This window comes from Neolamprologus multifasciatus, chromosome 16 (genome assembly GCF_963576455.1).
Source record: "Neolamprologus multifasciatus chromosome 16, fNeoMul1.2, whole genome shotgun sequence".
NCBI lineage: Eukaryota > Metazoa > Chordata > Actinopteri > Cichliformes > Cichlidae > Neolamprologus > Neolamprologus multifasciatus.
In genome coordinates this window covers 7815923-8104280 of record NC_140454.1, presented here as the reverse complement: position 1 = coordinate 8104280, position 288358 = coordinate 7815923, and the positions used below count along the sequence as shown (strand labels likewise).

Here is a 288358-nt window from a genome sequence, read left to right as displayed (position 1 = left end):
AAATTTAATAATGCTCTATATTAACAGTTACACACTATATAGAACAAGTTTATAGAATTATATTTGTTTGCAGATGTTGGCTATCAGCTATCAGCGAATAGTTATCAGCTATTTTGAAACAAAAAAAAAAGACACTTTTTATCCATAACAGCAAATGGACTGTACAACAGAAAATACAAATGCTATTTGTGGTCTCCTCACAACAATGATAAGAAAAATAAACTGGGCCAATGTGGCATGTTTGTTAATACAGAGATACACATGTGAATGTGATCTCTGGCCTCCCACTCAGAGACACAGGTCTCCGAGTGTCCAGCGTTCAGACGGCTACCTGAGGACTCATGTGAGAGAAAATCTGCTCACACAGATATGTAGAGCCAAGTACTGTCAATAAGGCCTCTACAATGTTCTGAGGACAGTGAAAATGAAAGCTCCATGAACACGCACAGCTGTGGATTCCAGCTGCGTTCGTAGTTCTCCAAACGTTGAGCCCCACAGAGTCGAGGTTTTCAGTTCAATCAGCTGCATTTCGATGTCGCATTAACTGGGATTAAATCAGCCACTTAATGCGAGACAAATCCAGCTGCTCATTAAAGCTTTCTGGTTTGATCAGTCTTGAGTCTTCGGATGTATCCGTGTATTTCCGTGGTGTTGATGCTGCGCTGAGCGGACGGCTCCTGAAGCATTTGAAGTGTCAGAATGTGGAAATTTCAACATCGCTTGAAAAAACTGCCAGCTAGCAACGTCCCTCTCACCGGTAGGCAAAGTTATTTTTAGCCAATTACAAGTTGAATCTGGTAGTTGGGGTTGTTAGCCAAGATACCGTCATTAAGAAGCGGCACAACTGTGTCTATGTGAGCTAATTTACGATGAGCACCGCTGGCCCGGCCATTTATTTTTTTTAATGCACCTTCTCAGATTAATTCACTGCGTGTCGTGCAGGCATTTTGACTAGAGACCAGCCCACCAGGGTATTAAAGCCATAAAGCGTTTGAATGAAAACAAATGCTGTTGTGACAGTGATGTACAATCTTGTTGGTATATGTATGATTTCTATACATTTTACATCAGATAAAATTTGGTTGTAAGCTTCAGATAATTATTTAATAACAGCCAGACATTTGAATGAGAAGAACAAAAGAATGGTTTTTTCTTTTGCCCCCCCTTTCCCTGTTAATGCCCTACCTGGCCCCCTGGCAAAACTTTGCTAGACCCGCCCCTGCACTGTTACCAGTTGTCAGCTACAAAGGATCCTGGTGTTATTTCTCTCTCAGAAACAGTTCATAACTTCCCTTCAACTCATTCATGTCACCTAAAAGGTAAACCTGTTTCTCCATCACCTGTTCAGCTCTGATGATTCAGTAAGGACATCTCCTGGTTTCATCCTCATGTTTCCCTCTCACCACATATCCAAACCGATATCATGACCAGCAGCTTTTGCAGCTGTGGCTCCAGTAAACATCAGCTGATACTAGAAATTAATATTAAAAAAATTCTAACAACAGCTGATCAAGCATAAACGTGCTGCTGTTGTTTAGCGCGACATCCGCCGGTTTCCTCTTTCTGGTGCAAAGTGGGCGATAAACAAACAAGATAAAAGCCGATCAGCTGATCATTGATCAGTTTCATGATTGAAGTAGCAACAGAAGAGGGAGGGGGGAGAGAATGAGAGAAGAAGCAGCAGCTGTGCGGCATAAACACAGAATAACTCCAGCTTTGTGTCTTTTTCCACTCTAGCTAAAATACGGGACAAACTGTGCTCCTTTTCAGCTCAATACAAAACGCGTAATAATTTCTCTGAATGCGGGACAATTCCATTTTTTACGGGACAGTTGGCAACTCTACTAACTAACCTTATGAATAAAATGAAGTTCACTATCAGTAACATCATAGCACCCACCCAGCTGTATAGAAACTCCATCATGCTAGCTAGTACACAGTACGAGTTATTGTAACTGACGGTAAAAAGTCAGCAAAACGAAAATAAACTCCACCTAAACTTGGTTTATATCTGACCGAGATAGACGGCAGGTCATAACTTCTTACCTGAAGTTCAGTTCACCTGATACTCGGACAGGCGGCCGCCTCAGGTCTCTCCTCCTCCTGCCTTCCTTTTCCCTCATCCACCTGTTGCCACTGTTGAAGCTCCGCCAAGGCCACCACCAAACAACTGAGTTATTTTTACACATCAACCAGCATCTGGCCAATCCACCACCTCTCATTGTTTATACCGTTACAAAAAAACAAACAAACAAACCATCGGCCCATAAAAACTAAAAATCACAATCGGCCCACCGGGCCAGTCCAGCTATCGTCGTGCCATAAGTAAACCCTTCGCGTGCCAGCTGTGGCACGCGTGCCAAGGGTTGCCGACCCCTGCTCTAGATGCAGAGAAGGCCTTTGATCGGGTTGAATGGGATTACCTTTTTGCTGTACTGAATAGGTTTGGGTTTGGAGAAAGGTTTGTGTCTTCCATCAAACTTCTTTATACATCCCCTCAGGCGTGTCATCACCATCTCTGTTCGATCTGATTATTTTCCACTATGCCGTGGCACTCGACAGGGGTGTCCTCTTTCTCCCCTTCTCTTTGCTTTAGCCATAAAACCTCTTTCTGTTGCTCTGAAATCCCTCTCTTCCTTTCATGGAATTATCCGTGCAGGTGTTGAACTTAAGGTATCCCTGTACGCAGATGACCTTCTTTTGTATGTTGCTGACCCCATATGTAGTCTTCCTCCAATTTTATCTGTCTTGGAAAAATCAACTCTTTTTTCTGGCTATAAAATTAATTTGCTCAAGAGTGAATGTTACCCTGTAAACTCTTTAGCGTTAACACTTGAGCAGTCTGACATTCATTTTAAGCTCAGCCCCTCGGGGTTTAGGTACTTGAGAATTAATATATTACTGCCTTTACCGTTTTCTGAGAATTTTGCCCCCCTGGTCTCACAATTTGCATTAGATTTCCAGAGGTGGAATTCCCTCTCACTGTCACTAATTGGCAGGATTAATATATCAAAATGAATGTGCTTCCCAGATTTCTCTTTTTATGGCAGTGTATCCCCCTATTTCTGCCCAAACTGTTTTTTAAGTCCCTAGACCAGATGGTTTCTTCATTTTTGTGGAATGGAAGGGCCCCTAGACTGAGGCAGTTTACCTCTAATGGGGGTCTTTCCCTGTCAAATTTTTTTTAATGTACTACTGGTCTTTGCATATTCATAAGCTGACCTACTGGCTAAATTCACCTAACCTGATTTAGTGTAAACTTGAAATTCAATCAATTTCTCCATATTTTCCACCTGCCTCCCTTATCTATTCATCACTGCCTATTAAAACATCTTCTGTTGCTTCAAATCCCGTAGTGCTCGCTACACTTAAGATATGGTTTCAGTTCAGGTCGCATTTTAAATTCATATCTCCCTCTACCAGATTACCATTGTTAAGGAATCATCTATTTTCCCCTGCCACTACCAATGCCACCCATTTGATGTGGCACGAAAGAGGCATAAAAACCACGAGAGCCCTTTACAAAGATGATGTCTTTCTTAGTTTCTCAGAGCTATCCTCAAAATTTAACCTACCACCTTCTTACTTGTTTCTCTATTTGCAGATTAGACACAGTGTCTCATCACTGTTTCCAAATTTCCCAATTCTCCCTGCTGATCCACCATGGGTTGACCTTCTGGTTGTTAGGCCTAATCAAAAATCACCTCTATCAAATATATATTGTATGCTTATGGCGACCGAATCTGATTCATCAGGTAAAATCAGAATCGTCTGGGAGTGTGAATTAGGTGTTGAACTGTTTGAATCATGGTGGGATAAGGTGAATCTCATCATGCGTTCAAGTACACCATGTGCTAGGCTACAGCTTATACAGTTTAAAGTAATAAACAGAGTCCATTTCTCAAAATCCTGTTTATCTAAAAATTTTCCTTCAATTATAGACCAATGTGACAGATGTCACACCTCCCCTTGTAATCTAAGCCATACGTTTTTCTTCTGTCCAAGTTTGAACAAATTTTGAAGTGATTTATTTTCCATACTTTCAGGGGTTTTTGGAATTCAGATCTGAGAAGACTCTAATTGCTAGATAGTTCCAAGGACCCCTCTTAATATAACTCCCCAGCAAACTGAGATCTTGGCTATTTGTTCCCTTCTTGCTAGACGCTGTATTTTACTTCTTTGGAAATCTCCCATGCCTCCATCTGCATTGCAATGGCTTAATACTGTTCGTGTCAAGGTTGACACTGGCCAACCGTGGGGATGTGAGGAAAAAGAGGACCCAGGCGCAGAGCTCTGAATACAAGCAGTGTGTTTATTTACAATGTGGTTAATAACAGATGCACAATTAATCCCCGTTGCTCCCTTGACTCCCGTGTGTGTGTCCCACTCCAACGTCCGTGCTCGTGCTCGTGCTCGCGCTGTCGTGTTTCTGCACACCCCATGCGTGCTGTCCTTCTTCTCCACGTTCCTCCTGCAGGAAAACAATAGAAGCAGCCGTCAAACACTGACCCCCGCGGGCATACACGATCCGCACTACCATGTACTGAGACACACTGACTTGGTATTTAACTCAGTGATCCCGCCTCGGTGAGAGCTCCATCAGTCTCTTAAATAGCTCCCCTGACAAGCCCTGATCAGCAAAAGGTGTGTGGTAGGGCCTTCAGGTGTGGCCAGTCCTCCAGCAGGGCCACACCCACCAGGCCTGACGGTGCCTGTAACTTGGCTCACAGAGAACAGCTGCACACACATACACACACCTGCCTACCTACAAATGTGGATAGAATAGTAGCACAGAGAAGACGACACATCAAATAATAATAATAATAATAATTATACTCCACACTGCTCACGGACCCCGAGTGAGCAATCTCACTCAGTGAAAGGTAGTTCTGCAAAATTTATCCACAAGTGGACACCCTTTGTGGAATATCTCAAATATTTTCCTTAGTATTTAGAACAATGCAATTTACCCACCCTGTGACAAGATTGAAAAGAATTTGAAATTTACTCTTTTTTAAGGTAGGTGTAGGATTTAGGCACCCCCCTCCCTTTGTGTTTTTAAATTTTTTTCTTATTTTACTTTATTTTATTTATTTATTTAACATTTTTTACTCACTTTTTTTTCTTCTTCTTTTTTCCCCCCAATTTTCTGTTCTTGTGTGCGGTATGATGTTTTTTGTATTTTAATTTGTCTTTTGTTTAACAAGAAAAAGTTAAAATGATTGGGAAAGAAATGTTTGAGAAAATATGTCATGTAAGATGCATAGTTTGTATAATCTCTTGATAAACAAATAAAAAAAATGTTTCCCTTTATACTGGTTGGGATTAGAAGTTCGGGGAGGAAGGATAGAGCGGAAAAAGTGGTATGGACTGTTTCAGTGAAAGGCCAGCGTTATGATAATGATCGCACGTGGTTCAGTCTTTATCTTTTCTATGTGGTGCAAATAATAGTCTGCATAGAGAAGAGGATGGGGTGGATGGGCCAGTCTCCTCCTATACTGTGATGACTTCTTTTCTCTGTAATCTTTTTCTCAGTAAACTATATTTTCTGTTTTAACATTATTGCACATTCGCCAAAGCACAAAAACAAACCTATCCAAAACCCATCAGAAACACTTCCTTTAAAACAAATTAAAAAAAGGAGAATGCAAAAAAGCAAATTATCAGAAAAGTCTTTTCTCAAAGCACATCACTGTGACTCACTTCAACCCTTTAAAATTTGACGAGAGTCATAATTACTAAGTATGTCATTTGTGTATTTTGGTGAAATGATTCTGTTTTGTTTTTCATTTCTACCTTTTTTGGAGAAATATATAAATGAGGAAACAAAATTCACAACGAGGCCAGAATAACCTGAAACTATCATTTAGTCGAACATGTTGCCTACATATTTATACATGACACATGCTGAGGATTAAATGAAGAAAATGCAGCTAATCCTCACAAAACCCAACAGGATCCAATGTGTCTGTGCCAATCTGTGTAGACACACTAACAATTGATCAGCGTGGTGTCGTGTGGTGTGAGCAGCTGAGAATGATCCACTAAAACTCATTTGAGCTGATTACTACGGAGCACTACAGAGCCCCACAAGGGACATGGGAGAAAAAAAAAATTAAGACGGACTTTTGCGAGATCTTGCAAAACAAACTCGGGATCTCGCAAACGTTTTAGCCGCATTCTTCAGAAGCCGCCAGCTCAAAGCCGACCGGGAGGTCGAGGCACGATGTCCCGGGAAAGTGGTGTTCCTCCCGGCTGTAGTAAGTCTCGACTTCCCGTTAGCTTCGAGATTGTGGGTGTCAGATCCCCGAAGATGTTGGAGCACTTTTGCAAATATGTGATGTCTTGTAAACCGAGCAGATATTTGACGTTTACACAACTACATTCACGCCTCAAAATATCTTAAAAGTTTATTTTGTGACCCAGAAAGAGTAATATTACAACTAAGTAGCTGCCGCCATTGTTAGAATTCAACTTTTGCGAGATCCCGAGTTTGTTTTGCAAGATCTCGCAAAACTTTTGCGAGATCTCACAAGGCTCTACGGAGCCCCGCAAGGGACATGGGAGAAAAAAAAATTACGATGAACTTTTGCGAGATCTCGCAAAACAAACTCGGGATCTCGAAAAACGTTTGCGAGATCTCGCAAAAGTTGAATTCCAACAATGGCGGCAGCTACTTAGTTGTAATATTACTCTTTCTGGGTCACAAAATAAACTAAAATAAATAAAATTTTGAGGCGTGACTGTAGTTGTGTAAACGTCAAATATCTGCTCGGTTTACAAGACATCACATATTCAGGACATCACTACAGCCGGGAGGAACACCGCTCTCCCGGCACATCGTGCCTCGACCTCCCGGTCGGCTTCGAGCTGGCGGCCTCCGAAGAATGCGAGATCTCGAGTTTGTTTTGCGAGATGTCTCAAAAGTCCGTCTTAATTTTTTTTTCTCCCATGTCCCTTGTGGGGCTCCATAGATTACAGACTGCCTGACAAACATTAGCATGAATGACACTGGTGTCTGAGCTATCAGGATATGACCACTGCCTCTCTGAATGCTCAACAACCTTTCTTTAGACTTTAGTTTTTCTTCAGACTGGTGGTGGGAATGGGTTAAATTACTGCCCAAGTCACATTCACAAAGATTACTCAGCACAGATTAAAGTTTTTTTTATTCTGAATCTCCTAGAAATGTCCCACTTTACATTTAGAAACAGTTTAAGAGGCTTAGAAGGCTTCCATAATATTATAAATCTACCACTGCCTTTGGATGCATACTGACATTTTAAGTGACTCTAACTTGCTAACACAAACACTACACAAAAGCGTCACACTTGCAAAATGATGAAATGGCATGTACTTATAGAAGGTTACAGGAAAAATACCTGGATCTGTTTTGCTTTGACCTCAGTAAAAACATTTCTGATGGTCTTTATTTTGATCATTCTAAATCAGTATACACCTAAAATTGCACAAATCAAATGATGACTCTAAATGTTTTGTTGAATTGATTTTAACATTTTTCATAATTGCTTGGTTTGGAAATGCGGGGACCAAAAATAGCACAAAGTTATGAGGGTAGCCAGCAAAATAATAGATCTTCCATAGACCTGCCATTAGTGAGCAGCAGGTAGTGCACATGCCCGAGCTACTGTGGAGAGACAGGACCGACCAATTAAAATATGAAATACCAGCCCAACCTGCAAATCATAAATGAGTTAGTACAATTAATGTTTGGTAAAGCACTGGAAAAAATTATAAAGTGGATGACAGGAAAGAAGCTATACAGAGCTCAGTTAAGAAAAATGAACCGCTAGTTTCAAGAAACAAGAACAAAAAATGAAGAAACACAGTGCAAGTCTAAGACATGGAGACAAAAGATCAGCAGCTCCAAGTAAAGCTCGATGAAGTGCTGGGAAGAAATAAAGAACTGCTTCAAGAGAAGGAACAACAGGACACTAAACAGACAGAACTGCAGAGCAAGCTTCAAGACATCTAGAAAAATAATGAAGGCTTGAAAGCAATGTTTGGTGTACCAATAGAAATAAATGCAGAAATGCTTCAAGAGCAGGAATATCCGAAGACAATTCACAGAGACATGCAGTCCAAGCTCAAAGACGTGGAGAAAAGACACTTAAAGTTATGTTTGATGATGCTCTTGAAAGAAATACAGAGACGCTTAAAGAGAAAGAACAACAGGAAAAAATGCTGAAAGAGACAAAACTTACTCTCCAAGCATTTGAGAGGAAAAACACAGAACTGCAAGTATTTTATAATGAAGTCAAAGAAAAAAAAGAACTAGAAAAACATCCTCAGAGATGCAGAGTGGGATCCAAGAAGTGGTGAGGAAAAATGCTCAGCTGTAAAAGCTTACAGTGCAGAAACTCTGAACTGTCGGAGCAGAATCAACAACAGGAGAAAACACATAAAGATCTACTGAAAACCACTGAAAACTCTACGTCCAGATGAACAGAAACAGCTTTTTGGGATTTCCTTACCTGGATGATTGAGCATGCATCAAGACATACATCTTGGTCTGTTACACATTTGTTCCAAATCTCATTAATGTAGCTCAAAATATGTATTTGTAGTACTTCATTAAAGATGTTATAGGTGGCACTATAGAGCCATCTTTTAAATTTCCATGTCTGAGATTAATAACCAGTGTTGGGAAGGTTACTTTTAAAATGTATTCCATTACAGAATACAGAATACATGCCCCAAAATGTATTCTATAACGTATTCCGTTACGTTACTCAATGAGAGTAACGTATTCTGAATACTTTGGATTACTTAATATATTATCATGCTGTTTACAACTACATGAATGTACTATTGCTGTGATTTATTACTGTTACTGAAGGTCCGCAGCTCCGAACTGTAGTAAAGGGACCTCTGGCTAATACGGTGGGTTCATGTCGGGCTCGTAGCCGAAAACTAGCTTTACTTTGTTGTCTGGGTCAACTTTGCTTGCCAGAGACAGAGAGAGGCGTTGAAAGGCTGCTCCAGCAGAACTTATTGTTTTTGGAGGAAAACACGAACACAGTGTACAGTCGAGTCTTAATAGCTTACTTACAACTGGGCTCGTCAGGCTCTCTTCTTGGCTGCAGTGGTTATTATTATATTTACATGCTTCCACCTCCCGTTTCTGCTCGATGACAACTCATACTTTTCCTTTCTCTCCCTCCCTCGCTCACAGACACATAACGTGTATGGCAGTCCATTCTCCCTGCAGCACGGACTACACTGCCCATGAGGCTACATTCTTTAGAGCTATACCTGTAGCATTCAGCCTATTAGCTTAGCACAACAACAACAGGCGCTCTCTCACCCAGGAAACACGCAGAGAGAGCGTCACCCTGTAACCATGGCTACCGTAACGCTGCCGCCTAGAGCAACAGAACGTAGCTGTCAAACAAAACCCAAACAGTCCTGACCCGCCACAATATGAAACAGGGAAGTACCGCCGTGTAATCCATTTATTTCAACAAAGTAACTGTATTCTAAATACCACCTTTTGAAATGGTAACTGTAACGGAATACAGTTACTCATATTTTGTATTTTAAATACGTAACGGCGGTACATGTATTCCGTTACTCCCCAACACTGTTAATAACATACATAAATAAACCAGACCTGATGGTTATGGAAAATTTCCTGAGTTTTTGAAAATGTTTAGCCCCTCAAAAACCCGATTTGGAGCAGATACAGTAGGTAGTAGTAATCAAAAACGTGGACGACAACTCGACTAGAAGATTCAAAGGTGCCAAATATTTAAACTTAAAATACCAGTTACCATAAAGCACTCACATATAAAGTCTTAAAAAAAGGCAATGTTTCAATGTTTAAGTCCCTACTTCAAATTAGCAGGAAATTCCTGTACTAGCACAGTGGTTCCCAAACTTGTTTTTTCTAGGCCCCCCTTTGTTTTACAAGAAAATCTTGTTTTCAAACTCCATTGCAGTTTACTTCACACCTCAAACTGTTTGCAAACAATTAAACAAATTTAGTAAACTGCAATAAATTACAGGTTGCAATAAGATAAACCACTACACAAACCATCTTTATGGTGTAATTATTTTACGTATAGTTTTTTTTTGTTTTGCTTTGTTTTTTTTTACTGTGTAAGAATATTCAACACTGCTATCAATACATTTTTCAAAAAATGCCTTTCTGTTTAAAATGGGTTTAAAAGCAAACAACTGTGGGATACTGTTTGTTTGTCCCTGATTTGGACAGCCCAGCGCGTGCTCCTGAAAGGGGAAGCAAATTCTGTCGGGGATACCTACCCTGGAACCGCCAGTGTGCAGGTGAAGTCAAAGGCAAGATATGCCTCATCATATTTTCTAACTCTGGAAGGAAGTTGGTTTGGAAGCATATTTGGCAATGCTCCAACCTCTGCTTTGCGTTTGTGTGGGAGCCCCGTCAAAAACCTGTCCATTATGGTAGTGGTCTCCAAGTATTCTTTTTTTTTTTAAATTCAAACCCCTCCCCCGCAATGGCTCTGCCCCCCCACTTTGGGAACCACTGTACTAGCAGAACATTGCAGGACTGTACTTGTGCTTTTTCATCCAAGTCTGAAATGTGATCATTATTTACCTCCATCATTTACCTTCATCTAAGTTTTTTATGATTTTAACCTTGATTAGGCTACGTTGTGCATTTCACTCATGCTGCTGTTTTTCAATAGATGCCAGTTGAGTATTAGAAATTTAAAAGCAGCACACACAGAGACTGGAATTATCTGTTTGATCTCACATTAGCCAATATGCTTTGAGGTAGAACATGAATATATATGAGGGTATAAATAATTCCTGCAGGATCTGGCCCCTTTACACAACACGTACATATACTCTCTGTCAAAGCCAAATCAATGAGACTTCAAAACCACTCAAACTACTGACTTTATAGCTCTAACTTGCCTTACTTGAAAAAAAGATTTACTGAACATGATTTTTAGATCCATGCCAATGATTTAGTTCTTTATCAAAATGCTAAAAAAAAATGTATAGTAGTGGTTCCATCTAATTCAGAGTTAACGATAAACAAATCGTCGTGCTTTCAGTGATTAAAATCAATGGTTTAAACATCAGTCACAGCTGATAGAATTTGTTTGGTCTATAACTGTGACTGATTAAGGTCATATTACATTTTGTAAGTAATCAATTTAGTAAAACGAATAAATCAGAAGGTCTCACTACAACTAACCTTTTTCTTTTAACTACATATATGTAAACTTTTAAATGTCAGGTTGCATCTTCAAGACTTCATTTCCTTGGCTGTCAAAATTGCTGCAGACAACAGGTGAATTTAAATACTAATTGTTTCTTTTTTGTAGATTAAGTGACAATAAAAAGATGTCCACTGTGATTACACGAAGAAATAAAAAAAAGAATGTAATATGGCCCCTAAAACTGTCACCAGTGGATAAAAACAATGCAAAGTGTGGAAAATAAAAAATAAAAGACTGCATGGCAATCCATCTGTAATGAGTTCAATGCAAATGAACAAACTTCTACACGGACATTTCACCAACTTCATGTAAGAACTGTTAACTTTATGCAACCTTTTTAACAGCCCTTTTTCTATTAGTGTTATGTGATCTTGATGGGTTCTCATTACATTTATGTTATACAGGTTTTGTGGAAAAATATAAAAATGAAATATAACAACATTTGGAGAACATACCAGATGATGACCGGCTAAATTTCCCCTTGTGGGACAATTAAAGGATTATTCTATTCTATCCTATTTTAGACAGTTCAGACGAGGGATTACACATAGCTGAATTGAGTATGTTAGGTGCATTGATTTAGTCGTTCTCTCATTTCAGACTATTGTTTGTCATCAGGAACTGTTTCATTTAATGTGTTAATTCGATCATATGATCGATATATACAGTGGCGGTCCTAGCCTGTTTGGCGCCCTGGGCGAACACTCCCTCTGGCGCCCCCCACCTCCCCCCCCCCCCACACACACAAAACATATTAAGGATTGTACATTAACATAAAGCTGTTGTACACACACAGAGATATGAGGAGAGAGAGAGAGTATGCATAGTATGCAAATGGCTACCAAACAGCCATCATAATTCGTCGTACAATGAGAACAGGACAAATCAACAATTAACAATGACTAATTAATATTAAAATCTGTAACATAATGTATTGTTTGGAGTTTAGTCTGTTACTGTTGCTATTTTTACCATTTCTTCTTGGAGCAACTGTAACACACATTGTTTCCTTAGGGATTAATAAAGTATTTTGATTCTGATTGTTTCAGGATGACCTGCCATTATCCAATCACACATCTGCTTACCTGTATCTTTTGCTCGTTTCTCCTCTTCTTTTATCTTTCTTCTAAACTGAGGACCTGATGGCTTTGAACTTTTCTTGTCCATCTTGGTTTTAATTTTGCACTCCAGTATGAACACAAATCCCCCAACTCGAGGATCACCACAACATAACCTAACACACCTACACCTTAGTTCACAGATTCACTTTGTCTAGGGTGCATTTCTGAGATTTCACACAACCCAGGATTCAAATCATGAGCTTGGATTTACATCATTATAAATGAAATGTGCTCTATTTGGAAGCAGCCGCTCCTCCTCCCCTTTCCACGGGTTGTGTGTGAGACTTGAAATCATCAAACTGTAAATTTTAAATTGTTATTGATCCCTTTACCCCGAGTCCTAAAGTGTATATTTATTTTCTTACTCTTCTTATATTTATTGTTTGTTTACTTGCACTGCTGTAACTGGAGCCTCGTCGTCTCGTCTCTCTATATACTGGACTGTAAGTAGCGGAGATGACAATAAAGTTTACTTTGACTTCAGCAGCGAGCAGGCGCACCGAGGGCTCTCGCGCTCACTTTTCGTGTATAGAATTTTGAAAAAACATCGGTGCAAATTATAAGTCTGTATTATAATGTCTCGTGTTTTCGTGTTTGTTGTTTTGTTTTTATTTTGTTTTAGTTTGCGAGTTGGTTATTAGATGCTGCTCCAGCCAGTCAGAGAATCCCCCGCCCTCTCCTCTCTGCGCCGCAAGCAGCAGGCGCACCTCGCAAACGGAGGGCGCCCTTACTCCCAGCAAACGGGAGATAGAAAAACCGATCGGTGCCTGTACCATTCCCAATATGCGCTGGCATGACGTCGGGGCAGCATGAGTACGAGCATTTTAGCCGATGCCCGTGATGCCGCCCCCACCACGATGCCGCCCCGGGCAACCGCCCGTGTCGCCCGTATCTAAAACCGCTACTGGATATATAAATAAAATTGAATTGAATATTGCCTTCAGGCTGTGTCGCTGGTTTATACGCCAGTCGGGCCTCGCTGCATCAGGCGCCTGGGCCAGCAGTTGACAGTTCTCCAGCCTGTGGCGCTCACTCTGTCTGGCAGATTGCTGGTCCAGTGAGGCTCAGTGAGCTGACACCCCCGGCGAGTCATGTCCCTGGCTGTACTGCAGCTCCAGGCTGTCTTCCCATGGCGTGTTGCCCGCATTTCGCCGGCTTACGCACCAGTTGGACCTCGCTGCGGCGAGTGAGCGTTCTCCAGCCTATTTCAGCTAGTGATGGGTCGTTCGCGAACGAAATGGCTCTTAGAGCCGGCTCTTTGAAGTGAACGACGCGACCCGGCTCTTTGAAGTGAACGACGCGACCCGGCTCCTTATTGGGAGCTGTGAGGTTTTTTGTTTTTTTTTCTTTCTCTCACCCTCTCTCTCGCCCTTTTTTCCGCTAAACTCCGCATGCGCGGCCTGTACTTTGCGCTGGGCAGAGGGGGGAGGGGCGTTAGTTACACTTGCAGTAGCATAGGAACAGAGCCAGAGAGAAAGAGAGCGAGGGACAACAACATCACATTAGAAAGGTATAGTAATCATCTGCTATTTTCAGTTGCAGATGATAAAGGATTCAGAAATCATGCAGGCCCATATGACAGAGAATGTGCATCTTCTTTTTGTTTTAATATTTTAATTTATATTTAATTGTGTTGTGGTTTGCAGTGTTTTGTGTTGTTTCACGTTAATTTTGTTTAAAAGGAAAAAGCTGAAAATTTAAATAGTTATAAGTTTAAAATGTAAATAGTTGTTTTTTGTATTATATGATTTATTTATTACATTTTATGTGGAGTGAATAAATAAAGTATATTTATGGTGGACCTTAGAGACAAAGCACGTACAAACTCCAAAACACATACAAACTCCTAAGCATGTACAAACTCCAAAACGCGTAAAAACTCCAAAACATGTAAAAACTCAGAAGCACGTACAAACTCCAAAACACGTAAAAACTCAGAAGCATGTACAAACTCCAAAACACGTAAAAACTCAGAAGCACGTACAAACTCAGAATCACGTACAAAAGACAACAGAAGTGCTCCAGGATGCTAGGGCGCAGTGTTGAGCTTTTGTTACCTAGTGGCTACACAAGCCAGGAAGTATCAACAACCGGATTTGGTGTGTGGTAGTAACAGGTAAATGAACTATTTTTAAAAATTATTTGAATAAATATGAGTGCTTGTCTATAAATACACAAACAATACACACATGCTTTCAATTGTGTAATTTAAGTGATCTGGGTAGCTCTGTTTTGGAAGTTCAGTAAACGCTAGAAATGTGTTTTGGAGTTTGTATATGCTTTAGAGTTTGTACGTGCTTTGTCTCTAGGGGCCATATATAAACATATATAAATAAAACCACTTTTTTACATTAGTAATTCCTTTTCTGCATAATTTTATATTATTGTTAATGATTAAATAATTAAAGCAACAAAACAACCTGAAGAGCCGGTTCGGAGCCGAAAGAGCCGGTTCGGAGCCGAAAGAGCCGGCTCTTTTTAGTGAGCCGAGCCGAAAGAGCCGGATCTCTAAAAAGAGCCGGAAATCCCATCACTAATTTCAGCAGGGTTCTCTCTGGCATATCAGCTGCTGCAGCTCAAGGCTGTCTTCATCTGGCGTATTGCCCACATTTGCCGGTTTACGCACCAGGTAGACCTCGCTGTGTATGATTCTTCAGCCGGCGAGTGAGTGTTCTCCAGCCTGCAGCGCTGTGCACGAGTGTCTCATTCTCGAGTTCACTCTTGCTGCTCCCCTATCTGCGGACAGCGCTAGCGACCACTCGGCCCTGGGGCAGACCTTCAGGTTAAATCCCTGCTTGGCCTTCAGAGGCCTAGACCACCAGTCCCCCCCATCTGCGGATGGCTGGGCAGCTTCGCAGCTCTGGGGATTGACCTTTCGGGTTACGTCCCTGCCTCGGCCCTTCGTCTTCGCAGCTGTACTGCTGCTGCGGGCTGTGTTCCCCTGGTGTATTGCCCGCGGATTGCCGGCTAACGCGCCAGTCGGACCTCGCTGTGTCTGATGTGTCAGCCAGCGAGTGAGTGTTCTCCAGCCCGCAGCACTGGCTCCCTATCTGGTGTTGCTCGCTTCTTGCAGGGTTGTATAGCCAGTAAGGTTCCCACTCAGTGGCTCCGTGAGCTACGCTTCCTCACCTCACTGTGGCCCTGGGAATCCAGGTTCAGGCCCAGGGCACCCCAGGTTCCAGCTGGAGATCCTTTGGACAGTGTGCACACGGGCTCATCCTAGCCGACCGCCCGTGCTTTCTAGCGTGCTAACTGCGTGCTGCGGGTTTACACGCTTGTCAGACCTCGCAGTGTCTGAGTCTTCAGCCAGTGAGCGAGAGCAACGCTGGTTCCCTGTCTGGTTCGTTGCCTGTGTGTCACGGGCTTACACGGCCGGCACAGGCCAGCTCAGTGAGCTGGGACTTTATGACTGTGGGTGTACCTTCGGGTCGTCGCCTTGCTCAGCCCTACACTTCAGCAGGACAGGCTGCCAGCCCCAGGCTGCTGGCTTTGGCTCTGTGGATGGACAGGTCTCATCCCTAGCTTGACCTGCTACTGTAGGCTGTGCTCTAGTGATGGGATTTCCGGCTCTTTTTAGAGAACCGGCTCTTTCGGCTCGGCTCACTAAAAAGAGCCGGCTCTTTCGGCTCCGAACCGGCTCTTCAGGTTGTTTTGTTGCTTTAATTATTTAATCATTAACAATAATATAAAATTATGCAGAAAAGGAATTACTAATGTAAAAAAGTGGTTTTATTTATATATGTTTATATATGGCCCCTAGAGACAAAGCACGTACAAACTCTAAAGCATATACAAACTCCAAAACACATTTCTAGCGTTTACTGAACTTCCAAAACAGAGCTACCCAGATCACTTAAATTACACAATTGAAAGCATGTGTGTATTGTTTGTGTATTTATAGACAAGCACTCATATTTATTCAAATAATTTTTAAAAATAGTTCATTTACCTGTTACTACCACACACCAAATCCGGTTGTTGATACTTCCTGGCTTGTGTAGCCACTAGGTAACAAAAGCTCAACACTGCGCCCTAGCATCCTGGAGCACTTCTGTTGTCTTTTGTACGTGATTCTGAGTTTGTACGTGCTTCTGAGTTTTTACGTGTTTTGGAGTTTGTACATGCTTCTGAGTTTTTACGTGTTTTGGAGTTTGTACGTGCTTCTGAGTTTTTACATGTTTTGGAGTTTTTACGCGTTTTGGAGTTTGTACATGCTTAGGAGTTTGTATGTGTTTTGGAGTTTGTACGTGCTTTGTCTCTAAGGTCCACCATAAATATACTTTATTTATTCACTCCACATAAAATGTAATAAATAAATCATATAATACAAAAAACAACTATTTACATTTTAAACTTATAACTATTTAAATTTTCAGCTTTTTCCTTTTAAACAAAATTAACGTGAAACAACACAAAACACTGCAAACCACAACACAATTAAATATAAATTAAAATATTAAAACAAAAAGAAGATGCACATTCTCTGTCATATGGGCCTGCATGATTTCTGAATCCTTTATCATCTGCAACTGAAAATAGCAGATGATTACTATACCTTTCTAATGTGATGTTGTTGTCCCTCGCTCTCTTTCTCTCTGGCTCTGTTCCTGTGCTACTGCAAGTGTAACTAACGCCCCTCCCCCCTCTGCCCAGCGCAAAGTACAGGCCGCGCATGCGGAGTTTAGCGGAAAAAAGGGCGAGAGAGAGGGTGAGAGAAAGAAAAAAAAAGAAAAAAACCTCACGGCTCCCAATAAGGAGCCGGGTCGCGTCGTTCACTTCAAAGAGCCGGCTCTAAGAGCCATTTCGTTCGCGAACGACCCATCACTACTGTGCTCGCCTGGCGTGCTGCCCGCTTCGCCGGCTTACACGACAGTCGGACCTCGCTGTGGTGAGTGAGAGTTCTCCAGCCTGTAGCGCCGACTCTCTGTCTGGCATTGCCCGCATGTCGTAGGCTATGCGACCAGCGGGATACTACTTGGCAGCTCGGTGTGCTGCACTCTCTGGCGGTCTGCCTCGCGGTTCCTGGGCTAAACTTGAGCGGCCGATCACTTGCGGTCCTGCGTTCTGCACGACCGGTTCGGGCCAGTCTGGCGTCTGCAGGCTGCTGCCTCCAGCCTCTGGCTTGGATTTAGCTTCTGGCGAAGCCCTGACCGGGGTGGTCTGCTTATGTGTACTTTGTCAATGGTTCATTGGCACCTTCACTCTCGGCGGTTCGGTTGCACTGTCTCCTCGCGGGGTGTCTTACAGAGTTACCCCGTACATATGGAATATGTAACGGTGTAGAGAGATAGTCTCAATATGCTAGAGAATGTACGGTTACTGTGTAACCTTGGTTATCTTAGTGAGAGACTATCTCTCCACCGTCAGGCCCCTCGGAAATGCGTTCCGATCAAACTATCGCCAGTGTCTGCCAGAAGACTCACAATCCATGAAAAGCTGGCTACTGAATTTCATGAACACAGGTTGAAGTATTTCAAGGAGGAGCATGAAATGAATATGAAGATACTTCCAGTAGAACTAGAAGGGAAGATGAAGGAGAACAAGATGCAATGGTCTCATTATACCAGCAGTGAATTTTAAAAAAAAGTTCATTATATCATATTGTATGGCTGTTTAATATACCAGACACAAATACACTTTAGATTGGAGTAATTTGACCATGATATGTAAATTTCAGCGGAACAATGAAATGTCAAAATTTGTTAATTAAAGGCCTTGTCTGTGGTTTGTTGGAATTGAAGGTACAGCTAGATTGTCTTCTTCTAGTATTGGAGGTTCTGGGCATCCATGCTGTTTCAGGTAGTTATGAAGAACAGCTTTTGCAATAATGACAATGCAGCATCTTCTTGGCATAAATCCAAGTGTATTCCGAAGGCACCTATAACGACTCTTCCAAACACCAAACATGCGCTCCACTAGACCCCAAGTGTGCATATGAGCTTGGTTGTAGCACCTTTACTCAGGTGTAATGGGGTTCAAGTATGGCGTAAACAAAACATTTCTTTGAGCATACGCCCTGTCACCAAGAAATAATCCATTAGGATCTCCTCTTTCAAACTACAGCATACAGTGATGAGTTAAGTGAAATCCGGGAATCATGAGTGCATGAGAGTCTCCATTAAAAGGCTGTTTAAATCTAGGACTAGCTTTAATCTCTATTTGGGAAACCGCCCCAAAAAGAGTTTAGGACTGCAACTATAGATTATTTTAGTAATTGAGTAATCTATCAACTATTTCATTGATTAATCGAGTAACCAGATAAGAAATACTTCTCTTGTTAATGAGCAGTAATAAATATTCAGAGGAGGAAAAACACAGGTTTATCAAAATGAACTGCTCATTGATTTCCATTTTAGAAATTGCAATATTTTAGTGCAACCATCTGTCAAAAAACAAATAAAACAAAAAAGAAAACAAGTTAACCCTTTGATTGTATTTATGTGTTATATTAAATTACATTTTTTAAAGACAATATTTTGTTAAATGCAAAAATGATGTATGAGAGAGCTATGCTGTAGCACCGTGAGACACAGATGAGAATATCAACAGTAGTGAACATTGTGTACCTGGTTAGCGTGTGGCCCCGCCCCCTTGCTTGGTAGCAGAAGTATGGCAGCCTACACAGGTGCTGCTGCTGCCTGATTGGTCTGGTGGCAGGCAGTTGAGTGCCCTGCCTCCCAGCATTTGTGGTCCCCTGCCCACAGATGGTTACTGCCATGCATGGCGGTAGTAGTTGCCTTTGGCCCCTCCTCGATAGCCCGTGTTGAAGAAGCATCCATCACCTCTGGCTGCCACTGGAGTGGGGCCTCTCAGAGACCCCCAGTCGGACCTCGCTGTGTCTGATACATCAGCCAGCGAGTGAGTGTTTATTCCTTGACACCTTTTAAGGTTACAACAATGAGAATTATACGACCATACAGCTTGCAACAGTATTGACGGGTGTTTCAAGCGTGTTGTTAAGGGAAAATCCAGTAACAATGCACCGACTCCCTCCAGCATCAAAGGCCCCCTGTCCTCGAAACGAAGCCACCCTGAAGACTCACTGGTGACTGCTTCTCCTGAAACAGCGACAGGGTGGACATTTTGGCATCCCTAGAAATAAAACTGTCTCATTTTAATGCAAACCTGGCCCTCGTGTAAACCTGCATAAAGATTTTCAGGTGCTGTGCGAGCACGTAGAGTTCAGCCAGCAGCAAGTGCTGACAAATCCCTTACCAAGGGAATGACCTGACTCTAGGAAGAAAACAAAAAAATCAAAGAAACTGTCATTGAGCTCCAGGCTCGCATCAATACTACAGAAGCCAGAAGAAAATCCAGAAACAACGGAGAGAGAATTCATCCAAACCCTCCTAAAGCTCCAGGAGGACGTAGTTAAAGCTGTATCTTTTCATCGTACTCACTCCCTGGGAGGCAAATGTCCAGATGCACGCAGACCCAGGTAGATAGACTGATAGTGGCCAAATTTGTTCACTTCATGAACGACCAGTTTCCCAAGGAGATCCTGGAGAGATGCAAGGTCTTGTTCCTGATCTGAAAAAGTTCATTCAAGGAAAACTTTTTTCTGATTCTTTTTTCACTCTTCTTTCCCACTTAGAGAAATCTCTACATAGAAGAATTAATGCCATTCTGATCAGTATAGGCCATTTTGGTTTTTTTCTTGTTATTTTTAACCACCATAAGCATTTCTGGAATGTTTTTTTGGTGACTGCACCATTTTATATCTCTTGTCTTTTCTCTTCTCTTTCTGTACTCACAATGTCTGCTTTGCCTTCAATGATGCAATTTACCACATATACACATACGACATACGGCACAGACACACACACACTCGCTCAGACACACCAATATACAACACCAATACATACACAGCCGTACAAGGACTGGACACATGGAATGTACATGGAGTTGGTTCAAGGGAAAAGCGGTTTAAAATTACTAATCGGTTAAATGATTTGCAGGCAGAAAGTGTCTTTCTACAGCAGACTCAAAACATCTGCACACAGACTTACTTCTCCATAATTTTCTCACACGTACTCAGCCTATTAAACAAAACAGAGGCGTAGCCATATTAAAACAATAATATGAATAATAAAATAAAGTACATTAAAAACATAAACAAAAGGAGTCTACAGAGAGTCTACAGAGCTCCTTTTGCGAAAGCAAATATGCTTGGCAAAATTAAAACATTCACACCATAATTCTGCTTGTTACAACTGTTGGACAGGACAGGTTAATAAAATGTATTAAAACAATGCAGCATGTACATGCATGCCTTCAAAATTGTGTTTAAGTGCAGTATTTACTTTTTGCTAATTCTAACATCTGAGAGGCAGGCTTGTCTAGTCAGCATGTTATCATTCCCAGCGAGTCAATAAATGACCTTTTACCAAAGCCACTGTTGTGATTCATTTATTAAAAGCAGTCCTGGGGTTATGGCATTAGGGGTACATCCAAAAAGGGGGGATGGGGGGCTGAGGATGTTTAGACTACCATGATCTTTTTCCCAGGGCAGGATTTATTTGTTTATGAAACAGTCATCTCAAGGTGCTCCTAAACTAATACAGATAAAACCCCAACAATCAGATGATATCCCATGAGCAAGCATTTGGCAACAGTGTGAAAGAAAAACTCCATTTTAACAGAAAGAAGCCCCTGACAGAACCAAGCTCAGAGAGGGACAGCTGTCTGCCCAACTGGTTGGGGGTGATGGCAAGGAGACAGGACAAAAGAAGAGAGCCACAGATTAATAATAACTCTTGATAAAATGCAAAGTGGTGTATAAACACACACTGAGTGAACAGGGGTGAATGAAGCAGAAAATACAGACCTAAAACACTTCTGTACTAATGATCAGATACTAAAAATGCCTCAATTGAAAATGACAACAAGAACACTGAGTGTCAAAAATTATTTTTATGCATCAACAAACAAACAAGTCCACTCTGCAGGTGGGGGAGAGTCATAGGAGAGGTGGAGAATAAACTTAACCTGGGTGTCTACTGTCTTGTGCAGTCTTGGAGATGATTGAATGTTAGGGTGGGTACAGTTTCCTCTGCGGTGGGGTCGGGTGGGCTGCCCCGGGTCCTGTGGGGCTGGGCGGTCCTGCTGTCATAGGCCCCGATCTGGATGGGCCTAGGCTCCTTTGCCTTGGTTGGTGCCGAAAGACGGGGGTGCCTACTGGGGTCAGTGGGGGAGCTGGCCCCAGGGAGGGGCATCTTGCTCCTCTCTTCTTTTCCTCTCCATCCCCGGCTGCCTCCCTCTTCCCGCTCCAACACACCCACCCACACAAGTAGGGCCTTGGAGTGCGGGTGTGTCACCAGGGTGCAGGGGAGGCCCCCCCCGTCCCCTTCTGGCCACCTGTGCCTCAATTTTATTCCACAACTTAGACATCCACATTACTCACACTCTCATAACACACACATATATACATATAGGGCCTTGAGGGTGGGCATGTTAACGGCGTCCAGTGGATGGTCTGTGTATTCAAACCTACCTCTGGCGCCGGTGCCCACCTCTCAATTTTAAATCCATGTAGACATTGAGGGTTCTCGGGAGGGGCCGTGCAAACACCTGCTGCTCTCTGGCAGCAGCACCATGCTCTCCCTTGTTTTAAATGCACCTTAGAACAACACGCAGCAACACTACACATGAGCGAGAGGAGGGAGGTATGGGGTCTTCACACACCCCTGTTCTCTGCTGGCCATCGGGGCGGGGGGGCTGGGAGGAGGTGTTGGCCGTCCGATTGGGATCTGGGATGCGGGGCCTCCCTGCTGCTGCGGAGCCTGGGGCGGTCTGCTTGCCTCCACCCTGGGGGAAAGGGTAACATCTCCTGGGTCTAGGTGCCGTTTCCTCCTTCAGGGGCGAGGGTACCTGGACCTGGGGTATAGAGTTTGTTTGGGGACTGTGATTGTGTGTACAGTGTCCATGCATGTCTATCCCTACGTTGGGTGAGTGCTGAGTATTTGTATATGTGTGCATGAGGGTGGGAATGCATGTTTGTGTCTGTGTGTGCCTGTTTGTCTGTGTTTATATGTCAGATCGATACTTACACTCCACTTCTCTGGGAACTCCCAGGCCCTCCAAAGGCCTATCTCCCCTCACCACACTCCCTGCCGGTAACTGATGCCTTCAGGGGTCGGTGCGTCGGTGGTTCTTGGTTGGCGGTGGCGAGCCGGCGGGCACGCCACTGCAACCCCTTCTGGCTTCCTGCTCTTCCCAGGAGGGTGGCACGATGCCCCTCCGGTGGTCCTCCTTGGGCTCTTGCACTCTGGGGCCTCTGGATGTCTGGAGCCTGGATCTCCTCCATGGCTGCTTCATGCCCTGGGGGACAGGACTATGGCTCTCTACATCCTCTAGCAGACCATTGCATGGGGAAACCTTTTGAATACAAGCGCGCTGATCCACACAGGTGTGCACACGGGTGTTCACTGTTCATAGACATAAACTACACCTTTCTTGGCTGCTATTTCAAAGCACATTGTGCGCTGTCGGTCCTGCTTGCTACACAACAACATTCAATATTTAGTATTTACTGCTGTTTACACTTAGCTAGATTAACGTCATGGTGTTGTGTTTAGTATGTTGCTCTGTTGTTTTTTGCTTGTTTTCTCTTCTTTTTCTCTCAACAGGTGATCCAGGAGATTTTTTTTCTCTTCTTTCTCTTTTTAAGTGCCCTTTCTCACTGTCCCTCTTCCCTTCTGTTTTTCTTTTCCTTCCTCTTTCTTTCTCCCTTTCCTATCCCTGTCATGTCTGTCCCGTCTGTAACAACTGAAAATAAAATAAAATAAATAATAACAACAAAGGCAGATCAAATGGACCAATACGGCAAGGCCGTGATGATCCATTTGGCAAAGTAAATCCATTGGGTATCCTTGTTGGTCTGCAGACAACAGTTCTGACGGCTAAAGAACCAAATGGGACAGGCAAAAAAAAAAAAAAGTCCATAATTATGGTGTGTAATGAAAAAGCTTTGAGACTGCCTATATAAAGCAAAACCATACATGATCTGAATTTGGACAACGTCCCATTCACATCAATTCAAATTATTTTTTTCCCAACATTACGCAGTTGGTGTGTTTGTTTCCACTCTTAAGCCCTGTCCATAAATAGCAAGATCTGACAGACAAATCTGCTTCTTTTAAGTGTGTCTCAGTGCAATCCTTCATGTTTTGCTTTCTGTCACTTCCACGGCTGTTCCATCATATTATTGTCTCCCCCAAAACACACTGAGCTCAAATCACGTTTCATGTGCTTTTTGACCATTTTTCTATTTGCTGCTGAATTCTTATGTTGTTGTGCATTTGAACTCTCAGGGCCAAAATAAAATTCTATTAATATTCGCTAGTTCACCAAACCCTTTCGAGTACGTTCAATATAAATGAGTGTTATATATGCAAGCAGAACTGGCTGCTTTCTTGACCTTCAGTGTCAAGAAAGCAGCCAGTTCTGTAAAAATTCCTTTCTGTCACTCTTTGTGATGGATTGTTTCTTGGGTTTATGAGCCATAGGTGTGAAAACACATGTAACGCCAGCCACCTTATGTGTGACGCGTTTCTGGGAAATATGAAAGACTGCGAGGAGAAACACTTACTGTTAATAAACAGTCAATTTATTCCTCTGCTTTCTTTGTCCTCATTTGTCTCTTATTTCCGTTGAATATTTCCTGCCTTTTGATTCACTTTAGGCCATCTAAAAGATACCAACAGAGCCCTAATGAACTGGATAGTTGAGGCAACATGGACCTCAGCCCAATGGGACTTGTTATACTCCACCATGCTCTCCTTATCTCATTACACTATACATCCAGCTGCTGTAAGAGTCATTTCTGTCTATTCTTGTGCTTTAATGATTAATGGCTGCTGTTGCAGCACCATTAAAAAAAGAATTTCACAGAGAAATGATAGGAGTAATGTGTCAGCAGAGGCAGAAAACACTGTTGTTCATCTGAGACACCACGTGTTTCTTTGGGGCTCCAGCAAGAGCTTAGGTTGGAGTACAAACCATTATTTTTAAAGGATCTATTTGAAGTAATATTGTCCAACATTTATGACACTAATGAAAGAAGAAGAAAGAAAGAAAGTGTACTTTATTGATCCCCGTGGGGAAATTCCTCTCTGCATTTAACCCATTCACTCAGTGAAGCAGTGGGCAGCCATTGGGCGCCCGGGGAGCAGTGTGTAGGGATGGTACCTCGCTCAGGGGTACCTCAGGGTAGCTGTTTGGGGGAATCGAACCCCCGACCTTCCGATCATGGGGCCACCACTCTACCTACTAAGCTATCCCTGCACTGTGAGATGATGTAATGAGAGGGAGTAAGATGCAAAAGTGGAAATTACAGGAGTAGAGGAAGTGAAATTTAAATACCTGGGGTTACCTATCCAAAATAATGAACAGTGCACAAGACAGATGAAGAAGAGAATGCAGGCAGGGTGGAGAGGCTGGAGACAAGTGTCAGGGGTGATTTGTAACAGAAGCACAGCAGTGAGACAGGAAGTGAAGGTTTACAAAATGGAAGTTAAACCTGCTATGATGGTTTGGAGATGATGGCACTGACAAAAAGACAAGAGACCAAGTGGCAGAACTGAAGATTGGGAGTGACCAGATTGGGCAAGATTAGAAATGAGTATGACAGATGGTGGTGTACAGATAAACACTATGCCAAAACTAATCACTCACCCATCGAAATCATTGATTTCAGGTGTTCCATGGTCAGAGGTGTATAAAATCAAGCATTAAGCATGCCCACTAAGCATTGGACGTCGGATAGACATACAGATCATGTATGTAGTGGGTTCGTTGGACCAATTCTGGGCTTCTGTGCTGACATCCGAACTTGATCCACAATTTGGACGTCCAAACATGACCCAACCTGGATGCCAGTATAACTTTCAACGTTTAATTTTAGGGAGGTTAAAAATGTAATGTTACCAACTTTTAGGGAACAGTTAAGTTAGGGATGGCCTCTTCCTGTTCAAACATGGCTGCACACCAGTGTACAAAGCAAGGTCCAAGGAAGAAATTGACTGACCTGCACAGAGTCCTGACCTCAACTCAAAGATTCCCTTAAACACACTCCGAAACTGTGGAAATCCAGCAGATGTTAAAAAATGAATCAGTGGCCTTTTTATCTTGTGCTTTCCAGTGCATATATGGAGGCAGAAACAATGTGTCATAGTGTAGTAACTGAATACCAGGAAATCGTTGCAAGAAGATTAACTTTCAGACAGAAGCTCGCTTCAGTTTTCAAGGTGTGATTGGAAAGGAAAAACCTGTTAAATTCTGGCAACATATGAGTCATATTCCATCTCTCAGCCTCTGACATCCACTCGCACACTTTTCCTTGCAGCGGTGGTCTGAAGGAACGCACTATTTGAGAACCCAGATTTTAAAACGGTGACTTCACCCCTTGCTCTCAGTCAGACTTAAGTCCACAGCGTCTGACTCAATGGATTTATAACAGAGAAAGAAAGTGTCATTTGTTGGAGTTTATTGCATTTTCCTTTTTTATTCCTTTATAAAATGATTTTCTCAATTTTCCCATCCATCCTGCTGTCTGCTTTTCATAAATACTTTTTAGTCATCTGTGTTTTCCTCTTTATCTTGGTCTTTAGATTGGTCCTTATTCTTCCTTTCATTAATTTGTGTCCTCTCTCCTCTCTTCTTTTAATTTATCTCCCCTATGTCTTTCCTTTCTGCTTTATCCTTCTTCCTCTGTGTGTCCCTATTTCACGTGTTTTATGAAGTAATTGCGGCTACTTCCAACCTATTTTACGCGTATTACGAAGTAATTCCGGCTACTTCTAACCTCTTTTGCGCATTCTTCTAAACCTTTCCGGCGGTTTAAGACCAAACAGTGTTTTCAGGTTGTCTGGCTGAATCCCAGAGTCGTGGAACTAAAGCACCGGCCTGGACCCGAATTTCACGTCCCAGGTCTTTCACCTCTACCTGGAGAGGGCCGTCGACAGACTTCGGTGCTGGCTTCCCACGACTTCAGGATACAGCGGTCAGACCTCATTGGAGTCACAGAAACGTGTCTGTTGTTTCCATCGCTAAGCTCGAAGGACCAATTTAAATGACAGGGGATTTCTTTAAATCATCCCGCAATTCTTCAGCTGAGACACTTGAGTTAGAAAACACAAACACTGCAGTTGTCTTTACTCGCGAGGACAAGTGACAGAGCGCTCCTACATGTAAGAGACACTCATGGACTTGTGCTCTGTCACCGTCTGCGTTCTTTATTTATACAAGAGAAATGAATACATTCGTTCAGTGACATGAGCATGTGCGTATGTGATTGTGTGTGTTAGTATGTGTGTGTGTGTGTGCAAGGTCAGAACTGCTTGTTCAACTTCTTACTATCGCTGTAGAAAGATTCAGATACAAATATCAGAACACGTTTCATAAAGAACAATCAGTTCTAAACAAGGGAAAGGTCCTCATGCAGTATTCTATCATCAATAAACTTATATCACTAAAAGCTTATACTGACTACTCAGTACAATTTTCTATTGACACTTCTTCTAAAACATGTTAACATGTCTCTGTTTTTAATGTAATCCCCCATGTGTCCCTCTTATTTCCCGTCTGTCCTTTTTTATTCCTTCTTACCCCCATCTTTCTTCACCAGCAGTCTGAATAAGACGCTTTTAATGTAATGAAAAATGGAGTTTCGTGCTTGACTCGCACTAAAGATTGATGATGAAGTAAAATAACAGCTGAATAGATAAATGGATGCATGGATGTAAATGCTGAAATACTTAAATTCACTGGCAACACTACAACACTTTTATTGATCTGCTTTGTCACAGGAAAGTGTCAGCTGTGCGATTCTTTTTTTGCAGTGGGCTCATTTACTTTCATAAAAAATAAAAATCCCAAATGTCAGTTTACCAAACTGAACATTTCCACAAAATTAGATCAACCAGTGCAACAGCTACTTTCTCCTTTCATTCCCATTCCCTTGCTGAGCTTTTACTGTTAATGCCAGCTGATTTAGATTTATTTTCGCATGTTAAGCTCTTGGTAAGTCTGCTTTGAAAGGTTTTGTGTAAATAAACTCTGTTGTTATTAATGTGATCTCAGGTCAAAACCTTCCTGCGGATGATTCATTAAAGCCTTCCAGGCCAAATATCCTTGGTTGCTTTGTCCCTGTTTCTTTTCTAACTGTATATCACATTAAGAAAAGGTGGATTGTAGTCTTATTTCTGTGCACATGCAATGATAATCAAGTTACATTTTAGTTTAAAAGAAAAAGGGGAGAAAGTGCTTTGTTGATTCTAATGCTTATAGCAAAACCACTAACAAGTAGGTTATCATTGCAATAAGTTTTCCAAGTTAATTACTTTTGTGCCTTCGCTGAGACTGATGTTTTGTCCTAGATGGGAACCATCTAAAATGCCCCAGAAAAATCACAAATTCCCAATTTCTTCGCAGTGTCTAAGACGCAAATCTCCTGTGGATAGAGCTGTGGGAACACGGGAATGTCACGCTGCAAAAATGTGACATCAAATGGCATCATCTGTACACCACAATACTTTCAATAAGAGTTCTGACCTTTTGCTGTCCCCTATTTGTATTCAGTGGGATTCTGTCTGGAAGGAGAACAACATGGCTCCAGATGGTAGATTTCAGCTGCAGAGCAGGTGAAGGCTGTGGATAAGGAAACCAGCCAAACAGAGTGCATGTTTAACATCTAACGCATGATGTGGACATCTTTATTCCAAGGCTTTTTTACATGACTTAGCTTAATGTTCTCATAAAAATATACTGATAGAAACTTAGCAGGGACTGTAATAAAAGAATGACCCCTAAATTAAATGGGCTGTTAGTCACCCATAACTACACAGCAAATCCAGCATGTCCAAATTAACACTGTCAGATTTGATTTCAACACTATTAAAGTGTCTATATGGGTCCACACCAGAGAGTGTTAATTTAACTCTTTTTGGAGAGTTGGTACGTTAACTCTGATTTAGTGTTAAACAACAAATCTGTCTGGAGTTGATAATTTAACACTTGGTGTTAAGAGTTTATATATTAACTCTCCAAGAGTATTTTAGTTTAACTACGTAAGAGTTATCTTCTAATTAATTCTAAAAAGCAGGAATTTTACTGTTCTGAACTTCTAGAAATTTCTTTTGGAAATAAACATTTACTAAAAAGACGCAATGGTTTTTGAAAAACATTTATTCTGAACTGTGCACCACAATTTCAAAACATTTTCTGAAAGATGTAACAGTGTACATGTTCTCACTTTCATTAGAATTTTGTTTATCAAAAGGTCTGACATAGGTGAGCTGGTAAATGCAAATAACAGCATTCTCATCACTTATTTCTTCAATACAATATGCATGTCCTTCATTCATCACTTTGTGGAACTTCAACGCACTTCTGCTCTCCCCCTTAATCCATCTTCACAAGCATATCCTATGTGGAGATTGAATAACAATTAGTTGACACTAATTAATGGCACAAATCAATTGCAGCACAGTAAAAAAAAGGAATCCTTTTTGAGCCATTACTTGTGTAAAATATTTTCCCAAAAGACAAGGACACAGGCAACAGGTAATACTGAACTAAATGTAAAACCTCAACCTTTTTCAAAAGTGACCCGAAATAGGCACTCTGGTGGAGTTACTTTGTGTGTGTGTGTTTATAAGTAGTTTTAAACCTGATCCACAAAACAGCATAAGAGTAAAAGAAGAACTGACTGCGTTACAGCACCCGCTGCTTGTTGAGAGTAAAAGCGATATGCGCTTTCACGTCTTTTTTTAGCGACTTTTCTTGGAAAAAAAGTCGCTAGGGGGTCTGAAAACTCGCTAAATATAGCGACAAAGTCGCTAAGTTGGCAACACTGGTCATAGCCCCTGTAGGAGTTCAGAGTTAAGAGGTCAAGAGTTAATGTTTCCATTGTAACACCTCCAGATTTGAAATAGAAACACTCATTTTTAACACTCGATTTTAACTACTATCATTTTACACCTCAGAGTTACATCAAAAGAATGTGACTCTACTTAGAGAAAAATTAACTCTAAGACTACTAACACCAAAGCATTTAACACTTTTGAATTTGCTGTGTATATAAAAGGTATTTTATGCAATAGAGAGAACTTAAGAATATTGTTTGAATAAATGACACTCATACCTGTCTACAATAATGTTGCTCTAGTTTGCTTGCAGCATATGTCTCAGAACAATAACGAGATAAACACTACAATATCCCACTACTGAATGCACTGATAATCCGTTATCTTGTAATAACTGGGAGATCATTACATGTTTTGTACCAGTATCAGTCTAATGACATGAAAGTTTATTTGGAGCAGTGGCGTGTCTAGAAAATTTTTGTTGGGGGGGCCAGGTAGGGGCACAGATTTGGAGAAGGGTGGCAGATGTAATTGGCAGATAACGTTAAAAACAATTCTACCAACCGTTAACCATAATTCAATAACCCTATAAACTGAATGCGCTTTTAACTCTTATTAGAATGGGATTTTAACCACTACGGTGCAAAGTTTTTAGATACTGTGTTGATGAAGTACAAGAGATACAATCAGTGCTCTGTCAGTGTTTACTCAGCATTCAAGGACATCAATATTTGCATAGTATTTTTACTGACATGTAGTGCACATATGTTTTGGGCAAAAACATTTTTGAATATTAAAATACGAACATTTTTAACATACAACTGGCAAATTAGCCAATGCAAAACTTTATCTGTCTATTAAAAAAAAAGAAGATAATCTTCTCACAAACTGGTGTTTGATTTTGAAACAGGAAAAAAGTGGGGAAACATTTGAATAAAACCTGAAAGCAAGTAAATACTTTCTATGCTGCCTTACGGTAAACTTTGGTAATATTGATGTATAAAGAACAACACTGGCTGATGATGAAATACAGTCAGCTGGCATGGTGACACTGCCAGTATTAACCTGCAGGGCTGGACTGGGACAAAAAATCTGGCATTTTGACTACAGACCGGCCCACCAGGTATTAAAGCCATAAAGCTTTTGAATGAAAACAAATGCTGTGGTGACAGTGATGTACACTTGTTGTCTTTTTGGTATATGTATGATTTCTATACATTTTGCATCAGATAAAAACTTTGTTCGCAAGATTCAGATAATTATTTAATAAAAGCTAAATATTTTAAATGAGAATAAGAAAGAAAAGTATTTCTTTTGCCCCCCTCTCCCTGTTAATGCCCTACCTGGCCCCCTGGCAAAACTTTGCTAGACCCGCCCCTGCACTGTTACCAGTTGTCAGCTACAAAGGATCCTGGTGTTATTTCTCTCTCAGAAACAGTTCATAACTTCCCTTCAACTCATTCATGTGACCTAAAAGGTAAACCTGTTTCTCCATCACTTGTTCAGCTCTGATGATTCAGTAAGGACATCTCCTGGTTTCATCTTCATGTTTCCCTCTCACCACATATCCAAACAGACACCATGACCAGCAGCTTTTACAGCTGTGGCTCCAGCAAACATCAGCTGATACTAGAAAGTAATATCAAATAAATTCTAACAACAGCTGATCAAGCTTAAACGTGCTGCTGTTGTTTATCGTGACATCCGCCGGTTTCCTCTTTCTGGCGCAAAGTGGGCGATAAATAAACAAGAGAGAAAAGCCGATCAGCTGATCATTGATCAGTTTCATGATTGAAGTAGCAACAGAAGAGGGAGGGGAGAGAATGAGAGAAGAAGAGGCAGCTGTGCAGCAAAGACACAGGATAACTCCAGCTTTGTGTCTTTTTCCATTCTCGCTAAAGTCCGGGACAAACTGCGTCTCTTCTCAGCTCAATACGACACGCATAATATTTTCTCTGAATGAGGGACCATTCCATTTTTAAGGAGCCGTTGGCAACTCTACTGACTAACTTTATGAATAAAATAAAGTTCACTATCAGTAACATCATAGCACCCACCCAGCTGTATAGAAACTCCGTCATGCTAGCTAATACACAGTACAAGTTATTGTAACTGACTGTAAAAAGTCAGCACAAGGAAAATAAACTCCACCTAAACTTGGTTTATATCTGACCCAGATAGACTGCAGGTCATAACTTCTTACCTGAAGTTCAGCTCACCTGATACTCGGACCAGCGGCTGCCTCAGGTCTCTCCTCCTCCTGCCTCCCCTTCCCTCATCCACCTGTTGCCTCTGAGGAAGCTCCGCCATAGCCACCACCAAACAACTGTGTTATTTTTACAAATCGGCCAGCATCTGGCCAATCCACCACCTCTCATTGTTCATGCCGTTACAAAAATAAATAAATAAATAAGTCATCAGCCCACCGTGCAAATGTCCGATGGCTAGTCCAGCTATGTTAACTTGTTAATCTTTCGCTGAAAAAATGTTTTTCAGCGGGCACCTGAAACGGGCACCTTGCCCTTGTTTTTCAGCGAAACAAGGTGCCCTCTTTCATGCTTGGCTCTCCTACCTTTGCTAACATGATGCTTATAGTGCAGAAGCCGGTGCTGCATTCACTTACCCTCGGATATCTGAACTTCACTGTGAAACCATAATCGTACATTTGATATTCCATTAAATTTTATTGTTTTAGCTTCGGGGTGGCACCTGGGGTGGCCAGTCTGGTTGGGGGGGTGGCCTGTGCCCCCCCAGGCCACCCCGCTGGACACGCCACTGATTTGGAGGTGACCAATGCCAGATACATGCTGCATAGCTAAGTAAAAGCTAGCTTGTCATGTATCGCCATGTAGAAGGGAAATGTTCATTATAGTGGAGCTTTGCTTTGAGCAATTACATAAGTTAATATTATGTATTAGAGCCATAGCGAATGGCTAATATTTTGCTTGCACATATTGAGGTAAATTTAAATATATTAGACCTTTAGTTTGTAGTATTTGTCGTGCTCTTGAATACTGATGTCTAGTTTCTAATTTAAGATCAAATTTTAATTCCAGCAGAAGTGGAATCAGGTTAGCTGGTAATTTAAGTAATCAAATAATTTTTCAAGCTACCAAACTGGTAGCTAGCAACAACATTAGCAGACAAAACAAGCTAGACAAAACAAGACAAAACTAGCCAAAAGCCAGGATAGCTTACACATATGTTAATTGGTTACTGGAAGGGCCTGAATTCAAGTGCACCGTCTGGCCATTTCTAACATACTGCTTTCCTATCTGTTTATTATCTTGCTAAAAATAAAGACTAAGCTTTCACTTAACTAGCTTTTACTTAGCTATGCTGCATGATTCTGGTGACAAGTGTAACAATAATTTATAATCTTAGCAGATAAAGTATTTGAAAGTTGAACCAATAAGTTACTGGTGAATTCCAGAGATTATGATAAATTAATGTGATGTATTTAATATTTTAATAGGAGATTCTACTGTGAGAGCTTGTAGTTTATCTGTGTTAGCAGCTAGAAGCTAACATAGATAGCGCTTGGCTAACCTTGGCTCCTTCCTGGCTAACATTGTCACATAAACACTTTCTATATCAAAATGTTGTCAGTTTTTTGTTTTGTTTTGGGGTTTTTTGCCTTCATATGGGGTTTGCATTGGAGTCTAACTGTACGGAGCGTTCCCTTTGAATACCAAAAATTGACACATCCTTGGTATTCTTAAAGAAAATTAGACTTGGTTCCCTCAAATACAAGTGCAGTAATGGAGTCGGTTAAGGAAGTACTCATACTTTAGTTATGTTAAAATTCATTCAGGCATTAGGGAAAAAAAGCTTTTAAAACATGAAAAAAATATTACCCAATACACAATTTCATAAATCATTAAAAAAACAAAACAGCCATACCTTTCTTTAAAAAGCTAAGGGCCTTTCTACTCACTTTCAAAATACATCCACACCTCTACAGCTTATGTTGGTCCTCACATTCACCATAAAAAACCTGTACATGAGGAGGCTGTGAGCAGGCTGACCTTTGTGCTGGTCATTGGGTCCAGTCTGCTTCCCTCAGCTCTCGCTGCCAATTACAGATGCTTCCAACACGACTGACAGGACCGGAGCGGCCAATCACAGCCAATCATTGTCATTCAGGAACAGCGCGACAGCAACTGTTTCCATGGTACCCTGACGCTACATCAAGGCAAACTAGATCCCATCGAAAGTATCTGCAGACACTGTAGCATAGACACTCACTCACCATATTTGGTTTTACATGAACAGCTTATTGCGCTGTCAGATGGTTTTATTTGCTCTAGCTAATGCGTGCACACACAAATACGCAAACACACACGAGCTGCTTCTCTGTTTGTTTGATTGACAGCTTCCTCTCCAGCCCTGAGCGCGCTCCATCTGTGAGAGCAGCAGGAGAGACTAAAAAGGTATTTCATTATGTTGGATCTCAATGCTTTGCACTGTTATTGCCTTCGCGTCCACCCCACCCTTGGTGGAGTAACATCCAAAGCCCCTGATGCCTGAAACATATGGGATTTCAGCCTTTGCATCCTCTCCAGAGTAAACCAACCACATCGGACAGTGACATCAGGAAGAAAAGAAAAACAGGCACCTGCAAAGTCACAATGTGAATAGTGGCATCAAACAAATTAATACAAGAAAATAGGACTTAACCATAAACTATATATGATGACCACTTTGACGCTCTGCATAAACGTGAAGCCAAAATATATGACTACAATCTTGTGGAAAGTTCTTTAGACTGAGTACTGAATTTGGAAGTCAGGAGTGGCATAAAAGGACCTCCTTAATATAGATTTCAGACACACAACTGTGACAGTGTAAAAAGGTACCATGACATCAACCACTGGTTTGATGAGACTTAGGCGTGTGGTAGATTTTTCGAAAAAGGAGTTTTTTTTATATTGTTTCCTATTCTGGAGGCTTGAAGTGAGTGTTTTGACTGTTCTCATTTTGGTTTCAAATAACCAGATGTGACAACAAGGGATGCGTCTGACTGTGAAACTATGAATGTGACTTGTCACTCACAATTTGTTAGCCAATATGCATATCATAAATAATCCTCCATTTTGAAACATAGTACAAAGACTTGCAAAACAGACTTAATGCATCCTACAAGGCATCCCAGTGCATGACCAGTGCTTGAGAGCATCTCTGTATTAATAACAACAAGCAGGCCTCATGGTCCTACCAGGAAGCAGGTTATGTTCATTAAGGCAGAGGTGCAGCCAAAACCACAGACCAGAGCACCTGCTTGAGGGTAATCTGGCTTTATGGTCCTGAGACACAAGTCAGGACTTGATTAACCCAGGTGAGGCGAGGTGTGTGATTGTGTTTGCCTTTTGTAATTCATAATGAAAAAATAAACTAGTCAATTAACTCCGATCAAAAGTTTACCTGCAGGAGAACATAGTTGAACTTTATTCAACAGTAAAAGGACTTAAAAAGATCTCCAGGAACCTGGGAATGCCAATCAGCAGTGTTCAAACTCTAATTAAGAAATACAAAATGAAGGACTCTGTTGAAACCAAGCCACGGTTAGGTAGACCAATGCAAACTTGAACCAGAACTGCCAGAAAAATTGTTTGGGAAGCATAGATAAAACCCCCTACAGAAATAACAAAAGCTGTTACTATGCCAATAGCACAAAGCAGCCCATTTTTAACATATCAAACAGCACAGAAAAAAGCCTCAAAACCTCTGGAACAAAGTTATTTGGAGGGATGAGGCCAAAATTATGAAGTTTTTGGCCACAACCATAAACACTACATTTGGAGGGGCGTTAACAAGGCGTATGATGAAAGTACACCATGCCTACTGTGAAACACTGACGTGGATCACTGATGTTTTGGGGATGTGTGAGCTACACAGGCAATTGGTCAAAATTGATGGCAAGGTGAATGCAGTGTGTTTTCAGAAAATACTGGAGGAAAATTTGCACTCATCAGGCAGGAAGCTGCACATTGGATGCACTCGGACATTCCAAAATGACAGTGAACCAAAACACAAGGTCAGGTCGACCTTTCTTTGGTTACAGCAGAAAGAAGTGAAGGTTCTGGGAGTGGCCATCTTGGTCTCCTGACCTCAACATCATTGAGCCAGTTTGGAAATATCTCAAACATGTAGTTCATGCAAGACAGTTTACAGGATATGGAGGTATTTGGCCAGGAAGAATGGGCAGCTTTACCATCTGAGAAAATTAAGGTGCCTCATCCACAACTACCACAAAAAAACCTCAAGCTGTCATTGATGTTAAAAGAGGCAATATATAGCATTAAGAACTATGGATAAACAGGATAAACACTGTGAGTGTATCATTTCCAGTCTCTGCAATAAAAAAATACAAAAGTTCTGCTGGAGTATGTAACTTATGAGCACAACTGTAGGTAGGTAGAATGCAGGTTTAAGGCATTTTTGCATGGGCAGCTACGTCCATGTGTTACACTGTCTACGCCAGGGGTCGGTAACCCTAGGCATGCGTGCGGGTTAACTGATGGCACGACCATAGCTGGACTGGCCATCGGGCATACCGGGCATTTGCTTGGTGGGCCGATAATTTTTTTTTTTTGGAACGGTATAAACAATGAGAGGTGGTGGATTGGCCAGATGCTGGCCGGTGTGTAAAAATAACTCAGTTGTTTGATGGTGGCTATGGCGTAGCTTCCACAGATTCAGTAACATTATCAAGTGGTGGAGGCCAGCAGGTGGATGAGTGAAAGGGGAGGCAGGAGGAGAGACCAGAGGCAGCACCGGTCCAAGTGTCAGGTGAACTGAACTTCAGGTAAGAAGTTATGACCTGCAGTCTATCTGCGTCAGAATAAACCAAGTTTAGGTGGAGTTTATTTTCGTTGTGCTGACTTTTGATAGTCAGTTACAATAACTTGTACTGTGTATTAGCTAGCATGATGGAGTTTCTATACAGCTGGGTGGGTGCTATGATGTTACTGATAGTGAACTTTATTTTATTCATAAGGTTAGTAGAGTTGCCAACCGTCCGTAAAAAGACAGAATCGTCCCGTATTGAGAGAAGCGTTTTGTATTGAGCTGAAAAGGAACACAGTTTGTCCCGTACTTCAGCTAGAATGAAAAAAGACACAAAGCTGGAGTTATTCTGTCTTTATGCTGCACAGCTGCCTCTTCTTCTCTCGAATGAGAGAAGAAGAGAAGAAGAGGCAGCTGTGCAGCATAAAGACAGAATAACTCCAGCTTTGTGTCTTTTTTCACAGGAGAGAGAATTCTCTCCCCTCTCTCTCCTGTTTCTACTTCAATCATGAAACTGATCAGTGATCAAGTTATGAACTGTTTCTGAGAGACAAATAACACCAGGATCCTTTTCTAAGTAACTGTGCAGGGGTGGATCTAGCAAAGTTTTACCAGGGGGGACAGGTGGGGCATTAACAGGGAAAGGTGGGCACAAAGAAATACTTTCTTATTCTCATTTAAAATGTCTGGCTGTTATTAAATAATTATCTGAAGCTTACAACCAAAGTTTTCATCTGACGTAAAATGAATAGAAATCATACATATACCAACAAGACTGTACATCACTGTTACCACAGCATTTGTTTTCATTCAAAGGCTTTATGGCTTTTCCTATAATACCTGGTGGGCCGTTCTCTAGTCAAAATGCCCGGGCCGATTTTTTTCCCCAGTACAGCCCTGGGCACGACACGCAGTGAATTAATCTGAGAAGGTGCATTAAAAAATAAATGGCCGCGCCAGCGGTACTCATCGCAAATTAGCTCACATAGACACAGTTGTGCCGCTTCTTAGTGACGGTATTTTAGCTAACAACCCCAACTACCAGATTCAACTTGTAATTGGCTAAAAATAACTTAGCCTACTGGTCAGAGGGACGTTGCTAGCGTTCCACATTCCGACACTTCAAAAGCTTCAGGAGCTCTCCGCTCAGCATCAGCACTGCGGAAATACACGGATCCATCCGTAGACTCGAGACAGAATTCACAATGCATTTTTGGGCCTTTCAGGTCTATGGAACAATGTTTTATTTTCTGATCAAACCAGAAATCTTTAATGAGCAGCTGGGTTTGTCTCGCATTAACTGGCTGAGTTAATGCCAGTTAATGCAACATCGAAGCAGCTGGAATCCACAGCTGTGCATTTTCACCTGCTGGACATCACTACCTGACAAGTTTAACTGTCTTCAGAACATTGCAGAGGCCTTATTGGCAGTATTTGGCTCTACATATCTGTGTGAGCAGATTTTCTCTCACATGAGTGTCCTCAGGTAGCCGTCTGAACGCTGGACACTCGGAGACCTGTGTCTCTGAGTGGGAGACCATCACATTAACATGTGTATTAACAAACATGCCATATTGGCCCAGTTTATTTTTCTTATCATTGTTGTGAGGAGACCATAAATAGCATTTGTATTTGCTGTTATGGAGTTCTTGTTATTGACAAAAAAAAAAAGTGTCTTTTTTTTGTTTCAAAATAGCTGATAACTATTCGCTGATAGCTGCCAACATCTGCGAACAAATATAATTCTATAAAGTGGTTCTATATAGTGTGTAACTGTTCATATAGAGCATTATTAAATTTATTGCTAATGCAATCATATGGCACACTGACTTCTGAGGAAATTTTAGACGGCACTCGTCATCAGAAAGGTTGCCTACCACTGGTCTACGCTCTGCTGTAAGCATGCAAGCTCCGTCCAAATTCTTTTCCATTCTTTTGTTTTATAAGCAGTTAGAAGAAAGCTAACTTACACAGTGCAGAAAGAAAACACATAATGAAGTCCGAGTCAGAGAAAGGGCTTATGGAGTTGTTTGAACTTTGAGTCAGCTGGTGTTTGGTTTTAGGTTTTATGCAGACATATGTTTTTTTCTGAAAGCCGAAGAAGCGCTCAGGACTGAGAACCTGTTTGTTGTTTGCAGTATGTGTGTGCCAGTATATCTTGGAAAAGTCCACACTGTGAGAGTCTGTCTGTGTTTGCTGTGATTACTATGCAGAAACACTGATGCAGTCGGAAACTTAAGGTCCTATAAGGGACATAAATAAATCTCACGCTGACAGACATGTATTTCACATCCACACAGAGCTCCTTTCAGCTGCCAGACTTGCAGTCCCACATATCAGAAACAGAATATTAACGACATTGATTTACTGCAGCTGGGAAAAGTGAAAGGTCTCTATGGAAGTTTTTTTTAGTCAGAAAAAGCACAGGCATATTTTCATATTTAAAACATGTTCTTGTACTATTAGAGGTTTGTCTTACAACTCGAGCACTAGTTTGACACAAAACATGTCTTAAGACTAGTTGCCATGTTGACAAATGATTTGGGATCAGTGGCTTTCAGTTTCGGGCAGCACGGTGGCACGGTGGTTAGCACTGTTGCCGCACAGCAAGAAGGTCCTGAGTTCAATTCCACCATCAGGCCAGGGTCTTTCTGTGTGGAGTTTGCATGTTCTCCCCGTGTTTGCGTGGGTTCCCTCCGGGTACTCCGGCTTCCTCCCACCGTCCAAAGACATGCAGCTTGTGGGGATAGTTTAATTGGAAAATCCAAATTGTCACTAGGTGTGAATGTGCGAATGGTTGTCTGTATCTGTGTGTTAGCCCTGCGACAGACTGGCAACCTGTCCAGGGTGTACCCCGCCTCTCGCCCTATGACAGCTGGGACAGGCTCCAGCGCCTCCCAGCTGGAGCTGGGACATCCATCCATTCGCGGAAGCGAATGGATGGATGGATGGATGGATGGCTTTCAGTTCCCTGAATTATTTGAATGAATAATGGCACAAACTATGCATTTCTCTTTTATCACAGCAAAATCATAAAATAAATGCTCAAAACCTCACTTATGAAAAAGGAAAGGTGGGTAAACCTTACCTAGTGAGTGTCTCTTTGTTTCAGTGTCCTTGTGCTTACAGGGTTCATACGCCTTTTTCAGGGTCAAATTCAAGCACTTTTTAAGCACTTTCAAGGTCCCTTTTCAAACTTTTCCCTTCCAAAAAAAAAAGAATGCATGTTTCAATTCACATCACCTCAGTAAGACCATGTGAAAATTAAGACAAATCATCCTAGATGAACTTAAACACCTTTGTTCACCTTTTGTTAAGACGTAGAAAAACGCACCATACAAAAATACTGCAAAAGGAAACTGTCGCCTTATATACATAGTGTATAAACTCAAAATGCACATTTCACTTAAAAATTAAGATGTGAAAATGTGAACAAATCAACTTGTTAGAGATATTCTTCTCCCGTTGAACCCCCCCCCCCCCCAAAAAAAGTCTTCTCATCAGATATTTATGCTTCTTTCCTGTGTGACAAGAAATAGGAGACAGATGTTTGTTTGTTTGTTTTTTAAGTTAATTCCCAATAAAACGGTTTTATTGCTAACTACATTGCTGTCTGTATTATTGCTGAAGTCCTAACGTCACCTTTAAAGTGTTTGTGCTAATAACATCATGTACAGTCAGACAGGCATGGAGAACAGCACTGACTGGGAGGCTTTGAACAGATCACATAGTTCAATTTAACATATAAGACTTTAAGAATGCACAAGCATCTACTTAAAATCTATTTAATTTATCATCTGTGATATTATTATGTACAAATCCAATGTATTTTGTTCATCTCCCTTAAATAAACAGGCAGCCTTAAAGTATGAAATATTCATATACAAAAACACATATAAATGTGTGTACTGTCTCAGTGGCTGATAGTGCCCCACAGGCCTCAGTGTGAGCTTGAAGACATTTATAATGTTTAAGTCATTTAATGTGTAGGTGCTGACAATAAACACATTTTGAATGAAAGCCGGGGAACTTTGGTAGCACAGAAACAAGTGGCTATTCTTTGTGACCATATGGATCACTCATATTACCATTATTTCACCCAAAGGCACCAAGTTAATACTTAAAAAAGCTGCAGCAATACACACAAATATAAACAGTACTTGGTGACAACTTTGCTTTTAGCCTCTATATTTCACCTTTAAAAACTGTTTATCTTGCCAATCTGTTATTTTCCCATTTTGACATAATGTGTCAGCACAATTTATCTAAATTCAGACAAAATTTAAAATACGAGTAGAAAGTGATATTTTTGACTGTAAAAACCACAGGCATGTTTAACGAATCATTTTCATAACTTGTAATGCAAATAGAAATTGTACATTTTAAAAAATATGCACAAGTTTTGCAAACAACAAAGTTATATGGTACTATTTACCTAAAAATGCAGCCAAGGCTCAGACATTTTTTATATAACCATTTAAAACTATTTAGAGAACAATCAGGTGTTCTGCCTCAAATAAGAAGACACACAAATTATTTATGCAACTCAAAAATAGTTTGTGTCCACTATAAGACAGATGAGAACAGCACAGGGATGAACCTGCAGGTCTGACAGCAGGTGTGTCACTCAGCGTTTACACTGCAATCTGTCTTTGGTGGCTTTTTTGCAGCAACTGTGACATTCACTAGTAGAACTGACACACAAAACAAAACAACGACTACACTACACACTAACTACACAAGACAACACACTAACTTGAGACTCCAAACACGGTAAACGTCACAAATCGGAACCGGAAATCCCATCACTACTGCACTCTTTAATCCAGCTCAGCTTCACTACTTTTTTTTTTTTTCATCAAACCAAGAACTCTTACAGTTTTAGTGAATGAGTACAAATTCTGGGAGGCTACAGGAGGGCAGCATCTGAATACATCCTTTAAACAGTGTTTGTAATGTCTCCGTTCAAAGGTTATTGTTTTTTTTGTTCTGCGTTTTATATTTTTAAAACCATTAGTGAGGAGGTTGTTATAGTCGTTTAAACCAGCTGCATTTGTCAGTGTTAGGAAAATTAAGTCTGCTGTGATTAATAGAAGAAGAGCAGAAACTTAAAAAAGTAAAGAGAAGTGGTCTCGTAGTCTCCTTCTCTACTGGCATATCAGAACACAAACTCTGGGTTAATGGAATAGAATAGAATGCAATAGAATAACCACTTTGCTGGTTATTTGCTGTCTCCTTTGTATATATTTATTTTGTTTTCTTTTGGGGTTTTTTTTTAAAAGTACTTTAAGAAGTTTGTAGTGCTGTTAAAATGGTCTATATACAAATATTAGTAAAAGCTATTTTATTAGAAATACCTAAATGTACAGTTTAAAATAAGCAGGAGGTCAGAGAATCCTGTATAGAAATCTACAGGAGTCAAAATAGCCAATCAACACCACAGCGTGAAACCTGTTAATCAGTCAAGTTGTCACACAAAGTATAGCAGAGGTTCAAAACTGAATGTTGTGAAATTCTGTGCCTGAAAAATAGGAATACAAGTCACAGAAGAAAAAAAGGATTAGCAAAGCTGCCACACAGTTTTTAGTCGATGTGACTTGATATATGCTGTTTAATAATCCAGTGACCATTAAAACTATAGTTATGGCTCTATCCCCATCTTTTATATTCAGACTTCAAATAAATCCCCTGATTTGATCTAAGATGGTTGTTGAGATGTAAAATTGTGCAGGTGAACAAAAGCAGAAAACCTTCATATAACCAGTTTTTGAAAAACTTGTTTTACTCTTCAAACATTTTGTCGACATCTAAAAATACTTCTAACTTTCTGCATATTTTCACCCCTGTGTTACTGTTGGCACTGGAGTGTGATCAGCATGTCTGCAAGAAAAAAATAAAAAATATCCACATTACAGTCTCCTTCAATTACATTTGGACTTCACTTTTCCTCACATTTAATATGAAGTAATGTACTCAGTGAGATGATGTGAGGAAAAATCAAAAGGTCTCCAAAACGTGTGCCATCTCTTCCTTGGAGCCTCCGCTCCCCCCCCCCTTTGCACACATGGACCTACTTTCCCTGCAGATGTGCTGATGGGATTCCCAATTGTGCTTCAGTAACAAATGGTTATTTTTGTGCAGTGATATGCATGTAGTAGTGGGCTGGTATGTTGTAAACTGCCTGGATTGGCTTGGGAAGAGAAAAATTGTTTTATTGCATAAAATAGTGCTGATTGCATCAGCTGATTGTGCCACTCGGTACACTTAGCCAGACGAGGAAAAATCAGTTTCTGTTGGTCTGGAGAAAAACTTGTCTCCTGGCTCAAAAAGACTCTCATCCACACAGTTCTCACTTATAAAGTGCTTCACAAACCCAAACGTTATGGCTAACAGCTGGATTTTCACATTTGAGTACAGCTAACCAAACAGCAAAGAGTGAAAGTGAACAGTATATCCTCATTTCTTAACATAAAACTCCTTGTTGCACCCAGGAGCAGCACAAATATGATTCTCTTAAACTGAATTTTAGTTTTAGTATTGATATTTTCCTCTGGCTAATTCTGTCACTAGTTAGCAAACATAAGCTAATGTAAGTCTAGTAGCAGCAGCCAACTAACCACGTAATGTCACGTTCCTGAGAGAAGATGGCACTAAACATGTTTTTAAAACTTTAAGCACTTCTTTCTTAAATCCAGCTTCACAGATGGAGTTACATCTATGTCAGTTTTTGAGAGCAGGGCTCAGCTGTGTATATTAGCCTTTATGTGTGTAGCATTTCATGTCCACTTTAAGCGAGACAAAAATATGAACTGGCTTTCAAGTTCATATTTGGGATGTAATGTGTTCATTTGTAGGGTGTTTTAAAAAATGTGGTTGGCATATGTGCTGTGTTTACTGAAAGTATGCTGTATGTATCAAATTCATAAGCATTTAGTGCATTACAATGAAATATCTTGGATTTGTAAACACAAATATCTGGGGTGTTTTACATGAAGACCTGACTTGTCAATGTACATAAACATGTGCGGTGCTTCATAAATATCTTGGGCACTGTACATAAATGTTTTCAGAAGAGTCCACAAATATCCGATTTGACTTGCAAAGCATACATCCTTGGGTGTACTGCACATTTGTAGGTATATCAAAATATTTGTCTGTGGCATTATATTTTTTATATTCTGAATGTCTGTGCTACATAAATATTTGGGATGTACTGTGTACATCACATTGCTTCTTAATACTGATGCGCTTTTCCAAGATCTAGGCATAAATATGTCATATTTTTGTTCATCCTAAATTACCATATTGCATCAGTCAAAACATGAAAACCAACATAGCTCTATGAAATAAATACAATATTAATAAAGGTAAACATTTTTTTTAATAAATAAATAAACACATACAAAGAGAAGGAGCTTGATTAAACCAAAAATAAAGCAGAGGTTTGGATCCATTTATTATTTGCCATACCCAAAGTCATCTGGATGATCTCTTGTCAGTTGATGGGAGATCCGAACAATGGACTGATTCAAAATGAAAACAAACAGCAGCGTTGATGGAAAAAGAATTCCCTGTGGATGCATTCCCACAGCTAAAATTTCGATAGGCAGGCCAAACAAACACTGCTTCCCAATAACGTGATGGGATTACACAACTTTTTAATCAGTCACTGCACAATTTTTCAGTCTTCTGTCCCCCAAAAAGTCATGATGTCATACACTGTGTTCAAGTAAGTGTGAGTCCAGTAACATTTTCATAAAACTCACCATCACTCGCTGCGTTCCATTGGGGTTTTCCCCGAGATCATCTGTTATATATTTATTTAAAAACCCTCATATTCCCCAAGATAATAACTGGAAGAGTTCCATCTGTAGAACAGTTTCTGTCTCCTCTGCAGTACAACTGGCAACAGCTGGTGCAGATTCTCCATATACATACATATAAGAGAAGAACAAACTCAAGCAGACTTGCAAAACTTTATTAAAAACCTTTACCATTATAGGCTGATAAAGCCATTAAAATAAAAATTGAAAAACAACAACAGGATGTGCTGGAACAGACTGCCCCTCACTATGGTGCCAGTTTCTGCTGCCATTCTTATCTTGTGCCCCAAGAATCAAAGTCTGATTATACTCATAAATTATAAAGATGAGTCATTTCTGCCCATATAAGAGCTCATTATGCTTTGACACAGTCTGATAAAAATGCTGATAGTCCTGAAGCACTGATATTAATGCTTTTAGTTTTAGAATAGGGGGCACAGAGCATCCTGCTGATGGTGCTAATGAACATATTTTCATTCCAGCTACAGTGATCCAGCATAAGGTTCCTGCACTGGTCTGAGGGTAAGTGGGAGGATGAGAAGATGAGCCAGGATAAGGAAGCATGAGCAAAGAAGAGCTGAGAATATAGGAGGACACCATGAATACAACAGTTACTTGAACTTACTTCAAGCCAGTATGCTTTCTGCTTTCTGTGTGTGGTTAGCCCACAAAAGCAACATCTTACCCTGGACACCAAATATCGGCTCTAGGTTTAATCTACCTAAATATTTAACTTACATAGTGGCAGGCAGGCAACAACAACTGTGAGTAAAAGCCAGATTGTGATTTCATGAGGTGTTCTGTGCTGGAAAGGTTCTTTGCTGCATGTTTGTCCATCTCACAGTGATTACAGAAATTACAGAAATCACAGCTCTCAGCAAGGAAACGTGCAACAATGTGTTTATCTGACTCTCCATACCTTTTGATTTCCATACTCTCTGTAGCGCTCATCTCTAAGTAAGAAGACATAAATCTTCAAAATCAAAAAAAGTGAAAATATGTGTGATGCCATTTAGTTTTGTGCACTTCACTGTTTAAATCCCATATGGAAAAGAAATATGATTTACTCATGAAAGTGGCCACTTTCTCATTACTTTCATATATTATTTTAATAAGTATCCAAAACATACAAGTTTCATTATATAATTTTTCAAGGGATCTTATATCAGTTTTCACTCTTGTATGCTTTTCATACAAGTTTCACACAAGACAGATACAAACTTTATAAGATTTATATATATCTTTTCCATATGGGATTGTTCTCCTTAATATATCGAGTGAAACATTCTGTAAAATCAACCCTCATTGACATGCATAAGTTTTCAAAAGCATCTGCAATATAGACAGGACAGAAGTGGAAAACACAAATTGCGATTGTGTCCCATAGGTGTTAAAAAAACAAAACAAAACAAAAACCCATCAGTCACCAGCCATCTCTATGATTTACAAAGAACAGGCATAAAAAAATAAAAATATCCAGTGAGAGACAGTTGTCTGAGTAAAAATGTGTTGTTAATGTCAGAGGCCAGAGGAGATTGTTGCACGTTGAAAGCAATCTGCCCAAAGGCAAGAGTAACTCAAACAACAACTTGTTACAGCAAACGTATGCAAGAAAGCATTTCGGAACTCACAACACCTTGAAGCAGATGGGCTGCAGCAGTAGAAGACCACATCTTATGCTGATCCTCTAAGCCAGAGATTCCCAAAGTGTGAGGCCCAGGGGGGCGCGGTATGAAAAGGGAAAAAAAACAAAAACGCTTGGACACTGCTAGCACGGGGCGCCCACACAAACGCAAAGCAGGAGATGAAGCATCGCTGAATATGTTTCCAAACCAACTTCATTCTAAGCCAAAGACTAGAAAATATGGTGAAGCATATCTTCCCTTTGGTTTCACCTGCACAAGTGCTGAGGTAGGTCTCCCCTGTAGAATTGGTTTTCCCTTCGTCAGGAGCAGCGCTGGGCTGTTTAAATCACAGACAAACAGTATCTCACATTCTTGATTTTTAGTTCACAAACACTTGTTGTAATGACTAACTACTCCTGACATTTTGGAGATGTTAGCTCTTTATACAGTAAAGTTACAGCTGGATACAAATAATATCAGGCTGATCCTGCCACGATTTCTTTCCCCGGTTCAAATCACGGACAAACATTGTCCCACAGCTGTTGATGTTTTTAAACCCATTTTGCACAGAGAGGCATTTTTTAAAAAATGTATTGATAGCAATGTTGAATATTATTACACAGGAAAAAAAACAACTACACGTAAAATAATCACACCGTGACGCCTCTGCCTTTGTAAATGGAGTGACAGTAACTGCGTGTGTATATGTAAGCGTGTAAAACCTGAAGATAGTCAGATTAACAGTAACAGTATTTTGTCTCCATCTGCCATTCTGCAATTCATCTCATGTAAACAATAACGTGGCGCACAGCGTTCTTGTAAAACAAAGGGGGGCCTAGCAAAAAAAGCTTGCTCTAAGCTAAGAACAAAAAAAAATGAGACTTCAATTTGTACGGGCCTACCAAGATGGGAAAAACCTGGTCATGCTCTATTGAATCTCAACTCCTGCTATCATTTAGCATTGGCTACCTTCCAAATGTTGTCCCTGCCAACATTCAGATGGATTTTGGATTCACATTTTATTGGAACACATTAAACCTCTTAGTACCCATTATGCATCATCAAAATGCCACAGTATTGTTGCTGACCATTCCTTTATGACCACCCATCTTCTTAGGGCTGAGTCCACCAAAATAGTGGGACAAAAGCTCAGATCATCTCCAACTAGTTTCCTGAACATGACAAGGAATTCATTGTACCCAAATGGCCTCCACAGTCACCAGGTCTCAATCCAATAGCCCACTCTGCGATGTGGAGGAATAGCAAATTAGCTTAAAAAATCTGCAGCGCCTGCATAATGCTGCCATGTCAATATGAAACAAAACTTTAGAGGGATGCTTCAAGGACCTTGTTCAATCTTTGCCACAAAAAAGGGCAGTTCTGAAAGCAAAAGGGACTCAAACTCAGTACCACCAAGCTGCACAAAGTCTACTGAGCATAGAGCAGTAAGCAACAAAGTTAGCACTGATTGTCTTTTTAGATGTATGTGTACCATTTATGAACCTATGAGATCTAATAAAAGCATTTCTTAATTTTTATTTTATGACAATACTAACTCATTTGTATCCACAAAGGTTGAGTTAATCATGTCTAACAACCATCTGGTGGGCTAAAATGACCCATTTTTTTTCTTATTAATAACTAACTCACCTGTAACTAACTTCACTTTTCTTAGTGTGATTAAGTATATCAGTTTGCCAACAGCACAAATAGACGATATAAGTTTAGGTCTACAAAAACATACAGATTAGGCTCCAGGTAAAAGATTAAATATATATCACAATATAACGACGTGAGGCATTCTCTATTGACAATAAATATTCTCACCACCCTTCATTTAATCATTAGTTATTATTATTCTCTTCCACAATGTGCCTTTCTCCTGTCTTCCTCCCCTATCCCCAGCTGGTAGTAGCAGATGGCCGCCACTCCCTGAGCCTGGTTCTGCCAAAGGTTTCTTCCTGCTAAAGGGGAGTTCTTCCTTCCCACTGTCACTAAAATGCTTTTTAACAGGTGGTCATGTTGTTGCTGTTTTCACTGTATTTTTGTAGGTTCTTTACCTTACGCTATAAAGCGTCTTGAGGTAAGATTGGTAATGATGAGGTAATGATTTGGCACTATATAAATTAAGCTAACATTATTCCTCTAATTTCTCTGCTTCTTTCATGTTTTTATTAATATACAAATGCATGTGTTATTAAGAAATACCTATGAATTCAGATTAATGAAGAAGTGGTTGCAAAACCCAGTTAAAATACATTAAACAATACCCTCTCAGCAGATTGATGTTAGTGCGGTTTATTTTATAGCTATATTTGCCGCCGTTCAGAATACAGCCACAGGTTGGAGAGATACAATTATATCCAGAAAACAACTGATTTCTGGAAAATCTGAAACAGTGCTCTCTGTGTTATATAATCAATTTTAAACACTGTTCTAGGGTTTGTTTTTCTGATGTCCCAGAAATGTGACAGGCAATGAAGAAGACAGCCCGGAGGCTTGCAGGACCTCTTGAAAGAACTTGAAAGAACTGGGTGGCAGAGATGCATCGCTCGGTCTTATCTCACTCTGCAGACAAGCCCTCCAGCGTTTCATGCTTTGAATTTCCACCTCTGTGACAGTCCTACACCATCTACACCTGAGATATCTGCTGATGTGTTTTATGTTTTCCACTGTTTGTGGGGTTGTGTTGGCACACATGAATAAACCATGCAGAAAACCAGTTGGACTGCTGTAAATCTTTTTAATTACAAGTCTTTTCCTGGTAAGTTTTTTTGCATTATGATTTTTGTTTTGTTTTTTTCAATCTCAAACTTGGCAGCATTAGTTCTATGTTCATAAAAATAGCACTTGGAAAGCCCCAAATGGACAGGGTTTATTTCTCTATATGAGTTGAGGTAATAATTATCTGTCATCATGAACAATTTGAATTCTCATTTTCAGCTTTAAAACTAGCAGTAAATTTTAATCCAGTCTGGAGTCATGACCTTCAATTTGAAAGTGAGTCCCTGATTTAGCCAAACCCAGCAGTGTGAAATTTGACTTTTGAGTGAAAACAAGGGAAGCTACACACTGTAAGCGCAATAATTTAATGCTGTTTTTTGAGGAATTGGTACATGCCTTAAAGCAAGATTAATTAGATATTAGCCAGAAACTGTGATAGTGAAAACTAAAAACATGAATTATTGTCAGGTTATTTTTGCATGGTTTCTAATAGAAAAGGAGTAATAGAAGTAGAAAATTACCTTTGCAGGAATTCCAACATTCTTAATTTAGTTAAAACAACTGCAGAAAACAGTGAAGCATGAGCAATCACAATCGCAAAGGTTAGCAATTATACAATTGCTGTGTGATTCATGGTGTTTGCATGTTTAAGGTTCAGTTAAAGGCACTTTAGTACATGGGGACTATAATGTTCTTTTGAGTTGTTGAAGTATTGTCCAGCACAGTAAATAAGTGATGCCTCTTCTTGTTTAGGTTTCACCATGGGAACCTTTGGCCTAGAGTGTATCCTCTGCCTGATGACCTGAAAGGCCCACACAGTTTGGATGCTGAAGGCATGTCAGGGATGTCTTTTTGTTCCTCAAGCCATTGAGAACTTAAAAAACAGCAACAACTCACTTGTGATGATCTATCCATCCTCCAAACTGTTTAATTCATTCCAGGGTTATAGTCATAGTAGTAACAGCAGAGCAAAGACCCCGAAGCCTTCCTGTCTCCTGCCTGGTAGATTTCTCAAGGGAGTCCTGGGATGATGTTATCAGGTTCCCAAATCAATTCAGCTCGATCATCTTAATAAGGAGCAGCAGCAGATTAACTCTAGGCTTTTCAGAATTTCTGACCAGAGAAAGTTCTGGCCTTGTTATCAAGTTCATAACCACTGGTACTATGGTCTGTTCTGCAATTATTAGAAGAATCCCTCTGGGTATGATGGTGGCTCAGTTATGGGAGATTACTTTCACTCAGGTAAAACATCTATAATTTCTTTTTTCTTCCTAAAATAATGTCCATTCATCTGAGCTATGAAGCTGCAATACGCAAGTTTTCAACTGCAAAGATGGCAATAATAGGTGAGTATTACAGATTCCATCAATTTTGCTTTGAGTGCTGAGGGTAGACATACTCGTCGTACAGTTTCGGCTAATCTCAAGCCTGGATCAATGTGGAGGGTTGCACCAGGAATGGCATGAGGCACAAAATTTTTGCTGTCAAATATGGCAATTAGAAGCAAAGAAGGTAGATGATTCACTCTGACAATTTTTATATAAAAATGGAGTTGCCTGAAACATTAAAGACATAGGAAACAGAACGTGCTAATTAAAGGAAATTTGAGAAATACAAATTAGAAAAAAGATTAATTTGGAAGAAGAAATTCCTCTCAGACATACTGGATTCCACCCAAGAGACAAACCTCAAGGGTTGACAAATTGAGGTTGGCCGAAAAGTTAACTTCAGCCCAGTAACCAAATGTTTACAGCCTGGTATTGGGGAAAAAATGAGTTATTGTCTCTATAGCTGCTTTTATAAACTTTGTAAATAACTCCTTCGTGGGTATATTGTAAAGACTTAAAATTTATGTAATAGTAATGGTGACACAAGCCGCCGTAGACCTTTGCTAACTGCTAAGCCACACATTTGCTAATAGGAGTCACCGCGTAAATCACTAAATAGCTTTTGAGGTCTTGGTGCTTTAAAACCAAATTTGACGAATACTAAGGCCTGTTATGTGGTATAATCGGTCCACGAAGCGACACCTGAAGTGAAAATTGGGAAGTGAAATCTAGTATTTTATTAGCCTGTAGTTATCATCATGATGCCTTTGTTCCTCTTAAATACAGTGTTTGACTTTCCATGATGTGCACCTTTTATCTCATATTATTTGTGCCTCACAGACAAATGCAAAGGAAGAAAGCAGCAATTTCTACCTCAGCAATAATAAATCTGTCTGCATATTCCTAAACTTTGCAGTATGAGCGAAGGAGAAATTGATTTTGTTCCACTTGTGGCAATCACACAGCTCCAGGAAAGAGAGAGAGAGGAGAAAATAAATATGTTTCAGTTCAGTGCTCCAGCAGCAGATAAATTAATGTATTAATAAGAAAACCTCTGTGAGAATTTGAACCAAGCTCTGGTCTCACTTCATTTCCCATCTGAAGAGAGTGTTAGGGTTCAGCAGGGATGTATCTGGGATGTGCACATGTGACTCACACTAAGTGACAATTAACAAGAGAGAGCGCCACAAAAAAAACAAAACACGTCACAGCTTCTTGTCTGGGTGTTTGCAGCTTCAGTGTGAAGGCAGATGAAGGCAGTTATGCTACTGTTTAAATTTAAGTATAAATTATTCTTACAGTAACTTTAGTTTACAGGCCTTTTAAAAAAGTTGTAATCCAATCGTTAATCTTGAAACTTTTTTTTAGTTCAGTCATGAACAGCTTCACGAATGTTAAGACTAATATGAACATTAATGAATAAGAGACACTTGAGGGAATTTTGTAGAAGGTGTCCCTATGAGCGAGCAACATTTTTAAAATTGAGGCTGTGAGTGAATAACAGTGTTATAATGGGTGGTGAACCTGAGATATGTAGGCTGTTGATACACAGGAAGGAGACACAGTTGCTATGCCCATTATAGTGAGAGTACCAGGCAGATTCTCCATTTTAGCCACTTGGAGAGACTCGGGCAGTGGGCCATGATTTAATAACATATTTCTGGTAGAAAGGGTTAAAAAACTAATAAATGGAATCGTGCTTTGCCCCAAGCAGTGGATGCTCAAGCATGGAAATAATAACGGCATTAAAGAAAGGATTTCTTAAAGTTTAATTCTAAACACAAATATATTTCTGCTTATCAGAAGCCGCGGAGTAAGTAAATGGATGTAGGTTCTGTCAACTGTTAATTTAGTTTCTCTGTTTTATTAATTTAAGTTCACTTTATTAGCTCATTAACATTTATTTATTTAAAGACTTTTCCATTTGGTCTTTTAATATTTCAAAGTGACCAAAAATGACCTCATGACTCAATTAATTGTACATTAATCAAAACACTCTGTGAAATGAAGAGGAAAAACACAGGTCTGCTTAAAAACGAACTGAGTCTGATACAAAAAGATAGTTTGAAAAAGGATTACAATCAGTGGTATTTTAAAAATAATTTGGACAGTATAAATATCAGGTCTATTATGACATAAGGAACCTTAAAGTGCTGAAAAGCTTTCTTTTATTAACCTAGAGTTGTTTAATTTAAAGCGCTTATTTGTAGGGATGGGTATCGTTTAGGTTTTATTCGATACCGGTGTCAAACTGATACTTTTGAAACGGTGCCGGTGCTTAAACGGTACTCGAACCGGTGCTTAAAGAATGGAGAACACAAACTTTGTCCAAAAACCTCTCATGTTTAGCTGTTTTCTTGTAAAAAGATAACAATGCTAGCCTTTTCTGCAGCTATAGGGCATATATGGTATCACTCTTGGCTGGAAGCAGTGCTTAAAAAATGGAATAAACAAACTTTGTCCAAAAACCTCTCGTTTAGCTGTTTTCCTCTTTTTCTTTGGTCATTTTAGCCTTTTTGGCCAGGGTGAAGGGAGTATCTGCCTCATGTAACTACAACGGTGTTTGCTAGTTCACCTTACATGCATTAATGTAATAACGTGGTTAGCCTACTCAACATAAATTATACACGAACAACATTAAGCTACTCACGCAGAGAAGAACGGCTGCTGCTGCCATCATCATCCTCATCATTTCTGCTACACTGGCAGGGCTAGGGGCCAGGACTCGCCTTTTTGGGTTCTTGGGGGATGTTGCTAACTCCGGGTCCAATAACAGGCACCACACCCGCAGTAGACACGCACGATGTGAGGTCTCGCAGCAAGCTATCAAATACGGTGCATTTCTCGGCTTTAAAAAACCCCGCTATGCGTCGCCAGGTGTTTCCTCGGATTTGAGGAGTTACCTCCTTTGCACAGTATCAGCTTAAAGCACTTGTTGCAGGCTGCTGAGTTTGCATCTTTTGCTGTGAAGTACAGCCAGACTTTTGACCGATTCGCCTTGGGCATTTTTAATCTGTAGCTCTGCTCTAAAAAACGTACGTACCTGGGCCCGCCTACTATCCTTGGAAACGTAAAATGATTGGCTAGAATCCAAAGTGTATGACATCACAGGAAAAAAAGCACCGAAATAAAGCACCGAAATGTGCGCTGCTTTTCGGTCTGGTTACTACCGTTTATGTCAAAACCGGTACCCATCCCTACTTATTTGTTTAACTGAGAGACATTTAAAAAGCACACTAATGAAGCTCATTTAGTTTTGATTTCACAAAAAACCAGATTTACACAGATATATCACCCTGAGTGTCCCAGTCCTAGACGAGGTGTTTGGCCTGGAGGACCGCCAGACCACAACTGCTGTTAACAGGCAAGTACAAATGTATCTAAGAATCTTGTTTTGTTTTATTAAACAGCATTTTGTTAAACTGTTTTCTGCTAAAGAGGATTATACTGTAGTAATATTTTGTATCCATCATTTTCTGCTTTTCTGAATACATCTTTGTGATGTGGCAGTCATTCAAGACTGTAAATATAATAATTAGGTTTCTTTAAATCAATTTATTCATAAAGCATAACTTACAAACTCACAAATTTTAAATTAATTTCTTAGAACAACTGAACTAATCTCTTAAGTATTAAGAGATTGGTTGAATATTAAAAGCAATCTGTCCATCCTTTCCCTGCTTTCATGCGCTGTCCTCTCCTCAGCTTCTTTTTTCGGTCTCAAGTCCACTCTGATGAGGTTTATCAGGTCCTCCCTGCCTTTGCTTCCCCTCCTGACGCTGGATTTTGTCCTAAAGACAAAAGAAATCTAAAATGGCAGTTGACAAAAAGAGCAGCACACAAATAAGTTTCAAAGCAAAAGTTTTTAACTTTTGTACCACTAGATTTTCATATCCTTACATTTATATCCCTTAATATTTTTGAAATTTGAAAGTACTTTAGCATCCAGGTAGCTGTGCTTTTTTTTTGTTGGTTTTGTCATGTCCAATCACTCATATGTACTTTACATAGAAATAGTAGTAGCAGATCCACTTCAAAAAAGTTTCAGCAACAGCCATAAAAAGCAGGTAAACAGGACCTAACAGAAGCACTTACACTTACAGATATCATCAACAATTCATCTCTGTATCACTGTGATTAATTAGAAATGAGGTACTTTGACTCATTGCAGTGTGAGAAATAATACACAGAAATGTGTCAATATCAAAATGTAATAAAAACAATACACCAACCGACTTACACTAAATGTCTCATTTCAAAGGACAAATTTGTGGCATGTGGTCTTTTGGATCGAGGTTGATTTTTCAGTCTTTTCGTGTGCAAATAAACAAATCTGGCCAATCAAATTGTAGCTCCAGCTAACTGAATATGAAAATAATAAAATAATACAGTTTTATCTCAGACACACTGCTAGATGCTGCTCTGGGTCAATTGGCGCTTTGAACTAATTTGGATGTTGTTTCAACAAGTCTGCATCAAACAAATTCAGAATTTTGTGGGGCATCTTTGCAACATCCTCAGCATAGCTGGACTGGCCATCGATGGTGATTTTTCGCTTTTATGGGCCGAAGTTTTTTTGCTTGTTTGTTTGTTTGTTTTTAATGGTATAAACAATGAAAGGTGGTGGATTGGCCAATTGGTCATGATTGACTCTGGGCTGGACCAATTATAGCGGTCAAACTTTAAAATTCCTTATTTAGGTGTAAAGGAAGGCGAATTGTCCCGAACTTCAGCAAAAAAACAAAAAAAACAAAACAACCCCCCCCCCCCCCAAAAAAGACACAAAGCTGGAGTTATTCTGTGTCTTTACGCTGCACAGCTGCTTCTTCTTCTTATTCTCTTCACTCCATCTCCTGTTGCTACTTCAATCATGAAACTGATCAATGATCAGCTGATCACCTTTAGTGTCCTAAGTCCCGTCTCGTTTGTTTATCGTCGTGCTAAACAACAGCAGCATGTTTAAGCTTGATAAGCTGTTTTTATAATTTATTTAATATTACTTATAGTATCAACTGACGTTTGCTGGAGCCACAGCCGTAAAAGTGCTGGTCAACACACAGCAAACATGAAGATGAAACCAGGAGATGTCCTTACTGGATCATCAGAGCTGAACAGGTGATGGAGAAACAGGTTTAACTTTTAGGTGACATGAATGAGTGGAAGGAAAGTTATGAACTGTTTCTGAGAGACAAATAACACCAGGATCCTTTTCTAAGTAGCTGACAGCTGGTAACTGCAGGGGCGGGTCTAGCAAAGTTTTGCCAGGGGGGCCAGGTAGGGCATTAACGGGGAAAGGGGGGCACAAAGATATACTTTTCTTTCTTTCTCTCATTTAAAATGTCTAGGTTTTAATAAATCAACCGAATCTTACAATCAAAGTGGTCATCTGATGTAAAATATATAAAAATTCATTATTGTATATATTAAATATTAAGTCTAATATATGCCTTAATAAGCTATAGTACTTTTTCCTTTGGGAAGGTACCATCTGTGCAGTCTGCAATTCTGTTGCAGAAAGATTTATTTATAGATCTATTTAATTACTGTAGAAAAATAATTGGTTTCTGTGCATTTGTTTTACCCTGGCAATAAATTAAAGTCGATTACCTTGATTAATCATCATGAGGCGGAGGGTGGGGGGTGGTTCCCTAGATTGATACATATATACCAACAAGACAGTGTACATCACTGTCACAACAGCATTTGTTTTCATTCAAAGGCTTTATGGCTTTTCTTATAATACCTGGTGGGCCGTTCTCTAGTTAAAGCTGATTTTTTGTCCCAGTCCAGTCCTGGTCCTCAGTGTGTGAAGACCTTCAAACTAGATTAATATTTTGGCTTAAAATGCCTTGGCAAATTCTGTGTTTTACAGTGAATAAAGCACTATCGTCCTCACTTTCACATTAATGAAACAAAATATTTTTGGGTGAATGCAATAATAAGGTTTTGAAAATGACAGAAGGTGTTTATGGATTGAAGAAGTGAGGAGCAGGCAGGATGTCCTCCAAGGTGTCCTTGTTCTAAAACTCTAATTGGCCCTCACAAAATAAAGGAGTGAGCACACTCACACAAGCAGCTCTGTCTCTTCCACAGCACCACAGACACAGTACTGCTCTCTCCATCTCATTATCTTCTTCACCGTTTACCATCAATCATAAGTTTGTTTACTGGCTGCTCTTCTTCACAATTTCACTCATCTGTTTTTCTCTTCTTTACCTCATGCAATCTCTGCTCTCCTTTGTTTCCTCATTCCTTCCTGGCTCAACATCGGTGAATAAAACCTGGACTTTTGTGCTTGTCTTCCTGCAGTACAGTACACCCTGCAGGCTGCAGTAAATAGCAGTGTTTGTGTGAGCAGAATCTCCTGTAACTGGAACACAGATGGGTTCCTCTGGCAGCAGCTGAGCTACAGATGGACAGTAAGTCCAAAAGTAAACGTTAAATGGGAAGGGTTGAGTTTCTATCAAACTCAAAGGCTTAAACAAAGCAATGTGGGAATTGTGTTTATTGGGACAACTAGTAATGATGGAGCTCGGCTATACTGAACATACACAAAATAGGCAAAACATAAGTGCCACAATGGTGGCAGGTTACTGCACATTAATACATGAATGTGATGTTTCAATCATGTTCTCTCAGTCTGTAGAAGTCTGAGGTTGAGGTTTGCAGAGGTTCTATATAGAAAAGCTGGACATCAAAAACTGGGACAACTGGGACTAAAATTGGTATTCTATCCACTGCTATTTGAACATCACAAGGCAAGACTCATTAGTGTTTATTTTACTCTTTAGATCCAGATATGTTATAGTCAACACCATTTAGCCAACAGCACAACGTAGTGCATCCTCTACACTGTTATTTTTTTTTTTTTACAACAAATACATATTAAAAAGTTAAACAGAATAAATCACAGTCACACGTAATGTAAACTGTTAATGTAAATCATGGAATGTATTAAATTATAAGACAAGTGAAAAGTAAAAGGCTTTGTGCTTCACTTATTCCCTTATCGACCTCTTCACAGTTCTTTTTGCTACCGAGACATCCCCCCCCCCCCCCCCCCCCCCCCCGTTGGTCATTATGAAGAATGCAGTTTAATGGCACTTTTTCAGACCTGAAGGCTGTGTTCAGCTTTTATATACAGTTGTTTCCAGTAATTTTGCCTCTGTACCGCACTGGCAGATTTTAAATCAAACAGTCAAGATGTGATTGAAGTGCAGACTTTCACTTTTAATTCAATAAGTTTTACAGAGATTTTGCATTAAATGTTCAGGAGTTACAAACATTTTTACATATTGTCTCTTATTTTCAGAGGCTAATTGTACAAGCTAACATGATTTTCACTTTCACTAAATACCTGAAATCTAGAACCCATGGTGTTGTTGTATCTTGACTGTAGTCTTTATAATGAATAATAATAATGGATTGCATTTATAGCGCTTTTCCAGACACTCAAAGCGCTTTACAATTCCACTATTCATTCACTCTGGTGGAGGCAAGCTACAGTTGTAGCCACAGCTGCCCTGGGGCAGACTGACAGAAGCACACCATCAGCCCTTCTGTTCAACCAGGACAGACAGAGGTGGGGATCGAACCGGCAACCTTCCAGTTACAAGATGAGCTTCCCAACCCCCTGAACCACATTAGCACTTTTCTACTCTCCTGGAGCACTCAAAAGGCTTCATACAAGATGCCACTTTGACACAAGCACTTTCTTCTATGCGTTTTAAGTGCTCACTAACTAACATTCATACTCCGATGGATGCATCGGAGAGCAACTTGGGGTTAGTATCTTGCCCAAGGATACATGGCATGCAGACTGGGGGAGCCGGGGATCGAACCACGATCAGTAGACGACCTGCTCTTCCTCTTGAGCTATAGCCACCCTTCTGTAGCAGGCTTTATATTTAAAATTAGAATGAAAGGCAATGAAATACAAATTCAACACTTACATCAAATTCACCAGGCATTAAAACTGCGTGCCAGTCAATTGTCCAGTTAATTTGGAGCAAAGGGGAACTGTGTATATTAATGGTTACTTCTCCTAAAAGGTTAATTGGAAATTTGTATAAAACTCCTTTAAGCTTAAACTGAAAGATTTATGGTAAAAAACTCTAACTTGTTCCAGAGCAGGCCATATTCAAGATAATACTGCACTGGACCCTGCAAGAGCACAAGATAGAGTGCATCCAGAAAGTATTGACAGCATATTCACAGACCTTCAGATGCACTGAAAACAGAAAGCAATTCAGGAAGCTATGGACAGTGTAAGGTTAGCCACATGAAGCATCAAAATAAGTCAAAACCATTCCTAAGTTTTACACTATTTGCATACTACTGGTTACTAAAGTCAATAAAGTCATTTTAGTGGATCATCACTTCCCTTTTCACCAAATGTATTGTCACATCTTTTTCTACTCTATTTCCACATTTATTGAGCATGTTTTTTAAGTTTCTTTGTTTCTGAGTGCTGCTTCCAAATAACTCCTAAAGTCAAGCTCACCTCCAAGTGATGCTCCAAGCAAACGGAAATTGACGTGGCCCCGTTGACATTTCCGTGAAGCACAAGATGGTACGTGGACCGGCTGACCTCATCTGTGCCGGCGTCGTCTCTCTGTTTGTGTCGCTCCTGGGTCATTACCAAAACCGTCTGAGTCTGCGTTCATCCTCTGTAAAAAAACAGAGAAGAGGTTAACTACTTCCCTCTCACCATCGCATGTTTACAAAAAACATGCACACGCGTTCAAAGGCACCTGCTGAGCCACCTGAAGGGCACTGTCTAATACAGAGTTTGACTGACAGGTGGTATTTGAGAGGGTGAGCCGGGGGGAGCGAGGCGCAGCAGTCGGAACTCGGGATGTGAGGCGTCGAATCAGAAAACACAGCACTAATAACGGTGACACAAACATACACACTGAGGCACGCTGCAGTGTGTGGACGCTCATCACCATAGGGAGGAACACTGGATGAATATAGTTTTAGACTTTACCTTTAGGCTTAGAAAAAGCTGGCATTTTAGATGTGTGCTTTTGAGTGCATGCAGTATATTTACATTCATAAATGAAACGGCCATAATGACATCCTAGCAATGACAAACAGGTGTGCTTAAGCATTGTTTCACCACATTCTTTTTGTTTTCTCAGAGTATCAGCACACGAAAAATCAAACTGAGTCACTCACTTTATTATGCAGTCCAATAAGATTTATTTCCTTTCTTCTTGTTTGACCTAACTAATAACCAGTGCTGTGTGGTAATGCAAATCTTCGTATCGGTCTGATACCAAGTAAATCCGATACCTTTAACCTTAAAGGTATCCTATGTAGGGGAGAATAGTGTGTCGTGATTTATGAAATCAGTCATCATAAATTATAATGACACACTTTTCAGCCTTTTCCAGCGTTTTGGTTTAGCTTCTTTTGTTAAACTGTGCTATAGGTTATAAATGAAATAGATGGGACAGTCAACACAAGAAAGATATTTTTCATAGCGTATGTGTTTTCATTTCCCACCCAAAAAAGAGAAAATATTTACACAGTTCAGGCTACATGGTGAACTTGGAGGATAGAAACAAAGTATCAAGCCTATCACACTGGTATCGATCCAATACCAGCGTTGGTACTGATCTGCCGACCTCTAGAAACATCATCTGTTCCCAGTCAGCCAGTGTGTAACTGGTACAAAAATGTAGCTGTTCCTTAACTTAAATCTACTTTAAGATTAATTTTTGGGGCTCTTATATTTTATCATCATCATTATCATTAATGCTTTTTACTGATTGTAAAAAGTGAGCTGTCACTTATGACAGGCATGGTCTTTCAAATAATTATGGATTTTCCTTAAAATGCACCAATATGTACTCAAATAACCTACAGATAACAGCCACAAAACCCCACGAATTAGCAGACTTTACAGGTGGAGTTGAAGAAGGGTATAGGGCTAAATAAAAGTAAAGGCTCCAAATTGGAAAATCCAGAGCACCAATTTCAAGCTTTTTCCAACATCGTGATGAGCAGGGAGAAACGATGAAAGTGGGAAATGAAAATGACAGCAAAGGATGGAAAAGAAGCACTATATCCTACAGTAGAAAAAGGGCGGAATGAAGATGAAGGGGTAGAAATGGTGTGACAGCGCAGGTGATGCAAGTCTGCCTGGAACTAATTCTGCTTAATCTGTCTCACCTACAGCTGTGGAAAACAAACTGGCTAATGGGCTTAGGAAGCAAAGGCGGTATGTGTGGAGTGTGTGATTTAAGAGAGAGCAAAAAGCTGAAGACTTTAAAGGGATAGATGGTTCAGACAGAAAGCCTGTGGTTACTTCAAAAAGGGGGTTATTTACTTGGTAAAAATGATGGACAGGGAAATGACATAACAGAGATGTAGACTGTCAGGCAGAAACAGGGGATTTCCAGGACAAGTATTAAAGTCCTCCGGAAGCTTTCTTCCCTCCTCTGTCACTTTATTCACTGTCTCAGAAGAAATTAACTAGAAGTAAGACTGTGTTTTGGAGTTTCTTGTTATCAAAGATCATTTGGTAGTATGTCAGTAAAATAGGACTAGCTGTAGGTCTCTGGGGGCTTTACAGCATCCTTGAGCTCATGATTTAGACATATAAATAATAAGTCTCAGTCACAGCCCATGGGTTTGTACCTCTCAAGTACATGTATAAGCACGGCAAAACACAGAGCTTAGCACCTCAAAGACTCTTCTATCCATATGGATACAAAATGCATAGAGAAAGTGGTGTGCAGTATATGTAATGTGTACTTTTTTAGATATCACTGGATGTACAGACAGCAAACAGTGCACTTAATATGTGAAAACACACGTGTTAGCTCTGTTTTAATTTGACATTTTCTGTCACGTATTAAAATGACTGATGCTTTACTCAGCTTTGGACATATTGATTATAGTGAATATGACAGAACAAAACAGCACACATCTTTGGTGTTCAAAGTGCCAAAAACCCCAAAATATTTAGAAAAACATGTACTAAAAATCCTAAAAACACACATCCCAACCAAAGAAAGTCTGCAGCTTATCAGTCCAGGAATGTTTACATAATGTGTCACTGTCACAAGCATGAGCTTCCTGTCAAGGGTAGATTCATGCTTTTATCTTCCCACTGACATGACTTGTGGGTGCAGTAGCAACAAACAGCTCCTCCATAAAACTGGTCATATCTGTATTAATTATCTAATGACAATAGTGATTGTCTTAAAAAAGAGAAGAGTATTTTGAAGAGTGCATCACTGCTTCTGTAGTTGCTATGATGTCCCACAATGGCATTCTAACAAGGTCAACCGCAGCGGTGTGCTGAGTGAACTCAAATAGAAAACAGATGTAATGCTTAAGTTCTCACTTCAAAAAATAACTGAATGACTTGGGACAAAACTATTCTGGTCTAAAGTAGTTCATGGCTTTGGAAGTCACTTAAATGCAGAGACACCTCACCTTTTACTCACTAAACAATATACAATTCTACCTTATAAGTCACATGATTGATGACCCCATTGGTACTAGATTTGACTGCAGCATCTATTCCTTACAGTTTTATTTATATAGCACCAAATCACAAGAACAGTTGCCTCAAATCCCTTTAAATATAAGGCAAAGTCCTCAACAATCATACTAACCATTTTGAGCAAGTCCTTTGGCGACAGTGGGAAGGAAAAACTCCCTTTTAGAAGGAAGAAACCTCTGGCAGAACCAGCCTCGGGGAGGGGCGGCCATCTCCTATGACATGTTGGGGATGAGGGGAGGAAGACATGACAAAGACATTCTGTAGAAGAGAGTCGGAGAATAATAATAACCAATGATTAAATGCAGAGGCATATAAACACATAGTGAGTGAAAAAGAAACACTTGTGTATATGTCACTTCCTGGGCTGATATTTTACTGACATACTACCAACTGATCTTTGATTTTTAATATCCCTCTGCTTCTACTGATGATTCTGGCTTAAGATGCTGCATATTCAAATGAAAATCTACACTAAACCCGCCGATGCCTTCCAAGTGCTCCAACAAAAGATGTCAAACAGCAGATCAACGTCTTCTCGGCAAAAAACATAATGTTCATGTTGACCCACACAACCTAGGAACAGTCTGAAATATTAAAACAAGGTTGTCACCATGTTTGTAATGAAACAGTAACTGTAAAAAGTCTTTCTTCATCTCCGGCCATCTTTCTTAGCAAGAGCTAATGGTGAGCCCTGCTCCAGTAACAAAGACATCTCTTCCAATGAGGGTGTTCACAGAGAAATTCATCTTCTAAATGGCATTTGGTAACCAAAGTAGGCCGTTATAATTCATCATTGTTCATTCATGCAAGCCTCATACATCATCACAGATAATGTTACAGGCATCAGGAATGATATTAACCGCTTCACAGATGCAAGAAGGACTGCCATGGATTCACACACTGATGACGTCGTTAATAAAGCCCGTCGATACAGGAACAAACACGCTAACATTTAAAAGACATTTGAGTATAGCATGCCACAGCAACCACACAAATGACATGTACATGATCTTCATGGGCGCCAACACACAGGACAATAACTGCCAGTCGAGCTGCTCACAGTGTTTCCAAAGCATCTTGTCCACCAGACCTACTTTTCTTATTGAATATGTTTAAAGCTAAGCACATTTTAAATGTAATATTTTGTTCGGTAGTAACAGTCTGTGTTCCATAAAAATCTGTTTGCAGTGTTGATGTTGAAATCATGTTTTATTTAAAGATATAAAGACATTATTTTAGATGATGAACTCATCTTGAAGTTGCTTAGGTCTAGGGAGCTGATTGGTTTCCCATAGACCTCCAGTTTGTTTTGGAACCAGAACAGTGATCTCTGCTGTCCATCAGAAAGAAAGCAAGTTTAAGGCATTTTCATACCCAGAGACTATTTCCATCGTTTCCAGTCCCACAGTAATATTGAATTGGAAAAAAGGAAGAAAATAGATAAGAATTCATCATTTTAGTATAACTGCTTTGCCCGATATGAGTGTAAGCTTGACCAGACAGTGAGTAGCATTCAAAGATATCAAGGCTGAACTCCATAACAACTATTAAGCTACATTCTCTGATTTCACTGAGACATTTTGATGATATTTATTATATTTTTCTGCGACTACTCTTGGACATGTTTTTCTTAATTTGCGATGTTTTTGTTATGTGGCTGTCTTTCTCAACTTTGTAAATATTTTTGTACACAGGTCTGTGCATCATCCTCAACTGTAGTAATCATTACTTTGACAACAGCAACATTTTACAAACGCGTAAGGAAAAACTCAGTGAGTGAGGATGCGGGACGCTTAAATGAGGATAACTGATATGTGTCTAAAAGCTGGCTTGTGATAGATAAATATTTCTGTGTCTAATGTTACACTTTGTTATGTCTCTGGAGGACAGAATGACAGTAAATGGCACAGAATTATCTCAGACGATCTGAATGAATATTATGAGAGGCTTCTAATGTTACACGGGCCATACAGAGTATCAGGCCTCCCCTTACATAACTGGTTTCTAAGACTGGTTGATTTGGCTTTTGAAACTTCATGGTGAATTATAAGTAGGACTGCTTACTTCTAAATACTGAGCACGGGGCTGAGGAGCACTAGCAGACTGGTCTATTGTTTCTATATTTTATTTTTTAAGGCCAGTTATTACCAGTTATTCTAGTGCGTGTGCATGCCCCAAGCTTTGATGATGACAAAGTTTTCATTGCACTTTTATCCTCTTTCCAAATATGAATACACATCATTTAATCTTTTGAGGAAATCTAAATTGTGTTATGGAAACCCAGCTGGATTGCTCAAACTCCAGGGGATATCACTCTGCCAGTGATGCCATGATGCTAAACTCATTTATGAAGGACTATGGAAGTTGCGATCCCCAGAGACTTTTGCATCCAGATTCCAAAACTTTCTCATTTTTCTCATGTGCACATCACATCTAATCTAAGATAGATCATTTTGCAATGAAGAAGCTTTATTACCATTTGAACACTTCTTTTAGTATTCAGCAGTAGTCTTATAAGACCATTCCACTTTATTTCTTGACCTCAGATTTTATTCTTCTGCAGCTGAATAAAGATTTACTCCTACTGTATAATGATGCCTTCTGCAGTTCAATAACACAATAAAAAAAAAAAAGACAAACTGAAGAATTATTGTCTTTGGGCAACTCAGATGAGACAAATATAGAATCAATTTGGGAAACCTTAAAGGCTGTTCTCAGAGGAAGGGTTAGCTCATATTTAGAGACTGCTGAAATAATTCATAAAAAAATCTGATGTTGACAGGCAATTTGCGATTAATCCAACTTCAGAGCTGTACAAAGAGAAGGTTATCCCCCATTAGAGCACTTCGCTCTCGCACTGCAGTCTTAGAGTATTTAAAAGTAGAATGGGAGGCAGAGCCTTCAGTTTTCAGGCCCCTCTTCTGTGGAACCAGCTTCCAGTTTGGATTCGGGAGACAGACACTATCTCTACTTTTAAGATTAGGCTTCAAACTTTCCTTTTTGCTAAAGCATATAGTTAGGGCTGGACCAGGTGACCGTGAATCCTCTCTTAGTTATGCTGCAATAGACGTAGGCTGCCGGGGGATTCCCATGATGCATTGAGTTTTTCCTTTCCAGTCACCTTTCTCACTCACTATGTGTTAATAGACCTCTCTGCATCGAATCATATCTGTTATTAATCTCTGTCTCTCTTCCACAGCATGTCTTTATCCTGTTTTCCTTCTCTCACCCCAACCGGTCGCAGCAGATGGCCGCCCCTCCCTGAGCCTGGTTCTGCCGGAGGTTTCTTCCTGTTAAAAGGGAGTTTTTCCTTGCCACTGTCGCCAAAGTGCTCATAGGGTCATTTGATTGTTGGATGTTTCTCTCTATGTATTATTGTAGGGTCTACCTTACAATATAAAGCACCTTGAGGCGACTGTTGTTGTGATTTGGCGCTATATATATAAAATCGAATTGAATTGAATTATCCAAAGTCAATTCCAACTCTCTTGAGATTGAGATATATTGAGATTAAAGGGGACAATCCATGAATGCAGTGATAAAACAAGTACTCTGAGGCTCTTCAGGTTATTAGTTAAGCAGAGATTTGACACATCTGTTAGATCTCATTAAGGGTATCAATAATAGTAAATAAGACTGGCAACCTGTCCAGGGTGTACCCCACCTCTTGCCCTATGACAGCTGGGATAGGCCCCAGCGCCCCCCGCGACCCTGAAAATGATAAGCAGAAGTGAATGGATGGATGGATGGATAATAGTAAATAAATAAATAAATGAGTTCTATGAAAAAATATTCTCAATCACTAAAAATGTTTAATCACTCTCTGTCTACAGGAGTTCTGACCAAGACTTTAACAGAAGCCTCAGTTTCAGTTAATCTTAAAAAAAAGAGGCCAACAGAATGCAATTCTTATCGATCTATTTTGCTTTTAAATGTTGAGAAAGAAAAGTCCCAGCAATGTAAGTAGAAGAATATCTTTCCTCAATAAAATCTGAAGACCAGACTTCCTACATGATGGCATTTATTCTCAGACATAATCCATCTGCTCAACATCGTTTTGCCTCATTGGAAGCAACAGACCCTGAAGTGGCATTTTTTTTTGGATGTGGAAAAAGTGTTTCACAGAAATGAGGATAAACTGGGGTTTCGTAAGAACTGTACTTCCATCGCAAGGCTTCTTTAGTCATCACGCTAAGCTTGTGTTCATAGAAATAGTCAGTACTCAGCATACTTTCCACAATCCTGCAGAATCCATCAAAAGTTATCATTCTCACCATTATTGTTCACACTCACAATTGAACCCTTAGCTTTAGTGCTGAAAGCAACAACATAGCTGCAGGGCAAAAGATGGGAAAACGTGGAGCACCATGTCTACCACCGTAAAACTACTAGAATTAAGAAAGGCACTCTGCAGGTTTGAGAATCAGAATGCTTTTTAATTCCAGAAGACATTATGTAAGTGGTAGCAAGATGGGAGGAGGTTTTGTTTTGTCTTATGCTTTACTACTGGGCAACAAATACAGAAAAAAATACTTAGTTGGAAATATGAGCATGCATTAGATTTGTATCAAATGGAGTCCAGTTCTTGTCTAACATCTTCACTGCTGCCAACCTCAGCAATGAAACGACACATAAAATCTCCTGCAAATAATTTCTTTTCTGCTAACTTAAGGTTTGTTGTTTTGTCATATTACTGCAGCATATTCCCACATCTACATGCGGAAGAATCAAATATTCTAGATAAACCAGCAAACCCAACTAGATTATATACTGTACCTATATTTTTTCACTCTGACTGCTCTCCACTCACTTAAATCAAACAAAAATGTGAGGCTGAGTTGGAAGTGCAGCTTTAGGACTCCTGGTGAGACAAAGTCAAATTGAAAGTTAATTATTCCTCATCCTGGACACATCTTAATATAATGCAATTTAAAGAGCTGCACAGAAATCATCAGAGCAAAGCTAAATTAGCCAAATGTTTTCCTGGCACTGATGAGGCCCACAATACCCGTGCCTCTGTCCTCACCCATGTAGCCCATACCATCTGGTAGTGTTCAAAAGTAACAGGATTTTGGAAGAACTTTTCCACAATCATGTCTGAAATCCTGGAAATATTAAATTTTCTCTTAGAGGATCAACTAAGAAATATTACACCAAATGGCAGCCTTTCTTTCACATTGTGGTAAAAGGCTTACAGTTTGTTTTATCCACCATTATTCAGTATTCTGTAAAACACCAAAAGATTTTAAGTATATATGCTAACTGCATGCTTGGTATGCTATGATATATTCATTTACAAGAGCAAACTAATTTGGGATGGGATGCTGTTTATTTATTGGTTATATTTTTTTGGTTATTTCCCTCAAAAAGTAAATATACAGTTATAAGAAAATACAAAATACAGTTTATTATACAGTTTTATACAGCATTGGCTGAAATAATATTTGTACAAGATATACCAAGAATGGTGCAAATTTTTAAATACTTACAAACAGTGATCGGTGAGTGAGCTGTATGACTTCCTGCTCACTATACCACTTACTAGAATGGGATGTCTGCTTCAAAACTCAGTGTAGAAAGGGGTCATTGCAGACATAGTGTGGCTTTTTTAGTTATTAATTAACTCCCTATTTCTTTGTAGAGATCATTTGGAGCTTAATTGGCAAAAAAGGAATGTGAAAAGACCATTACATTTTGGTAATATACTCCAAGAAATTGAGACTAACATCCAGAAAAAACATCTGCCACCATTACTGAAAAGAGCTCTCCAAATTATGAACATGGGTGTTAAATACCTGCTGCAATTGTCAGTCAGCAGTGATAAAATCAGCATATATATACATTTCTGCTTCCCTTTGCCTTATTTATTGTACTCTGAATAGAAATGCCACATTTTCAAAACATGTCATTGCATTCAGTGTACCTCTGTCAAGTCGTATGAGAAAACACAGTTTGAATACATACCCACTAGTTTTTCTAACCAAAATTCTGGTTGAATTCCCAGAGTAATAACTCACAGGTTGGTTAAATAGGAGAAGTTAAAAAAAAATGCTGTAACACCACAGAATAGTCAGGGTATGTGGGAGTAAAAGCTTATTTTACTTCCACTTTGGCCATAAAATTTAACAGAAAATCAGAACAGTGCATGCTGCTCTGGCTCTCACAGCTCACAGGGTCAATGCCAAGCTCATGTCTTCATTTCTTTTCTTTCTCTTCCCCTGTCCTCTCCTGAGTCATGCAGTCATCAGGTATTAGTCAGTCGGGCACATGTGGAGCATCAACATCCCTGTACAGCCTGTGGACAGACAGGTCCTTTGGGTCCAGGACCAGAGAAAAATACAACCTATGAGTTTTTACTTTAGTGCTATTTACAGATTTTGTTGCTTTTTTAAAGTTCAAACTCTTTAATAGTGTTCAACCTGGAAAGTACGCTGCTTTCATACTTCCTTTAGCCATTTAACAGAGGATCAAATGGCATGGTGATTTAAAAACCATGAAGTTTTTTTTAGGCTAGAAGACCAGCTTGAAAATAAACCTAACATTCTTATTGATAGGTACTGTTAATATGCTTTATACATTCTTTTTCTTTCATGTGAATTCTAATGTATTAACACTTTCATTTTCATTTCGTTTTATTGTTAAATGTGGAAGGAAAGTGAACTTTATACATTTATTATCATGTCTATGCTCTTCCAATTTTTGGAAAGTAGAATTGCTAACGAGTGTCTAACATGTCATGAGCAAAATGTGCAGAAAAGTGCCATCTCTGACTGATATTTCTGTTTAACTACTGGTAGCAAGTTTACTTTAGTGGTTTTACAAACCGTGAACCTCCATAGTATCACAGTGAAATGACTAATGGGATTAATAAAGAAGACAACTTTAATTATGTGTAAATACACAAATCTAATCTGAAGAACTAATGAATTATCCACTTACATAGGTGACAGTGAGTGAAGAGTCCCCCAGTTTATTGGATGCTGGGGAAATGGGCCGGTGTAAAGACCTGAGAGGTTTTAAAAAATGCTAAGTGATATCTTGTATGGCGCTTTGACCAATGGTTGTGTGCCTTTTTAAAAGTCATCCAAGACAGGGATGGAGTTAGTGAACTGGCACCACAGTGGTTAAGGGTCACTGCTAAGGGATAAGAGGTAATCTGTCTGATATGAATTGAAAGAAGTGCTTCTAGGCCAAAACATGCTTGCATCACATCCTGACGTGTATTAGGCAGACTGAAAGCCCATGCCGACGCTCTCTGTAAAGCGTTGACATGTAACATTTCCCTAGACATAACAGAAGATTGTTGCTTATTTTATGTAATAAGCTTCACGTCACATAAACAGGGATTTTAAGCTGTCCCCTGTCTACTCGGGGAAGTGATGGTACAGACTCAATGTGGGAAGAAGACAAGTCAGAAGAAGAGGTGTGATGCTCTGGGATATATTCTGATGGGAACCCAGAAGTACAGGCATGAATGTGGGCATTCATTTGAAACACGCCACTAACTTAGACACTTAAACCTTTGTGCTGTAGAATGTCAGCCATACTGCAGATATCAGAATATGACGGCCTCATGAAAGTGTTATCCCAGACTCCAGATTCCTTAGATTTCTATCTGATAGGCTAAGACAAAGTTGTCAGTTTCTTTAAATGTTTGAAAAATTAGCTTTTCTGTAATTCTTTTCCCTTTTTTTCAATTAGAGGACAAAAGGGAGAAAAATGGTAAACTGAAAAAAAGAAGAAAGCTCTGTCATTTCTGCATTAACAAGCCTCCGTTTGATTGAGTTTCTAAGTCACATCTAACAGGACTTAAAGGATTTGCTTTGTCTTCTTCCTTGTAGGTAGTCATATGTTTTATTATTCTGTAATTTGATTACTCTTTCTACTTAAATTATTATGCTAAAATTAATTAACACTTGTCCCTTACACAGAACTGATTAATCATCTGAACATAAGTAGTAAGAGGTTAACAACTTATATAAACTTATGACACACTTTTCAAATCGTATTTTTTTTAGAACTTTATTCAATTCAATTCAATTTTATTTATATAGCACCAAATCACAACAAGAGTCGCCTCAAAGTGCTTCATAGATACAGAGAAAAACCCAACAATCATATGACCCCCTATGAGCAAGCACTTTGGCAACAGTGGGAAGGAAAAACTCCCTTTTAACAAGAAGAAACAGGGTCAGGGAAGGGCGGCCATCTGCTGCGACCGGTTGGGGTGGGAGAAGGAAAACAGCATATGGTAAATGGTAAATGGCCTGTATTTATATAGCGCCTTACTAGTCCCTAAGGACCCCAAAGCGCTTTACATATTCAGTCATCCACACATTCACACACTGGTGATGGCAAGCTACATTGTAGCCACAGCCACCCTGGGGCACACTGACAGAGGCGAGGCTGCCGGACACTGGCGCCACCGGGCCCTCTGACCATCACCAGTAGGCGGTAGGTGAAGTGTCTTGCCCAAGGACACAACAACCGAGACTGTCCAAGCCGGGGCTCGAACCGGCAACCTTCCGATTACAAGGCGAACTCCCAACTCTTGAGCCACGATCGCCCCGTAAGCATAAAGACATGCTGTTGAACAGAGACAGAGATTAATAACAGATATGATTCAACACAGAGAGGTCTGTTAATACATAGTGAGTGAGAAAGGTGACTGGAAAGGAAAAACTCAATGCATCATGGGAATCCCCCGGCAGACTACATCTATTGCAGCATAACTAAGGGAGGATTCAGGGTCACCTGGTCCAGCCCTAACTATATGCTTTAGCAAAAAGGAAAGTTTGAAGCCTAATCTTAAAAGTAGAGATAGTGTCTGTCTCCTGAATCCAAACTGGAAGCTGGTTCCACAGAAGAGGGGCCTGAAAACTGAAGGCTCTGCCTCCCATTCTACTTTTAAATACTCTAGGAACAACAAGTAAGCCTGTAGTGCGAGAGCGAAGTGCTCTGATAGGGTGATATGTTACTACAAGGTCATTAAGATAAGATGGGGCCTGATTATTTAAGACCTTGTATGTAAGGAGTAAGATTTTGAATTCAATTCTGGATTTAACAGGAAGCCAAAACAGGAGAAATATGCTCTCTCTTTCTAGTCCCTGTCAGCACTCTAGCTGCAGCATTTTGTATTAGCTGAAGGCTTTTCAGTGAGTTTTTTGGACATCCTGATAATAATGGTAAATGGTAAATGGCCTGTATTTGTACAGCGCTTTTACTAGTCCCGCCTAGGGACCCCAAAGCGCTTTACACGTCCAGTCATCCACCCATTCACTCTCACATTCACACACTGGTGGAGGCAAGCTACAGTTGTAGCCACAGCTGCCCTGGGGCAGACTGACAGAAGCGAGGCTGCCATATTGCGCCATCGGCCCTTCTGGCCAACACCAGTAGGCGGTAGGTGAAGTGTCTTGCGCCTGCTGCTCGGTCAGGCCTCTTCCGGGGCGCGGGGGGCCCTCGGGCCTCCGGCCTCTGTGCCTGCGGCTCGGTTCACTCTGGCACAGCTGGCTGCCGGTGGAGCCGGCGGGCACGCCGGTGCAGCCCCCTCTAGCTTCTGCCCGGTGGCTACTGGGTGACCCCTCATCTGGGGATCCTCAGCCCTTCCCATGAAGGTGGCACGGATGCCCTCCGGTGGTCCTCCTTGGGCTCTTGCACTCTGGGGCCTCTGGATGTCTGGGGCCTGGATCTCCTCCATGCCTGCTTCATGCCCTGGGGGACGGGGCTATGGCTCTCTACATCCTCTAGCAGACCATTACATGGGGAAACCATTTGAATACAAGCGCGCCGATCCACACAGGTGTGCACACGGGTGTTCACTGTTCGTAGACTTAAATCACACCTTTCTTGGCTGCTACTTCAAAGCACATTGTGCGCTGTCTGTCCTGCGTGCTGCACAACAACATTCAATATTTAGTATTTACTGCTGTTTACACTTAGCTAGATTAATGCGATGGTGTTGTGTATAGTATGTTGCATTGTTTTGTTTTTTTTGCTTGTTTTCTATTCTTTTTCTCTCAACAGGTGATCCCGGAGATATTTTTTCTTCCCCCCTTTCTCACTGTCCCTCTCCCCTTCTGTTTTTCTTTTCCTTCCTCTTTCTTTCTCCCTCTCCTATCCCTCACTCATGTCTGTCCCGTCTGTAACAACTGAAAATAAAATAAATAATAAAAACAAAGGTCGATCAAATGGACCAATACGGCAATGCCATGATGATCCATTTGGCAAAATAAATCCATTGGGTATCCTTGTCGGTCTTCAGACAACAATTCTGACGGCTAAAGAACCAAATGGGACAGGCGGAAAAAAAAAAAAAAAAAAAAAAAAAAAAAGGTGAAGTGTCTTGCCCAAGGACACAACGACCGAGACTGTCCGAGCCGGGGCTCGAACTGGCAACTTTCCGATTACAAGGCGAACTCCCAACTCTTGAGCCACGATCGCCCCTGAAATAATGAATTACAGTAGTCTAGCCTGGAAGTAATAAATGCATGAACTAGTTTTTTCAGCGTCACTCTGAGACAGGATATTTCTAATTTTAGAGATGTTGTACAAATGGAAGAAAGCAGTCATATACATACATATTTGTTTAATATGTGCCTTGAAGGACATATCCGGGTCAAAAATGACTCCAAGGTTCCTCACAGCATTACTGGAGGCCAAGGTAATGCCATCCAGAGTAAGAATCTGGTTAGATACCATATTTCTAAGATTTTCAGCGCCAATTACAATAACCTCAGTTTTATCTGAATTGAGAAGCAGAAGGTTAGCGGCCATCCAGGTCTTTATGTCTTTAAGACATTTCTGCAGTTTAACTAATTGGTGTGTGTTATCTGGCTTCATGGACAGATAGAGCTGGGTGTCATCTGCATAGCAGTGAAAATTTATGCTATGTCTTCTAATGATGCTGCCTAGGGGAAGCATGTATAATGTAAACAGAATTGGTCCTAGCACTGAACCCTGTGGAACTCCTTTAGAGGAGAAGAAGAATTTTACTGGAATTATATTCTAGTAATGACAGTGATTCAGTTATTTCCTGTAACCCTGAAGCCATTTAGTTACTTAAACAGAGTGTGGTGTTGGGAACTGCTGATGATGTAATGCATAATACATTGGGGATCAAATGAGTCAATCCCTTTTTTGCTCTGATGTTTGAGCTGTTCTTTAGTGAATGTGGATACTAAGATTATTTTCAAGTGAAGTGTTTCCCTCCTCTGTTTTGCTAAAAGTCTCCCTCTAAATGCTGATAATTGTTGGATCGTTCAGTGAATGACATTAAGGATATTTATTGTAGATAACAAAGAGAGACAGCACATTTCTCCTATACTGGCTTCTCTTCACTGGCTTCCTGTTAAATCCAGAATCTAATTCAAAATCCTGCTCCTCACATAAAAGGTATTGAATAATCAGGCCCCATCTGATCTTAAAGACCTTAAAGTACCATATCACCCTATTAGAGCACTTTGCTCTCAGACTGCAGGCTTACTTGTTGTTCCTAGACTAATTAAAAGTAGAATAGGAGGAAGAGCCTTCAGTTTTCATGCCCCTCTTTTGTGGAACCAGCTTCCAGTTTCAGTTCAGTTCTTTTACGATTAGACTTAAAACCTTCCTTTTTGCTAAAGCATATAGGGGTGGATAGGGGACCTTGGATCCTCCCTTAGATATGCTGTAATAGGCGTAGGCTGCTGAGGGATTCCTCATGTGGTAATACACCTCTCTGCATTTAATTATGTGTTATCATTATTCTCTGCCTCTCTTCAATAGCATCTCTTTGGCCTGTTTTCATCCACTCACCCTCAACTAGTCATTGCAGATGGCCGTCCCTCCCTGAGCCTGGTTCTGCTGAAGATTTCTTCCTGTTATACAGGAGTTTTTCTTTCCTACTGTTGCCAAAGTGCTGCTCATAGGGGGGTCATATGATTGTTGGAGTTTTCTCTTTTTTCTTTGTATTATTGTAGGGTATACCTGATATTATTTCCCTGAGGAAACTGTTGTTGTGATTTGCCGCTGTATATATAAAATTGAATTGAATTGATTGTCAGTGCATGGCAGCACAAACAACACAAATCACAGAGGAGTGCTTAACTACTGCAGAGTAAAAAAAACTAATGAAAAACTGTTGTGTTGGTGTTTTCCTGTGTCTAATTATCTGAAAGTCTGCACGCTTATATACACACAGATTTCCTGGATTGTCACTGTTGATGTATTACATAAAGAAAAAAAAAGACCAAAGAAAATGAACCAAAAAAGCTCCAGTCTCACCAGTCTAGAGACTTTGGCAGTGGCCATCTGGCAATCACTGGGCTCTAGAGCACAGTGGTTGGTTAAAATTGGTTCCAAAGACTTACACAGTGTTACACGGTAAATCCTGTGATTGCTTTGGCCACTAGCATGTTACCACAGTGATCAGTAGTTTAGATGGAGGATGCTGACTTTTCTGAAAACACTACTCACTGAAAAAGTGAGTGCAATGCAAACCAGAAGCACCTAAAACATGTTAAAACGTGTTGATTGCAGTAGCAATGCATGACTTTTCCTTTGGAAGAGAACAGCCTTCTTCTCTGGTTTGTGATGCACTGTTTAAATTTCACTACTTGGAGAGTAAAAGGTGAATGTTTGAAGATAAGTAAGCATCTTTGATGCAAACTTCAGGTGAATCTGCCAGAGCCAAAGTAATCACAAGGAGCTTTTTGGTGTTGCACCGTTTTTGGGAACAGCCAATAATTTTCATACTAGGTAGTACATTTGCAAGTAGCAGCGAGCAATAGTCAGTGTTAGCATACCTTATTAAAAATATAATGACTGCAAGAGGGTACAGTGGTGGATTCACTGCTAAGGTGCTGACATCTCTATTCAGTCCCAATGCATTACCACTTATAGGTTGGTCAAGGATCAGCTGATGTCTTGGGTGTTCAACCTGGTATTAGGTCTCTTTGGAAATATTAGAATTGATTTCATATGAATCTTATGAACAGTATGACCCCAACACCTTGTAAAGCAAACCAGAAAACCAAGGGAAAGACAGCCTGATAAGTCTGATAGATGAGCCACATCACCATGACACATTTGAGTCCATGATTTTTACCCAGTTACTTGTTTCAGATGCCTTTCAACTACACAATGAGACAACAGCACAGAACAAAGAATAGTTATACATTTAAATCAGGGTCAGGAGCTCAGTGGAAGACAAACAACAGACGGACAGATGTGTGTCAGCTGTGAGCTATTATTAATCCTGCAGGGAAGTAGGGCTGGCTGATTCCTACAAAACACAAAATGTGTACAGTGTGTTCACATACTTCTTACATAAGACAAGCACTTCCGAAGAAGGATTTCTGCATCATAGCTTTGCAATATGAGTGTGAGGATCTGGCTGGTGACTTTATATTTAAAAAAAAACCCCTTCTTGGAAATCAGTCAGGAGGGCAAAATATAGCTAGATTTGTGTTTCGCTCCAAGTCAGATTCCTGATATGTTTTAATCTCTCTTGAATCACAGGAAGAAACTTCATTAGGTTTTTTTTTTTTTTTTGCCTCAAAACGTTTGAGACTTGATTGCGAGATGTGATTTTCTGAAGTTCACATTTCACTCTCTCCTCAGCACTTCAGAAGTCTGTGGTGATTGTAGATTAACTTTTTAAACTTGAATTGAAAAGGTGGAAAAAAGCTTCATGCTTTGATTTTCACCCCAAATAAATTTATGAATAATAACGATTTGCCAAAAAGTACTATAACCTGACGGTGACCTTGCGGTTATATTTTTGTGTCTGTCAATAAATTTCACTGAAAGTGTGGAGATCAGGGAAATATTTTACTGATCTCCACAAAAGGAAAAAAAATATAATATAAAGATATAAAGATATATTTCTGCAATAGTTTAATTTTAATTGAATGAATACCTTAAAACCTGGAATTCCACATATCCATCTACCAGCCCCAGAACACAACCTCACCGTATTCTGCAGCAAGACATCTCTATGTCTTTGTGCATTTCCATGGTGTTGAGGCTTCCTGAAGATCTGTGATCAGCACATGTACCAGAAACATTCACTGGACAAGCTGCATTTCACAATTATGTTAACTGATGACATGCAAGCACACATGCATGTGAACGCATTTTCAGAACATATACTGTATTAAAGTGCCTTGTAATCAGTGTTGGGGAGTATTGGAATACATGTACCGCCGTTACGTATTTAAAATACAAAATATGAGTAACTGTATTTCGTTACAGTTACCGTTTAAAAAGGTGGTATTTAGAATACAGTTACTTTGTTGAAATAAATGGATTACACGGCGGTACTTTCCTGTTTCATATTGTGGCGGGTCAGGACTGTTTGGGTTTTGTTTCACAGCTACGTTTTGTTCGCGGCAGGTTGCCATGGTTACAGGGTGACGCTCTCTCTCTGCGTGTTTCCTGGGTGAGAGAGCGCCTGTTGTTGTTGTGCTAAGCTAATAGGCAGAATGCTACAGGCATAGCTCTAAAGAATGTAGCATCATAGGCAGTGTAGTCCGTGCTGCAGGGAGAATGGACTGCCATACACGTTATGTGTCTGTGAGCGAGGGAGGGAGAAAAAGGAAAAGTACGAGCTGTCATCGAGCAAAAACGGGAGCTGGAAGCATGTAAATATAATAATAACCACTGCAGCCAAGAAGAGAGCCTGACGAGCCCAGTTGTAAGTAAGCTATTAAGACTCGACTGTACACCGTGTTCGTGTTTTCCTCCAAAAACAATAAGTTCTGTTGGAGCAGCCTTTCAACGCCTCTCTCTGTCTCTCGCTAGCAAAGTTGACCCAGACAACAAAGTAAAGCTAGTTTTTGGCTACGAGCCCGACACAGAACCCACCGTATTAGTCAGAGGTCCCTTTACTACGGTTCGGAGCCGCGGACCTTCAGTAACAGTAATAAATCACAGCAATAGTACATTCATGTAGTTGTAAACAGCATGATAATATATTAAGTAATCCAAAGTATTCAGAATATGTTACTCTCATTGAGTAACGTAACGGAATACGTTACAGAATACATTTTGGGGCATGTATTCTGTATTCTGTAATGGAATACATTTTAAAAGTAACCTTCCCAAAACTGCTTGTAATGTAACTTTCTGTAGCCTAACAGCCTCAACTGATTTTGACGTGGACTGAAGCCTTCTTTTTCCCCGGTGAAAGGGTATGGAGTTTATGCTACCTCCCAAGGCTTTGCCTCAGGGCCTCTCTTCAGTGCTGCACTGTTGGTAATTTGTAGCTATAGCCAGCAAATGTTCAGTGTCTGTTTGGCAATGTTATATCTAACAAGATGCTAGTAGAGTGGTGGTTAGCGATGTCACCTCATAGAAAGAAGGTCCTGAATTCAAAGCCTACCTGGAGGCGGGCGGGCAGGGGGCTTTCTGTGCCGAATTTGGATTTTCTCTCCAGGTACTCCACCTTCTTCCAACAGCCCAAAGGCATGCATGACATTTTGGTAATTAGTGATTGTAAATCGGCTGTTGCTGCAAACATGAGCATGACTGTGTACTCTGCCTGTCAGCCTTATACGGCTGGAGTAGGCTCCAGCCCCCTTGTGACATGCAAGCAAAAGAAAATGGATGGATATAGAGACAAGTTAAAGAGAGAGAGCTGAGATCCCAAGAAGTGCCTATGCTTTGTCTGTAAATTATAAATAAACTGCTACTGCTGTGTTATCTGTATCACCCTGCAGCATATGCTCTGGGTTATTTGGTTAAACAGTGGTATTTGGGGCAGTTTTGGGGTAGGAGGTGTAAATGAGTGGGTTTTTTATGCATAGACATTACTATAGTGCCGTGGAAAAGTGTTTGCCCCCTTTCTGAATTCTTAGTTTTCACATATTCATCACATTGAAGAGTTTCTGGTCATCTAGGGGGAAAAGCTATCCACATCTACCTGGCTCTATGTGAAAAAAATAAATTCAGCTTAATTTTATTTACATAGTGCCAATTCACAACAACAGTCACACGAAGGTGCTTCATGTAATTGCCCTCTAAACCTAATGACTGGTTGTACCAATCTTGGCAGCAAAGCGTGCAATCAAGCATTTGTGATAACCAAAAATGACTCCTTCATATTGCTGTGGAGGAATTTTGCCCACTCTTCTTTGAAATGTAATATTAATTCAGCCATATTGGAGAGTTTTTGAGCATGAACAGCCTGTTTAAGGTCACGCCACAACAGTTCAGTAGGTTTTAATTCCAGACTTTGACTAGACTACTCCAAATCATTCATTTTGTTTATTTTATGCCATTCAGAGCTGGACCTCCTGGTGTGTTTGAGCCTCAGGATATGAACTGATATCCAAACACTCGCTTCAAGGTTTCTGGTAAAGAGCAGAATTTGTGTTACCGCCACCTACAACAAGTTGTCGAGGTTGTGAAGCAGCAAAGCAGCCCCAGACCATCACACTACTGCCACCATGTGTGACTGTTGGGATGAGGTTCTTGGATAGTTTTTTCCCCCCTTTATAGATGAAGTCACCATTTGAAGTCAGCATTTAATCTTTGTCTGACATTAAAATGTGATGATTTCAGTTTGACAAATATGCAAAAATACCGAGCTATCAGGAAGGGAGCAAATACGTTTCCTCTTGACTGTACAGTATGCATGTCCCTTCTGTGTTTTTTGGTTTTGTCACTGTTTTTGTGTAATGTGTTGCAACCTTTTTCGTGAGCAGCATCAAATTCATGGACCTTTTGGGGGACTCTTTCATAGTCGTCAGACAGTCTACAGAAGAGTGCACATATGAAACATATCAACACTTTATACTGATATCTTTTTCTTGAAACATTTTTTAAAATGGTTGGTGGTAGATTGCAGGATGCCATAAGGAGACTCCCCAGGGTTCGACTTGGTGAAAAATGTCTCGACATTACTTGAATGCTAGGCTGCTGCCATGAACAACCCCCCTTGAGTATGTTTTTTGTGATGGAGAGATCATTCAGAGTAGAGAACAAATTGGATATGGGCATCACATATAACAGAAGCCCACTAGAACTCGCAGCTTACCTCAGCCACCCATCAAGAAGTCCTAACCAGACTGGTCCTGAATATGGACTGGTCCATTTCTTTTAAAGCAAAACTAAACTTTACGGGATTTTATGAGTGACTTTGGAGAGTGCCAGTTTAGATTCCTAATGGTATCTAATTTATCCCCTGCAAAGGATTCAACAACTAAAATACCAAAAAGAAATGACTTGCATAACAAGCTGAAAGGCTGCAAAGTAGTTTGTTACTGCACTAAAAATCCTGCTTTATAGTGCAGACCCCTGAGGTTGTTGAAATTAAACCAAATGAGAAAATCTGAGCTAAACAATCAAAAAGAGATTTCATCTGATCTCCAAAACTGGGAGTGAAATGTCAGATTGAATGACATTTTCATGGCAATTTAATAAAAAATCTGAGCCTGCACTAAAACTCACTGACTTTAACAATATTGAATATATAAAGTACTTCAGTTAATGCACATTATATTGATGTCATTCCTTGATTAAACCCAGAGTCCCAAAGGCCTGTTGCTAAAAGATACAAATTGTTTGTACAGTACACGCTTTGACCTTTGCTTGAAGACTCCGCTTATTTCCATTCTTAGAGACTTTGATTTGCTGGTGATTGATTTTTTTTATTTTGTTTTACTTAGTATTCATTGTGCTTTAATAGCTCTCATGCAGACACCCTATTAATGTCCCGGGCTAATTACGACAGCCAATAAAACCAGTCAAGCACACTTGTAATTATGAAGTATGAAGTAGTTTCAAAGGCAGAACGAGAACAAGGACGAGAACAAGGGTGGATCGAATTTCAACCAAAAAAGAAACATGTCAGAGTTCCCCTCCATTGTGTTCCACGTTACTCAGGAAGTGTTATTTGTTATTGTTTATCTTTCATAATATTGCTGTAGTTATTACCTAGTATAAAAAAATGCAAGTTAAAATATTCATCTTATTCCTGTATTATTTTTTCTAGCACTAGCACCTTCAGAACAGTGATATAGAGATGTGAAGCCAGGTCCTTGTTTAATTTCTTTCACATTAATTGGAACAATACGGAGTCATTTCTGCGAGAGTCATCACAAACACAGAGGGCTAGTGGACAAAAAGCTCCTCGTGGCACATCTGGCAGAGATGAGAAGGAGCCGTTGAAGTAAAGAAACCAGACTAAAGATGCATGGAAGATGTTTAACACTTGAAATCTTAACATAGGCTTGATAAGAAAAGAAAGTTACAGAACCAGGGCATTGAAAAAAATTGTATGCATACAGGTTTTCCTTTATATAATTACTGGGCTTTGTGAGATAGCTGAACATATGAGGATTGCTGGTTACTTGGAATAACCTGAAATTCATTTGTGGTCTGAAATAGCCTCACAGCCAGGCAACTGTAGAAACAATTAAAACCAACAGTGACAGTAAGTGATGACTAAAATAAGATTGAAAATGACTAGAACAGAGACATGAAAGGCACACATGGGTAAACATTATGAGACACAGAACATAAGCCTGCAAATTAAAGCAGGATCTGGTGCATAACAATATAATTTCCGATTTAGCGCTCGGTTTTCATGGTTACTTCTTGATTTAGTCTTTAGCTTTTAGGAACTGCACTAAAGAGTATGAATGGCACGCAGATCGTCAGCAGAGCAATACGATCCTAAAAGAAAAGGCTCTAGAGTCTTGCAGTTTTTGAGTTTGTGTGAGCTGATTGATGACAGTTGTGTATTTTTTTCTTTATTTTTTTCAGACCATGTTTACATTATAGTGATATCTATCAATGCCTGAACAGTGGAGCAGTGATAATGAAGAGTCTTACATCTACGGCTTAAGACCTATTAAGCTACAACGTCATGATATACTTAAGTATCTTTGGGAGTATTAGTATAGTATTGTGTATATAGTATTATAGTATTGTGAAAAAACTTGTGGATGAAGTTGTGGAATTATTCTTCCTGTCTGCTTCGCCTAGAATTGAAACCGCACAAAAAATAAGAAATAAAATAAGAGCATGTAAAATTACCATCAGATTCATGAAATGTGTTTATTGGTCAGTTTTTTAATCTGTATAAATCCACAGGCTGCACTCCCTTCCTACAGTCTGCATAAAGCCACACCTCCATTTGTCTGTATTAGGAGAAACGCTTACATCCAGGTGAAGTGATGTCTGGCTGAATCAAACAGGAGGTGAAAGCAAGAAAAGACACACCTTTCTAAAATGTGCTGAAATGTTTAAAGACAGACAGTCCTTCCTTATTTGTTTTTATGGTCTAAAGCACTTCTGAATTTGCTTATAGAGCACCCACAAATTCAGGAGTTAATACTGATGAATTAAACCTTCATAAGTATTGCTTAAACACACATATGTGTGTTTCAGTGTTTGTGAGGGCCTACCGCTCTTTTTCACACACACACACACACACACACACACACACACACACACACACACACACACACACACACACACACACACACACCATTGTGGGGGAGTTTTCATCATTGAATCACTGTAAATGTGCTGTCAGCATTTCGACTCTGTGACAGCTTTAATTGGCTGAGTGCTCATATTTGTACATATATGTTTATGAGGGAAAAAGATTGAACTGGGGGATGAAACTACAGCAGAGAACTCGGAGATGAGATCTGGAATCGAACTGGAGCGCTCCTGTTGCGGTCAAACTAAGACGGAGTATTAATCTTTATAAATCCCCACCAGTGTTGGTCAAGTTACTTGAAAAAAGTAATCAGTAACTAATTACTAATTACTTCCCCCAAAAAGTAATCCAGTTACTTTACCTATTACTTATTTTCAAAAGTAATTAATTACTTAGTTACTTAGTTACTTTTTAAAAACACGTTTTACAACCTGAATAGGTGATAAAGCGATAGATCTTTCAGCCCAATTCTACTTTTTCTGCATAATCCATCATACAAAATGTAATCAAATGGAAAAGTCTCTTTTTAAAACTTGTTTTATTAGTTTTAATCTTTTAACTTTATGCATCAAGCAAAAATTTTATTATATGCAGCATTCTCTGACTGGAAGAAATTTGTTTAACATTTAAGACTTTTCTGCACATTCCAGCACATAAAAAAAATATTTTGTGTGTTTACACTCAGTCTTTCAAATAGATGCAAGTAAAACACAGCAGAAAATAAATAAAATCAAAGCCTAGCGGTCCTTTTGCTCTATTTTCACCTGTAAAGCAGGAGTAGGGTAGGCGGAGGTTTACCCTGGTGCAGGTGTGCCGCAGCGGTCAGTGGAAGAATCCGCGAGTTTCTCTCTGAATTTCCCGTTACGTCGTAGCGCACTCGGTGCTTGCTTGGAAGTTTAGGGGTTTTTTTCGCTGTAAAAAGAAGTTTTCTTCCCACGCACAACGGACACTAATGTTTTTGTCACTTTTTATGGAATCAAACTCAAAGTATGGTCAGTACTTCCATGCTTTAAACGCTGCACGCTCATACTCTCTCCGCACTCGATATATGATCCACTGTTGATCTGCACACAGCTGTTGTCACCAACGTCGCACTTGCTTACGTCACTGTCATGAGACATTCTCGCAAAAAATCACGGTTTTAGTGACGCAGTAACGCAGCGTTCCTACGGGAAAGTAACGGTAATCTAATTACCGTTTTTGCAATAGTAATCCCTTACTTTACTCGTTACTTGAAAAAAGTAATCGGATTACTCAGATAACGCATTACTGCCCATCTCTGGAATCAAACTCAAAGAAAAGAACTTAAATGTTTAAAACTGAATATTTTTGACTTGGACCTGATAAGATAATCAAATCATTTCATTAACTTTAATTAAATTTGTATCTGATATCCTGAAATAGTGGCTGGAACACCTGAAAATGGACCAAGACTGTCAGCTACAGATAAGATATCCCACTCTGATGCATCCTCAGTTTTCCATAATATACTCATACAGTGGGGCAAAAAAGTATTTAGTCAGCCACCGATTGTGCAAGTTCCCCCACTTAAAATGATGACAGAGGTCAGTAATTTGCACCAGAGGTACACTTCAACTGTGAGAGACAGAATGTGAAAAAAAAATCCATGAATTCACATGGTAGGATTTGTAAAGAATTTATTCGTAAATCAGGGTGGAAAATAAGTATTTGGTCACCTCAAACAAGGAAAATCCCTGGCTCTCACAGACCTGTAACGTCTTCTGTAAGAAGCTTTTCTGTCCCCCACTCGTTACCTGTATGAATGGCACCTGTTTGACCTCATCATCTGTATAAAAGACACCTGTCCACAGCCTCAACCAGTCAGACTCCAAACTCCGCCATGGCCAAGACCAAAGAGCTTTCGAAGGACACCAGGAAAAGAATTGTAGACCTGCACCAGACTGGGAAGAGTGAATCTACAATAGGCAAGCAGCTTGGTGTGAAAAAATCAACTGTGGGAGCAATCATCAGAAAATGGAAGACATACAAGACCATTGATAATCTCCCTCGATCTGGGGCTCCACGCAAGATCTCATCCCGTGGGGTCAAAATGATCATGAGAACGGTGAGCAAAGATCCCAGAACCACACGGGGGGACCTGGTGAATGACCTGCAGAGAGCTGGGACCAAAGTAACAAAGGTCACCATCAGTAACACACTACAACGGCAGGGAATCAAATCCCGCAGTGCCAGACGTGTTCCGCTGCTGAAGCCAGTGCATGTCCAGGCCCATCTGAAGTTTGCCAGAGAGCACATGGATGATACAGCAGAGGATTGGGAGAATGTCATGTGGTCAGATGAAACCAAAGTAGAACTTTTTGGTATAAACTCAACTCATCGTGTTTGGAGGAAGAAGAATACTGAGTTGCATCCCAAGAACACCATACCTACTGTGAAGCATGGGGGTGGAAACATCATGCTATGGGGCTGTTTTTCTGCCAAGGGGACAGGACGACTGATCTGTGTTAAGGACAGAATGAATGGGGCCAAGTATCGTGAGATTTTGAGCCAAAACCTCCTTCCATCAGTGAGAACTTTGAAGATGAAACGAGGCTGGGTCTTCCAACATGACAATGATCCAAAACACACCGCCCGGGCAACAAAGGAGTGGCTCCGTAAGAAGCATTTGAAAGTCCTGGAGTGGCCTAGCCAGTCTCCAGACCTCAACCCCATAGAAAATCTGTGGCGGGAGTTGAAAGTCCGTGTTGCTCGGCGACAGCCCCAAAACATCACTGCTCTTGAGAAGATCTGCATGGAGGAATGGGCCAAAATACCAGCTACTGTGTGTGCAAACCTGGTAAAGACCTATAGTAAACGTTTGACCTCTGTTATTGCCAACAAAGGTTATGTTACAAAGTATTGAGTTGTATTTTTGTTATTGACCAAATACTTATTTTCCACCCTGATTTACGAATAAATTCTTTACAAATCCTACCATGTGAATTCATGGATTTTTTTTTCACATTCTGTCTCTCACAGTTGAAGTGTACCTCTGGTGCAAATTACTGACCTCTGTCATCATTTTAAGTGGGGGAACTTGCACAATCGGTGGCTGACTAAATACTTTTTTGCCCCACTGTATACGCTATCAAACACATTGTTTTTATTTCTATCGTTGTATCTGTGCGAGGAAGTCACGGTTTGACAGTCTTCTTGAACATCTTTAGGCGGTGATGTCTTTTCTATTGTTCAGATAATTGTGTTTTAGATTGTGTCATAAAACCCTGCAGGCTTTATGTGGCAAAAAGTAATTCTTCACTCCAAGTTGTCAGTGTGATGCTGATGAAATAAACAGCCCGTAATGTAAAACGTATTCCACTCAATGAATTAATGACTTCCTTTTCTAAATGTAAACTTGACATGAAATTCTGAATTTTATGAATCCGAACTTGCCGTGGAACGTATATACACATTGAACTTGTTGTGTTTTTGTGGAAAATTTGTCCTCAAAAAACACAATGCATAAAAAATGAAGTTGACATGAAGTGATTATGAACTGGTCTTCCTGCTCCTAAAGGAGAAAAGGAAAAAAGAGGAGACTCTGGGTTCATCCATCTCTCATGAGAAAGCTGCAGCAGGGAGAATACCATGGTTTGATCTAGGAGTTAAAGCTTTCATACATATGAAAGGATGTGAGTGGGACAGTTTGAACTCTTGTTATTTCCCTATCATTGTACATTTAGTACTGGTGCAATATTTGAGCACTTGTTACCAAAAGCAGTGATCTGATTGGTCAAATCTTGGTTCAAATAAATAAATGCCACAAATTCATCTAGTGTATTTGTGGCAGCTGCGTTAAGAGTAGGCAAGTCTTAAAAATATTTCAAACACACTAAATATTGTTATTGATTTTACAGATCAGGTGTGCAAAGGCCTTGAGAGTCTTGGCTGGTCACTGTAAACTGGCCTGTCTGAGTTCATTTTAACCAAATCAAAAAGCTAATGGGTAAAATATATAGTGCACATTTATACGCTAAACCGGTTAACTTTTTGTGCCACCCCTGACAGCAAGAACTGCAATCAAACATTTCCTATAACTGGCAATATGTTTTTCACATTGCTGTGGAAGAATTTTGGCCCAGTCCTCTTTGCAGAATTATTTTAAATCGGAGGGTCTTCAGGCATGAACGGCCTGTTTTAGGTGATGTCAGAACAGTTGATTCCAATTCCTGACTTTGACTAGGCCACTTCAAAACCTTTCTTTTGGTTTTTTTTTTGGAGCTATCCAGAGGTAAACAATCAAATTGAAGAAATATAAACATTTTGTAATTTTACTTGTCATTGTTTTGTCATTGATCTACTATTCTACTGTGGTACGAAAGACCACAATATTCCCGCTTGTTTATGTTGACTGTACTAAACTATATAATCACTTAATCGATTCAATTAAATAGCCCTTGTATCTATGGAAAAATGTACTGAGTAGTCAGTATAATCTTTTAATGATATAAGTTTGTATATGGTAGAATACTGCATGTAACCATTTGTGTTTAGAAGTATATAGTTGGTGGCATATTGAAGGAATGTCTCATCCTAGGAAGTCTGTAACATTCCAGGGTGTTCTGGCATTCACCCCCACATCCTAGGAGCATGAGAAAAGGTCGTACCTTGTTTTATTGTTTTACGGTAGGATTAACGTAGTTATATCTGTTTTAGGCTAAGTGCCTTTTGTTTAGATGAACTGCTGGACTTCCAGTCTAGCAGGTTTAGGGAAGTCATTTATGGGGTCACACACACACACACACACACACACACACACACACACACACACACACACACACACACAAGCACCCACTGAATGTATAAATAAAGGACCAGGGCAAGTCCTCGGGGCCAGTCTCTGAGACTCACTCTTGGGGTGTGAGTTCTGAGAGCTGCCCTTGCTAGCAAGTAAATCTGTGTGTTTCTCTTCTCTGACTCTCTGCTGAAGAAGTGTTTTAGAATATATCTCTTAACACCTTGTTTTGAACAGCTTTAATTTGACAGTTTCCAGCTGTCACTCTTTGTCAGTGGGTTGTTTAAAAAGCTCATCGGCAGCTTCCAAACACAGGAAACAACTGGTGAAATGCTAACAATTACCGATGGTGAAAACTGCTTTGCCTGCTCAGATCAGATCTGCTTTTATTACTTTACCTCAGTGTGCACATCAGATGAATAAAAGTCATATCAGTAAAATGTCATAAAATGTCTCAAGATCCTGGAAAAACAAACTTTCCTTTTGAATTTGCCATTTAATCCATTGAGGCTTTAAAATAACTTGGTGTGCCCCGACAGCTATAGAATTTCTTCACCAAAGAGGGCATGTAGTCCTTCACATCAAGTCTAAATATATCAGCTAAATCAGAGCTGAAAGGATAGAACTCCAAAACTGTCATGCCTGGTGTGTCCCTCCCACGTTTCTTGTCATAGCTGTTTTCACCTTTGCTGTTATTGAAAGAATGCTACAGAAATATCAAACTTGCTCACAGGATCACCAGACACTGAATGGAAGGTACAAAACGTGTATTTTTGTGTTTTATTGTGGGATTTGTTTTCTCTGCATGAGTGCTCATCTGGAGGATTTTGATATTTATATGTGAAGGATAACAGGTGATCCTCTGCTTCTCTTCATCCCTCTTTATCTCCTTCCTACCCCACTGACTCCATCCATGACTTCATGACTTATCCCTGCTGTCCATCTCTCTCTGCTTCTCTTATTGCTATAAAGGCATTTCACTGTGTGTGTCGCATTTATTTATTTTACAGCTCTATTCACAGTTTTTCAATTTTAATACTGTTTTTGGTCATGATTTTTTTCACCAATGCACATCCATTCAAAATGTGTGTTTTGATGTGTCAGCGGGATTGTCTGGTCTCTCCTAACTTGTCTTTTGCCTGCAGTCAAGAGTGTGTTGTAACCCAAACCTCTATCTTCTCCTAAACCAAACCAAGAACATTTTAGTGCTAAAACCTAAAAAAGTTGTTTTTAAAGCATAAACCCAACCACCCACCAAAGGTGACTAAACAAATGGAAAACACTAGGGTTCGACAGGGATGCAGTCCCCTTTTACATCTGTAAAACAGGGCCATTCAGTCCTGTGCATCAGAGCACTAATGCTAAAGGACTCCTTGCACTTAATGGGAGGATGCAGCAGGGATCTATGTTCACACATATTTGATATTTGTTGTATAAAAAGTTGCATATTAAATAGTGAAATGCCACATGCATTTTCTTTTCTTGCTTTTCTAGCAAACATGTACAGTATTATATGAATCAAAATGCACATTGCTTTGTATCTTGGTCTCCCTGACAACACTAATGATGTTTTAACCAGGGTGCACATAAGTGGTCCGCAGGTGCGCATGGGCTGTCAAAATAAAAGACGCGCACCAGATAAGAAGTTGCAACGCGTGTTTGTGTACATAAGATTTTCTGGAGGAGGACAGACATTTGTTTAGAACTCTTAAAGATGTCGAAAGAAGCTCCTTTAAGCAATTACTTTGGTGTTCCTCCGCCTCCAAAGAAATGTCAGAAGGACCGCAAAAGAAGCGCATATTCTCGGAAAAGTGGTTGCAGGAGGTGAGCTGGCTTCAAACAAATGATGAATGCACAGAGATGTGGTGCAGAATGTGCCGTGAAAATACCACTCTAGCGGACAAAAACAGTGCCTTTTATATGTACGCAAACACACGTTGCAACTTCTTATCTAGCACCCCTGTCCATAACATTATTGTGTCCTTAAAAATGTTCTATTGGGTTTTGTGGTAGCTTGGTTTTGTCTACTTCCACTGTGTTTTATCTTCTGTTGTGTTTTGTGTGTTTTTCTATTTGATGGGTTTTTCTTAAGTTTCTTAAGTCTGTTTGATCTTTCAGGGCAAACATAATTGTTATCAGTTTGACCTTCAGATTAATGTACCTCAAAGGAGAGGTCAGAGGTCAAATGCCACAATAATTTAAATATTTATATTGTAATTTCTATATGTTGGGAATACATATCACACTTGAACCGAGCCTGAAGACCTTGGTGAATATAAGGGAAATATCAATGTGTTGTTAACATGACCCCACTCAAGACCCTTACAAAGGTTTTATCAGAATTCATTCAAAACTATGGTGTTTACAGACAGAATGATGATACGCACGCACACAAACACTAAAAAAAGGAAGTACCACCTTGGCAGAGGTAATGAGAAATTGGGCAAAAAGTGTTTTGTGCTTTGTTGAACTATAAACCTTAGTGCACTGATAAACTGGTGCAAGGTGCAATTAAATGTGATGTGAAATAGTGAGAGTTAAAATAAAATCAAGAGAAAGTCACATTCTAAACACCAGTTTGGTGGACATGTGCACACACACACACACACACACACACACACACACACACACACACACACACACACAGTGTCAAACACTGTAAGTCTTTTGGCCAAGGCTTTAGCTGATTGATCTGTCAATACAGGGTTTCTGTTTTTTTGAAAGGCTCTGTGAGGCTGTAATTCCTGCTGTCGCTGCAAAACAGGGACAGGAAACAAATTAGAAAATGAAAGTGCAGAGCGATGGTTCTGCAGAGAGGGTGACACACAAGTCAGCTAGAAAGAGAATGAAACTGAGTAAATGAAAAAAAAGTGCAAGAGACACTTGGAAACTCAGTGAGTGAACGACGGAGACAGTAATTACCCTTCTGACTGAGAAGGACCATAAGGTTGAAAGTGAAGATGAGTTAATGTGAGAGACTAGCTGAAAAGGAGGGTACTTTATCTAAGACTCACTGCACCCTTAAAGCCTCTGATGCGGTTTCAAATGAGAAAATTATCCTCAGTGGAAAAAAGGCAACATTTGTTCAAATTACTGTTGTTGAAAAAAAAACTGTTGAGATTTTACATAACTGACTAAAAAATCACACCAAACACACCTTTGGTCCACTTATCAAAACCAGTGCTTGAATCAGACTAGAACACATGTATGGCTTGTTTTTCTGTTGAACTGAGGATGGAAAGCTCCCTGGAGAAAACCTTAAGAACATAAAATCTGTGGTATAGGCTCAAAGTTCTGAACAATTAAAGGGAAAAATCATTATCAATTCAATTCAATTCTATTTTATTTATATAGTGTCAAATCACAACAAAAGTCGCCTCAAGGCGTTTCATAGATATAGAGAGAAGCCCAACAATCATATGACCCCCTATGAGCAAGCACTTTGGCAACAGTGGGAAGGAAAAACTCCCTTTTAACAGGAAGAAACCTCCGGCAGAACCAGGCTCAGGGAGGGGCGGGGCCATCTGCTGCGACCGGTTGGGGTGAGAGAAGGAAGACAGGACAAAGACATGCTGTGGAAGAGAGACAGAGATTAATAACAGATATGATTCAATGCAGAGAGGTCTATTAACACATAGGGAGTGAGAAAGGTGACTGGAAAGGAAAAACGCAATGCATCATGGGAATCCCCGGCAGCCTACGTCTATTGCAGCATAACTAAGAGAGGATTCAGGGTCACCTGGTCCAGCCCTAACTATATGCTTTAGCAAAAAGGAAAGTTTGAAGCCTAATCTTGAAAGTAGAAATAGTGTCTGTCTCCCGAACCCAAACTGGAAGCTGGTTTAACAGAAGAGGGGCCTGAAAACTGAAGGCTCTGCCTCCCATTCTACTTTTAAATACTCTAGGAACAACAAGTAGGCCTGCAGAGCGAGAGCAAAGTGCTCTAATTGGTGTGTGTTATCTGGCTTCATAGACAGATAGAGCTGGGTGTCATCTGCATAGCAGTGAAAATGTATGTTATGTCTTCTAATGATGCTGCCTAGGGGAAGCATGTATAATGTAAACAGAATTGGTCCTAGCACTGAACCCTGTGGAACTCCATAATTAACCTCAGTGTGTGAAGAGGACTCTCCATTTACATGTACAAATTGGAGTCTATTGCAGTACCTGTAATACCTACAGCATGTTCTAATCGCTCTAATAGGATATTATGGTCAACAGTATCGAATGCTGCACTAAGGTCTAGCAGGACAAGCACAGAGATGAGTCCACTGTCAGAGGCCATAAGAAGATCATTTGTAACCTTCACTAAAGCTGTTTCTGTGCTGTGATGAGCTCTGAAACCTGACTGAAACCCTTCAAATAAACCATTCTTCTGCAGATGATCTGTCAGCTGTGTGACAACTATTCTTTCAAGGATTGTTGATATGAAGGAAGGTTGGAGATTGGCCTATAATTAGCTAAGACTGCTGGGTCTAGAGATGCTTTTTGAGTAAAGGTTTAACTACAGCCAGCTTGAAGGCCTGTGGTACATAGCCGATTATTAGAGATAAGTTGATCATATTTAAGATCGAAGAATTAATTAATGGCAGGACTTCTTTGAGCAGGTCCTGCCATTATTGATCAAATTATTATTGATCAATAATTTGTTTTTCAATTATTAAGTCATGTACTAACAGAGACTTGGAGGAGAGAGACCTAATATTTAATAATCCACATTTCACTGTTTTACTCTTTGGTTCAGATGTGGAAACTGTATTGTTCTTTCTTTGTGATTTTTTATGTTTAAGTTGTTTGTTGCTGGTTTTTAGTTTGTTTTTTGTCTTTTTGGGAGCTGACACAGTCTCAATGGAGATGGGTTTTTTGGGGGGGTAGCAGGAGGAGAGAAGCTGCAGAGAGGCGTGTAAGACTGCAACTTTTCAGACCCCCTTAGCAACTTTTTTTCTAAAAAGTGACTAGCGACAAATCTGGCAACTTTTTCTAGTGTTATTGGAGACTTATTTCTGATGACTTTTTGACGTGAAAGCGCGTATCGCTCTTACTCTGAACAAGCAGCGGGTACTGGCATGGGCACCTCACCCGTGCCAAAGTGCTCACGGGTGGAGGATAGTCCTCCCCCTGCTGCTATCAGGGCAGAAGATGTTCACACCTATGTGTCCAAACTGCAAATGAATCGCGCATGAGCGAAGCCGCTGCTCCCGCACTGACTGTAACGCAGTCAGTTCTTCTTTTACTGTTATGCTGTTTTGTGGATCACAAGGTTTAAAACTACTTATAAACACACACAAAGTAACTCCACCAGAGTGCCTATTTCGGGTCACTTTTGCTGGTGTTGTGCCAAAAAGTGATTGTCTGCCAAAAACTGATTTCCGGTATTTGCCAAAAACTGATTGCTCGTATTTAAACTGCTATAAGTAACTTGTTGGGCTATAATATGTGAAACATATGTCAAATGCATCCCTTATGGATGATATAAAGTCATCTTGAGCCACAAACAACATTCGTGTAACAAGGTAGAAGCTGCAATCAGTTTTTGGCATTGACTTTTATATAACCTTTATTTATGCAGTTAAAAAAATCTCATTAACATTAAAAATGTCTTTTGTAAGAGTAAGCTAGCCAAGACAGCAGAAATGGCAGCAAATATTACAATAGTTTTGTAAAAATATTTTAAGTGGGGATAAAGGACCGAATTGGTTATAATGTAAGTACAATGACACAGAGTTGTAAAGATACTTGAAAAACAGATATTTTTTAATTCTATGTATAACCCCTTTGTAAACCCTGCATTTAGGGCGTTTTTTACTCACTTTATGTCTCTTCCACGATGTTATTTCTCTCTCCAACAACGCAGGTTACAATTACATTAGCGTGACCAATTATACAAATTAGGTGATGACATCATTTAGCGGCTTCTAGCGACTTTTAGGACAACCAATAGCGATTTTCCTTACTGAGGAGTTGGCAACACTGCTCTGGATAGTCATATTTTGGGGGGTTTAATACATTTGTCCATATTTCTAGAAATGAGAGCTGCTCCATCCAAAGTGGGATGGATGCCGTCTCTCCTAATAAGACCAGGTTTCCTCCAGAAGGTTTGCCAATTGCACGATCTGATATCGTCGTGTTGGTGTTGTTCCCAGGTCATCATACTAAATGTTGTTCCAGGATCAACATTGCAAGTGACCAATCAGAATGTTGTGATGTCATACTTTTGCAACTTCGGGAAAAACCGCTGTAAAACAAAAAACTGTACTTAAGCTGCGAGAAACCGCCTCTGTCCGCCGATCAACAATCAACGGACAGAGGATCAATTGACCAACGATCAATAAAAGGTAAGCAGAATTGATATTGTCCTTGCAACATTGGAATTTGATAAATGCACGAATGGCTTGGCACGCAAAAGAATAACGTCACAACAATGTGATTGGTCACTTGCAATGTTGAACCTGGAACAACATTTTCAAGATGATCTGGGAACAACACCAACACGACGATATCAGATCATCCTTGCCAATTATCTATGAAGCCCACTCCTGGTCTGATTGGGGAGGGGACCAGAGAAAACTACAGAGTCTGACATTGTTTTGGCAAAGTTACACACCGATTCAATATTGATTTTAGTGACCTCCGATTGGCGTAACCGGGTGTCATTACTGCCAACGTAAATTATGATTTTACTGAATTTACGTTTACCCTTAGCCAGCAGTTTTGAATTTCCTTCAATGTCGCCTGCTCTGGCCCCTGGAAGACAATTGACTATGGTTGCCGGTGTCTCTAGCTTCACATGTCTGAGAACAGAATCACCAATTACCAGAGTTTGACCTCCGGCGGGTGTGTCGCCGAGTGGGGAAAAACGGTTAGACACATGAACAGGTTGGTGGTGTACCTGGGGCTTCTGTTTAAGACTATGCTTCCTCCTCACCGTCACCCAGCCGCCCTCTTTCCCCAGCTGCTTGGGGTCTGCCGGGGAACAGCTAGCGGGGCCTACGCTATCTTCAGCTGCACCACGCACCAGCTACAGGGGCCTAGCTAGCTACGGGTGAATGAAGGGTGCGAAGCCGAGTCTCCAATTCAGTAATCCTGGCCTCCAGAGCTACAAGTATTTTACATTTGTTACAAGTATCATTACTGCTAAAGGAGGCCGAGGAGTAACTAAACATCTGACACAATGAGCAGGAAAGTGCAGGAGGGACAGGTGAAGTAGCCATGCTGCTAGCGAGTTGGCTACGAGCTAAGCTAATCTAGCAAAACAGTACAGACACAGTGAGTGAATACTTTGGATATAAATTAGGTAGTGAGTACACAGAAAGTGTGCTTCGGATGAAACACGTGAAGATTATACTATGAGAAAAGAATGTATTTTAAAGTTGTTAAGCAGATAAGCTACTCAGAAACGCCACTGTGTTTGAGCAGGAACAGGAAGTGATACTCTACCACAGAGCGAGCGAACACCAAGTGACAGCGCCACCAAGTGACAGCGCTGGATATATGAATATATAAAGTCTTAAACAGACTTTATTTATTTATCCACAAATAAAGTCTGTCCATTTTACTATATACATTTTACATGTGCCTTGTTATTGCAATTCAAGTTTAAGTGGCTATAACTGAAATGTGACAAGAATGTTTCAGCTGAAATAAATCAACACAAAGTAATTTTAATTACTGATAATTTTGTGATTTCCCAGTCTGTAGCATTTTATACATCTTAATGATTAAGTTTATAGATTAGGTTAACATAAAGTTATGACTCATAAATGGGTTGGATCAGGTGAGCCTGAATCCTCCCTTAGTTACTCTGCAATAGGTCTACGCTGCTGGAGCTTCCCATGATGAGTGTTTCTTCTTTAGTCACCTTTTTCTTTCACTATGTTAATATACACCACTCTGCATTTAATTATTAATTATTATTAACTATTTCACGCATATTGGTCACAACAATGGACAGCTATTCAGAGGCTGTTTTCTTGTATTTGCATCAGTTTTGATGGTATACTTGCACATAAACCACTACATTGGACACTGATGTGTCACTCCATACCCTGCCACCCACTGGTCAGCCAGTGTTGCCCACATAAGTGGACATGTAAAAAACTCTTTGAAAAGTACATGTTTACAAAAATGAAGTTCAAAAATCTTGTTTTCATGCCTAAAGATGAATAAAAATACTTAAGACAAAAAAATCCTGATTGTCATAATTCATGCATGAAAGGGTTAATCTCTGGCTCTCTTCCACAGTGTGTCTTTTGTCCTGTCTCCCTCCCCTCACCCCCAGCCGCTGGTCCCTGAGCCTGGTTCTCCTGTTAGAGGTTTTTCTTCCTTCCCACTGTCACCAAAGCACTTGCTCATCAGAGGTTATATGATGTTGGGGTTTTCTCAGTTTTTTGTGGGTTCTTTGCCTTACACCATAAATCACCTTGAGGCAACTTTTGTTACATTGTACACCTTTCCTCTTTATCATTAACCCCATGTTACCATTTTAACATAAAATGATGTTATGCCTTTTCCCTCTAATGTTCCCTGATTTTCTTTTCTGTCATTTCCTGTCAGCAGAAACTTGGACTTACTGCAAGCAAATGTCACCTAAAAAGTGTAACATATTTATTTCTAATAAACTTGTTTCACATACATGTGAGCTATTTCTTAAGCTAAGATTTTTGTGGCACTGATAAAGTAAATAAACTGATAAACAGCTCGCCTATTTTCCAAAGAATAACAAAGGTGCAGTCCCTCTGCTGTGAAACGTAAACAGTTAATGTGGACAGTAAATCATTCTTCATAATGGATCTGTTTTCTCACACAAAGAGCAGTAATAATGAGTCTGAGCCTGGCTTTGTGGCGTGCTCGGTGTGGTGAGGAGGAAGAGAAAAGATATCAAGTCCTCGCCCTTAATTCATTTTACGGATGTGCCGCTGTATAGAGTGCAAAATGGACCAATACAAAATGAAGAATACACACTATTTGTTACAATTAGTGAGAAGCATGTAGCACAAAAAGACAATTAACACAAATCGAAAGCTGCGTTCACTGCTGTTGTCAATGGGTTTTTCTTTGCCTACAAAGGCGAAACAAAGCATATTGATGAAAAAGAGATGGTTGCTAGATCTGACACTCATTACGCGCATGAGTCGGAGACAGAAAGAGGCAGTGCAGGAGAAAATGAGGCAAATCGTCGGAGAGAGAAAGCAAATGGTTTATGCTCTTCATTATGATTTTCTGTTAACAGCTTCTGCTTCATTGAAGAGCGTCCGTGTGGTGACGGCCTTTTGTTTCACCAGCTGTTTTGGAGCGTAAAAACACCTTTTTACCTCACCTAAAGGGAAGTGAAAGGAGAGTGTCAGCAGCACAGAGAAATTACACAGAGTCGGATTCAAACATCACATAAGTGGTATCGCTGAAAAACACACCTGCTGTCACCCGACACCTATATTACAAGCAGTTGCATGTACCATAAAATCTCAAGTGAAAGCTGGAATTCAAAGTTAAACTGACATGAACAATTTTAAAATGAAAGGTTAAAGTGTAAACATTCATATTCCCACCTGGTTAATGCACTTTCCAGACTTTAATCGAGACACAGGCTGTTCTGTTATCTTGGTCACTTTAAGTTTAAGCAAATGACAATAAACCTTTTACTTCCTCATATAGTTGCCTGCTGCTCTGTGCAGAAGTCCTATGTAAAATATAACCTGCAGCACAGCTTTCCAGCGGAAACAAAAGAAGAAAAACTGCATGGAAATATCCACAAAGATACACTCTGAGATGTAAATACACGTATGTGTTAACCAGCTGTCATTTCCAAGGCACTGACGCTCCAAATGAAATCATTATCTCATGATCAAAACATCATCTGACAAAGGAAGAAAAACACAGGTTAATAAGAGCAGCTGTGCTGTGGGATCCGCCATGCTGACATTTAAAATGAGTGATGACAGAAAGTTAGTGGGTTGTCATGTTCAAGTACAGATGTGAAGCATCTCAATGGGCCCCTTGCAAAATGTTTTTATAGCATCATTGAAAACATGGGTTTTAGAAAGTGTATTTAAGCAGTGACTCTGTCCCCAGTGTTCACAAAAACGGCGCTAATTGCACTGCTATCTCTAGTAGCTTATTTACTTGTGAATTTGTAGCACTTAAGTCTTGATGGAAATTTTATTTGATTGATTTTATCATCTTACAAGAGAAGAATACTGCATTTGTGCATGATTATTTTCCTTACTGACAGTATGCACTGTATGTATGCCTGATCTGTTACAGTGAGAGTTATGAGTGACTTGCTTTTGTTTTTTTCGATTTCCTTATCCTTCATCAGAAGTTCTTCAATTGAGATATGAAAAATAGTGAGAGTGTTTTTGTTGTTTCTTTTGTTTTTAGTGAATGAAAATTTCTAAGAATGATTTGGTGATTATGAAGGGGAGCCTCACTGAGTCTCCAGCTGAGGGATAATCTTAATTGTTCCCCTGCCCAGGAGTGAGACTATTTCCTTCTCCTGCAGTGTTGAATTGTGGGATTGTGGAAGCTCAAGCATAACCCCTCCACAGTCCATATGCATTTTTTTCCCTACAATTCAGTCACCTTTTTCTGTTATTTTCATTTCGTTGGGCATACTTGTCACTCACTTGCAGCAAACTCAATGTTTTGTTACTGAAAAAAATCTGTATCCAAGGGTCATTAGTCAACCATAATCATTATGTTACTATCAGGCAGACTTTTTCTGTAGAATAGTCATCAAAAATGGGAATTGTGCAAGTTTTCCTTTTATATCGCACACAGAAAACTTGAAGAATGGTGTGTGAGTTTGTGTCTTGACATTTCCCTCTTGTATCCAGCCTAGTATACGGCCCAACTGTGTCTTTGTTAATTTGAAAGTTTACACTATGATGGATAACACCAGGAACTCCATTTTTTCATAGTTGTTATTTTTTACTTGTCTTTGTATTCACGTGTAATTCACAGTTCAAATCTGCTGTGTCCGAGCCAACACTTGCCATCCCAGGTGTTGACGACTTTGCCTCAGCTTGAATTTGTCTAATAAAAGTTTTGCTGTGTTTGAACTGTCTGTTATCTATGTAGTGCACAGTATAGTTAATCGCCCATTTTGTAATGCTGTTCAAAATCTCAAATGTGAATTTGATCCAATGTACAGTGCACTATAAAAGCATCATATGAGACACCGAAACTGACAGAGACCTTCATGCATTTTGACTCTTAAATCCGTTTACAGAAGTTAAAAAGAAAAAAAAAGAGGAATCAGATAGGCAGATAATGTGATTTTCTTGAGTGGAAGCTCCTACTTCTCAGAAAAATGGGACAAAGGCTAATCTTTCCTTTCCAAGGAGCAATTTTTTTAAAAGTCTTCTTCTGGATAAATCTGCGTACAATTCAGCCACATAAATAACAGTGTTCAGGTGTCCACGGCTTCAAATGTTGTTGTGATGACCAAGATACGACAAATTCAGTTTTATCTACATAGCACCAAATCACAACAGTCACTCCAAGGTGCTTTATATTGTAAGTTAAACAAAGACCCATTTGAGCAAACACTTGGAAACAGTGGGAAAGAAATCAGGAAGATACCACTGGCTGAACAAGGCTCAAAGATGGCAGCCATGATCTGAATGATGGGATAAATGATTATGTGGCAGTGGTAGAACCATATAGAGCCCCAAATTATCATGAGCTGTGTGCTGTTGTACAGTATTTATGTCCAGACTTTTATTTCAGTCATTTATGTATTTGTGTGATGACTAGTCAAAGTGGTGGACCCAAACACAGACACAAAACACTCACTGATAGTGGTTGCAGGCTGAGCTCCTGAGTGGAGGGGTTAATAGAAGGGATGTACCAATCTGATATGCAGTCCGATCCTGGCCCAAATTACTGGATCGGATATTGGGATGAAATAAAAAATGTAACCCGACCCATTAAATGTCAAAAAAGCGCCTCACAAAACTTGCGACATCGCATAACCCAATGCATGGTCTCACACATGTTGTTGTGTGTGAGACCTGTTGGCATGTCAGCGGTGTGGAGTTACTTCAGAAAAAAAAAAAGAGCAAGACTGCAGAGTCTGACTTATGCAATACAAGTGTTTCCTGATGGCAGCAGTGTTGGAAACTTTAACAGCACTAACATAATTAAACACTTGCAGAAACACTAAGGAAAGGAATACATGGAATTTATCCAGGCCTCCAATGCTGAGAACAAAAAAGGTACTGTATCAGCAAGCACTTTTGGAAACCATTCAGAAGCATGAGAAACTCCCTCCAGAAAGCAACAAAGCAATGCTGATAACAGAGAAAACTGTTGACTTTATAGTGAAGATGACCATACCCTTTCTGCTGTGGAAAATGCTGGTTTAGGCTTAATGGAGCATTTGGTGTTGCCAAACTGCCATCTCATCTCCAAGCAAGCTATCCCAGAGATGTACAAGCAGGTGTCTAATTTCCTCTCTGAATGTTTGGAAAGCATTCCCACGTTAAACTTAACAATTGATATTGGGATCTCGGACGTCTGTCCATCGTCATTTCTAAGTCTAACCACACAATTGACAGACTCAAGTTTTACTTTTACACTATAAAAAAAGCAGTGTTGCAGACTAAACAGTTTCATGGTTAGCACTCAGGAGAGTCCATCTCTACAGCTATGGAGGAAATGTTGGAAAGAAAAATTTCAAAGAATTAAATCCACGTTATTTTGCAAGACAATGCCAGCAATATAACAAAGGTAATGGATCACCAAGGAGTTACAAGTTTGGGATGCTTTGAGCACACGTTGCAAGTTGTGGTGAATGAGGGACTGTTAGCACCAATGTAGTGGATGTGACGCTGTGGTAGTTGGAAGAAAAATAGTGGGTCACCCTCAACACAGGCATATTCACATTTAGAGGACATTTGAATGGAGCTGACTATGCCACCAAGAGGAGAGCGTGTGTGTCAGAAACAGTGACGTCATTCAAGGTTAGATTAGATTAGATAGACTTGTCGTTCAGTCCATACACCACCAGTGCATATTAGAAAATATGCTCCCTGGCTCAAAATAGTACAGCAAAGTATGTTGAGATCCATAAAATGGACATGGAATAAAGAGCAAGAATGAGGGCCCAAGTTTAATCACCCTACCTTATGATACATTTAATATTATCATTTGGCTATGCTTATCATTTCAGGGACTTCACAAGTGTAGAAACCTCAAAACAATCAAAAGCTACTTTAATGGCAGAGGTATGGAACATGGACGAGGTTTTGAGGAGAACTACAGGGTGGGCCATTTATATGGATATACCGTAATAAAATGGGAATGGTTGGTGATATTAAAGTCCTGTTTGTGGCACATTAGTATATGTGAGGGGGCAAACTCCTCAAGATGGGTGATGACCATGGTGGCCATTTAGAAGTCGGCCATCTTGGATACAACTTTTGTTTTTTCAATAGGATGAGGACCATGTGACACATCAAACTTATTGGTAATGTCACAAGAAAAACAATGGTGTGCTTGGTTTCAACGTAACTTTATTCTTTCATGAGTTATTTACAAGTTTCTCTTTGTTCACAGCCATTGACATGTCGAAGAGGTTAACACGTGAGGAGCGGATCGAAATTGTGTTGATATCTGGTGAACGCAGTAACCGAGTCATTGCAGCAGATTTCAATGCAAGACCCCATACAAGACCACCCATCTCCCATGCTACAGTTAGCAAACTGCTTGCTAAGTTTCGTGAAACTGGTTCAGTGTTGGATTTGCCAAAATGTGGACGCAAGAAAACTGTCACTAATGAAGAAACACCAGTGGCTGTCCTAGCTTCATTCAGCAAGAGCCCACAGCGTAGCACTCGCCGCATATCACTGGAGAGTGGCATTAGTCGAACATCCCTTCGCCGGATATTAGCTACTCACAAATGGCACCCTTACAAACTCCAGCTACTGCAGCATCTCGACAAGGATGACCCAGATCGGCGCACAGAATTTGCAGAATTGGCAAAACAACAATTGAAACAGGACCCTCTGTTCACGCAGAAGATTTTGTTCAGTGATGAGGCAAACTTTTATGTGAATGGTGAAGTTAACAAACAAAACCACCGCTATTGGTCTGACACTAACCCACATTGGATGGATCCCCCCAAGAATGTTTTTTTTTTTTTTTGGTCCGAGCATTCCTAGATGAACAGTTTCCTGGAAAGTGGATTGGTTCTCATGGGCCAGTTGAATGGCCCCCAAGGTCTCCCGATCTGACCCCCTTAGACTTTTATCTTTGGGGTCATCTGAAGGCAATTGTCTATGGTGTGAAGATACGAGATGTGCAGCACCTGAAACTATGGATACTGGATGCCTGTGCTGGCATTTCTCCTGCAGTGTTGCTATCAGTGTGTGAAGAGTGGGAGATGAGGGTTGCATTGACAATCCAACACTATGGGCAGCACATTGAACACATTTTTTAAGTGGTCAGAAACTTGTAAATAACTCATGAAAGAATAAAGTTACGTTGAAACCAAGCACACCATTGTTTTTCTCGTGACATTACCAATAAGTTTGATGTGTCACATGGTCCTCTTCCTATTGAAAAAACAAAAGTTGTATCCAAGATGGCCGACTTCTAAATGGCCACCATGGTCACAACCCATCTTGAGGAGTTTGCCCCCTCACATATACTAATGTGCCACAAACAGGACTTTAATATCACCAACCATTCCCATGTTATTACGGTGTATCCATATAAATGGACCACCCTGTACATTAGATTCATCAAAGTGACATAATGTTTGGCAGTCTTGGAGTCAGCAAAGAAGACCCCTCGGGTGAAATCTACAAGCCCAAGAGACTTGAAAGTGTTTTGGATAAAATCCAGGAAAACACTGTAAATCCTGTGCCTCAGTGAGCCACGACAATTGCAAATGTGCCTCAGTGAGCCAACCATTCAGCGCTCAGACAATCCACTGCTGTACTGGAAAGTCAACCAACCTCGATTGCCCACTCTGGTTTCTACAGCAGCTAAATTTCTCTGTGCACCTACAACAAGTGTGGAGAGTGAGATACTCTTCAGAACAGTCTCTATTGTTATTGATGAAAGGAGAAGCAGCCTGACAGCTGAGAAGGCTGAAATGCAGATCTTTCTAAAGAGAAACCTCCCTCGCATGTTAAAGTGGACACATTACAAAAGGTTTATTAAAAGAATGAGCTTTTTTTTTTCATTAGAGTTTTGGCAGCTAACGTTTTATCATAAAAAAGTGGTATCGTGCCATCCCTAGTTAATAGCATAGGGACTGGGCAGGTAGAGAGCTGAAGAGTGGACAGACGGAAATTGGCTGAAAGGGGAAGAGGAATCAAGAGGGTGCTCTCAAATAAACAGAAGCCTGAGACACTGAGACACATACCAGAGGAACCAGTACAAAGTTGAAATCACCAGAATGCTAGAGGCAACTTAAACTAAACTGGTTACCACATCACTGCAATGTAATAATCTGGTGATCAATGAATGAGTCCTTTTATTCAGGCAGTGATCAATGGATGTTGCAGGTGTGCCAGCGAGAAGCCAGACTGGATAGAGAGCACTCCCTCCTGGAGGACATCACACAGCTGGAAAGACCTGTCTGTATTCACATGCTCACAAAAAAAAATGGGTAAAAGGGGGAGAGAAAGAGAAGATGAGAAAGAGGAAGAAAATAAAGAAGAAGAAAGGAGAAGGATAGTCCTGTTAGAGGAGGATAAAAGGGGGAAAACTAGGAGCTGACAGGCACTGATTGGCAGCCTGGCTCTAATGGATATCTACTCCCTTTTCAGAGCACAATCAGGTGAGGAGAGTGTGAATCATGCAGAACCCAGATGTTCAGAGGCTACCTTCAGGTCCTGAACACAGGTACTTTCATGCAACAGAGCACAAAAGCAATGTTGGAGGGGAATGAAACTTGTCCATTACAAGTCATGGTTGTACATAAGGCATTGTAAAAGGTACCTTTTAAAGTGAGCTGAATGGTTCCCAGTATTCCTGGGTTTTAGTCAGACGTCTACACAGAGATCAGTCCAGAAAAGCAATACTGCAACATCACAAATCATGCTCATGACTTCTTTTTTGGTTAAACTTCCTACTAGTATTAGATATTTAACACAAGGTCGATGTGTAATCATTGATGTCACTCATTTGTTTAACTCATTTCAAACTCAAACTGACATGAGTTTAAAAATTATCTGAATTGTCTGAGTCATGTCCACTTTTGAATAACTAATGTGTTCTTGTACAATCTAACAGGTCCAATTGTACACATAAGTGGGTCTGTATGGCAGACTTTTGTTGTAATGAAGAATTCCTTCTCTGCGCTCCACCTAGGCCAGGGGTCAGCAACATGCGGCTCTTTTGTCCTTATACTGCGGCTCCGGGTGGTTTGGGAAAATAAATTAGAAGTATTTAGCTGAAGTGTATTTTATTTGTGTTTAGTTCTTTTTTTAACTTGTAGTTCTAAATTGGAAGATTATTGTGATTTTGAAATATAAAAATAAAATTATATCTTATTATTTTTTCATCGCTCAAAATAAGCATCACACTCGCGGAAGCCGGTGTACCCGCCAAAACGCCGTGCATTTATCGAGACTTTCGACCCCAGGTAGGCCAGTTATGGATCTTCGGATCCACATTATGTCGGCAGCTGTTCTCCACCGTGAATTATGTTAAAAACAAACACCGCTCACGCCTCACAGATGACAGCTTACAGTCCTGCGTAAAGATGAAAGCCCCGTTTTGCAGACGCTGTGCGCAGAGGTTCGGGACCATAAGTCTTATTGTAAACATATCACGGCAGACCCGACGATGTTTCCATGAACACGCTTTTCAGCATCTCTTTATTGACCGCTTTTCACACACGGTTGCTGTACGCATACAGCCGGCTGTAGCTTTTCAGCTCACAGCCCGATAACACAACAGCAGAGAGAGCACAGACTTTAAGGCGGCGAGGCGTGATTGCGGGTGCCGCTCAGGTGCGTCCGACTCCCCTGCAGCGGCGCTGCAGACCACGCCCCGCCACACACATTAACCAGGTAAAATACATATTTAGGCAGAATTTTGAAAATATCTATTTTTTTTCAGCAGCATAGTGCTTTTTTCCCAATTACTTTTTAAAAGTCAGGTCAAGGCTCCAAAAGCCCAAAGGGTGGCGGCTCACAACATTTTTTGTTGCTACATGGATCATTTTAGTTCAGCTGGGTGTCTTTCCTTTTGTTATATTTCTGTAAGAGTTCAAAATGTGTTAATTACATAAATAAAATGTAATTTTCTCTGTAGCACTTCATATTATATCAGATTTCATAAGCAACACACCTTAGTTTCTCTTCTCTTATTTATATTCTTTACATTATGTACATTTGATCTTTTACATTGTGTATAATGTCTATTGATTGTATTGTTTATTTTAATATTTGTGTACAGCGCTTTGTGACTGCCTGTCTGTGAAAAGCGCTTAATAAATAAACTTTACTTACTTACTTTAGTTGTTCACACAAAGCATAAAGGTAAAAAAAACAATATATACAGTGTTATCTTCATTTTAGATTTCAAAAAGTATTTGCGGCTCCCAGTGTTTTCTTTTGCGTGGAAACCGGGTCCAAGTGGCTCTCTGGGTGTAAAAGGTTGCAGACCCCTGACCTAGGCTGTCAGATGTATCCAGAGAACAGTTGCCTTTCCTCCAAGACCTCACAGAGTGCCCATCAATTTCTAACAGAAGAGTTTGCCCTGATGTCACAACATCGATTTTCCTTAAGCTCTCTCTCTTTGATCTGAACTGCCATGTTGCTCTCAGAAACAAACACTTGAATAATACCTGCATTTTTATATTGGATTATGTTGGTTAGTATGTTACCCACTCCCTCAAGAGGTGTGCTCATTTTTGATCACCTAATTTGCACTGCTTATGGTGGATGGCTTGCATTCATACATTTATGGATTAAAAAAAAAAAAAGCAAGCATCCCAATAGCAGTGTGCTTGTGGCCTCTGTAATATGTACACGACTGAAATAAATATGGACAGTTTGAACACAGCCTTTCTGTATAGTACATAGCACTATGAGCTGCTTCCAGATATGAATTTACTTTTTAGATGAATGCCTAATGTGGAAATGTGAGATTGCTTGTAATGTATTTATATGAGTTAGACTACAGTCTCCCCAGTTCTCCTGCTTACTATAAAGCTTTGTGTTTTCATTTAGAGTAGACTAGAGGATGAAAACCTGCAGTAAATCTGTAATTGACTACAGATTAAATAAAGTTTAACCTTTGCACATGCATTTCAGGCTTTAGCACTCTTGGCTCAGCATTAATTTTTTTATGAGTTGATGTCATCCATTGACCAGTTGAAATTGTGAATGCTTTGCTTTACTTGTGATTTTGAGCTTAGTGTTCAAACACAGATGGCAGCAAACTAAAATGCATCTGTTCAAATGTATCTGCACTTTCCGCCAGCCAACCAAATCATGTCGTGATTGGCAGCCATCAAAAATCTTCTGGTATAATTCTGGCTGGATGTTTGACCATTTCTCTTGTCAGAGTTCCTTCAAATTGCTTTGTTTCCTGTCATTTACCCAGCTTTTCAGTGTAGTCCACATATTTTCAACATGGTTAAAATCAGGGCTTTGGGAAAGCCTTTCAAGAAGCCTAAGGTTCTCAGTCATCCAGGTCAAGTCTAACATTTCACCTCTCATCTGAGAAGCTTCTTTAGTGCTAAGAGCATTTTGTGGAGAGTCCCAGATTTTAAGCCCTATGGAAGTGTCCCCAAGAGGGTCATGGACCCCCTGTTGATCTTCTACCTAATCACACGAGCCAAGGTGTGAAAAAGGGTGTGGGTCACAATCAGCCAAGGTTTCGGGTGAACCCATTGTGAAGCCTAGCCCCACCCTATCACGTGATTTCCTGAGTTCAAATGGCCCAGGATGTGAGTGAGAGTTAAGGTGTCTGTGGATGGATCTCAAAACTGGATTATAGATGGAAGACAGTTGGTGTCATAAACCACTGCCTCTGTTCAAAGATGGTCACTCACAGTGGACATAAATGGCTTCTTTCACTCCTTTCAAACCATCTGTCTTCTCTGTCCAAAATGTGAACATTGGCATCCTCGAAAGAGTGTCCTTTGTTCTTTACATACAGATGGATAGCCGACTCTTGTCCCATTGAGGTGGTTCTTCTATGTTGTGCCATGTGTTTATGAAGTCCACTTCAAAAATGTCTTCAAGGAAACTTAAAGAAGTCCAGATGCTTTTCTTTCCAAGGTCCTTAGACCTTTCCAGAAGCCAAATGTTAGCCTGCTTTATCCATTTAAAACATAGTTTTGATGTGTGTTTGGGATAACCGTCCTGTTTGAAAACTGAGCTGTGTCAAGTTTCAACCGTCTAGCTGTAGATTTGAGGGTAAGTTGAATCATTTGTAGGTAGTCCTCATTATTCAATCCACTTTATGCAGTACTACTAACAGCAAAACAGCCCCAGAAGCTTGATGCCATGATGATTGACAGCTGGCAAAATGGCCATAAAGCTCAATCTTTGTCTCATGTGACCAAAATTTTTCTCCAGAAGGCATTTAGCTTGTCCATGTAAACAGTTGGAGCAGGTCCTTCTTTGTTGGTTGGCACCTCCTCATTTCATAAAAATGTAAAACACCTCACTGTGGACAATGATGCTGGTGTTCCAGCGGTTTTCAGGCTTGAGTCTTGGTGATCTTGAATAATTCTCTCATCTGAGGGTGACAACTGAGGTCTTCTCCCCAACCTTGGCAGTGTGGTGGCGACATATCTAAATAATTTGAACTGTTTAATCTGATGATCCTGGAATCTGCAGTTGTGTAGAAATGACCCAAAAAGCTCTAACCTCAACCCCATTGAGAATGTGTGTTCTACACTTAAAAGTCCGCTCTGTGCCAGGAAGTAAACTCATTTAAATGAAGTCTACTAATTTTGCCAAGAGGAATGGTCAAATAGCCAGGCAAGCTTGTTGATGGCTACAGCAAGTTTGACCAGTTGCACCTGGTCATGGCACAACTTGCTAAAGGACATTTTACAAAATATTAGCACAAATGTATGTACCCAATTCTTGTTTTTTTTTAAGTCATTAAACATGTATGCAATACAATCATTCCACCAAAGAAATCACCCATGGATATATATATATATATATATATATATATATATATATATATATATATATATATTAGAGAGGGGGCTTTGGCATATTGCTGAATATGGTAATGCTAGTAAAGTGAATTGAGAGAGATGCAGGTTTAACTTGAGTGAGAGAAACACAGAGAGAGTGTGAGAGAGCGACTGAAGGAGGGAGAACAGGACTTCCAGATTCAGGACTAAGAGGAGGAAAGAGAAAGCAGCACAATAAATAGAAGAGAGAACGCTTGAGAAAGAGAGAGAGAGCGAGAGAGGGAGCATACCAATATGGTATGCGGGGGAGAGACCCTGGGTAAAAAAGGAGAGAAAGAGAGAGAGCGAGAGCAGGAGATCCCAGTGAGAGAGCTGCAGAGAGAGAGAGGGAGGGAGAGAGAGGCTGCATGTGAGAAGCAGCATGAGCGAGTAGAAGCAGAATAGCATTCAGCTCCTGTTCACCACAGAAGACGACTCAACTCTCCTGGAAAGCTGAAAACACACGGAGCCTCTTCAGTCTGCTGATGGGAGAGAGAAAAGAAGTTTGCTTTCCTCCTCCTCCTTCTCTTCCTTCTGCTTCTTTTTTAGTTTTTTTTCCTTTTTGGAAAGTGACAAGATGTGGAGATGTGCAGAATGAATGATCAAGGTCTGCGAAGGAAGGAGATCTGTGTTTATTCATGAAGGATTTGAAGAGTGACTGACATTTCCCACTGAGGGCTTATGCAAGTACAAGGAGGAAAAATGTAAGGAATATTTAATTCTCTGGAGGTCTGACATTGTTCTTAGTTACAGTGAACAAGGAATACTTTCTTACTATGAGTCAAGAAATGCGAGTGAAGGAAGGAGACTGGAAAGTTAGTGACACATACTCACACATGTCAGATATCATCATGTTCATCATCCATGTCTGTCGGCTGCCGACGCACTCTCACAGGTGCAGGGATGAGTTGAGACGAGAGAGCGAGGACGCTTGAAGATTTCCACACACGTTAGGAAACACGCACGTACAGCATAATGACATCTGTGCAGGAGTGCCAGTTAGGATAAACAAATTCTGAACATTCACACGTAAGTCAGGGTTTGTGTCAAACTGATAACACCAGTGTGTCATTATACTATTTAAGAATGACCATTCCAAGGCAAGAGGGATTTTTTATTTGTTTGTGTTCTCATACTCCTTAAAGATCATACATTAAAGACTGACTGAAAAGAAACAAAGTTACTGAATAACTGCTTCAACCAGGCGATGAAATTCTGATTTGTAACATTCCCGACTTCACATGGACCTGATATTTTTAACATGAACACAGCCTTGACTTCAAACTCCAAGGAGGAGAAACCTGCAACTGCCATCGCGCCAGCTTTGAGTGGATTCTATAATCAGAAGAGATTTTTTTTTCTAAATCACTGAAGACATGGGACCTGAAACAACTCTGTTCCGTTTGGGATATTTTGGGCAACGGAATACTTTTGTTTCTTTGTTTTCACAGAGCCAGATGACGGACTGTTGGCACAGTGAGGTTATTAACCAAGCGAGATATCATTTTTAAGCGTTTGGCATTGTCCTGTGAGATCAAACAGCTGCTCTTCTGGTTGCGCTGAATTCAGCAGAATGCTATTTTTGTTTCCCCGTTGTGGAGATGATTTTTTGATCCTCTGACAGTCAATCCGGGGACTTTTCTTCTTTTTTTTTATTCGACACGATGGAGCAAAGAAGTGGTAAACCGTATTGAATTACAGGTTAATTGCTCGAGTGATGAACGGTGTTGTATTTATAATATTCAGAGCAACGGGAATGGAAAACAAGTGAGCGATGAACAGACTTTCCTCTTTTCTCCGCCACTCTGACCCACTTTCCAGGCAGCGGTCCTGAGCATTTATTGAGCTGACACCATGAACCTGCATGGTGGCAATGTGTCAGAGTTGATCTCTAACACTGTCACAGCCGTTACCACTCTGGGGTCTAACCTCTGGCCTCCACGCGAGGAAGGTGGCCTCCAAAGCGGCAATGCCACGAACCTGGGCTGCCAGAGGAACAACGTGGTTCATAATGGCAATGACGCACAGCTGGGGAACTGGTCTCACCATAACGTGGTGGGAGTCTACGGGTCTCAGTGTCCTCCCTCGGAGCAACTGATGCAGAAAAACTGGGCAGCCCTGCTGATTTTAGTGGTCATCGCTGTCACGGTCATGGGCAACATCCTGGTGATCCTGGCCGTCTCCCTGGAGAAGAAGCTGCAGAACGCCACAAACTATTTCTTGATGTCACTGGCAGTAGCTGACATGCTTCTCGGCATCTTGGTCATGCCGGTTTCCATGGTGACCATTCTCTATGGTAAGCATTGAGTGACACTCATATTGGGCTTCATTAAGTTGACATTTGGTGTGTTGCTGACTCGAGTCCAGCAAGCTTTGTTGTTGTTGATGTGGGCTTTTTTTCTCCTCAAAGAATGAATGGTTACATGACTAATGACTAAACAAACTCCACCTGCCTGCATGTGTAAAGCTTTGTTCAACTGCAAATCATTTCTGAGACATTGGTAAGAGCAGGAAGTGAAGAAATCACATTATATCTGACGTTTTTCTTTGCATTTTGAAAAACTTATGTTTGGTTTTTAGAGAAGTGCTCTTGAAAATATGTCTTATGAGGCAATCCCAGTCTGTGCATGTTAGAATTCATGCATGGCTGTGGCTTGAGGACAGATGGAGAGCAGCAGTGATGGAGGTGTTTGGTGCTGTTGTTGTGAGTGAAGTGTTTACTCCAAGTGCTACTTCAGCACGACAAGAAAGGGGCACACAGAGGTGGTGCAGAGACCAAGTTACTGCAGTCCTTCAAATCACTGTTTCACAAAAATACGGCAGCATGCAAAAGTTTGGACGTCTTCAGATTTCTGTTACTGAGATGAACACAGCATGAAGTGATCTTTAAAAGGCATAAAGTTATAGATTAAAAACTTTCTTCTTTTTATTTTAGAAAAAAGGGGAGAGTGACAGTAAATACGAAGAATGTGATTCAGAAGTTTGGGGGACTCTTTCATAGAAATGACCAACTATTACCAAGTTGTGTCAGATTTACTTGTTGTGCTTGGTCACACAGTAGTCATCAGGAAAGTATTGCAGTTTTCAAATCTAACGGATCCCGATTTTCCAAGAGAATGCTATAAGAACAAAGCAAAAGGTAGCTGGTCTGAGCTTGGAAAGAAAAGTGTCTGGACTTCTTTAAGTTGCTTGAAGATGCATTTTGGAAACAAGTATTGTGGACTAATATACTTAAAACAGAACTTACTGAAAGCCATGAGAAAAAAATGTGGGGAAAAAACAATGCAGAATTGTTAAATATAGGGCTGATCAGTCACACTTATATATCTGTTCCAACCAGTAACACTATGAGTGAGCAAGAATGAATTTCATTAAATATCAGTGAACAGTAAAATAAATAATAAATAAAACTAAAGATTGAATTAAAATATTTTCTATGATCCATAGGTGGAAGCTGAAGGTTTTACTATGGCCCTCATAGTCACGCTGATCAAAATATCAGAAATCTGGGGCTTTATTTCAAGACAGCTGCACATGCAAAGCAAACAAGAAATTTCACAGAACTACAAACCTTTTGCAGGAAGGAAGAAAAGGCAAAGATTCTCCCAAACAAAAACTGAACAAATCTTAGCTGCTACAAAGCTGCAATAATTACTGACGAGTGAGCTTCTAAGTTCCCAAAGCTTTTCTTCAGACTCCTTTACTTATTTGTTACTTTAAAACTGTTCTGGAAACAGAAAGTTCTTTTCTTTAAATCAGGTATAACATGTTAATCACTGACAGGTGCAGTAGATAACACTTATTATCTCTTCACCATGGCACCTGTTAGTGGCTGAGATATATTACAGAGCAAGTGAACATTGATGGTGAGGGGTGATGTGTTAGAAGCAGGAGAAATAGGCCACATTGTGATAGTTAGACTGGGTCAGAGCATCTTCAAAACTGCAGCTCTTGTGAGGGGTTCCTGGTCTGCAGTGGTTAGTATCTATCAACAGTGGTCCAAGGAAGGAACAGTGATAACCAGTGGGTCATGGCCTGCTAAGGCTCAGTGATGCACACTAACTGGTCTGCATTGCTGCAGAACAGTCAGGGTCCCCATGCTAACCCTTGTCCATGACAATGGGCACGTGAGCATCAGAATTGGACCACGAAGGAATGGAAAAAGGTGAGCCGATAAATCACGTTTTCCTTTATATCATATGGAAGGCTGGGTGCATGCGCATCACTTATTTGGAGGACACCTGGCACCATTATGTACTATGGGAGGAAAGAAAGCAGGTGGAGGCAGTGTGAGGCTTTGCTCTACTGGGAAACCTTGGGTTCTTCCATCCGTGTGGATGTTATTTGACATCCACCACCATCCATTTGAGATCTCAAATCTAATTTAAGCATATGTGGGGTGTGCTTGACAAATAATTCCGATCCTTGGAGGCCCCAACTCACAACCTTTTCAATGGAACAAGCAACGTGGGGGCCAACACAATATTAGGCAGGTGGTTATAATTTTGTGCCTGAACAATGTATATACTACCAGTAATCACATAAAGCCAAAGTACTGTTAGGTCAGATTCAGTTCAATTTAATTCAGTTCAGCTTTATTAATATAGCACCAAATCACTGTGGCACAGCCAAATAAAGATGTCGAGATGTGAAATGATCGCAGTGAAACTCACAGTGGCTGCATGCCTGTTGTCTACTCCCAGCTCCTATTGTCTACTCCCAGCTCCTATTGTCTCATAACCCAAAATGAGGTTATTCAGAATTCAGAGACTGCCATTTAGCACAGCCTCTGGGTGTCTCTAGAAGTGCCTTTAAAGAAAAATGGAGACCACATAAAGGATGAGGGAGGGATGATTATCACAAAAAAAAGAAGTCCAATGACCCAATCATGCTTTCATATTTGGGGTAAGTAGAGATGGCCTCTCTCTCAATCGTATGTAAGCACTGCTGTCATTTCTGGTGGTTCGTGTGCTGCTGATTAATGCAGCAGGAAGCTGAGAGTTTCCTCTACCCTCCTTCATTTTCTTTGTTGATTTGCCACTCACTGTCCCACCATACCCAGATAACCTCTCCAAGACATACACACATACACCCACCTTCCACCGTCCTTCACTGTTGCCCATTTCCTGCTGATCCATTCTCATCTTCCTTGAGCTTCCCTGTGTCTCTGTAAATGTCACGAGCTGCTGCTCACATAAGAAGCTTTAAGCCCTAAGTAGCAAATTCATTTGCGTGAGAAAAAGTGCAGCAAATTAGTCAAAAGGAAGAGTGCTTCCAAAAGAACGACCTCTGGTGCCTATTACTCGCCTTCCCTGGTCTTTAATGAGAAGACAAAGGAACTCATTAGCCACACTGATGCAAAACAAACACACACAAAGCAATTATTTTCTCATGTTGTTACACCGTTGCAGTGATTGTGATTTGTCTACTTATTCACTGAGCAAACGCAGCTTTGTTTCAGGGGGAGAAGGCATAATGATGATATTACAAGTGGTCTTATGAAATGTGATAGTGACCATGAGTGAGATTTTAAGAGGTTATTATTGATGCCAAACAGAAGATTATAGGCGAAATCAAGTGGCGAGGTTATGGATGGTTATTAACGAGGTCACGGATGAGTTTGTGCTGCTGAACTTGTCAAGATTATATTTGTAATGGGGTCAATAATGAAGCTAGGAGAGCCCACATTTTATGCATAATAATAAGTGAGATCACTGATAAAGCTGAACCAGTTGAGAGGCCCTTGGGCAAAAATTTATTGCGCAAGTGCCAAATTACCATTCCAGCCAAACCTCCTGTGCTGAGTCATAAACCTCTAACAGCTAAAACGGTGCAATTAATTAGAGAAAGTGTAGAAGTGAAAGAAGCCAGCTCAAGTAAAAAATGTGGGCTACTTAATTACTTTTGGCAAGTTAGACCGTTCATCAATTAAATATGTTGCAGAAAACTCATGTAGCTAGCACCTGCTCCACCTGAATTTCAGTCTACAATCTGAGAAGGCGCGGAGGTTTTCTATACATACACTGGGATACATTGCTAGCTATAATTTAATAATGCAAGTTGCAGCTGTGTTTACACGAAAGACGTGAATTTCTCCTTGAATACTCTACATTTATTCTCCGAGATGTGCTAAAACTTGAATAAGTGGAATACAAATGGAGTTGCAGCAAGTGAACGGATCTGTTTCACTTTTCACAGCTTATTACCATTTGGCAGGTATTCAGGATCTTCCATGCAAACTATAGGTTACTGTGACAACCTGCCAGACACGAAAGGAATCGCAAGGAAGTTTTTGATACAGCACCGTATAGCTCGTTACAACCAATTTCTTGCTTGCAACTGCCAGCAACCATTCACCACCCCTGGCGTAGTGGTTGAGGACACTGTACTTTGCTCTAGTGACTGGTAGTTACCAAGACATCACTGACCAGTGTCTAGGGCTGTGCAAATGTGGCTTTAGCAATCACTTCATAATGACTTCCACCAACGATTTGTAACCAACTGGGGAATAAAGTTACCAGGGTTCACCAATTGGTCCCTGGGCCCGTGTGACAGTGGCCTAAGATGGTGAGCATGGTAAATAGTATACTGGCCAAGTCAGCTACTATGAGACAAAAAATGACAACAATTAGACACTTAAAAACTTCAGAACGATGCATAATAGCAATAAAAAGTCAACATGACTACAGAGAGATACGTCAAAAGACACATAAACAAAAGTGATTACAGAGGTAAAAAAACCACTACAAAGAGACGTAACATGACAAGTACAAAGATACAAAACAGCAACATTCAAATTGACTACAGCAGGGATAATGCAACCACAGAAGCATATGAGACAGAGCAAGCTGGACCGTAACTACAAAGAGACTAAAGCTCTCTTTAAATCACTCTCCATTGTTTTATTTTCGTTTTTTTAATCCTGCTGTCCCGCTGCATAGAGGAGTTGGGCCTTTTTCTTGCCTGTGCTCAGGGACTCAGTCCATGGCAGCCTAGGCATGCTCACACTGTCACTGTATATGTGTTGACACTCATAGCATGGTGTCTCACAGAGATGCCAGCATAGCTGTTATTTGCCTTGATTTTGGGAGAATCGGATGTACCCAACATGAAAATGCTTTGTCTTTAAAAAGTCCTCTGGAAGCTTTGTGGAGCAAAAATATGTTTCTTCACTTTTTACACTGTTTTGAAATTGCATTCCTTGCTGAAGCAGTCAGGTTTCTCTTCAAATATACTGTTATGTTACTCAGACAGGAAGCATAGCCATATATCTTATTAGGGAGTATGTTAAACATGCCACGTGCATATCAGCTTACCAGCCAAATGCTAATACTTTGTGGCGTTGGCTGGTGTGCCTGTCTTGTCTGGTCATGTTGGCAAGTGGCCAGGTGATGATTTAGAGATCCAGTTCTGCTCTACAAATCTATTTGGCTAAAACAAACACCCCAAGTGTCTTGGGAATTTGAGGATTAACATAACATTGTGGCTGTGTGAACACTGTGGACACAGAGCTTGTTTCTCATCCATTTTACATAAAACCACAGGGGGCAAATACAGTTCTTACTGTGCAGTGCTGGTTTGCTTCTCCCCTCTTCCACGCCTTGTTTTTGTCACACGGTCCCTGGAGATGAGCTGTCAAAATATACTTGACAGACTGAAGTGCTCTCACACCATATAAAACCCTCCTGACACTCCTCTTTAATGCTTTAAAGAGCTTGAATAACTTGGGTTTCACTTGACTAGAATTTGCACCCATGATAGTTGAAGATGTACAGTCATACATCACCTAAAACAGAAAAACAACTGTTGTTTCCTTTTAACAGATGTTTCCACCAAGTTTTAGAGATTTCTTTGGAGACATTCAGGGACTATGTTTACTCTCCCTTCAGAGTTTGACTGTGTTTTGTAATATAACTTTATTTCAAAGTGAAGGTGAAAGTGTGGTTAGACTGCATTGGAAATCTTTTGGTGTTCTTCACTACGAAAAGAAGCATTGGAAAACTTGCCATTGGAAAATGTCAATATTTCAAAGTGACCAAGTGTTAAAAGTTTAGGAAGCACAGAACTGGCAGCATCCTCGAGAGAGAAACTTGACTAATTGGCAAGCCTGAACACTAGACAAGGAACTTATATAAATAGAAGTAGTTGTCATGTTATTCTTTGGCCATTGTGTTCGAAGGCCAGTGTGCTCAGTTAGCAGCAGTAAAGTGCAATTCCTCCGAGACCTAATGTGGGTTCATTAGAAGTAATAATAATAATAATGGATTGCATTTCAATTCAATTCAATTTTATTTATATAGCGCCAAATCACAACAAAAGTCGCCTCAAGGCGCTTCATAGATACAGAGAAAAGCCCAACAATCATATGACCCCCTATGAGCAAGCACTTTGGCGACAGTGGGAAGGAAAAACTCCCTTTTAACAGGAAGAAACCTCCGGCAGAACCAGGCTCAGGGAGGGGCGGCCATCTGCTGCGACCGGTTGGGGTGAGAGAAGGAAGACAGGATAAAGACATGCTGTGGAAGAGAGACAGAGATTAATAACAGATACGATTCAATACAGAGAGGTCTGTTAATACATAGTGAGTGAGAAAGGTGACTGGAAAGGAAAAACTCAATGCATCATGGGAATCCCCCGGCAGCCTACATCTATTGCAGCATAACTAAGGGAGGATTCAGGGTCACCTGGTCCAGCCCTAACTATATGCTTTAGCAAAAAGGAAGGTTTTAAGCCTAATCTTAAAAGTAGAGATAGTGGCTGTCTCCTGAATCCAAACTGGAAGCTGGTTCCACAGAAGAGGGGCCTGAAAACTGAAGGCTCTCCCTCCCATTCTACTTTTAAATACTCTAGGAACAACAAGTAGGCCTGCAGAGCGAGAGCGAAGTGCTCTAATAGGGTGATATGGTACTACAAGGTCATTAAGATAAGATGGGGCCTGATTATTTAAGACCTTGTATGTGAGGAGCAGGATTTTGAATTCAATTCTGGATTTAACAGGAAGCCAATGAAGGGAAGCCAAAACAGGAGAAATATGCTCTCTCTTTCCAGTCCCTGTCAGTACTCTTGCTGCAGCATTTTGGATTAACTGAAGGCTTTTCAGTGAGTTTTTTGGACATCCTGATAATAATGAATTGCAGTAGTCTAGCCTGGAAGTAATAAATGCATGAACTAGTTTTTCAGCGTCACTCTGAGACAGGATATTTCTAATTTTAGAGATGTTGCGCAAATGGAAGAACGCAGTCTTACATATTTGTTTAATATGTGCGTTGAAGGACATATCCTGGTCAAAAATGACTCCAAGGTTCCTCACAGTGTTACTGGAGGCCAAGGTAATGCCATCCAGAGTAAGAATCTGGTTAGATACCATATTTCTAAGCTTTTCAGCGCCGAGTACAATGACCTCAGTTTTATCTGAGTTAAGAAGCAGAAAGTTAGCGGCCATCCAAGTCTTTATGTCTTTAAGACATTCCTGCAGTTTAACTAATTGGTGTGTGTTATCTGGCTTCATGGACAGATAGAGCTGGGTGTCATCTGCATAGCAGTGAAAATGTATGCTATGTCTTCTAATGATGCTGCCTAGGGGAAGCATGTATAATGTAAACAGAATTGGTCCTAGCACCGAACCCTGTGGAACTCCATAATTAACCTCAGTGTGTGAAGAGGACTCTCCATTTACATGCACAAATTGGAGTCTATTAGATAGATATGATACAAACCACTGCAGTGCAATACCTGTAATACCTACAGCATGTTCTAATCGCTCTAATAGAATATTATGGTCAACAGTATCGAATGCTGCACTAAGGTCAAGAAGGACAAGCACAGAGATGAGTCCACTGTCAGAGGCCATAAGAAGATCATTTGTAACCTTCAATAAAGCTGTTTCTGTGCTGTGATGAACTCTGAAACCTGACTGAAACTCTTCAAATAAACCATTCCTCTGCAGATGATCTGTTAGCTGTTTGACAACTACTCTTTCAAGGATTTTTGATATGAAAGGAAGGTTGGAGATTGGCCTATAATTAGCTAAGACTGCTGGGTCTAGAGATGGCTTTTTGAGTAAAGGTTTAACTGCAGCCACCTTGAAGGCCTGTGGTACATAGCCGATTATTAGAGATAGGTTGATCATATATAAGATCGAAGAATTAATCAATGGCAGGACTTCTTTGAGCAGTTTTGTAGGAATGGGGTCTAAAAGACACGTTGATGGTTTGGAGGAAGTAATTATTGAAGTTAACTCAGAAAGATCGATTGGAAAAAAAGAGTCTAACTTAACATCAATGGTACTAAGAGTAGCTGTAGATAATATTACATCTGTGGGATGATTATTGGTAATTTTTTCTCTAATGATAAAAATTTTATTTGTGAAGAAGTTCATGAAGTCATCACTAGTTAACGTTAAAGGGATGGTTGGCTCAACAGAGCTCTGACTTTTTGTCAGCCTGGCTACAGTGCTGAAGAGAAACCTGGGGTTGTTCTTATTTTCTTCAATCAGTGATGAGTAGTAAGCTGTTCTGGCTTTGCGGAGGGCTTTCTTATAAAGCAACAAACTATTTCTCCAGGCTAAATGATGATCCTCTAAATTTGTGACACGCCATTTCCTCTCCAGATTACGAGTCATCTGCTTTAGGGTACGTGTTTGAGAATTATACCACGGGGTCAGGTACTTCTGATTAGAGACCTTAGTTTTCACAGGAGCTACAGTATCCAGAGTCGTACGTAGTGAGGAGGTGAAATTATTAACAAGATAATCGACCTCTGTTGGGGTAGCGTTCAGATAGATGCTCTGCTCTGTGTTGGTACAGGGCATTGACGATGATAACAGTGGCTGGATTATATTCTTAAACTTAGTTACAGCGCTTTCAGAAAGACATCTACTTTGATAAAGTCCACTCTCCACTGCTGCGTAATCAATTATTGTAAATGTAAATGTTATCAAGAAATGATCAGACAGGAGAGGGTTTTCAGGAAACACTGTTAAATGTTCAGTTTCTATGCCATATGTTAAAACAAGATCTAGAGTGTGATTAAAGTGGTGGGTGGGTTCTTTTACATTTTGAGAGAAACCAATTGAGTCTAACAACAGATTAAATGCCATGTTGAGGCTGTCATTTTTAGCATCTACATGGATGTTAAAATCACCCACAATAATTATTTTATCTGAGCTCAGAACTAAATTAGATATAAAGTCTGAGAAATCAGACAGAAACTCTGTGTAAGGCCCAGGTGGACGATAGATGATAACAAGTAAGACTGGTTTCTGAGTTTCACAGCTGGGGTGGACGAGGCTAAGCATCAGGCTTTCAAATGAATTAAAAGTCTGTCTTGGTCTTTCATTAATTAATAGACTGGTGTGAAAAATTGCTGCCACACCGCCCCCTCGACCTGTGCTTCGAGATTTCTGGTAGTTAGAATGACTCGGGGGTGTTGATTCATTTAAACTAACATAATCATCCTGCTGCAACCAGGTTTCTGTAAGGCAGAGTAAATCAATTTGTTGATCAATTATTAAGTCATGTACTAACAGAGACTTGGAGGAGAGAGACCTAATATTTAATAATCCACATTTCACTGTTTTACTCTTTGGCTCAGATGTGGATACTGTATTGTTCTTTCTTTGTAAATGTTTAAGTTGTTTGTTGCTGGTTTTTAGTTTGTTTTTTGTCTTTTTGGAAGCAGACACAGTCTCTATGGAGATGGGTTTTTGGGGGGGTAGCAGGAGGAGAGAAGCTGCAGAGAGGCGTGTAAGACTGCAACTCTGCTTCCTGGTCCCAACTCTGGATAGTCATGTTTTGAGGGGTTTAATAAATTTGTCCATATTTCTAGAAATGAGAGCTGCTCCATCCAAAGTGGGATGGATGCCGTCTCTCCTAACAAGACCAGGTTTCCTCCAGAAGGTTTGCCAATTATCTATGAAGCCCACATCATTTCTGGGACACCACTCAGACAGCCAGCAATTTAAGGAGAACATGCGGCTAAACATGTCACTCCTGGTCTGATTGGGGAGGGGACCAGAGAAAACTACAGAGTCCGACATTGTTTTGGCAAAGTTGCACACCGATTCAATATTGATTTTAGTGACCTCCGATTGGCGTAACCGGGTGTCATTACTGCCGACGTGAATTATGATTTTATTGAATTTACGTTTACCCTTAGCCAGCAGTTTTAAATTTCCTTCAATGTCGCCTGCTCTGGCCCCTGGAAGACAATTGACTATGGTTGCCGGTGTCTCTAGCTTCACATGTCTGAGAACAGAATCACCAATTACCAGAGTTTGACCCCCAGCGGGTGTGTCACCGAGTGGGGAAAAACAGTTAGACACATGAACGGGTTGGTGGTGTACCTGGGGCTTCTGTTTAGGACTACGCTTCCTCCTCACCGTTACCCAGCCATCTTTCCCCAGCTGCTTGGGGTCTGCCGGGGAACAGCTAGCGGGGCCTACGCTATCTTCGGCTGCACCAGCTACAGGGGCCTGGCTAGCTAAGGGTGAGAGCAGGGTGCAAAGCCGAGTCTCCAGATCAGTAATCCTGGCCTCCAGAGCTGCAAATATGCTACATTTGTTACAGATATCATTACTGCTAAAGGAGGCCGAGGAGTAACTAAACATCTGACACAATGAGCAAGAAAGTGCAGAAGGGACAGGTGAAGTAGCCATGGTGCTAACGGGTCGGCTACGAGCTAAGCTAGCGAATAGGGTTGCCAACTCCCTGAGAAATAAATAAGGGACACCTCGTGGCCAAGGCCGGGCGACCCAGTTGTCTTCACCCTTCCCAGTGTGGTGAATTTTTTAGCTCTTTTTTTGTGTGTGAAATTATTTTTTTAACCATTTGACTTGAATTTGATTTAAGTAGATGCATATTCTTTGTGATATCAACACATGGGAAACTAAAATCATTTAGCCATTTATTTTTAGCTCAAAATGACAACATTAACACAATAAAACAGGTCTCTTTCTTAAACAGAAGCCTGTCATGCTTAACTTTTGAGAATAAAAGTAAATCTTTCTTTAAAAGAACTCTGTCCTGCTTAACTTAAAATTATATAAATTAATAGAAAACAATAGAAAGAAAAAATATTCTTGTAACAGTGCACATTTAGTGCATTTAGTGCAATTGGCTTCAGCAGAGGCATTATTTCAGCTTTTGCTCCCGTTTGTAAACCCACTTGTTCCCATGATTACGCGTCATAACTCATCATCATTATTCATCTATGTATTACTTTTATGTATTACTCATCTATTTGTTGTAATCATCTATCCTTGCAGTTGTTTATTACACAAAATAAATTATATTATCACACTTCTGGCCACATAGCGCTGATATTCACTGCACATGCCCATTTTAACCTTAACCAGAGGGTTTAAAAACAAACAAACCAGTGTTTACATACCACATCTGCTTCTGCCGTGGCCTGGTGGACAAAAATTGGTTAAGGGTTCCCGAGCTTTCACGCCCCTCATGTTCTTCATGTGCCCACCATTAGAAGCATGCCTATGGAAAAAGTGCGCCGGCACACAGTGCAGTGCGCTTTATAGGTGTTATCGTGCACTTTTCCAGCCAGGTGTTTTCCTTTTCCCATTCTTCCCTGTACTTTTGTAGCCTTTTTTTCTTTCTCTGAGAGGAACAAACATTGCTGGTCTAATGCTGGGCTCACACTGTATGATTTTTGGCCCATTTTGAGCCGATTTTTGAGTCGTGCGACCAATTTGGTGATCGGCCCGATTTTGGCCTTCATCGTGCATCGTGTAGTATACGTGGGGTAACGAGAAGCGATTAACACCTCACGACCAGCTCCCGATCATCAATCGCTCGTGAGGGTGTCACCGCAGCCGCTCACACTGCTCACGCGCAAACACGTAAACGTCGGTGAAAAAGACGGAGCAGCACGGCTGTGCAGCGTGTGATCTGGACACAAGCGATGGAGGCACAACTTGTAGAACTTTGGAAAGCTCATCCGAGCCTTTTCGAAGTGGCATCACCAAATTATCACGACCACAACAACCGTGAAAATAGTCGGATTTACATTGCTGCTCAATCACAGCTGCCTGATCAGTGTTTTTCATTAGCAATTTAGCAAAGTTGATGGTGGTGTGTGTCTGTGTGAGTGAAAGACAGAGAGGGAGAGCGAGCGACAGATTTTCTGTTATAACCTTCATTTTATGGAGGCACAGTGTGAGCACTCAGGTCGCATCAGAGCATCGGGCGGTATAGTGTGAGACCCTGCATCGTGACCTACGAACTTATAACCCATGCGAGCCAATCGTGCAGTTTGAAAATCGCACAGTGTTTGCCCAGCTTCAGGTGTACTGTCGTCTGAGACCGCAGTGTCGGCGTTTGTTTCCCTGTTGGCCATGCTTTTTGTTGTGGTCATCTGTTGTCTTCCGGTATTTTCTCTGCAAGCGACCTTTCCTCAACCAATGAGATGAGCGGTAATCTGAATTGTCATACTCGAATTGTCATAAGTGTGCTGTCAGCTCATTGGTCACAAAGCAGGAGCGGGGCTGGGAATTGTGTTTTCAAACAAAGCGTTAATTACATTAAAACTTACAGACTACTTTTGATTCTCACTGTATTACGGGACAAAGTGCGTCCCTTTTCAGCTCAATACGGGACGTGTACTTTTGTTTCTAAATACGGGACGATTCCGTTTTTTAAGGGACGGTTGGCAACCCTACTAGCGAAACAGTACAGAGACAGTGAGTGAATACTTTGGCTATAAATTAGGTAGTGAGTACAGAGAAAGTGTGCTTCGGATGAAGCACGTGAAGATTATACTGTGAAAAAAGAATGTATTTAAAAGTTGTTAATTAAACTGCTAAGCAAATAAGCTACTCAGAAACACCACTGTGTTTGAGCAGGAACAGGAAGCGATACTATACCACAGAGCGAGCGAACACCAAGTGACAGCGCCACTTGTAGAAGCAAGTCACATTACTTTCTCACTTTGACATCACTTGGAGTTGCAAAACGAGCATAACTAGTGTTGTTTGACGCGTATACTTTAAGTAGGGACATGATTGCAGTCTGTCGTTATGTCCAGACTGAGATCTCTTGACAGCTACTGGATAGATTATAAAGATCTAAATACTAATCAGTGGCAGTTTCTAGCTGTTATTCTACAAACTGCATTAATTTCTCCAGCATGCTGCCATATACTTGAATCTTCAGAGCTTATATTCATATTTTATTATGCTTTGAGACTGTGTGTGCCAGGAATTTGAAAACATGATACGGAAAAAATAAGCAGTTACTAAGAAACACATGACGAATGAATACGAAACAACCTGATAATTAATGAATTCATATTAAGTGGTTCCTGAGCAACACAAAATTGCAAGGAACTACAGATAATGATGAGTTACCATGGCCCAAATTGTGAAATACTTTAACAATGCATCATGAGGTAGCCTTACTTCTGTAAAACAAAGACAAAAAAGTCAGTTTTGTGTGGCACAAACCACAATCCCTCATTCATTAACTAACAGTTAAATTACTTGTTGTGACTTCCCCAGAAAGAACTCAGTGGCTGTTTGCCATATTCAAATAATGAAAGACTACATAGTAACTACCCTGTAGAGAAGGGCAACAAGGCTTTCCTGAAGAAACTAGGCCTTATGGGAACGTTCTCAGAGGACTCACGAATTCATTCATTAAACAGCATTCAATGGCCGCTGTCATTACACAAATACCTAACTGTTGGTTTTCCATTGACATTCAATAAGGGTGTCTTCATGCATTTCCATAATCATTATTAAGTGCCACCGACATCATCTGCTGTGACATTCGTAAATAAAGGAAAAAGGACAGATGGCATCAGGAAGAAGAGTTTCTAATACAGAAGGTGAATGGTTAGTAGGGAAATTAAATAATTACTTTTGGCTGAGTAAAACCAAAGCTTTGTCATTATCTGTAACATTACCTCACATGTAAAGCGTTATTATGAAACATGTATTTGGACTGCAGTAAATGGATTACATACTGTGGTCCTGCTGTGGTAGTCAAAACACAAGTTATACAACATCATTCAGAGGATTAGGATAGAGATATAACTGTGCAAGGCAGTTGCACATGGAGACAACATGAAGCATACCATCAGTCTGATATCATTAAGATTTGATTTGTGAACAGTTTATTGAAAGTAAAGATTATGGTTTACATCTGAAGTCATTTGTTTTTGGTGGTATGGCTCTGTTCTGGCACCTGAGCAAGCAGCAAGACCACAGATATGACATTCACTAAGTCAAATACAGCATGAACAGAGGAGCTGTGGCGAAGGTGGGTTCCAAAGTGGTTTGCAGATGTGCAGAAGAGTAGGCACCACAAATAGTGCATTCATTGAGTATCAGCTGATTCAGGTTGGCATTGAGATCAGCTGATCTCCTGGGATTGTGGCTGAGTGTCACTATATGGACTGCCAGAGGTACGGATAGGCTTGATTTGTGAAATTATTAGTTGTATTGTATACTAAGCTAAAATCAAAAATAATTATGAGCTTGCTAAGAGTTAAATTGGGCTGCAGCCCTGGATCAACCTCTCTTGCTGAACTTAAATCCATTCCTGATGGACTTGAAAACTTAACTTCTCCTGGTTCTAAATCCTGCAAAGGAGGAATTAGCCATACCACCTGGCATTCACTCTTGCCTTTGACCCCAATTCCAAAAAGAAGAGATTCAGTGTAATAAATAAAGACAGAATGCAATGATTTGCAAATCTCATTGACACACGTTTTATTTACTATAGAACAAAAAAAATTATAAAAAATTAAGAAAGTGGTAAAGAGAATATGTACTGAAGATCACGTTTACCAACATGAGGATCCTCTTTTCTTTTAATATCAGTCTGTAAACATCTGGGGAGCAGCTGCTGGACTTCTGGCAGAGAAATATTGTCCCGTTCTTATCCAACAGGATTCTAGCTGCTCAGCAGTCCTGGGTCTTATTTATCTGTGAATACAATCTGCAGTTTGCCGCTGTCTTGCTGAAATGGGCAAGGCTTTTTCCTGAGGTATGATCTATATGGGAGCACTTGTTGCTCTAAAACCTGAATAAACCTTTTATCAGATGTATAAGCTGCCAGTTCTATAGGCACTGATGATGCACTGCCATACCATCAGAGATGCAGGCTGATAATGAGTTGGATATCCCTTCTCTTCTTTAGTCTGGAAGATGCACTCAGTGAAGTTTTCCAAGTTCAATCGTCCGTCCACAGAACAGTTTTCCATTTTGCTTCAGTCCATTTTAAATGAGCTTTGGCCCAGACAGGAATGCAGCATTTCTGGATTATGTTCCGGTATGGCTTCTTCTTCAGAACTGTAACCTGCATTTGTGGACAGCACAGTGAACTGAGCCCACGCAGTGATTTCAATGACAGAATCATACCTGTTTTTAATCCACTGCCTTGTGAGTGCCTAAAGATCACAGGCATCCAATACTGTTTTTTGGCTTTGTCAGTATTGGATGATATTACGTATATGATATTCAAAGTTTTAGGATTTTATGTTGAGCAACATTATTCAGAAACCCTACCTCTCTAAGTTGCTCTTTTTTTTTTATATCCAATCACGTTACTCACATGTTGCCAGTGAATGTAATTATTTGCAAAATGTTACATTTTAGCAATTCTTATTTTCCAGCCTATTGTTGCTGCATGTTGTTCAAAATGAGCTAATATTTTTTTATGAAATAGTGAAATGTCTCATTTTAAACATCCGATATGCTTTCTAGGTTCTATTGTGAATAAAATCTGGGTTTATGAGATTTTCAAATGATTGCTTCCTCTGTATTCTCTGTCTTCATTTTTAAATCACATTTCCCATATACTGTTTCCTACCTCATAATAAATCAGAATTTATGGAACAAACTGATCACCCCAGGGCAAGTACATATCATTTGTCAATCAGCCTGTGCTGACTGATATCAAAAGACGTTGTCTGTAGAAGCATGTGTGTTTAAGTGATTTAGGTGTGTTTCTGTTCAGTGTGGACTAACAAAGCTGTCCACACACTCAAACAACTTCTCAAATGGAAGCAGTGTCTCTTCTTAGCAGAAAGGGCCAGCCTTCTTTCCAATTCAGTTGGTTGGTAATCAGTGCTTGTTGGTGCTAAAACACTAGTCAATGGTCATTTGGTAAATAGAGACAATAGTGAAAAACAGGCTCTGTGGGAACAGAATTTTCCAGCTTCAAGTCAATGAATGCTTGCCAGGTTCTCCACTTTGCCAACTTCTGCTCCTGCTCCTGTTTCAGTCCGACCTCTGCTGTCTGGATAATTTAATATCATATGGATTTTTTTTTTTACATTTTAGCTTCAAATGCTCATTTTCTCCCTCTCATCCCTCCCTCCCTCTGGGCTTTTGGGCTCGTTGATGTCTTTCCTCTTGCTTTGCAGACTTTAACGCCGCTATTCATCCATCACTTGCAGCGTTTGGTTCCTGTGTTTCTGATTTGAAAAGTTTACCTATTAGAAGGTCTCTGGTAGAAAGAAAAACAAGCACTTCTGTATCAAAGCCACTGGATTTTGCCCGCTTGTCTTGGATGGGCAGCTGTGTAGAATGAGATTTACTTAAAAGATTAGGCTGTGTTTCTCCTGTGGATTCCCCTGTGATTCTCTGCCAAACCAAGCACTGACTCCAGATCTTGTGCATGTTACATAATTCAATGACGGAAAAACTATAAAGCCAAAAAAGGGAATTCTTTTTTTATTTACTGTCTAGTTTTTGTAATAGAAGTTAACTTTGATGTAATATCAAATGTCACTAATATTTTTATTTATTTATTTTTTGTTAATATGTATTAACCATTCCCACTCATGCTAACTATTAGGGGTGTTATTATATACTGATTCTGATACAGCTAAATATGCTGATTATGAAGGACAGGGAGGTAACAATACAAAAATAAAACCATGCTTAAGAATTACAAGTAAACATATAAATAAATAAATGAATAAATAAATAAATAAAAGGTTAGCTATAAAGCATTAAATGCAAGTGAGAATGGAGCGTGAAATTCTCCAGGTAGATTTGCGTTCGTGGTAATGTGGGAAAGCTAGCAGAATGTTGAACAGGAAGCAGAGGCAAAGGCAAACCTTTGATCTTCTTTCCAATGCTCCCCTGTGATCATGAACTTTGAGGAGCAAACTAAAGGAATGAGAGTGTGAATACAAGAAATGAGTTTCTTCTTTAGGATGTCTCGATTCACCCTTCAAGACAAGGTGAAAAGCTCAAACATTAAGTTTAGAGTCAAGCTCATGCTTCTTTAGATTGGAAGGATGCGGTTGGAGACCCAGGAGTAGATCCCGAGTGGGATAAAGAGATTATATAATTCATCCAGCCTGGCATTTCCCAGGATCTCCAAGGAGGAGCTGCAAGATCTGGAATCTGGACTGGCTTTCTTTTCTGATAGCGACCCAATCTTTAGGTCTTAATTAAGTCCTACTGTGAAGCCTCGAGCTGAGCATTGACTGAGAAATCATGGGGTACTTCACATTGAAACAGTAGCAATGGTACTCTTGTGCTTTTTTTCTTTCTTTCTGACTCAAATGAATTCCAAAATCCGTGTTTTGTAAAATAAGACTTGAAACGTGTGACTCAAATAATAAACTCATGAGCAAAGTGTTGTCTGCAATCCCAGTGAAATGAAGCTGGTGTCCATTTTCACAATGACTCTTATGGTCTAATGGCGCCCCCTTTGTGCCATTAGAAAGAATGCAGGTTTAAAGTACTTCAGATTCAGATTCGTAGAAATCCGTAGGAATACAGCTAGAAAACAGCTAGCTTAAAAACAGGCCTAAGTAAAGAATGAGCCTTCGATGCAAAATATTTTTGAAAAAAATGACATAGAACATAGAATTTTCCTTTTTTTCACTGCTACTGTGCTTAATAACAGAAGATTAGATGTTTGGACAAACACATTAATGAACCTAATGCAGTTTTTTTTTCTTGGCTATAAACCAGTTTACAGACTTTTTAGTCCATGCAGATTTGAACCGTTTGACTGGGCATTCACTCTTCTGCAATAAACTGTAGCTCCCCACATTATCCTTTGTTCCTGTGTTTAAAGAACACGAACCTTATAAAAATTCATAGTTTTCCCAGAACCTTGAACTTAACCCTGTCCAGCTCCTCTGGGATGTATTAAAACACAGACTGTGAGCCAGACCCAATTGGATGTTACATTTACATAGCTACTGGAAAGGGTGTAACTAGAATAGTGCATGTCTTTACAGCAGCATAGTGATAATATTGTGATTTGTAATGATTCCCATTCAGGGAACACTTATGGCTGTTGTCTTTCTTGCCTATGTTTTCGGTCCTGACTGTGTGATATTATTTCAGCAGCCTCCATATTTTTGTTCGGTTCATTGTTTTGTACTTCAGCAGAGTGAGTTCATGATTCATGCGGTAAACAGCCTTATCAAGCAACAGATGAAAATACAGCTGAAGTCATTACAGGCCGGGCTGTTTGTTCTTTCACCTCATCAGGTTTTGTACCATCTACTGAAATAACACTGCAAGAGCAGCTGGGTTCTACACACATTCAGAATCAAATGGTCCCCAAGTGTAAAAATTGAGCACTGTTATATTCTAAAAATTCAAAATCATAATAGAGGCCTCTAAAGGATGCATTGTTTATTATGTTTATGTAATGTGCAAGTAACATAAAGAACAACATTGTAACTATGACACTTAAAATAAAATAAAAAATCACATTGGTCCAGATTAATCTCTACGGGAAGTGTTGTGTTGCCCTTATAATCCACCATTTTATGCCAACCAAGGATTACTTGATTAATTGCTTAGTTAATTCACCATCTTCGTTTTACTCACTTTTTAGGCACAAATTCCCTAAAAATATGCTTAATCCAGCCTCTCATTATAAATATTTTTCTTTCAGTGCAACCAGCTCACACAACCCTGAAGAGATTTGTGTCTCCTCATGGGCTCAAACCTGGCACATGTGCAAATCACTACACTACACTGAAAGTCCAAATACAAATAAAGTTAACAGCTACAACCAACACGATTACATCAACACATTTTGCATTATACATACAATTATAAAATACCCTTGCTATATAAAAGAAATCTGCTATGCAGATGATACCCAGCTTTATCTATCCATGATGCTAGATGATGCAAATCAATTAGTTAAACTGCAAGAATGTTTTAAAAACATAAAGTCCTGGACTTCCTCTAATTTCCTGCTTCTAAATTCAGACAAAACTGAGGTTATTGCTCTCCGCCCTAAATATCTCATAAAGATGTTGTCTAGCGATAATCTAAACATGTACTGGACAAAAGAACAGAATGGAATACAGGTGTACAAGAACAATGAGCAAGCGATAGATAAAGTAACATGTAAGACAGTAGTGACAAGGTAGCAAAAAGAATAGTTTATTAGCGTGCAGGAACATGTCTCAGTTTTACTGTGTGGCTAACTATCCACTAATCATGAGAAAGAACACAATGAAAACATTTCGTAAAGCAAATCAATACATGAACATGGATTAAAATTTACCAGTGGTTGTTACCCCAATGCCCAGTTATGTGTGTGCACTTACCAGTCTGTAAAAAGGAGCAGTTCCAATGACAATCTGCTGCCAAGGTTGGAAAGAGTTGAGTCTTTAGTGAGGCAGGTAAGAGGAAACTGTAGTTATTCTAGCTGCACAATTAGCAACTTAATGCTAATTTGCTATATGTTATTTCTGCTGCTTGCACAGTTACTTGGTGGACCTTGTGCCTGCTGAAGCTGCATACACAAGCCTTGGCTTCATGAATATATTTCTTAATAAATGCTAAATAACTGCTTTAACACACCACTTGTAGCCCTTGTATTCATATCGCTACACTTTAAGACCATGCACAAACATTAGCCAAACATTTCAGAGGAGGCATTTGAAGAATAGTAGTAGAGATGCGCCAGCCATTGTGAGAACAGGTGGTAGGTCAAAAGCAGAGCAGGCAGGAATATATGGACAGATATCTCTGAAAAGCCGTAATAATAATTCAGCTTCAAATCAACACACAACTACAGTACTGATAACAACAAGTAAACACAGCATTTGTGAATTTCTCTTGTCAAGTAAACTTTTCTCTTTTGGTCAGATACCTGCAGACAAGCTGACTTAGATGTATGTAGCCTTCTTTTGCAAATTGCAGTCTTGCAGGTGTGGCGGTGCAGGAGTGAACCTTCAACATAAAGCCTTCATATAGAAAACTAATTCAAATGCCTTTTTAAAAGAATTTCTCAAAAGCTAGGAATGTATAGCACTACAGCATCTTCCAGCATCCCTTTATGTCAACCTCTTGTGTGCAGAGTGCAGAGACCAAATAAAAACCAACTAAGAACAAAAGGCGGAAAAGGTTAAGCAGATCAAACAATGGCTTAGGAAATTCTGTTTTATGGTGCTCTGGGGTTCTTTCCTTTTAGAGATAAGGACTTCTGACAGGCTGTGGACACAGTTTGAGCTTTAATATCCTGAGCTCTACACTGTGAAGTAGGGCGGGTGTAACAAGTCTTATACAACAGCTAAAAAGTCTTCAAACGCTGGTTTTGTGGTAGCATTGATGAGGCGTTGACCGCTCTACGCAAAAATACTCTCTAATTCCTCTCTTGATAGAAGTGGGGATAAGGAAGGGATGTAAGCAGAATGTGACTGAAAGTCAGCTGAGATACAACGTCCCATGTGGAAAATATCCTCTGTTGTGCTCATCCATTTGTGCTCAACTGCTCAAGATGGAGGAGATTTTTCTTTTTGTGTCTCTGAGCCGTAGAGCAAAGCACAAAGCAGCCTGAACAAAAACAGAGCAGCAGGCAAGCGTTCAAATCATCCAACATCCTCCTTCTCCTGCTCGCTCGCATGACCAGATGGAACAAAGTGAAACAGATGCAAACAAAAGGGCAGAGCCATTATAAGGTTCTGCTTCCCAGATGTGAAACCACAGGGCAAAAGGTAAAGATGTGAAAAACAAAAACAAAAATATGATTATTGGTGGAGGGTAGTGAATAGGTTAACAGATAAACAGAGATACTGTATAGCGAGATGAGAGGAGAGGGGGCATGAGATGAATGCAGCCTCTGAAGTCATTTAGGGCAAATACAATGGCTGATATCTTATATAACACACTTTATTTACATAGAAAACCCGGAGGCAAAATTCTGCCAAAAAAGATGAGATAACGCTTCATTGTCTGTTAACACCAGAATCTGCCGTGGATCATATGTTCCAACAGTCACCAGAATAATGATGGTAGAGCATAAAAGAAGCTCTAAAAATACTGTATAAGAGCATAAGCCAAGTGAGCAGAGCAGTCTGCAAGTGCCATGAACAAAGTCACGAAGAAAGAGAGACAGAGCATGTTTAACAAAATTATCTCAATTTCAAATTTTATTCTACATGAAAAAAAATCTCCCCACCAAGCCAAATTTCTGAGATGCATTCAAATATAGAGGCTAACAAACCAAAATGATTTTATTATTAATTAAAAATGTCAAAAAAGGTTTCAGGAAAAACAAACAAAAACACTCTAAACTCGTATAAAATGTTCAAATGCAAGAATAAAATGTCAATCCATCCATCTCTAAAAATGTTGGGACAGAAGCAGCACAGGTTGGAAAAGTGAATGATGCTAAAAAGAGAAAGCTAACTAGTTTTTGTTCTTCTCCCCAAGACTTTGGATGCACTTCCACTTGCTCTACGGACCACACACTGTCTCACCACTTTTAAATCACTACTCAAAACTCATCTATTTAGAATTGCATACACCTGATCTGTCTTAGGCCATTTTTACCTTGCTCAGTTTTTATATTTGCTTTTATACTTTTATGACTGTTTATGTCTAAATTTTATCTACCATGTTTGCTATATATGCATTTTTCTTATGTTTTTTATGGTATTGTTTACGTGTTACGGTAAGGTGACCTTGAGGGTCTGAAAGGCACCTATAAATAAAATGTATTATTATTATTATTATTATTATTATTAATAATAATGTGGTTTTTGTCCTGGTCACGGAACACTGGACCAACTCTTTATCCTCTCAAGGATACTTGAGGGTGCATGGGAGTTTGCCCAACCAGTCTACATGTGTTTTGTGGACTTGGAGAAGGCATTCGACCGTGTCCCTCGAGGTGTCCTGTGGGAGGTGCTACAGGAGTATGGGGTGTCTGGCCCATTGGTATGGGCCATTTGATCCCTATACAACCGTTGCAAGTGCTTGGTTCGCATTGCCGGCAATAAGTTGGACTCATTCCCGGTGGGTGATGGGCTCCGCCAGGGCCGCCCTTTGTCACCGATTCTGTTCATAATTTTTATGGACAGGATTTCTAGGCACAGCCAAGTGGCGGAGGGCTTTCACTTTGGTGGCCTCAGAATCTCATCTCTGCTTTTTGTGGATGCTGTGGTTCTGTGGGCTTCAGCAGGTGATGGTGTCCAGCTCGCACTGGAACGGTTCGCAAGCGAGTGTGAAGCAGCGGGAATGAGGATCAGCACCTCCAAATTTGAGGCCACGGTTCTCAGCCGGAAAAGGGTGGAGTGCCCACTCCGGGTCGGGGATGAGTTCCTGCCCCAAGTGGAGGAGTTCAAGTATCTCGGGGTCTTGTTCGTGAGTGATGGGAGAAGGGAGCCGGAGATTGACAGACGGATTGGTGCTGCACCGGTCCATCGTGGTGAAGAGAGAGCTGAGTATAAAAGCGAAGCTCTCAATTTAATGGTCGATCTATGTCCCTACCCTCACCTATGGCCACGAGCTGTGGGTAGTGACTGAAAGAACGAGATTGCGGAAATGAGCTTCCTCCGAAGGGTGGCTGGCCTTTCCCTAAGAGATAGGGTGAGAAGTTCAGCCATCCGGGATGGGCTCTTCCACAGCGAAAGGAACCAGCTGACGTGGTTCGGGCATCTGACAAGGATGCTTCCTGGACGCCTCCTGGGTGAGGTGTTCCGGGCATGTCCCACTGGGAGGAGGCCCCAGGGCAGACCCAGGACACGCTGGAGAGATTACATCTCTCGGCTAGCCTGGGAACACCTTGGTGTTCCCCCAGATAAGCTAGAGGTGGCTGGGGAGAATCTGCGAGTGGGTCAGCTGGGGAAAGGGAGGTCTGGGCTTCTCTGCTTAGGCTGCTGCCCCCGCGACCCGGCCCCAGATAAAGTGGAAGAAGATAGATGGATGGATAGTTAGTTTTACTGATTTACAAAAAGCATCTTAGAAAGACAGAGTTTTTTCTGCAAAAAAACCCCACAAAAAAACCCCAACACAAAAATGCTAAAGAAAAAAAATTAGTGGAATAACATTAGAATAATGTTAATCAATATAACATTTTGTGAAGACTTTGAATATCTCAACAGATTTAGTACATTGTCAAAATCTGGAGAAATCTCTGTGTGTGGGGATAAGGCTGGGAATCACTGTTGAATACATTTGATTTTTAGGCTCTCAGGTGGCACTACATTAAAAATAGACATAATTCTGTCATTGAAATCAATGCATGGGCTCAGGAATACTTCCAGAAATCACTATGAGCATAGTGCTATGCTAGCCACAAATGCAGGTTAAACTTCTATCAAATGAAGAAAACACCACATGTAAACATGATACAGAATAAGCTGTCATCTTTTAATTGCCACAGCTCATTTAAAGTGAACTGAGGCAAAGTGGAAACCTGTTCTGTGGTCAGATGAATTTAAATTTTAAAATGTTTTTAGGGAAAAAATGGACACCGCATTCTCTGAACTAAAAAGGCCATCAAGCTTGTTGTCAGCGCTCAGTTCAAAACCTGCATCTCTTATTGTATGTGGGTACACCAGTGACTATGGAATTGGCAGCTTGCGCTTCTGAAAAGTCACCACAGGTTTTATATACTGAAGGTTTTATATACAGGTTTTAGAGCAACATGTGCTCAAATCTAGATGACACCTTTGTCAGGGAAGCCCTTGCATATTTCAGCAAGACAATGCTAAACTGCATACTGCATCTATTACAACAGCGTGGCTTCATAATAGAAGAGCCAGCCCTGATTGCAGAGCAGACTTTTTACCAACTGAAAACAATTGACATTATAAAATGAAATAAATGCCAAAGAAAAACCAGGATTACTGAGCAGTATTGTTAAAATGACAAATTTTCACATCTTAAACATTTCATACATTAGCTATGTTCTATTGTGAATAAATTATGAGTTTATGAGATGTGCAAATTGGGGTTGCACTGCAGGACTGACACAGAGAGACAGACAACTATTCACAATCACACGAGGGCCAATTTGGAATCAATCGGGCCTAAGAAACAGGTCTTTGGGAGAAACTCTGAGTTCCCAGGCAGAGGCGATGCAGGCACAGAGAGAACACGGAAACTCCGCAAAGAAAGATTCACTGGCCAGCCACAGTGATTAGCAATGTCACATTCTTCCTGTGAGGTGACAACATTAATTACATCAAAAAAATCCTAATTTTGTCAATATTGCAACATAAGTGAAAGTGTCTTGTGAACTGATTCCAGTGTCTATACTACCTTTTAATTTCAATAATAATCTCTATAACAACAGATATTCAAAAAAAGGCACGTCTCTTAAAGTCTTGAACCAAACCTTACATTATTGCAACTTATTGCAAAATAATCAAGAGAGAATCAAACACTCTTATTTAAGCTATTCGATAGTTGTGGACGTTCACTTCTAAACACTTTTCTCCTGAGTCCTGAGAGCAGCATATAATTAATGTTGAGTAATTAGGGTTTATGATGACACACTGAGGCAGAATGTTGTAATTTGGACTTAGCACGTTCGTTTCATTCTCAGGGGAGGAAAACTCACGTTTCTTTCCAAGTCCACTGAAGATGAAACTCATCAGCTGCCTTCTCACACGTGTAGCCATCTCAGTGCTGTTATGTCACATACCCGTTATAGCGTACATGTGCTCTATAACGGGTAAGTAACTCAGACACATATATGCATATGTTGACCTTTAACTTAAATTTCTGTCTTGTTGTTGATTCTACTGAAATATGAAAGAACTTCACCTTACTCTTCCTTTAAATAACTTCAAATTGTATTTTGAACGTATATATTGAAACTATATTTTTATACAAATATACTTTTACCAATTATATGTGTATTTTTGCACTCACTTACTGCTTTACATTGTATTGTGAAAAAGCTCTGTCTCCAGCACAGACATAATTTCCTTCATTGACTTAAAAACATCTTTTCCGCTGTTATTGGTACTGAAGCTAAAGCCTCGCTGTTCATTGTTAACAGTTTTTCATTAAGAAGTTAAGTATTATGTCATATGGTGCATGAGGGCTGAGTCTTCAGCTGATGTAATGTGTATTAAATAAAAGCATTCACTGCTCATATAATTTCTTTAGAAGTATTCATGCTCACATCCACTGGAAACTGTTACTGCTTTCATGATGTTGCATTAGACAATGTTGCATCTTGGAGCTTATGGATGTGTTAGCTGGTCTAAACTGTGGATGGAAAAATCCATTCAGATGACAGTATTGATTCTTATTTTCTATAGTGCATCTATAGAAAAAAAAACACATTTTTGTAACACCTGAATATAGGCCTTGAGAAAATTACTGCTATATTGACTGGGATCAGCTTTGCTTTAGAGCACAAAGCCTCACAATTCAAACACTGAAACCGTTTAAAATAACCAGCACCACAACAACATCAGGAATGGTCTCCTAAGAGTGTGTCCAACACAAAACTCTACTGTTTAGTCTGTTGAGGTAAATATGTGGAATGTGGGTGATCTTGACACAAAGAAAAGTTTCATTGTTGCTTATGTTCACAACTAAACACAAACATGAGGAGCTACGGTATCTTCTGGACAACAGAGCAGCACAACACAAGTGTTCATAGTATATATACGGGTGGCTGGTTGGGGATAAGAAATGGAAACGTGAAAGTAATCATACACGGGTGAGGACAATCAGAGAAAAATGAAGGGAGACAGGAATTAAAAACAAGAAAACAAATCACATAAGGAAAACAACTATCAAAGTAAAGTAGGGAAGAAACCAAAAAGGCAGATGATTAACAGGAAGAACATGATTAGAAGGAAGACCATAGTCTGGATTTGGTAACTTATAATTAGCTTCATGAGGTTTGAAAACTTTGTGCTCCGTTGACACAGATTAATGTCTGCATCCAACTTCAGAACATCTGACCACACTGAAGCAATTTACAAGTATTTAGCTAATATCTGCTATCATTAAATATATCCAGCATGCAAACACATTTCTTAATGGCAGCAGTGCATTTGGTCATAATTTGGTTGCATAATTTTGTAGCAAAATTGCCAAATAGTAAGCAAACTACACAGAGGCTTTTCTATAGATGTGGATGTGTTTTACTAATCTAAGTGTGATGTTACATGAAACTTGGAGTAATGCTATTATCAGCATGTTGGGGCCTGTTTGCTGGTCACATCAATGTGGGCAGAGACCCTGAGGCAAAACCAGAACATACTAGAGGGATTATATCCCATCTGGCTTCAGTGACCTGCGCAGTGGGGGCAGGAGGCTTATCCTGATGTCACCCTGAGTTTGACCTAGTTGGATGGATGGACTTTAAACGCCATTCTTTGTCAGAATAAGAAAATGAAAAGAATGAAACCTGGACACTCAGGGATCTGTGTCCTGAGGTTTCACAAGCCGTCATCCACGTGTGTGGAAATGAGATCACTTCTGAAAGATTTAATCAAGTTCAGTCTCATCAAACACTGCTTTCCAATGTAGCCGTGTACCATGAGTTAACCATTGAGAGTTTGAAATTTATTTTCTGTTATTATCAGTTTAATAAAACAGGATGTTTGAATGGTAATTATCCCTTTTTTGATTTACCTCTGTTTTCATGTGGTAGTGTTTAACTGTGTACATGTGCACTCTGTCTGATCTCACCATGTGCTCATTGCAAAAGCTTTTCATGTGCAAAACAGAGTCTGTCCCAGCTAATTAAATGTCTGTTTAATTCTTTACTCTTTTGCTCTGAACAGTTCGACAGAAAAGACAATTAAGATGCTGACAAAGTTCCCTGCAGCAACAGAAACACACAAACGCAGATAAACTCAGAGACACACAGGAAGGTGGTCGATGAATATTAAATAAATCGCGGCGGGGGTCCTGTTGGTTTATTTACATGCTTTATCTTGTTTGCTCGCAAGCTAGTCACTAGCTAATTAACTGTGTGTTGACGGTAATAAAGCATGGCAAGGTTTGTTGTTCCCATTCATAAACGGAGATAATTTCCAACACGAGGGGAGTATTGAATGGACCTACCTATCAACTCCTCAAGGGGCCTAAACGTTTAGAGCAAAATGTCTTCAAACCAGTTTCACGAAAGAAGCTCTTCAAAGAAGTCATATTTAATGTTTGCATAAAATGATGCAAAAAAAGGAAAAGAAATCATCAAGAATGTTTCAATTTAAACTCTTCACAAAAAATATGCGGCAGTAGCCCTGCTATTTGAAATCTGCTAATATTTCATCCCTTCTAGTGGAATCTTAACTAATCATTGAAGTAAAGCAGAGGTTAAGTCAAGTCAAATTTTTATTTCTACAGCACAATTTTAAACAATGTCAGGTGCTGACCAAAGTGCTGTTCAGGTTGTACATAACAGCCACCAAATCAATATTACATACAATGCAAATAAAATAAACAAGACTGCTTGTTAAAAACAGAGAAGTCTGCTCAATTAAACCTGAGAGCAAGCACACCACTGAGACATTTAAGAACAAGCAACACAATTTTAAACTGGATCCTGAAGTGGACTGGAAGCCAGTATAAGAAGGTCAATATGGGTGCAATGAGACCATGCTGTTTCTTTCCTGTCAAAAGGCGAGCTGCTGCACTTTGAACAGTTTGCAGTCAACAAAGTAATGACTGATCAGAGCCAACATATACAGAGCTAATCTGTTTATCCAGAGTCACACCAAGATTCCTTGTAACTGGATGATAGTAAGAGACCAATGACTCTGTCATACCAATCTAACAGGCTGGGTTGCCCAAAATTTCTGTCTTACTTTTGTTCAGACTGAAGTCATTTATATCTACAATCATGACATCTCTAAGTATGTCTCTAAGACAATTCACCAGGACCTGAATGGAAACATGGATGCTGCTTTGTCAGGGCAAATATATCTGTAGGTCATCCAAAAAAACAACAAAAATAAAAAATGGACCTTAATGGAGCTCTACAGAAAGAACAAGGAACAGGACCCAAAAGAGAACATTTGAGGTACCCCACAACAAACAGATGACAAATACTACCCTAAATGGACAGAGCAATTCCCATCTGACAAATACAACTGGAACTATTTAAAAGCTGTACCTTTAATATCTACATTCAATTCGAGCTGTGACAGAGACAAGCTCTGATCTATATCGTCAAATGTTGCAGTCAGGTCCAAGACCACGAGGACAGCAGAATTACTGGCAACAAAACTTAAAAGCAAGCCATTAAAGACTCTTAGAAGGACAGTGTCTGTGCTATGAGGTCAACCCCTGGTGTGCCACAGATGTCAACAACGAAACAAAAAAGGCACACAAAGAAGAAGGACCACAGGCCTTTGTCAGAGGCCATTGTCAGCTTGCGATAACTGTCTGACTTTTTCTTTCAGGTTACCTGAAATCAATCACTATCGACATTTTTGGTTTACAGGTACAAATGTCTATCTCACGCTCTTTATTTTCTCACTCTCCAACTTACACATATTACACAAGTCTATATAAATGTATGTGAATCCGTTTTTTTAGAAAGAGAACAGAAGTTACATGGTCACTGCAGATGTGTGACTCATGGACGCAGGGATGAGGGCTGTGCGCACACATCTCATGTCGATGCCGTTACCATGGGTGATTGTAAAGCCCATCGTGTTGCTGAGTGGAAATGCAGTTGTTAGTCGTCAGACACACATAGAAAGAACAAAAATATATTTAAAAAAATCCTTGATTGTAGCCCACATAAAAGACCTGTCCATATATAACTGCAGGTTTTTGAGTAGCAAAAAATGACATAATCATGTGTTTACCGTGATAGATACATTTCAGATGTATGTTTAATGTTATATTTCGTTAAGTAACAAGAACATGACTAATTTCTAGTAAACCTTTTTTTTGTTTTCTTAAAACTGCTGGAATTTTCCAGTGTGCTTCACTTACTGACTGATTTTAAACAATATCTAAACATGGGGCCTTACAGTACTGCAGTAGTTTGGACTGTTTCACTGCAAGACGTTCCTGGATTCAAGTCCACGGTCCAGCTGTGTGGAGTTTACTTCTTCTTGTGTCAGCATGGACATGAACTCAGATTCCTCAGTCCAAAAACGTGCATAGGGTAAATTGACAATTCTAAATTGGCAGTAGGTGTGAATGTGAGCATGAATGGTTGTGTGTTTTTCTGTGATAGACTGGCATCTCTCCAGTCGGTATCATACTTTTTGGACTGGACTGGATAAGCACAAGAAGTTGCATGGATAATTCTATTCAATTCGATTAAATTTTATTTATGTAGCGCCAAATCACAACAAAAGTCGCCTCAAGGCGCTTCATAGATACAGAGAAAAACCCAACAATCATATGACCCCCTATGAGCAAGCACTTTGGAGACAGTGGGAAGGAAAAACTCCCTTTTAACAGGAAGAAACAGGCTCAGGGAGGGGCGGCCATCTGCTGCGACTGGTTGGGGTGAGAGAAGGAAGACAGGATAAAAGACATGCTGTGGAAGAGAGACAGAGATTAATAACAGATATGATTCAATACAGAGAGGTCTGTTAATACATAGTGAGTGAGAAAGGTGACTGGAAAGGGAAAACTCAATGCATTATGGGAATCCCCCGGCAGCCTACATCTATTGCAGCATAACTAAGGGAGGATTCAGGGTCACCTGGTCCAGCCCTAACTATATGCTTTAGCAAAAAGGAAAGTTTGAAGCCTAATGTTGAAAGTAGAGATAGTGTCTGTCTCCTGAATCCAAACTGGAAGCTGGTTCCACAGAAGAGGGGCCTGAAAACTGAAGGCTCTGCCTCCCATTCTACTTTTAAATACTCTAGGAACAACAAGTAGTTCTGCAATAGAATATGAACTTAAAATTTTACTGTTGTTGGAAACTTCAATAAAATTTATATGCCGCCAAATCACTACACGAGTTACCTCACGGCACTTTATATTGTAAGTCGACGATGTTAAAATAATACAGAAAAAAAACTCCAACAATCAAACAATGGAAATGGTGGTTGTGGGGCTCTTTGCATATTTTGACCAGCCCAAAAACAAAAAGTCAATTTTAAGCTATTATATGGACCTAGAGCTTATCTTTGACAAGAGAATAAAATGCATCAATATTTAAACTCTGTAATGATAATCTAAGCATATACATTAATTAATAACTGAAGGCTTTAAATGAATGTAGCGTTCTAAATGCTGTAACCTCCTTTAGACATGTCCCTGCATGCTGCAGGTATTGTTGCTAGAAAGAGAGGGAGTACTGTTTCTGTCAACCTCAAATAAAAGTCACAGAATTTTAATGGCAAATTTGAAGATTTTTTTTTAACAAAGGTAGGCTTTGGCTGTATTTAGACTTTTTTTTTTTGTGGTGGTGGAGGGGGGGGGGGTTAAGGGGCAACATTTTCTATGTTTAGGCTTATTGAAAATTTGGTTTAATAATGGGCATTTAGTATCCCCCCGTATGCTTTGGTTGCACTCAGAATAACGAGCATTGCTGTGGTCACTTCTGAGTCATCGAGTCCCCGGTTCTTTTGAACACCAGAGTAATAAAGACACATTTTTGAGCATCTTTAGACTTAAGCGACTTTGAAATTGTCCTTTGGCTCGTTTGTCTACACTCAACAAAGCCAGAGGAAACTGATGTGATTAGATGAGACAGCTCCTTGACAGACAAATGACTCGGCCTTTTATCAAGGCAGTATAATGTAATCAAAGGAGCAGATTAAGTGCTGTCAGAACGTCTCAGAGACTAGAACAAAGGTGTGAAAGCAAAAGGGAAAAGAAGTCCAGCTCATCCGATGATTAGTGTGTGAATTAGCCGGTGAATCAACTTCCTTTCTCTCACACACCTGATTAACAGTCACAGAGTATCGCTGAGTTTAGGATCATTTAAAATGTAAGATTTCGTATTTCAAATTAGTATTTTCTGACTTGGTACTCTAATGGTGAATGTCTGCTACAATATTTTACACTTTGTGCATGTTGTGTTAGAGGGGAACTCTTTAGTGAGACAAGATGAAACCACACGTGCACGTCGGCTCTGGTTTATATAGACTGCAAGGCCATTCATTGAGTTACTCTCTTGATCCTAATTAGAAATATTTTCACTTAATTTCACAGATTTATTGTTTTTGCCTCACGTTTCAGTGCGTGCTACCATAAAGTTCCACTCTGCTGCTGAACGTGTACATTAAGGTCATTGTGGGTGGAAAACATTAATCACAGAAGCTCGCAGCTCTCATTGTAGAGTTGCTACCACGTCTTTGTTGTGGCTGCACTGACAGATCACTGTTTACTGATTACAGTGATCAGAGCTGTTATTTGTGCAATTACATTAACACAGAGAGAGTGCACAGTGAACTTTGAACACGAGAAGCTTGAACTTCAAATACAGAGCAAAAGAAGGGGCAAAATACTAAATTGCAAGTGTTTGACACATGACTAATCACTGTATGTCTGCTGTATGTAGCTTCCAAACACATCCTCTGGAAATTATGTTGATAAAACACATATTCAAGGAGCTAGTTCATCAGTATAGGGACAGATCATTTGTCACTGCTCTTGTTCCGAATACTGTAAACATGCTGTCTTTATCATAAAGCTGTGTTTCCTGAATACTCATGATTAACAGATGGAAAGAGGAAAAAAAAACAAAATCAGATTTACTTTTTAAATTTATTTTGTGAAACTATGCAGTGCAACGGCCTAGGATTCATGCTCCAGGTGAGGCTGCTGGGTACTTTATGGTGTTTTGACAGAAATCTTTTGAACTGTACTTGGGGCAGACTGGAGCAGGAGATTGACGGATGAATTTTTACAATCTCTACAGCAGGGGTGTCAAACTTATGGCCCACGGGCCATGATACAATTATATCCAGACTATGAGATAATTTCATACATCAATAATTAATGGCCCATTGGTATGTTGGAGTCGACTCTTCAGTCCTTCTGAGAATCCATGCAGGCAGGGGTGGGACTTCCTTTTGATGGGCACACTATGCGGCCAATCACATGCAAAAACAGACTGGATACCAAATTATAAAATTAGGAGCTGCCAAAGTGATATCTGTTTTTAATTTCAGCCATTTTCCATTGTGGAGGACAAAAGGTTTCTAACTTGTCCAGGCCTTAAACCTGATGTATGTTCTCCCTAGTAGTAGTAAGTGCACAAAAATAAGGCTTTTATGAAAACACTAAATACTGAAATAACACTGATATAATAATAACAATTATTATTATTATTAACTTGTTTGATCTGCTGCTCACCACAAACAAGCGCAAGTAGAAAATTTGGACTTTTAACTGTGTTTTCATTCGTTTTACAGCTTTACATACTAATAAAAACCTCCTTTATGGTCGTTCATACTACACAAAATAACTAAGCAAATGATAGAAAAGTTTCTGATTTTTACTTTCTACTGTAGAAATGTCATTTTTTTCTACTGCAGCCCTAATATAATTATTATATATGTACTATATATATAGTGATATACTATATATATAGAGCTCCCTGACCTGCTGTCCATCTACACCAAGCGGTGCAAGTCCAAAGCTAGGAAGATTATGATGGACCTCTCCCATCCCAACAATGGACTCTTCTCACTGTTGAGGTCTGGGAAGCGCTTCCGCTCCCTTAAGGCCAAAACAGAGAGAATGAGGAGGAGCTTCTTCCCCCAGGCTATTCGGGCCCTGAACCAGGTGTACTGGACTCTCACACACACATCACTATAAGACTGGACTCTCACACACATCACATCACCACACACACCACCACACATTTCCTATAATCCTATAATTCCTATAATTTATAATCTTGATAATCTCTTTCTGCTATTTGCACATTTTTTACTGTAAATTCCTAAGTTAATTTGTAAATTTAATTTTTTCTGTCATTTAATGGTCGGGCATTGTACAGCTACAAGCATTTCACCCCCATGTCATACTGTGTATGGTTGTGTGTGTGTGACAAATAAAATTTGAATTTGAATTTGAATATATATATATATATTATACTTATAATTTAAGTCCAAAGAGTTGTACTGACGGATTTCTTTGTCACAACAGTTTTTCATTATGCTGTACAAAAACAGTTAAATATGTAACTTCTTTACACTGACAGGAGTTTCACTGGTCTGGAATGTAAAATGAGTTTGACACCCCTGTTCTACAGTGATGCTATTGTAAAGAGAGAGCTGAGCAGTAAGTAAGTTGATGCGGGTAGTGATTGATAAAATAAGTCTTGAATAACAAAAATGAGCGTCCTCCCAAGAGTGTCTGTGGTCAGCTTTAAAGATAAGATGAGTTCAGTCCTTCAGAAGGGCTTCAGTGTAGACACACAGTCATACACATTGTAAGGAGTCTCTTGAGGTAGGTTAAGCATCCGTCGAAGATATGTCCTGCATGCATCCAAGGAGGGGTTTTTGTGTGTGTGTGATATTTAACCAAGTGGAAGCGCACACAGGAGTTTAAATCTCTTGTCTGGCTTGGAAATGCCTCAGTATGAGTGACATTTTAATCAATTTAGTAATTTCGGGACAGTTTTGGTCCACTGAAAGGGTTGTTTTGTAACGCCAGGGTGCTTCTTTTTTTCTACTTCTACTGAACGTCCAGTGTTGATGTCTGTAGGACCTCCATGTACGAGCTATTTATAATCCAAATGTGGTCGTTGTGGATGTCTTTTCAATGTCAAAAACAAGACTCATTTAAATGTTGTTGTTATACTGCTCCTATAGGCTCTGTAGTCCCGTGTTTTCAGAGGGTGGAGGGCATGTTTTCTATAAAGAAACAGTTAAGTGTGAAGGAATGCAGAGTGATCAGCAGACATCTGCATGATGGAGCAGGCTGTTGATGCTAAAACAAAAAGGAGCAGCTGCACCGTGGATTTGGAGCAGAAATGTCCCCAGCCTCTCTCAGGCAGATAGTCCTGTTCATACATGCACACTTGCACAAACTTCTTGTATTTTCTGTGTTCTGAGGGCCTCTGGATGTCTGGAGTCTTGATCTCCTCCATACCTGCTTCATGCCCTGGAGGACGGGGCAGTGACGCCCCACACCCTCGAGCAGATCATTACATGAAGGAACCTTTTAAAAAACAAGCGCGTCCATGCTCACAGGTGTACACACGGGTGATCACACACACAAACTACACCCTTTTTGGCTCCTACCTCAAAGCACACTGTGTGCTGTTGATCTTACGTGCTGCACAATAATGATTAATATTTAGTATTTACTGTCATATTCCCATATATCATTGTGATGTTGTTTATTCTATTACTCTCGTTTTCTTCTGCTTGTTTTCTTTTTTCTTTCTCAACAGGTGATCCAGGTGATCGATATATGTATTTTTTTTTTCTGCTTATTCTGTTGGTTTTTGTTTTTTGCCCTTCTCCCCCGTCCCTCTTCTCAGCTGTTTTTCTTTCCCTCTTTATTTCTCCCTTTTCTTTCCCCCAGTCAAGTCTGTTCCATATTCAGCAAGTGAAAATAAAATAAACAATAAAAGGTGAATCAAATAGACCATTACGGCAAAGCTGGGATGGTCAATTTGGTAAAGAAAATCCGTTGGGCATCTTTCTTCACCTTTAGACAATAATTCTGATGGCAAAAGAGCCAAACGGGACAGGCAAAAAAAAAAAAAAAACTTCTTGTATTTTCTGTCGCAACTTCTCTCAATCCTGCTACCGATCACAACCACATTCACTTCCTCCTACAATCAGCTCTCAGTAAAACTTGTAAAAATGAACCATATATATTGCAAATTCCATTTTTTCCCAAATGCTTTAGCCATTATTATTTTACATTTTAATATGAATTTCAATGTTTTCACTATTTCAACACATTTTACTAAATAACAGTTTTAGCCCAGCTACAAACAATTAAGTTGACTAATTAAAATAAATAAGACAGTTAAAGACAAATATGAATATGTAAATGTTAGAAGACACTAACGTCAAAACTATCTCTCTTTTGGCCAGTTGATTATCTGAGCAGGCTATCTGGCAACCAGCAAGGTCAAGTTCATTTATATAGCACATTTCCAAACAGTCCATGCTGCGCAAAGTGCTTAACAATGTAAAATGCAACTAAAATAAATAAAATGCAAAACAATGACGCATTAAAATATAGAAAAACAAATAAGTCGATAAAATAAGTCAACAACAACAACAACTAAGGCAGTTAAAACCAAAATGTTTGGGTCAAAGTGTGTTAAAAGCCAAACCACAAAAATGTGTCTTTAGTAACAATTTCAAATGTTCGATTGTTTGTGCAGATCTAATATTAAGAGGAAGACTATTCCAGAGTCTGGACCTGCCACAGAGAAGGCTTTGTCACCACGAGACTTAAGTTTAGTCCGTGGAATAGTTACGGATAGTTTTGACATAGTTCTGACTTCCGTTTAGTGTCAGTTAGTAAACGAGCAGCTGCATTTTGGACCAACTGGAGATGATGAAGAGAGGCCTGGTGCAAACCAAAGTACAGAGAATTGCAGTAGTCGAGTCTGCGAGTAATGAACAGATGAATAACACGTTCAAAGACATTAGCTGGATGGTATGGCTTAACCTTGGCAAGCTATCTTAAATGAAAAAATCTGGATTTGACTAATACGTTCACCTGCCTACACAGTTTGAAGGAACCATCAAGGTACACACTGAGGATTTAACATTTGACTTACAATCGGGAGATAAGGGGCCCAGAGGTGTCAGTGTGTTTATTAACGAAGTTCCCAAAAATGACAACTATTGTTTTGTTTTCATTTTAAAAAATATATAAAGACATCCACTATTTAACGTCATCAAGGTAGCGTAATAATTGACCTTGTGCACGAGAAAATGCTAACTTCCTGGTTTGAGACCAGATGTGGGGTTGTACATTTCCGGTAGCTTTACTTTGTCAATCGCTACTGCGAAGATATACTCCAAAGTCATGCCCAAAACTCGAAAACGGAAAGATCGCGTTAAGTTACAAAGAGGAGAAGGTGGGAACACTCACCACTGTTGTGTCATAAAAAATCTAATGATCAATTTTGACGTTTAAAGAGTTTAGATCGATCAGTTGTTTACATCACTAAACACAAGCAGAACTGCATTACTGCATGCAGAAGACACATCGTCCACATTCAGAAGCACATCTCTGTATAGTGACTGGTCTTATGATTTAAACAGGCAAATGTTCAGCATTCAAACTACAGGTGAAGAATAGTCAAACCAGATGTTTCCCCCATTATGTCGAGATCAGCTAGTCAAGTACACACCTACACAGCATGTTAACAAACCGTGAAAAAAGCCACACAAAAGATGAATGATTGCTGGTAAGGGTTTCTATACATTAGTATTTACAAAGGGTATGTTGTGACTTACCTTCAAAATTACAGCGGTCCCTCGCTAATAACGCGGTTCACCTTTCACCTCGCTGTTTCGCAGATTTTTTAGTGCAAGTTTGCATGTTTTTTTACGTCACATTGTGTCCTGCGTCCTGATCGCTGCAGACGATCTCCTCCGTGACGTCTCTCCTGTACAGTACAGAATCACTGCATCGATCGCTAGCAGTGTGACTCTGAAGTGCAGTACTGTATGTCCACGATGTCCACGAAACGTTTTGCACCGTCAAAAAATAAAATTGGCTACTTGATTTCACCTATCGCTGGTTATTTTTAGAACATAACACCTGCGATAAACGAGGGACAGCTGAGAAATATAACATTTGAATCCATTTTCTCTTTTGCCCTGAGGTGCGGGGAAAAATATCGACAAGTCGATGAACATCATTTACAGATATATTGGGTAAATGCCCGAGACATCTATAGAAATGTAAATCGCCGCTTTATTTATTTATTTACTTAACTTATTTTGGATCGTAAACAGGGCGCGAATAGGACACCGGAAACAAAGTTTCCGCACCGGAAGTAGCATATGCTAACGTGCACATAGTCAATAGCTGAAGTGAGTCGGTCTCTGCTATTAAAGATCTGCAAGTCATCTGCAAAACAGTGAAATGAAAGGTTGTACCGTGAGTAAATCGACCCCGGTGGCAACATATACAGTGCAAATAAAGCAGCAAGGTGGTCATTACTAGTGATGGGCAGATGAAGCTTCATGAAGCACTGAAGCTTTTCATCCAATTGGTTCACCCCAGCGCAAAGCTTCTTGAAGCTTCATTTGCTCTAGTAGGACACCTACTGGATGTAAAAATATTAGTTGGCATGAATTTGAAGAGTGTGGCCTTTTGCACACAGCCTGTAAATGTCAACAACAAAAGGAGTGTGTAAAACATGTATATTGTATTGATGGCAGTATACTGTGTATATTTATACTGGCAGTATGGAAAATGATCATTTGGAAATGCTTAAAATGGAAATGATCATTTACTGTGAGGTGAGGTGTGGTTGGGGTGTGGACAGTGGTTGTGCTTTTGTAACATTAAGGTATGGACAGCTACAGACTGAGCCCTCAGTCCTGCTTGTTCACATTTTATTCTGTAAAAACTACATTTTCACTGCTTTTATGACCTTTTTAATGGGGAGAACATAGCTAGGATTTAATGATTTAACAAATCTTTTAAATCCTTTGTTCTCCACAATGCTAAATGGCTGGGAGTCCTCGATCACCATGCTAACCAGGTCTTCATCTATTTGAGATTGTTCTCCTGAGGAAAGACAACAAAAACAAAGCACAAATATAAATATCACACACGTCACTTATTGCATTGTATAATATTGTTATATCATTTAGTAACATTACTGCATGCTATATTATCATGACATTTGATGGCTCACCTGGTCTTGCTCCACAATCGGTGTTCCCCTTATTCTCATGCAAAGCTCTGTAGTGCCTAAGCATGGATGAGGTGTTGTTGTTATATCCCAGCTCCCTGGCACATAGCAAACACTTCACCTTGTACAAAAGTAAAGCCGCTTAACATATGTTTTATTGCACCATCAGTATTATGAAAATACATCTTCTGTAGAAATTTACATACCTTGTTAGGAGGAATAAAATCAAAATGTTCCCACACAGGGGAGGACATCCTCCTCCTCTTAGCTGGCTCCATTCTCTCCTGACTTTCTCTCCTCACTCTCATAAACCTCCAAACTGTCTCTAACTCTCACTAACCGCAACTCTCCATCAAACACCTACATTTTTGAATGAAGTCTGAGGGGTTTATATCGCTGTCATATCTCGCGGCAAAGTTCGAACCGCTTCATGAACCAGTCACGTGGTACAGCCGGGCAGCGAGGCTTCGGACGTCATCATTTTCAGCTCCTCCCATAAATGAAGGAAGCCTCGATACGCGCTTCGCGGAAACGTCCCCTCAATTACTCGACACACGCTTCGAAGCCTCGATACAGAACATCACATCACTAGTCATTACCCAGATTTTGTTCTTCTCATTCAGCTGACTGCTCAAGACATGCGTTACTGTTGCCTTCACCCTCCATTGGTACTTCTCTAGCTTCTCATGTTCTTTCCTCCTCATGTTGTGTCATTCTGTATTGCTACATCTATCATTACGGGTGCCCTGCTCTGCTTGTCTACCACCACTATGTTCGGTTGGTTATCCTTCACCATTTTGTCTTTCTGTATCTAGAAGTCCCACAGGATGTTAGCTCAGTCATTGTTATCCTTCTTCATCCTAGGGGGCATCTCCCATTTTGACCTCAGGATTTCCAGGCCATACTCGGCACAGATGTTTCTGTATAGTATGGCGACCACTTATTTATGGCGTTCCATGTATGCCCTGCATTGCCACTGCTGTTATGTGCTGGACTGTCTCAGGGGCATCTTTACACCTGGTGTGATAGACCCCGAACTCTATGCATCTTGTGCTCAGAGATTGTTCCTGTGCAGCCATGATTAACCATTTCACTCTTTCACAAGTAAGTTAAAAAAAAAAAAAAATTTGAACTCCTAAAATCAGTACCTTATCACCAATGGAGTCAAATCTGAGAACGGGGAATGAGAACTTCCAAAATAGTTTTGGGACAGGAGTTGAGGAAATATAGTGCATGCTAAAAAGGAAAACTCTTCTCTCAATGACTTAGAGATGGTGAATCCATTCAGTCCTGATTCATTTCTTAAGCTTATGCCTACTAAGTTCTGTCACAGCTTTGGTGATCAGTGTGTAGGTGCTCTTATTTGATAAAGTGAAGCAGAAAGTTTGAAAGCTCAATATGTGATGGAGATGTAGTGCTGACTCAGTTTCTTCTGTGATTTTCTTCAATTACCAGGAAAGTATGGGTGCGTCTTGCTGCCTTTATAGATTTGTTCAGTCACTTCAAACACAATTGTTCTCAGTTTGTCCTTCATCTATTAAATCATGCCACTTTCTCATGAGACCTTATGTTTAGTATTCAGGAACTGGTTTGATCTCAAGCTGTAAGTCAGAGAGAACCCTCCCGCTGACCTCTTCAGTCTCTCCTGACTTCATATGCACACTGACCTCCTGTCTGCACGCTGAAACACAGACAGCTGGTGTGATCCATTAATGTCAGCTCCTGCAACATAATTCAGTTCCTCAGATATCAAAAGGCAGTAAAAACGAGGGAAGTAGTTAAACCATTTTACGAAGGACAGTGTTCAATATGTGTGAAGGATAAATCTCTCATTCAGTGGAGTACAAAAGCCTGAGACCACTTATGAACAGACTTCTCTTTTACATTCATTTCAAATTAAAAACTTAAAATATTTAATTAATTAATTACAAATGATAATGTTCCATTCAATTTTATTCATGTAGCACCAAATAAAAACAACCGGTGCCTCAGGGAGCTTTATATTATAACCCTACAATAATACAGAGAAAAGCCTACAATTAGAAAGGCTCAGGAGGGGCAGCAATCTGCCGTGATCAGTTGGGGGTGTGGAGGACGAATATCAGTTTAATAACATGACTGAAAAAATACGTATACCTTTCAAAATATCATTATAGGTGGTTTGACCACCTTTTGCTTTACTGACACGACACTGATACCACAAGTATGAAACCTGATAAAAATATCAAGATCCCCTTGTGCATCGGTCTTATGAAAGTTATGAAATTGTCACAAAGTCTTATCTGATTTGCTGTGATGAACACATATTTTTCACTTTTAAAACTTTTTTTATGTTCCGGAAATGAAATTTATGGTGTCTATCAACATTTATTTATTTATGAACTGCAACCATAACTGCCCAGAGCTGTTACCAAGATAGCTAACAAGTTACAAGACATGAAGGACTTTGATAACTTGCTTTTTTCTGTTTTTTGTGTTTCTACATTTGCTGAATATACAGCTCTTTAGCCCCTGAGGCAGCAGAAGGAGCACATCAAATACTATCCAGAACCAGGCAGAATGTAGCTTTTGATACACCTAGTAAAACACCTGTCATCAGAATCCACCCACCATCCATCTTCTGCTTAAAATGAGGGTTGCAGCAGGGCTGGAGCCTTTCCCAGCTGTCACAGAGCAAGAAACACTGCACACTTTAGACAGTTTGCCAGTCTGCTGCAGGGTAAAGTGAATACAGCAGTTCACACTATCCTTGTTTGATTTATGCTTGATATAAATAATGTAAATATCCCTATATAAAAATATTTTAACTTCTAACAGCTGATTAGTCTCAACAAATGTATGGGGATTTTGATCCTTAGTTTAAGACAATTTATCTACAGTTTCTGGTCAAACAGCTACCATGGAACAAGTTCAGTATTACAGAATTAACTGAGATTTGCACCACTGCAGTTTGTTAAAGACAACTTTGAAGAAGCTGTACGAGATGTTCAGCCAGCACTTTCCCAAAATCAAGGAGTTTTTATTGCAGCAGCACTGCTTTGCTTTAAAGAAATTTGCATACAGGAATTCATTAGCATTCAGCTACAACACATCCCACGAGTGTCAATCGATGGTGCACTGTCACAGCTGCTGAGGTCGAGAGCAAGGAAATACATATTGTGCTTTGGGCACAAAGAGATTTTCCAGCAGCTTCACGCGGAAGAAAAGAAAATAGATAAAAAGTTGAGCTGACAAGCGAAAACGCCGGGTCACAGAAATGAAAAGACCATCAACACCCATCACTGAGGAAAATAAAAGGAAAACACAATGAAGAAGTGACAAAAGCCTGACAGCCTCATCTGGATGTACTGTGGGATTCATATTGTAAAGGAGCAGCACAGCAGTGATTTGCCTGACCAGCTCTGGCTGTTTTTGATTGCCAGTGGCAACCTTTCACTTTCAACGATGACTCAAGGCGCAATTTTGTTTGTTCTGGCTTTTTCTTCAATGTTATGGTCTATTTCCACACTCAGTCTGATTCTAATGCTGTAGTGACCCAAGTATGGGATGGTCCTAAATACCATTTGACCCATTTTCCAATATCTGTTTTTCCACGGTGAGGAAACACTATGAACCTCTCTCAGAAAGTTTTGCAGAGGTACTATTAATTCAAGAAGTGAGTCCTTCATTTTTCTAACTGAGACCAGGCACGTGCAGAGGGGGGGGGCTAGAGGGGCTTGAGCACCCGCCCCTTTCCTGATGGGTGCCCAAAGTGCCCTTTTGTTGAGGCAACTTTTTAAAAAAAAAAAAAAAGTATTTATTTATTTTTAATGTGTGTGTGCGTGCGGAGTCCTGTCTGTGCCCCTCAACAATAATATTTAACTATTAATCACAGTTTTGCTAAATAAAAGGATCTGGCTTGCATCAGTCACATGATCACATTTAACCAATGATCGCCCTTGACGGCAGAACGCGCTGGTTACGAGCCGGGAACGAGCTCACAAAGAGCATGCGCATTTTTTGCGGTCCGGAGCTGTAGGAGAAACACAAGTTAACTCAGAGACACAGACTGATGTGACAAAACCAGTAAGTAGGTGTACAGCGTACACTGTAGTGTATAGCACCCAGGAGTATTAGCTTATTACGTACACGTTGGTATGTTGAAACAAACGAGCGTGCTGCGTGTGCAACAGCGCAACAAACATTTCCTGTCCTTTTATTAACTGCACAAGTAGTGCTGGTCATAGCTGCTGGCTACCTGTGTAAGGCTGTCATGGGTCTGTAGCTCTGTCCACCGTTTTAGGGAACATATTTAGTTTTAAAGTAAGTTTCCGGGCTTTTCCTGCCTTTCTGGAGGGATTATATTTCACTAAAAAACGATCTAATATGCATGTCCACATAATTATGCATTATTATAATTATAATATATTAAAAAACACACGCTGTATTTTAAAGAACATACATTAAGAAGCAGATTATATTAGATTTATATTTTAAATAAGACAAAATTTGGATTTTACAGTAGTAAAATTATTGTATCTCTACAGTTTAAACATGTAATAAGCTTTGCCCCTGCACAGAGTGGATAGTGAAACAAATGGAATCATCATAAATACATTATTTCATATTTATTACTTTCCCCTCCTCATTGCTTTATTATTGTAGCTCTAGTAATAAATAATAATGTAAGGATTCTGGATCAGCACCGTGATGGCATGATAGTATATACAGTATTCTGAAGAAGGTCTAAAATGTCACTGTGTGTGCGTGCATGTGTGTGTTTTATTTAGATGGATTTAAAAAAAATATTACTCATGATATAACATTGTCCAGACATGGCTGGTAAGGACATGAGGAGGAAACAGTAGGAGCTGTGTGAGGCTACTAAAGGCAGTGCTATAACATTTTTCTGTCATCATTAAGTGCAAGAGTTGTTAGGTTTGGATAATTAGATTATAGTTTATTGCAATAGCAAGTTGTGCCTTGTTCTCAGATAGACAGCAAGTGGAGAGTGATATATGAAATGATGGGATGGAAGGAAGAAGAGAAGCAAAGAGTGATTCACAGACAGAGCCTAATTTATTTCTCGCAGTTTTTGTTGCCTTATGGTTCCAAGCGCTGTCACCAATCTTTGCATTTTGTTATTATCTCATGACACTTGTTTAATCAGCTACCATCTCTCCTATGGAGTCTTTAACAGTCTCAGATCAACACAGCCCTGCCCTCCAGCACTATCCACAGCAACCCCTCAACAGCAACATTGTACCCATCAGGTAAAACATCGGCTACGTTTGCTTTGCCTTGTTGCCCATATTAGATTCTTGATGAATGTGTGTTGTTGTTATTCAGCCTGGTTCAATGTGCCCCTTTTTAACTTTGAGCACCCGCCCCTTTAAACCTCTCTGCACGGCCCTGACTGAGACATAAAATGGTAAAAGCCAAGCTACTGTATATTTTCTATAATATATACACTCTACTTGTATTCTATTATACTCTTGAACCTTAGTGAAAGGAGAGCGTGTGAAAGACGTAATGTGGAAAGGTTTAAATTAGTAACTTCCAGTGCAATCAGCGCTTTCATTTTGAGAGCTTTCACATCTTGGAGTTTTGTTTATACTAGTGGGAATAATGATGCTGTCTGTGGATTTAACAGAGTGTGATGAATATTTTTCAGCCAGTGATGAACACACAAAAAAAGAATACCACCACCACATTTTGCGTGATATCATGATGTTTGCCTTGCTTTGTTCTCAGCTTCCCTTTTTTATCATACACTGAGTCACACAAAGTTTGAGCTGCTGGAACCCATAATCCTTGATTCCCACCTGCTGCAGCATCTCAGGTTTATTTTATTAATGATTTGTCCCACTTTTTCTTGTTTTTTGTCTCCTTGTTTGAAGATTTAGCGTTTTACAGGTAGTTGTCTCCGTGACTCCTGCTGCTTCCATGATTAATAATCCTCCCAGAGTCACCTGCAGATGAATATGTTGCTGATTATAGCAGCTTATGGTATAGCTGCAGAAAAAAGTCAGCCAGTTGGAGTTTTCTACATTTTTGCATAAATATGACCTACTTGCATAACATCTTGTTATTATCACAGAGCTTTTCAAAGTAGAAAAAGGAACCCAGCAATCCAAACGAAATGAAAATATTGAAGCTGGTCATCTTTTTAATGAGGGAAATTTTTTATACATGATCTTATATATGTGATCACTTGTTGTTATCGCCTTATGGAGCAGTAAATGCAAGCAGGTGCTCTCACTAACTGACAGCCAGTGGTAGGTATTAGCTTGGGGAGGCTTCAGGCAATCCCCCCATCCAGAACTGGTGGTTTCCTCACATTTAAGGCTTATATTTAAGATGCTTCATTTGTCATTGTAGAAAGATACAACACAATTTCATCTGGTGACTCTATTAACCAAAAAAAACTTTAAAAAAAAAATAGACATAAAAAGCTAAAGGACATAAACAAATACAAGCTATATATACAAACAACAATAATATGTACAAACATTGTCTTAATTTTCTTTTTTGAGGTTTTAACTAGACTGTTCCAATAAATTGCCTTTATTTTGCTTTTTTTATACAGCAGCATTTTCATATTTGTATCCCTACCATGCAAACACAACTTAGAGGACTTGTGAACACGGTTCAGTGTGAAGTTAAGTTACATACCAGACACGTAAAATTGGTGTGAATGCATTTTGTGCATTAAAAATATTTCTCGACTCACCTGTTCTTAATGCAGCCGTTCACACTGCGTCATTTCACAGGATGACTTTGCAACATTTATTTTTTAGATTTAATCTTGTTTTAAAATAAATAAATACATACATTCATGCAGATAAACAGATCTGACCAATCACAGGGTCATTTAGTGATGATACTATCAAAACATTGTAAACTTTCATTCATTCTAGACACAATACTGATTCTAGACGATGCCCCTTGGTCACTCACCTCTCTGAAATAATTTCTCTGCTTCCTCAGATGTCCTAACTGTGGTAATCATCACCGACATCCTGAAATCTGCATGAAAGCAGTCATGACACAACTTCAACTACTGGATCAAACCATGAAACTCTCCCTGCTGCTGCCTTCTGTTGAGAATTGGATGAACTCAGAATCTCCATTTCTTTAACTTCTTGTTTAGAAACATCAGCACTGACTCATCATTGCTCGATGTCTTTTTTTTTTTTTTTTATGCCTGTCCCGTTTGGCTCTTTTGCCATCAGAATTATTGTTTAAAGGCGAAGAAAGATGCCCAACGGATTTACTTTACCAAATGGTCCATTTGATTCACCTTTTATTGTTTATTTTATTTTCACTTGCTGAATACGGGACAGACTTGACCAGGTGAAAGAAAAGGGAGAAAGAAAGAGGGAAAGAAAAACAGCTGAGAAGAGGGACGGGGAGAAGGGCAAAAAACAAAAACCAACAGAATAAGCAGAAAAAAAAATACATATATCGATCACCTGGATCACCTGTTGAGAAAGAAAAAAGAAAACAAGCAGAAGAAAACGAGAGTAATACAATAAACAACATCACAATGATATATGGGAATATGACAGTAAATACTAAATATTAAACATTATTGTGCAGCACGTAAGATCGACAGCGCACAGTGTGCTTTGAGGTAGGAGCCAAAAAGGGTGTAGTTTGTGTGTGTGAGCACCTGTGTGTACACCTGTGAGCATGGACGTGCTTGTTTTTAAAAGGTTCCTTCATGTAATGATCTGCTAGAAGGTGTGAGAAGCCACTGCCCCATCCTCCAGGGCATGAAGCAGGTATGGAGGAGATCATTGACATCATTGCTCGATGTCAACTCCATTTTCTTTTTTGTAGTACATCTGGTGTGTAAGTATGTACGTTAAAAAAGGAAAGAAAAAAAGAAACATCGTGAATTTGATGACATTCTTTCGTAACGCTTTTATTTATCACAATACTCCTGATCCTGAGTTGTTTTCAGGCAGCTGATCTTTGTTGGTTGATCACTACTGGCGTTCAGTTTCCTTCATATGTCAAGTTAATATTTTCTAAGTCTAGTTAATATTTTTTTAATCTCACATGCATTAACAACCAGTGTTTGGGTCCTCTGGAATCTCTTTTGCACTCTATGTTTTTTCTGAATATTATTTTTTCAATGACTCGCTTCTTGGAACATACTATGAAAATTCAGATGTAGAGCCTTCACCGCCTTCTTCTTCTTCTTCCTCCGTGTAGGGACCTTCAGCTCCTCTTCATGTCACATGTGACATAGATCCCTGTTGAACTGAAAAATCGCATATGAATGAATGAATGAATGAATGCTTTATTGGGCAGCATGAGAACAGGAAACAAAAAAACTCCTCTGCACAAAAAAGCACATAAATGTCCACATTACAACATTGGAGCACGTGACAAGCCACAGGGTTGGGTAGGGGGTGAGGAGTAATCTGAAGGAAACACAGCAGTCCTCCTGCACAGCGCTACCATTCCAGCGCGGCACACAGACCCGCCGTCTTCCCCCACAGGAAACAAGCATCGAAGGCGTTTGGAGAGGGAGGGGGATGAGTGCGTGCTTATCAGTGTAAGTGTATGTGTGTGCGTGTCCAGAGTTCAGCTGAGACAGTGTCCTTCACCCTATCAGGCTCGGTAAACAGTCTGCTAGCCAACCCAGGTGGCCTTGGGATGGGAAGAATAGTCATCACACAGCCGTTATCAGGGAGTTGTTGTTGTTCGGCACCAGCCTTGGGCCCGCAGCTGGTGCCATGGTTTCCGCATGTTGAATTCGTAGATTTTTCTTTCTTCTTCTTTTCTTCTTTTTTTATATGGACAATAAATAGTAAAAACTTATAAAAGACTTGCATAAGATGTGGCCTACTTCATACAGTGAATCATATAAGGCTTATATGATTTACTCGTGAAAGTGGCCACTTTCATATATTGTTTTAGGAAGTATCCAAAGCATACAAGTTTCATTTATATAATTTTTCAAGGGGTCTTATATCCGTTTTCACTCTTGTATGCTTTTCATACAAGTTTCACACAAGACAGATACAAACTTTATAAGATTTATATATATATCTTTTTCATATGGGATACCTTGTTCTTGATATTTGTACATATTTGCCCCTTTTTGTTATGTAGTGTTTACCTGGGGGCTCTTCTTCTACTTTTAGGACTTGAGTGAAAATCTGATACAGTAGTAAAACCAGACAAAAGTCAGTAATGAAAATAAAATTTAAGACCTCAGTGGAAAAAATAGAAATCTCAGATGGTTCACCGTCTTTTACTACAAGTGTAGCTAATTTTGTGCTTTATTTCTATACAATTGTGAGCATTTCCATCTCTGCTTCTGATCCTTTGTCTCATGCCTCACTCACTTCATTATTGTTAATCATCAACATTGTCTCTTCCTTTTCGTGGCTCTTGTCATCATTATGTTATTTGAGTTTTGACTCCTTTTCTGTGCCTGCATGCGAACCTCCTGCTCTCTGTTGTTCAGCTGCTGGCTTTCCTCATGTTTCATCTCCCGTGCTGTCATTCTGCTCTTCAAAACTAGCACAATCAACTTATTTTATCACCACAAACATGCTTTAGATGGAGCACTGGAATAATTACTGGCTGAGGCTTTCTCTCAGCTCCGCTGGGTGCTGTGGTTCTCTGGGGGAACAATTTCATTTGCAGCTGAGCATTTTCCACCCTGATTTCTGGAATAAAAGCAGCATCTGAATATACAGCTCTTTAGACCTCAAGGCAGCAGGAGGGCTGAGTAGAAACCCAGAATTAATGGTTTATTTATAGTCCAATTTGGGAATTTAACATGATTACCATTATAATTCTCTTCACATTTTCCAGGAGAGTATACATTTCACCTGTTGTTGTTAAACCCCTCCAGTGCCGTAGAAAATGATACTTAACCTTTAACCATTGTGTTGATGTTTCCCTAGGTTTGGCATTAAACATTTCAGTGTTGACAGCATGTTTGTCACTAATAAACAACACGTGAGAGTTCTTTTCTAATTTGAGAAAGAATAACAATAAATATATTGTTGGTTTTTAGACATTAAAAGCTGTTCTAGTGGAAGGACATGGTGACTTTACTTGGCATGGATGGCGAGTTGCAAATTCTTCAATGTTGCAAGACCTGTGTCTGAATTTGCCTGTGAAAATGTAACCTGTCATGACATGAACTCAAAGCCTGTCACATTAGATTTTTATATATTTGTGATAATCAACTGTTGCATGGATCAAGAGTTCACTGCAGAAGGTCCAGGTCACAAGTCTAGACACCAATGGCAGCCATATGAACTTGCTTGTAGAGGTTCGTTTGAGTGTTTGGGTTTCTTTGTATTACTGTAGGGTCTTTACCTTACAGTATAAAAAGCCCTGAAGTGACTGTTGTGATAAGGAGCTATAAAAATAAAATTGAAATAAACTGAATATGTCAACCACTGGTCATGAAAAATGGGTATTCCAAGACCATTTGCAAGAGGTTTGGATATCGCTAGCTGCTTTGAAATTCTTTGCCAAAGCATCATTAAAACAGCCTATTGACCGGTCAGTTACCACCTGCCAATTGGCAGCCAGAAAAGGTGGTCTGTGATAAGTTGAAGGGTGGTGGCAGCTGCTAACAGGAAATTGGTCACAAAGTAGTATGTAGTGCTCTGTGATTACTTTGGTTGGTCACAGGTTTCCTGTATGGAAGACAATGACTTGTCTGCAAACACATGCAGGCTGCAGAGAAACTGGAAACAAAGACTGTTCACCTTCAAAGTAAAAGTTTTTCCTTTTGAAATGTTTGCAGAAGTAAGATACAACTTCCACTCCCTGCTTTCAGTTTGTGTTGCACTTTTTCAGGTTTCACTGCTGCTCAGAGAGTTAATGACAACTGTTTGCAGTCAAGTCAGCATCTTCTAAACTACAGCAGACTGTAGCAGTCAGCTAGCAACCAAAGCAATCACAAAATGGACAGGGCAGTACCGTCTTTTGTGACCAGTTTCAACAAAAACACAACCAGCCAACTTCAGCAAACACTGACCAATTGCTTAAGGAATGCACTTTTTTCCCCTAATGATGGAAGATTGCCAGGGGGTCACCAACCTGTTAGGCCTAAAACAGAGAACCAAACTGTTAGTCGACGTACAGGGCACAGACAAACTAAGCAGATGAAACACTCTGAAAGCAGATAAAACAGGAGCAGCAGCATTAAAAGCAGCTATTACATTAAAAATGAAGTCCCCATTAGCTTTTCTTGCATGTGTGTGAGTGACTCAGTCTAACTTGAGGGAGTTGCAGCAGTCACTAGTGATGTGTCCTGTGTGTCGAAGCGTCGAATCGTGTGTCGGGTAATCTCGGGGGCGTGTCTGTGAAGCGCGTATCGAGGCTTGCTTTGATTACGTATGCAGTGACGTTCGAGGCCTCGCGAGCAGTCCGTACCACGTGACTGATTCAGGGACTGGTTCACCGGTTCGCGCCAGATTCGAAATAAAATGGGCAGAAAAACACAGCTGATTTCCCATCACACTGTGTTATGGAATTGGATTACGTACGTGTTACATAGTTACTTGAGCATTTCTTCCCTCGATGGAACCAGGAAGGAAGAGATTTTTTATTTTATTTTATCTCTCCTAATAAAGTATGCACGCAGTAATAAATATCACAAATGATAAGCACCATAATATAAATAAACAACACTACAGATCCTATAATCTGATTTCTGTCTTTTAGTTTATTAAAAAGTGAAGCGCCAAATACTAGTTTGTGTCATTATCCAGATGTACATAAGCATGATTACACAGGTACTAGCGGGTTTTGATTATCGATTAAAATCGATTCTAGCTTGGATAACGTGATATCGATTCATTAAAATCCTGAATCGATTTTTAATATAAATATTACTACATTTCAACCACCACCAAACAGCTAAAACAGTAAATGAGAGCAGGTACACCAATTCTGCACAAAGACGTAAACACAAAGCTCTGACGCATCACAATCAGTGAGATGTCGCCTTTCTCACCAGACAGCACGGACACGGTCGGGGCTGAAAGCCGACAGCTCGCTGATTCTAATCTAAGGCATCTGCTGTGATGCTTACACATTAGATAAAGTCTCGAAAGTGTCAGCTTTCTTTTTATAGTTATAAAAATATGCAAATGTACTGATCTATGATCTGAATTATACTATTGACTGACTGTCTGAGGCTAACAGTTACACAAACATACCAAAACTCTGTCCTGATAGTTTCCACTTTCTCTTTTGTATCACACATACTGAGACAATATTCGGGATAAATAACCAAGAAAACAATTTATTTATTCAGTTTAGAGGTTTACACATCATTATAATCACAGAGCCCGCTTCACTTGAATTGTCCACTTGATGGCGCAGTAGAGCAAATGAATCATCACAATGCTTCGAACCATGAGTCGACCAATTGGGTGGAAAGCTTCAGTTCATCATGAGGCTTCATCTCACCATCACTAGCAGTCACAGAAAAGTGAAGCTGTTGCCTTACTTCAGTCAGCCATAAAACTCTGTCAAGGCTGTGTGCAGGCAGTTAAAGAGGAGAGGACCCAAAATGCAAGACTCGCAGAGGCAGATGTAACTCAGAGTACTCAGCTTTATTGCTGGAAAGGCACAGAGCAAAACTAAACTGGTTGGCTGGCAAGCAAACAGAGGACATGAGGGTAAGTAGACGTTAACAACGCAACAGAGGACAAAGGAAACACAGGGCTTATATACACATGGCAGTAATCAAGGGATGAGAGACAGGAGGGGAACACACCTGGGAGAAATCACAGCTGACGAGACACGGGAAACATAACCTGAACACACTGACATCAGACACGAACCTTCAAAGTAAAACAGGAAACAATTTAAAAGGATGCAGACAGACACTGAACTTCATCTAGAATAATAATCAATACTATAGAAATATACCAAAATATAAAAAACCAAAAAAGCTGGGTCAAAATGACCCAGAACCGTGACAAACATGTAGATAAACTGAGGCTGAAGTATAGAGAGAAGACAGCCATGAATGGTGGAATTGGAGTTGGTGTATGAATGACTGTGTGTATGTGTGTTTTTGACATGATGTAAATTATTCATTTTTTAAAAGTGACAGCAATTGTTATGACTTATCACAATACTCCTTGTAGAGACAGCTCTTTTTAGAAAGCTCTGCGTTTTCCTACACTGAAATGTTACCACATTATTTATTTTTTATTAATGAAATTGTATACATATCTTGTTAAGTAACGTTAATTAGATGTGATATTGATGCTACAGCCAGTTTCTGGCCACTTATGGAAAACTCTATTAGTCAAAAGGGAGATGTTCCACTATACTGAAATATGGTGGGGGAACATGGCAGTTTTCACAAACTGGTGCCCTCTCCTATATATTTTTAAAAGATTAGTCATACATTCATGAGAATTTAATCATTTGCGCATTTACAATAAACTTTACTGACTGTATCTTAAACTCTTTACTAACATCATTAGGTTTAAGTCTTCAGGAAATTAATGTAGATGAGTGTGAAGTTTTCTAAAATCAAAGAGGGTGTGTGTGTGTGTGTGTGTGTGTGTGTGAGAGAGAGAGAGAGAGAGAGAGAGAGAGAGTCTTCTTGGCTTCATCTTCTTCTGGCAAATATTCACATGAAGTAAATTGGATTTGGGGGAGACGGGAGAGTCGCTTCAAGAGTTCGGGTATCTAAAACGTTGTGATTCTGGTGTGTGTGTGTGTGTGTGTGTGTGTGTGTGTGAGAGAGAGAGAGAGAGAGAGAGAGAGAGAACATGAGTCAGTGTGAGGAATTCATGCTAAGTGTGTTTGTACGTGATCATCTGTCTTCTTCTCCTCCTCTTTCTTTCCAGCAGATTTCTGTATCTGTCTTTTCTCTCTGCTCTTCTTTCATCAAAACTCTGCCCTTGTGGGAGCTCATTTTCCCGCTCTCCATTTCCTGTCGCTCTTCTTCTGTCAATTATTTTCATATTGCTTCGCTTTTGAAAGCACACAAACCTGGCCAAGAAAGAGGTCGTGACTGAGCCTTTGCACTGTTCTTCGCTATTTGCTCTCGCCGTTGAGATGAAATCCCACCCTCTTAATGATGACAATGTTCTGTTTCTTCTCATCTGCGATCCTCTTCGAATCAAAACCCAGACAACCTTGCACCCTGCCACCCCAAGCCTCTTCTTTGTCTTTACTTTAAAAATCTGCATTTGTTTGCAAATGTTGGCTCTGCATAGAGAAAGTCTGAAAGCGTGTTTGTCTCTTTTCTTCATCTGCACTGATCCAGTTTTATGAGTTACATCACAAATCTCTAAGCTTCAGTATCTGGCTCCATTGCGTTCTGAGTGCTTCGGATTCATTCACTTTCTAGCCAAGGTTTAGATTCAAAACTGAGTTAGAAAAGAGAGCATGCATATATACTGTATAAGTAGCCACATATTGGGAGGTTAGGTAAAAGTGCTGCAGTTTTTTTCATGTAATGTGCATTTGAATTCCAAAAATCTGATCTGCCTGAACAGAATGATACCTTTCAAAGGAGAGTGATGCGAGGACAGCCAGATCTGTCACGAAGACTTCTGAATACAACCCCATCTATAATGGAGTTTACTCAAAAAGACCCTTACAGACACAAAACTCAGCAGCAGTGTCAGGATGGACTATCCATTATCTGTATACCCATTTGATCATTTAATAGGCAACTGAAGAGGTAAAGAACAGGTGTGGAATAATAACATGTAAATAATAAATGTGCATGTAACATAATGGTGATAAAATAATGTCCCTGTCTAGTGAGATAATAGTGCTCAAGATCAGGCCCATTTGAGACCACTTGACCCAAGGACACAACTAGTACAAGCAGTACTTTCTCAAGTACTAGAACTTCTGAAGACTCCATCTGCAGTGCTGAACTGTGAACTGAGGCCTTTGTTGGTGGCTTTTAAAGCGGTGCGTCCTCTAAAGCAGTACAAAGTCTGGGGGAAAATGTTGAGCTAAAGTGGACTTACTATGTTTTTGCCCTATTTTCTGTTATATTATTACTGTTAATTCTATTAAGGTCTATAAAACATCACTGCCAGAAACAGTGTTTTCTACCCTAATGCTGAACTGAACCGTGAATCAGAACGTGGAAGATTCTAAATTTCACACGCAAAAAACTATTTACATATTTATCTTTTTTTGATACCCCAGAGGCTCAAGTCCATACTAGATCACGCATGACCCAAACAAATATGATTGTAATCTCCTCATGTAGCCAGGACCTGTGATAGTAAATGTAATGGTTCTTAAATAACGCTTTTCAAACTGGCGTGAGAACTCGAGGCACTTTATACAGCATGTCACTTTCTTACATGCACTTTTTTTTCCTCCTACATGTAAGTGCTTTCTATCTAACATTCTCGCTTCATTGAACACATCTGGAGCAACCAGGGAATGAACCATCAACCTTCTGATTAGTAGATGACCTGCTCTACCTGCTGAGCCCCATCCATTTGTGGTGCTGTATGGTGCGGACTTTTGTACCCTGACTACAATCTTAAAACTCAAATTGCCTTACAATATAACACACCATGGGGTCACTGCTGTGAGCTGGCGCTATATAAATAAAACTAAACTGAAATAAATAGAAATGTCTGGGGAGAAGCAAGCAAATGTCCCACATCCTGGTGCACATCAACCTGCAAGCTTCATATCTCACAGTTACAGTTAGAGAGACATACATCAGTGCATCTTTAAACTTTTTCTAAAAGAAAAGCATGTCTGCCAACAGTGGGATTCGTGCGTGCTATGTGGCGAGTTTCCACATAACGTCAGAATCAGCAGACACAGAAGGGCATGTTTAAGTGGCAGAGGAAGCAATAAATTATTAAATATCGGCTTGATTATTTCATTTAGGACAGTGAAGGATCAAATGTTTAATAATTTATCTTCTGGTTTCCCATTTTCACTTTTAATATTCTTTCCTGGTGGATTCATTCCCATGAAGATTACACTGCTGCGAGCTACGAGTTAGACTCCATCATTTTTGTTTTGTCATGCAAGTCTAAAATTTAACAAGCTTAAAAATGCATGAGTTCAGCTTTTGTGTGTGTATGAAAAAGGCTTCTGTTAACCAGCAGTTGGCAGATGTTACTCGTAAAACTTCCAGTAACTCGAGCAGTGCACATCATAACGAAACACACAAATAAACCCTCCAGAAACATCTGAGACCTGCAGTTAAAACAGAGCTAAAAAAATAAATAAATAAATAAAATCTTTCACTTATGTTTGTTGTTCTTCCTCAGGGCTCCGACCTGCTGAAGACCTCCAGCTTGACAGCTTAACTGTAGGTTATGTCACATTAAACCGTGCGCTGTGCTTAACGGTCTGAAGGATTCACGCAGCGCAGTCACCCAGATTTAACCTCCCTGAGAGACGACTGAAGTGATCCAATCTATTTACGTCTGTGTCCATCGGCAAATCAATACTTTGCGCTCGGTTCTCCTGCTGGTCAGCTCTCCAGACAAACCACATCAAAACCCCAAAGAAGATTTAAAAGCCTGACCCACTGTTCACCCTAATGGTTTCACAATGAAAACACGCCAACTCATCCCACTATACCTGCTGGCTCTCCAGCTCCACAGTCTCACCCTGTAACCACAGTAAATGTGTCACAAAAGCTTTCATCAAAGAAAAACAAAGACTTGCTGATATTTCTGTCATAAATCTCATTACACTGTGGGTTTTTTTGGTGGTCACAGCGGAGAAAGGCAGGAAATATGAGGAAAGATAAGGAGCAAGGTCCCACAATTAAACTGGAGACTCACTGCCGGATGCGTTTGAACCCATGTGGTATGTGCCCTAACTCTGAGCTGGGGGATCTTTTTTGAAAGATACAGTTCTGTACATGCAAAAGTTTCAAGCCAACATCATCTCTTTATACTTCCAAGGAGACAGACTTTTTTTTTATGAGTTCTTTAGTGATAGATATCCAGGGTTTCCTTTGTCTTTGGATATTGGCTGCTTTTCACTTATTTTCCATTCAGTCCTTCTACCTGACCTTTTTTTGTCTGCACATAACAGACAGGTGAACAAAGAACCATCTTTAAATTACATCTTAAGGCACTTTGTTACAAGCAGCATGTCAAAAAAAGACATCACTTGTTCCAATTTCTTTAGTCTAATCAACAAAAGATAATGAATGTTTGACATTGATAACACTGTAGTTTTGCACCAACAAGCCATTCTCAAAGAACTCTTAGCTGAAAACTTGGCATATCTCAGCCTAGTCTTGTGTGTCCTTAAAAATTGCGATAATTTTCCAATTCCCCATGATCCCTACAGCCCCCCCTTTTCCAGGATTGTCACAGTTATTGTGCTGCAAGCCTGAAGTTACAAACAAACAGTGAATCTGAGCAGTGGACGCTGCACATTGATATGGTAGTATGGTTTTTAGAGAGCCAAGTAGGCTTTCCCCAAAACACACCCTGTTTTATCCCACTTTGTGACTCCAACAGGGGATCGTAATTTACAAGATGAACAACATATTTTATTCTAAAGGAACCTGGGGATGACAAAGCCCGAAGAACACAACGGTTCTTTGGTCTTTGAACTGTGCTGTGTCACCAGAACAGGCAGAAAATCCATTGTTTTCCCACTGATTGAACCATGGTACAGAGCTGACTGGGTCTAATTGGTGTCAGGCAGTGAGAAATAATGTCACAGTCTCCTGCGGTCTGACACCTCTGAAGCTGTTGAGGCTTTACAAGCTGGGGAAACAGCAACATCAAACTACTGGTGGCTCTTTGAGAAAAGGAAGGTGAGGTGACAATGCTGGAACATGTTGGGTATAACGCGACAGCAGCAGTTTCATGAGGACAACTCCCTGTGCAGCAGCAGGAGGGGGAGCAAACAGCTGCATCTTGGTGGGTCCTAAGAGATTTTTTTTTTTACTTATCCTCTTTTTTTTAGGTACATGTGGGGAAATCTCTCAGAGAGGGATAATTCAATGTGGTTCCAGGTCATTGGTATCAGAAGTTATGGAGCCAGTAATAATGTGATACTTTGTAGATCCCTGAGGGGGATTGTCTTTGTGTTGCTCTGTGGGAAAGTGAGAATGGAGGATAAGCCACAGCACAACATCCTTGTTTAAACACAAGATCCAGCGTTAAAGCAGGTTTTTCTTCAGTGTATGCAACCCTTTAATTCAGCTCATCTTATGGACATCTATGTGCACAGGACAAGAAAAATCGCTTGGTCATCAGAAAAACTATTAATTTGAATGAAACTTGCCTTTATTACCCACTGAGTGTATTTCAGCACAGCTTAAAGTTTCATTATCTCATTCAGAAATGAGAAAACAGTTGACTAAATGTTCAATGAATCATCAAATTAAGTTATTAGGAAACACTGTTGGCTTATTCAGCCACACAAATGCTCTGCAATACAGGAAAGATTCACCTTGTGAAAACATTTCGAGACATGCCTTTTTCATATCACTGTATAGGTAATGTGTTTAAAAAACAGAGCTCTGTCTCATCAAAATGAATGCAGTGCATACCAGCTGTGTAGAATGACAGCAGGTCTCCACACTGACTTATTTCAAGCTGATGTTCATTACTTGGGTGCCAAGGGCCAAGTAAGGGCCATTTAGGGACGTTTTGTCAGAGCCTCCAGCATCTGATAGGAACACAAGGTGTCCTGGGGTGACGTAACTGGTTTCCAACTCTTCCCCTGTAAATGCTTGGAATCACACTGAAACACACCCTTAAGCCCTTTTTTTTTCCAGTGTGCATGGTTAATGTTTTGAATTGGCAAAGCAAAGCAATGTACAAAATGCAGACCTGCTAAATACAAAACAAATGAAGTCTACTAATTGTGAACGCTACCCTGGGTTTTATTTCCCTACACATGGGTGTAAAAAATTACTTGATTACACAGTGATCTGGTGCCCAGTTTGGAATATGTGTAAAGCCAGGGTACAAATGCGCCTCAGTTTAGCAGTGTTGATTCTTTAAAATGACAAATGTCACCAGTGGCAGCTCATAAAATCTGTAATGTATGTGTCTATTCTGATTGTTTAAAAGAGGCATCACTTTGTGTAACAATTGTAAGAGTTCACATTCTTGCTATTAAATGCTGTTTTTAGCAAACTGGGATCGACACTGGATCAAATAACTGACCTACAATTTGGGAAGATGTGCTATTCTAATGGGCTGACAAAAAGTGACAGGCTGAGATGGTCAGTCTGAGATGAGAAACAAATCCAAATTCTCCAGGACCTGGTCATTAGACACAAAGGGAATACATTCAGCAGAAACTGAAGTTTTTAATGAATGATAACATGAAGACAGTAAGTCTATTGAAATATATGTTTACATTAAAAGCTTACAGCTTTTCATTTAGTATCTTGTTTTCTTTACATGCCATTCATTTATTTTTATTTTTATTTTTTGACTAATCCTGATTTGGAAAACTGTATATAATAACCAAAAGGAATTTGGTTTAGGAATTATTATTTGTTATTACTATAGTAAATTAAATATATCATAACAATTGCAGCATACATATGTATATATACTATACTGCCAAAAGCATTTGGTCATCTGGCTTCACACACATATGGACTTGAGTGAGATCACATTCTTAATACACAGGTTTTAATATGCTTCCTATGAGGTTTACCGATGTGTTTATGTAAACTTTTTAAAATTCTTCCAGAAGCGTATTTGTGAGGTCAGGCACTGATGTTGGACGAGATGCCTGGCTCGCAGTCTTCATTCTAATACATCACAAAGTTGTTCTGTTGGGTTGAAGTTGGGTTGACTGACGCAGGCCAGTCAAGTTCTTCCACATCAAACTCACTCATCCATGTCTTTGATGTAACATTTGGATGCCGCTGCTCAGGCATGGAAACTCATTCTATGACACACACTATGCACTGTTCTTGAGCTAATCTGAAGGCCACGTGAAGTTTGGAGGTCTGTAACGACTGGCTATGCGGAAAATCGACAATCTCTGTGCATTATGGCCCCAAGTGTCTACTGGTATGGCTCTGTGATTTTGCGTGGTCTACCACTTAATGGCTGAGTTGTTGTCGTTCCTTATCACTTCCACTATGTTGTAATACCACCAACAGCTGACTGTAGAAAGGCGAGGAAATTTCATGACTGGACTTGTTACACAGGTGGCATCCTATTACGACACCACACAGGAATTGACTGAGCCCCTGAGAGTGACCCATTCTTTTGTATGAATTAAATAATTTGGGTGTTTGAGGGAATACTTTTGGCAACACAGTGTAGGTCTGTAGGTGTCATGGTTCAGGGTCGGTTCGACCCAGCTTTTCGGAGTTGTTATGTTTTGGTTTTGAATGAAGGATTTTGACAGTGACAGTAGGTGCCCCGTCGCCTCCTTAAAAGGTGGGCCAGTCTGAACTGTTGCGCCTGTGCATTTGCAGAGACATTTGTTTATATCATTTCCTTAACTGTGTATGGGAACAACTGTATAAAAAGTACAGGAGAGACAGATAAGATATATTTTTTAAAACTAGAACATATAATTGAACTGTAGGTCTAAGGTAAATAAGCAACTAACCAGCAAGTGCTATTAAGAAATATTTCACAACTTCTAACCATTCAATTGATATCCAATTAGTGTATGTTTGTTAATTAGTCAGTTAGACAGAAGATTTGTTTAGGCTTAAAGTGAGAAATACAATGTTATTGGCCATCAGTAACCTAACACTGGGACAATAGGACAACTATTATCCAGTGGTAATTAGAATTTCATTGATTAAAAATTCATGCAAAATCATTTTCATGCAGTTGCCACGAATAGGAAAATAAATAGACACTAAAACTGAATAAGACACAAGGCTGTAAAACCCCTGAGAGTTCTCCTCAAATCTAATACAGCATGAATTATACACATTCAATATTAGTACTGATAATATCGGTAACTTCAAGCATTTATGGTATTCAGAGGACAAAGTTGAAAGATTTTGGCAAGCTGCTAACTTCTCATGTTGTCGTGTTGCCTCATTAGCTTGCTCTTTAAATCTAATTCGGAAATTGTTTTCATTTATTTAAAATCTCATCTGATAAAATGCAGAATCTGCCCACCTGACACACAGGACAGCACAAGTGCAGGCCATAAAAGAGAGAAAAGAAAACGGTTTGCGATCAGTGCTGGAGTATAATGGGCCTGATTGAGAGAGAGAGGGAGAGCGCAAAGGAGATTCACAAATGTAAAACAAGGTCAGAGAGACAGAAAAGGACATATAGGCAGACAGAGGACAGAAATAACTGTTCAACATGACCATCAGACAGAGACGATGACATAAGCAGCGCGATTAAAATGAAAAAATCCACAGGAAAAGAGGAAAGTAGTGAAGTGATGAAGTGATGATGACGGTGAGGAGAAGGCGGTAGAAGAGAGTCTGGCGGTGACCATGGCGACATCGAGCAACGTGGATGAGTCATCTCCTTCCAAATAAAAGCCTGGATCAGGTTGTCTCTCACCTGTTGCATAGTGGGAACAACAGAGAATGGAAGTGATGAGGAGGAGGGTGCGTAAACACTCCACCATGATCTGGAATATGATGGTGCTCATGATGATCTGGCTCTAATCCCCTCAGCTATGGATCTTTTTTTGTCAACACCCTTGGGATGAGATCCTGGGGGAGGTGGTGACAACTTGGCCACAAAAAATCTCCCAGATACTGACAGGGACTTTTTGTCTACATATTCTATATGGGCTGATGTTAAATTCACATGGATGAGCTGATTTATTCAATCAAGGGCTGGTTTCTGTATGCGTACATTCATTCAGTTTTTCATGATTATGCAAAATTAAGGTCCCAATTGTCCTTAAAGATCTGCATCAAATCCTCAGTGCCATTGTTGACATCTCTTAAAAAAGCAGACATGGTAGATGCATTTATTCTTGCTTTTCTTATGGTCTTTACAAAGAGTAGGAGGGGGCCTGGCTGCAGATGCATGGAGGATTACATTTTGCGAGGACTGTAACTCACCATAATGTCAGCTATTTAGCTGTGAAAATCAGTTTTAAGCAAGCACTTGGCAACAGTGGGAAAGAAAAACTCACATTTAACAGGAAGAAATCTCATGGTTTACAGAGGGGCAGACATCTGCCGTGAGTGGTTGAGGTTTAGGCAGAGCAAGACAGGACAAAAGGCACACATGAGAAGAATCAGTAATGGTTAAATGCAATACTGGGGTGTAAACACAGAGTGAAAAAGAAGCGAATTAAGAGGAAACACTTATCATGGGAGGCCCCCAGTATCCTAGGGCTATGGCAGCATAACTAAGGGAGGATTCAGAGTAATTTGATTCAGCCTTATATAAGCTTCGTCAAAACGGAAAGTTTCAAGCCTAATCTTAAAACTAGAGACGGTGTCGTTGTAGTTCCACAGAAGAGGGCCCTTTCACCCGCATTCAGTTTTTTAAAACTCCTATTGTGATAATATGGTTCTATGATGTCTTTAACATGAGAAGGAGAAGTTGAGGAGAAGGATATTGAATTCAGTTCTTCATTTAACAGGAACCAACAATGAGAAAGCATTATGGGAGAAATATGGTTGCTTGTTCTATTCTCCGTCAGCATTCTTACTGGAGTGCTCTAGATCGACAGTCTTTTTAAACAACTTTTACAACCTGATGATAATGAAATAATCGAGGCTAGGAGTAAAAAAAAAAAATGCAGTAGTTTTAGTTTTTCAGTGTAACTCTGAAAATATTTTTTCAAATTTTAGAGATATTGCACAATATCATATTAGGATATATTTTGGTCAAGAATGAGCCCAAGGTTTGTCACAGTGTTACTGGAGAGCAAGTTTATGCCATCTAGAGTAAACATCTGGTTATACACTATGTTGTACGTAAGAAACCACGTTTATCCATAGCCAGCGTGTCAAATTCCTTTCAGTGTCACTTGCTTTGGTGCCTGGAATACTATCAGCTAAAGTCACTGGAATCTTTAGCTTCGTAAATCTAAGAATGGACTTGCCAATAACCAGAGTTTGTTTGTTTTTTTATTTGAGAGGTGGGTTGCTCTGTTCGTAAAGGGGCTTGGTGGAGTACTGGGTGCTTGCTCATCATAGCCACACAGCTGGCCAGATTCCCCAGCTGCTGGGGTAATATACCAGGACTAGCTACCTTTGCTCGTGCAGGCTACTTGGGCCTGGCTATCTACAGGGTTGTTGTTTTTTTGTTTTTTTTGTTTTTTTGTTTTGTTTTTTTTTGGGGGGGGGGGGGGGGGCAGTTATGCTGTGGATTCAGTTATCCAAATAAATGAGTCTGATCTCCGAAGCCATTAATGATAAAGGAGGGCAAAGAGTGAATAAACATTTATAAGCATTCTGCTAATGGTGCAAGAGTATTGCTCTAAGCTAGCAGAAGCTAACCTAGCTAATCACTAAAGACACAAGAGTGAGAACCATTCAGATCTCTTCGAAAAGTGTTTATTAAATGGGACATTACCACATTTTCATCTACAGATGCCATTTATCGATTTATAGACATCTCCTGATGTATTGGGATTGGTGCAATGGAACTAGCGAGCTGCTTGGGGTGACACCCCCAAAGTGGCCAGTGATAATTGGCCACGTTTGCAATTTCAAAGACTCAATAGTAATCTTTGCTGTTTTTTTTGTTTGTTTGTTTGTTTGTTTTACTTTCCGTGTCTGCCATGTAATTGGTACTGCTGAATTTGCTTTGTAAAGAAATTTTTTTCTGCACTCAAAATGTGAGGCTTTTATTTGTTTTTAGTTTTTCACTATATCTCATTTCATTCCATTTTGATATGCCCTGTGCAGAAACAACCTCTATAAATAAACTAACCTTGATCTATAGAACATAAAAAGCATATTTGCTTCCATCCATGATAATATTCATAATAGTATTCACAATTTAGAGGGCTATATTTAGAAATGACTGCTGCAGGAGCAGCACGACAACCATGAGGGAGACATGCTGTGGTGTTGTGTGTGTGATTTGAAGATACGTGCATGTCTGTAGAAACATATAGTTCCAGCCTGTGCACCTGCAGTTTAGTCAGTGGTGGATGTGTCTGGAGCACATTCTCAGTTCGAGGCGGGTCTAAAAGCCTTCGGCCTTGTTCCATCTGTATGACTCATTCCATTTATCACTCTGCAGTGACTGTGTGATCAGCTTTTTAGAGGCTAACAACACTCAAGTCCATGAAAACCACCATTGCAGCACAGCTAATGTTCTTTAGCTTAATGTTCTAAGTTAAATTAAAGCAAATCTGCAGTCTGGAACAAAAACAAATATTGTCCCTGTGTATCATTACTATTCATATTAGAAAGACCAGCTGCAAAAACCTACGAAATAAGCCACTGGTTATCATGAAGCCACCTCCCTTCATGGGAAAATTTCCTGGAGATATAAAAGGAGAAGAGAGACTTCTCTGCTTTTAAGTGAACTATGAAATACATTGCTAAGTTTTGAGGGACATAGACATACTTTCAGTACATGAGGTATAGTGACTGTATTTTTCCAGTTAGTCCTCATGTTTCATCTTACTCCACAATCGTTAAAGTTAGATTTATTCTGTGGCGTCATGCCTCCTGCTTTTTCTCGTTCTTGTAGTAATGCACCATGGTTCCATACTTTCCGTGTAGATGCCCGAGCCACATCGGCAGGCTCCAGTCTGTGTTAAAAAGCAGAAAATCCATTTCCTCACCCATGTCTCTGAGTCCTGTATGATACAGTGGGAAACTCATTTTAATGCCTCCTCTATCCTCGGTCTGATGCTTTCAAACAGTACATAAAGCTTGTAAAGACGAGAATGCAAACATACCGTTTACTTTGAGGCTCAGCTAATTCTTCAAAGCAGCATACTGGTAAAGCAAAAATACCACTTTTTAAGGTATTTCGTGGGCATATTTCTTGCTAAAAAAATACCCAAGCATGAGGTCATTTTACACATATTACAATACTATATTATTTTTAAGATTCCAATGCAGCAGTGGTTTAAACTACCTCCATTTCTAAACTGGATTGAGCCATGAAGAAGTAAAACAGTGAGGTCATGACCAGGTTAGGCTTTGTTCCACTAGCTTAAATGCAAGCTCTTGTGGGAATTTCAATGGTCTTTGTGGAAAAAGGATAAGCATTCTCTTGAGTGTTACTTTGTACTGCTGCTCAGACACATTTTATAACAAAATTAAACCTGGGTTCTTGTTATCTTGTTATTCTTGTTATACAAGTTTAATTTCATATCATGATCTCTTCTAATGTCAGTTCTGTGAGGACCTGTCAGAGTAAATAAAATAAGATTGTTATTCAGTGACAATAATTTATGTTTGGAAGTGGGACTCTGTTCTGAGACCTTCCTGGCTTGCCACTCACAAATTTAATTAAGTCAAATTTAACTTTAATTAAGTGAGAAAGAACATGAATAGCATGATATGGAAGAAATGAGGGTGGAGGTGGCTTTGTGAAGGAGCATGAGGAGCATGAGCCTGCATACAGTGACAGCTCCCACTGTATGCAGGCTGAAGCAGGTTACAGAGCACACCCCAAGTGAGATTTGCCAATAGGATGTTCATCTGAGTATCTGCAGAGCAATCAGCTGATGATTTTGAAAACAACTGATGTGCCAAGATTGCTGGCTGAGCTTCAGGCTACGACCTGCCAGAAACAATGCTATGCAAAGATTTTTCAACATTTTCAGCAGCTCGCACAGTGTTTTTCCCCTCTGTGATTTTGTTCATTCCAAATTTTGTGCACCCAAACTCATTCATGGATTCACCTCACTGGTCAAGCACTGACAGTTAAGATCAAGAGCAATTTTAAATGAAAGTTGCTTAAAAACATCAGTATTTGAAAAAGTACCATTTCTGAGTGATTTTGAAACACGTTTTTAAGTGTTCTCAGTAAATGGTCTCTACTGAATTTTAATTTTAAGTCTGTGAATATCAGTCAGGTGTAAATAAAGCTTACATTTGGGAAAACCTGAAAAATGCGGTTTTAAATAATTGAATAAAGATATTTATCAGTCAAGTAGCAGAAGATGTAATGTTGACAGCACTAAAATGCATCACTGTGTTATTGAAGTATAGCCACAACTAGCAAAAAAACAGATTAGTCTTCAACTTAATGTTCAGATTTGATACAATGCAGTGAAATTGCCTTTTGGACGATATCATCCGGAACACTGAGACTAAAGCACCATTGTTCATCCAGGTAAAGCTATTTTCACAGATTCAACAAATATGTACTCTCTGCCCTTCTGCAGATTACGGTTGGCCCCTGCCCTCTGATCTTTGCCCCATCTGGATCTATCTGGACGTCCTGTTCTCCACAGCATCCATCATGCACCTTTGTGCCATTTCTCTGGATAGATACATCGCCATACGCAACCCATTCCACCACAGCCGCTTCAATTCTCACACCAAGGCCCGCATCAAGATCATGGCAGTGTGGACCATTTCAGTGGGTAAGTACACACATGCAGACCTAAACACCAACTATCTATGGTCTATATATCTGTCAGTAAATTGTGGGATACTGAAGTCTTCACAGGCCAAAAATGCTGCATTAGATTGAATTTGAGATGCCTTCAACACTAACAGGGAGAAAACACCAACTGGCAGTAGCATGCAGTATGTCAGTGAACAGAGCAACAAGGATATGATGGGATGACAGTGTGGGACATTTTCAGTCTTGGCAGAAGAAGCTACGACAAGCAATGAGAATGGACAAGAAATGTTGGAAGTGCAGGTGGATCATGAGTGGATCCAATCCAATTTTATTTATAAAGCACTTTAAAATACCCAACACAGGAACAAAGTGCTGTACAGAAAATAAGTTAAAACAATAGAATAACAGAAAACAGCAAAATAAATAAATAAAACACATAAAACATAAAATTAAAACAGCCCTATATTCAAACAAAAACAAGATAAAACAGCATTGAATCACCTAAAAACAACTAAATAAAAAATAAAAAATAAAAATAAAAAAACCAACATCTCACGTGGTGTCAAAGGCCAGGGTAAAGAGGTGGGTTTTCAAGAGTGACTTAAAAACAGGTAAAGATGTGGCCTGTCTGATCTCTAAAGGAAGCTCGTTGCACAGTATTGGAGCTGCTACAGCAAAAGCACGATCTCCTCTAAGTTTACGCCCAGTCCTGGGTATCTTCAGGAGCAGCTGATCAGCTGACCTGAGAGAGCGGGTGGGTGTATAAGGCTGTAGCAGCTCAGAGAGATAAGATGGGGCTAGGCCATGGAGAGCTTTAAAAGTAAATAAAAGAATTTTAAAATGAATCCTAAAAGAAATGGGCAGCCAGTGAAGTGAAGCTAAAACAGGGGAAATGTGCTCAAACATTCGAGTGCCAGTTAAAAGACGAGCTGCGGCATTTTGCACCCTCTGTAGATGACTAATATACGATGCGCTGACCCCAATATAAAGTGCATTACAGAGTGGATGTTGCACTTCACGTTGATTTAAAACAGGGAGAATACAACTTTGAAATCTAACCAAAAAATAAAATGGTTCAGAAAAGTGTTATGAATCAAATAACACTACAAAAAATCAAAGCACCTTCTTCTGAAACACTGCTTGAAAAGCCTTTAATTTCCTCCAGTATTGATTATTGCCCGGTGATTAAAAAGCCTTCATGTCAAGGTCCAAATGCTTACATTCTGATTTTATGGTTCTCATTTTCAAGCAAGTCAACAAAACCTGGAGGTGTCCATAGTTTATTTTTTTAGGTTTCTTATAGAAAAACTTGTCTTGTACTGTAGGTATTAAGCATCCGACAGAGAAATGCAAAATGGTAAAAAAATGACAGCACGGCATAAAATTCAAAACAAAAGACATATCATGTGAAAAGATCTTGGATCACGATTGTTTATGTATACTTAAGACCTGAAAAGATGTTAAGCGAATCTTTAAGGTCGTGATGCTCAAATTTTCTCATTTACAGAGAGGAGACCCTTCTTACTCATGGTCCTATCACAAGTATGTGATAGAGTCAAGACACCAGTTAACAATCCATAAGTAACTCAAAGAGCAAACCTCGTGGGACACAACAATTAGTGAAACACAGATTATTTAAAGATTGCCAATTTGTAAATTTAAGCTGCCAAACATCATCCTGGGTAATGCTAGCTTGCCAGGTACAATAAGGCCTCAGTCACACAGGCCTATGTGACCCCCTGACAGCCTCCAGCTGCTAGAGAAAAATGTGTATTCCCTGCTGAGTGCTCCTGGCTCTTGCTAAGTTTAATCGGTCAGAAAGCACCCAAAATCCCTTTATGATTGCTTTGGTTGCTAGCACACTGCAGTTTTCACTCTCAGTTTGCATGAAAGATACTGACTTGTCTGTAAGCACTTGCCAATTATTCCTTGAGCTGTAGTGAAACTTAAAAAAAATCTGTGATGCAATAAAGAAAGAGAGACTGTTTACAACTAAACATTTTGTCTTACTACTGCAATTAACTCATTTGTGAAGGAACATCTTTTACTTTAAAGGCAAATGGTTTCTGATTTACATCACATATTTCACAGTTTCAGTACAGCTCTTGAGTAGTTTGTTAGTGTTTGCAGGGAAACACAAAAACTACTGGCAACCACGGCAACCTGCTACAGACCAAATTGATTGCAAGGAGGTTGTCAGTGCAGCACTGTGTATTTCTTTGTAACCAGTTTCTCATTAGGGACTGACAGCAACTACTTGCATTGTAGAATTTACACTTTTCCTTTCCAACTGGTAGTTGGCCTCTTTATATGACTGGGCTCTAACCATGTATATATCTACTAGGTCATCAAGGTGTGGTCCTTACCAGTATCTACAAAGGATTCAGGCCCGGCTCCTGTCAGAGCGAGAGAGGGTTTTTGAAACCTCTGCTTTGTGCTTGATTTCAAAGGCAATTATTTGAACATTTAAGTTCACTTTGTATCTTATTCTGTTTTCGTAGACTGTGGGCTAGCAGTCTTGTGTGGCTTGCCTGAAGCAGCATTCATACAAGGAGGTACTTTTATTGACTTCATTAAAGTACAGAAAAGGTGAAATGAGGATAATGTGCTTCTTGAGGCTAAGAGCCATTTTCCCCAAAGTTTCCCAGCCACACTGTCGAAACTGTAATGGGAATAAGTCAGTACACTGAGGTTTTAAAACAGTGGAACTACACCAAACCTAAATCACTCGCAGAAGCCTTGGTCTACATATTTTACATCTATTATTTCAGTTCAGGATTCTTTTACTTTATTGTTTATGCTGCTGAAATTAAAAGAAGTCTCTGTAAAAATGTACCCATGTACATGTAAAATGTTGCCTCTCTTAATTCTAAGATGTTATGTGCAAGAGCATCATAAAAATGACTTTATATTTAGCAGGTCTTAAAACTACTTACATAAAAATGAACAGCAAAGCAAGAATGTCTTTTTTTATTGACCAAAAATGAAGTCAAAATGCAGAAGCAGTGTTTGAAAAACGAATTCCATCCTTACTACTTCCTAGGAAATAACAGGGTAAGTAGCAGCCATTTCCTGCTAATCAAATTACTGGATTAACTGATCATCAGCAAATGTGAGCACATCTATAAAAATATGGTTTTCGCTGTTAAAACAATGTCAAAGAGGAAATACATCACCAACCTTAGAGAAGCAACTGTTGCTGCCCATAAGTCTAGGAAGTCTAGAAAATATGTGATTTCTTTATCATGTGACTATACTATATATTAAGAACACTGTCTTCACCAGATTTACATAAAAAAAATTAAATATTCACTCAAATATTTGCTAATTTTTCAATAATTTACTGTTGAACTCATCATGTAAACTAAACTTAGAGGACAATTTGGTGTTTGATTTGACACAAGGGTGCTGCCACCATTTGTGATGTAGCATAACTTAAGCAGCAAGGAAGGTGATAGGTAAATAGCATTAGCAGACGATTGAAGTTCTTTTAAGCATATTTTATTGCTGGCATCTCCATTTTACCATAAAACAACCAATCAGGCATGCAAAAATCCCACTGGCTTTATACAGGACTTTGCCCACACCTGACCTCGTTAGTCCCTACCATTGAAACAAATAGGTCAGACCAAACAATACAATTCTAAACAAAGAACAGGAATAAGGTCATGCATGAAACTGACAAACTCATTTACTCAACTAAATGGTTTGTAAAGTAAAACACTGCATACAATATAACTCAAAAGGCTATTTTAAAGAAAACAAACAATACTATATGAAAAACCCTCCATTTGCTTACACACAGTGATGCAATCATTGACCTCATGACCCTACATAAACAGGAAATAGTGGGCGGCCCTTCCCATACACCTGTCTCACATATAGGACCTGAATACACAACATGGACACCATGGTAAGTATAACCAACGCAACATAAAGAAACATAATTTACCAGACATGTGCCTGTAAACAGAAGAAAATTCAGATGATCTGATGGTTAGTAGTGTTTGCTTTAAAACACATGCATGGATGTAAAGGATGTAACTACTGCTACCACAAACAAAACCCGGGATAGTGTGTGTTAAGAGAAGTTACACCAGCAATGTCTAAATTAAAGCATTATGGCTGACTGTAAAATAACAATATATGCAAGTAACAAATGGCAAATGAATTCTGTCCTAGCCACTTTGTCACAGGCAGTACATCAGTGCTGTATTTTATTTGACATGTGCTCTTTGTAAATATCGGATCTCTAATAAAGGCCAGGATTCTTTTGCTATGATTTACTTGGCTACTTAGCTAAACCGAAGTTACTTAAGAGAGAATATAGTGAAGAGGAATAAAAAGAGTACAATCCTATTCATCAAAAACATTGCAGCCAGCTCCTCATAAGATGCAATTTTCCACAAGATGTTTATGGCTTCATATAATTTTTTGGAAAGGACGTGGAACAATCAAGTCTTGATAATTGGTTTCTGCTAGTCTGACTGGTCTCCAGCTGTTCAGTTCAATGGACATAGATGAGCAGGAAATGTAATGATGAAATCAAAGATCTCAGCTTCACGTGATTGCAGTGTGCAAAAACATCATCAGATGTTGGTGAAGTTTGCACTTTTTCTGCTTCAGTTTTTCTGTCCCTGTTGGTTTCCTTAACTCATTAGTTGGCATGCTCTTATACTAAACTAATTAAAATGAGAAATGTTAGAAAGTTGATTTTTCTCCAAGTCGCAGCATGCCGAATCCTCAAATTTTATCAAATTAATGGGTGATGATAACATTCCAGCTATATGTCTGTGTGGTTGGGCTCTTTGTGATTTTCTAAGTCTATAAAGTGAATTATCCTGATTTAATATAAGAAACAACACGAGCACCATGCCAAAATGATAAAACAAATATAACAGTGAGTGATATAAGAAGAAATATTTAATGTATTTTGTCTATCTTCAGTTTTAGCTTGACACTTACTTTTGTAGTTTTTAGTTCATCTGTCTGACAGACTGATCACCTTATGTTATGGTGAGGGCTTCATCATTCGTCAGTCCACAATTCACAAGAATCCCTATATCCTTTAGGGTATTAGTCAGATTTTAGTAAACTTGCACCTAATGATCACCTAATGGGTTTTCCCCAAAACTTAATATCAAGATCAATAAATGACCAATAAATATAACTTGAGAATTATGATGAGTGAGCTGGATGAGCTAGGACGTCATTGATGTTCTGGATTTGAGTATCCTTGATTCCTGTTGATTCATTAATTTTATTTTTGTGTGTGCTTCCTTTTGTTGAAGTGCGAATGACCTTTTGCTTGCTTTAAGTGCCTGCTCTTTTGGCTCTTTTGGTTCACGGCCTGACTTTCCAAACGTGTGGTATTGTGTGTTTGGGGTCTGTGATCTATTAAATACCTAAATACTGATGTGTTGGCATAGTGTCAGACAAATGGCAGCACAAAAAAACTCCTTAATGTAGTCAATAATGTAGTCAATTTCCATGTTAAAAAAAAAAAAAAAAAAAAAAAAAAAAGAAAGAAAGAGCCAAATTACATACAAGAGTCAACATAGCCACAAAATAATATCTACAACATAAAATGACTGCAGACAGAACACAATTACTGTAAAAAGAGGCAAACCTACTTCAAAATGATGCACAACAACCAAAGAAGAAAAACCTGACTTAACGAGAAACAAAATTAGTACAACGATAAAGCTGCAGAGAGATAACAACAACCAGAATCACAAGACTCACAAGACCCAAAATCAAGATTGCAAAAACAAAGTTAACACAAAATCTGTCCAGTCAATTACGTGAAAAACCTCAGTTATTTAATGTGATTGTTCATCAACTTTATAAACATAGTGCAGTTATTGCCCTTTAAAAATGTCTACTTTTACAGGGAATTTTCTAAAAAGCTGAAAGGTGTGTTCTGTTCTGTTGGCTAATTATTTACACACTGCTCTCCCCTACATAAGCTGTCTTACAGGTTAAAACTATCAGTGTTGGTATCAGCATCAACAATACTGGCTCTGTATTTACTTTGTATCAGATAATACCAACATTTGGAGTATTAAACAGCACTAGAGAAGAACAAAGTTATAGCACAGAAAGAGCTATAATGAAACTGAGTGCTGAAAATAGTTACTGCAGTCACTGTCTGCATTTTTCACATTATGTTTTTTCTTTTATCTTTGGCTGCTTTTTTCGAGCTTCTCCAATTTCCAGAGAACTTCGATGTCTCTCACTTCCCTGTTCCAGCCAATGATTAACCATAAGGCCCATCCTCAAAGGCAACTGCTTCTGGTATGCAGCCTCAACCATGATATATCCACAAGTGCACCCAAGGACAGCAAGAAAGTCCAATGACAGTGGACTTGTGAGTATTGTGAAACCATCAGTTTTAGCTGCAAAAAGAGCAACGGAGAGATGAAACTGCCAACCAGCTGACACCTTAGACACTTGCTACCAAACACAAGCCGTGTTGTAAACCCTTGGAGATGTGGAGACAAACACAGTTGGTAACCTTAACCCTAACCTTATATTCAGGACAAAGGCAAAACAAAATGTCTTTGGAAAAAAAACATGTCTATTGGGAAGATTTCTTTCTCTTTTTTTTCCTACTGATTGCCAATACTTTGGGGTGATCAGAACAAGAAGAACCAGAAGATCCCAAAGAGTTAGTGACGTTTTCACAGAGTTACTTACAGAAACCTTTTGCAACGTTTGCATCTTATTGACCTTGTTTACTAAATGAACTCAATTATAACAAATTCATTATGTTGGCTTCAGCTAAATTAATCCGTGAGTGAGTTTGGACCTTTAGGGAGGCTAAGAACTGCAACACCGAAACAAACCAGTGAAAAAAGTTTTCCCCGAAAAAAATTCTGATTGTGAATGTAATAATGATTAAGTCTAAAAATCAAGATTAGAAATCCGCATGGTGCTTAGTTAAAAGAAAATAATGTCCTACCTGTGTTACCCTCTTGTGCTTTTATGTTAGTTATGAAAATGGAAATTACTCACACATTAAGTTCTTTAAATACGGGGACGATTTAGACAATATAATATTAATATTTCATCAACTGGAGAAGCTGTCAGGTTAGCTCTGACCATTTTCTGATCTTGTAGCAAAAATCACTGATAAGATCTTTTTTCATCAAAATACTACCGTCAGTAAACACAACATCCACAAAGAAATGTGACATACCTGAAAATCTTCAGCTCCATACAAACACATCAGTCCAATCTTCAACACACAGTTAAACAAAAAAGGTAAGAGGAAAGATCTCGATGAGCTTTAATAAAGCATCTCAGCCTCAAATAAGCACAATACAAGCATCAGCGTGAAAGACATTAGACTTTCTAATGGTAGAGGTAAAGGGCACTGGAGGAAACCGCACTACGAATGCATTAATGGTTTTGGTTATTATCCCGCTTTTTATACAAAAAACATGGTGTACTGCTTTTAAAGAGTGACAAAAAGACCATTTTTATCTTCAACTAATTTATTTCAGTGATCTCAGGGTCTAGTCTGCTGCATCTGTACCACAGTCTGTATATAAAGAAAAAACTTTTCATCACAACGAGAACTTGAAATATATTACATATATTGCAGTCGTAGCCGGGAGATACAGATGTGTTATTAAGGTCTCACCTAATTAACAGTGTAAAAAGTGTTGTTTTTAGCACATGCTGTAACTGTGGAATTGCAGCTCCAAGTGTCAGGAAGAGTCAGTGAAAAAACTGCATTCTGTCTAATATGTTTTAACCATTGCTTTAATGCCAGCAGCATTATCCAGCCTCTCTTATGACGACTTTCCCCAGTGCTGTTTCTGTGAATCTTTCAAATAAAAACATAGTTACATAGTTTGAAGGATTATGAACGCTAGTTTGGTCCCAGGTCTGCAGTTCGTTAAATCGCCTGGATCAGTAGAAGGGTTTCTAATCAACTTCAATCACCAGCTTAGAAAGACCGGTGCATAGCCATTTAATAAAGGTCAGATCTAATGTAGGTGTGTTAACTAGTGCTTCCTTGAACACTTTAACTGGGATGGTGTCTAAAAAACATTTGGCATTAAAAGACATAAAGACATTTCCTGTAGTTAACTCCTTAATAGTTAACTCCTTAACAGCCTTAATATGAATGAATCAGGTCTTTCAGATGATTTCAAAGATGCTGCTCTGGATGGTAAAACATGAAGCTTGGAGAGGCCACAAATTTGGACTCTGGAACTTCGGGGAAAAAAAGGTGAAGATGTACAAAGTAAATGGTCACTTAAACACTAACTCAACAGGCACAAGCCAATGATTGTGTCATGACCTAAACCTAAACACGAAGAAAAATCAGTGGAGAGACGTTAAAAGAACAGTGCATGCTAGCCAAAGCATCATAAAAGCATCCTATGGGATGATGAAAGACATCAGTTTCTTGATGCTGTAGTGTGGATGAACTGAAGGGTACTGATGCTTCCAGGCCCAGGTGATAAAAGCACTCCTGCTAGCTAACGGATAAAATAAAACTGTAACTGTGATCCTAAAAGCTACTGTTGGGTGTGATTTCAAATCTGACAAACTTCCTTTTTGTAACTTTTTGCTGTCTTTTATTCAAATACATTTGATTTGACATTTGTACATTTTCAAATAAGGCTTAGGTGTCCATATATTTGTTTCAAGGCTAGCGAAGCGATCTAAAGGGAATCTGTACACCTTTATGCTCATCTGTAAAAGAACCTTCCTTGCAGTTTGATTCACTGTTGGTCAAGTAGTTGCAATCAAATTCAAGAAGTGATTTATTTCGGTGGAAGAAACTAGCCACAGTTGTTTGTATAATAGCAAATCTAAAGGTCTTAAAGGCCTCACAACATTTACAGATAAAGAAAAAATGAGAAAGGAGTTCAAAGGAGTGAACGTCCTTCCTTTGATGGCTGAGGAGGCAATAAGAGCTGTAAGACGGGAAAAGGTGAATTACAACAATTTAATATTGTTACAGTGTGTTGTTGAGAAATACACAATTCAGCACTGAAATTATAATAAATTGATAAAGTCTGCTGCTATGACAAGACCATCATAACGAGTCAAATTAAACAGTTCAAAGAAATGATTGTGAAAGAATGAATTCAATAGCAGCCTTCACATTTGATGAAGGAGATGGGGTGGAGAAAAGAATTAAAGAAGCAAAAACAACCATAAAAAAAATTTATTTATTGGAAAAACTGAAACAAGAGACAACTTCCCTCCAAATGCTTTGTCCATTAAACCAAATAACATTTTGTCAAGTTATTATATTGTCTCCAAACTTTATTGACCAAAAGCAAAGACACTGATTTATTTAGAGCTGTCAGCCTCCCCTAATGCCTCCGAACTCCCGAATGACCCTGAGTTCCGTGTTTGCATCCTGTTGGCTCCACTTCATTAACTCTGTCCTTCTGCACCGTGGCTGCTAATGACTGACTCATGCCACAGTAGTTGATTTAGCCTTCCATCCTAGCCCAGATCCACAGCACGATAGCTAGGATCCACTCATCATTTACTGTATACTCCAAATAAATTGACGCAGGTAAGTAATTTACATGAGATCCAATTTCAGGCGGAGTTAAGTTTGACTGCTATAAGTGTGCTGTTATACATTTAATGGTAGTGATGTGCAATACCACTGATGTCCTTTTCTAATCTGATACCACACATGACTCTGCTTACAATCAGTCATTACTGTCAGCTGATTGAGTGAGCACATGTGTGTGTTTTATTGCAATAAAAATAAAATACATGTTCATATCTCCACTACTCAGAAATTGTAGATGCACCACCAGTTTTCACCTCGCTGCACATTAATTAAAATCAGCTGACTGGAGCTCAGTAGCTCAGTTTGAAAAGGAAAAGCTAAGTAGATGTTGACCGGTTAATTAGTAGATGCCCACTCTTCTTCCTGTGCCGCATCTCCCCTAATTAGTTATTTTGTGTATATTATTCATTTTTCTTAAGCCTACACATTGTCAGTGTAATTTAGTAGCACAATGTAACTCAGTAATAACAAATGCCAAATAATGCAAAAACACAAAACCAACCAAAGAAGAAGAAAAAAAAAAGCCTAATTGCTAAAAAGAAATTCTGCTATTTAAAAAAAAAAAAAAAAAAGTAAAACAAAGAAGCAGTGTACAAATGTTGCTCAGGAGGTACACCTGATTGTCCACTAATGAAGACTTTGTCCACATATTCACATTCTTTGTTGTGTGACTGTGTGTGTGCGACCTCACTGTATGAACATGCATGCAGAAAAATACCATAAAAAGACAATAAAATTTTTACAGCAGAAAAAACCTAAATAAAGGACTAAATATACTTAAAATGGACACATATATATACAAAACAGATACAGTGTGAACACAAGATGCAAAAAAGACCACAGACACACAAACAACTTAAAACAAATGTAACCAAAAAACTGAGATGTAAACTCAACAGCATAGAGAATGACTTTAGAATCACCCTAAAAAATCAGAAAGAACTTTTCTTCATTACTCTCGGTTATTTCACGCATGCAGGAACAGTTCTGCCCGTGATTAGTTTTAGCTGGAGAACAAACTTGTCTTTCCAAACATCCTCATTTAAACTATCACCTCACATCTCTTCAGACCGCTGGTTATTTCCATTAGTTGTATTTCCTGGCTAAAACAGTTCTCCTCTTACTTAATATCTTAACATCCACCAGTGAGCATGATGGTGGTTAGCACTGTTGCATGGGTTAAATTTACTGGTCACCCGGGGTCTTTTTGTGTGGAGTTTTCTCCTTTTCCCGTGTTGGTGCCTCCCAGGTGCACTGGCTAAAGCTTTAATTATACTTTTGTCCACATGCTAAGGTCTGCTTCGGTCCAACTAACATAAAGTTCATCATCAGACCATGAGCGCAAGAGTCCACGCCAATGTTTGAGTGTCTCCCTGTTTTTTGTGAATGCACAGACTCAAAACAATACTTACAATATGCCATGCACCCCAGACAGCAGACCTCAAAGTAAAACAGGAATAACTACCCATTGTGTTGGTAGCACCAGAGTGTAATTTCACTGGCTGGGCCCACGTCCTCATTTTAGGTTTGACAGCGTTTTAGTAGGTAAAAGTGAATGCTTTGACATGAATTGAGCTGCGGTTTGGGGAAGGCATCGAAGGGGACTGGCGATGGTTCCTGGGCCTGGCAGATCCCCATGCACTAAATAGAAGTGAAGAAGTTAAAGAATAGAGAGCAAGGAGGGAGGGTGGGGCACGTAAACAAGAATGATCAGCTTGTAGAACTGGGGGAACCTATTTAGATGACAACCGGAAGGAGCGTGTTTGGAGGCGTGGTCCTGCTCCTGAAATTGCAATACATTATCCCCAATAAATATAGAATATTCAAAGTTTATCTCAACAGTCCAACAGTCCAAAAGCAAGCGTGAAGGGTGTAGATGGGAGAGTTTGTGGCTCTACGTCTCTTTGTTTGCCCTGTGGTTGGAGGGCTCTCTCCTTCACTCCTTGTTGACAAAGCAATTCAGAGTATTAATGGACACCCATCAGGTTACCTACAGCACTCTAAGAGGAATCACGCCAAAGCTGCATTTTCAGCACATGCTAATCAAGAATCATTACAGGAGCTAGAACACGTTCCTGAAAAGTCCATAGAAGGTGGATGATAACAGGTTAATGTCTCTAAATAGTTAATATAATCTGCTCCTGGGACTCTGGGAAGCATTAATCCCCTGCAGCAGAGGGAACTCTTGCTCTTTCTTGGGGCCATCCTCATGTGAGAGTTTCATCACAGTGTTTGATGGTCTTTGCAACTGCACTTTAAACTTTCAAAGTTGTTAAAAACTTTCCAGATGTGTTGGTGTTATTTCTTTTTTTCTTATTTTGGTCTTCATTATTCTTCCACACTGTAAACTGTAAAACAAAAGGGAAAAAATAAGCCTTTGGCTGACTGGAAGGTTCAACATCAGTCTAAAAGCTAAAGGTATTTTTTTAAAATTGCTGAGTGGTGACGTGCTGGTAAAGTGCACCGCTGCATATAATGGATAAAACCAGCAGTATGCTCTTTAATAGCGCTCAGTTTCGATGTTCTTGGTTCCTTTTAAGAGACCAACCCAGGTCTACCTGACGTTTTCGTTTTATTTTCTTCCTTCCTTACTCTCGTCTTTCTTTCAAAACATTACTACATTGCATTGACATTACACTGACTCTTTCTTCAACATGATTTTTCTAATTAACATTTTAAACTGCACTGACACTGAGTTAAGAACTCAACTCCCTGATATTCAACTTTTCAGTTTGTTAACTAAAATGAAGCTGCTGCTGATGAATCAGTCAGTTTGTGAAAATGTCGAGATGCAGGGAAACAATTGACATGTGACTAAAGATTATGGCTATGCTAATAATATATAGTTTGTTTAGAATGACGCCTGCTACAGTGGAAAAATGTTGCCACAAAATGCTGGAAATGCCATGCTATACAGAAAAACAGGAACAGGAACGGCCTTTGCATTAAGTTTGTTCTAAAAGCCACAGACACGCGACTAGCAGGCAGTATGCAAGACAAAATGTGAAATGCACTAAAAATATTTCTATAAATTGTTTAAACAAATCGGTTTAATTACACAAGTGCAGCCAGCAATCCAACATATGTAACAATGTGAGGATCAGAGAGATCACAGCATTTAAGTATTATTTGATAAATAGAAACTGTTCCCTGCAGTATATTTGAAAGCCTCCTGTAAGTGCTTAGAACTTTTATGTGTAATACACTATGCATGCAAAAACCTCAGGGCTAAAACCTACCAACTAAGCGGAGGCTCCACAGAGTCAACATCACGATGAGTTGAATAATGCGATGTCAGTGGGGCAGGCAGCCAGTCCTGCCTTCAGGCACGTTGGAGCACCCCGAACACGCCTCAGTAGCACACTACCCCGCCTCCTAGGGATTGAGTTTGTCTGAGAAAGGAGGAGAGCAGAGCCCGGTGGCTTTGTGTTGTGGTTGTTGTTAACTCACACCTGCTCAAGCTCCTGCAGTGAGCTGAGGTTATAGTCTGATCTGATTGGACCTAGCATCAGGACTTACACATTCCTGCACAGAGGAGGATAGGAGGGTGTAGATGCTCACACTGACATGCATGAATGCATGCTGATGATGTGCGAGTGTGTGAGATAGTGAGAACATCTCTAGAGTTACATAACTGAAATGTTCACTTATTTCTTTACAGATGCGTTACGCTGCACTCACAAACCACACACACACAGGCCTCAAAAGCACCCTGAAAAGGATTTTAGAATGCGGCAAATGATAAACTAAAAATTAGAAACATCCTTCAAGTGTTCTCTGAAAACATCATAAGAACTTGTAGATACATTTTGCCATTGTTATAAAAATGAGGACCTGAATTTTTAAATTTTTAGATTTTTTTAGATGTGTTATTTTGACGCGGACCCCTGCATGTGGTGAGGTCGCTGTGCTGACTTAATCCTGAGAGCAGCCATAGGCATGAACAGTTTTTTTGAAGAGTAAATGTTAAAACTGAATCACCACATAATCTTTCCTGCTTGATGTAAAAGACCTTAATAATAAATGCATCAGTATTATGTACAGAGGAGAGAGGAGGAGACAGTGTCGGGGAGTAACGGAATACATGTACCGCTGTTACGTATTTAAAATACAAAATATGAGTAACTGTATTCCGTTACAGTTACCGTTTAAAAAGGTGGTATTTAGAATACAGTTACTTTGTTGAAATAAATGGATTACACGGCGGTATTTTCCTGTTTCATATTGTCGCAGGTCAGGACTGTTTGGGTTTTGTTTGACAGCTACGTTCTGTTGTTCCAGGCAGCAGCGTTACGGTTGCCATGGTTACAGGGTGACGCTCTCTCTCTGCGTGTTTCCTGGGTGAGAGAGCGCCTTTTTGTTGTTGTTGTTGTTGTTGTTGTTGTTGTTGTTGTGTTAGGCTAATAGGCAGAATGCTACAGGTATAGCTCTAACGAATGTAGCCTCATGGGCAGTGTAGTCCGTGCTGCAGGGAGAATGGACTGCCATACCCGTTATGTGTCTGTGAGCGAGGGAGGGAGAAAAAGACCAGTGGAAAAGTACGAGTTATCACTGAGCAGAAACGGGAGCTGGAAGCATGTAAATATAATAATAACCACTGCAGCCAAGAAGAGTGCCTGACGAGCCCAGTTGTAAGTAAGCTATTAAGACTCGACTGTACACCGTGTTCGTGTTTTCCTCCAAAACAACAAGTTCCGTTGGAGCAGCCTTTCAATGCCTCTCTTTGTCTCTCGCAAGCAAAGTTGACCCAGACAACAAAGTAAAGCTATTTTTCGGCTACGAGCCCGACACAGAACCCACCGTATTAGCCAGAGGTCCCTTTACTACGAGTTTGGAGCCGCGGACCTTCAGTAACAGTAATAAATCACATTCCTGTAGTTGTAAACAGCATGATAACATATTAAGTAATCCAAAGTATTCAGAATACATTACTCTCATTGAGTAATGGAATACAATACAGAATACATTTTGGGGCATGTATTCTGTAATCTGTAATGGAATACATTTTAAAAGTAACCTTCCCAACACTGGGAGGAGAGAGGTACAACACTGAGCGTCTACAGCCATCTGTAAAACACCTCGAAGCTCTGTCATAATTTGGGACTGACTTTCAGCCAGTGGTGTTGAACATCTTGTTAAAATTGATAGAATTACAAGTGCAGAGAAGTACTGCCAGATCCACCATGCAATACTGTCTGCAAAGTGTCTGATTGGAATCAGCTTCATTTTTCACCATGACAATAATCCCAAACGCGTTGCCAATCCAATAAAAGCATCACCTGGTTAGAAAAAACACACAGTGGGACACTCAGTCATGGCCTAAATCAGGGGTGGTTTAAAACATTTGTACAGTGCTACATATATTTTGCTTGGGAAATTCCTTATATAAGGTAAAATTATTCAAGCTCTATTTTATGAGTGCATAGTTATCTATTTATACCAGAGAGTTGAAGTGAAGTGGAATCAGTCCCTAGTGTTCTAATTTATGTTTGTCTAACTTACAGCATTTTCTGTCTGTGAATGGCTACCCAAGCAATATGGGCTATGTGGGTCAGCTGCTAAGCTTGCCAGGGAGAAGGGGAAGCTTCCCTTTATGTGTCACTTACATGGTTCACGAACATCATAATATATTCACTCAGTCTGATTTCATTGTACTTTGTCAAAACACTGTATTTAACCAAGCCTGAAAGATTATTAGAATTTGAAATGAAAATACTTTCAGAATCTCAGCATCAGGGTTTGAACTCAAAATGCACCTGAAAACTGGATAGAAAGAGTATTGATATGATGTATTAGCAGGTTACCTTATGTAGATGAGCTACTGCATAACAATCAGCACATTGTTTGTGCAATAACAAACAATTTAGGTGTCACAATCTATAACATGGCTATTATAATGAAAGTGGAGAATATATCAAAGAGGAGAAATGCTTAGAAGAAAGTGTTAGGTGACAAAACAGAAATGAGAAATGAGACAGGGATGTTGGAAACGGGCCAGATGTATCTCCTTGCAACAGCAGTTGATGTGTGAGACATTCGTAAAAGTGAGACTCCATCTGCTTGTGTGGGACAAACATCTTTAAAGACTCGTGAATTTCTAGCATTGCCTGTTAAGCATGAACACCACAAATATTGATTCACTGGAGTGGAAACATATTTTGACACAAACCACATTTATTACAGACCATTTCCTGGGAGGCTTGTTTTCACTTTTCCGCTCAGTGAAGTCAGAGAGAAGACATCTGCGTCACTCAGTACTGAAGTCTTCTTTTGTTTTTGCTGCTTCACCTCCTGCTGGGGCTCTTACCTGATATTATGTGAATAAATGATCACGAGGCAGAAAGCTTCAGAGTGAGCGGAAGAGACTGCATTTCAAGTAAACAACATACAGTTAAATGCGAAACATTTACCATCCATCCATTCGCTTCCGCTTATCCTTTTCAGGGTCGCGGGGGGCGCTGGAGCCTATCCCAGCTGTCATAGGGCGAGAGGTGGGGTACACCCTGGACAGGTCGCCAGTCTGTCGCAGGGCCAACACACAGAGACAGACAACCATTCGCACTCACATTCATTCACACATTCACACCTAATGGCAATTTGGATTTTTCCAATTAACCTATCCCAACATTTACATCACTTATAAACAGTTGCTAGTGTCCAAGTGCCCAGCAACTTGGCAGAAACTAATTGCATATAGATGGTTAAGATCAGGCAGAGCATCAGAATAGGGGAACAATGGGGATTTAGGTTATTCTGATTGTGGAATTCAGAGGTACTTAAGAATGTCATAAATTGTTTCAGAAACTGTTGAGCTACTGAAATTTTCCCGCACAATCATCCGTAGGGTTTACACTGACTGGCCTAATAAAGAAAATATCCTGTGAGAGGCAGTTGTCTTGGCACAAATGCCCTATTGTTACCAGAGCTCAGAGGACAATTTGGGCTGACAGGAAGGCAAAAGTAATTCAAATAACCACTTGTTGTTGTTTGGAAGAGCATCTCTCAATGCACAACAGCAGAAGACCACACCGGGTCCTTATCTTTTTATCTAAGAACAAAAAACTGAGCCTACAATTTGCATAATTTCACCAAAACAGGACATATGCATCTTTGTTTAATCAGTGACCTTTACTCATGTTAATTTTGTCAAATTTCAAAACCTGCTGCAAAAGAACTGGGACAACGCAATCACTGAACTGTGGAGAACCTGAAAACCTTTCATCTGTTAAAAAGAAAACAATAGAATTTTCAAATTTTTGACTGGACGTTTTGTTTTTGTAACAATAATGAAAACATTACCCAAGAACTTAGACTTACACTAAGCTCAAATAAGTGACATTTATCTCATTCTCAGTTTGAAAGGGAAAAGCCTCAGTATACTTCCTCCATACCCTTCAACTTTTCCTTTAAGTGCAGTTTACTGTTGTCTTTGTCATATTGCAGCTTGCTGTACCAATAGTAAAATGAATTTCATTAAAAAGAGATTATGATCCAGGGCGCTGCAGAAAGATCCAAAATAAACATTAACGTCTGGAGACATGAATGGCACAGTCCCGTGCATGAAGATAGAAAACAGGCCCATTCAAAGGTCAGAATTAAAATGGATTTAACAGAAGAATAACATGACTTGGATGCTGCCAACTCTTTGTGAAAAATTGACTAATTAAAGCCAACAGCAAAGACCAGAGTCTTTGTCACCGCGACATGTTTGCCAATTTTGTAGCCACTTGTCATCCTGGTGTCTTCCAGTACTGAATGTCAACATATTTACAGCAGGAAATAAGACTCTAACCCATCTAGAGCTGCTGCTGTGATGTGAACTAACAGAGTCTGCTGGCTACAACACAGAGCTGACGGCTGGCAGGAAGAAAAAACCCCTCATGTGGTTGTGGTTGCATTATTTTTCAGTCTGAAGATAATATATATATTCGTGTAGGTTTACACTCTATTTCCTCTACTCCTCTTTTCTATGATTGAGAACCTGGTCTTCTTCTTTGGCCCAGAATCAGCATTTATTGAACTGGTTGGTTCTGGGTTGACTTCAGAATCACAACTTTCTTGAAATTTCTCAAACTGAAGAAAATTTCTTAAGAAGTCCAAAATAACAAAGGAAAGAAATGTCGTGTGCTTTTGATTTGAATGTGTGTGTGAGTGTATGTTCATGAGATGCCTATAGCAAATCTACACATTAAAGTACTTTTGACTCTATTGTGGATAGTGTGATCAAAATTTATTTTAACTGTGTATTTCAGACCAAAATTAAGGCCAAGTATAAAGATGGGTGAGGTCTGGCCCATGAGTACTCTTGTAATAATGTGGTAATGACTACTGATACTACTCATGGATTTGACTATCAGCAGTGATGAATCACTGATTTCATATTCATCACTATATCCTCAGTGGCTCTGATAGATCAGAGCACTGGATTTTCTCCATTTGAATCATCTCATAGCAGCACTTTAGCCAAAAACAGACACAAACAGCTCAAACGGACGACACATCTGCAAACCTCTGTGGCAAACAAATCAAGACTCACAGATCAAATAAACCAGCAGTAAAAAGGTTGTGTGAGTGTGTTTGAATTCAGCTCTCTGAAGGTTGATCATTTTCACAAGAGAAGAGAAACCCAATATCTTCCTTAGTAGTCCATTTGCCTCAAGGCTGAATGTGTGCTACAGTAGCCTTTCTTTCAGCTCCAGACAGAAAACTAACACAAGTTTTTTTTCCATCTGTAGAACTGCAGCTCTATGGACTGCTTTGTAAACACACAAAAACAGTAGAAAATTCACAGAGTTCACTGAGATCAAATTCTCTACATTCTCATGATATGAACATAAACTGCAGCTCCTGACCTGCATCTGCAGGATTGTATGCACTGCACTTATTTTATTTTTCAATGCAAAAGTTTCTCCATCGTAGGATCAATAAAGTCTTATCTTATCTTATGATTCCCTACTTAGATGAACAAGCAGGTGTTCCAAAAAAAGCTGCATGTTGACTGGAGTTAGAGCTTATCGTTGTAAATTTAACCAAGCATTGAGTGAAGATAAATATGCTATCATAATTCAAAATATATTATCCTACAACACAAGTTTGTGGAACATCTGGTATCAAATAATAGAGATAAAATGCATACAAGTTATTAAATGGTTGTAAATCTGCTACATTTCTTCAGCTCTTTCAGTTCTGATTGTAGTATTCCTGTAGTTTCATCTGTGGTCCTTTTGACGTCTCATCAACAATAGATACTGCCATTCAAAGTTGCCGGCTTTAACCAGAGGTCAGCCAACAGTCAGCCAACAGGGATTCTCCCCTTCATTCCTTGGGGCGTATCTGCTTTCCACTATAAACACACCCTTTTCACTCAACTGCAGAGTGTAACCAAGAAATGCCGCATTCTTCAAAAAACCTTTGACTTGGATTGTCAGCTATAGATGATTTTCTCTGTATTATTGTACGGTCTTTGCCTAATAACAAAGCATTGAGGCCGCTGTTTTGATTTGATGCTATTTAAATAAAACTGAAATGAATTTCACATTCTGCGATAGCTTTCATTGTGAACCTCTACACCCATTAAAATATTTTTTAAAAAACCCTTAAAATTAAGTTTTGAAAATTTAAATCAAATGAATAAAACTTTACAGTCAGTTTGACCATTCAAACATTTACTCGCCTCTGTCAGTGCGCCCCAGGGTGGCTGTGGCTACAATGTAGCTTGCCATCACCAGTGTGTGAATGTGTGTGTGAATGGGTGGATGACTGGTTGTGTACAGCGCTTTGGGGTCCTTAGGGACTAGAAAAGCGATATACAAATAAATACAGGCCATTTACCATTTTACTCTGCAAATCACCAAAACTATTTCCAGTAAACAGTTCCTCATTCATCTGTTCAAATCTACTCTAATAAATAGATACAATTTCAAAGTAAATTAAATACAGAAAAATAATATTATTGCACACAAGCCTCCTCATAGATCCCAAACCAGATGTGGAGTTTATTTCTGACACTGGTAGAACTTCATTTTTTATTGAGCCTATTGTTGGCAATAAATTGTTGTTTACAATAAATGCAGTCTACTACTATGTGACTTCCATAAATTTAAGGTTTTCCTTCCTGTTATTTAGGTGTGGGGTTTTTTTTGTTTCTATCAGCCGGTAATCGGTCAGGACTACATCAGGCACCCATCATTGTCCTGTCAGGGATGAGCCATTTTAAGCGGCTGCATCTGTTAATTTATATAATGATGTTCATATTATGTAAGCAGTTATTAATGGGAATAATTCAAGCAATGAAAAAACAGATTTTTTTTTTTTTGTCCTTTCTTTATTTGCAGTCTGTTCACGCTGCTTCCTAAATCCCTCTTCTTCGTTGGTAAATTGATGATGTTGTTAACCTAATTTTCCTTTTTTGTGTGTGTGTATTTGCACCAAACAGATATTATACAATATAACAACACGTAAGAAAGTGCCCCAAGCAAGTTTCCTGTAAGCTTCTTTGTGTCTTTCTATTCCTACAGATCTCAGTTTCCTAATCCCCAGTGACAAATTTCTTTTAAAATATTTTTATCAGTTATGTTGGCCCATATAAATCCTAATGCACATCTAAGCAAAGTTGTTTCTTGGCAGGAAAAATAGTCCCCTGTTCCTTAATCTAACAGCTCATTCCACCTCCACACCTCGCAGTTAAAGCAGGTACAGAGAACTAAAAGAAATCACTGCTTTTATCAGATGAATGCAGTACAATAAAAAGCACTTATAGTCATCTTTTTTTTTTTTTTTTCTGCTTTCAGAGTTCTAAGCACAAACCAGCTGTTTGAAGCATTTTCCAATCAGATTTCAGGCTGCACTGATTCTCCTAAATGTATTGATTTATACTTCCAGACTGAAGCATTCTCCATCATCTCTCTCTTCTTCTTCATCTCCTTTGTGTCTCCCTCCCCTCTGTTTTCTCCCACTTGATCGTCTTTCATCTTCTTTTCCACCTCTGATAACTTATTTCCTGTCCGATTTGTTTCATGTGCTCAGTGTTGAGTTTGCCATCAGGGACAAGTGAAGGAGGCCAAAAAACACAAAAAACAACAACTAGCATTTGATTTCTGTGATTCTGTGTGATGGATGCTTGAGGGACTTATCTGAAGAACAAAATTAATCCAGGGACTTGTATCACCGTCACCTCGACAAATAACGTTTGATCGGCTGGATATGAAGCAGACAGCAATTTAAGGTTACTAATGATATTTCCTTTCTCTTTGAATCCAGCTCTGTTTTTCAGTGTTTCTTTTTCTCTGACACCTTCAGTCTGTCAGCTGCCTAACCGCTCCACAGTAATGATGAAAAATACATCTGTGCCTAATCACCTGCTTTTTAAAAACATACAAAGCCACATATCCACAGCAGACAGCCTCTACTCACCTACAAAATGTAATTTTGTAATGAGGAGCCTGATAGCACATCGACATTTAGCCTGAATGTTATCACCATGGAGTTTAATAACAGCACAGCAGATGCCATATCATGCTTGTCTGTGAGCCTCGAGTCTAAAAGCACTCTTCAGCTCTCAATCAAACATTGTGAGCGTGTCTGACTTTGCATTTGTCACGGAGGGACAGGCCTGCTACGTAAGAGTCTTGGGCCCAAAGTGTCAGGGCGGCTCTGGGTAAAATCCATCTTTAATGTTTCTCATTAGAAGGTTAATCAAGCAATAAGACATGCCAGAAATGACCAAAAGTTAAAGACTCTGACAAACTCAACCTAAACAACAAAACTAAACAAAACTCCTTTTAAGAGAACAGTATCATATTTTATATAGATAGTCTTTATTCTTTTTAAACGTACTTTAAGACGTTTGTAGAGAAGTAAAAGTGAGATAATGGAAGCAAGATTTACTTACTTACTTTACTTTCATTAACCAAACTTTTATGGGAGCAGGCAATGGATAATGGGTATTAATTTGTTAATACCTGGACATGAATGACTTTATTTGACTATATATTACTACACCACAGTATATTTCCAAATAACTGGTCAGCTTTTGTTTTTAGTGTTTTAGTGTTGTTTTAGTGACGTTGCAAGAATTTCAACATTACAATGTAACAAGTTCAAAACAAGGATTCTAAAGCATCATATTAAAGTCCAGGTGGAAAGAGAAAAAAAGGTTGCAAAGTGGCACAAAGTCCTGTTGTATTATTATCATAACCACACACAGGTTATCACGACCTCTAAAGCTGCCTATTAGACTGCACACTCTTCAAAGATCTTCAAAGCTGTTCACATTTCTCCCAATCAAAAAACAAACAAACTTTAGTATCTGAAGCAGCTGTAAAACCAGATTTTTATTTCATTTCAGATTTTACACAAATAAAACATAAACACTCATGAAATATATACAGCTCTTTGGACTGTCACCAAAGCTTTTACAGTCCTTTGTGCTTTCTAGAGGACCAACAGAGCCAGCAACAGCTCAAAGTTACTACAACTGCTTTAATACAATTCCCAGATGATGTATCTTACTGATTTTGCTGTTACCATTGTTATGTTTGTAATTCAGAGCACCTTCTGAAACTGTACGACAGCATTTGCAGCTTTAAATACAATACCATTGATACTTTTAAAGTAGAAGGATGACAGTCCACCCACCCACGCTCCCTGAAGCAGGCAGCTGTATGTTCCTCTATGTTCCAGAAACACTGTTGTCATGGTGTTTCTGTTTCACGTTTCAAAATTATACATGCATGACTGTTGTCAATAAACTGATTAACTGGCTGATCATTTCTGCACCATCTTTCTCTTGAGAATAAAGCAAGACGAAGGCCGACTGGGATGGGAGTAAATGTCTCTTTTATGAGGGCTGCAAAGCTTCACAGTGAAGCACCGAAACCAGTTTTCTGTCAAACCAGCCAAACTTAATGAGAATTATCCATCTTTAACCCTCCTGCTCCTAATGTGCAGCAACAATTTCAGTCTACCTTCGCTGCGCCCGTCCATCTCCAACCATCCCGCCCTCCTCCTCTCCCCGCTCTATCTCTGTCTCTTTCTGTCACTTTCCTTCTATTTGTTATGAGCCGGTAATGAGAACATGGCGTGCGGGAGATTGCTCAGTTTATCTCCTTCTACCCAGTTCCTGCTAGTATCATCCAAAACCTTTTTTGAGACATTTACTTATTACATTTATCACAACGTGGGACTGCCAAAGCCCCTGCAGACAATTAAAAAGAACAAATAACCCAAAACAATAAAGGAAGTGCACCGTTCAACGTTTTAAAGCCGATGTATATCGGGTAATAAAATGGGCAAGTATGCAAGGTGAACTGCTACTGTCAGCCACAGAGAGAGAAGGAAACACTGTCAAACCTCAGATTCAGCCCACAGGAGTAAGGTGGAGGCAAACCTGCACTTTCCTCCCACACTGTGACAGACAGAAAAATGGGAAAAAAAATTGTTTTAGCTTCAAACTTAATGGAAAATTTGACGCCTTTATTTGGGAATAGATACGGTCCAACTGTTGTGTTCGTGTGGTGAAATAGAGCAGACTGGTGAGCTCCACTCAAAAGAAATATTTAACCTCAAAGATCGGACTTAAAGTAATTTGATTACATTTAAATGTAATCCATGTAATTTTGTTACATAATTGCAACGTGAAATGTTAAAGTTAATGGAATCTGGTCAAAGAAGTGTGTTTGATTGGTATACATTCAGTCTATATTTTACTTAACAAACAATTATTTGACTACATAAACCTTTGATTTAATATATGTGAAATATATGTACACACTGTCTGTGTGTATACAGTACTTCTGCTAAATCAATGGTTTCAAACTGTGGGGCAGGGTCCTGGAGTGAGACAAGGAGCCACCACAGGTGTGGTTCTATGACATGAAGTTGGATGGATGTTATTTTCTTAAGGAAAAATAAGCTGAGCTTTAACCTCCTAGGACCTGGCGTCCACAAATGTGGACATCACATTTTGGGATGTCTAGACGAAAATACTTAATTTTTCTCTACAAGGGCCTGATATCCACTTACGAGGACATTATACTGCCACTGTTCTATCAAAATTCAAAACCAATGTCCTCATATGTGGATCTCATTTGTCTCAGAAACAAAAATTAGGTAAAAAAAAATAAATCTGGTAATTCTTTGTTTTTACATTCATCAGGTCCCAATCAACCCAAATAGCAAAGAAAAATTTAAAATGCATGCCATGAAAGAGTTTGGGTCTTAGGAGGTTAACTAACTTGGATCTTTGTTTTATTGTTAATGAGTGATAGAAACCGTGGGCTGTGGGACGTGAACTTTTTTCAGCGTCTCTATGCCAAAAAAGTTTTGCTTGTTTACACAGATAAAGCCTGCAAATAAGTATGCTCCGATAATAGTTTTGATTTATGACTATAAAACTTAAACTCATGTGAAAAGCCATCCACTGCTGCACAAAGCCAGGTTTCCTCTCACCAGCCGACCCTAATCTCCTCTGGTACAGACACAAACACTAATATCTAGATGAATCACAGAGTTTGTTATCTAATTGTAATGTTCTCCTCATCTCTCTGCTGTTGTCTTTCTCTGTAGGGATCTCAATGCCGATTCCTGTGCTGGGTCTCAGAGACCACTCCAAGGTCTTCAAAGATGGCAGCTGTCTGCTGACAGATAACAATTTCGTGCTGGTCGGCTCCTTCGTGGCCTTCTTTATCCCCCTCACCATCATGGTCGTCACCTATTTCCTGACCATCAACGCCCTGCAGAACGAAGCCACCCTCTGCTTGGACCAGCTGGTCCCACGGCCCAAATGGAGCACTACCTTCACCTTGAGCTTCTTTCCACAAACGTCTTTGTCCTCCGAGAAACTCTTCAGGCGATCGATAAGCCGTGACGCCACAGGCAGAGGGAGCACCGGCGGGCTGGGCGGCGCCCGCGGGAGCATATCTGGCTCTCTCTTTGGGCGCCGCACCATGCAGTCGATCAGCAACGAGCAGAAGGCTTCAAAGGTCCTTGGGGTGGTGTTTTTTCTCTTTGTGGTTATGTGGTGCCCGTTTTTCATCACCAACGTGCTGGTGGTGGTGTGTGAACCTGACGTTTGTGACCCGGGAGTCATGGGAGGTCTGCTGAATGTTTTCGTCTGGGTAGGCTACTTGTCCTCTGCAGTCAACCCACTGGTCTACACGTTATTCAATAAGACGTACCGCGCCGCGTTTCTGCGATACGTTCGCTGCCAGTACCAGCCAGAGAAGAAACCTCTTCAGCTTATACTGGTGAACACCATCCCCCCACTGGCTTACAGCTCCACCCAGCTACCTTTGGGAGACATCGGGAAGTTAGGAAATGGAGTGGCGCACTGTAGCAGTGGAGCAAAAGAGTTCTCTTCTCCTGGGCAGGAGACGGAAAAATCCAGGCAGAACAAAAGCCAGGGAGACAAAGATGAGAGCTGTGTGTGAGAAACTGAAACAAAATCCTGGTTAAAGGGCAATCCAGTGCAAGCAATTTCAGTTTCCCCCCCTCTGTGGTTACAGCGTACTCAGTAGGAAAGGGTCTGAGATTTTAAGTGCCAAAGACAATGTGCCTCAAAGTCAGGGGTTCAGAAATACAGAGGTCACTGAAAAAGCAGAAGAAGCCTTTAAATGCTCAACATTTCCACAACAGTTTCCTCAGATTCACACAGCTTCATCAACAGATCAGGTGAACAAGGTCTGTGATTGCTCCTCAAAAATGTTGTAAACAAGCATGTGCATCACGGATCATCATCCCCATCTTCAGTCTCGCTGCTCTTTCAGAATCTTTTGTACACTGCCACAAAAGACAAAATTACTCTTGAAAAACATATCAATTTATTTTTTTTCACCAAACAATCTTTGAACGTTATCTTCCAGTCTGAGAGCCAAATCAGAGAGATGAAAAGACGGTACCGTCCGTGTGGATGATGTGAAAGACAGTTGGGCACATCCCAACAAAACAGTTCTATTTTGTTACAACACTTTGGACAACAAGGGTGAAAAAGTCAGACATTGTTAACATAACTACATTTTCCATGGATGCTCAGCTGCTCTAACCTCAGCTGGCCCTTCATTTTGCCAGCTCCCTGGCATCAGTCATGTGGTGTCTACCTTCCATCATACCTTTGGGTGCATCAGTGGGGATTAGACTGGATTTCCTGCCACCTTATCAGATGATAGTGTTGGGAGGAGGAAGAGCCAGGACGAGCCTAATGCACCAGAACTCCAGACACTTGCAGAGGTCAGATGAAGCTGTCAAAAGGAGATGAAAAAAAACCTTCTGCTGCTTCTGTATTTTATGTTGAAAACAACAACAGGAAGAATATGTCTGAGGCAGACATTCAGTAATTAGAGAGAATCCATAAATGAATCTATATTTGTATTTTGTGCACATTTGTGAATAAATGTATATGACTGTCGAAAGTTAAATAGATTTTATATGCAAATGAGAGGATGATTACTGAGGCTGACATGGTGCAGGATGAGTACAGCAGAGTAGAAGACATTTGATTGGCAGGAAAAAGTGTATTTAAGTGCAGTTGTATCCACTGTAAAGGTCATAGTTTATATTGTGTGTGTTTGTTTGTTTTTTTACTGTATTTGCTAATATGAGGAGAAGGATGTGAAAGGAGGAAAGTAGCTGGAACAGTGCATGAAGGTGAGCTTGCACCATGGATTTATTGCCAGGAAATATTTGGAGCGGCGTTTCAGACTTGAATTTGTCTCAGTGCCTGACACTTGCATGGGCTTGGTCTAAAATTGTGAAAATCACTGTCTGCACTATGAATGCACACACCAACCTTGTCTCAGCCCTAACTCATCACATAGTGATGTTTGGTCAGGACCACATGGATTCAGATTTTGACACCCTGGATATCCCTTTAATGTTGCTTTTGCAAAGTGCCATCTGGTACGGTTTACCCGGAGTCCATCAATGTATGGATCAGGCAATAATGAGCCTGAAGGTAAAAGTAATCCTGTGGCGTTTAGTCCATTTAAATCCAACTGAAAATGAAGATAAGATGGTGCACCCATTATTAGAATTAGAGCAGAAGAAGTTTCTGACCAAGCATCACTATGTAAGGAGTAAGGAATCAGTTTAAGGTGCCCTGTGGAGTTGTGTTTAAAACAAACACCAGTTATGTTCAGCAGTTCTTACCAAACCCACTCTGTTTATGAGGTTGTTTCAAAGAGGCCAGAATGACACAGTATTAGCAGAACTCCACTTTTCAGTTAGTGCAGGTCCCAATGAGCCTCAGCAGCAGTCACCGTGAGAGCTAAATAATTTCACCTACTGGTTAAAAACCTAGAATATGGGAACTCCCACTGATAGCACAACCATCAGTGTCGTATTACATAGTTATGTATTACTTTACCATGAGCCAAAATCTTTGCAGGGTACCTTTAAGTGAGTCACTGTCTTTTAACCCAACATCCCACCAAAAGTCACTAACCAAGTGTAAGGAAAGGACAAAAGGAAAGTAAATAAATGGTGTTGCATATGTTATGCAGTTAAAACACACACCTACTCAATAATTTAAATTAGACTAGATGAAACAGATGGCATCGTCATGGCAAAGATTCAATGAATAATGAGAGCAAAAAGAATCCACCTTTTTTAACACATTGCTGTTTCAGTGGTTTTATACACTGAGAGGATGTTGAAAAAACAGCTGTTTAACAAAAAGTCCTTGGAGTTGAGAATTCATCATCCAAGTAATGAATCAGTTGCAGTTTAACATGTCAGGTGTTTTGTGGGCACCTATCTATGCCTCATATGAAAAGCATTATTTTAACCCCTTTGTGGAGCAGATCTTCTGCATCCGACAGCTTCTCTGGTTCTGCGCTGCTGTGACTAAACAGCCAGTGATTTTTAAAGTGTTCGAAAACCATCAATACCTTCTCGTATGAAAACAGCATCATTACACTCAGTGGTTGAAATTTAATTTTAAAGATTACTAAATCTCTATAAAGACAGAGGATATTGATATTTTTTTTAGAAGCCTCTGCACAGATGTACAATTCACTACGTTGTAATAAAATGAAATATAGTGTTGGATGATGTTTTTCTGTGGTACAAAGTCACAGTGAAACAATAAATTTGTTATTAGGCTAAACGTGCTCAGCGTTGTGGGACCTGTATGAGACATTGATGTTATCAGCATTCATAAGCAACAACTTTTTTCCTTGTAGACAAATTGTTGAGACCAATCAAATAACAGGAGATGCTGCAGAACAGGGTTAACATAAGTGCTGGAAAGCAAAGGAAACCCAAAGCAGAGGTGGGAGTAAAAGCTGAATGTATCTGAACTTATTAAAGTTTAATATTAATTGTTCCTCCAAATATTCACTTGGCTAATGGAATGTAATAGAAAGTTACAAAACGTATTGGCTTGTAATTTTACAAGCTAATACGTTTTGTTTGTTAGTTGGTTCATTTAAATTTTCTTCTCTAAGTCATTCCATTCTGAAGAACTGGCAATATCATACTGAAGTAGACTTCTTCACATCCACCAAGAAAGTTAAAGGGAGCTCAGAGAAGGAAAAAAAGGTTAAAGATGTGATAGCTGTTGCTCTACATATCGCACAGTGACTGTCAGGTCTGCTGTTTGAAAGAGGGAAAGGATTTTTCTGCTAAAGGATAATGTAGCCAGGTTAGTTACTGTTTGCCTCACCTGTTTTTCCAACAGCAGGTGTAAGAGAACCGATAAAAGTTTTAGGATCAGAACAGCGAAGCTGCTTGTAAACAACAGTAATGAAATAAGAGAAGTATGAGCTCTGGAACTGTCAGTTTTTTAATCAATATCAACATTAAGGGCTGACTCAATGAGTGTGGGCCCCGTGGGAGAGAATAGCTAAGTGGCTAATTAAGCCTACAGTAATACAGAAACAACGAATTCCTGATTAAATTCAGTTTGTTTTAAACCCAGGTCTTAATTTAAATTGTTTTGTGGATTCGATCCCAATCATTGTGAAATTATGTTTTCTTTTTATTTGCTAAGGTCAAAGTGCAAAATCAACTGTAGGTACTCGGATGTTAATTATGGTTTAAAAAAGAAAAGTTGGGTAATAATTTCAATATTTTCTTTTCTTTTGGTTTGGTGAAAACCTGTTTTAACAAAATGTAATGTAATTTTAATTTGGAAAGACTCGGTAGTATTTTACAAAATCATGTCCCTCCTACAGTGTCTCTAACTAGGTTATGTTTAGCAGGTTTGGTTGATGATTTAGGCACAAGAAACGAAGCAGAGGTGCAGTAAGGCTAGAGCCACTGACTAGGTAACTTTTCTCTTTGTTCCATTTTAATTTCATGTGAAGGAATAATTTTGTATTCTGTTGTATTTCATTGTTTTATACATGCAACACGTATCATCCATCTCTCTCTATACACAGAGTTGATGGGTAGGTGGAATATAACAGTCATTTATTTTATCAGGCCAAATTAAAAACAAAAATGGATTTAATTTTGTGATAATAGTTATTAAAGTTTTCTCTGCGTACTTATTTGGTCAGATTGATCAGGCTACTGTTGGACTATGTTGTGATCATTCAAATCCTGATAAAGTTTTAGGAATTTTGGACAAAAGTATCAAAAATAAAAGCCAGGATATATATAAAGAGAATTTTCCTAAAATGCCAAAGTTTTCAGAATCAACTGTCTTTGTATTTTTTGTAAGTGCAGCCATGGTGTGTAAAGGACTCTGTGGTTTGACCATATTGTTTGCCTATTGTGTTACACATTGTGGTAGCACTCCTGGTTTTGACTTTTTTCAAATCTGGAGTCACTAAAGTAGCTGCTGTCTGTGTAATTCTGTTACTGTTGCAGTGATGTGAAGACCATCGACAAACTTATGCAGACAAACCTGGATCCAGATGTAACTCTGATTTTGAGGCGTTTTTATGTTTTATAAACTAGTGTCAGTTTTGGAATTCGATGTTTGACGGTAACAATCACATTTCTTTGATATGTCAACTGTATGGATCTATTTTGTTTGTTTGCTCTTGTTTTTAATTCAAAGTAAAGAGAGTAATTGGAGATAATGTCAGAGAGTCATTTTTTTTCTTTAAGACTTCAGTGGGTGAGATAAAGTGGGAACAAGTCCATCCATCTATCTGTTACCTATACTTGACCCACCTAGGCTCAGTGGCCATTGACAGGAAGTAATACAAAAGTATTGCATATAATTACCACAGAAATAGTTAATACAGATTATTTCTTTAAGCAGCAGGTGTCCTGAGGCCTGGTTCTGGTCTACAGCCTGGTGCCTCTGAACATTTGCTGCCTATAGTCTGAATCCAAAAACCCTCACAGCACATCTCCCCGACACAGCTCGCTGCGATACGATACAGCGCCACATACCAACAGCACAACACCAAGACGCTCCACTTTACATTCACAGAATAAACTGGGTCAGGAAAGAAATGGGGCTGAGGTAAAAAAACTAAAAACCACGTATACATGTGATGCTGGAACATGATTACTATAAAAACCCAGGAAAGGGAATACTCTGCAAACCTCCATGCTGCACTTTTTTTTTTAACTAAAACTAGTATATTTGCAGGTTATTAATAATGTATGATGCATCAGCCATTTTTCTTTCATCTCTCTTGTTTGTTTTTTATATATCTTGGATGGATCGACAGCTTGGTGAGAGAAAAACTTTAATGTCATTCAAACATTAAAAAAAACTAAACCAAAAACTTTTGGTTTTGTTTTTATGGTTCAAATTTGAAATAACTGACTTTACCAATACATGACCAAGTGAGAGGGGAGGGCCTTCTGCAGCGATGTGCATGCCATACCAGCCTATTGTGGGTCTAACTGTGGGTGGTGACCGCAAGAACAAGACCAGCAGAAAAAAGCTTCCTGTTGGAGGAAGCAACAGAAATATATGAATAGCCATATTCATAATCAACAGCTGAGTAATTGATCAAAAAATCCTTTCATTTTCACAGGAAGTAAAACTAACTTTTTCGTTTTTTGCAATGTCAGTTTTTATTAGTAGCAGGGACAGCTTAGGGGGATCCACATGAGTTAATAGCACAAAATATTGAATTTTCTCTTAATTATGGGTCCCATCTATCTTCAGAGGGCGACTGAACCGAGCAAAGTCAAAAATAGAAAACAGCTTCAGAAATTTCAGCTTCGTTGGAGAAGATAAATTAGATCAGTTAAAGATCTAACAAAACAAAGTCAGAAATATTTCTCATTGAAGGACCTATAACAGCTGTAACCGTGGTTACCCCAATCTTACCACAAAAAAGTCAAGCTCTGGTTTTACATAAAACAATTCTCAAACTTTAGCAGTGACTTGATCCCTCTAGTTGACAGTAAACAGTATTCCCGCTGAGGCTAAGCTATCTGTCCAGGAAATCTTTTCATATTTGCTGAGTGTAAGCAGAGTCCTGCTGCTCGTGTACGGTAGCAGCCTTAGAGCGCTGCTCTTCGCTGTCCTTCTTCTGTTAACCAAGCAGCTGCGGCTATTTATAATGCTGCAGCGTGTTCAGTGAGACTCCCACAATTAAAGGCATGTAGGAAGCCACTTTTTTGTGCGATGTAGGTCTTTGGGATTGTGTGGTCGCTAATAAAGCAGTATCTTCACATCATAGTTTTCCTTATTTCTCTCTCTGGTGCCACCTCGTCTCCTCTGTCCTTTAAGCCTAAAACTCTTCTATAAGAAAGAAGATTGATGACAGAGGAGGCTTGATGAGGAGTTATAATCAAGCAGATACTAGCGACTCCTGGACTTACAAGAAGAGCTATGGCACACTGTCAATTTACAAACCAGGCCTGAGCAAAAGTCTACAAATAATCCTTCCTTAGCATTAACAGGTTTTGTTAGTAATTTAAGATGATCATCTGTGTGATTAAACTTTTTGGTCTTCGCTATTTGTGTCTGATGGCATCTCAGATCATAAAATAAAGCAACAGGCTGTAACATAACAATGACCAGACAACGCAACCGTGCCACATATTTAAATGACTTCCTAATAAAATGAAGGCTGCAAAGCAAGGATGTTTCATTTTACCAAATACCCGTCGTCTGCACTGCTGGAACATCGCTTCTGCTGAATAGATCCACTTGCCTTGACTTCATTATAATATAATTCAGCACCTAATTATACTGATCACAGTGGATGTATAGATGTCTGTATGTACCCTATTTTCTGCGTAATGAGTGGGGCAATCTGAACGAAACTTTGCATCATGCATACCGCACTTATTCACAGCCATATCTTTTTGAAAAAGACCTGTCTATTTCATCTTTTCCCTCCAAATGAGACGTTATGTTCTACATTTGTGCTTTTTTCACGTGTCATGATCATCGTACATAATTGTATGTAATCGACTTGTCTCCAGATTTTGGATCTGGGACGGAATTTAGTCTGACTCACCACTAAATGCGACATTAAGAATGGGAAAGAGTGCTGAAAGGCTGGCAGAACCTCAAATAAAATTATTGATAGTCAAAACACCGCCCTGCGTCAGATTGACAACCTGTCCAGGTTTCCGCCAGGATCCCACCCAGTGGTAGCTGGGACAGGCTCCCCCTGCAACCCTGATAAGGATATATGGAAGAGAATGAATGGACAGACAAATACTTACCAAAATAATCTTCTCAAGGGATTGGTTTAAAAGGAGCATCATATCAGATTTTGACAGTTTGTACTCAACCAGACATTTCCCATCATAAGCCAAATACATGGAAAGAAGATTTGGAAACTGAGATCCCATTAGAGGATTGGAGCCAGCAGATCTGGAGCTCAAACTACCCTCCTCAGTTTAACAGACTTTTGTCGGTTAATCTGAACATATATAACTCCTGCCAAGGTAAACTGTTTTAATAAAAATATACCAGAGGCTACAAAAACACTTTCACTGAGTCTGGCAGAACCATAAAAATATTTTAGTAAGAGCTCAGAGAGATGCTCACACAAAAAAATTTACAAAAAACAAAATAAAAAAAGAACATCAGTCTTCTAAATTGCAAAACACACAGGTTTCTCTACTTGTGAATTATTTTTTTAAAGTATGTTAGTTGCCGTGTTTTGAGCTGGAGCAGAGACGCGAAAGTCATTTTACATCATCGTCCACAAACAGCCCACTTTGAACTTAAGTGGCTCGGACCAGAACAATGAAACTGCTCTAAATTCTCTAAACCAGCGGTCCCCAACCTTTTTTGCAGCACAGATGCAGATAAATACAACAAAATAAAACCAGTACCGGTACCCTGATTTACGAATAAATTCTTTACAAATCCTACCATGTGAATTCATGGATTTTTTTTTCACATTCTGTCTCTCACAGTTGAAGTGTACCTCTGGTGCAAATTACTGACCTCTGTCATCATTTTAAGTGGGGGAACTTGCACAATCGGTGGCTGACTAAATACTTTTTTGCCCCACTGTATGTATGAATGGCCACGGTGGCCAAACTCCTCCACATTTATAAAGCTGTCCAGTGGGCCGGACTGGAGTCTTTGCCGGACACATTCTGGCCCCTGGGACATATGTTTGACAATCCTGAGCTATAAAAACATTTTTTAATGTTTTTTTTGTGGAAGAAATAAAATATTGTTGAGCACTAGGTTACACAATGATTAATTGTCAGTTTTGTTGATTATTTGTTATTTGCATTAGCAGTTTGCTTTTGCAGTATCTCCTTTACTTTAATGAACATTGCTTCAGTGCTTTCTGTGCAGAAGGATGTGATACAGTAAGCACTGAAGCACCTTTCCGTAGTGTTTAGAGAATTTGAATGTCTTATTATGGCTGCCAGATATTTCAAGGTAACTTCACTCAGTTAAAGACTTTCTTAACAAAATGGACTAGTCAACCGTGGCTTCCTCCTCCTCTGTGTGTGTCTCATTGTCTATCTGACTACAGCAGTGGTGTCAGATCTTGGGCTTAGCCTGCCAGCTGCACCACATTTCAATAACAACACTCTCTCCAAACACACAGTTCTGCCCCAACCATGTCGCTGTAATCTACACTCCACAAAAACTCACTGCTGCAATGTTTCTAGCATTTTAGTTTTTCTGTGCAGCTTCGGGTAACTCTGCTCATTCCTTACCCACCAGTAGACGTCTTCTCCAACTCCTGTGCAGCTTTGTTGGCGCTGCTTCTGATCCTCAGTCCTCTGCAACCTGTCAGCTAAACCTGCATACCTCTGTCAAGCCAGCATACTCAACAGCCTCTAAACTCTGCTTGTCTCTCTCAGAGACAAGCAGGTTTCCTCGCCAGCTGTACAGACTTGAGTCTTTCTCTGTGCTTGGTATCACTGCTGTGTAACACCCTGTCCAAATAAAGTATTGGAGCCATATTATTATTTTGTCCTCTTCCTGCATGTCTGATTCTACAGATCCTATTTATATAGGTTTCTATATGTATACAGTTTTAAAAGGGGTTTTGTCTGATGGCATTACAGCTCAGAAATAAAAGCACATGTTTACACATAAATGTGCCTTTTGCAATTGTAGTCAGTGCTTTTTGAGCCAATAGGAGTTTCTTGGTTGCTGATTACTGTCCAAACACGTGAAGAATCAATTCTATATTTGTTGTTTTCTGGATTTCATATAAATTTTTAAATGGTACAAACAGCCGCAACTATAATTAAGACAGCTGCAGTCATTATTCAAATTAAAGGATCATTTCCAATGTTAGCATTTTACTGCCAGGCAAATCAAAGATCACAGAGGGAGCTCCACCACTCCTTCAATTTCAATGCTTTTACTAAAATAAGCTACTCTTCCATTTGATTCAGTACTAATGATTCAATTTCAGAGTGAAATAAATGTGGAGCACTACCGGAGCGCAAGGTGGAACTTCTGATTTGCAAACGGAGAGAGAGCGAGAGAGAGAGTGTCTCATATTGTATTAATCTGATTCGCCCACAGCAAGTACGGTTCAACCATCCAATTTGTCTTTGTGAAGAATTTATCTCTGCCCCATCTGTCTTCTGCTGTTTAAAATAGTACAAGCCAAGAGCAGTTCAAACACACATGCAGGCAAAGTACGTCTAATTTTAAAAAGTGTTTCTATCCGAGCATGAATGACACAATCTGCTCTTTGTAATGCTTTCCTTTTTTTCTCCCCAGTTTGCAACATCAATCAAAATGAACCACATGAAAAATGGAATTAAAACTTTCAGTTTCTAACAAACAGTCCCAGATGTCCTGAGTTGAGAGACAGGATACAACCTGTACAGGTCACCAGTCCGACACAAGGCGAGACAAAAATCTAAATAAAAAATACAATTTAGACTCAACACTTAAGCCATGACCATGTCTTTGGACTGTGGGAGGAAACGTAAGCACCTGGAGGAATCCCACCCGGGAACAAAGACAAACCATAAACCCCATACAGAAAAACAGGAGGTTTGATTCAGGTGTTGTTTCATTAAAACAATTCAAGTATTGTGAAAACAATAACTGTGTTTTTTTAACTTTTCACTTTAGGTTGTTGCAAAGGTCCACAGTAATAATCATTTACTGAAAGATGATCTCTATAATTGATCCAGATTCTCAGTTGAGAGGATACATTATTACATTATGTAAAGTATGGTTACATTAGTAATGCCTCAAGATGTGTGTAATTGTGCTATAGGCATTTACATTGTCACTTAGTTTGTAGAAAATGCACAAACACACTTTTATATTTTTGTTCTGATTTTGGTTTGTTTTTTGTTTTTTGATATATCAAACACAGATTAAATATGGACTAACCTCTTCTGCTATTTCATACAAAGAATATTCAATAGAAAAAAAAAAAAAAGGTAAATGGCCAGTATTTGTATAGCGCTTTTCTAGTTCCTAAGGACCCCAAAGCGCTTTACACAACCAGTCATCCACCGGTGATGGCAGCTACATTGTAGCCACAGCCACCCTGGGGCGCACTGACAGAGGCGAGGCTGCCGGACACTGGCGCCACCGGGCCCTCTGACCACCACCAGTAGGCAACGGGTGAAGTGTCTTGCCCAAGGACACAACAACCGAGACTGTCCAAGCCGGGGCTTGAACCGGCAATCTTCCTATTACAAGGCGAACTCCCAACTCTTGAGCCACAATCGCCCCAAATAATCGCACTTTGACAGGCCCAAAGACTAAAATGTTTTCAAATTGTACTTCTTATACATCACATTGTGCACTTTTCGAATATCATATTAAAATTGATCAATTTTGAAATATTGATGATATTAGAAACAGCCATGAGATCATACTGAATGTTCTAACTTGTGTGACCTTAAATTCATTATTTATTGTTGTCTGCTTCACATCAGCTGTATTGTTGGGTTTTGTTTTGGGGGGTTTTAATCGTTTTAACCTCCTAAGACCCGAACTCTTCGAATTTTAATTTCTCTTTGATATTTGGTCACATTGGGGCCCGATGAATGTAAAAACAAAGAATTACCAGATTTTTTTTAACCTTATTTTTGTTTTTAAGAAAAATAAGAGCCACATATAAGGAGTATAATGTCCTCATAAGTGGATATCAGGCCCTTGTAGAGCAAAATTGAGTATTATAGTCTAAATAACCCAAAATGTGATGTCCACATATGTGGACGCCAGGTCCTAGGAAGTTAAATAATTAACAGACAAACGCAAAAGCCTGAAATTAGAGGTGCAACCACTGGTTTAAGTCAGGATTTTGGGCTGAAATTTTCTTTGGCTTTACGTGATGGTGGAAGCACCACAGAAGTCACTCCATGAAGTGAAGCTTTTAGTTTATTACATCTCCTTGTTTGCTGTTTGATTATTTAAAAATCTTCAGATTCATCTTCGTGCCATGTGTAAATAATCAGCCAATTATCATTTTATATATGAAATTGTATGTATTGATGGTTTGAACCTTCAATCTCTGTCGTGGGCATCTCACTAAAATAATAAACCTGATCTGCGAGGTCAAACTCTGAATAGAAAAAAGAAAATAAAGTGACATCCCATTAAGTCTGTATCATTGATTTTTTTTAAATCCACAAAAGTGAATTATTCGAAATAATTACAACGGCAAAATTTTTTTTAAATGCTACCCACAATCTCCACCCCAACACCCACTCATGAGGCCATGCTTCCCTGGAGTCTCAGATAATGATGTTGTGTATCAGTGCTGAGGAGATTGTAAAGGGTGTGATATCTTAATCCTCTGGGAGGGTCACAATCTATCACCTTTCTGTTTGTGCAAGTAGTAGTCGTGAAATGTCAGTCAGCATGACTGCTCTGATTGGTGCACCTGCTGTTCTGCACACACATCATTACCCTTTAAATACATACTTATAGCCTCTTTTAGGCTTGTTCCAGTTGAGCCATAAATTATTCAAACACTCCCTGGCTTACAAAAACACTGAGAGGAGGCAGAGTCAGCCACAGAGAAGAATTTTTAAGGGCATGAGTAATACCTTACTTCCTGGGCAAACTTTGAAGCCTACAAATATTAACTACAGTAATGACTGCTAATCGAGATGAAGAAGTACTAGTTGGTGTCCAAAGTGCAGAAATCTAAATGTCCTTCTAGGCGTTTCCTCTGAGGTTCAACCACCATTGGAGAGGTTGTTATCGGTTGTAGAAGTTTAGTTTTTAAGTGGTTTTAGTAAGCACAGGGTAATTAAAGGATTCCTCGCAAATCCCTGCGGAGATAGGCGTAGGCAGAAGAGGGGATTAATTACAAATCAGAGCAGGGATGAGGGAGAACACAAGAAGAGAGATGAGGCATGGATGAAACTAGAGAGGTTTCGAAAAAGGCAAACTTCACCCATAAAAAAACAAACAGAAGAGGAGGAAAGGAGACAGAGCAAAATCAAAGTAGTAGGAGGTGAGAAAAAGAAGTAAAGATGATTAAGAGAGCACAGGAAAAAAGTCAAACAAAGACAGAAAGAAAGAGATGTGGGAAAGAACAACACTGTGTTAATATTAGACAAATTTTGGAGTGAGGGTTGCTTTGCCTCTTTCCATTTTTACCAAATCGATCTTCTCGTTTTTCCCCCGTTCATGCTCATCCATCCCTCCTCACTCCCACATGATGAACAGACTGTGACAGAGATGAGACACAAACAAGCTGTTTTTGTCTTTTTCTGTTAACATTTCTGTAAATATTCTTTCCCTGCAGGAGACTGATGAAACTGATTTCTCAACATTTGCTTTTTAGTCTCTTAACAAAATCTTAGTTAAAAATAATAATAATAATAGTAACAATAAAGATATTTTCAGTCCCAGTCAGACAGGATTACATATCAGATAAAATATTCACTGTGGTGCCTGTTAAATAATAGCATATGGTCTGTAATAGACATTCTGCGTGACAAATAAAGAGGAAGTATGAATGAAAGTACTTCAGAACTTTTAAGTTTTCTTCAGTTATACGGTGATAAGTCTGAATGTCCATTGATACATTTAAGCAGGTGCTTCCAATTGCTTAATAACAACAATAATATATAAATTTTTTAACACATTCATATGTATGTAAAACTGGAAGCAAAAGAGAATAGCAGCAACTAACTGCAAAAATCCACAAATCCTGACGTAACCAGGTGTCATGACAGCTGACGTGAAGGACATGATTTTACAGAATTTGCGTTAACCTTTATATTTCCCTCAAAGTCGCCTGCTCTGGGCCTTGGAAGACAATTCACTATGGCTGCTGGTGTCTCTAGCTTCACATGGCTCAAAACAAAATCGGCAATTACCAGAATTTTGCGGGTGTGTCGCCGAGAGGAGAAAATGATTAGACACATGAACAGGTTCCTGGTGTTCCTGGGGCACCTGTTTAGCACTTTGTGTTCTCCTTGCCATCACCCAGCCATCCTGTTTTCCTGGCTGACAATGGCAATCTGTCAGGGGAGAGCTCAACAGGAAGTCACATGCCAACTCTACACAGAAAGGCCTAGGGAAGGTTCAATCTCAGATAGAGCTAACCACTACCGCCATGCCACACATTTGTACACAAAATCTTAACAATCAGAAGACTCTTAGGTAAGATTCCCTCTTTGTTTATCAACTCAATGTGAAATTCATTGTGAGTATCCAAGCAGTCCAGTGAATAGATGTCAGTGCCCCCAGCAGAACAGAGCAAAAAGGGAACTGTCAAAAGTTCATAAGGTCTTTTTGCTTAATCCAACAAATTACAAAACAAAATTTCCTGGTTATTGTAAAATAGTTCACTGAAACTTTCAATCAAGGAGGTTATGCGAATGTAAGTGAAGTCCAAAGAGAATAGTCAATCCCTGTCTACTCCCAGACTGTCAAAAATCAGGTTGGTAGAAGATGCAGTGGGGCAAAAAAGTATTTAGTCAGCCACCGATTGTGCAAGTTCTCCCACTTAAAATGATGACAGAGGTCAGTAATTTGCACCAGAGGTACACTTCAACTGTGAGAGACAGAATGTGAAAAAAAATCCATGAATTCACATGGTAGGATTTGTAAAGAATTTATTCGTAAATCAGGGTGGAAAATAAGTATTTGGTCACCTCAAACAAGGAAAATCCCTGGCTCTCACAGACCTGTAACGTCTTCTGTAAGAAGCTTTTCTGTCCCCCACTCGTTACCTGTATGAATGGCACCTGTTTGACCTCATCATCTGTATAAAAGACACCTGTCCACAGCCTCAACCAGTCAGACTCCAAACTCCGCCATGGCCAAGACCAAAGAGCTTTCGAAGGACACCAGGAAAAGAATTGTAGACCTGCACCAGACTGGGAAGAGTGAATCTACAATAGGCAAGCAGCTTGGTGTGAAAAAATCAACTGTGGGAGCAATCATCAGAAAATGGAAGACATACAAGACCACTGATAATCTCCCTCGATCTGGGGCTCCACGCAAGATCTCATCTCGTGGGGTCAAAATGACCATGAGAACGGTGAGCAAAGATCCCAGAACCACACGGGGGGACCTGGTGAATGACCTGCAGAGAGCTGGGACCAAAGTAACAAAGGTCACCATCAGTAACACACTACAACGGCAGGGAATCAAATCCCACAGTGCCAGACGTGTTCCGCTGCTGAAGCCAGTGCATGTCCAGGCCCGTCTGAAGTTTGCCAGAGAGCACATGGATGATACAGCAGAGGATTGGGAGAATGTCATGTGGTCAGATGAAACCAAAGTAGAACTTTTTGGTATAAACTCAACTCGTCGTGTTTGGAGGAAGAAGAATACTGAGTTGCATCCCAAGAACACCATACCTACTGTGAAGCATGGGGGTGGAAACATCATGCTATGGGGCTGTTTTTCTGCCAAGGGGACAGGACGACTGATCCGTGTTAAGGACAGAATGAATGGGGCCAAGTATCGTGAGATTTTGAGCCAAAACCTCCTTCCATCAGTGAGAACTTTGAAGATGAAACGAGGCTGGGTCTTCCAACATGACAATGATCCAAAACACACCGCCCGGGCAACAAAGGAGTGGCTCCGTAAGAAGCATTTGAAAGTCCTGGAGTGGCCTAGCCAGTCTCCAGACCTCAACCCCATAGAAAATCTGTGGCGGGAGTTGAAAGTCTGTGTTGCTCGGCGACAGCCCCAAAACATCACTGCTCTTGAGAAGATCTGCATGGAGGAATGGGCCAAAATACCAGCTACTGTGTGTGCAAACCTGGTAAAGACCTATAGTAAACGTTTGACCTCTGTTATTGCCAACAAAGGTTATGTTACAAAGTATTGAGTTGTATTTTTGTTATTGACCAAATACTTATTTTCCACGCTGATTTACGAATAAATTCTTTACAAATCCTACCATGTGAATTCATGGATTTTTTTTTCACATTCTGTCTCTCACAGTTGAAGTGTACCTCTGGTGCAAATTACTGACCTCTGTCATCATTTTAAGTGGGGGAACTTGCACAATCGGTGGCTGACTAAATACTTTTTTGCCCCACTGTATATGGGAAAGTGGGTATACCATACATCTGTGTACTTCCCTCTTAGTTCTACATTCACAAGGATTTATTCGGTCCAAGTGGCAATGAAAATCTGTGTTTGGGAACTAATATTAGCATGTGTTTCATCTCACTCACAACATTTGACAGCAGTGGGGCTGTGCTTGGCATAAATCTCTTCAGTCCACACTGAAATTGGCCTCCATTCCTCCGTCTATCATCCAAACCACCCACCAAGCGGTCTTCACTGAGCTGTTGAAGTTTCCGTTTTCCATGAGGAAATACGATTAGAATATGACGAGACTACACAGAACAAACAACACTATACCTTCATTTATTTTATTTTCCCCTTCCACCTGTAGCATATGAGGACAATCTGTCTTTGCAGATGCTGCACACAAGTTCCAAAGACAAGTGTGACATGTTTTAAAAAAGATGTCACACTTGAAAGGAACTGGACTTGGATTGGCAAAAAGTTGGAACCAGGAGGGGTTTGATACATTTCAAAACAAACTTCTGATTGATGACTCAGAGAGTGACAGACGTCTTGTTTTATCTGAAAATCTTAGTTTTCAGCAAAAACATGTCAAATGAAACTGTAAAACACAAAATATGCATTAGGAAGGCCTGATTCTTTCAACTTTTAGAGGCCCTCTCATTAAAATCCATAGTTTTGCTGTCACTCTTCCAATGCTGGCACAGTGGCACTTTGTGTCCACCGATTACCCCTCTCCTTATGCTCTGTGACAGGCCTCAATTACATCCTGAAACCACACAGTTGGTAATCAAATGTGTATAATTACAGTCTTTCGATTTACTTTTTTTTCCTCCGCTCACACTATTTTACATCTTGTTTTCTTTATTTCAGGCAACTTCGTCTTAGCTCTTTTCTCAGAGCCCGCAAAAACAAAGCAAACAGCACTTTAACAGCTTTTGCACCAATGACATTAGTTTGAACCACTTATGGCTCCTTTATTTCCATTTCAATCCCAGGTGTCAAATAAAATTCATGAATTTGACTTCACTGAACACAGACAAGTCAGTATTGTACCTAGGATTATAACTTTATCTAGCTTTTTTTTAGGTTAAATATTGACTTTGAGGATCTTTCGCGTACTTTCAAAGATTCCCCCGAGGCCGCGATTTCAGAGTAAACAATATAACAAGAGCAGCAGATATCAAAATAAACCAGAGGGAATGTTGGCAGGAGAAGATACCACAAAATTGATCCCAAACATTTCACTCATTTAGCGCCTCCTGATCCTTCCATCACTGCCATTTCCCCAAGGAGATCTAACAGGGATTATAGTTTATCTCTGCCTCAGCCTTCAGGCCCTGCAGGTTTATTGATCATCATCATCTGCATGTGTGGTTTCCCTCAATTCTTCACAGTGTTTAGCTGCTGCAGCCACTTTCCTCTGCAGTTTTCTTATTCAATTTAAAGTATTTTTCCTGAGTGGTTGTTCATCATCTGGCTGACAGATTTAGCTCCTTCATTGCTCACAAAGGAAGGCAGATTGATCCCTGACTGTCATTAATTAATTCACTGATGGTCGTACTTTGAACTGAAAAGGAAACAAAAAGAGAAGTTAGGTATGAGTGAACAAAATATTTCCAGTTCAGTCAGATTTCAAGTCAAAGTTCAACAAAATGTTAAAAAAAACTAACTTTGGTGTCAAAATTATAATCAAAATGTTAAAGGCCCAAAATTGATAAAAAATTAATACAAAGGTAAAAAATTAAAGGTTTGGACAGACTTGTGAGATCGAAAGTGAACAAGGTCAACGTTTTCAGGTAAATGGAAAAAAGGCTGTGTGTCTAATAAAATATGTAAAATATGTAAGTCAGAATGTAGCCTATAGTGTAGTAAAGACTCAGAAATCTGTATAATACTTAAAAAAATCCTTGGACCCATGGACAATTAATGAAGTTAATGAAGATGACTGGATACAAAAAGAGCTCGTTAGAGAGTTTTTCATAGAGGAGACTTGTTCGTGAGCAATCACTTAAATCAAATAGTTGATCTTAATATTTCTCAATATAAAATTGCAATGAATTTTGCAATTTGGTCATCCACAGTAAATAACTTTAAAGAATTCATAGAGTCCTAAGAAATCTCTGTATGTAAAGGGCAAAAGGGTGAGAACCAACACTGAACAGCTGTGATTGCTGCACCAATGCATTAAATGCATTCTGTAGTTAGAAATGCAACATGGCTCTGGAACACTAGTTCATCTCTGAATTCCCAGTGCAGTCACTGAAGTGGGCATGAAACAATAAATGTATGATGGCTAATTTACACCATGGAGCCTTTAAAAAAGCAAAAAATGTCACAGATTTAACATTATTGTAAAGCTGGCTATTTTTTTTTTAGGCCATATGTAGCAACCATCTTTTGAATACAGTATGTGACATCAGTGTCTTGGTTTAACCCCCAGTTATCTCATAGTTAAGACTTTCTTTTCCATCCATCCATCTTCTTCTGCTTTGTCCGGGGCCGGGTCGCGGGGGCAGCAGCCTAAGCAGAGAAGCCCAGACCTCCCTCTCCCCAGCCACCTCCTCTAGCTTATCCGGGAGAACACCAAGGCGTTCCCAGGCCAGCTGAGAGATATAACCCAGGAGGCACCCAGGAGGCATCCTAGTCAGATGCCCAAACCTCCTCAGCTGGCTCCTTTCGCTGTCTGAGCCCCTCCCGGATGGCTGAACTTCTCACCTTATCTCCAAGGGAGAGGCCAGCCACCCTTCGGAGGAAGCTCATTTCCGCTGCTTGTATCCGTAATCTCGCTCTTTCGGTCACTGCCCACAGCTTGTGGCCATGGGTGAGGGTAGGGACGTAGATTGACCGGTAAATTGAGAGCTTCACTTTTACGCTCAGCTCTCTCTTCACCACGATGGAACGGCGCAGCATCCACATCACTGCGGCCACAGCACCAATCTGTCTGTTGATCTGCCGAGATACTTGAACTCCTCCACATCCCTGACCCGAGTGTGCACTCCACCCTTTTCCGGCTGAGAACCATGGCCTCAGATTTGGAGGTGCTGATCCTCATTCCCATTGCTTCACACTTGGCTGCGAACCGTTCCAGTGCAGGCTGGAGGCCATCACCCAATGAAGCCAACAGAACCACATCATCTGCGAAAAGCAGAGATGAGATTCTGAGGTCACCGAAGTGAAAGCCCTCCGCCACTTGACTGCACCTAGAAATCCTGTCCATAAAAATTATGAACAGAATCGGTGACAAAGGGCAGCCCTGGCGGAGCCCATCACCCACCGGGAACAAGTCCAACTTACTGCCAACAATGCGAACCAAGCTCTTGCAACGGTTGTATAGGGATCGAATAGCCCGTAGCAATGGGCCAGACACCCCATACTCCTGTAGCACCTCCCACAGGACACCCCGAGGGTCATGGTCTCGCTATGTCCCTAGCCCATGGGGCCCGGCCGGGCACAGCCCGAAAAGGGGACATGGGCCCATTCTCCCGCAGGCCCACCACCTGCAGGCATCGTGGTGGGGGGCGGCATCACGGGCATCGGCAAAAAAAAAAAAAAAAAAAATTGCTCGTACTCATGCTGCCCCAACATCAGCCAGCGCATATTGGGAATGGTACAGGCACCGATCGGTTTTCTATCGCGCATTTGCTGGGAGTAAGGGCGCCCTCCGTTTGCGAGGTGTGCCTGCTGCTTGCGGCACAGGGAGGAGGGGACGGGGCGGCGGGGGATTCTCTGGCTGGCTGGAGCAGCATCTAATAACCAACTCGCAAAATAAAACAAAATAAAAACAAAACAACAAACACAAAACACCAGACATCATGATACAGACTTATAATTTGCACCGATGTTTTTTCGAAATTCTATACACGAAAAGTGAGCAAGAGAGCCCTCGATGCTGCTGAAGTCAAAGTAAACTTTATTGTCATCTCCGCTACATACAGTCCAGCATATAGAGAGACGAGACGACGAGGCTCCAGTTACAGCAGTGCAAGTAAACAAACAATAAATATAAGAAGAGTAAGAAAATAAATATACACTTTAGGACTCGGGGTAAAGGGATCAATAACAATTTAAAATTTATAATTTACACTTTGATGATTTAAAGTCTCACACACAACCCGTCGAAAGGGGAGGGGGGCCGGCTGCTTCCAAATAGAGCACATTTCATTCATAATGTTGTAAATCCAAGCCCATTATGTATTCATGATTTGAATCCTGGGTTGTGTGAAATCCCAGAAATGCACCCTAGACAAAGTGAATCTTTGAACTAAGGTGTAGGTATATTAGGTTATGTTGTGGTGATCCTTGGGTTGAGGGATTTGTGGTCATACTGGAGTGCAAAAGGAAAACCAATGGAAGATGGACAAGAAAAGTTCAAAGCCATCAGGTGCTCAGTTTAGAAAAAAGAGAAAAGAAGAGGAGGAGAAACGGGAGAGAAGACCTGATCCGAGAGCGGACCCTGTCTACCAAGAAGAAACCTGCTGCGAGAGCCAAGAAGGCAACAAAGAAGGTAACAACGAAGGCGATGCAGGTAAGCAGATGTGTCATTGGATAATGGCAGGTCATCCTGAAACAATCAAAATCAGAATACTTTATTAATCCCTAAGGAAATAATGTGGATTACAGTTGCTCCAAAAAGAAATGGTAAAAATAGTAACAGTAACAGACTAAACTCCAAACAATACATTATGTTACAGATTTTAATATTAATTAGTCATTGTCAATTGTTGATTTGTCCTGTTCTCATTGTGTGACGAATTATGATGGCTGTTTGGTAGCCGTTTGCATACAATGCATACTCGCTCTCTCTTCATATGTGTGTGTTTCTCTGGCGAAATTCAGTATAGTTCCGACAACAGTTTTATGTTAATGCGCCAAAACAGGCTAGGACCACTGCTTTAATGTGCCGATTTTGTTTACCTGCAGAGATGCTGATGGATGGTAGGATTCCCTTTCATGCTTTGGGAAGAAATTTCAGTATTTTTGTGCTGTGATGTGCAGATAGCAACCTGTTGCAAGTTTTAAACTATATGCAGCACATTGTAAACTGTTTGGGTGTGATTCTGAAAAGAAATACTTAACCCCAAGATCACTGTGCGTTCCATAAAGTAGTGCTGATCGCATCTTGTGAACACTCGCTCTGCCAGCTGATTGCATCGCGTAGTCTACAAACCTGAACATTACCACTAACAAATGGATTTTCCAGTTGTAGTGCAGCTAGACAAACAATGGAGAACCATTGGAAACGGCAAAAGTAAAAAGTAAATCCTTGGTTGTATAGCATTAAACTCATTATTGTAGCCAGGGGCAGCACAAAAGTCACCCCCTTAGGCTTTTCAGTTTTAGAGTCTTTGTTTTCCATTTTGTTATTGGTCCTGTTTATTAGCAGTGATGTCACAATGTGCACTGGTACAAGATACCACAACACATGCTCTTAGAAATTTAACCTTAAGCACTTATTTCTTAAATTCAGCTTCACAGACAGTGTTAAATCTATTACAGGTTTTAGAGTAGGGCTCCATTGTGTAATATATAAGTAATATTTTCCACATGTGGTATTTCATGTAGACTTTAAGATGCATGCTGTATAATCATTCCAGCCTTGAAAAACATTCATTCAAAGAAATGATTAAAAGCTAATAATTACCATGACATCCATGCACACATGCTGAGTGTATCCAAACCTCTGGCCACAATGTACTATTAAGTAACATTAGATGCTATCCAGGTTAGAGGCTCTTATTTCAGCAAGACAATGTTCAAACAAATTCAACATATATTCCAACAGAACAGCTCTACAGTTAGGGCTCAGGTGCTCAACTGACCAGCCTGCAGATTACTTCTGTTACCTACTGAAAACATGCAGCATATTATGACACAAAAATTTAACAAAATGTAACAAATTTTATAACTGCATTGTTAATTTAGACATGTTTGTAGACATTTGGCATTGCACAAGTCGAAACTAATCATCACATGTAAAACTCTCCTACTTGTAGGTGCCAGTTTTTTCCTTGTCTGAATGTTTCTTAGTGCAGACTAATATTTAGCATTTTGTGTTCATCCTGTCTTATCTTGCAAACAGTCTGCTGTACTGATTAATGAGTTATATCAGTCAGCTCATTAATCACAATAATCTGCTCATGGCTACTGGAGCCACGCAGTGCACACTGCTCCATGGCCACACATCAATTGATGGTTCAGGCATCACCACTGTTTTCCCAAGTTCTTCAGCTAAAGTGGTTCTCAGCAAACTAAAAAAGGTTTTGAGCTTCAATCTGTTTTTGCAGGCTACGACACCTGTTTTTCTCACCGTTCCTGTCCTGATTTTAAACGACCTGTTAAATAAAAATCATTAGCATCTGAGGTACATGTGGAGCCTCCAGACTAATGTTAGAAATTCCATTATTTCAACACACACTCATTTAAAATTTTAATATCAGAATCAAAGTTGAAAAATGGTGTACCATGAGCTGTGATGGAAGGAGCCCAAGGACATTTTAAAGTGTTGATTATCACATTTTTATATCAGAACATCTCTTCATTTGAACACGCTTCCCCGGAGAGACCTCCTCTTCACACAGCCCAACTTTTTATTATCCGAGGAGAGAGAACGCCGAGCAGGACGAGGTGGGAGGAGAAGGAGGAGGAGAAGGACAGACTGACATGTGCTTTAATAAAACAACTCATAAACACGAGAAGAAAAAAGAAAGAACTTGCTTCGCTAAACTGAATCTCTCACGCCCACATCCACAAACCCACAGGCAAACACGAGATTCACTCTGTATGTGTGTGCATGTGTGTCTGTGTCCCTAAAAATAAGGACATTTTAGTCATTTTCTTTTAGCTGACTTTGATTTCAGCTCTACCCAGCAGTGCAAGAATTTGTGTTTCTTTATTGCCACAGCTGGTAAAGATTTTTGATCCACAATCTATAGGCTTTAGACTTTATGGATGTAATTATAATGTCATTTATGTTTCAATCAAATGAACGCAGAGTTCCAGCTTTACAGCATTAAACATTCAGAGACTGATTTAGTCACTGAATCAACATAATTACGTTAGCTCACCTGCTCAAACATCTTCTATGACAGTCTTCATTTCAGTAGCAGAAAACAAATTAGTACTAATTTGACCAAACCTGACGTTCATGTATCAGGTATGTGTGTGCATAAGTAGAAAAACCAATGAGGCATAACATTATGACTGCCTGCCTAATATTGCTCTGGTCCCCCTTTTGCTGCCAAAACAGCCTTGACCCTCCAAGCCATCGACTGCACAATACCCCTCTTGTCCATGAGAACAACTGCAAATTTCAGTCACGCTTGAAGGTGTTGGGGATTCTTTCTTGGTCAGCACTCTTTCATGGACCCACTCCGTGCATGTAAAACTCGCTTCACTGTGGGCAGTGACACTGATTCCAGTTTCCAGTACATGACAGGATTGGGCCTTGGTGGTTCCTGGGTTGTTCTTGAACATCCTAACCAGGTTCTTCTAATCTGACAGTGACAGTCTGGGTCTTCTTTCAGGCCTCAGTAAAGAAATGACACATCCAAATAACTTGTACTTATGTACAGTTAGGGATGGGTATTGATAAGATTTTCACTATTCCGATTCCATTTTCGATTCTGTTTAACAATTCGATTCTTTAACGATTCTCTTATTGATTCTTATTTTAAAAAAAGAAGAACACTAAGGTCGATTAGCTTAGAACTTTGTTTTTTATCTTCTCTTTGAACAAGATAGAAATTTAGGAGTAACATGGCCTTACAAACCCAACAGTGAGATCTTAAGAGATCCAGCCTATGGCTCTTCAATGGGGTGTCACAGGGTCCCTGGGGAAAAATTGTAAATGTAAAACAATAAGATAAATATTCTTCTGTAGCAATAACAAAGTATAACATAAATTATTCTGTAGCAATTACACAAGAATATCCAATAATGTCCCTGCCTACAATTAAACACATTCACTTACTGAAAATCTGAGGCATCTGCTGTGGCAAATGGGTGCAAACCTTTTACCACAAACTTAGTCACTGCTCGGTGACATTCGTCTATCCTGGCCTGAAAAGAGACGCTACCGGTAGACTGCAGTGAGAACTGCCAGCATCTGAGCCAAACAGACTCTGTCTCTCTCATCATGGTCACCTAAATGCACAGTAATGGCAGGTTTGTAATAAGGCAGATCGCGCTAACATAATATGCACTGTTAGTTGATTATTTACCTGCTGCATTAACGGGAGAGGACTTGCAAACGTTACCGCTGCTGCTGGGTTGAGATTCACGAGTCCGGAGGAGAATTAAAAACACGACATTCATTTAAGGTCATCGCGTGTTTTGTGAGCAAATGCTTTTGCATATTTGTAGTGTTTCCTCCCTTAAATGAAATATCTACTTTACAAGTATTGCAAGTTGCCCTGTTGTCATCCGTTCTCGTAAAGTATGACCAAACTTTTGAGCGTTTGAGCCGCTTAGGCGTCGTGTTTCCTGCCAGGTAAATGATGCTCCGCAACGTGGTGACGTCATTCGGGGCGACTGGAATCGATAAGGGAATCGTTTGCAAAAATGGCAAACAATTCCAAGGAATCGAAACCGTGGGAACCGGTTCTCAACAAGAACCGGGTTTCGATACCCATCCCTATGTACAGTTGATCAAACCGATGATCTTGGAATCTGCAGTTGTTGTGAAATGGCTCCAAGAGACCTTCCCAACTTGTGTAAATCTATATTTCTCCTTAGATCTTGACTGAGTTCCTTAAACTTTTCCACTGTTCTGAGTATTGGTCAATCTGTCAAAATAATCTGCTGACAAAGAGACACTACCAGTTGTAGTCAAGCATCGTCATTAACAACAAGGTAATAAGCCATACCACTGTCATATTACGCATTCAAAAGCATTTTGAAGCATTTGACTTTAAAAGATTTAAGTGAGTGTATGTATATATTTGGTTTGATTTTATACACCTGTATTAATAGGAGTGTAAAAACCCAAATTCAAAGATGAGGAGGTGCACTCAGTATTTCTGCCTATATAGTGCATGCTTTTCTCCCCCTTTTACCCACATAGCTAACACATAATGCAGATTCAGTGTCAAAGCCTGCCAACCTCTGGACTCCTTAGACCAGACTGATTTGATCAGTGCTAGTCTCACTTTGGTGGACTGACATAGTTCATCTTCAGCCACTAATACTAAAGGAACAGTTGGTGTGTCACTGCAAGTACATTTACACGTGAAAACAGCCACTGATAAAATCTGGTTATTTTAATATTGTTACTTTTAAAGTTCCTGTTGATGACAAATTGTTGACCAAATAACCAAGCTGCCTCCTTCACCATCATCGGTCTCTGTTTAGTAAAAAATGCAGCTCCGGATTTAAATGGTCTTCAGTCTCTTTAGATTCCTGCTGGGTTTTCACTTCACTGTCCGGAGGCATACTGAGTCTCTTTATTTCTTGCCTGCCGAGCCCCTGCTGTGACTTACCACCGATTACATTAATCCAACCATTTTTACTACCTATTTACCCACAATTCATAGCATTACTGCATCCCCGTGCCTTTTCAGCACCGTCCACGTGAATAACGCCCTGCAGAATCCAACAGGCCCCCATGCTGACTGACAAAGCGTAACAATGTTTCATGCTCGCAGACACAATGTGCTGTAATTTTCGATAAACAAAGAATGAAAGAAAAGTTCAATCAAAGAACTCAAAAAGCAGGAAAACCATTAAGCAAAATCTTAATACTGAAATAATCTAAACTTTGTATCTGTAAATGCTGATGTCATACTCTCATAGAAGAGAGAGAGAGGTTGCCATGGTGACTCTTTGTTCAGTATCTCAGTGTGCTGCTTGGCGATGCAGAGATAATTGGATCATAAATAAAAGGGAATCAAAACAATGCATCAGGTGAGAATTTAGAGCAGACACGCATACAAACAGGTCAAAAAGTGGTGGAAAAATGAGGGCTGGGTGCTCTAGTATAAATGATTTGGTTTAACGAACATACTTGTGTGCTGTCGTGAGCCACTTTCAGTTTAAATGGTGGCATGCTGGTGACACCACCTTTAGACTGAGATTTATTCTACACCCTGATAAATAAGAAAATGTTTTTTTATAGCATGTACATTGTATAAAGTTTCTATTAACCCTAACTATGATCTTTTCTTTGTTATTTCTTTCAATTTCTTTCCTGAACCTTTACCAACTGACCCAGTGGCCATAGATACTGTAATTACTTTTGAAGTGACTTACTCCAACATTTTAGAAATGTTTACATGGACATTTCCAATGCTAGGAACTGTAGCTATCACTATGTCATGGCTTCATTGCTTTATTGTTGTCCTATAAAAGATTACAATATATTATCATCCATCCATCCATCCATTCGCTTCCGCTTATCCTTTTCAGGGTCGCGGGGGGCGCTGGAGCCTATCCCAGCTGTTATGGGGCGAGAGGCGGGGTACACCCTGGACAGGTCGCCAGTCTGTCGCAGGGCTAACACACAGGGACAGACAACCATTCGCACTCACATTCACTCGCACATTCACACCTAGTGGCAATTTAGATTTTCCAATTAACCTATCCCCACAAGCTGCATGTCTTTGGACGGTGGGAGGAAGCCGGAGTACCCGGAGAGAACCCACGCAAACACGGGGAGAACATGCAAACTCCACACAGAAAGACCCCGGCCTGATGTTGGAATTGAACGGCAACAGTGCTAACCACCAATATATTATCATATCTATAGAAAATACAAATAAGACAAATTAGTTTCACCATTACAAATGCTTCTTATAAAATGTACAAAACAGTAGTACAGTTTTACAAATAGCCAATAGTGTACGGTTAGTAGTACAGGAAAACAGTGTCGTTGTTGTTTTCACCTGTTTCAAACCAAGACTACTTGGATCATCTGTCATGGTGGAAAAACAAAGATATAAAGAGAAAGTATGGATTTGGGGGAATTCTGGTCCATATTCTACCTCAGCAGCTTTATTTAAATCTCTGAATGTGGTGAAGAACAAGAAATTGTTCATCCTTAAAGGTTAGTGCTACATAGCTAGCGCAAACTAACCACCACATGTAAATCTTACATTTTTCTGACTTGGACTTTGACAGTGTAGAGCTAGAAAAGTTCCTGTAGTATTAGTTTGTCACATTAATGTCTCACCATAACAGTGAAGCTGAGTATTTTTCCAGTGTCAGGTAAATAATTCCTACAATTTAAATGAGCCACCGTTGACAGCCTGGGTTGCATTAGTATCGAATAAATGCTGATTAATGCGTCCAAGTTAAACTCGAAGACGTTGAAAAGAGCTGCAAGGGCAAAAAACTGCAGTAATGTTTTTCCACCAGGTGAAAAGTATCAGTATTCTGACCTCAAGTGAAAACTATCGATAAACTGTTTAGCCAAATGTATTTATAAACAAGAAACATGTACACATAATATGAACCTACATGTAACCTAGGTGTAATGCTGTGGTTTGTTTTGATTCAGCTGTTACACATAATATTTATAATAGGACAATACACAGAAATGCAGGAATGCACATGTTACCATTCATTTTGAGGTTAACTATTAAGGATTTAAGTATTATAAAAATAATTCCCCAAAACTAATATGCCTAAATAATGATTCTTTGACTTCATAAACATATAGCAGCAATTTTGAGTAAAATGCAACTGAAATATAGGATCCAAAGGTTTACCACTCCAGTAAATTTAATCTGAGTACATTACATTATACTTAACGTTTCAAATTGTACTTATGTATAAAAAAAAAACATTATGTGAAAAATATGAATAGAATCAAATTAATTCGGGCATGCATATTTTTTGAGTGTAAATGTTGATAATCCTGGTACCCTAAGCAGTTTGATTAATTACCACATCTAGGAGGAGACAGGGAGCACAAGTATGCTACAATCATTATAATAAGATGAAAAACAAAACATGGTGATTAATTAATTAATTAATTAATTAGTTATTGAAGTTATTAAATTAAGTACCATTGAAAGTGGTCTTATTTTTAGACCCAGTCTCTTTTTCTATATAAAATATCTGCGATATTGTGTAAGAAAAAAAAGTAATATGTTTTTTTATATCAACAAAGAAGTCACAAAGCACTTTTTTTTAAATTGTTTATGTCTCCAGATGAAGCTTTGTGTCTTACAGTAATTCCTTCATAATAGTTTTTGAACTATTCCAAAGATCCTGGATACGTCTTTGGGGCTGGACACAACTGTATTATTCTGTAATGTATTTAACATGTTGTTCCTGAACACAGCTCATTACTTTAAGGAAAGTCGGATTGGTCCTTTATGTTTTTTGAAGACCTCACCCTGGTGCACTATGGGATATGTCTCAGGGAAAGCTAGGCGCTGCCCAAGAGTTTGCTGTAATGACTACCAGTGTTAATAAAAGTTCAAGCTTGGTGCATTTGTGCATACCAGCACTAGTTTACAACACAAAATAAGACAACCACCACCCAACATATAAAGATTTATCACACCAGTTGTTTTTCTGTTGGTGTACTCACACCAGGCCTGTACCCTACGACTGTCACCCTCAGTCCCGCTGTGCAATGCTCACACCGCCTTCAACAATTTGGGAGCACTTTCTAAGCTCCTTTCTCTCTTTTTCATTTACATTCATGACCTTTTGAAATTTGTGAAAAGTAAGCGAAGGAGCTCCGGTTTGATCCTAGGAGGAAACACAGATCCCTCTGGGGTTGCGTCCAGAAGGGCATCCAGTATAAAATTAAACGTGCTAACCGCTGTGACAACCCCTTGTAAAGAATAGCTGAAAGTAGCTTTACTCTATTGATGCACTATCTGCTCAAAATTGTTGTTTTTTTGTTTTACAAAGGTAGCTGTCATTAATGAAAAACTGCAGATCTGTGCTGAAGTGTGGAGAGTGATCACACAAAGGTGTCTCTGCCCACCTTTTCAGGTGGTCCAGGGTAAGATTTGTTTAACCATCCAGTGAACACACCGGAGGTGAACTGGACTTTGTAGATGAACCTCACAACAGTTTTCTACTTGAACGATCATTTGCTAGACACTTTCCAAATGCAAAAAAGAAAGAAAAAGTCAGTTTCTATGTAAAGTGCTGTGCTTTTGAATCTAACAGTTTATCTGTCAAACATAGTGTTTGTGGTTGTGTTAGCTGTGTTAGCTTTCTATTCAAGTGAGTGGAGCCACATTGGCTGATGAAATGTTTCAAGACATTCGTGGATGCTGCACTTTTTTGTGACCACATTTTTACCATGAAGATAATCAAGCTAACATGGCTGAAAAAAAAATCACACGAGGACAAAAACAGACCACAGAGACAACGGTACCAATGTAATGCTGACATAACAGGACATGAGCTCATGATGCTGAGTGACGATTCCTAAAAAGGTCTTTTCTGTATGCTGGCTGGAAGACGTGGCTCTGAGGGATCAATTTAAATTACAGGACCAGCAAGTTTGCTGAAAATCCCCACTTTAGTAATTACTGGAGAGAAGGTGAAAAATAACATGCACTCCAGACTGGAGTATAACCACTGACATGAAAAGGTCATGTTAAAATACCCTCTAGAGAAATAAATCTCATGCAAATTGGGGTTAAGGCTAAAACAAAAAAGACAAAAGAGAGGGAAAGTAGGTGCTGTTATGAGAACTGAGATGTTCCCATTAACTACAGCTGACCCAATGACCTGCTGACCCAGCTGCTGTGATCAGCAATCGGTATTCTACTACAGAGGGACGCTCACTGCTGTGCCAGACTGTGTGCTATGACTGTGGTTGGCCATTTCTTGCTGCCTTTTTTTACCTGTGTTCCCATCTGATTCTGCCTTCCTGTCCTGACCTGTGTCATTAATCAGTTGCTCATTTGCAGATTACTGAACACTCAAACCAAAAGGAGGCTCAGTGCTGTAATGAGCCAGAGCAAAATTGTTGTTGTGCCTTCCACCTTTCTTCGTAGCAGTTTTATCTGTTATTATATTTAGCATCAAAGTATTTTACTTTAGAGTTTTCTGAAGCTAAGACATTGTTAACATTTTTTTCTCAGTCTCCCTCTACTCTTTTCTTTTCGTATCGCCCCCAGTTGGTTGCAGCAAATGCTCCTCCCTGAGCCTGGTTTCTTCCTGTTAAAAGTGAGTTTTTCCTTCCCACTGTCGCCAAGTATTTGCTCATATGGGGTCATCTGATTATTCGGGTTTTCTCTGCATTATTGTAAGGTCTTTAAATTACAACAAAGTCCTTAATGCGACTGCTGTGTTTTTGTTACATTCGCTTGGATTTACTCCTTGCCAGTCTGCATCTGTTGTGTCCTGCATTCAGGACAGCATTAAGAACTTCTCAGTTTGGCAAAGATCCTCTCCTCTTGCTGGAAATGATAAGTAAGGTGATGAGTGTTGTGTTTTTCCCTTTTCTACTACAAAGTCAGCATTTTGCCCTTGAGCTGAACTATTTTAAAGAGTACCAGCATTTCATGAAAATTACAGAATCATTAAATAATGGAAATACTGTCGATTTGTATCATTACATTTTTTCCACAAGGTATTTGGGGGTGATAGGGGGAATTTCATTAAGTCCTTTGTCAAGCCGGTTAAAGATGACTTTCAAAGTTTTGTTGTTGAACGGGTCACCGGCAGCAAGATTCAAGATTCAAGATTGTTTATTTGTCACGTGCATAGTTATACAAGTACAACACGCAGTGAAATGTGACCTGATATCCTCCTCAACTGTGCATAAAGAGAGAGAACATTATATACAGTGAGTCAATATATACAAAGAGGACATTATGAGCAGTAATATTATATACATTATATAAATTGTGTCTAACAAAGCAATAAATAAGTAAACAACAGTCTGTGCGGAGAGGTCAGGAAGGCGTCTGGACGTGGCCGCGTCATCTTAACATCTACCTATCTATCTAGGGTTAAAGAAGAGAAAAGACACAGAGGTAGGCACAGTGAACATGAAGTGAACATTGATTTGGCTGTTGCATTCACAAAACAAGAAACCAAAAATCCAAAAAAGTAAAGAAAAGCAAAGAAAAAATGGAAAACAAAGTGTGAGAAGCATGAAGAGCATGAGGGGAGAACACAGAGGGCAAACGAATGACAGATACAAGCGAGAGGCGCTGTAACTAGACTCTGACAGAGGGGAGCCTAATTTTTCAGACTGACAGGGAAGAGGAACAGTGTATTCCATCACACTTGAGCAGTGCAGTGATGCTGGAAGGCAGAGCAGCTGAGGTGAAGATGTGGAGAGATGAACAGCTGCAAAGGATGGTGACAGCAACAACCAACAGTGGACCAAACATTAAAAGGGCCACTTGAGAATCTGACAGTGAGGTAGGGGGCCACGCTAATAAGCTTATAAAAAGGGAAAATTAACACTGTGTGGGCATGGACCCTTTTAACCATCATTTGCTGTATGTCACGTGACATATTCATTGCAGACTTCATGTTCTCTTAATGTGGCCTGTAGCACCACACCAGGGAGTAAGATAATTATATCACTCCTCAGAACCAGCGCCTGCACCGCTTTATTTCAGCTTATGGAGACTTGCCTTTACTTTCCTCAAGTATTGAAGATAATTGGCATTTTCTAATTAATTATTTTTGATAAGTATAAAAAGTATTTGGTACAAATGATTAGTTCCAACTACATTTAAGCTAATTAAACTCATTGTTTTTGGCATCAGATACGAGCTTCCGGCCTTGTTACTGGTGGCCACCAGTGCTACCCCTCGGCCTCCCTAGTAGAAGCACCTATGGTTTAAGTTTGAACATCCAAAGTGATTTTCTTCTTCAGTTATCATTCACAAGATTTTCAGAAAAACTTGTCCTCTGACATTGACCTCATGGTCAATGAGATTTGACCTCATCTGAGATTTCTAATAGCACCTATAATAATGGGTTGTGTAACCCAGTTCCTAAAATCATCTCAAACAAAAGAGAAGAAAAATTAAAACATTTAATGTTCATTGTTCTGTTCTTACTGTCCCTGTTAATGAAAGAGAAACAAGATCAAAATATTTATTTAAACATAGAAGGGACGCAGATTATATATGATATGCTCTGGTCAAACAAGGGTTAAGTTTTCTCAGAGGGTTGATGAGCTCTGATGAGAGCCTATTGTTTTACTCCACTCCTCGCATGTCAGCCAATCGGTGAAGCTCTGGGCAGCTCTTGTCCCTCCTTAGTACCAGCTCCCAAGTTTTCAGTCTCTTGCTTCTACAGCCAAACAGAGCAGACGAACTAAAACTTTGTTATCGGGCAGAGCGAAACCGGAAGGTTTACTGAGCTGTGGCTTCACGTAACGCTGAGCATCCACTCGACGGCGGTCAGGTTTTTATATGGGACGAATCCAAAGACCAGGTCAGCGATTCCAGAACCCAGAGTGTTCCAGTGTTCATTGGATGGCGAGCCAACCCAAGATCCTAGGAGACGATATACATATACACGCACACTCACACGCACATGGACTACAATCCTCTACTGTACAAGTAGTACGGTAGGACAGACAATCACACACACTCCTTGTCGGACAAATTCTATTGCCATACACCCGTTTGTCATGGGCCCCACCGGTATCATTTGGACTTAAAAAAAAAAGACTAATTCTTTTATTTGTGCACAATTTTATTTATTCTATTTTTTTGCTACTTTGGGGGAATTTTTTTTTATACTTGACATTCTGTTAAAACCTATTGAAATACTGTGTTGTTTACAAATTTATTTTACAAGGCTTAACGTCACTAAAGTACTTTTAAAGCCACACAACTGTGTTTGTCTGGTTTCTCTGCCAATCGTGTACCAGAGCTCTAAGAGTCGTTCTCAGTCTTCTGATACTAGCCCAAATTACTTATCACCTTGGTAATTATCCATTGGTACTTTATATAATTCTATGTAAGTGCTACAAAAGTGGCGAGCCAGCCAGGAGCACAGGCCACTTTGAGGCAATCCCATGTTGGAGAACAACCTTTCAGACTACCTAAGAGGCTCATAGGCACAAAGAGTACAGGTCAAGTCACGATCAAAGGTAAGGTGTGCAGTTGTCTCCTTGACACGGGTTCTCAAGTGACCACTGTCACCAAGTCCTACTATGACCAGTATTTGTCTGAGCAACAGATAGAGCCACTACATGACCTTCTGGAAGTTGAAGGGGCCAATGGGCAGCTTGTACCTTACCTGGGTTATGTTGAGATTGGAATCACCTTTCCTAAAGACTTTCTTGGTGCTGAACTAGAAGTCAAAACGCTAGCTCTAGTAGTCCCAGACACCGGGACATTAACCAAGTCTTGTGTATTGATTGGAACAAACACTCTTGATGTAGTGTATGAAATGTACACAGAGGCAAACCCAGAGGGCTACCAACCCATTCCTCATGGGTACAGAACTGTACTCAAAGTACTGGAGTTGCAGCAAAAGCAATGTTCAGATGAAAACGTTGGATTAGTGAGGATGCGTGGAAAGGATGAAGTGATCGTCCCAGCTGGGAAAACAGTCGTTCTTGAGGGGACAGTATCAATCAAGGAATTTTACACTGAGAGATCTGCCCTGTTGGAATATCCTTCAGTATCTTCCCTGCCTGGGGGGCTTTTAGTACAAACCTGTCTCCTTGACTTGCCGAGCAACCAGTCGTGCAAACTACCTGTAGTAGTTTCCAATGACTCAGAGCATGACATTACCATCCCAGCTAAGAGCGTGATTGCAGAACTCAGTGCAATACAGACTGTCCTATCTCACAAACACATTGTGAGTGAGCCATCAGAGTGTGAACCATCCAAGACCTCTAGTGTGACATTTGACTTTGCTGACTCTCCTATCCCTTCTGACTGGAAAGACCGCATTACCCAAGACTGCCTTTGTTTGTCCACTAGGTTTCTGGGAGTTCAACCGTATGCCACAGGGAGTGACAAACGCGCCAAGTACTTTTCAGAGGCTTATGGAGAGATGCATGGGAGACATAAATCTCAAGGAAGTTGTTGTTTTCCTGGATGATCTCATAGTTTTCTCGAAAACCCTTGAGGAGCATGAAGCCAGACTCATGAAAGTCCTGGAACGCTTAAAGGAGTATGGGTTAAAGCTGTCTCCCGAAAAGTGCAAGTTCTTCCAGTCCTCAGTTCGGTACTTGGGGCATGTTGTTTCTCAGCACGGGGTGGAAACTGACCCAGAAAAGACGGCCACACTTAAAACTTGGCCAGTGCCTCAGAACCTCAAGGAGCTGAGATCCTTCCTTGGGTTCTGTGGGTGTTACAGACGGTTTGTTAAAGGCTACTCAAGTATTGTGAAACCGCTGAACGATCTAACGTCCGGTTATCCACCACTGAGGAAACACTGCAAATCAAAAGGGAGGAGTAATCAGTATCATGATCCAAAAGAGCCGTTTTACGAACGGTGGACCCCTGCATGCCAGAAAGCATTTGAGGCTATCATTGACAAGCTAACGTCGCCTCCAGTCCTGGCCTTTGCTGACCCAAAGCTGCCTTACATCCTTCATACAGATGCGAGCACTACGGGCCTTGGAGCAGCCTTATACCAGGAGCAGGAGGGACAGCTGCGGGTTATCGCCTACGCAAGTAGAGGTTTGTCAAGTAGTGAGTCCCGCTATCCAGCACATAAGCTCGAGTTTTTGGCTTTAAAGTGGGCTGTAACAGAGAAGCTGAGTGACTACCTCTATGGCAATCAGTTCACCGTTGTCACAGACTCAAACCCTCTGACCTACATCCTCACCTCAGCAAAACTCGATGCAACCAGCTACAGGTGGTTGGCGGCCCTCTCTACCTTCAATTTCCGACTCCAGTATCGTTCTGGAAAACAAAATGGAGATGCCGATGGACTCTCACGTCGTCCTCATGGCAAGCTACCTGATGACCTTACATCTCAAAAAGAGAGAGACCGGATATGCCAGTTCGCAAAACAACATCTGTCAGATCCTGACCATATTGACTCAGTCGATCAGGATGTTGTTCATGCTATCTGTGAGAGACAGTTTGTTTATCATTCAACCACCTCTGAAGCTTTGGGTGATGATGCAGGTATATCCCTTGTCGAAAGTCTTGCCATTTCTGGAGATGCTGTACCTGACAGCTTTGAGCAGGAAGAGACGTTGGGAGGCCTAGACACCATTCCCAAACTCTCACAGGCAGATCTCAGAGACAGCCAGAGATCTGATCGGTGCATCAGACATATTATCACCCAGATGGAGAGTGGGGAGAAACCCCCTCCCACATTGAGGAAAGAACTTCCAGACATAGTCTTGTTGCTGAGAGAGTTGAACAGGTTTGAGCTGTGCAATGACATTCTCTACAGAATATGAAGAGAAGGCAATAATAAACATTACCAGTTGGTCTTACCTGAAGACCTGCGAGAGTCTGTGTTGACAAGCCTACATGACAACATGGGTCATATGGGAATAGAGCGCACACTCGATCTGGTCAGAGCCGGGTTCTACTGGCCGAGAATGTCCTCAGATGTGGAGAAAAAGATAAAGACCTGCCACAGGTGTGTACGCAGGAAAACGTTACCTGAGAAGGCTGCACCTTTGGTGAATATCATGACGACAAGACCCCTCGAGTTAGTCTGCATGGATTTCCTATCCATTGAACCAGACAGCAGTAATGTGAAAGATGTTCTTGTCATCACAGATCATTTTACTAAATATGCAGTCGCTATCCCAACATCGAACCAAAAAGCTCGGACTGTTGCAAAGTGTCTGTGGGACCATTTCATAGTACACTATGGCATTCCTGAAAAATTACACAGCGATCAAGGGCCTGATTTTGAGTCTCAGCTGATCAAGGGGCTGTGTGAAGTAGCAGGCATACAGAAGATTCGGACTACCCCGTACCATCCCAGGGGCAACCCGGTGGAGCGTTTTAACCGAACACTCTTAAGTATGCTTGGAACTCTGGAGAACAAAGACAAGTCACATTGGAAGGATTTTGTAAAGCCTTTAGTTCATGCGTACAACTGTACCAAGAACGAGGTAACTGGATTCACACCGTATGAGCTGATGTTTGGGCGTCAGCCACGGTTGCCTGTCGATTTGGCTTTCGGTTTACCTGTGAGAGAACAACAAAACAAGTCACACTCCCAATATGTTAAGGACCTCAAATCCCATCTTGAGGAGAGCTATAGAATAGCTACACGGAGGAGAGCATACATTCATCATCGGTCTCTGAACTCCCAATGATTTCACTGATCTCTGTCATCATCGACTTCAGTACCTCTTCAAAACTTTTGCCACTCAGTTTTGCCACCTGCTTTATTTCATCTAAGTAGGATTTGGTAGCACTGCCTCCCACCTTGGCAGTGTAAACGCTGGAGAGAGCTCTTACATGGTATTTTACAGCGGGCTTCCCTTCAACTTCATATGTGTATGGCAAAAGATCAGTTAAGGCATCAATGGAGTTACCACTTCGGTACTCAACGATCAGGTTTTTGAAAAATTCTGAGTTTGGATCTACAACTGGGACGGCTCTAAAGGTACCATACTGCTTCAAAAACTCAAGAACCTCTTCATCATCCGATGAATTGAGTATACCACTAACAATTACTGCATTGGGGACTTTGATACCTGAGCTCAATACAAAATCCATCTTGTGGCAATAGCAAAAGATGTTTCAATGACAATACACACTTTAAGGAGGATTTTGTAAAGCCTTTAGTTCATGCGTACAACTGTACCAAGAACGAGGTAACTGGATATGAGCTGATGTTTGGGCGTCAGCCACGGTTGCCTGTCGATTTGGCTTTCGGTTTACCTGTGAGAGAACAACAAAACAAGTCACACTCCCAATATGTTAAGGACCTCAAATCCCATCTTGAGGAGAGCTATAGAATAGCTACACGGAGTGCTGCAAAGGTAGCTGAAAGGAACAAAACCAGATTTGACAAACATGTGACCACATCTACCTTGGAAATCGGGGACCGAGTGCTGGTAAGGAACATGAGCATTCGAGGAAAACACAAACTCGCCGATAAATGGGAGCAGACCGTCTATGTGGTGGTAAAACGAGCTGGAGACCTCCCCGTCTACACCGTTAAACCAGAGGGCGGGAATGGCCCCATACGCACCCTACACAGAGACCTCTTACTCCCTTGTGGGTTCCTCTCTGCAGCCAAGGAAGTAAAACCTGAACAACCAGAACCAAAGAAAAGGCCCAGAACGCGACAGACCACTCACAAAGACAAGGAAAGAGCAGATCACCCCTCGGATGAGGATGATATTGTTTCAGTCCACTGGTTTGCAGATAGATCAGTGCCAAATGACTCGGTGTACATTGTCAAGCGAGATGTTCTGCTGACTCATAAATCAAGTCTTGGTCGGGATGATGTGATTGTAGATCAAGACAAGTTGGCTGGTAATACTTCAGCTTGTACAGACACCATATCCGATGTTGTTCCAGCCAGTCCTGCTGACCATAACCAACATTATGACAATCAGATTGCAAGTTATGGAGAAGCCTCGTATGAGGAAGACTTACCTGAAACGGAAAGAGACTTACCTGGAAATGACGAATCTGAAAAGGAAAAAGACTTACCTGGAAATGACGAATCTGAAAAGGAAAGAGACTTACCTGGAAACGACGAATCTGAAAAGGAAAAAGACTTACCTGGAAATGACGAATCTGAAAAGGAAAGAGACTCACCTGGGAACGACGAATCTGAAAAGGAAAAAGACTTACCTTCTATGGATCGCCCTGACATGAGGGATGAACAAATCCTACTTCTCTCAGACATGTTAGGGAGTGATGAGGAAGGAGAGGACTTGATATTTGACAGGGAAACAGTAAACAAAGAGAGAGCTGAGCAAATAAGCAAAGAAATTCCTGTCCGATGATCTGAAAGAAGTCGCCAGCCACCAAAAAGGCTAGACTATGCTGAATTGGGAAATCCCCTTGTCACTGTGGTCAAATCATTATTTCAGGGTTTAACCACAGCTTTCATTGACTCTTTAAATGCTAAAACTGAATTATTGTTCTTAGATGATGCAGTTCGCAGTGGACATGCAAAGGGACTTGCATGAATTCAAGAGGGGAGGGTGTAACCCAGTTCCTAAAATCATCTCAAACAAAAGAGAAGAAAAATTAAAACATTTAATGTTCATTGTTCTGTTCTTACTGTCCCTGTTAATGAAAGAGAAACAAGATCAAAATATTTATTTAAACATAGAAGGGACGCAGATTATATATGATATGCTCTGGTCAAACAAGGGTTAAGTTTTCTCAGAGGGTTGATGAGCTCTGATGAGAGCCTATTGTTTTACTCCACTCCTCGCATGTCAGCCAATCGGTGAAGCTCTGGGCAGCTCTTGTCCCTCCTTAGTACCAGCTCCCAAGTTTTCAGTCTCTTGCTTCTACAGCCAAACAGAGCAGACGAACTAAAACTTTGTTATCGGGCAGAGCGAAACCGGAAGGTTTACTGAGCTGTGGCTTCACGTAACGCTGAGCATCCACTCGACGGCGGTCAGGTTTTTATATGGGACGAATCCAAAGACCAGGTCAGCGATTCCAGAACCCAGAGTGTTCCAGTGTTCATTGGATGGCGAGCCAACCCAAGATCCTAGGAGACGATATACATATACACGCACACTCACACGCACACGGACTACAATCCTCTACTGTACAAGTAGTACGGTAGGACAGACAATCACACACACTCCTTGTCGGACAAATTCTATTGCCATACACCCGTTTGTCATGGGCCCCACCGGTATCATTTGGACTTAAAAAAAAAGACTAATTCTTTTATTTGTGCACAATTTTATTTATTCTATTTTTTTGCTACTTTGGGGGAATTTTTTTTTATACTTGACATTCTGTTAAAACCTATTGAAATACTGTGTTGTTTACAAATTTATTTTACAAGGCTTAACGTCACTAAAGTACTTTTAAAGCCACACAACTGTGTTTGTCTGGTTTCTCTGCCATTCGTGTACCAGAGCTCTAAGAGTCGTTCTCAGTCTTCTGATACTAGCCCAAATTACTTATCACCTTGGTAATTATCCATTGGTACTTTATATAATTCTATGTAAGTGCTACAGTTGCATTTATATAGCGCTTTTCGAGACCCTCAAAGTTCCACTATTCATTCACACACTGGTGGAGGCAAGCTACAGTTGTAGCCACAGCTGACAGAAGCTGTGGCTACTACAGCTGACAGAAGCAAGGCTGCCATATCACGCCATCGGCCCCTCTGGCCATCATCAGTAGGTGAATTGTCTTGCCCAAGGACACAACGACCAAGACAGACAGAGTTGGGGATTGAACCAGCAACATTCTGGTTCCAAGATGAGCTTCCCAACCCCCTGAACCACGGTATCAGTTTAAAAACCTTACAACACCTTGTTCTTGAGTTATTGTGTTCAAAACGTTGGGTATCTGTGCTGCCTGCCTGCATGGTGCGGTGACAACAGTAGCTTATTCAAGGGATAAATAACAATTAATTTCTTAATAGGCATTTATTGTAAAAAAAATTGCAGCTAGTGTCACTAATGTATCCAAACTATAACTGATCAGATCATCAAAAAATCACTCCATCCAGGTTTCCAGTAGGTTAAAAATGGGTTAGACATACCAGCAGCTGACATGAGGAAGACTGGACCAAATTTGACATTTATCGAAATGACATCTAAAAATAAGTATTAGTGTCTGATCATGTCTGATATTGCATTTTTCAGTGCAAACTCAAAAAGAGTCTGAAAATCTGTAGTACAGTTATGAACATGATGCCATACTGCAAGCCCTAATGAAAATATTAAAACCACATTTGTCAACATCATGGTCAATATGAATAAAAGTCATTTATACTGTAGGAATCAACGACTGCGCAAAATGTGTCAGTCGATCAGCAGGACTTCATTCCCATCTGGACCAAAGAGGTGGATGAAAAAATATAAATTGTTTTAAAAGCTGCATTTAAAAAAAGAAAGAAGAAGCTGTGATGAAGTGAGGGAAAAGATGATTTTCCTGGTTACTGAGACCTTGTGGAGATGCTACAAAACTTCTAGAGAAGCAAAATTGTGTTTCAGTCAGATCCTCTTAACTCATACAATTCTTCATGATGATCAGGATCACATAAATCAAGCTTGGCTTACTTTCTGGGTGCCCAGAGATCCATAATAATAGATGCAGTGTGAGGAGAGACATCAGATTCTACGTTTGTGGGGAAAATGTGAAAGTGTGGAAATCTTCAGCAGCAACAGATTTAGATGCAGATTTAGATGCAGATAAGATTAATGCATAGAGAGTCTGAATAGAAAATCAAAGCCAAAAGAGCATGAAGAGGGCACCGGGAGATAAGGCAGTAAAAAAATAAATAAAACAAAGACATGGCATATTTATCAAGATCAAAAGTCCATGTAGTGTGTTTGCTTACAAATTGATGCTGCATCATCCACTGGCTGATTCACTGACATTGCAGAGTATTCCCACTTTGTAGTACTTTATATTTCTACTCCACTAAATTTCAGAGGGATGTGCTCAAGAAAGAAAGAAAGAAAGAAAGAAAGACAGACTTTTTAATCAGAATACATCATTGAGTCAGTTAAACCTCTGGGATATTGGTCAATTAAGTAGCAGAGGGGATTCTTGATAAGTTTTAAAAATAGGTGTACTAGAGTGACAGCAGTGAGACAACCCCCAAAACATCAATGGTTTTACAGACGGAGGTTCCCTCATCATCTTTTCTGACAGCTGGCAGCATGAGCCGATACCAGGACCTAAAGACGTTCCACAGGTACTTGAATTCCTCTAGGGTGGAACTTCAAAATCTGCCATTGCCAAAAGGTTTGCTGTGTCTTGCAGCACAGAATCAATAGCAAAAGGAGATTCCAGAAGACAGACTGTTACTCTAGGAGAGCTGGACAAACTGGAACTGATCAAGGAAGCTTTATGTCAGGAAAAAGGGCTCCATACAGGTAAAATACTTATGAAGGTGTCAGTTTTTGTGTTTGCTGAGTTGCTGAAAAAAATAGTTTGTTTGTATGAACAGAATAAAACATTTCTGGCAGGATGTCAGGGTCTGTGTGACTTCATAGTACTACACTAACACAATAACACACTCTGCAACCTTGAGCATGATCATCTTCTTTGTGTTTTTTTCCAGAGTCAGTTGATTTGGTACGTTTCACCTCTCATCCAAGAAGCTTCCTCATTTCTAAAACCAATTAGTGGAGAGTCCCAGGCATTTAACTTCTAGTGGGAGTTGCCTCATAAGAGGGTTGTTGACCCACTATTGGTCATGTGTTGCATCACATGAGCCAAGGTGTAAAAAAAAAAAAAAAAAAAAAAAAAGTGTCACCAGAGATTTCCGGTGAAACAATTGTGAGACCTTGCCTCACATTTTCATGTGACCTGTTTAAGGATTTTAATGCTGTAATGCAGCGGTAACATGTTAGGTAATGATCAAACCAGACAGAATGATTTGGTGTGTCTTAAAACACAATGCAAATGAATACATACAACCTCAGTGGAGATATTAACAATATCAATGTTTTAACACTTAGGCCACAGATGTGTAGGGATTATGACAGCAACAGGCTGCCAAAAAATCTACGATATAAAAGCAGCACTGCATGGCTGTTTCTTCAAATCCAAGATCACTTAAGTTTGTATAACAGTTTTCATTGAGAAATAAACTCAATTTGCCCATCTTTCACTTTATTACTAACTGCTGTTGTGCAGCTGGTTTAATAACATTGTTCATTTAAGTCAGAAGAATCGCACACTGTAGCGCTCGTGAGAAAGCCATTAATCTTTCAGGAGATAAATACAGCGTCCCATTCCACTGTGAAAAAAACCCGACTGAGTTAGTAACCGTAATGTGTTATGCAATGTTAAGAAAGAGATTGGTGAACAAAAACCATCTACAGTCCAGTGAGAACTGCATGTAAAGCAGCAACAAAACAGCTATAACAAACTAGGAAAACATGCAGGCAGTTTTCTGGCATTTTTTTTTAACTATTTCTAGTGAAAAACTACTCAAATTAATTCACAAATTTAATCAAAAAACAAAAAAAATCAACACTAGGCTAAGCATCTATGTTTGGAGCTTTACAACACTGCTGAGATTTACATGAGGTCACCATGTAATTCAAGATTAAGTTGTAATTGCTCCTGAACGATAGTTTCTTTTGTAATATCTTGTAATGCCAGATGTAAAACACTATTATCTTGCATGAGACCTCAGGGCCTTTTGGGGGGAAAAGACTACTCTTACTCTGTTATGTAATGAGCGCTATTTGGTTAGAAATATCATCAAACTCAAACATTTTGAATACCTGACTTGTTAATGGAACTCCACTATTAATGTTTCTATAATTTGCAGACAAATAGGTCACAGACATTTAAACATTGTTGTTAGGAGTAAAACAAACAGAAAGAGATGACATCATCACAAACACATTTCTAAATCAATGGTTCTTGTTGCTTATGTAGGTTTAGGTTTGGGGTTTCATATAAAATCTAATTCTTTCTAAATGAAAAAGTTGTAAAAGGTAAAAGTGTCACGGTCCTGGGTTGGTGATCCAGTGTTTTGATTTTTGTATTATCATTGTTGATCTTTGGTTTCATCTTGGTTTGTGGCTACTAGGGTTTTGGTTTCTGTTTTGTATTTCTAGCTCTCCAGTTCCTCTGGGTTTGTGATTTTGCATTCTTAGGTTTAGTTCTGTCCTCGTGTTTATTCGCTTGTTCCTCAGTCAGTCGTGTCTCATGTCTCTCTCATGTCACTCCTGTCCCTGTATCCGCGTTCCCTCTGTTCAGTATCAAATCCGTGTCTCTGTACCTGTCGTGTGCTTCCTGTTTTATTTTGATGGTCCCTGTTCTGTGTTCAGTCTCTGTCCCCATGTTTTCTCTGTGCCTGTCCTGGTCCCACGTCTCTTGTCTAGTCAGTCCTATTACCATGTCAGTTACAGTGGGGCAAAAAAGTATTTAGTCAGCCACCGATTGTGCAAGTTCCCCCACTTAAAATGATGACAGAGGTCAGTAATTTGCACCAGAGGTACACTTCAACTGTGAGAGACAGAATGTGAAAAAAAAAATCCATGAATTCACATGGTAGGATTTGTAAAGAATTTATTCGTAAATCAGGGTGGAAAATAAGTATTTGGTCACCTCAAACAAGGAAAATCCCTGGCTCTCACAGACCTGTAACGTCTTCTGTAAGAAGCTTTTCTGTCCCCCACTCGTTACCTGTATGAATGGCACCTGTTTGACCTCATCATCTGTATAAAAGACACCTGTCCACAGCCTCAACCAGTCAGACTCCAAACTCCGCCATGGCCAAGACCAAAGAGCTTTCGAAGGACACCAGGAAAAGAATTGTAGACCTGCACCAGACTGGGAAGAGTGAATCTACAATAGGCAAGCAGCTTGGTGTGAAAAAATCAACTGTGGGAGCAATCATCAGAAAATGGAAGACATACAAGACCACTGATAATCTCCCTCGATCTGGGGCTCCACGCAAGATCTCATCCCGTGGGGTCAAAATGATCATGAGAACGGTGAGCAAAGATCCCAGAACCACACGGGGGGACCTGGTGAATGACCTGCAGAGAGCTGGGACCAAAGTAACAAAGGTCACCATCAGTAACACACTACAACGGCAGGGAATCAAATCCCGCAGTGCCAGACGTGTCCGCTGCTGAAGCCAGTGCATGTCCAGGCCCGTCTGAAGTTTGCCAGAGAGCACATGGATGATACAGCAGAGGATTGGGAGAATGTCATGTGGTCAGATGAAACCAAAGTAGAACTTTTTGGTATAAACTCAACTCGTCGTGTTTGGAGGAAGAAGAATACTGAGTTGCATCCCAAGAACACCATACCTACTGTGAAGCATGGGGGTGGAAACATCATGCTATAGGGCTGTTTTTCTGCCAAGGGGACAGGACGACTGATCCGTGTTAAGGACAGAATGAATGGGGCCAAGTATCGTGAGATTTTGAGCCAAAACCTCTTCCATCAGTGAGAACTTTGAAGATGAAACGAGGCTGGGTCTTCCAACATGACAATGATCCAAAACACACCGCCCGGGCAACAAAGGAGTGGCTCCGTAAGAAGCATTTGAAAGTCCTGGAGTGGCCTAGCCAGTCTCCAGACCTCAACCCCATAGAAAATCTGTGGCGGGAGTTGAAAGTCCGTGTTGCTCGGCGACAGCCCCAAAACATCACTGCTCTTGAGAAGATCTGCATGGAGGAATGGGCCAAAATACCAGCTACTGTGTGTGCAAACCTGGTAAAGACCTATAGTAAACGTTTGACCTCTGTTATTGCCAACAAAGGTTATGTTATAAAGTATTGAGTTGTATTTCTGTTATTGACCAAATACTTATTTTCCACCCTGATTTACGAATAAATTCTTTACAAATCCTACCATGTGAATTCATGGATTTTTTTTTTCACATTCTGTCTCTCACAGTTGAAGTGTACCTCTGGTGCAAATTACTGACCTCTGTCATCATTTTAAGTGGGGGAACTTGCACAATCGGTGGCTGACTAAATACTTTTTTGCCCCACTGTATGTCGTAGTGTTAAGCTCATGTCTCTGAGTCAGTGTCTGCGCCTACGTGTCGTATTTCCTGTTTTATTTTGATAGTCTTTGTCCTACGTCAGTGTATCTAATTTTGCCTCATCTCATTATTTCTTATTTGTCCCAGCTTCTTCCCGTTCCTAATCCTCTCGTGATCCCACCTGTGTATTTTAAACCTCAGTCTTCCCCTGCTTGTGGTCACGTCATTAACCTTCACACTCCCTCCCGTAATGTGTTATCTCCCTTCGTGTTCAGAGGATTTCCTAGCTCACGATTCCTACTTTCTAGTATTCATGTTTGACATTTTGGTTTGCTTTTGTGAAGTTCATTTTTATGTAGAGTTTTTCCCAGCAATAAAGCTGTGCCCTAAGTTTAACTTTCTGCATTTGAGTCCTTCATCCTGCCTGCCACACAGCACTCGCCATGACAAAAAGATGGGAATTCACAGCCGTCTTGCAGCAATGACAGATGAAGTTGTTGCTTAATGTTGTGAGATCTGAGTACATGTTATATCATGTGGTATGTGCAGCAGGTCTTTGATACAAGCCAATTAGGCATCTCTCTCCTCCATCCGCAGAAAGACATCTGCCTCACTTTAAGGTGACACTTCACAATCCTGCATTTGACAGCACTTTGATCTCAGGGTGAAACTTCATAAGTTGCACACTGCACGACGTTTTCACCTCCACACAAAACATGATGTTGTTCCTTTATTATTATTATTTATTATGTGAGCTTCACATAATATTAGGCTTCATTTTTATCAAAGGCACACCAGTGTTCTTTTAGGGTTATTGCTCACTCGCTGTGAGCATCTGAACAGGAGTTCTTTCAATCTTCTTTCTTATGGGATCAGAACGATGCCACCTTGAAACGAAACCGAAAAAAATATTGAAACCGAAAAAAAATATTGTAACTGAAATAAATGTACTGAAAAATCTTGTATTGAAACCGAAAAAAAAATTTGATAGTGAAAAACAATTAATTGAAACTGTAATTTTTTTGTTTTCGCTTACAATTTTTTTTTTTCAGTTTCAATCCATTTTTTTTCGGTTTCAAACCATTTTTCGGTTTCAATCCATTTTTTTTCGGTTTCAAACCATTTTTCGGTTTCAAACCATTTTTCGGTTTCAATCCACTTTTCGGTTTCAATCCATTTTTCAGTTTCACTCTGCTGGCACTGTTTTGGCGTCCGGGGGCGCGCTGGGGGGGGGCGGGGATTCCGACCCGCATATATTTGCATATATTATAATGCTGACCAATGACTGGAGAAAACACTGACGACGCGGCTGCGGTCACGGACAAACTTGCACGTGTCTGTTCGGGAATGGCAGATGCTGAGAGGTCCAGCGTTTACATTACCGACTATTTCAAAGTGACAGCCTGAGGTAAATTCTTCTTCAATAAATTGGACTACCAGACAGGAGGACCTGAGACCCCATCGCACTATTTTTGGTAAGTTAAATGTGTTTGTAAACTAATCCGTAATTTAGGTCCTTAGCTAGCTACCTAGCTAGCTAAGGACCTAAATTGCCAAGTGCTCCCAAGTGCCAAGACCTAAATAGCCAAGTGCTCATCTTAGCTAGCTACCTAGCTAGCTAAGATGAGCACTTAGCTGTTGGGGAAACTTGTTTTGTAAAGTTCGTTTAGCTAACCCGTGCAGGTGAATGAATTTACCCTGACTAAAGAAATCAAGAGAAACGCACCAGGCTGCTCAGTGACTAACCACGGTTACTGTACTTTTATATGAGTATTATACTGTAAGAGCAACAGGCTGGACTCTGCTTCTGCTCCTGTGCAGAGCTGATTATTAAATATGTGCAAACAGCAGCATGTTTTCTGTCGCTTTCCACATGTGGAACGACATTAACGCCAACTTTTAAAAACCTGGAACTTCAGTAACCCCTCATTAGTCAATAGCTACGAATTAAATAGCAAAGCCCGATACTTATGTACTGAAACCAACTACTTCCGCTTGTCAGCTTAAGTTAAAATGTTACATTTTTCCTCTGATTATTTTTTTAGCATTTTTTTTTACTCAGCTTGTTACAAATATTCAGGTTAAAAAACTGTCCTAATTATTTTTAATGAATTATGTTCACAAAGTCACATGTGCAGTACTCTGTACAGCTTGCATCCTTTAGGACAAATAATTTGAAACATTAATATTTCTTGTTCAATACTGAGCTGATAACACCTCTGTATGTTGTGACCAGGATGCAGCAGCAGACTGAACCTTGACTGAAACCTGCTCCATCATCTCATCTTTGCAGATGTCCATTTATAAAGCATCAACAACTCAAAGGTAAACATGATATTAGAAAATGTGTTAGTATATAAGGCCTTTAAAACAAATAAAAAATAAACAGCTGTCGGCAGAACTGTAGGACTGGACAACTTCAGATCCCGAGTGTGTGAGGACAGAAGGATCAGCTCTATTTCAGATTTGAGAGATAATCTTTATATTTCAGTTTGTGATGATTCTGTTCTGTTTGTGATTACAGGAGCCGTCCTCAGATTCAGACCTCAGCACCACCCAGTGACAGCAGACAGATCATCTTATATCTTCAATCTTTGTAGTAACTCCAAATTTAACTGAAGAAAACAGTACAAAGGTTAAAGTACCACATGTGCTGTCAGTGAAAGCTGCAGCTGTTTTATTGATAAATTTAAAGACAAAAAGTCAAAAGGATTAATCACTCATGTAACTGTGTCACTATACATCAGCATTAACAGTACCTCAGTTTGGTGTTTCAGAAAACTGCTGATCTCAGACCTGCACAACTTCTGTTTTAAACACTGAATGTACTCAGCTACATGAAGGGCACATGATGTTTTCTCTGACACAATTAAATAAAACCTGATTAAAGTCAAAGGTTGTTACTTGTATTTGAACTAAAAACTTGATCTGGAATTCTTTCACTGTTTTTTGACAATAGTGTGTTATTTATCATAAAGTAGTTAAGAGTCATTCATACCAGAGTAACCAGAGAGCACAACATATATTTAACTTTCTACAGGACTTAAAGCTATGATATTATGTAAAAGTCCAGAGCCTCTGAGGATTATCTGAGTACTTCTAACATTACACAAAGCAAAGGTCTCCATCAGTGTTCATGAAATGCTGGGTTTATCCTTCTTGTGAGGGAGCTGCTGGTGAAGATCACGAGCCCTGCTTGATCCCGGCGATGAGTTTGTCTTCCTGGTGTTTCTGAAATGATGCCTCTCACTGTGGGGCAACAGAATATCTGGCACAGGACAGTTGTAATGAAAGAAATTGAATTAGTTTTGAAAAAAAAAATCTTGGAAATGCCCTATATGTGAGAAACAGATTTTGTATTTACTTTTCTTTTGCCAATCAAGATAACTAGAAGTATAATTTTCACCATACAATTACTAACCTTGTCATCTCCTGCACTGTCTGTTTTGGGCTCTGGGCTTGTCCTTCCCAGCGCTCATGAGACTGCTTTTGGTGCACTGTGGTATGAGGTGCTAACCTGTTGACAGTGTTGGGAAGGTTAATTTTAAAATGTATTCCACCAAAGATTATAGAAGTAATGTATTCTGAATACTTTACAACTACATGAATGTACTATTGCTGTGTGATTTATTACTCTTACTGAAGGCTATTCGCCATACCAATACCAACTAGATGTTAAAATCTTAATATAAATGAGTAACAGTAGGTGGACATTAGGTAAGGCTGCACTTTTTTCAGCAATCTCGTGTAGAAAACTATTCAGCGCATATATAAAACAGGTCAGCGGCTCCGAACCGTAGCAAAGGGACCTCTGGCTAATACATCATGTCGGGCTCATAGCTGAAAACTAGCTTTACTTTGTTGTCTGGGTCAACTTTGCTAGCGAGAGAGAGAGAGGCGTTGAAAGGCTGCTTATTGTTTCGGAGGAAAACACGAACACGGTGTACAGTCCAGTCTTAACAGCTTTCTTACAGCTGGGCTCATCAGGCACTCTTTTTGGCTGCAGTGGTTATTATTATATTTACATGCTTCCAGCTCCCGTTTCTGCTCAGTGACAGCTCGTACTTTTCCTTTTCTCCCTCCCTCGCTCACAGACACATAACGGGTATGGCAGTCCATTCTCCCTGCAGCACGGACTACACTGCCCATGAGGCTACATTGTTTAGGGCGATGCCTGTAACACTCTGCTATTGCCTTCATATTAAATCATTTTTGTATAATAATTTTTAGAGGCTCTTATTGCGTGTTTTGTTTGGGTTTCCACCCGCGTGGAATTACCAAAAATAGAGAGACCATAGCCTAACATATGAAAAAGGAAAATACCGCCATGTAATCCATTTATTTCAACAAACTAACTGTGTTCTCAATATCACCTATTGAACAGTAACGGATACATTTACTCATATTTTGTATTTTAAATACGTAACGCCGGTGCATGTATTACGTTACTGCCCAACACTGCCTGTTGATGAGATCTTGTGCCGTTCCTAAAACACCGGCCTCCAACTCCTAAAGAGACACGGGTGTACCTAAATTTAGCAAATATTAGCTTCAGGCTAGCTTGCTATGACAAATAGGCTAATACCAGCACTTTACCACAACTTCACCAGATGTAGCTAAAAAAAACTAAACTAATGTCCAGTCCAGTGGGACAGCAAGGAAAGATGACAAAAAATGATTACTTACTTGCGGTTTGGATGGTCCAGCTGAAATTGAAGCAGCCATTGAAAGACGGGAAGAGAGAAAGATGGCAGCTTGGTCAGCACTAGTGGCCTCTATAATGTATGCAAATATATGCGTGCCGGAATCCCCGCCCCCCTCCCTGCGCGCACCCGGATGCCAAAACAGTGCCAGCATATTGAAACTGAAAAATGGTTTGAAACCGAAAAATGGATTGAAACCGAAAAATGGTTTGAAACTGAAAAATGGTTTGAAACCGAAAAAAAATGGATTGAAACCGAAAAATGGATTGAAACCGAAAAAAAAAAATTGTAAGCGAAAACAAAAGAATTACAGTTTCAATTAATTGTTTTTCACTATCAATTTTTTTTTCGGTTTCAATACAAGATTTTTGAGTACATTTATTTCAATGACAATATTTTTTTTCGGTTTCAATATTTTTTTCGGTTTCGTTTCAAGGTGGCATCGTTCTGATTCCATACTTTCTGCCCTTGAACCTTTCCTTACACGGACAAAACAAAGAAAAACATATAAGGCTACAGCCACACATGCAGAGTATTTTAGTATCACCGAAAACTAACTTTTTAACACATTTCTGACAGGATTAAGATTATAAGAAACATTGTTTTTGTGTTTACGTGCAGATAAGGAAACCAGAGATTTTGTTCTGCAATGGCAAAGGTGTGCACTTTCATGTCTTTGTTTGCATCATGTTACTGTTAATTGGCCAGTATTTCTTTACAATGTGGGTTACATTGTCACCTGTTGCTCTGGCATGCTCATGACATCATGATAGTTTCATATAAAAACACCTGTGCAAGTGTGGACATTACTGAGAACATTTAAGGTTTTACAACACAATACTATAAATAAATCATATTGGTATAACACCTTTCACTTCTAGGAAAAGAAATTGAAAGTAAGACTTAAAGAGCAAAAGGTTGTGGACACAAAAAGTGTGAAAGTGATGGTCCATCCTCCCCTCCTACCACAGAAATAAGATACATTTTTATGTACTTTTGTATAGCATTGGCATCTTCACTCCAAAAAATGTTATGAATTAAAAATGATTTCTTGCATTTATTAAAAGTAATGCAGTAAGCTACTTAAATACACATCTGAGAAAGTAATGCAGTATATTGCAGGATCATTACCTTACAATATAGCAATATAGCATCTCGAGGTGACTGAATGAACAGAAAATCAATAATAAAAAACACTTCGGGTGATTCTACTATAGAAATATGTGCAGGTAGAAATGAAGGTTACAATGCTACAACCCTGAGTATTACTGCCTTTGTTACTTATTGAAGGCTTTGGCTGCTGGGCTGGGGTCAAAATGCACTGGATTATTTTATTGTTTTTATTGGTGCTGTCAGCGTTAATCTTGTTAAAATTATGTTAACGCCATAACCACATTAACGCGGCAAATCTCCATTAGCGAGATACTGCGGATCGCCCCTTGCGTGGGGCTACACGCCGTCAACGTGTTAGCACGGTTACCTCGTTAAAGCGTTGACGCTACCAAGATTAATGCTGACAGAACTAGTTTTTATATAAAAACACTGAGTTTGTATTTTACCAAGAACAGCCCTCTGGGTTGTTGGCTAGCCTTATGTTAGCATGCTGTCTGTGCAGATGCTTGCAAAGACTCAAAGTTGTGTTTTTCTCATGGAAGCAGTTAGCAGTTTACCACTGAGAAAGTAATGTCCATATTATCCCTCCTGAAAAGCTCTAGATCAACATTTTCTCCTCCAGCACATGAATCAGATGACTGTAAGGTACAGGAAGTTTGTTTTCCTTTCCCTTCTGTCTGCCCAGCAGGCTGAATTTAGTGCAATAACACTGTGGCGGGGCGTGGCCTGCGGTGCCGTGCAGGGAAGGCGGACGCACCTGCACGGCAACACATGTAAATGTAATGTGATTACAGTGACTTACTACTTTGGAATGTGTTATATCCAACACTGCCTATGTACAATAACTATACAATAAAACAGTACATTTAATCTCATCTCCTAAGTATAGTTAGAAGTTACAAGTCTTTATAGCTCATGTGAGTAAAACATTTGGTAAATTTCTATAAATGTTTTTCTCCAGCATTATTGTGCCCTGATAACATCATAAGTCCAGCAGAAAAGGAGCTGAAAAACACATTTAGGCTCAGTCAAAACAAGTGTCACAGTGTAACATCAAAATCTCTGTTTTTTGATGGTAGCATTTGTTTCAACTGCCAACGGTAGGCATCAGTATTGTTACTACAACTACAACATTTACATTTTTATGATGCAACGTAATTGAAACAAGCATTCATACCCAGGATGTTTTCTCTGTTTTCTGATAATTCACAGGAGAACACTTCAGAAACTGAATTTTTTTTTTCAGATTTAGTAGATAATATTACCATGGCCAGTAGGTGGTCAAAATACATTATTTCAAATTATTGGTCCAATTTTTATGTTCATTTGAATACCAAATGAACCAAATGAAAATACAACTTATTTTCTAGTTGTAATTCCTTGTGTGACAAAATAGTTTTCTGATTTATTTTTCTAAACCATCAAAGGGGGAAACAACATTGCTATTTATATGGTAAATGGCCTGCATTTGTATAGCGCTTTTCTAGTGCCTAAGGACCCCAAAGCGCTTTACACTACATTCAGTCATTCACACACTGGTGATGGCAAGCTACATTGTAGCCACAGCTGCCCAGGGGCGCACAGACAGAGGCGAGGCTGCCGGACACTGGTGCCACCGGGCCCTCAGTCGGCCACCACCAGTAGGCAAATATGGGGTGATATCTGGCATGCAGCCAGGAGGTAGCCTGGTATCAAACCACCGACCTTCTGATTAGTGACTGACCTGCTCTGCCACCTGAGCTACCGCCACATTTAGCATATTTCCCGGACTACAAAGCGCACCTGAATATTAGCCGCACAAGCTAAAATCAGGGGAAAATCCTGTTTTGTACATACACTGACACCTGACTAAAAGCTGCAGGTGTTTCAATGTTGACTTATCATATGTAAGAGAAATATGCACAAAGGGAATTGTCAGGAAAGAGATGGCTGTTTGGAGACACACCCCTTTATTAATATTTTGAAAAACAAGTTATGGGTACATATTTGCATAACTTTTTAGGTATATGTACAAGTAGCGGTAATTACAAGTACGAACATGTACTGTGCTTCATAAATGAGTAACAAATGTAGTACATAACAATAACCTACAGCACACCAGAAAAATATATTCGGACTACCTTTTAGGCTCAGGTGCAGTGACACAGCTTTAACAAGAAGAAAAGTCAGTCATTCACCACCATCCTCCTGTGCACTAAAACCACCAAAGTCCTCTTCTCCAGCATCGGATACGAACAGGCTCAGGATGGCTTTGTCATCCACTCTCCGCTTCTCTCCTTCGTTGTCACTTTCAAAACCAAACAAATCCTCGTTGTCAGTGTCAGAGTCGAACACCCTCAGAAGGGCCGTGGCGGTGTCTCCATCATGCAGCAGTCCAGCCCTTCGAAATCCGTTGGTGATCATGTTTTCACACTTTTCCACGCTGTCAGATTCCACCAGTGGAGTTGAGCATAACTTGCTTTTCGCAAGTTTATTGCCGCTCGTCATCCACGCCTCCCGCTGAACGCGTAGCGCTACTTTGAAGTTTGTTTTTCGCTCTACTTGTACGGCACTATGTTGCCTGGCGGATGGACATGTGACCAACATACCACTCTTGAACCCCGATACTGTGTGTCTGATCACATGCCCTTCCGCCAGGCAACGTAGTGCCGTACAACAGCGGAACAAACAAAACAAATCGTCTTACGATATCACAAAAATCATGGACAATCCTTAGAAAAGCTGCACCTGACTAAAAGCCGCAGGGTTCAAAGCTTGTGCAAAAAGTAGCGGCTTATAGCCCGACAATTACGGTATATGGTCTATAAAATATTTTGGACATTCAACATTTTGGTCAGCGCTGTTTTAATGGAACACCCCCGAAAGCACTCACTCTTTGCATATAGGCAGTGTGGTTGGTCGGTTGGCATATAAACAAAATCAAATGGCCAATATAAATCAATGTAAAGCTAAAACAGCACAAAGCAGCACAAGCTCAAATAAAAATGTAACTTGATTGAAGGTGCTAAGATAGACTAGCAAAGAGTCTCTCTGGAAAGCTGATATGTACTTGTGGTCCTGGGTCAGTGACCCAGTGTTTTCTGTATTATTATTATTATTATTATTATTGTTGTTGTTGTTATTATTGTTTCATGTTATTGTTATTGTTGTTATTGTTATTGTTATTATTATTATTACTGCTATTTTGTGATTGTTTATCTCCCATTCCCTGATTACTCCAGTGTGGATTTAAGCACTGTGTTTTCCATGCTCTGTGTTGTGTTGTCCTGTGTTCCAGGGCCGTGCAGAGAGGTTTAAAGGGGCGGGTGCTCAAAGTTAAAAAGGGGCACATTGAACCAGGCTGAATAACAACAACACACATTCATCGAGAATCTAATATGGGATCGCATCATACTATATCACTGTTGTGAGGTGGCGACAAGGCAAAGCAAACGTAGCCAATGTTTTACCTGATGGGTACAATGTTGCTGTTGAGGGGTTGCTGCTGCTCCTGCTGCTGATAGTGCTGGAGGGCAGGGCTGTGCTGATCTGAGACTGTAGACAGTAAAAAGTCCATAGGAGAGATGGTAGCTGATTAAACAAGTGTCATGAGATGATAACAAAATGCAAAGATTGGTGACAGCGCTTGGAACCATAAGGCAACAAAAAACTGTGAGAAATAATTTAGGCTCTGCCTGTGAATCACTCTTTGCTTCTCTTCTTCCTTCCATCCCATCATTTCATATATCACTCTCCACTTGCTGTCTATCTGAGAACAAGGCACAACTTGCTATTGCAATAAACTATAATCTAATTATTCACACCTAACAACTCTTGCACTTAATCTATAATAAAATGATGACAGAAAAATGTTATAGCACTGCCTTTAGTAGCCTCACACAGCTCCTACTGTTTCCTCCTCATGTCCTTACCAGGCATGTCTGCACACTGTTATATCATGAGTAATATATATTTTTTTAAATCCATCTAAATAAAGCACACACAGTGACATTTTAGACCTTCTTCAGAATACTGTATATACTATGGGCATCATGGTGCTGATCCAGAATCCTTACATTATTATTTATTACTAGAGCTACAATAATAAAGCAATGAGGAGGGAGAAGTAATAAATATGAAATAATGTATTTATGATGATTCCATTTGTTTCACTATCCACTCTGTGCAGGAGCAAAGCTTATTACATTTTTAAACTGATACAATAATTTTACTGCTGTAAAATTCAAATTTTGTCTTATTTAAAATCTAAATCTAATATAATCTGCTTCTTAATGTATGTTCTTTAAAATACAGCGTGTGTTTTTAAATATATTATAATTATAATAATGCATAATTATGTGGACATGCATATTAGATCGTTTTTTAGTGAAATATAATCCCTCCAGAAAGGCAGGAAAAGCCCGGAAACTTACTTTAAAACTAAATATGTTCCCTAAAACGGTGACAGAGCTACAGACCCATGACAGCCTTACACAGGTAGCCAGCAGCTATGACCAGCACTACTTGTGCAGTTAATAAAAGGACAGGTAATGTTTGTCGCGCTGTTGCACACACAGCACGCTCGTTTGTTTCAACTTACCAACGTGTACGTAATAAGCTAATACTCCTCGGTGCTATACACTACAGTGTACGCTGTACACCTACTTACTGGTTTTGTCGCATCAGTCTGTGTCTCTGAGTTAACTTGTTTCTCCTGCAGCTCCGAACCGCAAAAAATGCGCGTGCTCTTTGTGAGCTCGTTCCCGGCTCGTAACCAGCGCGTTCTGCCATCAAGGGAGATCATTGGTTAAATGTGATCATGTGACTGATGCAAGCCAGATCCTTTTATTTAGCAAAACTGTGATTAATAGTTAAATATTATTGTTGAGGGGCACAGACAGGACTCCGCACGCACACATTAAAAAAATATATATATATTTTTTTTTTTTAAAGTTGCCTCAACAAAAGGGCACTTTGGGCACCCATCAGGAAAGGGGCGGGTGCTCAAGCCCCTTTAGCCCCCCCCTCTGCACGTGCCTGTTGTGTTCCCCTCGCTTCTCTCGCTTGTGTCTCCTAGTTTTTAGCTTCCAGTTTACAGTTTAGTTTCTCGTTGTCGTGTTGAGGTTTTGGTTCATTTTTTGAAGTTTATTTCTGATGACAAGTTTTTCCAGCAATAAAGCTGCCGTTTTATTCTCTGTGTTCTGCGAGTCTTTGGGTGCAATCTCCTGCCTGCCACATCGCACACATCATGACAGCTGATGAGAGTGGAAACAGATGAGTTGAGGGTCTTTACCCTACAATACAAACTTGCCTGAAACTATTGTTGTTGTAATTTTGTGTAAGTGAATTTGGTGTGGTAGAGAGAGAGAAAACAGAAAATGTATATATTTTCTTTTTATTTTATAGAATATTATAAATATCATTAATATAATATAAGTGTAGCTTTTTTACTTCTTTTAAAATATTAAAAGGCAAATATGCCGCCTTCCTGGTTGATAGTACAGTGCTGTTACACTCCATTTTCTTCCAATGTTATTTTTCACGGTGCTCTACCTGGGCTCTGGATGCCAGAGGGTCTGACTTTAATATGGCACAGACACCAAACTTCTCTTCCAGTGACAAATTAACATGAGGGGAAAAAGTATTATAATCATTGAGCTGCGAGATAAAGAAACAAACAGCAAGTTTAATGGCCTGTGCAGCTGTTACAGACTCATATTGTTTTTTGACAAACACAGAAAATGATGAATGGAAAATGATGATAAGCAAATTACTTTGGCATAACAAAGTCTGCACCTTGTTATGAGGATATGGAATTATGAAATTTCCACATGTGGAGATCACACTGTCAGACCTTAATTAACAATGTCACCTCACCTCCATCAACAGGCACTGAAGCATGATTGAGGGTTAAAAGTTTCTAAATGGTAAGACTGACTGTTCAACCTGGTTTAACAAACACGGGTTTTAGGATTACAGTTGTTCAAAATTAGAATAAGCTAGGGAGCTAGTAAAGGTCTAAACATTCAATTTCAATTTATTTTATTTATATAGCGCCAAATCACAACAACAGTCGCCTCAAGGTGCTTTATATTGTACAGCAGGCTGTACAATAATAGATACAGAGAAAAACCCAACAATCATATGACCCCCTATGAGCTAGCACTTTGGCGACAGTGGGAAGGAAAAACTCCCTTTTAACAGGAAGAAACCTCCAGCAGAACCAGGCTCAGGGAGGGGCGGGGCCATCTGCTGCGACCAGTTGGGGTGAGAGAAGGATTCAGGGTCAACTGGTCCAGCCTTGTCCAGCTCAAAGTTCAGAAAGGTTTATCTCGAGATCTGCCCACTTCATGTCACCAGAGATGTGTTTGCCCATAGTTCTGTTGAGGAATATCTTTCTGTAGTAGCCATGGTATCTCTGCAAATCACTTCCTGTGTTAATGTAGCTTTTTTGTATTTTGTCATAGTCACTCCTGTTAAATGGTACTGCTACAGAAATCTGAAATAAATCAATTTACTTAAATAAGTTATGTTTGTGGGATTTCAATTTGATTTGAAAATAACCATACACAGTGGCTCTGCCACACAGATTTCTCTTAGCTGGTAACAAAAGCACCACTTAATCTGGAGACGTAAGCTTCTCTCATCAGTTAATCATGAGCACCACATATATTATGTGGATAAATAACATACACTTGACTTGAAGAATTGAGTCTGTGATCTTCAACTGATGCTTAGAAGCTTTAACTTTCAAGGAGAAGCATCACTTATATTTATGTTGAAGGCTCATATCCAATCATCAGTAAGAAGTGAATAGCACCATAATGAAGACACATCAAAAGTATGGCTTCAATACTGCCTATGAAAATGTTTAATTTTTTAGCTCCAGTATGGCACAGAGAAAAGCTTCAAAAGATCTCTAAAAGGTAGAAAAAGGTCAAACTTATTTGCACACACAGCGTTTCTTGAATTTAATGTGCAGCTTATTGTCTAAAGATGCTAATTCAGAGATTCAATATTTCAAGAATTTGCCAAGACAGATCTTCTTAATAGATCCAGCTGGGGCTGAGGTTGAGAGAGAATGCAAGATGGAAAGATGGCACTGGGGCATGATTAATCATGAAGATTGCATTATTGCCTGGGAGCCAAGTGTTAATTCTTAACAGTAAGCTGCTGCTCCACTGATTCATCTCTGTCCATGTTACAGGTTCAAAGGTTTCCTCCATGAGGCTGTTTCACAAAACTGAAAGCCCACAGAGGAAAATTTGATTAGTCTTGTATATTCAAATTAATTAATGACTTTGGTTATTTAAAGAGGTATTTGTACTTCTTCTAAATTGAATTAAATGATATACTTTTAGAAAGCATCTACATCACAAACAGCCAGTGGATGAAACACGTTTAGGAGTTCAAAGAAAGACGCGTTAGTTGGGTGGGTGGGGGTGTAATTTTCAAGCACAGTGTATTATCCAGAGCTGTGGGAATGTGACTGAATGCATGCTGCAGACTGTTTTCACATCTGTGTCCATTTCCACAGTTGATGAATGTGTTTGCCAATTCACTACTGCAATGACCCACAAAAAAAACTTGGAAAGGCGATATAAAATCATCTTCTTAACCCTAATACACAAGAAATATGACAAGGTGACACATGGTTGTTGCAGGAAATGCGAGGAAACAATGTGTGCTACATTTGAAATAGACAGTTTGCTTTTCTTCACAATACTCTTTCCACATTATTATTTTTGGTGCTTGCTTTCCAGAGAAAAGCTGACAGACTAGCAATGCTTCTTTTCAGCACTGTTTTGTATTCAGACATACGTTTACACCTGGAAGCAGCATTGTACACATAAAAGCTTTGACGTGAAGAGAAAAAGGTTCACGGTTGCTGTAAAAGCTACTAAAAGAACAATATGTCCACACTACTATTTCTGTGAAGGTTGTCAGTCATCCAGGTCTTTGTCGTCTAAGGAGCTCAAAAGAAAAGCGTCTGGACTTATTTAAGTTTTCTTGAAGACATTTCACCTCTCATCCAAGGAGCTTCTTCAATTCTAAGAGCAATTGGTGGGAAGTCCCAGATTTTAAGCCCTATGGAAGTGTCCCCAAGAGGGTCACGGACCCCCCTACTGATCCTTTACCTAATCACACAAGCCAAGATGTGAAAACAGGGGTGTGGGTCAGTCAAGGTTTCAGGTGAACCCACTGTGAAACCTAGCCCCACCCTATCATGGGATTTACTGAAGTCAGATGGCCCAGGATGTGAGTGGGAGTTAAGGCCGATATAGTGTTATTTAATCAATAAAACTGTTTTTTTAATATCTTGCTGCATTTTGTATAAGTTCATACTCAAGTTTAAATAAACAACAACACTAAAGCTATTCTGTTATACCTGTATGTAAAAAATACACTGCACCCAAAATATTTCATAGTTCAGCAAAACTGATCAATCTAATAAACTTAAACCTACTCCATCCTCCCTATTCTGGTATTTTAAAGAGTACTTAGCAGAACTCTTAAGCAACCTAACTAATAGGGTTGCAAACTCCCAGCAAAAAAAAAAAAATAGGGAACCACCCCCCACCCTCTGCCTCATGATGCTCAATCGACATAATCAACCTTAATTTGATGCAGTGTGGGGGAAAATGCACAGAAATAAATTATTTTTCAAGAATAATTAAATAGATTCAACATCTTTCTTCAACAGAACTGCAGACTGCACAGGTGGTATCTTCCCAAAGGAAAAAGTACTATAGCTTACTAGGGTATATTAGACTTAACAGTTACTAAATACAGTAATGGACTTCTATACATTTTACATAAGATTAAAACTTTGGGTGTAAGATTCAGATAATTATTTATTAAAAGCTGGACATTTTAAATGAGAATAAGAAAGAAAAGTATGTCTTTGTGCCCCCTTTTCCCTGTTCATGCCCTATCGGCCCCCCTGGCTAAACTTTGCTAGATCCGCCCCTGCACAGTTACAGCCGTCAGCTGCGTAGAAAAGGATCCTGGTGTACAAAGTAATATTAAATAAATTCTAACAACAGCTTATCAAGCTTAATAGTGCTGCTGTTGTTTATTTGTATATTTTTGTTTATGTTTCCTCTTTCTGGCGCGTAGTGGGCGATAAACAAACAAGAGAGACGGACTTGCGACAGAAAAGCTGATCAGCTGATCATTGATCAGTTTCACGATTGAAGTAGCAGCAGGAGAGGGAGAGAGAGAGAGAGAAGAGGCAGTTGCTCCAGGTACTGGTTGTTAAGCTTAACGTGGGAATGCTTTACAAACATTCAGAGATGAACTTACACACTTGCTTTACTTCTCTCTGGGAAAACTTTCTCGGAGATGAAATGCTGGTTTGGTAGTGAGGGTACAAATACACACAGCCGCTGTATCACATGTGCTACAGTTATGAGCCGAGTTACGCCGTGTTAAAAGTTTTGTGAGGTGTATTTATATTTAATGGATCGGATTACATTTTTTTATTTCTCTCTGATATCCGATCCAGTAATTTACGTCAGTATCGGATCAGTCCATCTCTAGTCGTAAGACACCGCCTCTGTTCAAAGATGGTCGTTCACAGTGGGCATAGATGGCTTCTTTCACTCCTCTTTCAAACCATCTGTCTTCTCTGTCCAAAATGTGAACATTGGCATTCGAAAGAGTGACCTATACAGATGAACACCTGAATCGTGTGCCGAGCTTAAAATCTAGGACTCTCCACCAATTGGTCTTTGAACAGAAGAAACTTCTCGATGAGAGGTGAAACATCTTCAAGAAACCTGAAGAAGACCATACACTTTTTTTCCAAGCTCCTTAGACGTCTAAATTACTAATGTCAATGTCACCTTGATTGCTACACTTCAAGAAGGCAAATGAATTTACAAGCAGTTACTTCTTAGTTGAGAGATGGGTAATCAGTGAACATTACCCTTCAGCACTGAAGTGTTTGAGTTTAGTTTTAATCATCCAGAGCGATCTTTGTAGTTTTGACTGGACGTACTGTACGGCTGTCAACTGTCACCAGGGGTGCAGCTGGAAAAATAAAGCAAAATCTGTTTCACACCCGATAAGAATACATCTAAGCAACACATGAATTACATAGAATACATTCTTGCAATAATACATGTTTCTGTGCTTTAATGATGATGCAGTTTTACTGGCAATCGGGGGTTATAAATGGCTGAACCTTAAATTCAGACTGATGACTTCTAAAAAGTATCAAAAGTTCCTATAGAAGCAGGTCCTGTTTTTGTTACACCCTGAAAAGGGGCTGAAAAGGGGATAAGTCAATGACGACGCTCAGACACGATGCTTCTCTTTCAGCAGCTTCATTGGGGCATCGTGGCCAGAGCTCCCCCTTCTGGCAACGGCAGGCATAACTAATCAATCATGATCACTAAATCACATGGATTATTCCCCAGGCTCGACAAGTAGATCACAGATTGAATTTTACACAGGTTGTAGTCACATTAAGAATTATTATCCAGTTGAACATAGTCATGAACTCTTTTAACTATTTTAGCCTGTGTTACATTACATCTCTTTGATGGGACTTCTTTTACCCTTGTTTATACATTTACATATTTGAAATAAATTGAATAATACATTAACTTTTAACCACAACTTTTTACTCCATTATGAACTTCAACAAATAATCTATCACACACTCCCCCACAAAATTAGATGTCGTCCCGACATCACAACTCTTATGAACTAAAACTTAACAAAATGTCACAAAATCCAGTCGTTTTTAATCTTAGTTTCCTCTTTTGCACTGAGTCTTAAGTCTGTTCTTTGTTCAGTATCCTTGCATGAATAGTGGCTGACAAATTTGGAATGAATTAGGCCACATGGTTATTGGTTGAATGTCTCTGTGTTGTATGGATACTGGTAGGGCATTTCGTTTGTACACACTGTACTGTAGCATGTTGGAGTACCCAGCTGATCATAGGTGAAAACCTTAGGGGCTCGTCTCTCCCTCTTTGGCAAACTATAGGTCCCTTCTCTGTTGTTTTCAGGCAAGCATGGGCGTGGAGATGCTAGAGTGTCATCCATTACCTCTCCAACTACTTGTCCATCTTCCTCTTGATGGTCTTCTTCCTGTGGCCTGTTTTCGTCCTGTGTCTCAGGCTCCTCTGTGTACGACATGAGCCTTTCTTCACCCAGTGGTCCATTACCACCGACCTCTGGTTTCTCCTGGTCATCACCATGCTCCATGACCCTCTCTGTACTGGGCACTTGAGTCTGTGTTACGGGCCCATAATAGTACCCCCATTCCTCCTCGTCATCTTTTACTTCCTGGTTCACCTGTTCTGCGTCTTTTTCCCTCACCCTTCTTTTCTTTTGCTTCGGTGATATTTCTGGTGGCCTTTCCAGGGGTAAGTAATCACATGGCAGCAGCAGGTTGCGGTGCATGATTCTTGACCTTCCCCTCCCTTGCTCTGGTTTCACCTCATACACGGGAAGGCCTTCTGCAACTTGACGGACGACGACATGGATGTCCGGTTCCCAGTGATTACGAAGCTTCCCCGTTCCTCCTCTAGGGGTCAGATTTCGGACAAGAACACGATCTCCAGGGTATAACACAGAGCTTCTCACTTTCCCATCATAATGTTTTTTACTCCTGTCTGCTGACTTTTTTGCATTCTCCTGTGCTATGTCATATGCCTCCTGCATTTCTCGTGTCCATTTCTCCATGTAGGTTCGGTGGTCAGTCTTCCCTGTCTCAGAGGTGAGACCAAACAGCAGATCAATAGGTAACCTTGGGGACCTTCCAAAGAGAAGGTAGAAAGGAGAAAACCCAGTTACCTCACTTCTTGTGCAGTTATAGGCGTAGATAAGCTTGTTCAATGACTCTTTCCAACTTGTCTTCTGCCTGTCAGTAAGTGTCCTCAACATTTGTAGTAACGTCCGGTTGAACCGTTCAACTTGTCCATTCCCTTGTGGGTGGTATGGTGTAGTTCGGGATCCCAATACGCCACAGTTCTTTTTCAGCTGGGCAAAGAGCTGGTTCTCAAATTCGCCACCTTGGTCATGGTGTATCCGTGCTGGCAGTCCAAACTTCAAGGCATAGTCATTAAAGATGCGATCAGCAACCGTTTTGCCAGACTTGGAGGTGGTGGCATAAGCCTGTGCAAAACAAGTAAAGTGGTCAACAATCACCAAAATATACTCGTAACCACCCTTACACTTGTCCAAGTGGAGAAAATCTATTGACACCAGTTCAAACGGCTGTGTGGTAACAATACTGGTGAGTGGTGCCCTCGCTTCTTTACATGGTATCTTTTGTTTCAGGCAAGTGCAGGTCTTTGTCACATAATGTTCAATGTCTCGTTGCATGTAGGGCCAAAAGAATCGATCTCTGATCAGTGATGTTGTTCGATCAGTGCCCTGATGACCCATCTCATCATGCAATTCTTTCAGTACAGTTTTTTTGTACTTTTCAGGCAACACAAGCTGTCTCTTGGTTGTGGTTTTTCTGCGAAGAATACCATCTTCATCAATATGAAGTCTTTCCCATTCACGCAGGAGACACTTGCTTTGGGCACTTAGTGTATTAAGTTCATGCCTTGTTGGCTTTTCATTCCTCATTTTGCACTGCATTATTGGGCCAATATTTTCATCGTCTTGCTGTGCTTGTTTGATCTCTGTAACCGAGAACTGGTTGTGTGGTTCTTCACTCACTGATGTACACTGGAGACGGGTGAGTATGGGGCAGACCATTGGTGAGTTGAAATCTGGAGTCTCCACAACTTGGGTTATTGCTGCCACACAATCTGAACCCACTTCCTATGTACACTGTTGCATCATTTCCTCTATCTCAACAGGCATTCTTGAAAGACTGTCAGCATCCACATTCTCTCTACCTGGGCGATATCGGATGGTGAAATGGAAGTCTGCAAGCTCTGCCACCCATCTACATCCAGTTGCATTTAGCTTGGCACTTGAAAGGATGTAGGTGAGGGGGTTATTGTCAGTGAACACAGTGAAAGTAGGCGCATAATAAAGATAATCTCTGAATTTCTTTGTGACGGCCCACTTCAGTGCGAGAAACTCCAGTTTTCCTGAGTGAAGATGATAGTTTCGTTCAGCTGCAGTCAATGTCCGGGAGCCATAAGCAATCACACGGAGTTTATTATCTTGTTGTTGGTATAGAACTGCTCCGAGGCCTTGGGCTGAGGCATCGGTATGGAGGATGAATGGTTTAGAAAAATCTGGGAACCCGAGGACTGGTGGCTCAACTAGGCAGTCTATTAGTCGTTCCAATATGCACTGATGTTCTTCAGTCCACACAATTGACTTGTGTGATGGAACCCCTTTACTCTTTCTTGTGACTTGTTTTGTGTTTGTCTGGTTTTGGGATACATTGTTATCTTCCGTTGTGCCCTTCAACAAGCTATACAGTGGACCCGCAATACGGGAGAAGTCCCGTATATACTGCCTATAGTAACTTAACAAGCCCAAGACAGTTCACAGCTCTCCCACATTGCTTGGTCTCCTGTCCTTCAAGGCTCTCACTGCATTGGTGTCAGCTGGATCAATTTTGCTACCTTCGGCTGAAACAATTCTCCCTAGATAGCGAACCTCGTGTTTGAATAATTCACATTTACTGGGTTTAAGCTTGATCCCATACTTCCTCAGTAGTTGAAGCACTTTTCTGACATGATTGACATGATCATCAAATGAATGACTGTACACTAGGGTGTCATCAAGGTAGGGTACACATATGTTATCTCGCACCTCTTCCAGACACTCTTCCATGCAGCGTTGGAAGGCTGCAGGTGCATTCATCAGCCCGAATGGAATCCTTATCCATTCGTACAAACCCCATGGTGTCACAAAAGCAGTTAAAGGTCGGCTGCCTTCATCCATAAAGCCCTGATGGTAGGCCTTGCCTTGGTCTAACAATGAAAACCATGAGTTGCCGCCAAGACTGTCGAGAATGTCCTGCACTCGAGGGATTGGTTGTCTGTCTGGATGAGTCTTTTTGTTTAGTTCTCTGTAATCTATACAAAGACGTAAGCTGCCGTCCTTCTTTCTCACGCAGACAACTGGTGAGGCATAAGATGAGTTGGATTTCTTGACCCATCCTTGTGCAATAAGGTTGTGCAGATACTCTTTCATCTCTTTGTATAGCGGCTTTGGTACCGACAGGTAAGTGCGTGCTACAGGATCCATATCCTTCAATGATATTTTCAGTTTCAACTTGTCGATACATCCAATATCATCATCTGATTTGGAAAAGGAAGAGCATTCCTCACGGAGCATCTTTTGCACCACCCCCCTTTCAGATTCACTCAGGTGCGTAAGGTCAATTGGTGGGTCCCATAAGGTGTCAGGAATTTGCTCACTCTCCGCATTCACTTGATTCACCAATAATGGGGAGCACTGGTCAGATTTCTCTAAAACCGTGGCTGGGTACACAGCTTGAATTTGCTCTAAGGTGCCCACAACAGTTTTTCCTGACAGCTCAATATCGTGATCAGTGGGATTTTGCACATCAAGAACAATATAGGGGGGGACCCCCCTTCTGAGTTCTACTAGTGTCTCACAAAACTCCAGGCCTTCAGCCCACTGAGGGTTTATGTCAGGCTCAAAGAGAAGTGTAGTGTCTTTCTTCAGCGGGTGGGTCTGCACCTTGCAGTCGATCTGAACAGAAGTGTGTTTGGGTACAATGACTTTCTCTTTTGTTGTTCTCACAACAAAATCATGTGATTGTTTAGCAGTCACTAAATCAATAAAGGTTGTGACATTTTCTCTTTTAAGGCAAGGGAAAGCCCCTCTTAATGCCTCGTGCAACTGCTCAGTTCTTTCAGCATCCATTTGCTCTATAGTACTAGTTTTCAGTATTTGCTCAATGACATTAAAGCCTAGAATGGGCTGCGAAAGACTTCCGCCTTTCATCACTAACATGGGGACTACAAGTTCTTTAGGGTTTGCTCCCTCAGCAGCTAGACCAAAAGTGACTTCAATGAAACCCTTGTAAGGGATATTTTGACCATTAGCCGCTGAGATTTTTAAATCATCAGGTGCATCAAGTAACTCAGAAACATCTCTTAATTTCTCATGTGGTAAATACTTCTTTTTCCACTTTTCATCAACAATACACACTTGGGAGCCTGTATCCCATAAGGCTTGAGTTTGGTGGCCTTGTATATAACAGTCAACTATACACTGTTTCCCAACAAGAGCAACAAGATGGGACTGGCTGTCCATCCTTTTGGGGTGAATAACACCTGCCTTTGGGTGCGTGTACTGATTTACCTGAGGCTGAGAGTGTTTGTTGCATTGTTTTCTGTGTCTGGGCCAGTGCTCAACTTGGCACATCTTAGAACAATAAGTGCTTTTTTTACAAGCTGCACACGTTCTGAGTCTTTTGAGTTTTCCCGGAACACCACAGTAAGAGCAAAGCTGTTGGGACGTTACACTATTATTGGTTACTCCCTGTCCCGTGGGGGCAACCACCGTCCGTTTAAAGGTTGATCTTTGTCTGGTCTAGTTAGTTTCGCCCTGCAACCTGCGAGAAACTGTTCACTGCTACCACATCGATAGCAATGGTTGCAGTACTCTGTCCCACTATGCTGGCAGCCAAAGCATTTCCTTAGGCGTGCTCGGTTTACAGCAGGATACTGACGTTGTGGTGCAAACCTCTGTTGATACTGAGCTGTATCACCTCTCCGTCCAGGTCCCACAGGAGGCCAGTAGTTTTGTGGCAGATGCTCAAGATGAGAAAAGGGAACACATTCTGGTGCTGCAAGTGAGGCAGAATATTGTGTTTGTGCCGGACTAGGCTGTTGAATTATTTCTTTGATTTGTGCGACTTCAGCACCAAGATTTTTCAATAATGCCATGTCAGAACGGATTTCTTTAAGTTCATTTAGTAGGTCAGGCTGGGTTTTGCTGATGGATTCAGGTTTTAGGTTTTTCCCTTTTTTATCTGCAGGGGTGTCAGACTGAAGTGAATGCACAGTGGTTGGCCGCTGCTGGGAGAGTAATTTCTTTTTATTTTGTCTCTCTGCTTCATTTGCACAGGCAACATTGAGTTTCTCAAGGAGGAGCTCATCACTGGTTGTGGTTTCCTGTAGGTAGGGCTGGAGGTCACTTTTAATGTTATCATTTTGCAGGCCTGTCAGAACTGTATGAAGGAACATGCTCTGTACAAGCACAGGATCATATCTTAAGCCAGATTCAGCTTCTTGCGATGCAAACATAATTTTCTGTCTTAAGTCTAGGGCACGGATTAAGAAAGTTTGTGGGGTTTCTTTAATGCTTTGGACCTCTGACGTGAGTTGTTTGTAAAGTTCTGTTGCACCTCGTTCTTGGTAGTGGGACCTTAGAATCCTCCTCAGAGTAGGCAATGTAAGGTTGGTTTTGCCCTCTAGGTAGCTACGCAATTGTAAGCCTGGTGCTATTGCCCTGATTACTGCATCAACTATTTCTATTTCAGGGACTCCTTTGCTAATGCCTTGTTCAATCTGATGAGCTAGGCTGGAGAAAGTTAGTTTATCCTTTTGGCCGGGCTCACCAATCTGACCTGATATTTTGAATTCTCTGCCCCACGGTAATGTCAAAAAAGGTGGAGTGGTTTGTTTAGCACTATTGTCCCCCACACTCATCGACAGTTTGGCTGTACTAGGTTGCTTTGCCTTGTTCTGTCGTGATAATGCAAGAGCCAACTGAAGCGTCTCTATTTCCTTTATCAGCTGTTCTTCTTCTGAGGCCTCACCAACCTGTTCCTGCACCTCATCTGTCTGGTTAATATCTGAGATTTTGTGTCCCGAAGTACCGTTCTGAGCAGCCTGTTGCAACTCAAAAATTTTGTCTTTCAAAATCAGTAGCTCGGACATTCCCTCATCTTCAAGCTCATCCAGCTCCTCTCTTTCTAAGTGCTGTATTATATAGGAAATGAGAGAGGAACGACTTTTAACCGATACCCTTTCAAGTTTTGAACCAGCAATATTTAGGAAATCACAAACTTCGATCAAAATGTCTCTTGTCACTGTATACAATGTACCAGCAACTTCTAACTTCAGGTCCTCTAGCCCTGAAGACTCCATTTCAGTCTGTGGCTTGTGGAAAAGATTAGTGTGATGTAAGACCTCTTTGCAGAAGAGTCAGTGCAGCTTCCCTGGCACCAGTAGTTAACCTCAGGTTGCATGCAGGTCCCTCTGCGTGACTGTCGAAACCAGCACACTGTATCTCCCACCGTGGTATTTGATGTGAGGGGTTGAATGATGACTGGGGCGTCTATCTGGGACAGCGGGCCTTCATCACATTCATCCCAGCGGTGCCTCCAAAATGTTACACCCTGAAAAGGGGCTGAAAAGGGGATAAGTCAATGACGACGCTCAGACACGATGCTTCTCTTTCAGCAGCTTCATTGGGGCATCGTGGCCAGAGCTCCCCCTTCCGGCAACGGCAGGCATAACTAATCAATCATGATCACTAAATCACATGGATTATTCCCCAGGCTCGACAAGTAGATCACAGATTGAATTTTACACAGGTTGTAGTCACATTAAGAATTATTATCCAGTTGAACATAGTCATGAACTCTTTTAACTATTTTAGCCTGTGTTACATTACATCTCTTTGATGGGACTTCTTTTACCCTTGTTTATACATTTACATATTTGAAATAAATTGAATAATACATTAACTTTTAACCACAACTTTTTACTCCATTATGAACTTCAAAAAATAATCTATCACATTTTCACCAGCCAAACTGAAAGACACCTTGGAATATATATGTGTATTTCAGTGATCAACACAGAATATCCAGTCATATCGTATATTGAATTACTAGTTGATAGCCACCCTTATGTGATTGCTTATCCTGATTGCCAGTGTCAGAGTAAGTGAAGTCAGATATCAGAAAAATATCCCGGACATGTTGAGCTTGATGGTGACACATGGAAAACAAAAGATTGCTCCTAGCTAAACTGTTACAGGAATGTCACCTGAACTGAAATGAACCATTTTTAGTGACAGTAGTTTGGAATACAATGCAGCATTTTAGGACAGATGACACTGACTGGATGTTTGGATGATTCTTATTTTTTGTGCATGTTTATTTACATTTTAATATATCAACTATGCCAATTTATGTATAAGATGAGCCGATTTACTACATGCTGACAACTATGAATGAATTACTCAGTGACATTGGGAGAAAAAAAAAGAAAACCATCTTTGTGATTACTATGACCTTTCATTAGGTCTGTGAACACTGGTGTGGATGCTGATTGGGCTGAACTTTTTGGCTGCCTCTTCCTTTAGAGTACATTTTTAAAAGAGGTTAAATTTTATATAATTAGAATATTTATTAAAATAAAACCATTTGAAGAGCTTCATAAAGTGAAAAATTGCTCTGTAATGGAACTGTTAACAACTCATTAACCCTGGCTACACACAGCTTTTTACCAGACATTAGAACAGAGATAATGAGGAAAACTCTTGTTGTGGTTAAAAGCTTTGAATAAAGTCTTTGCCTTCAGTCTAAAAACATCTACATTTATATCTGCCATATAAATGTAGGGTGCAGCGAGTACATCATTTCCATCTATAACTAGTGATCAACTCGTACATGTAGAAAATAATATAGTTAACCTGCAAAGTGCTCTAACTCGTCCAAACACTTGATTCATTTGAAAGGTTTTCAAGTTTTATTCCAAAAAATAATTTCAACATGGTACTGCAAGGTTGTGTAAAGGCAGTGAGAGAGCTGGTCTACAGGGAGTCCACAGGTCCACGGGGATCATCGAATTCCTGTGACTGAGCAGGTGAGTGCTGAATGGTTCAGGGAAAAATTGGGTTTTAGCATGGTCCATAATGCGTGAGACTAAGCAGAGACTAAGCAGAGGAGCTACACTGGGAGTCCAGGGCTGGAGGCTGTGGTTGGTGCTTGGGGGAGTAACTGTGAGGAATGAGGACAGGAAAATGTTAGAACGGCACAGCAGACTAGACTGAACAAAGAAATTCTAGTTATGAAACTGAGTATTTAGACTATACAACACATAGGTGGGCTGATGATCTGACGGTGAGTGAAGATCAAAACTGGAGCTTTACACAGTACTTTATATTACTGGAATCTTGAAACATTAATTCTAGTAGAGTTAGCATCAGCAGCCAGTTCACAGTCAGACATGGAGATGATCTGACATTCAATAAAGGTCAAGGGAAGCAGACATGGCCCACAATGAGGACTGCTGTGTAGTTTGCAGAATTGCTCTAAGATGCTTATGTTGGGGTCATTTTTCTCTGTTTCTATCTTGATTTTGATGCCTGGTGCATTTTCAAGGGGATTGTAGGGTCAGGTTCACACAAACTTCAATGTATATTAAAAGACGTATGAGCACAGTTTGGCTAAAATTATTTGATTTGGTTTGGAGTCAGTGGGTTGCTCATAGCATGCTTTTATTTATTTTATTTTTTTTGCCTGTCCCATTTGGTTCTTTAGCCGTCAGAATTGTTGTCTGAAGACCAACAAGGATACCCAATGGATTTATTTTGCCAAATGGATCATCGTGGCATTGCCGTATTGGTCCATTTGATCGACCTGTGTTTTTATTATTTATTTTATTTTATTTTCAGTTGTTACAGACGGGACAGACATGAGTGAGGGATAGGAAAGGGAGAAAGAAAGAGGAAGGAAAAGAAAAACAGAAGGGGAGAGGGACAGTGAGAAAGGGGGGGAAAAAATATCTCCGGGATCACCTGTTGAGAGAAAAAGAATAGAAAACAAGCAAAAAAAAACCAAAGCAACATACTAAACACAACACCATCGCATTAATCTAGCTAAGTGTAAAGAGCAGTAAATACTAAATACTGAATGTTGTTGTGCAGCACGCAGGACGGGGCCTATGACAGCAGGACCGTCCAGCCCCACAGGACCTGGGGCAGCCCACCTGACCCCACCGCAGAGGAAACTGTACTTACCCCAACATTCAATCATCTCCCAGACTACACAAGACAACAGACACCCAGGTTAAGTTTATTCTCCACCTCTCCTATGTCTCTCCCCCACCTGCAGCATTTTTTGAAGTTAACACTATCACAGTATTTAATTTTTTTCCGTGTAGGTTCACTTCAAAGCAACTTGGTGTATCGAGACAGCAATAAAACACTGATAAGACACTGTAAGTGTGCTATCAGTTTGCCATTAAATATGGTGATTACATTCAAACTGTATGTTAATGCAGAGATTAACTGTAATAAATTGGTGACAATCTTGCTTTTATATAACCAGAATGCAATCAAACCAGCTGATTCAAGTCAGATACCCTGGGTATCACGTCGTAGGATAGGGCTCTGGTAAATTCCCTGCTATACTAACAATCATTTGTTAGGTGAGGTTTATTAGATGACTCAGAACCCAAAAAACAAACGCAAGCCATTATTTTTAATTATTACATTAATATAGCACAAGGTTCAGTAACCTTGGCATAACAATAGTTGGTAGAATTTTTTTTCTAGGAGCTTCTTTTACTTTCGTACTTTGAATAAATTTCAGAGCCTGTACTTTTTCACTTTTACTTGAGTAAATAAGTTGAATCAGTTGAATCAGTACTTTTACTGGAGTATTTTTAACACTAGTATCTGTAATTCTACTTAAGTACAGAATGTCTGTACTTTTGCCACCTCTGCTAGTAAGCCTGGGGCAAACAGTCACAGGGAAAGGAAAATAAAGACAGGAAGTAAATGTCAATGAGACACACACAGGAAAGCAACTACCAAAATAAAACAGGAAGTAGAACCAAGGAAGACAAAGTTTAAAAGGTAAGACAGAGGCTGTATCCCAATTCAGGGTCTGCAGCCTTAAAGTACGTAGCCTTACCGGTCCACAAGGGCCACGTACTCAAAGACCGCTGAGGCCGGAAGTGCGAGGCTTGTAGGCTTGTGGTCTAGCCTCCGTTGCGCTGCCCAGGTTGCCTAGGAACCATGATACTAACAGCTGGAAACGTTTCATACAGTTTTGTTTGACAGAAATGAAGGAGTAAATCTTTTGTTTGTTTGTTTGTTTGTTTGTTTCCACATGAGCTTTGATCATTCTCTGTAAGATTAAGCTCAGCTATTGAACGGCGTATATTTTAAAGTAAAGGCTTTAAAACCAATTTAGTACAAACGTCACTAATGCCACATAACTTTGCCGACATGTGGCCAACAGTAATGTTTTAATGTTCTTCGTTATTAAACATTTGCACATAAATAAGTGACATAATATTCAGTACCTAAAGTTTACTCTTCGGGCGCCCCTCATCCACCGTTTTTTTTTTTCGGCAAAATTATCCACACCCACCGCCGCGCTATGCATTCTGGGCTACGAAGTCTACACCGCCACATCATTAAAATTCAGGGAAATGAAGGACGCATTTGAGGGCCGCATTTCGAGCAGCCTTCGAATTGGGACAGCCTTCGTCGCGTCGCTGTGACGTAATCGGCCTTAAATTGCGGCCTTTAAGGCTGCAGACCATGAATTGGGATACAGTCAGAGAGAAGGAAACACTGAGGGATGCTAGCAAATAAAAACAATACATACACAGGAAAAAAAAACTACAAGAAACAACACAACAGGAGAACATAGGAACGTGGCAACTATGTGTCTGCTGTTTGCTAGAAGTCAAAGGCTTCTTGCAGCTTTTCCTTTGAAAACAGTTATGAAACAGTCCAATAAGAGTGACGATAGGGAACAAAACCTGCTAGTAAAATCACTTGTTTTAAGTGTTGCTCATTCAGAAACAAGCTTTTGATGAGCAGTGAACCTGCTGAGCTTTTGCTCCCACTGGGCTGACTCATTCTAGATGTCAGCTGTATTTGAGTTGTGTTTGAGCAGGCACTCAGAATAATATATCAGACGACCTTTAAACGGTCACATTGATTAGATGACAGTGTCAATTAGACAAAGCTAACCATATTTTCATGGCTTGTCCTTTGCCAGGCAAGTCAATTAAAGAAGCCAGCAGAGCTGCTGAACCCGCATACATCTCCCTGTTGTGTCATGGTATGTTATATTATTCACATTTTTCTCTGTTGTCTTCAACCACATAGTTGTTGTTTTTTTCATCATGTCTGCATCTTGTGTTTGGTAAAAGGTCAGCTAGCTTGGCAAAGATGAACACACAGAAGTTTAGAGGCTCTTGACGGCTGTGAATTCTGGAGATGAAGAAACACAGATGTTTGATATCAGCAAAGAAACACGTTTCATGTCATTGCTGTGTGGACGACGCAATGCAGGAAGTTGCACTCTTAACACCAATATTAAAAAATCTACATGAATTATACTATTATATATGAATTGGCTATGTGTGATTTCATATACAATCACGATATATGAAATAACTTACTCTAATAATTATACTCGAATAAAATGCAATATTTGTCTATGTAAGTTAAAATAAATATTAACCCAAAAGCTACACAATTTGCATTTAGGCACTGGCTCATAGGAAAGCTATAGGCCTGTGCACGATGCCAACATAATACTTTCAAGGATTCACTCTTTATAACAATCCCCATCAACACTGTTTTTCACCAGCATTTGATCTGATTTTGAGCATACACAAAGTGCACGATAAGACCATCCACAGCTTCACAAGAAAAGCAAAAGCATCAGATCATCAGCATACACCTGACAGTGCACCTTTCCATAAATTTAGAGGTACATTATGGTGGCAGAGCCTACAAAAGTGTGCTTAAATAGATTTTATATCTGCTAATCTGAAACAAATAACCAGTGTGGAGGTATAAAAATCAGTTATTTCTAATCAGCTTTTAATTTGTTAAGGTTCAGAGATTCAACACAGCACGCTGCAGCAAAGCCTGTACCCTCACTTCCCACAGTCTTGTTTGGCATAATATGTACTCCTTACCCCGTGCAAGGATATTACCCATACACAGTCAGTCATCTGGGTTGAGCTTTCACTTGGCCCAGCTATCTTAGTTAATTATAGGTCAATCTCCAACCTTTCTAACTCAAAAATTCTTGATAGAGTAGTTGTAAAACAGCTAAATGATTGTCTGCAGATGAACGGGTTATTTGAAGAGTTTCAGTCAGGTTTCAGAACAGAAACAGCTTTAGTGGAGGGTGGAAATGATCTCCTGATGGCTTCTAACGGTGGACTCATCTCTGTACTTGTCCTGTTAAAACTGTCCTGTTAGTGCAGCATTCAATACTGTTTACTATAACATGTTTATTACAAGATTAGTGTCAGGGTATCACAGAAAAACATTTAATAGACACACTGGCCCTTCTTGTCTATTTTGCACTTTGCCTTTCCAAAATGTGAAATGGTCCTAAAACTCTTAAAAATATGGTATCTAACCAGATTCTTACTCTGGATGACATAACCTTGGCCTCCACTAACACAGGAATCTTGGAGTCGTGTCTGACAAGGACATGTTGTTGAATGTGCATGTTAAACAAAAATATAGGACTTTATAGGATTGCTTTCTTGCAAAAACTTTCTTCCATCTCTTGCATCTTGCGACTAGAAAGAGAGAGCATATTTCTCCTACACTGGCCCCCCGTTAAATACAGAATTGAATTTAAAATCCTTCACTTACAAGGTCTTAAATAGTAATTACTTTGGTTTTAGACTGCTGGCTCTGGTTCCTATTATTTAAAAGTAAATTTGGACACAGAGCCTTCGGCTTTTAGGCCCCTCTTCTATGGAACCAACTCCCAGTTTTGAATTGGGAGACAGACACTATCTCTACTGTTAAGATAAGGCTCAAAATTCTCCTTTCTGATGAAGCCTAGCTGGATCAGGTGACCCTGAACCCTCCCTTAGATACACTGCAATATGCCTAGGGTGCAGGGTCTTTCCATGAGCCACTGAACCCTCCCTGAGCTTGGTTCTGCTGGAGGTTTCTTTCTGCTAAAAGGGAGTTTATCTTTCCAACTCTCACTAAGGGCTTCCTCATATGGGCTTGTCTGATTGTTGGGGTTTTCTTTGTATTATCATTTGGCGGCATATAAATAAGATTTAACTGAATTGCATTGCATTAAATAATCATGTTACATTCATGTGTCATGTGATTTCTAGTGTTTACTGTAAAAATCTTCTATTCACTGACTTTAACTGAGACATTAAAGTACAAATACCCCGCCCTATAAACTGCATCAACTCTGGACATAAACACTGCCTTTAGGACAAACTGAAAACAAAATCCAAGACACACACTTAATGTTCCTCACACCTGAAGCACCTGGGTCATGGTCTGTTTTTTATTTCATGTAACAAATTTCAAAAACTACTCTTTACTCCCATTCTGTCTAAAACTTGCTCATGCCCAGTTTGTCAGATCTTAGCATTACTAAAAATGTGATCTTCTTTAAACCACTTACAGCATGTTCTTTGCACTCAAACCAAGAAAAAAGAAACTGTTTTGTTTTGTTTTTTGAGGATCTGTAAATTTATTTTGATTGGATGACACAAATAACAAATAAACACTCCATCCATCCATTTTCTGCCAAAGAAGACCCCAGGGCAGACCCAGGCCACAGTGGAGAGTTTACATCTCTCTGCTGGCCTGGGAACACCTTGGTGTCCACCACTATCAATAACTAACTTAAAATTTGCAAAGAAAATACTTAAACGCCACGATATGCTTCATGTCCTTTAGGGCAAATATTTATGATACCTTTCTTCAATATTATCAATGTAGATATCTTTCTTCAACAAATCAGTGTTGCATGAATAACATTTTTTGTTGTTTTTAAATGACTCTAGAGCCCTTTTTCAATTTCAGAAGTTGAGATTTGATTAATCTGTATTTCCTTTTTCTGATTTCTAGTCATGGGGAATAGTTAAGCCATAGAAATGTGTAGATTCATGTTAAAAGCCCTCTGTAGTGTTGAATCCAAGTCTAATGTCTTTCCTATTCTAACTGCACAAAAAATGTAGTTCTTCTGTTTGAGAACTTTAAATGATGTTGTTACTTCTTACATCAGTGATTTTGTAGTTTCCCGTAGCTTCCACTAGAAGCTAAGACAGGAAAGGAAAACCTCAGAAAATCATATCTAAGACACACACTCAATTAAAAAAGTTGATTTTAAAAACTCAACACCATTTTGAAGATCATTGAATCTAATGTTATCTAATGCTAAATGTGTATATGTATGTGTCTGAATAAAGCCATTCATTGTGAACAGTAGCATGGTCTAAGGGTTTACAAGCTGTCAGTGAAGTCATCTCTAAAATCAATCATCATTTTCAGTGCACTCAGGATCAGAGTGTCAACATCCTCGTTGGTGTTAATTTCGTGGCTATAGTTTTTCACGGGAAGGCTGCAGTTGAGTGGGATCCTCAGTTGGGAGCTGAAATCTGCCATCTGAGAGTTGAAGAAACAATAAATCAGTACAAGTGTTGACTTTTAAAGCTCATATTTTACAAAGGTTTGTATAACTTAATCACATTCTTGGTAGAATGTCTGTGAAGGTTCTCAGTCATCCAGGTCATCATAGTCAAAGGAGCTTGCAAAGAAAAGCGTCTGGACTCTAGGAACTCAAAACTGGATTATAGATCAAACTGGATTATAGATTTGAGTTCCTTCCCCAGGCGCCTTAACGTCCACTCACACCCTGGGCCATCTGACCTCGGGAAATCACATGATAAGGCGGGGCCAGGTTTCACAATGAGCTCACCCGAAACTCTGGCTGATTGGGACCCACACCCAGTTTCACACCTTGGCTCAGGCGATTAGAGGATCATCAGGGGGTCATTTTGTCCCTCTGTGGGGGGAAACTCCCACTAGGTTTAAATCTGGGACTCTCTGCCATTTGACCTTAGAACTGAAGAAGCTTCTCGGATGAGAGGTGAAACGTCTTCAAGTAACTTAAAGAAGTCCAGACGCTTTTCTTTGCAAGCTCCTTTGATTCTTGGTAGAACTTACCTTGTTTTTCACATGCTTGCTAAGATACACATTCTTCAGATCCTTTTCAGTTTCACCACAGGCCTCATCAATTTTGGTGAAAATAGCAAGTTGAGGAATATCTGCCGATAACATCATTTACATTTATTTTTATTTTACATCACCCAGTTATGTTCCTCAGTTGTGTTATAAAAGGTCCACTTCAGTGACTTGTCTAAACCCTCACTCCCCACCCGTAATTAGCTCTTACCTAAGTCACCGGCTTCCTCTCTGATTTCTTTCATCTTCTGTAAAACTGATTCTTTAATTTCTGCTGCATTAGCAGAACAGACACAAACCAGAACGTGGAAAAGGTTGAGTGATGTAGTGAGAATCAGAAGGGGACAATGAAGAAACAGGATTGAACTGTAAAGTAGTGTTAAAATTCCAAATAAATTATTACATGTAAATGATTAGTATAATTTTCAGTAACAATTTATTTAAAAATAAATAAATAAATAAATAAATAACAATGTGAGTGTACCGTATAACCCTCCTTCACATGTCCCTTCAAGGCCAGTTTGATATCTTCCACTCTGACTCCGGTCCCTTCCTCCAAACCCATGATGTCATTGAAGACAAAGGGGTAATACTTCCCACTGACTTCTTTTGGGATTTTATGGGTTTTATACTGAAATATGAATAAAATTGTTACACAACAGATTGTAATTTTAGAAGATGCATTAAATACTGATGCAAGCAGCAAGGATTAACATAATGTCATGGTCCATGGCTCAGTGTATGAGGAGTGTGTGGGATGCCCCGGTGGCCACACCCCGGGCTGGGCCACCACCATCACACCTGCATCCCATTCCAGGTGATTGCCAGGAGGACTATTTAACCCTGTGCTGACGGATGCTCCACGCCAGTCCGTTGGTCACCCCTCAGTGGTAACTAGACTCCCCGCAAAGCTTTGAATATATTTAAGTGTTACATGAACTGTGTTAATTCTGCCTCCGTGTGCCCAGGTTACTATCCGGCCTTTTGTGTCTGCCACCTGCCTGTCCTCCTGCCTGCTCGGATCTCTAAGTGCACCATCTATCCTCATCCCTGCCTCCTCGGATTCGCTTCCCAGGGACACGCTTCCCCCCTTCTGAGCCCCACGGTCCCGATTACGGCTTCCCTGTGTGATTTGTCTTCCCGGTTTCCTTCAGTTTCGCGATTTTGCTTCCTTGGTTATTCCGGGTCACCTTTTGTTAAAACAATAAAGTCTGTACTTGCTCACATTGTACGTATTCAGTCTGCTTTTGGATCCCGCTTGTGTTCATGAACTGCGGTTCATGACACATAAGCTGTGATAGTATTAAAACAATCTCTTCTAAGATTGAAAAAAGTGCAAATTTCTCACCAACTATGAAGCAAACACAATTTACAAAGAACTTTTTGAAATTATTGAATTTAGTTCTAAGTCTTCCTCAATCTAGCTGACCTTATTCTGTCTTCTAAGACCCCCTTCTCCTCTCAATCTTTACTTTAGATGGAATACAAATCTGGATTGGAAGAAACACATCATATAGTGTAAATACACTCTGGAGTTGGTAATAATAAGAAATAACATTTCAGAACAGATCACTGATATTCATACCCCCACTTATTTATGTAAAGCTGCTAATGTATCATGTTTATGGGTGCCTATAGATTATGAGGTCGTGAAAACAGGATTGTCTACAGATCAAAATGCCAAGAAACCTAAGAGTTGGTACTTTTAAAGTTAAATAAATTAGAGTGAATAAAGGATAGTTTACCTTTTTAGTAAAACTTTGGTTAGAGGTGGTCGTACTGGCCAAAGCCGGAGTGGCTATTCTCCCTCGTAAGGTGCTGCTGACAGAGCTGATGAAGCTGGACTTTCCAGCTCCGTCTGGCCCATAGAGTAGAACTCTGATATGTTTGAGTTTTTCATTTTGAGGTTGGAAATCCTTCACATATTGCAGATCTGCGTTTTTGTTTCTGTTAAAAATGTTTGATAGAGAGTTTGTTTGACTTTTTGTGCTATCGCAGCATTTTTCTATTTGCCGTTGTGTTCTTAAGCTGCAGTTTAATCACTTGTAAAAATATTGACTTGTTTATTGACCTTCATTTAAAGTAAAAACATAAAGTTTTTTTAGACTTTGTCCTGTGTGAAACATAAATGTCTTTACCAGGTCATCAAAGTACATTTTAGTACTAACTAGCACAGGCAGTAAAAGATCATCATTAACTCATCCATGTGATTTATATATGTATATTGCAATGGATGTTACAGTTTAAGAGAAGCGAAACTGGTTCAGCAGCTGATGTTTTTCCTAAACTCTCAAACATACAAGAAGAATTTTCTCTGTCAGCATGCGGACACCTCGAATATGTAGGCTTTTTCTTTTACTCACCCCCAAGGTCTCCATGGAGATTTCAAAGCTAACAAGAAAGTTTTTTAGAGAAGAAAAAAGGCTTTTAGTATTAAATGCAAATTGGAAGTGCAATTTATGTGCAGACCCAGAAAAATGGTTTTGACTTACTGGGAGATGCGGTGATTGTGGGCGCTGGTGTTACAACGCCTATAAAAGATATACAATACTTTGAGAATGGTGGGAAAACAATTATTATTATAAGGTGAGGTCAGTTGACAATGCTCCTGCTGCATCCAGCAATAAAAAACATCATTGTGGTTTCAACTGTGTTTTGTACAAGGATTCAGATTACTTACGTGGATGATGATGATGGTGGTGGTGGTGGTGGTGGGTGATATGGTTTCCCATGACTAGAACCATGTGTGTGTGTATTAAATAAAAATAGACATTAAAACTTTAATTTTGTATTAAAACTCATTTGATTATTTATTTATATTTGGTATGATCTTTCTACATGTCTGTATTTATGTATTTTTTATATTACCTAAATTTAAGATTCCCTTTAAAATGATTTTCCCAGGTTAAACAAAGTATATATAAACTACACATTATATGTGCTAATACACTGAAAAAAAATGCTAAGGAAATCTTACCTTTAGTCTGAAGTGCTGCAGCCAAGAGGAACAAGTTGTGGTTTTCAGCCAACAGGCCCTTAGACAGGCAGCCAAAATCATCAATGACCCCTCTCACATTCTTCACCCTGCATTTCAATGGCTCCCCGCCTCCGCTACATTTCCTGCAGGACTGAGAGGAGGAGAGCCACCTTTGTCCCCAAAGCCACTCTGCTTTAAAAACTCTATATACTTTATATTCTGTGTTTTTATTATCTCACTCTTATTGCCTGTTTATGCCCTGACCTTATCTTCAACGTCATGCTGCTCTGTTGTATCTTAATTGCCCCTTGGGGATAAATAAAGTCTCTCTGACTCTGACTAGCAGGTGACACCTTTTATAAGCTCCATGATTCCAGTTTTCCTTACTTTATTACTTTGTGCTCTCTTTCTTACTCAGTCTCTCTCTCTTTTAACCCAAGACCTCCCCCACTCGACACACACAAACACATGCACACACGCACGCGCACACACACACACACACACACACACACACACACACACACACACACAGGTCATGGGATCTGGGGGCCTCAAAAAAAACATTTTAACATTTTAATAGTCTGTTTACTGCAAACGTCTGCAATCCCCACTTCAACCCTTGGACCTTCACTCCACAACTGGACCTTGAAATATAATTTCCAGTAATACCCAGTTACTGTAATCAACATGGTTTAACCTGGCTTCAATAAAAAAAGTGAAAGTAATAAGCCTGCTCTTTAAAAAAGCTGCTTGCTTCCTTTAAGACGCTTCATTCAGTGCTGTTCCCTATTCAATTCAATTCAATTCAATTTTATTTATATAGCGCCAAATCACAACAAATGTCGCCTCAAGGCGCTTCATAGATACAGAGAAAAGCCCAACAATCATATGACCCCCTATGAGCAAGCACTTTGGCGACAGTGGGAAGGAAAAACTCCCTTTTAACAGGAAGAAACCAGGCTCAGGGAGGGGCGGCCATCTGCTGCGACCGGTTGGGGTGAGAGAAGTTCCCTACTGCCCAGTACTATAGTGAAGGAATCAAGATTCATTTAAAGTTATGTGGTGTGTAGGTAGAAACTATAAAAAATGCTGTTTATGCTGTGCGTTTAATGGGTTTGTGCGTGAAATGGATTTTTGCTTGTTTACTATGAACCATACGCAGTGTTACAGTGGAAGTAAAACTATAAAAACTCCTTAATCTTAAATATAGACCTTAGGACCAAAATTCACTCCAAGTCAATTTTGTTCACTATAACTATGTTATTAATTGTATATTGCTTATTTCTCTAACAATTCTTTGGTGTCTTAATATCAGTGTTTAAGGTCTGATGTTTTATTTTCTATAAAAAAAAAAATATTAATTTATGTATAATTACAGTCCTTATGATGAGGTGGCATATTGCCACAAAGATGTACATGTCTCTGATCTGGAAGACCTGTAGTTCCCACATATTTATTGTTTTCTTTCTCTACTTCTGCTATTTTTCTTGTTGGTCTCTTGAGATTACATCATGACATCTGCACCTAAATGTAAGTGTCAATCTTCTAGACGACCACAAGGCCAATTAAAACTGTTTTGCTGTTATTCAAAAGTGTGGTCTGTACAAAAAAGGTCATAAATAATTCAGTCCTCTCAGCTCAACCAGCCTTGAGGTTTTGTTAGATTTTTTTATACAAAGAAACAAATGGGAGGATAGATCTTCAAAGTATTGTAATTCTGCAACCAGACTTGAAAATATTAAGACCCCTGTAATCAACCAAAATATGTTATAATAGCATCTTTTTTATAATTAAAATTTCCTTTCACGAGTCTAAAACTACATCTGTTTCCCTAGGTGGCTACACCTACTCTGGACAATTGGCAGGTTAGTTTTCCTGCTCTAATGTTTGTTAGTAATACAGAAAAATAAGTAAATTTTATGTTACAAAAAGAAAATATTGCTGGCCTGTGTTTTAGTTTCAGGAGCTACAGACTTTGAATGTCTCAGAAGAGCTTTTAAAGGGTATGTCCAACTTGTCTAACTCTGTTTCTAAGATGATTTGTTACAGTGTTCATGTTTCTTCTATTTCAAAATCTTTCATATGTTATGATGAATGTTTATTGAACTATGATGTGAATTTAAAAAGTATATGAAAATGAAGAGATTGGATTACATTCTGTTTAAATTTTGATGATAGTCAGTTTTTAAAATAGTTTTTACCATATTTCTCTCGTCATTGTCATTATAGCCTTTGACAGCTAAAAATCTAAAATGTCATGTCATCTTCTTTGTCTGCAGCTGCTGAAATGCTGCTCAGATACTATCCTCACTCAACTTATTTGTTTGTAACCAGTTCAAAACTGTCATTTATTAAAATGTGTAGAAATATTGATCACACAGTCCCTGCTTTAGCTCAGTGGGATGAGCAGGCGGCCATATGCCTTTGGTTGGTGAGCAGTAGGCCCGGGTCTGACGTATGGTCTTTTGCTGCATGTCTTCCCTGCTTTCCTGTCCATCTACACTGTCTCTATACAAAAAAAGAAATGCAAAAAATGTTGAAACCTGTGTTAAAAATAATTATGGTTAATTATCCTTTTGCTGTTTTAAACTTCTGAAAAGATGTGTTTCATAAGTTCTGAATGTAAATGTTCTGTTATATTTGTATTTTAAGGTTTTTAGCACCAATCGAAGACAACTTTTCAATTTCATTGTTCAAGTGACAATGACAATAAAGATATTGAATTCAAATCAATTAAATTCCATTAAAAGAGCATTTATGGATAATTTTTTATTGTGAAGAGCAGATTGTAAAAAGAAGCGAATGTGGTTGTGATTGGTAGTAGGACAGAGAAGTTGCGACGGAAAGTATGAGAAGTTTGTGCATGTGTGTATGTGTGAACTGGACTATCTGCTCAACAGTCTTTGTCAGTGTGCATATTTTGCCAACTGCCATTATGCAGCTGCTCATTTATGTTTTAGCTCAAGAGCATGCGCCATCTCGGAGATGTCCAGCAATCACCCTCCATTTCTTCAAACATAACTGTTTATATCCATATCAGGAATTTTTATGATATATCTCATATGATAAAGATGCAGAGAACATCAGTGACCTCTTTACTCAACACGATTCTTAAGCAGTTGTGCTTCTGTTCGTGTACAAACTCACAAAGACGTTGAACTTTGGTTCATGTTTCTATGATGATGCTTTTAGTAGAAGTGTCAGCTGATATGAAAGCGCAGCTTGGAGTGATGACGTGTCTCTGTTCTGTTTCCTTCTTTCTATTCCTTTAGTTGTACACAAAGTAAAGGTTCACATAGTCACTGCAGGAGAAACCTTTGAGGCTGACAATGTTCTGCTGAGTCATGTGAGGAGCTCTGGAGGTCTACAGCTGGAGAGCACAGACCAGCAAGGATGCAGCATCATCATTCTTTTCTGTCCAATCAGCTCTCGTGTTGGGTCAGACATGAAGGCAGCTATGAAGAAGGTGTCAGGTAAGTTATTATATATTTGTGTTACACTTAAATGTGGGGGAAAAAAACGTTTTTGTTTTTTGTTTTGTTTTTCATTTTGTCTAGCTTAAGTCTTATTGTATGAATGTTTTCATATTGCTCACTGTGGACAAAATGCTGGTGAAACCACCTAACTTGTGATCATGTAGATGAAATACATAATAAAATTATATAAGGCTATTTTAAGAATTAAGTGGTAAATCAGTGGTAACACAGATTAAGATAACAAAATGACCCAATTAAAGCTGAGAATGATATCATGTTCCTCCTGTCCATCAAGCAAGTCTAGCAGCTCTAATTCCTCTCCTCTTTTCTTCTGTTTATTCAGGCGACAAACCAGTCATTCTGGTTCTGATGCACCACACACGAAATCCTGACTACTCAACATGTGAGCAAAGCCAGTGTTCAGTCTATCAGAACCTTGTCCTGGTTGTCCAAGTTCTCTTTCATGAAAGTGTGAAAGGTCTACTGACAAGTCAAAAAAACAGTGAGGCGGTCCAACATATATGCAATAAACTACGGCAGTACAGTAGAAGTAGCATTAGCAGGCTCAGAAATGACCAGGGGACCCAGGATATGAGCCAATTGTCACGAAGAACTGTGGAAGAAGCTCATGAAGGTATTGTCAACATTAGAGACAATAAAAAGAAAGGAATCCTTTCCTTTCTTGGTTTCCGCACAACACATTGATGCTGAGAGTGGCTTCTGTGGAGATTAGTATGTATGTGTCTATATTAAAAAATGAATAAAACTAAAGAGCATATATATAATCTGAATGATCATGACCATATTCCTTATTAATATAATGTTTCATATTTTTTTGGCTAAAAATGAGCCAGCACAGGACCTGACATCACATAGAAGTCCCTTGAGCAAAAAGTGGTGCTTTCACCAATCTGTTTACGACTAACTGCAATAAGTCTGAGTCAGACTGAGACAGCTCGCCTCCCACAAGGTGATCTACACAATCGCCCTGTGACCTCAGTGATCACCCAGAGGTTGAGAGTGCTGTATGTTTGGCCCACCCGTTGCCGTCTTATTTTTACTCTAGTGTGACTGAGCCCTTGGAAGTCTAAACTACAGGTGTCTGTTGCTTGTGATTTAATATGTGCACAGGTTCGGTCATTTTTGTTCTTTTCCTTGAATATTCACTGTTTCCCATTGCCATTTCTTTCCTCTTCTAATTCACTTATTCTAATAAATATATACATTTTGTGATGAAATAGTCTAATAATATTTTTCCTAATATTATCAAACTGTGAGAGGAAAAAGCCAAGTCATTAGGTGTTGTTATTAATGTAGGACTTTAATATTTGTTTATGTTTGTTTGTTTGTTTGTTTGTTTGTTTTTGCAGTTTATTGCTTAAAATGTATTGTACAAGATATTTATGTTTTTCTTCAGGAAAAAAAATCACACTGATATAAAGTCTCAAAAACTTACAATAACTCACAAAAACTCAAATGTAACACACTAGACATTAAGGACTTAATTTACTTGACTGTGTTTAATATAGCAACCTCTTGGAAGCCACATGAGATGATTTGGTTCTCCCTTTTGTCCTGTAGGGATGTAGATTTTTGTGATGCACAATATATTTGCACTCTGATGGCTGCCGGTCGAGGCAGAGAGCCTTTACCGTCAAACCAGCGACGAACAGCCTGACACTCTCACTGAAAGTCCCCTGTGGCCAAATGTCAGAATAATGACTCGTCACAGTAAAATGTATCTGGATCTGATGTGCCGGGATCTTGTTCACACCCCACACTGCAATGTTGTACACACACACACACACACATGCACACACACACATACACAGTGAGTTCAGGTTTGCTTTTCCTCCCCCCAAAAAGCAGCCTGTCACTTCATAGATCAGGAGATCTGTGGAGGATAAGTTGTCATGGTGACACCTGCATGGTTTCCCTCTTCAGCGTCACACTCTCCAGCATTCAAATGGATTGATTTCTGTCCCTTTACTGTGTATTGTCATGCAATATGAATTCAAGCTCGCAGCTCTGTATAAACGTGTGAGGATATAAATAAACACAGAAACTCTGAGCTGATGCTCGCAGCACTCATCAGCAAAGCTCCATGTACAGTCAGACCTTCTCTTACAAAGCAAGGACTATCAGTCGTACTACAGCAAGAAAGAAAGCAACCATACAATTCAATGCAATTCAGTTTTATTTATACAGCACCAAATCACAACAACAGTCACCTCAAGGCGCTTTATATTGTAAGGTAGACCCTACAATAATACATACAGAGAAAAACCCAACAATCATATGACCCCCTATGAGCAGCACTTTGGCGACAGTGGGAAGGAAAATCTCCCTTTTAACAGGAAGAAAACTCTGGCAGAACCAGGCTCTGTCATGTTTCGGCTGTGTACAGGCAGGAGAAGGACCCAAATGCAAGACTCAGGACAACAAAATTAAACTCAAAAAGCTGCTTTATTGCAGAATGGCATGGAAAACTAAACTGGGACATGGATAAACTGACACGCAAGGAAACACAGCCATGAGGGAGACTACGACACTGACAAAGGGAAACACAGGGCTTAAATACACAGAGGGATAACGAGGGAATGAGACACAGAAGGAGAGCACAGCTGGGAGTAATCAGGCTGGACAAGACAAGGGAAGCAAAACTAGAAACACTCACATGAGACATGGACCTTCAAAGTAAAACAGGAAACACGCTGACTGAACTCTAAACATGCAAACTTAACAGCAACTGAGAAGACAGAACATAGGGACCAGAAACATGGTACAAAAAGGTCACAGTAGGGATGCAACAATACCAATTTTTTCAAACCGATACGATACCGATACTTGGATCTGAGTACTTGCCGATACAGAGTACAAAAACCGATACTTCTACCACACACAAATACAATTAATTGGAAGACAGGTTTTATTATATTCCCTGCCGATAAAAAATAAAATCTTAATAAAAATGACCACAAAAATTTCAAGTGAAAAATAAGCACTTCTGTTAAATTATTGCAGTCTCCACATTGTAACTTTACAAAATATCACTGAACTATTGGCACTGTCTGGGCGGTTGGGAATTTCATATCGCAGCTCGAGTATGCTGAGAAGACGGCGCAATCCTATGTTTTCCACGACCGGCATTGGCTGGTCATCCAGAGCGATAAAATGAGTCAGAGCCTCTGTTATTTTAACTGCCCGTGGATTTTCTCTTGACATTTTTCATCGCTTTTCCAAAACCTGAGTTAAAGTTGGCTGTTCCGGTCCACACTGCTGACATTTTGTTTAGCCTAGCTACAGCAGCCTCCAGTTTCTCTTTTTTATCTGGAGTCGCCAGTCTCACTCGCCTAACCCTGTGCCTGTTTAGCGCGGGATGTCCCCCTAGTGGCCAATCTAAAAAACTACAACAGAAATGACAAGCCACTCTCTGATTAATGAAATAAGTTAGTATCGGTTCATGGTATCGGTTAACTTTTACGAGTATGAGTACACACACATTTTACAGTATCGGCCCTGATACCCGATACCAGTATCGGTATCGGTGCATCCCTAGTCACAGTAGACACAACATTGAACACAGGGAAGCCATATTACAAAGCCAAAGAACTAAACCTATGATAACCATAACTGAAATCTAGGGAAACAAGAAACAGTACAACAAAGGACTCAAAACATAATCCATAATATAAAAACACAAGATCTCTTCAAAATAAAATAGGAAACATAATGAGACGCAGACATGACAACCAGAACTTGACAACGTAAGACACAGACATGAAACACATGAAGAGCAGGGGAGACTTAACAGGGGTTGGAAGACACAAGGTGAATCTAACAACAAAGAACTAGAAAAACTTACGAGCTTAATCATATAAACATCCAAATAAACTAAACTCAAAACACTGGATCATAAGACCCAGAATCGTGACAGGCTCAGGGAGGGGCGGCCATCTGCTGCGACCAGTTGGACGTACTTGTTTTTGTTTTGTTTTGCACAATGACACACAACACTGACTCCATGTAAACAATACTATTACTGGACAATTGTTTTATAATTGAGTCCGAGGCTGGAAAGATGAATTTGAGTAGTTTTTGTAAAGGACTGAAACATTGTTACCCCTTATATGTTGAAAATGCGCTTGTGTTGTAACTTGTGTGTGTGTTTGTGTGCATGTGTACAAGATAGAGCCATGTCTGGAAGGGAATTTTATAAATGAGGGTGCTTGTTATACGATGAACCATCCAGTCAGTCTGTGAGGACCTGTGGCTAATGGGCTTCTCTCTTTTGTTTCACGCTTGCAGACATCGCATTCGTCCTTATGTTATATAAAGGATGTTTTGAGCTTGTGGTGGAGAGGGTGTTGTGAGTTTACAGCATAAGCTTATATAAATGCATCTGCTCCCCCAGCCTCTCTTCAAGGTTGCTGTCCATGGTGCTGATCAAAAGCTGAAATGATACTGAAACAATCATAGCAATTAACCATTGTATGGTTAATTGCTATGATTGTTTTGCACTTACATAGTGTGTGTGTGTGTGTGTGTGTGTGTGTGTGTGTGTGTGTGTGTGTGTGTAAGAGAGAGTTATCTGGAGCAAACACTCATTAGCTGGTATAATGTTAGCTTGTAACCAGCTGTTGTTGTTTAGTTGGTTCGTTGTCAGCTGGCTGGGAGGGCCACATGTCAATCCGTAACTGTGACAATATCAAGAATAAATAAACATGTTTGTCCACATTTCTGTGAGAGATGAGGCTGGAGATGAGGATGAGGAAAAGGTAATGGAGGAGACAGAGAAGTGGAGGAGGAGGTGAAAGACATAATGAGAAAGAGATAATGATAGTATCCATGTGCAAATATTAAATTATCATTTATAGTTTGAACTGTTTGTAATCAAATCAAATTGAAAGTAACTAATAAGATGTACTACTGTATGTCTGTGTCGACCACTAGATTCAAGATGGCAGGATGGGTTAATTAAAGCTTATGTATGTATGTAACAAATCAATCAAAAAATCAAACAAAATTGTTGAAAGATGTAATGTGTATTATGAGTACAACTTTTTTTCATTAAATAACCCCCAAAAATGAATGCTGGTACCTTTAATACAATTCCTGGAAGAAACTTCACCAAACTAGGAAGTTCAAAAAGGACACATACTCCATTAGGACTCCTCAGTTTATCTCAATCCTTAATCTTGGGATCTCTTTGCTCACAGGATGTTGCTCTTTCCCTGGAAGGAAAAACCTTTGCCATGTTGAACTGCCTGAGTCACCTCAAAGTTTACATTTTGGTTAAATATGACGGGACATTCAGGAGATTATTATGTCTTCTTGGAGGCGTTGGTTAATTTCTAGGCCCTGCTGTCTGTACTTAGTGCCAGAAAACGTGGCTGGATCTCGAGCTGACTGCGTGTGTTCTTCAGGAGTAGTGTTCAATCACATAGCTCACTGTTGTACAATCATATGATGAGCTCATCTCATATGCTGGTGATCGTGGCTCAAGAGTTGGGAGTTTGCCTTGTAATTGGAAGGTTGCGGGTTCGAGCCCCGGCTTGGACAGTCTCGGTCGTTGTGTCCTTGGGCAAGACACTTCACCCGTTGCCTACTGGTGGTGGTCAGAGGGCCCGGTGGCGCCAGTGTCCGGCAGCCTCGCCTCTGTCAGTGCGCCCCAGGGTGGCTGTGGCTACAATGTAGCTGCCATCACCAGTGTGTGAATGTGTGTGTGAATGGCTGGATGTGTAAAGCGCTTTGGGGTCCTTAGGGACTAGTAAAGCGCTATATAAAATACAGGCCATTTACCATTTAAAATATGCTGATTTACATCTACTCCACCTGCCTAAATCATTCACAGCAGAACACTCTGGTAAACAAACACTGGCTGTTTCTGAGACAGACGTCGTCTGAGGCGCTGAGAACAGGGCGCTCTTGAGGTAAACAGAATAGCACAGGCCCCTCGTTGCTTCTGTTCCTTCTGACAGCTTGCTTGGCTTGTCTGTTCTGTTTCTGTTTCAGTGCTTAGTTACAAAGGCCATCAACACCAACACCTCTGTCTGCTGTGAGGAAAATATATTTTTCTTCTTTTGAAAAAAAATCTGCACTTTAATTATTGTTTTAGACCAAAAACAGGTGACTGAGAGGCATTCCAGTCTGACTTTAAAGCATCCATCCATGTGACCACTGGGCTGATCCAGATCAGGGTTGTGGGAGGACTTTAAAGGAGATCTGTCCTAAATGTCTTTTAAACTACAAATCCTAAATGTCCAGCCTGGTAGGTTACCACTGGGCACTGGACTGCTCAGCCAATAAAAAGAGGGAAGAGGCAGGCTAAATGCCTGGAGCCCAAACATGGGTCTGCCAGAAGCTCAAAGCTGAGCCACTCATAGTGTGAGTCAGCTTTGAGGCTCTATAGCCCCAACAAATCTATCTGCAAGTGTAATGTTATGTTATGAAATAGTTTTTATCCTTCTAATAATTAATAATATTTATAAAAATAATTTTTATCTTCATCTGCTGCCACAAGCATATACTATGTTAGTTTTGCTATTATGTGGTATAAGAGATGCCATTAAAACAGTGATTACAGGCAGAGGTAAATGTAGAGCAGGCTGTTCTGCAATACTCGTTAAATTAACACACATGAGTTTACAGAGCATTTAGAAAAAAATCCTAGATGTTATCACAGATTTTAAAATCAGAGAAGCGCAATCTCCTCTTGATTTGCTACCAGCTACCAGATATTTACTTTCATGACTGACCTTTGTTCTGAGGGGAGTCGCAGAATTACAGCTAGAAAAATGTCTGTGAATAAATGTCAAATGGGAAAAAAAAAAATTCTACCTACATAGAAAGTCTTTCTCAGTTTTACAAACTCACATATCGACCAAGATTAAGTAAGTTTAAGTTGGAAAAAGAAGTAAAAGGTCACCAAAGGGCAGAATGTGCACAGAAAGTAAGCTTGATGTCGCCTAATAAGGACTCCCGGGAATGCTGGGAGAGTGAGTTTAGTTGTGGAGGCTTGCTGACATGGGAGGAGCAGCACCTCTGTGGATCCTCTTGATTTCTGTACATGGAGAGTAATTGTTGTTTAGTGATTCAATGTCGATATCTTTTTACCTTCATGATGCTGTCTATGTAGGCTTGTTGTTTGACGATTCAGTCACTCACACCTACTGTCAACTTGGATTCCCGATTTAACCCAGCCCCGCCTACTGTGTGTTTGTGGACTGTGGTAGGAAGCCAGAGTTTCCAGAGAAGAAAGGCCCTGGCCAGATGGTGGACTTAAACCCAGGACCTTCTTGCTGTGAGGCAACAGTGCTAAATACTGTGTCACCAGGTTGTCATTTAAAAATAATAATTATAATAATTAAATAAATATGGATTACATACATCCAATTTGGATTTCTCAGCATGGGCACTGAACAGCTTAAAGGCCCTACAACACAGAACTGAAAGAGAAAGTAGTCTAAGCTTTGGCTAACTCCAAAACCTCATCTCACCATCGCAAACACAAAGCTTTTGTGATGGGGTTATACAGCAGCATCAGTGAGTTCTGGGACTACACCCATGTGTATGTGCTCCTTTGCCCCGTGCTTCCTGTATTCTCTACTCAGTACTCACTGGTCTGAAAACATCCATCTTCAGACTCTTCTCTGGTGTCTCCTGGATGACACTCAGTCAAGGTGACACACACACAGACTCACAAGGTGAAAACTGCCTCTAGATATTGTTGTCAGTGAAGATCTGTCTCAGGCGCCTTATGAGGAAGGGTTGTTTTTGTTTGCTCCTGGCATACCATAGGTTCACATCATGATGCCTTTAATACATGATAAGGAGGGGCAATCAAAATAAGATGCCACAGCCTGGAGAGATTTAAAGAGGGTTTGCATCAGATGGTGAAGGCATCTGTTGCTTGTGATCACCTTCCACCTGAGGTAAGGCAGGAGGCTGACAAAGCTGGAAAAGAATTAGGCTTTTCTTTGCAGCAGTTTGACAGGAGCTAATCACTTTTTATTGCTGCAGTGTGAACGTGGTTATCTGTTTGAGCCCTGTGACTCATTCATTTTCTGTTTATTTTTTCAAATACAAATAAAGAACATTAGTCCCAGAGAGAATTCGAGTGGAATAGGTTGTTGTAAGATGAGTGTATCATTTCTAATTGAAATTCAAATGTAATATTAATTACATTTAAAAAAAATTTTTTAAAAAAAGTGTGGACAACAGTAGTTCATCTCTTTCTTACCCACCGAGTGTTCAGCTTTTGAGTCCCTCTCGGGATCTGTAACTGCCTCCCGAACACTTCCAGGAAGCAAAGCTTTTGACCCAATAAACAACGTCTGATCCTGACATCCGAAACATCAGCAGCCAATCTGCTGGGAGGAACAGGAAGCTGAAACATGAAATCAAAGATGGGCAGAGTGCCGTAGGTTATTACAGTCCAATATCTCACATCAGAGACGCACACCCCGAGAATAGAAACAGCACTATTACATTTGTGATTTGTCTCATTGAGAGGAGATAGAGAAGGGAGGGAAGATAAGAGCCTCAGATGGGGAAACAGAGCAAAGAGTCCAGATACAGCAAGGAAGACACAGCATCAGGAAGCTAAATGATTTGTACACACACATACAAGTCAACTCCACAAGAAGACACAGTCCATTCCCCCTCCCCTTCATCTTAGGTCCACCACATTATACAAACACTCGACTCCAGGTAAATGTTTTGCTTGTTTGAGTTTTATTAGTGACTTTAAGTAAGCAGCATTGTGAGATGGATTATGTCCTACATTTACATTCAATGTGTGTGTGTTTATTCTTCTTTCATAGATGACTGTTTGCATTTCCCACACGTTCTTATTAAATGACTCATAAAATTTGAAATTTGAATTTGAAATAAAATCTCTAAGAAATATAGACTTTATTAATCCCACACTGGGGAAATTAGCATCAGGACAAGGGTCAGGAAGGAAAAACAAATTAGTAGAAAGAAACCAAGAGTGATTTGTATAAATTGTTGTTATATACAGTTATATTGTCATGTTTCGGCTGCGTGGCAGGCAGGAATTGGACCCAAACGCAAACTCACGGGGACAGAACTTGAACTCAAAAGCACAGCTTTATTGCTGGAAAACAGATCACAAACAATACAAAACTAAACTGGGAAAAGCTAATTATAATGTACACCAGGAGACTCAAACACAGCATGAGGGAGATCGCACCACTGACACAGAAACACAGGGCTTAAATACACTGGGAAATAACGAGGGGAATGAGACACAGAAGGGGAGCACAGCTGGGAGAAAGCGGACATAACGAGACCCAAGTGAAGCGAAACTCAATACATTCACGTAGGACACAGACCTTCAAAGTAAAACAGGAAATGTAACAGACGCAGACTTGACTAGGGGAGACAGAGCAACTAAGAAACACAGAGAACAATAACAGGGAGACACAGAGGGCGGCTAACTAAATACTCAGAAAACTAAAGAGAATACAAGAAAGCC

General features: G+C 40.0%; 2 protein-coding genes, 4 long non-coding RNA genes and 1 pseudogene across 7 annotated transcripts; 4 read left to right on the top strand and 3 right to left on the bottom strand.

The window, feature by feature from the left end:
• Positions 1 to 105514: 105514 nt before the first annotated feature.
• Positions 105515 to 201368, top strand: htr2aa (5-hydroxytryptamine (serotonin) receptor 2A, genome duplicate a). The gene is made up of 3 exons (XM_085135392.1): positions 105515 to 107672; positions 171604 to 171804; positions 195910 to 201368. Exons 1-3 carry the CDS (start codon positions 107231 to 107233, stop codon positions 196770 to 196772), a joined length of 1506 nt encoding a protein of 501 aa, XP_084991518.1. The 5' UTR covers positions 105515 to 107230; the 3' UTR covers positions 196773 to 201368.
• LOC146500204 (uncharacterized) lies at positions 122127 to 122894 on the bottom strand. Its single transcript, XR_014869799.1, has 2 exons — positions 122706 to 122894; positions 122127 to 122621 (listed from the first exon to the last, which is right to left on the bottom strand). It is a non-coding gene; the product is annotated as an uncharacterized LOC146500204 (long non-coding RNA).
• On the bottom strand, positions 187803 to 222882 carry LOC146500202 (uncharacterized). Its single transcript, XR_014869798.1, has 2 exons — positions 222758 to 222882; positions 187803 to 187960 (listed from the first exon to the last, which is right to left on the bottom strand). It is a non-coding gene; the product is annotated as an uncharacterized LOC146500202 (long non-coding RNA).
• A 19462-nt stretch (positions 222883 to 242344) lies between these two features.
• LOC146500201 (uncharacterized) lies at positions 242345 to 244905 on the top strand. Its single transcript, XR_014869970.1, has 2 exons — positions 242345 to 243016; positions 243216 to 244905. It is a non-coding gene; the product is annotated as an uncharacterized LOC146500201 (long non-coding RNA).
• Positions 244906 to 248260: 3355 nt separating this feature from the next.
• LOC146500200 (uncharacterized) lies at positions 248261 to 249166 on the top strand. Its single transcript, XR_014869805.1, has 2 exons — positions 248261 to 248335; positions 248401 to 249166. It is a non-coding gene; the product is annotated as an uncharacterized LOC146500200 (long non-coding RNA).
• A 20867-nt stretch (positions 249167 to 270033) lies between these two features.
• On the bottom strand, positions 270034 to 275135 carry LOC146500199 (interferon-induced protein 44-like; annotated as a pseudogene). The gene is made up of 8 exons (XR_014870009.1): positions 275084 to 275135; positions 274896 to 274973; positions 274767 to 274794; positions 274149 to 274350; positions 272888 to 273034; positions 272615 to 272769; positions 272386 to 272486; positions 270034 to 271824 (listed from the first exon to the last, which is right to left on the bottom strand). The product of XR_014870009.1 is annotated as an interferon-induced protein 44-like (transcript).
• Positions 275136 to 278588: 3453 nt separating this feature from the next.
• LOC146500198 (uncharacterized) lies at positions 278589 to 283220 on the top strand (the record flags this gene model as incomplete). Its single annotated transcript, XM_085136696.1, has 3 exons — positions 278589 to 278853; positions 279200 to 281648; positions 282416 to 283220. Coding segments are annotated over 2 exons (627 nt in total), but the record flags the coding sequence as incomplete, so codon positions are not given.
• Positions 283221 to 288358: the final 5138 nt, after the last annotated feature.

Excerpts from the sequence above, each read along its gene's own strand:
- htr2aa (XM_085135392.1), top strand. The coding sequence starts at position 107,231 with ATGAACCTGCATGGTGGCAATGTGTCAGAGTTGATCTCTAACACTGTC. Across the intron at positions 107,673-171,603 it reads CATGGTGACCATTCTCTATG|ATTACGGTTGGCCCCTGCCC; the intron begins GTAAGCATTGAG and ends GCCCTTCTGCAG. Across the intron at positions 171,805-195,909 it reads AGTGTGGACCATTTCAGTGG|GGATCTCAATGCCGATTCCT; the intron begins GTAAGTACACAC and ends CTTTCTCTGTAG.